Raw genomic sequence first — 288,358 nt, 5'->3', positions numbered from 1 at the left:
ATTAATAACTACCTTGTTTTCTGTATCGAAAGCATTTCTTATTCCATATATTAACAAAATATGATGCCAGAGAAAGTGAAATCAGAGTGAAATTAGCAGTAAGCTCAATTTCATTTCCCACTGTCTCCAATAACTTGCTTCTAGACAATCCATGCCAGAGGACTGAGTCATGCCTCCTTCGTGGGGGCTTGCTTCATTTGTCATAGACAGGTTAACAGTTCTTACCACTACCACCATACTATATTTTGTTCAGGTACCTGTTAGTCTTTCAGGATATTACACTGTTGTTGCCTGTGAAATAACTGGAAAATTAGATGACTTACCATGATAATATCATCTTCACATTTAGGTTTTCATAAATTGTGAAAACTGAAGGTGTCCAAATGTTGGAGACTTACACACCTAAGTGATGCATGTATTTTCTTAAAAAAAATAAAACTTAACAAATTTCCCATATTTTTTTTTGTCTGTTCTTCTAATATAAGAGGTATGCTTCAGACTGCTGAAATTAAAAACATTAAGTGTGAGCAAATTCTTTGGACAAAAACAGCAAAGACTCATAGTATATCTTCTGGAATTTCTGGCAGTTTTGGGGCAGGTGTTGTGGTTTAACCTGCCAGGCAGCTAAACACCATACAACTGCTTGCTTGCTCACTCCTCCCCACCCCAGTGGGGAAAAAAAAAGTAAAATTTTTGGGTTGAGATAAACACAGTTTAATACTACAAAAACAGAAGAGGAAATAGTAGGAATAATAATAGTATAATAATAACAACAATAAACATATCCAAAAGAAGTGACACACAATACAATTGCTCACCATTCACCAACTGATGCCCAGACATTTCCCAAGCAGCAGCCCCCAGGCAGCTTTCCCCTTACTTCATATGCTGAGCATTACACCATATAGTATGGAGTATCCCTTTGGTTAGCCATATGGTATGGAATATCACTTTGGAGTCAGCTGTCCGAGCTGTGTTCCCTCCTAATTTCTTGTGTCCCCATTCCAGCCTACTTGCTGGTGGGGTAGGGTGAGGTGAGGAGAAGAAAAGTCCTCAATTTCTTGAAAGCGCTATCAGCAGCCACTAAAACATCAGTGTGTTATGAACATTATTCTCATCCTAAACCCAAAACACCACTCTACTGGCTACTAGGAAGAAAACTAATTCTATCCTAGCTAGAGCAGACTGAGATCAGGAACTGGGCATTTCCTTGGCTGAGATCTAAGCCAAATAGGTATAGTACTTTTTTTTAGGTTTGATTAGGTTTCTACTGACAGCAGAAATATTCTTGGCAGTCAAAAAAAAACCAAAAAAAACCAAAACAACACTTTCTTTAAACTGACTGACCCAAAATAGACCAAAGTTTTACAATAAAAAGAAAATCAAAGGATTGATTCATTAAATAAATTTGGCTCATGATAGATTCTTGAGAGAAGTAATTCTGAACTGGCATTTATAGAAATACATTAGTAAATTGATTTGCTTGAGAAGCAAGCAGGAAGATGAGTTGCAAAGATAATAGTATAACTATATATAAAATAATTGTTGGATGATCCCATGTGAAGAAAGAGTAGAATTAGGAGGAACAAAGTTACTTTATTCATTGCTAGCATCTAAGTTCAGGATGACTGCATTCCAGGTAAAGTATAGGTCAATGAAAAAGCAAGCAGAAGAGTTGCTGATTTAAACTGTTTGAAGCAACTTCAGCTTAAAAAAACAGATGTAAAGGAGCACACTGCTAAAGCCTGAATACTTACGTGAAAAGGAATTTGAATAGGTAGTTAACAGTTATTGTGGATTATTTGGTGTCATGGTTTAACCTGGATATATGGTTTGCAAAAATAAACCAGACTGAAAAAAAAAAAAAAAAACAAAAAAAAACCAAACAAAAAACTCTGTCCTTGAAATCTGGAAACCCAGCACATTGTGTAATGCTAGATAAACTAATGCCTTAAAAAGGTAAAGTCAGATGAAATACAGCAAGACCTCTGTACATCTATTCAGTTCATCTTTCTATAAAAGGCTAGGAAAGCAGTGAGGTGAATCTCATCAGGTTCCAGTCACTCATAAGTGACTGAGCCACTCTCCAAAAGCATCTTTAAACATGTGCTTAGCTTCATACACATCTACAGATTTCATTATATTATGTGACCTAAGTATGTGCTCAAGAGTGTGAATAGGAATTGCTTTAAATATGTGCTGAGTTTGGCTAAATTGGACTGTAAATACATCTGGTGCTTTCCCTGGTGGGAAACAGAAAACTTGGCAAGATTGTTAATTATAGTCTAAATTAAACTAGTCATCTACGTTTCCTATTTAGGAGATTATTGCTTCTCAGAGGTGATTTTTTTTTCTCTGCACAGAAACATTGCATCCAGATGACTAGTTTAGACAGACACATAACATTTAGATGGCTCCCAAGAAAACAGCACAGAGCCAAGCCTGTTTTAAGTGGTATACCTCAAGATCCAGCAGGAGACTAGCAATACCCACATGGCCAATGTCCCTGCTTCTCATGTCACACTGTTCCTGCTTCTTCAGCAAGACTAGGAATGTCTTTCATCTGCACGCATACACTAAAACACAAGCAGACCAATCACATCTTCCAAAAATATATATCCTTAATTTTTTATTTTTTTTTTACAATACACTGATTCTCTGAAATATTTTTTAAAGAGAGGACATCAGGGAGAAGTTCATAACTGGAAAGAAGCTGAAAAAAGCAATGACCAAAGCATCTGAATAGGAAAAAAAAGGACAAAGATTTGGGATTCATCTTCATCCTCAGTGGACTATCTATTCAGTCTGCCACTGTTTATGGAACCTAGTCTGAAACAGAAGTTTTCTTCCCATCTGTTGTTTAGGAAACCAAACAGTTTGATCCAGGTGCGGATTACAGTGCTGAGAGAAGCAATCTAAAAGTTAGCCACAGCAGTAACAAAGTGAGATACACACTGATGAAACAGTTGTGACAGTGGCAGAGCCCAGAATCAGCGAGGAGCAGACTGTCTCACAGAGAATACTAACTTTCTATCTTTTGGGTGAATCCTGAAACATTTCCAGATTAGAAAATGCAGAATTTGTGAGAGGATATAAGCTGTTATTTAGAGATTGGAGTTCACAGTGAGAAAGACATGCTCTCCCCTCTACTCAGCGCTGGTGATGCCAGACCAGGAACACTGTGTCCGGTTATGGGATCCCCAATACAAGAGAGACATGGACACACTAGAGAGAGTAGGTGAAGCGATGCTAAGGTGATGAAGGCACTGGAGCATCTCTCCTACAAGGAAAGGCTGACAGAGCTGGGGCTGTTCAGCCTGGAGAAGAGAAAGCTTAGGAGGATCTTAGCGTATATAAATACCTGAAGGCAGGATTTAAAGAAGACAGAGCCAGGCTTTTTTCAGTGGTGCACAGAAACAGGATCAGAGGCAACGAGCACAAACTGAAACACAAGAGGGTGGATTCTTCCTCCTTGGATATATTCAAAAGCCGTCTGGACATAGTCCACAGCTTTAGACATCCCTGCTTAAGCAGGGTAGGTGGGCAAGATGACCTCCAGAGGTCCCTTCCAACCTCAACCATTCTGTGATTTGACAATTCTCTCTCTTGTGTAGTTTGCAAGTTAAAATGCTCATGGTTGTCTGGGGGTCTGAGCAGTGACTTCAGCTATATCTGCACTAGTAAACCAAAGGTGTAATAGTCTGTTCATCCTTAGACAAAGCAGTAAAGTTTAGGTCATTCTATACAGCTCAATTCTCTTCTTCCCAAAGCAAGGTGGCTTCATCTATGTTGTTCTCAGGAATGGTCCTGACTTATATTAATGAAAGGAAATTGCATTGTTTGGACTAGTGTTAACCCAGAAAAACAAAAATGTGCTAAGCAGTACCTTGATGATTTAGCAGTATGAGCTAGCCAATGCCAATGCCAATGCTGGGACAATATCCTGGACTTTTTCAGCTTAATGGTATAGATGCAGCTTTTATATTTATAATAAAATAAAGGAATGTATGAAATACAGCTTTAATTTCATAGCATTAATATTTCGCATTAATTTCCTTAGCAGAACCATTGTTATCTCTTTAAGCCTCTAATGATGCCCTTGGTTTGCTACCTAACCAATATTTCTATTATATAAGATTGTTGGCTTCCTATGTTGTCTTTTGTGTGAGAAGCCTTCGATACAGTCAAAGAAAATTAGAAAAAATATGTTTTTTTTGTCTTGTAGCTGTTAAACTTGCATCGCTAAATGTACATAGGAAAGAAATCTCCAGAATTTGCTGTTACTGGATTGGGTTGGGTTTTTTTCATACATTAAATTTAAGGATTTAAAATCTTTCTGTTGTGCTTTTGAGGCCCACTATTAAAAACTGAAAATACTATTAACAAAACTACAATTATTTTTGCTTGACTTCCATATACAGCTATACCATCAGAGCCTGAATAGTTTGCTTTATGTTTTATGCTTTATGCTTTATGTTTTGTTTTGTTTTATTAATAGTATGTTTTATTATGTATTTCAATATTATAATTCAACATATCATTAATTATACTATAATTCAGGTACTTGTTATGATTATTATTAATATTATAATTAACTAATGCTAATTTAATTAACTATTAATAATTATTGAAATTCGAGTAATTGTTATAATTTAATTTTTATGACTCTTCATTATTAGAATTCAATTATATATTCAATTATGTATTATAGTTCAACTGTAATTCAGTAATATAAAAATGTATTTCAATAAACACACCTGAAAAGCATATTTATGAGTATGACAAAATAAATTATGCATCACTGATTAAAGGGAAATACACATTATAATTAGGTATGAGTGATATAAAAAATGCTGGCAATGAACAGATACAGAAATCTTTGTATAGTTTAAGACAGATTTGTAATTCCCACATTCACCAAAAGAGATCAGTCAGCTCAACTTTATGCTCTAATCTGTAAATGTATTATAATTACAAATAATTCTTTGCTTTCCTTCTGACTACACTGGTAGTAAGTTTAAAGATCCCTGTTCTTACAATATTAGTTATGATATTGCAAATTTAGTCTCTTGTTTCTGAATGTCAAGCAATGGCAAAAGTCCTTCAAATGCTCCAATATATGAAAAATTACAACTCCTTAAAATATAATTTTTGTATGTATAATTCTTGTTTTGTAGTATGGACAACACAGGATACAAAACTGTAATTTGAAAATATTTTAATTACATCTTCAGTTCAGATAGTCTCTTAAAAAGACCGATGCATCATTCTTTGAAGTACCTCTGTTCTAGGAACTCACGCATGTAAGCCTTTTCTCAGACATAGCAAATTGTCCTTCAAGACAATAATCATGCTAATCAGAAAGGATACCTCAATTTCAGCTATAAAGTAAGTATTGTTTCATTGTTATTTCTTTTGGTGCATCCTGATTAATTCTTTTAAGTTGAAGGGGACCTACAAGGATGCCAGAGAAGGGCTCTTCATCAGGGACTGTAGTGATAGAACAATAGATAAAGGGTTCAAACTTAAACAGGGAAAATTCAGGTCAGATATAAGGAAGAAATTCTTTACTGTGAGGGTGGTGAGGCTCTGGAATGGGTTGCCCAAAGGGACAAATGTTCCATCCCTGGCAGTATTCAAGGCCAGGTTGGACAGAGCCCTGGGCGACACGGTCTAGACTGAGGCATCCCTCTCCGTGGCAGTGGGGTTGGAACTGAATCATTTTAAGGTCCTTTTCAACCCTGACCATTCTATGATTCTATGTTGAGCAACTGAATTATGGTTTGGCTTTTGCGTAAGCAAAAACTTGCATTTGAAATTATAAAGGGTAGCTACAGCTTGTTCTTTTTAACAACTACATGATACATTTTAAGGGTTTTAGCCTTTAAACCAGGAAATAACCTCAAATTATAATTGACTTTACCTTGCAATTCATGTTCAACTGTAAGCCTCCATTTCCCCCTTCTTCCTCCACTCTCAGTTGTTTCAGTACAAATATTGACTTTTCAAGGAATATAAAATGTCATCCTACTTGTACACCCTACATGTCTGAAAATAAGAAGCTATAGTCCAAGGTATAGATCACTGGAATGAAAAGCTGGATTCTCATCCTAGCCTTGTATTGACAGTTTGTGAAATCTGGGTAGGACTCACTGTAGCTTATTTTCTGTGGGTATAAAAGGGAGAAAAATAACACCTATTATTTTCTCAAGTTCTTTTGGGATTTAGAAATGTGAAATGGAATGTTAGACTGTAACACCCACAGAAGTATTCTTGATGTTTCTGTAATCTCTTTATATATGCTTAATATTAAGGTAGTTGTTATGAATAGATCAGAAACATATTATATGCATATAATTTAACAAAACCAAGAATGTTTCATTCTCATAGATACTGAAGCCACTTAAAAATTTTTGTTCTCTTTAAATTGGAACTCTTCCACTAACCAGAAAGTCTGAAGATGTTCAGTCATTAACTGAAATGAAAATACATTTTCTTTCTAGATTTTAGCTTGCTGTGACGCTTTCATTCTGGCTGGTAGACATCATATGTCACCTTCTTCATTCTAGTGTGTTCATTACACAGATATCTAATTAACTCAAATCCTCATGTTAAAGTCCAGATTTCTTATTGTTTAAAACATATGAAAATAAATGTAGTATGTCTGAAATCACTTCCCAATCTGGACTCTGTGTAGCTCAAACAGTCCTTCTGATTCTCCTGAGCTGTGAGAGATGGCATTAATATAGACCATATTTCCATAAGAATATTTGAAAGTTCTCAAATTGTGAGACTTTGGCTCAAGAAGTCATCCAACACTCTTCTATTTTCTCTGTCATATCTCTCTCACTGGACTGCTCCTTTCACTGGCAGCTATCTACACTGTGACTGCCCCAGGAATATCCCAGTATTTACCTAGAGTCAACAGGCACTAGGGCAAGGATGTGAGCAGGAACAAAACCAGCTCTGGTTAATCACCAGCTCCTTCATCCACCCTCTGCCATGGTGAGATGACAAGACACCAGAAATGTTACTTCTTTTCTGGTGTAACAAGTTCAGGCTCACTGAATAGTAGAAACCAATGTGGGACAAGTATAAGAGGCTGCAGGAATGAGGGGAATTGGCAGAAACAGGGCTGCAGAGGAGGTCTATGTAGGCAATGTTTGGAGCAAAGTGCTGATCCCCTCCAAACTGAATTTCCTTTCCGAAAGAGGCAAAAGTATCAAAGTACTAATTTCACATTCATTCAATTTTTTTTTTCCACGCTTTCTTGTACTTCTTGTCCAAAGTCTGTTAGGTACTAAGATGTCATTTTCAAGACATAAAGCTATTTCTTGGTCATATAATCCCATCTTTACCTCTTCCTCTTTCTGTCTTATAAAAGGAAGACATAGCCTCTGTTTATAAGGTCATAAAGGCAGTTACATGACAAAAATTGCAGCCACTAGTAATGATACTGTTATGAAACTGTAAAACATTCAAGTATTTGTGGAATTAAATCATGTCAAAAGAATAAATTTTCAAAGCACAAAGCCCACAGCATGCCAGACAACTCAGTTGTGCTCTCCTAAACAAAGGCACTTCATGTCTAATTAATTTCCTCTTAAACAGATCAATAAGTCTCAGTGGTGTACCTCATTATATATTTTCCAAACTAAGACCAGAAAAAAAAAAAAGAGGGAAAAAAAAAGACAGAACAAGCTAAACAACTTTCATAACAATTAATGATTATAAGAACTGAATGAAACTCACATTGTGCCGTAAGATGGATCGAGTGCCAGCAGGTTAATGGGACATGAACCTTTTATCTCTGAAATTTCTGTTTCATATCTGGACCATCTAAAAAGCAACTAAAACTATTTATTAAAAACATCTGATTACTTATGCAAATAGAGTTGGAGCCACAGTTCATTCCCTAATGCAACTGTAACACAAAATATGTAGAAAGTGTGTGAAAAATCAGGTGGAATTCTCTCTGTCACCCAAAAGCACATCTCATACTTTTCTAGACTTGTGCTTTTTAAACAGGTATTTTTCTTCCATCAGTAGCTTACTGTGCTTGATTTCATTATTTCACATAGTTATGGGTGAGACGTGTCAAACCCAAAGCTAGACTGTTTGTTAGACACATAAATATTTATCTTATGATTATAACAAAGCCTCCAAATGCTTCTTTATGCTGTTCTTCCTTTTGCACTCTACATAAGACAGGAAAAATCAATCAAGCCCAGGAACCATACAACCTGAAATCAAAGAAATATAAGACATCAGTATGGTGAAGACTTTCTGTATCCCAGCTGCACTATGCAGTTTGCTTTTCTAGGAATAACATAAATAAGCAAAGAAACAAGAAATAAATGTGTTTCACTTTGTGGAACACCTACACAAGAAGTTGCAGAGAAGTCTACACCAGCTGTCCAAGGTAACCCATAAATCTCTTCTACATTAGTATATCCCCTATAAAGTTCTTACTGTACACAGTTACTTTGTTGCTTATGAGTATATGCTTGTTTACATAACTAAAATTAATGAAAAGCAGTTGTTTGGTTCTCACGTGATTAAAAAGCAAATGTCAGGTTTGTATTAGCTTGCACAATCTCAGTTCTTTCTTGCTGAGGTGAGTAGCCCGAGAGAGGACGCCTTCAACACCTGAGCGGGGGGGAGATCAGCGTCCAGGAGCCTCAACTCAGAGCTGCGAGAGCCACCGAGGGAGCCTCAAGTCCTCGACAGGACCTGCCCAGAGCCGGCAGCGCAGCTGACGAGAGCGAGCAGGGACTCACAGGGGGCGGAGCCAGGAGCAGCGGCACCAGCCCTGACTGGGTGAAAACCTGCCCCAGGGAGCGCGGCGGAGCAGGAGTGAGGCAACCAGAGCGGGTCGAGGCAGTTTGCGCGGGCAGGTGAGCGGGACGGTGAGCACTCGCCGTATGACCAGGGCCCAGTCTGGGAGCTCTGCTCTGGCTGCCCCGGCGGTGGCCGGCGTAGGCACCCAGAGAGAGCCGATGAGAGGGGAGGCTGCAGTGCAGAGCTCGGGGTGCAGAGAGTGCCTGCACTGGTCTGGTGAGGGGAGGGTGCACAATGGGCAGGGCTGCACTCGGTGCTCCCTGGGTGGAGGTCCTCCTGCAGCAGGGGCTGAGCTGCGGGATGCTGTCAATAGGCTGAAAGGCGTCAGGGAAGCTGAGAGGAAGCAGGAATGCTTGCTCCTGGCCCAGACTGTGCAGGGGGCTCAAGCCTCCCCTGTGGTTCATGGAGGAAAAAAGAAGAAGACCGTTAACCCAGGAAGATGGGAAATAGTGACAAAAAATAGTGACTGCTTTGCTGCCCTGCAGGGGGCTAATGAAGAAACACACTCCATTAGAAGCAGCCGGCTGATGCACTGGTAAAGAAGATCTCTACTGGTGCTGCCAGGAAAAAGTGGCAGGTCGTAGTAGTAGGGGACTGTACTTTGAAAGGGACAGAAGCACTTGTCTGTCAGCTTGACCCAGTCTCAAGGGAGGTGTGTTGCCTACCAGGGGCACGGACCAGGAATGTTGCAGGGAGGCTGCCTGGTCTAATAAGTCCCACGGACTATTATAGTGATAAATGTGGGTCCGAGTGATATAGATAGCAGTAGCCTGGAGGACATAAAGAAGGACAACAGAGCCCTGGGAGAGGTGGTTAGGGGCTCTGGAGCTCAGACAGTCTTTTCATCAATTCTCCAGGACACAGGGGAGGACCTAAAAAAGGGTAGGAGGGTTGGCCAGGTTAATAAATGGTTAGAAGGGTGGTGTCATAGTCAGGAGTTTGGGTATCTTGAACACAGGACCCAAGTTTGTAGGCCAGGTCTACTGAGGGCTGGTGGAGCTGGTCGAGCAGTTTTGGTAGGAGGCTTGCAGGCTGGTCTATGATCCTTTAAACTAGATGTGTTGGGGGAGGGGGGCATCATTCCATCCCAACACACCCAGTCAGTTGCCAGCATCTATAATAAATGCTTGGAGCAATTTAGAGATGTTCCAGCTGCTCCAGCCAATGAGCCGGCTTCATCTGGAACTCGGCTCTGATGCCTCTATACAAATGCCTGTAGCATGGGGAACAAACAAGAGGAATTAGAGATGTGTGCATGTCTACGGGGGTATGATATAATAGGCATCACAGAAACATGGTGGGATGGCTCCTATGACTGGAGTGTTGGAATGGAAGGTTACAAGCTCTTTAGAAAAGACAGGCCCAGCAGGCAGGGAGAGGGAGTTGCTATTTATGTTAGGAATGGGCTGGAGAGTATGGAACTCTGTCTGGGGACAGGTGAGCAGTCAACAGAGAGTTTGCGGGTCGAGGTTAAAGGGAGAACAGCTACGGGGGACATTATTGTGGGGATCCATTACAGACTGCCTGATCAAGAGGGATCTGTGGATGAAGCATTCCACAGACAGATAGGAACAGCCTCACACTCGCAGGCCCTTGTTCTCATGGGGGACTTCAACTACTTCAATCTGTTGGAGTAACGGTACAGCCCTTCACAAGCAATCCAGGAGGTTCCTCAATTGTGTGAAAGACAACTTCCTTCTGCAAGTAATAGAGGAGCTGACAAGGAGACGTGCCATGCTTGACCTCCTGCTCACTAACAGGTAAGGGCTCATTGGAAATGTGATGCTTCAGGGCAGCCTTGGTTGCAGCAATCATGAGGTGGTTGAATTTGAGATCCTCAGGACAGTGAGAAGAGCGTGCAGCAAGCTCACTGCCCTGTACTTCAAGAGAGCAGAATTTGGCCTCTTCAGGAGCCTGCTTAGTAAGGTTCCATGGGATATAACTCTGGCCGGCAGAGGGGCCCAAGACTGTTGGTTGATATTCAAGGATCACCTGCTGCAAGATCAGGAGTGTTGCATCCCAAGTGGAAGGAAGTGCAGCAGAAGGGCCAGGAGACCTCCTTGGATGGATAAGGAGCTGCTGAGGAAAATTTGAAAAAAAAAAGAGGCTTATAAAAGGTGGAAGTAAGGACAGGCAGGCTGGGAAGAATACAGTTATGTTGTCCAGGAAGCTAGGGATGAGGTTGGGAAAACTAAGGCCCAGTTAGAATTAAACTTGGCTAGGGATGTTAAGGATAACAGGAAGGGATTCTATAGGTACGTAGCAAATAAAAGACAGACTAGGGACAACATAGGCCCCCTCAGGAAGCTATCAGGAGAACTGGCTACACAGGATTTGGCGAAGGCTGAGGTTCTGAATGACTTCTTTGCCTCAGTCTTCACTGGCAAAGGCTCTGACCACACCACCCAAGTTTTGGAAGGCAGACGCAGGGACTGTGAGAATGAAGACCCTGGGCCCACTGTAGGAGAGGAACTGGTTCAAGACCATCTTAAGAACCTGAACAAGTCCATGGGACCTGATGAAATCCATCCGTGGGTCCTGAAGGGGCTGGTGAATGAAGTTGCTAAGCCACTGGCCATCATATATGAGAAATCATGGCAGTCAGGTGAAGTTCCCGACGACGGGAAAAAGGGAACTATAACCCCCATTTTCAAGAAGGGGAAAATGGATGACCTGGGGAACTACAGACCAGTCAGTGTCACCTCTGTGCCTGGCAAAACCTTGGAGCAGATTCTCCTGGGTGGCATGCTAAGGCACATAAAAAACAACCAGGTGCTTGGTGACAGCCAGCATGGCTTCACTAAGGGGAAATCCTGCCTGACCAATTAGGTGGCCTTCTATGATGGGGCTACGGAACTGATGGACAGGGGTAAAGCAGCTGACATCATCTATCTGGACTTGTGCACAGCGTTCAACACTGTCCCACACAACATCCTTGTCTCTAAATTGGAGAGACAGCAATTTGATGGATGGACCACTCGGTAGATAAAGAACTGGTTGGACGACCGCACACAAAGTGTTGTGGTCAGTGGCTCAATGTCTGGCTGGACACCAGTAATGAGTGGTGTCCCTCAGGGATCGGTGTTGGGACCGGCCTTCTTCAACATTTTTGTCACTGACATGGACAGTGGGATTGAGTGCGCCCTCAGCAAGTTTGCCGATGACACCAAGCTGTGTGGTTCGGTTGATACGCTGGAGGGAAGGAATGCCATCCAGAAGGACCTCAACACGCTTGTGAGCTGGGCTGATGCCAACCTCATGAAGTTTAACCATGCCAAGTGCAAGGTCCTACAGCTGGGTCGGAGCAATCCCAGGCACAGCTACAGGTTGGGCAGAGAAGAGATTCAGAGCAGCCCTGCGGAGAAGGACTTGGGGGTGTTGGTTGATAAGAAACTTGCGCCAGCAGTGTGTACTTGCAGCCCAGAAAGCCAACCGTATCCTGGGCTGCATCAAAAGGAGTGTGACCAGCAGGTCGAAGGAGGTGATCCTGCCCCTTTACTCTGCTCTCATGAGACCTCACTTGGAGTATTGTGTGCAGTTCTGGTGTCCTCAGCATAAAAAGGACATGGATCTGTTGGAACAAGTCCAGAGGAGGGTCACGAGGATGATTAAGGGACTGGAGCACCTCCCGTATGAAGACAGGCTGAGAAAGTTGGGGCTGTTCAGCCTGGAGAAGAGAAGGCTGCGTGGAGACCTCATAGCAGCCTTCCAGTATCTGAAGGGGGCCTACAGGGATGCTGGGGAGGGACTTTTCATTAGGGACTGTAGTGATAGGACAAGGGGTAACGGGTTAAAACTTAAACAGGGGAAGTTTAGATTGGATATAAGGAAGAAGTTCTTAACTGCAAGGGTGGTGAGGTACTGGAATGGGTTGCCCAAGGAAGTTGTGAATGCTCCATTTTTGGTTGTGTTCAAGGCCAGGTTGGACAAAGCCTTGGGTGACATGGTTTAGTGGGAGGTATCCCTGCCCATGGCAGGGGGGTTGGAATTAGAAGATCTTGCAATCCTTTCCAACCCTAACTATTCTGTGATTGTTTCTCTTTGCATTTCTGTTCTTTTCCTTGAGTGAGGCAGACATTCTGTGGGGAAATTAAAAAAAAAAAACCTCAGAAATTTATAGTTAGAGTCAATAACACACAGTGCAGTCACAGAGCTTCTGACTTGAAACTGGGTGTTGTGGTTGAAACCCAGTCAGCCATAAATCACGCAGTCGCTCTCTCACTCCTCCCCCTTCTTTCTCTCCCCATACTCCTGGAGGGACAGAGAGGAAAATCAAAAAGAATGCAACTCCCATGGATTGAGATGAGAACAGTTTAGTAACTAATGTGTAACATGAATCACTACTGCTACCACCAATAATAATAATGATAAAGGAAATAACAAGTGAAAAGAATACAACACCTCAGCTGACCGATAACTCACTCCACCCCACCCTACTGAGCACCGACCAATACCTCTGATACCTAGTCCAACCCCGCAGTGTACTAACCCTTCCACATAACTCTCAGTTACATCCTGGGCATGACATGCTGTGGTATGCAATACTTCTTTGGTCAGTTTGGGTCAGGTGTTCTGTCTCTGCTTCCTCCTGGCTTTCCCTCCTCCCTTGCAGAGCATGAGGCTCAGAAGGTCCTTGGCCCGGCTAAACATTTGAGCAGTAAGTAAAAACATTGGTGTTATCAGCCCTGTTCCCAAGCTGAAAGTCAAAACCACAGCACTGCATCAGCTACTAAGAAGGAGAAAAATGACTTCTACTGCTGAACCCAGCACACTGGGAAATGGCCAAATGGATATGTTCATTTTCTAACTTTTGACTGACTTTACAACTTACACATCTTCAATCCACATCAAGGTTATTAACCTAAAGAGAGTATGCAGTTCTAGTTCTTGTCCCCTGCAAACTCAGCCTTATGTCAGCTGTTCTGAGAAGTTCTAGCACAGTCATTTTTGTTACTACTGCTTTTGTTGTGATGTATTTCAGGACTATAAATGTTACCTGTTCTTCACTGTTCTTTCATTAGACTGTTAAATCTTTCTTAGGAAATGCAACTGAGAATAGAAACAACAATTTTTAAAGTTGCATAAATGAAAACAAAGAAATTAAAGTACATATGACAAGAAGTATAGGATAAAGCTTGAAACCTTTAACACTTACAGAATGTCAAAACTTCATAACTTAATAATCAACAGGTGAAAGGTTGTAGAGTCACCAATATATATATAGGAAATATAAATAAAAAGGCAATGAAGCCTAATGTAGATTTTTAAATTAAAAGAAATAAAACCAGAAGAAAGTATTAAATTTCCTTGTTTCCACTCTAGAGATTCAAGTTAGATTAAACTTCAAAACAGAGTTCAATTTCATTATGAAACTCAGGTTGTCTGTCTTATATAATGCTTGATTGCTTTACCTATGGTAAGGTGCTGAGCTCTCCACAAATAGCAAAAAATAAAAATTAAAAAAAAAAGTGATCACCATCTACAAAAGCTTTATGGACATGTAAAGGGTATGTAAAGGCATAGAAGGGAATCAGGACCGACAGTCTTCATCCAAGGGCAGGTCAACATCTTTCTTCATAATGGACCCATAAAAACAGAAAACACACTAAAAACATCCCAGTTCTTTTTAATAAAAAACCCCACAACTTTCTGTTGTAACCTTTTAATGCAAAAAAGCAGAAAAATAATCTGCTATTCACAGTCTCAGTTGCAATAGATAAAAGCAGTATCTTTTACTGGAACTAAAGTCTGTAGCCATGCTGAAGGACTAATAAAGATGTATTTGTGAGCAAATGAGCATATGTGAATTGTCTACAAAATGTGCTTTGACTCTTTTAACAGATAGATCGTATCGTTCCTATCCCATCAAATATGTCCTATGTATAATTTATTTTTTAATTTTGAACTGTATTTCTCCCATCCTTCATTCTTCACATTTCATTTTATTTATTCCTTGTGCTACTGAAGGAGTACTTTCTGAGGCAAATAAAAAAAAAATAATAACAGAAACATTTACTTTCTCTAAAGATAATATTAAGCAATAGGTTATTTCCAGCCTACCAGGAGATGATAAAAAATACTGCATTAGGGAAGATAGCAGGATATAAGCAATGACGCTAGAATTTAAAATGCTGGAAGGGACTGTTAACAAGTCAGCCCCTGACTACATGCAATAGATGAGCATTTTCACAACCCAGCTTGTTATGCAGCTAATGTAAATCACTGGCTTGGACCATGATAAATACTTGAATTAGGACTTTTCACATGGGATTTTACAGCCAGTCTGTAAATTTTTTTTCCAATATTTCTCATAAAAATGATAGATTAAAAAAAATAATATTCAAAGTTTTTGAAGAAAGAGCATACCCACAGCTATTGCTATCTTGTCTGTTCTCTTGGCAAATATGGAGTGAAAATTGGCCAGTACCAAGAATTATCTTCAGCCAGTAACGGAGCAGTACAATTAACACATACTCAGCAAATATTCAAGTTATGTTTCCCATAGAAAACACAATCCACCAAATTCATAGAATTTAGTAAAAAAGGTGCAAAAATGGACCTGAAAGACCATTCTAAACTGACAGCTCTGAGGTGTTTTCTCTTATTAAAGATATTCAGTAGCAGGGAGTCTACAATTTTTCCAGGAGATTTATTCCAGTACTACACTCTGCTTACAGCTCAAATATTTTTCCAAATGTGTAAACTGATTTTTTTTTTTTTTGCTGCAGCTCAGCTTATTTCCTTTCTTATTTGCCCTGAAACTGTACGAAAGGTCACCTCTTCTTCTTTGCAATAAAACTGTGCAGTTCTGGACAGTAATCATGTTCCTGTTAAGTATCTCTTAAGTCCAGTATGCATTCAGTCTCAGTCATTTTTTTATATGATGTCATGCAGTCCCAACAACCTCCTGTTGGTCTCTGTCTTTCCTGAGGTTCATTAAGTACCCAGCATTCCTGTGAGGGCTTTCCAGTACTAGGCAGTGCTGTCATATCACTTTACAGATCCATATCTGTACTAAATTACAGTACCTTGTGTTTTCTTGAAGAGCTTTGTATTATTTTCATGTCATTATCTCCAATCTGTTAAATCCTTATAAATTCTAATCCTTCCTCCAAAATAACTTAATTCTCTCCTGGTATAAGGTAGTCTGAAATAGCAGTAATTCAAGTGCTTAATGGAACTTTTTAATAATACAAGGGGCAGATGTCTTCTATTTCCATTTTGAAAAAAATCTCTCTGTATATTTGTACAACCAATTTTGCACCCATGCCATAGTATTTTTTTCAAGAATACGTCTCAATAGCTTGTTTATAAGTAAGATGGTGAAAGTGCCAAAAGTCTTTCTGAAGCTAGGATATATGATATCTATGATTTATTTCTGTAGAGAGATCTCTTACCTTCCAGAATTATTGAGGAAATTGAAGATGTCTGGCTTATAATCCCCATCTTCTTCTCCTTTTCCTATCTTTTCAAAGATGCACACGGTATATGCCTGATTTTAGCCTACTTGTATTTCATACACATTTCAGAAATTATCAGTGAGAACTTTTCAGGAATTGCTTCAGACAGTGCTTTACAAATTCTAAAATGGAAGAGTTCTCCAAGGTCCTAATTATTTTGTTATGGTGAACATAAGAAATTACACTGTAAAAAAAAAAGTGGAATAAAAAAAAAAAAACTGAAAAAAGAAACCCAAACCCGAACAGTGTATGCCGCAGTCCTGTATCACTACATTGCAGGACAGATGGGCTTAATCTCTATTTTGTGACAGTTGGGTACTGATCATAATAGCATGTCAGGGCCAGTGTCTCATACAGAGCTCTCCGCTTGTGATTTGGGCTACACAGAATATATGATGGAAGGCAAGAAAAATTCAAGAAAAAAGAATGTGTTAAATGAAATTTTGCATTCATAAAGTTGTATCCTGTTCTATTCCAACCCCAATAACAGGACTGAATAAGCATACGTTGAACTATGTTGTTTAATTTTCAACACTTCATCTTCTGTTCATCTGAATGATAGACTTTGCTCTATAAAACAAGTAGTTGTATGATCACACAAAAGTTGATGAACCCTGGTTTGCCTAGATTCATGCCTGTTGTTGACTGGTACTGTGACTGTAACTTTTCTGAAAATTTGGAGTATTAGGAGGGCTGTCTCACGTGAATTTTCTACTGGCCACCATCAGAGAAGTCTACAATGCAGCCTCTGCAGCAGACAAGATTCCTTGGCATTTTTTTCTCCTTGTCATCACAGTTTTTACATTATGACTTCAGGAATTGTTTTTCTGATAAAAGTCTAAATCAGATCATCTGGCTCTCAGTAACCAAAAAGAGAACCCAAAGATGGTGAATACTGCAACAAAACATCTTAAGTCAGATGAGATGATCTCATCTTTAAAATATAATGGACCAGGATATTTTAGTATTTTTCTCAAGCATCTTTAGTATTTCTCCCTTAATTAAGTGTAGTTTAAAAAATATATATGAAAATGGCTAAATGTAAAAATATCATATCCTAGCAGGGATTTTTTTCCATGCCCTAGCTTTTACCTTCACTGTCAGGAAACAGAGAAAGAAAAGACGTGAACACCTGAGGACTTGTCATTTCAAAATATTCAAACTAAATTCTATCAGCTGCTTCTGTGAGTTAATAACATGGACTGTGGAAAATACCAGGAACAGAGTTTTGCAGAGAGAGGTAACCCTGGGATAACACAGCAGTGAGTTAGCACAGCAAGACAAGACATTCAGCAGATTTTGTGTGTGAGTACAAGATTCAGAAATGCAAGACAGAAGGCTAGAAAATCAGCCAGCAGCTCACAAATGTTTGCAGGATATCATGTGCAGAAGGAAAACTCAGATTTGTTCTCATGGGAAATAGAATCTCTCTTGATTATTCTTGAAACTCAACAGAAAAGCATGCGCATAATTAAAAATGGGAACTGACATGGAATCCACTTATTTTCTGAGTTAAAAAAAAAAAAAAAAATCACAGTTAAGTACAGAAACACAGAATTTGTGCTGCCTACAAGACAAATATAAAGCGGTTATAGATTATCGTTGCTGACTGGATGCTCTTATCAAAACACCTCTATTAAAAAGTAAGTTACTCTTTTTAACAGCTAAGAGAAAGTTTATTGGCTTTACCTAGTAAGAGCTTGCCTTCACCAAACAAGTCTCCTGCAGCAATTTGGAATGTGATTTTTCCAACGATCATTAAGCTGCACTACTTCCTTCTGCAAACATGTCTGACTCCTAAAAGTCTTTTTGTGAAACACATTTGTTTACTACAAGAGTGGAGGAAGCTAACTCACATTTAACATGCAGTAAGAAGGTACATGGAGTAAGAAGGTACGCAAGGAAATAAATACAAAAAATAAGCCTCCATTCTTATGCCCTGAGGATGGCAGGGTAGAGGTGAACTTGTTCTCACCCAAATGAGGGGCCCAAGCACAAGTTGGAAATGGGAATTGCTCCTTGCCTCTGCATACTGCTAAATAGTGACGAAACATTGTTTGGGGCATTTTTGATTGGCAATGGCCAAAAACATAGCAGGGACCCTGACAACAGTTTACCAATAAGACCACACACCAGTGCCCAAGGTCTGTCTGCTGATCGTGCTTGGTTTACTGCTACAGAGACAGAGCCTGATGGGAAGTTAATGCAGACTAGCTGGATGCAGTGATTGCATAGCCTACTTTATTGCACACTAATTTCTCTTTTAAACAAGCCTCAGACAGCAATGAGGACCAAACTTGGTTTAGCAGGAGATAAGTAACACCAGTGAATTTTCTGATGGAGAATCTATGATAAAATTGAGTAACAGCACAGAACAAAACTTGATTGTTACATTCAAAACTGACAAAGCTTGAAATCAAAACCTAGCTCTGACATGTCTTTGTTCTAACTAGGTCTGAAAGCTTTAATAATTTACTCATATAAAATGGCTTTATTAATATTTAAGCTCAAAGCTGGGTAGGCATGTAGAAAATAATATTAAAACCATGGGGTATTTTTCCTTTATTTCCTCTTTAGTCATGTTTTACAGCTGTAAATATCAGTAGAGACATATTATATTTTATATTTCTATTCTGCCTGGCATATTGGAGCAAACCTGAATGACATTATCTACATGCTACATCATATAAAACTGCCTAGCTGGTTACTCTTAAAATGTGATTGCTCAAGTCCATGTGCATACACACATGCACAGGCAGGACTGGTATTTACTTATCACACACATGTTAAAGTTCTTTATATGCAGTATCAACAACAATTCTAAAGATCCCTTAACATCTGAAACGGGATGTGTTTATTCTTTAGCTTAATTGTAATCTAGAGAAAGACCTTTTTTTAAAGGAGTAATTTAAACCCCAAAATATTCATAAGAGCTAATTAGTGTTACTTTTGCTGATTTCATGCACAGTGACACTCTCTTTGTACCAGCCTCTGCAGGACTGGCTTTCAATCACACAGACAGCTAAGCAACAGAGCCAGACTTACTTTTTCTTAAAGTCTAATTCAGAAGCATATCTACCTGTCTTGTTCCCTGAGAGTATGATGAAGGCAGTCACCTGAACTTAAATGCACCTGTTAGCTGAAGTCACTCTGAAATGGACTAATTGGCAAAGAGAACGCTGTCAGAAATCTTTTATTTCTGCAGACTGGATGGCAACAGTTTGGGGTTTTTATGGTGAGGGTAGGGTTGTGGGAGGAAGGGAGGAAGACAAATTATGCTGGTAAAAAAATAAATTTACTAAAGTTTTTATGCATTTAATCATTAAACTTAATGAAAATCATTAAAGTTAATTAAAAATTAATATATAATTTTTATTACATAAGATTTTAAAATTGAAAGGGAGTATTTGTGGTGAGATGGGTGTGATCATTCAAATTAGCCACATTTATTCCAGGAAATAAAAAATGAGGGCATGGGCCCAAGCACCATCATGCAGTTGTCCATACTGACATTTAGTGAGATCCATGTTGCAACAGCAGTGCAGGCTTCCCCCCATCCCTGCCCATGACTGGGTGTAGTTTGGGGATTAGCAGTCATCCTGGTTTTGGGGTGTAAGAGAATCCAGGTGGAGAGATATATTCTGTGTCATGCCAGTTGGCCTCAGGCATGCGAACAGCCCTGTATCATTTCATTTATCAGTCTGGCTACAGTTTTAATATATAGAGAAAACCACATGAAAAAAAATGTGATCACTAATGGGATTCTTCCATGTTTCTTGGGACACAGGAAAGGCTTGACATCCTTAACAGAGGTAAATAAACTTAGATCTAGACCGAAGAGATGCCTCTTTCGGGAATTCAGGACCACTGGGCCATGTGCTTTCTGTGTCAGACCACAGCACACAGCTAAAATTTTCCTTCTAGAGTCACATTCCACATGCATTATCTCAAAAGCACTTTGTCTTTCTGTTTGTTTACTTCACACTCAGGGACTAGCTATGAAACCATATTTAATCTTAAATCAGTTGAGTGTAACCTGGAAATTTCTTTCCTGACATAGTCTGACAAATCCAAAGAAATTCAAATGTTCACCACTACAGAAGACATGGAAAGGATGAAATCTTTCTTCTGAGCTACTGAGGTACACAGAGGCACAAAGGCAACTTGCTGCAGCAACTTACAAGCATCTATAAAGGTGACATTTACCCTATCAGTAATACTGTAAAACTACTACCAGAGCTTAAGAAAGCAAAAGAGCAGTACCTTTACCCATGACATTTATAATTGCAAAGCAAGACAGACATTTGAAAAAAGTGACCCTAAATGCAAGAGTTTTGCACCACAGCCATGCTGGCATGGCCAACTCTGGGCAGTAACCAGGCACATGGAGCTGTCCTCCTGCTGCCTGCAGACAAGCAGCCAGCCTGACAAAGTCTGCAACTAGAGTGAGAGGTGAGACCTCTGCAAAAAAATGCAGGAGCTGTATCCATGGGACCAGGACTTACTGACTTGTGAATGACCCCAGCATTTTCTCAGCAAGGGAAAAGCACAGGTGATAAAGAGTAGAAGCATCAAGAACCAGTTGAATCTGGAGATTCTTTTCCAAATATATAGGCTTTTATGGCAAAGTCACCAGCTCAAATCCCGCTAATAGCAGGTCATCTGTGTGTAGCAGCTCTTTTAGGTACCCGTGAAAGGCTTCCCAACTTCCTGGGCTTTAAGGATGTTATAATGAAATACACATTAGTGTATATGCGTAGGAGACATTTTTTACACATCTGACATTGGAGATCTTTTATACTCTATTTTCCTTGGAAACAAAAAATGGGAAAGTTTAAGTAAAGCCCATCCTGGGCAACATTAACTTGGAAGCTGAGTACAGACAGTTTAAACTGCAGTAGCAAAGCTTCATGATGGAAGTCCACAAGGAAATGGGAGATATGCAAGCACTGTGGTGTGCGCACTGTTGCGGAAGATGAGCATTACACAGCCTTAAGGTGCGCATGAGATTTGTCCTAGACTGCAGAAGGGCCCTTTTATTAACTTGCAGTGAAATGTTTAATAATGTTTGTAATTTTCTTACAAACATTTCAGACTCAGTATGCAAGGCCAAGTCAAACCTTAAGGGTGGATAAAGTGTAGGCAACTGTGATTAAGGTACAGTAAGCCAGAAGGATACAGTAAATCACTGAAGAAAACTGGTCCCAAATTTTTCTTTAATCATTAGACCTAAAACTGTGTCTGTGATGGTTTTTAGTCTGATTTGTATAATAGTGTACATGCAGTAATGGAACACATTCACTAAGGTCAAATCCTGCCTGATCACTTTAGTGGCCTTCTATGATGGGGCTACAGAACTGATGAACAAGGGTAGAGCAGTTGATGTCATCTACCTGGACTTGTGTAAAGTGTTTGACACTGTCCCACATGACATCCTTGTCTCTAAATTGGAGAGACAGCAATTTGATAGGTGGACCACGCAGGAGATAAAGAATTGGCTGGAAGGCTGCACGCAAAGAGTTGTGGTCAATGGCTCAATGTCCGGCTGGAGACCAGTAACGAATGGTGTCCCTCAGGGATCGGTGTTGGAACCGGTCTTCTTCAACATCTTTGTCACTGACGTGGACAGTGGGATTGAGTGCGCCCTCAGCAAGTTTGCCAATGACACCAAGCTGTGTGGTTCGGTTGATACGCTGGAGAGAAGGAATGCCATCCAGAGGGACCTTGACATGCTTGTGAGCTGGGCTGATGCCAACCTGAGGAAGTTTAACCATGACAAGTGCATGGTTAACACCTGGGTCAGAGCAATCCCAGGCGCAGCTACAGGTTGGGCAGAGAAGAGATTCAGGGCAGCCCTGCGGAGAAGGACTTGGGGGTGTTGGTTGATAAGAAACTTGCGCAGGCAGTGTGTACTTGCAGCCCAGAAAGCCAACCGTATCCTGGGCTGCATCAAAAGGAGTGTGACCAGCAGGTCGAAGGAGGTGATCCTGCCCCTCTACTCTGCTCTGAACAACTTTTATTGAATTTCTAGTGATGAAAACACAGAATTTATTATTAGATTGAAATTTTAGAAAAGACAGCCAAAACCCAGAGCTATAGCAATTCAAGTTTTTATTAGTTCTATTTAGTACAGTTTTCATTTTGCATAAGTGAAATAATACCTGACTATATATTCCCTGCTGAATCACCTAGTAGCAAAACCGAATCAGAGACATTCAAAAATACCAGACAGAGGTGAAGCTGCTTCTCTCATCTTTCTCAAAGTGATTCAGATTTTTAAAGGTCATTCTCTAACTACATATGCAGCTGCCACTTGACACATTTAACTGTAAATAACTGTGGGAATCTTTGCCACCAATAAATGTAATGTGTTTCTATGTGCTACAGTTATTCTTTTTTCAGATATGCCTCATCATGACCTCTCCTTTGCAGATATTTTGCTCTGGACTGAAAAACAATACATCCTAAAAATAAAGGAAAGCTTAGTGTCTGAAATTTCTTACTTTCTACAGAAGGTTTTTGTGATGGAATATTGAAATTAAAGGTCAAAAATAATAAAAATGCAATAAAAATAAAACAGACCTCTTCACAAGACCAGTTGTTCTGGTTTTACATTATACAAGAAAATAAATTATGAGGGTCTGAAGCACGCAAAAAAAAAAAAAACAACAAAATATTCAATTTCTTTAAATCTTGTTTACAGTCAGCATTTGGCTAAGAAATCATTTAGCATCCAATGATAAATTCATTAACTTTCTTCTAGAATTAACATGTGTAATAGTTTAAAACCAAATTCATATTGAAAAACATATACTTACTCAAGAGCTGAGGCAGTTATTTCATTGTTTTGAATTTTTAACTTTTATGTGGCAGAACAATTAATGCTCTATAATAATATTTTTTTCATTGGTATTTCATCTGGAAAATTGTACCTGTTTTCTTTTTCCTGTTTTTTTCCTTTAAAATAGGAATTGTCCTATTTTAAAATCAAATCTATCTTTATTTTCTTCACAGTTTACTCATATTCCATTTTTCACTGCTATACCTGAGAGATAAAACATGAAATTAAATCTATGAAAAACACTGTTTCTTTAAGTGACAGTGTGGAAATTTTTGTTACCTCTGTATTTTTACAGGATTATCATAAGCTTCATTTTGTAACTATATTTTCAGAATTTTTCTCTATATTGACATCTCTTGTTGACTGCTAAATCCAAATCATCATGAGCAAAGTCTGTCTTATATTTCTTTTCTGAGCTGCACAGAGGTGTGCAGCTGTACAAACTTTAAGTACATTCCTTACAGGAACTACAATTGTGTATAGCTACTGCTATAGGGAAAAGCTAGCAGTGACTGGGCAAGAAGAAAGTCAAATAATATCATCCAATGCCTTCAGTAGCACATTTACTTAACACTGCACAGAAGGTAGGAACATATCCCATTTTAATCAAAATATCTAGATTATAATAAACCATGCTGCATGAAGATTTATATTTCTCAGATTTGGCAGAATCACTGTTTCAAAATCACATATCTAAAGAATGTCAATGCTACACTCTTTGTATTTATATTTTAAAATTACCTGATGGTTTTTGAAAGCATTTCTCATTTCTTATGGAATATTCTACAAAAAAAAAGTGAAACTATCTGCTTTTGAAAACAAGTACATATCTATTTTATGATTCTATGTGACAAAACAAAATCAGTCTTATTTTTCTCCATTTAGTCTTTCTGGCATTATTCCCCAACTCATTTCTTCCTTCTCCTCACATTCTCCCACCTTAAGCTTTTATAACTTCAGTTTTCAAGTCCATGTACTATCTGGCTAGTTAGCCATCCACTTCTTCACCTTTTACCTCCTTATTTGTTTGTAAATCTGGGAACTGGCTTCGCATACACCAAAGCAACAGACAGTCCTAGCACTTTCTTTAGCAAGGTGTTTCCATGGCTTACTTTTTGTTGTGTTTTTTCTTTGGAGGAGAAGGTAAAGGACCAGACAAAGACGAAATCAGCAGAGGAGATGGCAAGAAAAGGAGTCAGGAGACATCAACAGAGTGGAAATCAAGAAATAAGATTTGACAATTGCAGTCAAAATGTGTATTAGAACAGGCCACAATCCAGTTTTGAGTTAAATTTGCAGTCCCATAACATTTTAAAAAACCTAATCCTAGGCTACAGTTCCTGCTGGTCTGAATTCTGAAATTTCTGAATAATCTTAAATCACAGATCAAAATACATTTTAAGCAGCCTTTAATATACATATTAAATTTGAGGCAATGTTCTTCACAATGAGAGTGGTTGAGTGGTAGGATACAATTCCTTTAGAGGCTGTGGAATCAATGTTTCTGGAAATATTCCTATTTCAACTGGAGAAGGCTCCAAAGAAGCTGACCTAGATTTGGGAATGGCTTTGCTTTGAGCAGTGGGTAGAACCATATGACTTCTGAAGCCATCCTCCGATCTAAATTATAATTCTTTTACACTTAAGAGATGGTTAGGGAAGTTAGCATGTCTTTATTCTTTCCTGCTTCTGCTTGGAGACAGGGCAAGAAAGGTTGAACAAATATTACAAGGTTGTGGATTTTAAGTATTGTCCTGGGTTCAGCAGTAGCAGTCATTTTTTCTCCTTCTTGGTAGCTAGTGTAGTGCAGTGTTTTGACTTTCAGCTCGGGAACAGAGCTGATAACAAGGATGTTTTGGTTTGGCCAAGGACTTTGTGAGCCTCATGCTCTGCCAGGGAGGAGGGGAAGCCAGGAGGAAGCAGAGACAGGACACCTGACCCAAACTAGCCAAAGAGGTATTCCATACCACAGCACGTCATGCCCAGGATGTAACTGGGAGTTAGCCGGAAGGGCTGGGAGACTGCAGGGTTGGAGGAGGTATCGGTCGGAGCTTGGTCGGGCCTGGGGGGCGAGTTATTGGTCAGCTGGTGCTGAGGTGTTGTATTCTCTTCCCTTGTTATTTCCTTTATCATTATTATTACTGGTGGTAGCAGTAGTGATCTGTGTTATACCTTAGTTACTAAACTGTTCTTATCTCAACCCGTGGGAGTTGCATTCTTTTCGATTCTCCTCTCTGCCCCTCCGGGAGCAGGGGGAGGGAAAGAAAGTGGGGGAAGTGAGCGAACGAATTACCTGACTGGGTTTAAACCACGACAGTTCTTTTTGGCGCCCAACGTGGGGCACGAAGGGTTGAGATAATGACAGATCTGAACGGATTAATAGTCACTCATCACAATGCTGATTTATTGGCTCTCAGAGTTGTTTCTCTTGATCTCACAGCTTCAGAATGTTGTAACTTACGTAGAGCCGGTATTTGCTGTGTTAGTGTTTATCAGGTGTGGGGCCCGGGCTAAGGTTCTTGTCTCACTGTGCTTTATGGCAATGGCTTGTAATACGGGCGGGTTCCAGCAGCAGGGTGGGATGGACGTGGCCGTGGACTTGTACCTGGCCGTCCGGCTGCTCTTCACCGTCCTGGCCCTCACCCTACTCTCCATCTTCGTGAGGCTGCGGGGAGCCGAGGGGGAGCGGCCCCGGGAGCCGGCGGCTGCTGAAGCGGCCCGGGAGAGCGGCCCCGGGGACCAAGCGGCGGCGGGAGCGGGGCCGGAGGCCGTGAGGGGACGGCTGCCGGTGGAGGAGGCCGGGGCGGTCGAGGAGCAGAAGGAAGCGGCTGCCGAGCAGCGGGAGAAGGCGGCGGAGGAGCCGAGCCCCGCGGAAGAGCCGAGCCCCGCGGAGGAGCCGAGCCCCGCGGAGGAGCCCAGCCCCGCGGAGGAGCCCAGCCCCACGACGGCCGAGAGCGTTCCCCGGAAGCCGCCCGCCGAGCCCCAGGAGGATGCAGGAGACCACGCAGCACTTCCCAGGAAGGCAGAGGAGGAAGAGCTGGACTCAGGAAAAGAGAAGCCGGTGGTGGGAGAGCCGGCAAGCACAGCAGCTACACCAGCCCCAGTGACAAGCACAGCAGCATCGTTTGAGAGTTCTGAAGGCTCTGAATGGCCTTTGGGTATCCCTGGGACCTGCCTGCTGATTGTGATGGGGATCAGCATGTTGGCACACACACAGGCTGTGTTCTACCCACAACCATTTTGTCTGATCTCAAAAGTTAAGCAGAGTCAGGTTTGGGTCTTGTCTGGGGTTAGACGACAATATAGGGGGACCAAGAGGTTTTCCCCAAGGCTGGACAGTCATGAGTGGCAGGGTGTGTGGGACAGTATGGGCAAGTATCTAGTCCACTGGGCCCCTCCAGTGCTTTGGAAGCGTCAGAGATGGAAGGCAGCTCTATGGAGTCCCCAGCAACAAGCTGCAGAAACTGCTGAAGGGGACAGTGAATTATTTTGAGCCTGGTGGGCCCATGGCACTTCAGGCCATCAGAGCAGAGATGCAACATAGAGATGGACTCATGATCGAGGGGTGGACTTAGCAATGGACACTATTGCCCAGATTATTCACAAGTATGAACACTGCACACATTCTCTCCTGCTCTGACTGGTACAAGAGATGGAGACTGACATCATGGACCAGATGGACTCAGCAGCTTTATAGGGACTGGTCCATGCACTAAGATAAGAGTGATGGTATATTGAAAATGTGGGATCTGAGCATGACGTGAATGGTATGGAATAAGGGGTGGATAATGTCCTGGGTTCAGCAGTAGCAGTCATTTTTTCTCCTTCTTGGTAGCTAGTGTAGTGCAGTGTTTTGACTTTCAGCTCGGGAACTGAGCTGATAACAAGGATGTTTTGGTTTGGCCAAGGACTTTGTGAGCCTCATGCTCTGCCAGGGAGGAGGGGAAGCCAGGAGGAAGCAGAGACAGGACACCTGACCCAAACTGACCAAAGAGGTATTCCATACCACAGCACGTCATGCCCAGGATGTAACTGGGAGTTAGCCGGAAGGGCTGGGAGACTGCAGGGTTGGAGGAGGTATCGGTCGGAGCTTGGTCGGGCCTGGGGGGCGAGTTATTGGTCAGCTGGTGCTGAGGTGTTGTATTCTCTTCCCTTGTTATTTCCTTTATCATTATTATTACTGGTGGTAGCAGTAGTGATTTGTGTTATACCTTAGTTACTAAATTGTTCTTATCTCAACCCGTGGGAGTTGCATTCTTTTTGATTCTCCTCTCTGTCCCTCCGGGAGCAGGGGGAGGGAAAGAAAGTGGGGGAAGTGAGCGAACGAATTACCTGACTGGGTTTAAACCACGACAAGTATCCAGCTTCTAAGAAGGACTGAGGACTATTTTTACTTCATCTGCCAAGAGGCAGGACAATATGTAACATGAGACATTGGAGCATGGAACTGTCTTCATTCCTAGAACAGCAGCAAATCCAAACCAGAACCCCCAAATTATTACTTTTATCACAGATTATTTTAGGCCCTGAGGACTAATGGGTATTTGGCAGCCTTTCTGTTTGAGATAGAACATACAAACTCTGAAGAGCCTAAACCAGGCTAAATGTAACATCTCTTACCAAAATATGTGGTCAATTTCATGAGGACCTAGTTTCATAATGGATAAAGACCAAGTCAACAATGGCATGAACAACTGAAGCCCTCTGAACTGTAGCTGTACTAGTTTGAGCATTTAGTTGTTGAAGGCAGCCTATGGAGAATGATAAGATCAATTGTTTTATTTGCTTATTTAAAAGTGCATATAGGATTGTCAATTATAAAAAAGTATCTTCTTTTCCAGAGGATTTTGCCCTTACTCTTGTAAAGTTTCATTTGTAGAAGCCTATATTAAAACATTCCTTGAGAAAAAATGGTGAATCAAAGTATGCTAACTCTGAAATGTCACCTAAGAAATTACATTATTGAGATATCTTTTCTGATTATGGTTTAAATTAGAGGGTGCAGTTGACTGAAATGAGGTAATTCAATATATAAATGTAGACTGCAGAAAAGAAAAACATATTTCAGGTCCAAAATGGTTTTTATTCTACTTTAATTAGGAGAACATGTAAATCAAATATGGGGAAAGTAGTTTCTAATTTACCTTAAAATGTAAAACCAGTAGTTTATAACATCAGTCTTTAAAACAAACAAAAAAATGGATAATTAAGAATATTAATCATTATTCAGTACGTATGCATTGTAGAATATGTTTCTATATGTATCAGGCAAATTCTCTGAAATTAAACTCAGAAAGGTGTGTTCATTTTCAATCTCTTGAGCAGCAGAAAAAAAGGTTAAATTAAGGGCAATGCACATGACATGGGCAGGAATTAGTGGAGTTAAAACTTTACAGTTTAATATTGATCTTCCAGACAAATACTAATCCTCATAGCAAAAACCAGCCTGGTGGATTATTTCTCAGCAAGTAACAAGTCTTGAAAAGAAAAGAAATATTAAATCCTTTTAAATACTAATAAATTACATTGTTTATGGGATGATTGCCCACTTCACTGACATAAGAGTCTTTGAAAGGAGAGAGTATGAGCAGTCTGAGCTAACAAATCAGGCTGTACATACAGAATATACAGAAGATTTATATCCTCTGTGATGGGAAAAAGGACACATTTCATATATACTAATTTGTGAATTACATCCAGTCCTTGCCACCACTGTTGTAATCGATCCAATCTCCATCAACATATCTGTGACTAGAAGGGGATCTATGCACACTAAAAGATATATAGCTGATGCTGGATAGAAACAGCAGATTATATTCTAGAAGCAACACTGAGCTAGACAATGTCATATTTTCAATTTCTTTCCTATTTCACGATATCCTGTATAGAGGAATACTATCAAATTGGGCTTAATTCCTTTAAGCATTGTGGGAATGGGAATTGCACTGTGCATGAGCCAAATTCTTTGACAGTGAATGTTTTTTTAGTAGCAGACATCTTATTTTATTTCACTGCAAACAACATCACAAATACAAAAAGGGAAGTCCACAAACATATCCTACTTTTGTGAAGAAAATTCTTCGCTGAATTCATAAAGAAAGCAATACTAGAGTCTTGTTCCGGTGGGGCACGGGAGACTGTAAGTTTTGGAAAACATTCTTTTCCTTATCCATTGTATGAATTTACTCCTGGATATTTTCAGCCAGGTTGTATTTATTTTTTGTTCTTTTAGTCAAATTGTTTTGCCTTAAATATTCTATAGCAAAAATGTTTTTAAAAGATGCAAAAATAATGAAGCCCACTGTTGATTGCTAAACAAAATTTAACAGCATCTTCCATTTAATTTTTTTTTTAAATTTCATGGGTTTTTTTCAGAATTTTTCTGTCAGACTGTGTTCAGTTGTCATCACTGAAAGCTTCTGAAGAACAAGAGGGAAGCTTCTTTAACCACCTTGTTAGCGTAAGATGGAAATAGAGTTTTGATATGCATTCAAGAAAAAACAAACTGTGCCTCAGAGTTTGTAGGCTAAACAATCTTAGTCAGCATAACCTATCATATGAAAGATCCCTTTATGCACAAGACAGAAAACCATCTCAATGGCTTTGACAGAGGTTCTCTGCCTACGGAAGAGTAATTGCTACAGTGCAAGCACAAGAGGACAGAGCTACGATTTGAGTATGGGTACAGTGATCCACAAATTAACACTATAAGCAGCTTTTTGATGGAGCACTTACCACCCTGATGCAGCAGCTATTGAGACCTCATCATACTGAGGCTGTATCAGGAGCTGGGTAAAGCTCCAGGCAAGGAAGGAGAGTGCTAGTCTCTTCCATGGTACATAATATTAAATAGAATCATAGACTCATAGAATAGTTAGGGTTAGAAAGGACCTTAAGATCATCTAGTTCCACCCCCCCTGCCATGGGCAGGGACACTTTACGCTAAATCATATAACCCAAGGCCTTGTCCAACCTGGTCTTGAACACTGCCAGGGATGGAGCATTCACAGCCTCCCTGGGCAACCTATTCCAGTGCCTCACCACCCTAACACCCTATTTATTTCCCAAAATAATAAAATCTATGATGTAAAATTAAGTCTTTGAAAAGAATTGAGAAATGGCAGTGACCCTGAATTGCCACAGTCAAATTATGCTACTTGGAAACTAGGAGCCCTGCACTTTCTTCAGTGAGCTGAGTCACCTTTACTGGTTTGGTTCAAAACCATTGTCCCAAACCACTCTATGAATCTGTGATTCTTCTTGATACAGAAAGAGAAACAAATAGGAGTAGGAAACACAATGGATACATGAGACAAGATAGCCACTATTCTTACATCACATTGATTCCTTCAGAATGAAATCTTTAATGATATATGTGGATAAGCTATAATAAACTATTTTAATGAAAGATTACCTAGTACAACATAGGTTTCAATCTGTACAAGTCCTGCTGTCATAGAATGATGCCATTATTTGCAGTAGAAATTACTTTTGAAATGCTCAGCATGAAATATTTCAGATTCATGGCTAGTTAACATTTTAGGAAAACACCTGCTGTATTTTCTGCTATATTTTCCAGTTTTGATGGCAATTTTTGTTTATTTTAGTAATTTATGATAATATTAGAGGTTTAATATTTCTAACTTTTCTCCTCCAGCTGATTCATCTATGAAGATCTAGTTCTGCTGCTACATTTTAAAAATGAAGCGGAATGCATTTCATTCTAAAAAAATACAAAACATCCCCAGGAGTTCCAGTGGAATATGCTCAGAAAATCAAAAACCAGAACAGTATTAACAGATCAAAATTCAGTTTAGGCAACCAGATAAATGGAAACTGCAATTATAACACTCTCTTTCAATACTGGCTCCAATTAAAAAGAAAAATTATTGGCTTAACTTTTGTATTCCTGCATAACTGGTATTGACTTGATATGTTAACCTACCTAATATCTGTATCAAGGGTGAGTTTGTAGGATAAGAACATTTGAGAAGCAATTTATTTAAAAGAAACAAAGGAGAAAATAAAATATTTAGTAATATTCAAAATATTTAAGTCGTATCAAGAATAAAAAGCTCACCACTGACTGCAGAATCCTGAAAAAACTTTTTTTTTCCCCAGAAATTTGCACATTAGGAATTATTAGCAGAGAATACTAAATACTCACTTGCAAACAAATTGAAATTTAATGTGAAATGGAATTAATTTGCTACAATATTTACTAAGTGCTTTTTAAAGTCTATCTTAAGCGAAAGTTTACAGATAAAAAGTAAATATTTACCACAAAAATACTTAGATATTGCAGTACTTCTCATCCACAGTTCTTAAAGTGTTTGAAAAAATGCTTTATAACAGCTCCAATTTATCAAGCAACTTGCTAGAACCAAGACCTTGAGTTTAATTCTCTTGAGTCTAAATAATGCCTACACAGATATGCTATCACACATTTGATATATACTATATTGTTTATTATTGATCCACAAAATTGAATATAGTCATTTTACCAGGGAGCCAATATTATTGTTCTTAATTATACAGAACGCATAGTGTTCTAGACAAGCCAAGGGGAGGAGGACACCAGCTGCTTTTCCTTCCAAACTCTCATCTTCTCTGATGCTGCATTATAAACACTAGCTCCTCTGTTGTTTTTCTTTTTCAAATACTTCCAAAAATAATTTCTTTAGCATGAGAAAACTGTGCTTGAATCCAAATAAAACCATAAGGTTACCCTAACTGGCTTTACCAAAGTGCTTTTCACACAGAAAAAGGACATTTTACTTTATTTTCAGGTGGAACATCTGCAATGATTAACACAATTTCTTTCTATGACACAGCCACAGAATAAGCTTCCAAAGCACAATCCTTATGTTTTTCTTTCTTATTTTTCATTAATGCTGTAAGGTTTTTAAAAGCATAAATCTAGTTTTGAACATACTGTGAAGACACTTCTCACCTCAGAAATGAACAGATTACACATACAAATGACAAAGATCTATCACACAATTAGTTACCATTATAGGTTAAAGCACAGACCAAGATCAGTTATCTATTCTGGATGTCTACATCTTTCTCTGCCTGAACTCCAGCATTTCCCAGATCTGTTTCAGGTAGCAGGGCAGAGTACCGTGATCAAGTTAAAATGCCTTGCTAAGAATCTGTACCAAAGGAACGACACCAGGCAGAAACAATCAAAATGCTTGCACACCCAATCTGCAAGGGAGTATGGCCAGTTCAGTATAGGCAAGAACTGGCCAGTTCAGTGCCTATCTGCACCTAGATGAGAATGCATGTGCCTACAGACAGGACTGTGGTGGTATTGCCCCTGGTATCTTTATTTCAATAATCTCTCCTTGCAATTCTTTCTTCTCCTTTCTCTTGTCCACTTAACCTCTGGATCAACAATTGCTTTTTGTGACTTAAAGACACACATTGTACAATATGTCTGGACCCCAAGTATATGAAAGCAAAGGAGCTAGGGCTTCCATTATACCTCCCTGATCACTTCCTCAGGGATGACTTATGGTGCATCTCCTCTCTGCCATTACAGTCAGAGTTTTTCCTCCAGGGTTGTCTTACTGGGTGACTGCAGGGTCACAGCTGTGTTGAACAAAATAGAATTCAGCCTCAAGGGACAGAAATGCCTTTTCTAAACAGCCTCCAATATGGGGGGTCTCCATGGCTGGACATAATGGCACTAGTTTGACACTACAGAATTTCTGTAGTATCAAAGAAAAGGGCTATTTCTACTAAATATTAACAAATGCACTTCTTGAAGTTATGGTGGTAATAGTCTTTTTCTGTGTCTTAGCTCACATCACAAAGTAAATCTTATATTCTGAACCCCTCTCAGTTATAAAACGGAATAACAGCCTGATTTTAGTGAGCAGTGAAATCTCTAAATGGAAACAAGTACCTAAATAAATTGCATGAGTACAGGTAATACAACCTGAAAGCGTGACGGCTTTTATTTCAGATGATAAAATCATAGGAAATAGACAAAATTATTTAAAAAGCAGCTTTGAAAACTGTCCATATAAATTAAGATAGGATAGATACTGTGCATGAACAATGAACACCTTCTACACGACTTTACATGTGAGTAACAGTACCTGGCAGTGAAGAATGATGTCCGCATGCTAAGATTTACATCTACACACAGAAAGGCACTGAGTCTAAGGTGACATTAAATTATATTTAGCATCTAGAGGAAAGACATGTGGAGATCAGCTCATCTGACAAGACGTTACTGGTTACTCCTTGCATTTACTGCAGAAACTTGCATCTGAGTTTCACTAAAGGTTTGTCATCTATGAGAGAAAAGACCAATAAAAACGTTAAAAGGCTAAAGAAATCACCTTTTTCTAAATATTTGTTCAAGTGGTTTATTATACCTACTGCTAAAAACTAAATGTGTGTCTAAGGCAAACCCTTTGAAGTGCTGCTATTTTTAAACTTCTCTGCATAAAAAAACCTCTTCAGCACTCCGTTTTCTACTTCCCCAAAAAACAAATCACATCATATTCTTCTTTTACAGAGCCTTCAGCTGCATAAGCCCCTCACCAGAAGACATTTTTTATAGTTATGACCAGTTCTACATTCTCGTAAATTTTTGTTGCATTTGTGAAGGCTTAAGTGACAAATTTCAAATTTAAGCACAGGAGATTTAGGTTATATTTACGGAAGAAATTCTTTCCTGTGAGAGTGGAGATGCACTGGAAGAGGTTGTCCAATCAAGTTGTGAATGCTCCATCCCTGGCAGTGTTCAAGGCCAGGTTGGACAGGGCCCTGAACAACCTGGTCTACTGGGAGGTGTCCCTGCCTGTTGCAGGGACTTTGAACCAAATTATCTTAAGGTCCTTTCAAACTCTAACCATTCTATGATTGTATGATTCCATGATTCCATGATTCCATTAACTCAGCAGTCCTAGATGAAAATTACCATCTTATCGTACTCGCTAATATGCTTATCCAGCACCTAGGGCTCGAGTTAGCCTTTCCATGACACTACATTGCACTGCAAGGTCCTGCCAATATGCTAACAAACTGCTTTCTAAGAACATCACCTTTTAGCATGACCTCACAGGTGGGATTAAACTCCAGGTTATGACACTCATTCGTTGCTCTCTACATGGAGATTTACATATGCAAGCTAGAGTCATGATTCAGTTTAAGATTAAGGTATTCATGTTTACATGCCAGAACACAGATGTGCACAACAGCACTACAGAAATGATTCAGCAAGTATCACATGTACTGAGATAAAGTAATACAGATTCTCAAAAGACTTTGAAAATTTAGAACAATGTTTTCAAATACTTTTCTCTGGGAAGTGAATTGCAGCACTGGACTTACCTGAAAAATCCTTCGTATCAGACAAGGGATGACAAGATGGCTTGCCTTTAAAACTCCTTCTAAAGGTATTATCCAAAGTAGCCTGTGGTAAAACATTTTTCATAGCCTAGAAAGAGGAAGGCCTTGATTCCACAAGGTGAATCCACAAGCAAGAGTACTGTCACCACTTCCCCGTTGAATGCAGGTCAGCGAGAAGCTCTGTTTTTGAATCAAACCTTTAATTTCAACTGTTGCTCTTAGAATCATAGACTCATAGAATAGTTAGGGTTGGAAAGGACCTTAAGATCATGTAGTTCCAACCCCCCTGCCATGGGCAGGGACACCTCCACACTAAACCATGTCACTCAAGGCCTCATCCAACCTGGTCTTGAACACTGCCAGGGATGGAGCATTCACAGCCTCCCTGGGCAACCCAATCCAGTGCCTCACCACCCTAACAGGAAAGAATTTCCTTCTTATATCCAATCTAAACTTCCTCTGTTTAAGTTTAAACCCATTACCCCTTGTCCTATCACTACAGTCCCTAATGAAAAGTCCCTCCCCAGCACCCCTGTAGGCCCCCTTCAGATACTGGAAGGCTGCTATGAGGTCTCCACGCAGCCTTCTCTTCTCCAGGCTGAACAGCCCCAACTTCCTCAGCCTGTCTTCATACAGGAGGTGCTCCAGTCCCCTGATCATCCTCGTGGCCCTCCTCTGGACTTGTTCCAACAGTTCCATGTCCTTTTTATGCTGAGGACACCAGAACTGCACACAATACTCCAGGTGAGGTCTCACAAGAGCAGAGTAGAGGGGCAGGATCACCTCATTCGACCTGATGGTCACACTCCTTTTGATGCAGCCCAGGATATGGTTGGCTTTCTGGGCTGCAAGCGCACACTGAAGCTGGCTCATGTTCATTTTCTCACCAACCAATACCCCCAAGTCCTTCTCTGCAGGGCTGCTCTGAATCTCTTCTCTGCCCAACCTGTAGCTGTGCCTGGGATTGCTCTGACCCAGGTGTAGGACCTTGCCCTTGGCATGGTTAAACTCCATGAGGTTGGCATCAGCCCACCTCACAAGTGTGTCAAGGTCCCTCTGGATGGCATTCCTTCCCTCCAGCGTATCAACTGAACCACACAGCTTGGTGTCATCGGCAAACTTGCTGAGGGCGCACTCAATCCCACTGTCCATGTCAGCGACAAAGATGTTAAACAAGACCGGTCCCAACACCGATCCCTGAGGGACACCACTCGTTACTGGTCTGCAGCCGGACATTGAGCCATTGACAACAACTCTGTGTGCGGCCATCCAGCCAGTTCTTTATCCACCGAGTGGCCCATCCATCCAATTGATGGACTCTTAAAAGTCCCTGAGGAAAACTGGAAACACTTCATCTAGAGAAAAATTAGATATTTTATGTGACAAAATATTATTAGAAGTTTAAAAAAATTGAAGACTTCTAAATATATTTCAGGTTATATCTTATATCCATAGCAAATATATATTCTATGTAGAAGAAAACACTGCTGCCTTACTTGATTTTATTGCATGTAATCAACTCCTTAGCCCTGGAAACAGGAACTTTCAGCCAAATGATTTTTTGTTCAACTTATTCACAGAAGACTGAGTTTGTCTAACACTTTTTCTCCTTTCATGCTGCTATTTTAAGACACTTGTGGCTGTCCCAGATAGTTTCTGGCTGACAGAATTAGTGCCCTCAAGGGAAGATGAACAATTCCAGTTTTACAGCCGTTTTTGGCTGAAGCACCAGACCAGGTTAGTGTGCTTTTTTTTTCCCCTACAAACAAGACCTTTAGTTTTAAATCATTCACATAACCACTGGCTTGACTCCAGGATTCTCTTTTCTTCTCCTTCTTTCCTTCTTTGATTTGTGAGAAAGAATGGATCACCAAGAGGATCCCCTGTATATTCCTTTTAATGATTCCTGAAGTCATATAACTAGTTCCAGCAGAAGATTTCTTTCTTATTACAGACATGACATTACATAGGTCCCTTGCACAATTTCATTTGCACTATACTTAGGACAAATGTTCAATATAATAGTAAATCAGACTTTTGCTGCATGCTTTTCCACTGGGCTCTTTTTACAGGGAATAGTGTTTCTTTTCTTGCTCTTCCAAAAGAAAGTTTACTTAGATACGTCTGTGCTTGGTCCATCTTACAGAAGTATCAGGGAAGGTTGTTTTAGGCAGTCTCAACAGTAGTTTGGAATGGTGTCAGAGGTTTGGGGGTGTTTGTTATTATGCATATATTGTGAATTCAAAATATAAACAGTGCAAAATTTGTTATATACCATCTGTGGTAAAGTAATGCTAACCTTTTATTGAAAAGCAATGTGCTTAGTGGCAGTTAAATCCATTTTAAGTCTTGAGGCCCAGATTAAGTCATTGGATCTTATGAAATTTTAAATGGGTCCATTCCCTGCCTGAGTGTGTTGAGGTGTTGTCTCACCCTGCTCCTTCTGACTTCTTTTATCAGCTGAGCTCACTAGGTGCTATTGCTGGTAAATAAAAAAAAGAAAAAGGGGTAGTAAATGGTGCATGTGCAGTGCACACCTCCAATTGCATTTTTTTCCTTCTGCAAAAGTATCTTTGGGATTGTCTTCCTTTCTCTGTCTATCCTGCTGACCTTGACTTATTTCGTCATGGGATACACACCAGCAGATGATGTATTTGTAGATAAATCCAGTGTAATGGACCTTCAGGGTCCGCTGGGACCTCCCACCACAGCCACACTAACACAATTAATATGAACTTCCTGCAGGCCTGACTTATGTGGTAGAACTAAAGGGGAGCTTTTGGGCAGCACAGCCTCATCTACGTGTAATTTATACTTCATTTTAAAAAAAAATTTGGTTCTCTTAAACCTTTCTGAACTGGTAAATTTAAACTGCTGACAGCAGAAGTAATTGCTATGTGTAGATTAAACCCAACTGTTTGTAACGTTCAACTCCATATCCCAGCTCCATTTTCCACAAAATAAGCATTCCTGCAGATATACATTTTGGTGCACAGATGGTCTCTCAAAAAAAAACACACCAAAACCGACTTATTGTTATACATAACCTACTTATTGTTATACGTTTCTGCTGCCAAAACATACAGAATTTTTCTAAGCCACTATGGAAAGGTAAGACTGAAGTAAGACTGTTTCTCAGATAATAAAATCATCTTTTATTTCATCTTCTCTTTCACAAGGGTAGTTGTTACCCCAAATCTCACCAAGTGTTCAATGTACAATAAAAAGGAACTTTCTTTCCAGAAGCATCAGCACTTCTGACTAGTTTGTTAAACTAAATGTTTCTCACACCCATTCTTGACTTCCCTAACAACCTGTCCAAATTGTGTAAATCACAGCCACAGCAATCTGATGAGAAATGTCGCTGCTAGCTCTGTATTCAGATGAACCAAGACAGGTTACTCCCTGCATGGGACATAGCCTTGTGCTCAGGGACAGGCTCTACTCTCAGATATTAAAAGCTGTGGTTTTAAAAGCACTCCTGTCACAGCAGCACATACTTTTATAAATTTAATCCTCATGCAAGTCTGAAATCAAGGTAAGTACCTCCTTGTTAACGCAACTCACTTATCTACTGGGACAGACAATTTGTCCCAGTAAGTCTGAAGAGGTTTCGTGAATGCAAATATAACCAAGACTGGGAAGAGTTTTAAGAGAGCACTTTTTGTGCTCCCACATATAGTCATGGAAATCTTTTGTCTGTACCAGGGCAGACTCTGGAAGCATGGACATTCACCATACAGCTATTTTCTTCCCCTGCCGGAGGTTTTTGAAAGCGTTTACCATCGCAGAGGGGCAAAGCCAAAGGATCTGTCGTGCTGAGGTGCCAGGCAGACTGAAGAGAAAATCTGGAGTGTAACTTCAAGGTGACAGATGGCTATGGCCAGCTGAAGCCACTGCCTCCTCACTGCCAGCTGTGCACACATCACTAGCAGCCTCTCAGCATGCTACTCAGCATTTCCTTCCTATCTCACCAAACCAATTAAATCAGTTAACTTGTAACTGCTTCTGTTCCTCTTGCATCATACATATGGTTCACTCAGTGGGACCCTGCAGTTTTCTATTTTGTTTTCTTTAGTTTGATGTGCTGGTTCTAGTCAGGGTCTGCTGATGATACCCATCAGCACATTGGCCAAACCATGTCCCAGTATTGCACGAAGCGCACGCGCTGCATAAAAAGAGCATCATTCTCTGCTTGGCACAGTCTGATGCTCTGTACACACAGCAGATGGCACTTACGGCAGCACAATAAAAATAAATAAATAGCCACAGAAAACTTTGTAGTACAGGTGAATTCAGAGTGCAGGCACAGTCACAGCTGCATCAAATAACCACAAAGATGCAAGAAGGTGCCAGCAGCCTTTCTTAGCTGCTTTCACATTGGGCGACATGGTTTAGTGGAAGGTGTCCCTGCCCATGGCAGGGGGGTTGGAACTAGATGATCTTAAGGTCCTTTCCAACCATAACGATTCTATGATTCTATGATTCTATCTTTACCAGTGTCAGTACCACAGTCCTTTTTGCTATATTTGTCTATGCTTCCACTCATACATATTAAAAAAAAAAAACAAAAATAAGTAGAATTATGTTCATATAAAGCAGTATTTTGAGTATTTCTGAGCTCATTTTGCCAGCTTAAAACTATTATTTCTATCATTTACAGCAGAAGACATGGGTTATGCAAGCACCATCAATAGGATTGCTTTTTACTTAACAGTAAAAATTCACCAGTAAGAAGCCAAATGCTGAACTGTGGCTTTGCCACACAAATTCCAATTGCTCCTTCCTGCAAGAGGTAATTTATTTACCACCACCAGCAGGCTGACATTGCAGGGGCAGCAGGGAGAAGGTGTTGTTTATGGATGGTTGATCCACACCCGTCTTCTGTGACTCTTCCCAATCTGATGGCAGATTAGAGAAAAAAAAATCAAAAAATAAATGGCAATATCGGCTAATGTAATGTTTATGGCTTTTGAGGATGCAAAAGAGGATATTCAATATAGGTACCCCTTTTTTTTCTTGCAAGTGTTGAACTCTGGAATATTTACCACATTGTGTGACTTGCTCAGATACGTAGACAAACATCATACTTCACATACGAATATATACACAAATCGCTACTCTCTACAATTAGTAAGGGGTTCCATTTGGCCTCAGAAAGGTTCACTACCATTAACTAAATGGTTTTCATTATGCTCCAGCTCTATTGTTCTGTGCTGGGGCAGAAATAGAGGCAAAGCTTCTCCTTTGTAAAGCAAGAATTAGAATAATTTAAAAATAATTAATTAATTACTTGTCCAGGTCTGTGTCTGCTGTAGTGGACAATCCCTTAAAGAAAAAACATGTTGAAGGGGAAAAAGTTCTAGTGGATGCAAGCTGACACTGTTTAGCCCTATTGCCAGAGGAAAAGCAGTCACACACTACATCTTTCTGAAAAACAAATTAATTTCAATGACTAAATAATGATCAAAAAAAGCAGCCAGCTAGATCCATCTAATTCTATGACAAATCCATCCAGAATAACACACAGCTCTGACTTTTCAGTCAAAATGAAGTTCACAGGAATAATGAGGCAATCCTGGGAAACACAGATCCAGCAAGGTGTATCATCTGTGCCTTAAAAATCACTCCTCTCTTCTGGCCTGTCATTGCTCCTCCTTGGGCAATGTCCACCCATCATTGCACATGGAGGTCAATGCACCCTCTGAGCCACACTGTGTTCACGTCCTCAGGCTTGGCTACAGCTGTCCAACCAGGAGAAACTACACGCTAAACCTGCCAAGACATTTCCCTTTGCTGCAGACACCTCCAACCTGAGATGACTGGCAGGCTTACGGATGACTCTGCAGTAGTTTCAGCTCTCCAAGAAAACTGGCTTGTGCTTACAGACCACCATTTCTATTACAAGTGTGTATATACGCATGTATACAAAACACAGAATAAAGATATCCCTCCATTAAATACCTCAGTTGCATACCCAAGACTTAGAACTAACTCCCATATTGGCTGTATGTTGTAGACAGTTTTCAGGTTTCCCTTTTTTAACTCCTCTCCATGTTCGTTAGATATCTTTAGGAAGACTTGTTCAGAACATGCTTTTTCTGTTGAGTTACACAGATACACAGAGGCACCCAAGGATTCACTCAAAACACACACCCAAAACCGTAAAAATACACAGTTACTCTGTGCCTGAGCTGCTGAATCTTTTTTACAGGTCACCAGGCAACACGAGACGAGAATCGTTTGGTTACTGGGTTAGAAAAAAACAGTAACATTTTTTTCTATTTGCTTAGTGAAAACTTCAGAGTTCGAAACTGGGGAGACATTTGCCTTCGCACACCTTTACAGCATCTGTAAAAATTGAGTGATGCTGAAGCTGTTAGCGCCATTAAGGCAGTTCTAACCTTTTGTTTCAATGTTTGTAGGAATACAGAAATACAAGTTACTACAAATAGCAATTAACACCACATTAAATGTTCAGAAACACCAAAGCTTACCTCTGCCGAGTTTAATGGAAGCAAAGAGTTTTTTGCAGCTGAAAACCCTGGGTATGGTGAGTATTAAAATGAAATGCATTGGCAGTATCAGAGAACAATTTTTAATGATTTTATCTCACCTAAAACTCCCCTCACTTTATTGTATTAAAAGCCATTGAGAATCTTACTAAAAAGAGGAAGGGAAAAATGCTTAATTCAAAATCATATCATCAGTGCAACATGTGGAGAAAAGCAAATTGGAAAATACCAACATCTTTACTAAACCTTACCTTCACATTAAGAATTATGGAAATCGACCCTTTAGTCTCCCTTATTTTTTATTTTTTTTAAAGTACACAGAGTATAATTTTTTCATGTAAAATACAAATTTAATCAGTCTACTTCACACTTTAAAAAAAAGAATTATCTATTAATTCATAAATATAACCCAAAGCAGGACACTGGACTTGTGCCCTATCTCAAATAATTCCGTGGATCTGAGCAGAGGACAAACTCTAAAGAAAACAAAACAAAATAAAACAAAACAAAACCCTCCAAATTATAATAAAGCTGTTTGTATCATTGATGATATTACATTTGAATAATTCTTGCGATCTAATGTTGACATAAAAGCAACCAAAATAATTGTTTTTATAATTTTGAACTAAAGCTTGCATTCATTTTTAAACCGTTTAAAAAAAATTATTTGAAAGAGACATCAAAAAACTCTTTTCAATTAAGCTTTTATTTCAAAGAATCAGTATTTCACGCTAAGGTAAAAACGTGGTTTCACTAGCTTGCTTCATCTGGTGTCTGTCTTGATTTCAGAAAACTGCTGCTAGGCCATCTTAAAATTCTCATTTTCCCAAAGAGTTCCTCTCAGTTGCTTTCTCTCATAACTTGATTCTTCAAAGTCTGACACCAGGGCTTTATGGTGTGAAATTATATTTCCTTTTTTTTTGGCTGGCAAAAGTATTCCTCTTTTAGCTAAAACGTATCTTTCATATTACTGGTCCTTCAAATTGTGTGTGTGTGTTTGTATCTTTGTTTAACCACATGATTTTATCTATATAATTTTATGTGATTACAAAATTAGTGGCAAATAAACCAGAATAAGTTGTTTGTATGTTTCATAATGTCAGCATTTATCTTGCATATTATTGTGGGTATGATAAAACAAATACAAAGCCACTCCTCTTACAAAAGCACAATTTTTATCTGCAATAATACAACAGGTGTTAATCCACTAGACTTTTACCAGTAAAAACTACATACGACCTAAATAAAGGAAGACTGATTTTTTCCTTGAATTCTCACTGATCATCTGTATCCATTAGATGTTCAGATTCAGAGGGGCATAAAACTAAGACAGATTTGCACACAGAAAGATCACTCTATTATTTCAATACAATTTCCACTCAAGACCCATCTCAAAGTAATAAGGACTTTACTTTCAGGGACATGATGGAGGTATTTTTGTGAAGGTACTTAAGAGTTTTGACAGCCCAGCTTCTACTTGTTTAAATATTTTATTTTAAGGAATGCAGTTATTTTTCAGGTTTCCTGAAAGAGGAAGAAGCAGAGAAATCTGAATGTGCTCAGATCATAAGAAATAATTGGATTGAGTATGAGCTATTAAGTTGAGCATGTAATTGCAAAGATAACAAGAAAGCACAACTAATGAGATGAGATTAGTAAATAGTCATAGCTGACTTATGTTCTCATCCCAGGCAAAGGGACTGGACTTGCAACCAGACAAGTAGTTTCAAAGTAATTAAATGCTTGTCATATCAGCTGCAAGGTTGCCTCTCCAAACCAACAGTGTTTTTACTAGCATCCAGCAAACTGCTAATAAGAATCAGGGAGGAAACAGCTGGGGGCTGCAGAATCATGTTGCCATGGAAACCACTGCAGGTGAGTGGTCCAAAGAATAATAAACCCCAGAATTTAGAGTTTATAAAAAAAAAAAGGAAGACAGAGTGAAATAAATAACACAAACCAAGGGCATTGCAAACACTTTTGAAAGGAGGACAGAATAGTATTGTTAAATGTGGTCTGTCAGAGAGAGCATTGCAGGGGACAAAGGGATTGAGCTGAAAGATGCCTCAGTGTATAAGTATACCAGACAAAAAAAGAAGAAAATGGAACTAAACAAAAGAAAACCACAAACACCAGAGGGCACTGAAGCAGAAATAAAATCTGTTACAGGTCATTGTGTTCAGAAGAAACAGGAGAAAAAAAAAAAAAAAAAGAACAGTTCAGAAACTGATGTGGGAATCAGGATCTCTTAGATTGCCTAACATAGTTCTAGTTCTCTTGTGCCAAAAAGCATTTCAATATCAAGAATTCCACTTGTATAAGACATGAACCAGCCTTTCCCAGAATAAGAGTTTGTACATCTATGTACAGCACAATGCAAGTCTGATGGATTCGATTTTTCAAAGATAGTTATAGAGTCCTGAAACAGTAGCTGGTGGGATTTGCTGAGCTCCTGAACAGACTGAGCACTCAATTCACATTCACAACAGTAAAACTGAGGTTACCTCATGCTCACCTTCCCTATCTGATGGCTAATAGCACCCTGAATTTTCTCTATGGTCAAGAGAGAAGGATGCACAGCTCTAAGATTGACTGGACCAACCAATATCTGAATAAGTTTCTCTCTCTTCAGTGGTTCTATAGATGCACTATCAATGTCATTTTTATTAAGACTATATTCATCTAGGCAGCTTCCTGTTTGTAGAGTTTGTGAATAAAAGGAAGAAAGCTGTCCAGAGATGTACAGTGAACTCACTCCAAGCTCACAATACTCAGCAAAAGAGGAGAAGTCTCAGAAGATCATGGTGTTTTTCAAACCCATACATGGTGATGGCTTCTCCACACAATGGCCACATACTGCCTTGCAGTTTCCATTTACCTCCACAGAGTAAGACACGTAGGTTACAGAGGGAGAAGGTTCAGTTATCAAGAACACCAATAACGAGGACTTTGACTAGAAAGCCTTCTGGTAACTTTTCTGACTGAGGGGAAAAAAGACAGTTTATAAACCACTTTAAGAGGAAATCCACAGACAGGACAACAGCTGTGGTACACTGACATGCCATGACCTAGTGAACGGTAAGAGAGAGGTTCTGAGGGCAAAATGAAAGTTACTCCATGGAGCACTAAAGACCAGGAACTCTGTGACAGCATCCCTGATTTTACCCCTTTGTGGAAAAGCAGACAGAAGGCAAAACCCTAATACAAAGCTAAAAAATCAGATAAAGTCATAAACCTGGACATCTTCAGATAAAGAGCAGGATAGAGGATGGCTGTCATGGATGGAAGCACAAGGTTAGGAAAGCTGCTAGAAACAAGATTGTGCTTTGAGTCATGTCCAAGTAGAAGTAGAAAAGAACAAATTCTGGAAGAAAAATTAAGGTAAGCAAAAAAAAAAAGTTGAGGGGAATGTTGCTTAAGGCATTAAACCAAATAGCAACTACTCTTTCAAATATGAAGTAGAAAGCCAGGAGCAAGCCTGACAGGAGTGTCTCTAGGGCTACTAGAAAATCAAGTTGGTAAAAGAAGTACTCAGAAAAGATACAGCCATATCAGAAAAGGTAAACAAGTTCCTTGTAACTGCGCTTATGAAAGAAACCAGAGAGGAGACAGAGGTCTCAAGGAACAGCAGTAAGGCTAGTGTTTGTGTCACACAAACTGCACAATTGAAACTGCTAAAACAATGTAGTTAACAGACATTCAGATAAATGTCAAATATTAGGAGTATTGGGAGAGATTAAAGTATCTGGATAAATGACAAAGTTTTACTTATGTTGTTAAGTTTAATTATATTTTCACTGTGAAAGGACAGGATGATTTCTTCACGTGTAGGTACCTATGCAGTAAGTGTCTAATGTTTGGTGCCACAAATATGCCATGAATAGAGGTCATGACTCACAAATCTGTTAAAGTAAGATCTTTGCAAGAGTCAAAAAGTATAGATACAGAAATTTTGTTGATATAATCAATTCAGATTCTGTGGGGGAGAGGGAGAGAAATGTTTTAAGAAAGCAAATTGTGTTATTAATTATCTAGCAAAAGGGGAGGGAAATGAAATAAATAAATAAATAAATAAATAAAAGGGCACGAGTAAGTGGTCAGTTATCTCAGTATAGGGGTTGACCTTTGCAGTCTAGGGACCTCATTCTAGAATCTTTATTGTAGCCTGAAGAATCTAGGTAAGACCATCATAACACAGCAGAATTTTCAGAGAATTTTCAGTGTCTTAACCCACAACAGTACTAAAACCCTGCATGTGAAAAGCTGCAAAAGAATCTTGTAATACTCAGCAAAGGGTGATATAATGACAAATAAAATTGAGTTCTGAGAAATATGAATTAAGGCATCTATTCATAGTGATTGATTGTGAATCAGATATTACTAGTCAGGAAGAAGATTCCATTAGGGAACAAAAGAAATAGCATTTTACTTCAACAAAGCTGACCAATAAAAGAAGAAAACAAAATCAGAGACAACCTACATGCAGAGCTGTAGATTTCTATAGATGACTAAGGCAAAAAGAAGATTGGTGTGGTAGGGAAGAGGAAAGAGGGGAGGAAAACTAAGAGGGAGACATAGGAGATAATTAATTTTTTCTAAGAAAATAAAGGAAAGTAAATAACAGGCAATGGGAAGAACTGAAATATTCAATGCCTCACTACCAAGACCTGGCCATGCAAACCCAATACACAGGGCTAGCAGACTGGTGGGAAGAAGTTTAACATATGCATCTGGGCAGGAACAACCCCAGGTTCCAGTATAGGTTGGGGAACGACCTGTTAGAGAGCAGTGTAGGGGAGAGGGACCTGGGGGTCCTAGTGGACGACAGGATGACCATGAGCCAACACTGTGCCCTTGTGGCTAAGAAGGCCAATGGCATCCTGGGGTGTATTAGAAGGGCAGTGGTTAGTAGGTCGAGAGAGGTCCTCCTTCCCCTCTACTCTGCCCTGGTGAGACCCCATCTGGAATATTGTGTCCAGTTCTGGGCCCCTCAGTTCAAGAAGGACAGGGAGCTGCTGGAGAGAGTCCAGCGCAGGGCAACAAAGATGATTAAGGGAGTGGAGCATCTCCCTTATGAGGAAAGACTGAGGGAGCTGGGTCTCTATAGTTTGGAGAAGAGGAAACTGAGGGGTGACCTTATAAGTGTCTATAAATATATAAAGGGGGAGTGTCACGAGGATGGAGCCAGGCTCTACTCAGTGGCAAACAATGATAGGACAAGGGGTAATGGGTACAAACTGGAACACAAGAGGTTCCACTTAAACTTGAGAAGAAACTTCTTCTCAGTGAGGGTGACGGAACACTGGAACAGGCTGCCCAGGGAGGTTGTGGAGTCTCCTTCCCTGGAGACATTCAAAACCCGCCTGGACGCATTCCTGTGTAACATTATCTAGGTGTTCCTGCTCCGGCAGGGGGATTGGACTAGATGATCTTTTGCGGTCCCTTCCAATCTCTAGCATACTGTGATACTGTGATCTTGCCTTTAGTAAAGCTTCTGGCATTTGACATTTACATAGGAATATTAAAGATATATCATTTGGGTGAATTTAATATTAAATGCCTGCACAACCAAATGAAAATAATAAGAAAACAACATGTTCATAGAATAGTTAATAATACTTTCTTTTAGCCTGGAAAAGCAGGAAATGAACTGGAAGATCTGCCACAGGTTTTGAATTATATTCTGGATTTCCAGTAGTGATGTAGTTAATAGAGCAGAAACAGTTTGTGAATGCTGCAAATGCCTTAAAGGTTCTCCAGGATGTTGTCAATGCCTCTTATGAAGGAAATGCCGTAAAAATTAACTTAAAAGATGATACACCTGAGAAAGAAGAATTAAAGTAATAAACACGAAAAATAAGAATAGCTGTTTACACAGCAGCAGTGCAGAAATGTAGCTGAGGTCACAGTAAACCACAAAGAAAAGGAGTTGAGGAGTAGAGAGCAAAAGTAATTCTAGAGTGAAGGTAGAAGAATATTGCATGAAGGCCATGAAAAGCAGCTATTCCATTCTGCAAAATATTGCCAAGACTATAACTATGGTAAAATATTTCACATAAAATTTGACAAATCAAGGAGAAATCAAAGGAGCTGTTCTAAAAAGTAAGACGGTGTAAAAAATGATTAAAGAAACCCCAAACCCAAAGAAAGAATTATATTTGTGTAAACTAGAGAAGATTTTTTAAAAGTGCTTTCAAAACAAGGAGCCAACGCTGAGGTATTCTCCGAGATGCCAACAGTTAATCTGAGAAAGGGGTATTTTTCTATTACACTTTTAGGAAAATAGAACAAAACAAAGCTTTTCAACACGATAACAAGTACTAGGACTAATTATCTGTGGAGAGTACCTATCACGGCTTGTAATTTGGCCTCTATTATTGTCAAATCAGTGTCTGAAACAGAGTGGCAGGGTAAATACCAAGTAATGTGGAGCCTAGCTTCTGTCTGTTGTCACTGGGTTGACTCAGGATTGAAAGTGTTTCACCTGGTTTCTCTTTGGGTATTGACTGGGATGAAAAAGGATTGATCTCTGCAGGAATTTATTTGCACTATATATTTACAATTGTTTATTTACAGGAGGCTGTGAGAGATATTTTTAAAATAACAAACTTTAAGGGCAAGAATTGGCTATTTGCTAAATGCATCAGACTTTGAGTTCTTCCCATGTCAACTCTGAAAATAGCACAACAGCGTAAGGGTAGTAGATACAGTGTGTCACTTCCTCTGGACTTAAAAAGAGCATTGTTTTTTCCTATGTTCTGCATTCTATTTTGCAGATTTTATTACCTCAACTAAGCATTTTACACTATGTCAAATAAGACACCAGAATATCCATGAAAACTTGAAGTCCAGGAAAATAATATCTCAATGTCCAGGTGCAGCTGTGAGGAAAAGGCCATATTAGCAGAGACAGATGCATTTTAGAGTTCATAACGTGTAAAGATGATAATTCACAAACTTAGACCAAGACAGAATTTTTAAAAGTTATTAAACAGGACAAGATTTTTCCCTTGGTTTTGCAAAACCAAGCAAGCCTTTGCACTGGAAGTTGGGCTACAGTTTCCAGGAAGATGATGATGATGAATATGAGCTGGGAAGGCAGGATAGCTAACAGGATTAAAGAAATGGAATTGTAAGAGCCAAAGCAGGCAAAGCCCCAGGGAACTCCTACTCCTTGCCCACAGGACAAGAGGCTTCTACATTCTGCACTGCAGAAATGTGACAGGACTACAATGAGGATTTATATGTTCAGTATCAAGGTTTTTTAGGAAATCTGTCCCATGTAAATTTATTCCCCATTATGGGTAAGACTTTATATTGGTGCCTACAGAAAGAATTGGAGATAATAAAGAAAAAAAAAAGTCCTGTACACTATGAAAGTGACTTTATAATTTTTTAATGGGGCACAAGCTGACACTGGATGCCCCTTCTGCCTGCATTCTGGAAAACCAATCAGGCTGGAAGCTCTCTTATCATAACAGCTTGGGGCCAAGCTTGAAAAGGTCATTAACCAATAAGCCACATCAGTAGCCCAAAAGAAGAATCTAAACACAATGCATAAGCTAATCTGCTGTCTGAGGCCCCCCCAGCATTGTCCCATCTGAAATACCTCAGGGGAGAAATCTCATGGCAGTCAACATGTTCCTCTGAAATCTCCCTACAATGGAAGCTGTGGGCTTGGGGTCTCTCCCAGCCTGACTTGACCACCAGCATGCCTGGCTGAGCCTCAGACATGGACGCTCAGGTGATCCAAATGAAAAAACTTCTCCAGGAATAACATCCGCTTCGTACCTCTTCCCTGGGCCGCTTCTCCTTAGCTACCCTCCAGCCACAGCTCCAGGCTCAAGGTCAGAGAGAAGGAAATGAGGCATTTCAGTGTTGTGCCACTGGGCTTCATGCTTTGGGACCCAAGCCTCTCCTGTTCTAGCTGGGGCTCAGCTCTCTGCCGAGGACCGTTTAGACCTGTGACTTCAGACCTACAGAGATCTCCAGATCTAGATAGGAAAGTAGAAGTCAGGAAAGTGTTTTGTTAACCTCTACCTATCCACAGGAACAGCAGACACTGTGTCCACCCTTTTATGAGAGAGAGCTTTAACTCTTCATCAGCAGCCAACATGCAGAAAGTTGGACAAGCCCCGTCACTTTGAATGAGTTAAGGAAAAGCACCACATGGATTTAGCTCCAGGCCAGGCAGAAATAATTGCCAAATCAAAGCACAGAGCTGAGACATATGTGTAACATCATCTGATTATTGGCAGACAGATTATTTCACAGTATTCTCCCAGGCCAAGTCATAAACGATTCAGAAGCGTGCTTTAGGATACAAGCCATGAATTCATAGCACTGGGGTCTGAAGCTCTTCATAGTTTATTCTAAACATCTGTGAAGGAGATTTTTGCTGCTATACACAGGGATATCTCTGGCATTTACATATCACAGATTCTGATGAACCTCTATTACCATGTTGTCTTCCACTTGCAAAAAATTAAGGAAGCAATTATAAGCTAAGTAATCCAGGAGCAAAACAAAAGCATGTATTTGGCTTTTAAATCCTCTTAACAAATGAACAGATTAATTAAAAATACTAGAAGATCAGAAAAGCAGCAGGTTTTAGTAAGCAGCCTGGAGAATAAAACTTGTGTAAAAATAGTCACTGGAATATTTGAAATTTAAAAGAAAAAAAAAATCAGTAAAAATCTAAGCTTGTTGCAAGTAACTCAAACAGGAAAACCAGGCTATATTTGTTCATTTAATTGGATATCACAAATGTCTGTAACAGCAATAAAAAGAGCAGCAGCCTTCGATTCTTTCAGGCCCATAATGCTTGAACCCTTCAGACAGTTTACATTGACGCTGTGGTTAAACAGCAAAGAACCGGGATAGGCACCCATAAATGTGGCAAGCACAGGAGCATTCAGAAACTAAAGGTAACATTTACAAAAAAAGTAATTAATGCCTCTCTAATCCATCTTCTCTCCTAGAAAGAGATGCACCCTGGGAAATGAGGGTACCTTTCCTAGGGGCAGATCTAAAAGAGGGGAGCAGGCTGGCCAACTGGCAAAGTCTCCAGACACCTCTGGACAAATGCCTTCTTTTCACTCATAAAATCTGCATACAGGAAGATGAATATGCAACGGTAGTCAGTAAAAATGGCATTGATAAGGCATCCTATAGAGTCACTGGGAAAGAGAGAACACAGTTCAGGTCTTAGTTTGTTCAGTCAGTCTTAGAGCTACATATCCTCTTCATTACACTAGGATTAGGTCACTCCCAAGAGGGCATTTCAAAAAGGAACTACCAAAAACACGCTGATTAACTGACAGTTACAGTTTTGACACAAAGACTTTGGCTCACTTCAGACTAATTAATTTTTGGTAATGTCAGAAGCTGTGACTGTACAGCACTGGGGCTACAGTAGGAGTAACAACTGCTAAATTCTCCAGGCCAGTAAGGAAAAATCTTGGCAAACTGCAAGAGAGCAAGCAACCACAAAATCCTCTTCTATCTGCCCCACAGCACTTTTTATAGTTAATTATGCAAAGTGGTAACTGCAAAGAACAGGTGAGGCACACTTCATCCCATAAAGTCAGTGCCTCAAAATTACAAATGCATTAAGCATTACAAACTGATCCACGGCTCTTGAAAGCTGGAAAAGCTGCCAGCTCAAAGAACAGAATGCTAGCACTCTTGACATCAAACACCCTGAAACATTACTTTTCACAGCAATGTAAATAATAAATAGAGGGGAGAGCTCTCAGACATAGGGTTAAGCCAATCTCATCAGTAAAGTAGGGTTTTGATATGCTGGCTGTCAACCACCACCTCCCGCCTATGGTTGTGCAACACTTTTCAGTAATCTTCAGTGGCAGCTCTGTAAACACTGGAGATTGTGTTATTCAAACTTGTCCTAGGGATGCCAGGGATTATACCAGACTTTTACCCATACCGATGATGCTGCTTTGTCCATGGATGTTCCTCTGGTTAAGCCTTTGTAGATCTGAAACCTGGGGGAGCAGAGAGGTGTTTTCGGATAACAAAATCCAGCTTGCTGGTTTCTGTTCAGCTCTCCCAACAGCATAGAACAGCATTATATCCTTGCTAAAACTCTCAAATGCCACAAAATGCCATGAAAAACAAACAAGAAAGATGCAAAACACTGTCAATATCTTGAGTCATAACAATAGCAAGGAATTTAACGGGGAAGTGATTCTGCTCCATGTTTTGTCCACTGCTGTCAGTCCTAAGGATCTTAAGCCTTTTCCAACAGGTGTTGGATATACTGAGATCAGTGAGCACCTCAGTGAACAAGAAAACACTTGTTGAAATGCAGGTCTTCTCTGTATTTCATGTCTGAAGTTTAAAAGACTGAGCTGCAGCTACTCGTACTTCGCTTTCTACATCTTTCAGTTTTCAGGAATGTTATAATAAAGCCAAACCTAAGACACTGGTATAAGCAGTGTCTTATACCACTTGTGATCTCTTTCCTTACTTCTCTGTTTCAGCTTACAGGATGGAAAAAACAACTTTTAAAGTCAATAATAACTCACCACATAAATGTGGATCTTGGAATACAGAGAAGTTATCAAAAAATATCAACTATTTTTAGAGGACTCAGTGGGAAATTGAAAAGTATTTTATTGGCATCTCATGAAATGAGATGTAAATGTGTTAAAAGCTCCTGCAGCTAGTAAAATGTGAAGTGCAAAAGTTATTTTTCCTTTACCCTTTTATTCAACACTGCAACAGTTACAAAATAACTTCCTTTAATTTCTAAACAGAGATCCTCTTAAAGCTGCCACTGATACTCCTTCTTTGTCTCTGAAAGAAAGAGAGTCAGGTTGCCCAGATCCAGGGCATAAACAGAGCACACTGACATTTAACCAGAGGCAGAGGATCCTTCCTAGTCTGTAGTATTTTTCCCAGCTAATTGGCGCATAAGACCAGACTTTAGTTTGAGCTAAGAATCATTAGATAAAAGTGGTGAAAGAAACAAACCCAATTTGGTGAACGAAATGATGAAGACATCTTCAACCTGGTGTAGCTCCTGTTGATAAGGCCAAGCAGATATTGAGTAGTCTGTGCAAAAGATTATGATATCACGATGTCTTTGCTGCTTATTTTCTCTAAGCACATCATCTTTTATCACATAGTTAAATATTCTGTTGCATACATGGGCAGTGCTTTCACAGCCTTTACTGGGGCCTCCAGGGACTAACACCATAATCCGTACTGCCCTCTAAATGATCTGAAGGAATCAACAACTAATTAAAAAATAGAGCTCTAATTACAAGTGGTGTCCTGTAGTCCCCTTCATTCATTTACCTTTGTTCATTGTTGCTCATTTCTATTAGCAAGACATAGTACTTGCATTCCTCTCCAGACCAAGACCATGAAACTCCTGAATTGTATGTGTTAAATAAAATGGTGTGGCCATGCCAGTTGTTTTTCCACCATTATAAACAAGAAAAAAAAACCCTCATCTCACCATTTAAATATTTACCTAGGATTTCCATCTGGAAATCTCAAGTCGTTGAAGAGATACAGATTATGACTTGATATGAAGCTAACAACAACCCAAAACTTAAATCTTTAAATATCTTGAATCTTGAAACGTCTCAAACTGGATCTTACTTTATATGGGAAACTATATCTCACAGTCACTTTTAGTTTTTCATTCACTCACATCCAACAGTCTTGAGCAGTTTAAGAAAGTGCCAAAGACTGACTAAATCACAGCTCAGGAACATTTTTGTTACAGAACAGCTGTAGCATTATAGCTCCAAAGTCCAAAATGGTCTAGGCTAGTTTTCACTTTACTTTTCTCTGCAGTGCCTTTACCTGAAATAACATTAAAAGCAGCACTATGGCAAACATTAAGTGCTTAAAAGAATACAGGATATCACAAAAGAAACATTTCCAGGACTGGACCTTAAATTGCGCTACCATTGCTTTCTTGAGATTGTAGGATACTGCCTGTACATATTTCATGTACGTACTATTGAAATTTGCATTCAGATACTGTTGTGTCTTTTATCCTCTACATCCAGAATCAGCCAGATGGTACCTACCAGAGTCATTAAAATCACAACCCGGTTTCATTCGCAGTTTGCGTTCTGTATTGTTCTCCCATTCAGACTAAACTCCTTCTGCGTATTTGTTTTCAAGCACTACTTTTTATTTTTAAACAGCATACATCTGCTTTGCTCATTAGAATAAATATTTTACACGCACATTATGAAGATAAAGATTCTCACAGAAAACAGCCATCATGCAGTTTTCTGAATGTGGGTTGCAAAGGACATTAGACTATAAATCAGAGCTCTGTGTGAAGCTGGGTTCCCAGTTACCATACCCTGCAAGCATGGGAAGCTAAGAGGGTAGATTAAGAGGACAGTCCATGGTAGGGTGTCAGCATACCTTGGCAAAAGATGCTGATCTCAGGAGAGAAATGCTTATTAGGGAGACAATCTAGTTTTAATGACAATCACATTTTTTAGGTTAAAATGTATATATACTGACTTTCACCATTAAAACTTATTTACTTCAGAGATTACCACTAATTGCTTCTCTCTTTTTGCTTATAAATAGTGCACCAGGTCTAGTATTGTATTACCTTTGTACCTTGAGAGAAGAGGTTGACTTGCACCAACTGCTATCAGGAAATGTTTTAGCATTTCAAATGTTCTGAAGAATGAATCTCAGCTCAATACTCAGCTTTGCCAGACTTATGCAAGATGACCAGTGACTAAATCAGGTATTTCAGCTTCTAAGGCTATTTGCAATAACAACCACATATAAATTGATTACACATTTTATTGGGTTTGCATGGTCAGGTTTGGGGAGGGGGAGGAGGATGGAAAGGGGGTAGCTTCTGTGAGAAGCTGCCAGAATCTTCCCCTGTGTTCGATGGAGCCAATTCCAGCCTGCTCCAAGACATGACCCACTACTGGCCAAAGTCAAGCCCATCAGCAATAGTTGTAGCACATCTAGGATAATGTAGTTAAGAAGGGGGAAAAAAAGGCCTGAGCAACTGCAGCTGGAGAGAGTGAGGACGTGAGAGCAACAGCTCTGCAGACACAACCCGTGGTGCAGCCCATGGTGAGGCAGCTGTGCCCCTGCAGCCCATGGAGGTCCACTGGGGAGCAGATCTCCACCTGCAACCCAGGGTGGCCCACGGTGGAGCAGATCTCCACCTGCAGCCTATGGATGACCCCATGATGGAGCAGGTGGATGCCTGCAGGCTGTGGCCCCATGGGAAGCCTGCACTGGAGCAAGCTCCTGGCAAGACCTGTGGTCCCATGGACAGAGGGCCCACACTGGAGCAGGTTTGCTGCAGGATTTGTGACCCTGCAGGGTACCCACGCTGGAGCAGCCTGTTCCTGAAGGACTGCACCCGTGGAAGGGACCCACACTGGAGCAGGGGAAGAGTGTGGAGTGCTCTCCTGAGAGGGAAGGAGCGGCAGAGACATGTGTTGAACTGACCACAATGCCCATTCCCCATCCCCTTGTACTGCTTGAGGGGAAGAAAGAGAAGTTGTGAGGAAAGTTAAATCCAGGAAGAAGGGAAGAGTGGGAAGAAGATGTCTAAAGATTTAGGTTTTCTTTCTCATTATTCTCTCTGATTTGATTAGTAATAAATTAATTCCCTTCCCTCCTTCCCCCCCCCCCCCCCCCCCCCCAAGTCAAGTCTGTTTTGCCCATGGCAGTAACTGGTGAGTGATCTCTCCCTGTCTTGACCCACAAGCTTTTCATTCTATATTCTCTCCCCTGCCCAGCTGAGGAGGGGAGTGATAGAGTGGCTTAGGTGGGCACATTGGATCCAGTGAGGATTTCAGCCCAGCACACAACTGAAAACTTTCCACCCACTTTCATGTACCTGGTACTGACAAGAGATACAGGACTCTGGTGACACACATGGCTGTACAACAGGGAAGCTGTTGGGGTGTCTACCATCCACTCCAAGGCAGCTTCAGAAAGTAAGAAAGTACACTCTCTGTTTTTAGGCAGAAATGTGGGTTGTCAGTTCTAGCTGTGACTGAGTTGAGCATAACCTGAAACTTTATCTTCTCTTTGCACAGCTTTGTGTATTCTATGAAGGTTCAGTAAACATGATAAAATACCCCACTCTTTTCAAAGAGCACAGTCATTAGCATGAGCACCAAGCTATCCCCTTTGTTAGCCAATCCAAAAGCAAGTGAAGAATAGTGACAGATGAAATTTATCATTCTAAGAACTCAAAGTAAACAAGATTTTCATGTTTCTGAATGTCACAGTAGAGAGATTTTTTATTTTTTTTTAATAAAGTCTTAGCTGTTATAATTACCTACTGAAAATACTGGTGGTAGTTAAATACAACTTTCCTAATCACTACGGAAAGATAAGGCTCTGCCCTTGTGTTACTAAAGTCTTCCTGCTCATTCAGTCTGGACACTAAGGATCTCATCTCCAGCTAGTGCAACAGAGCATTGCTGAGGATGAACACATGAAAGTTTAAGTCACTGAGGCACTAAGAATGGAAACATGTCAGCAGATTATTTAATCAAGCTAAAAGAGCGAGCCTGTTTCTGAACATCCACAGGACCTTTATCAACTCTTTTGCTTTCATGTATGTGCCTAATCTTTAACAAAATGAGCTAGGTGTTTTCAAGTGCAGGTGGCTGCTAAAGACACTCAAATTTACTATTTTCTGTGTCTATAAAAGGGAACCTATAGTAAAGGTGTCAGAGTGCTGATGAAGACAGGTTTTTTACTAAGAATGAGGGCTGGATGAAAAACTGTTGAAAGTCTCTGTGAAATGGACTGTCTGGGCAATCCATCTACAAGATCTTCCCTTGGATACTTTGGGGACATGAACGCAGGGGTGAGGTCCTACCAGATGCTGCCCTCTCCCCTGTCTGAAGATGACAGCGACTCGTCCAGCTTTTGTTCTTGGGCCTCAATCTGTAACTATGAGGATGTACACAAGAAAAATAATCTCAAACTATATAAACATAAGTAATGTAATCTCAGACCACTGCTACTAATGTGGAAAGAGAGCTCAGGGTCAAACCAAATGCTCCTACACAAACACTACCTCCAGTGCTCAATAACACTGAAAATCAAATTGTAAAGCATTTTTATGGCACTAGATGAACATTTGGTGTATTCACAACATTTGATACAAGGCATGGCTTTGCTCCTTCCCCTTTCATGTCTCAAAAAAATACCAAAAAAGATAAATGAAGAGAATGACAAAAGGTTACAGAGAAATAACTAAGTACACCATGACTCGACAAGTTAGGAAAGACATAACATTTATACTGTGTATATTAGAAGTCCTTAAAAACAGAGAGGGCAGATAGTGATATAGTTATTTACCTTTATTTTTTTTTCCTGATATAAGCAGTAAGGACATAATCTGAGAGAAATGAAAGATGAAAATATAAATAGTTAAGGTGGCTCTACTGATGCACAAATTTATGACAAGTTGGACATACAGCTCAGGCCATACAACCTCAGAAGCGAGACAAGTCTCAGGGCTTTACTGAAAATATGTACTGTCTTTTAAAAACACTAAAATTTAGGAACCTGGACATTTTTAGGCAGGAAATGTGGCAGACAGGGTGGCCAATGCTACAATAATAAATCAATTTTGAACGTGGAACACTTCTAGTTTGTGTTCATTCCTTTCCTTCAGAATCTCTCAGTCTATCATCAATCAGTACGATAAAACAGGAAGGTGTTAGGTGTTACTTGCTCGGTGCTTTGCAGTGAAATATAACCTTGCCCGGGCCCCCTTTTTCATTTATTTCAATTGCTGTGGCTGTTTTGAAGTTTCCCTGCCCTTGATTTGCTCTCCAGCTAGCTCGTTTGGTACTCACCTCCTGAAAGACAAGCACAGGGAAAATCTTCAGTTCCTAAGTGTTCTGCTGTCTTCCTGTGCTTCTGCATAAGCAGCACACTCTTCAGGAGAATTACTGGCTGGGTGGTAACCCACCATTCATCATTCTTGGGAGCAAATGGCCCAAGTTTTCATCCAGCATCCCCTGTTTTGTGGGTAACAGAGGCACAGTTACTGCCCGTGTAGTGTTTCATGAACTCTGACCTTGAGCAGGATACTTGCCCAGTTTTCTGTGTTCATTCCTGTGAGGGTGGTGAGACACTGGCACACAACCAGAGATGGTGTGGCTGCTTCATCCCTGGAAAATTCAAGGGAAGGTTGGATGGGGCTTTGAGCAACCTGGTGCACTGGAAGATGTCCCTGCCCATGACAGGGAGGGGTGGAATTAGATGATCTTTAAGGTTCTTTCCAACCCAAACCATTCTGTGATTCTAGAAAATGTTTAGGATTTCAGATGGGACTTCACAAATTGTAGAGAAAAATATCTCAAAGACTAGAACCATTTGTAAGCATGGAGAAGTTCAGCTTGTCCTTATGAATAAACATCACTAAGGAGAAACAGGAATTTCAGAAAAAGAAGCGGAATTAAGAAAATATTTATCTGTCTAAAGTGAGGACAGAAAAGACTACAATAACTGCAAAATATTTTATTTATTGCAAACAAAAGCTGTAGTAACAACACTGACAATACCAAATTTTAAGGGTTTGAAATTCTCAGAAATCACCCGTTGTGATTTTTTTTTTTACTGCACATATCTTTATAATTATATTTTTACATTAGTTTTACATTGTGACAAAGTAAATTACTTACAGAAATTAAGACAAATTGTATATAACCTGCCAGCTTACTAACATTGCATTTATATGTCTCGGAGTGTAATTATTTAACACTTTCATCTGAAAAGGATTATCAGATTCAAAGCTTTGCTAGCCATATAACAGAATGATACACTTTGCACCAATACATTTTTTAAATGATTAGAAGCATATGGGAATTCACTGTGTGCTGTTCGTATTTTCTACAGAATGTAGGTCATAACAAACTTTATTCCTTTGCTAGAACAATAATTTCTTCCTTTTGTTTAAGATATCCAGCAAAAAGGCAGACAAATGCATAAAGCCAACATTTTTAGCTCCAGTGCTGAATAGTCTGGAGGGCAGTAGTAAAAGTCCTGAGTGCAGGATGAATCCCTTGATAATACATCAAGAGGGACCCAGCCTCTGCACTGAACCCTTCTTTTTTGAGTTCTTTAGCTATTTCCTCTACATCCCAGCCCCCCTCTCCCTGGTTAGCCAGCAAGTGGTCAATAAGGCGAGGACAGAAGGCAGTAGATATGCACTTTACCACTAACTTGGCATCGAGGAGCAAGGAAAGGATTTCCGCGTCACAGTTGGAATCATCAACCTATGAAGAAATTAAAATCCAAAGTAATTAAAAGTTAATTAGTGGATACATCCATCAACGAGAACAAATCATCACTGTTCTAACTGCACAGTGTGACCTTGAAAGGAATTCCGTATGGATTAACACCACGGATATATACTTTGCATATGTTAGAATATGTAATGATACATCTTTAACAGTCTCTATCACATTAGTATAAATATTTGACCTGCAGAAAGTTAAGCACCTGGCTAGGGTTACATGAACAGCTTTACAGAATTTTCATGGGTTCTCAGCCTCAATGCAAAATGGACCACACCATTTACCTCCAGATCTGACACCCTGAGGAAAGTCAAGCAGAGTATATTAAAGTTAGGTCACTTTATATTAATGTAATATGCCACATTCCACGTATCAATATGATAGGCAACATTTGCAGACTCAACCAGATTTTCCCAAGTTTCAATGCTCACAGCAAAGATGAGCTCTTAAAATATAAATTGTACTCTTCTGAAAAGATTTGGAGCACAAAGCACCTGCCTCTGTATGCCTCAGAAAAAATGTGGTTACTTGATATATGAGGGCAGATGTTCTCTTGAAAAACTTGTCTATAGCTTTACAAATAATACTGCAGAATACTTGAAATGCTACTTCAGTTAATTTTGACATGTATTTCACAAGTTCCTTAAAAACCAGTGTGGTTTTAATCATCTTAGGTGATTTACCAATTCAAGAAGTGAAATAAAACAAACACATATAACCCCCCAAAACAGGCCAAAGGAGGGGTAGACAACAGTCGGGTTTTCAGTGGCTGCATCGTAACAAGTTACAAATAAACTAACCAAATCATGCTATATTTACAAAACAATCTCTCACTTAAAAAAAAAAAAAAAAGAGAAGAAAATCTGTCTGATTAGCCTCTGCTTAAGTTGCTGTAAAAATGATGCACTATCTTACATGGTTGGTAAGTTACCAGCAAGAAATAAAAGACCCTGTGATCCAGTGATGTAGTACCCTTGAAGACTAATTCAACTACTACACAGGACCACGGGACATGACTACTGTATACTGAGAGATTTGGCATTGACACTTGACAGCTGCAATTAAGCAATTTTTAATCTAATTAGCACCACAAAACTTTTAACCCTGAATCTTTTCAGGACAGCATTTAAAGTTTCCTCATATCTCTGCTTTAGTTCAAGCTAAAACAGTGCAGAACTTTGCTTCCTCATGTTCATGTGCAGCGGGCTTCATGTACCTCTTGCTCCCCCACTGTCACCAAGAACATACTGCAACAGGAACTTCCTGGTTTTAATCCAGTTCTGTGAGAGATCATGCACACCATTTAACATGGACCATGAACTGTGGAAACTACTCTCTCCAGCTTCTCTATACACACAGTCGAACCTATATATAGGTTTCTATATATACTATATGGGATTGAACACGATCCTCAAAACATATATCAGAACAAGTACAGAATTTTCTCTGGAATGCCTGGAATTCCAAGATTCCCAAAGTTTGGCATCTGATTTGAAGGAATCATTTGCATGTAGAGGAACACCGAGAGTTCATGAGGAACTATCAGATAGCTCCTTGCATTGAAGTGAATGAGAAATCTACAACTAGCTCCAGGAGACAGAACTTCCTTGGGAGTAACAACACATTCTTCTAGAAGAAAGATCTTGATTTTATCTAAATAGTTTTGACTAATTAATGTATTTCGCTTCTGTGAAAGAGCTGAAAAGTCAGCATGATGACTGAAAGCATGTATGTGATTAGAAACAGAAATAATTTGTGCTCTGCTTTGGAAAAGATACAAATAAACAACATTATATAAAGGAGAAAGATAAAACATGAAATATTGTGGCATGAAAAGCTATTACACTTCTTTTTATCAATTTCAATTTACTGTTAATAATGCATGATCATTATTTTCCATTTACTATTTTCACTTCCTTTGGATCTTCATAAGCTTTCTAGAAAAACAGAATGTCTTTATCATGTTAACCAGGAAGAGAGTTTGCTGTTTCACGCTGTGCTAGTTCTTCTATTACTTCATTTAGATACTCATGGCTTGCTTCCTATTGAAATCTTAAAAATAATCTTGATTTCCTCCAAGTCTTCAACAGTTTCACATTTACAAATTCAAAGGTAATGCAACTGTGCATAGAGGTTCTAGGTCCAGTTTACAGATCAGTCCTAAGAACCATAGGGATGTCCAGGCTTCAGGCTGTCCAGTCTTTTAAGTCTTCCATTATTTAATAATTCCTCTAACTTGTCTATGTTTGATGTGTCTTCCTGTTCAAGACAGCTTGATAATTAAATAAAATTGGTCGACAGCTGGCTAAACATAAGCCAGCTTGTGCTGAGGTGGCAGAGAAAGCCAAGAGCATTCTGGCCTGTATCAGAAATGGTGTGGCCAACAGGACTAGGGCAGTGATTGTCCACCTGTACTCAGCACTAGTGAGGCCGCACCTCAAATCCTGTGTTCAGTTCTGGGCCCTTCACTACAAGAGAGACATTGAGGTGCTGGAGTGTGTCCAGAGAAGGGCAACAAAGCTGGTAAAGGATCTAGAGCACAAGTCCTATGAGGAACGCCTGAAGTTGTTTAGTCTGGAGAAGAGAAGGCTCAGGGGGGACCTTACTGCTCTCTACAACTACCTGAAAGGAGGCTGCAGTGAGGTGAGTGTTGATGTCTTCTCCCAAGTAGCGAATGGGACAACAGGTAATAGGGCAAGAGGTGATGGCCTCAAGTTGTACCAGGGGAAGTTTAGGTTGGATATTAGAAAAATATTCTTCACTTAAGGGTTGTCAAGCATTGGAACAGGCTGCACAGGGATGTGGTTGTGTCACCATCCCTGGAGGTATTTAAAAGACATGTAAATGTGGCACTTATGGACATGGTTTAGTGGTGGACTTGGCAGTGCTGGGTTAATGGTTGGACTCAGTGATCTTAGAGGTCTTTTCCAACCCAAATGATTCTGTGATTCTGAAATTCCTACCTTTGGCATCTGGTAGCATACCACACAGCATACTAAGCCATTATCCAAATAACTATCATCTTTTCTGAAATGGGAGAGTGGAGGGAGGCTCCACCTCTGAGCTCCGTGTGCTCTATTCTTGACTCGTATGTAAGTTTTACACAAGGCTTCAGTGTTTGATTTTATGAACATAAAATGCAAACAGTAGTTATAGTAATGAGATTAACAGCAGATGAGAGGTTTGATTTAAACAGTTTTTTTAGGCTACTATTCAGTTTATGAAAATCCTATAGATTAGTGTGATTTCATGTGCCAAAATTGTACAGATTGGAAAGAGACAAGTCTGAAAGTAAAAGACCTTTTCTACCATGAAATGATTAAACGTCTGATCTATATTATGGGAATGATGATGCCTGCATGCAGAAGCACAGCAACCTCTCTGTACTCATGCATTAATGGGATCACCGGTCCTTACACATAACAAAAGAGCATACAAAAGGCCCTTGGCTGTATCTGACAGCTCATGCTTAAGCTCGAATAGTCCATTAGGTTTAAATTGATCAGTATTTCCCATTTTCTGACTTCAAGGCTGTCTGAAGACCTGGTCAGGAAAAGGAAACCTTTTTTGTAATTGTCCCCAGGCAACTGGATGGAGACACAAGATGGCAACCAGACCCTGTGAACGCATTTCACACAGTTTAGGCTACTGTCTGTTTTGCCACTCTTTGGTCAGTCTAAGCAGAGTCTGATAGGTGTGGGAAGAACACAGGGGTACTAAGGTTTAATAAGAAATCTGTATAAAAATAGGCAGCTGAGAAAGCTAGATTAATTATTGCCTAGTTTTGCTACTCCAGATCATGTTAACATTTTGGGTATCATATGAAGAGACAATCACAGTCATTATTTTAGATAAAAACAAATGCACACACCAAAATTCCTTTTCAACACCTATGCAGATTGTTAATGAATTAATGTATATACAAAAACTTTATTTAAGATAATATATGCACTGAGCAGCGATGCTTAAAGCTATAAGTTTTTTTATATTAAAATCTATTTAAATGCAAACTGACTACTACATGCATTTAAAATTAATTTTAAATTAGAACAAGCATTTAAGCAAAAAATTACTAGAACAATAAAAAAGGTAAATACACATAGCATATATTTAAAAATGAAAATACACCATACAGCATGGTGTCTGTGCAAAAAATGACTCAACAAAACTAAGACTCCCCAATCTAGAAAAGAGGCAGTTTAAAGAGCATAGAGCAGATAGCAACATCATTAGAGTATAAAGGACTGATTAAACACATTCTCTCATTAAAAAAATAATTATGAAGCATCAAATTAAACTAGTAGGATCAGATTCAGAGTAAAAAAAAAATGCTTTTCTACACTGCTAAAATATTTGGCAAATGACACTGCAAGATGTAAAAGCTCACCTAAGTTTAAGGAGAAATTGGACAAAACTGTTAAAGAAAACCACTGGCAGTTCCATAGTTACCAAATACAGCTGAAAATAACCCAAAGTTGGGAGAGTAGTGTCACAGAAAAAGAGCCTATACATTTGTCCTTATTTTGCTCTTCACTAGAATTAAAATTCCTCCATCCACTGGAGCTAGCCTACTGTTCCAGATGGAATTTTGATCCTCAAAATTTTACTGTTTAAAAAAATATTAATTCAAAACAACCTTCAGGGTTTTTTTTGTTTGCCAATGGTTTCAATCACATTTTAAATGTTGCTTAAATTAGCACAGATTGGCTGCAAGCATTTAATTCTGGCATACGTATCACGTATTTGCCTACAGTAGACAGAGGCTCTCTTAATGCACATCATTTTCAAAAATCACTCTTTTGATAAGACTTGTAAAGAAGAGAGTAAAACCCAATTAAGACAATTACTAAAAAGTAACCTTACCATTCCAGTTTTAAAAAGGTACTGCTTCTGGGCAGACAGCATAGGCAGAATAGTATATGAATGAGTCACTTCTTATCTGCCTGTGTAAACAGAGCCCTTGCTATCCCAAGATCCTAACTAAGCCTTAAAAGCCTGGTTCCAGCAAGGTTTGCCACCGATCCCAGAAACACTGTTCCAGTAATATGGGATGCAGCTGACTGCAATTTAAGCAAGTCTCAGAGGTGCAGGTAGCTGCTGCACAGATTAACACACAACTGCTTCCCATATTGTATAAACACGCAAATAAACTATAAACCACAATAATGATAAATTCAGAGTCTATTCAATACAGAAAAATCACTATGCCTATCTAGACTGCCATGCTGAGGATGCTAAATTTTTTATTAGAGCAAAACCTGTTACTTCTGGAAAGCTTAAAATAGGAGCATCTTTACTTTTTCATATCTATGCCTCCTTCAGCAGGATTTGACAATGCAGATTTAGTGTGGCACCCACACAAAATGCGCATGTCTACAAGCAAAAGAACTAGTGGGGATAATTACACCATGGAGAGGAACTCCTGACATTTTTTCCTTCACTTTCATACCTATTTAGGTATTGTCTGAAATCTACTTTCAAGATGTAGGCATTCAAATAGTATCTATCTCTGATGACTACCTTACTCCTTTAGACTGTGGTGATCAATACTTTTCCCGGCTAGACATACGCGTATTCATCTAGAAAGTGAAGCAGCATAGAAACAGAACTGCAACAGATGCACTCATTTCCACTGAAGCAGCACTACAGCACTCTGCTTCAAGCAGGACTTGTGCATTTTATCAAACATCTCTTTGATGCAGAATTTATAAATGGATCTGCACCTACAGATGGAAAACCACATCTCAGCGAGGTAAATGTCAACAGAAGCAAGGACTCACTTGCACTCTTGTCTCCACAACTCCAAAACTCTGCACATCTTCAGCAGGCTGGGGAGGAGACTTATCTCTGACTACTAAGTGTGGCTCTTGGAGAGGGTGGGGGATTCAAGTTGCTTCCCTGTACAACCTGTATGCGCTCCTATGGTTACCGCTGTATTTCTGAATCAGACTGGCAGTTTTGTGTCTTAACTCTGAACTCTGCTGTCAGTGCATAATTAGTAAGGGGTAAGCATGTCTGCCTGGAGCACTGCCATCAGCACAGCAATATTATGAACTGCAAATGGGCTCAGGCAGGCTTGAGGCATTCAGCTCTACCAAGGCAGCAGGGCCCCTGGGCATGCAGAGACAGGGAGCCTGCAAGTTTTGAGAAAGCTGGTGTGTGAAATAGGTGGATCAAGATCAGGTTTGCCACAGGTGTCACCTCTTCTGATGCACTCAGAAGAGGAACCTGACGCATCTAGAAGGTTTTGCCGATAAATCTCTGAGGCCTCCACAAATTCACATGAACATGAATGAAAGAATTTTGTGCAACCGCTCTCCAAGACCAACAACATCAGCATGTATGTTAGTAACATTTCTGGTTGCTAATACAGCCTATACTTGCCATGACACAACATATTTGGAAAAAAAAAATAAAAATCTCCGGCAGTGAGAATTTCAGATGAGAAAGAGCCGGTCAGGTTTTGCCTAACTGAGGGGAAAGTCAAGAGTCTGGGCAATTCCCTGTCAGCATTATTTGTGCAGGTGTCTAGAGGTTCTGGTATTAGCAATAGGCAGTGTTTCATTCATAACTTATGCATTATAAAATGCATGCATTATGAAATATAGATACTAATGGAAAGATAAGAGCTGATGCTAACACAACAGCAGAAAAGAACCGAACCTGCTATTTCCCTGAGTATTGGCCCTCCACTACTACTGGAGGTAAAAATGGTTTCCATTTTATTCTTTATTGGAGTCTATAACTATAGGACAAATAAATAAGGAAGTAAGAGAAATAGCGAGATACTCCCCCTCCCCGAAAAATAAATCAGGGACAGATACTTTACCATGATCACTGTTCACTTACAGACACATAATTTCATAAGATTTCTTTTAATAGGTAAGCCACATCAAGTTAGTAGCCATAAATAGCATAAGATATGGAGAACACTGGAAATTCCATTATTTCACATATTCTTTATGATTTTCATACTATGTTTTTCAATACATCATTGTCGCAAAGGTAGTCAGTGCTTCATAATTGGAAGTATAGTATGTAAACAGAGCTAAAGTATTAGATTAACTAAAACCATTTTCTAGTCGTATTTTGTATTCAGGCCTTGACTGAAGATGTATTTGATGTATATTAACTCCCATTTGTTAACTGTTTTAACAGCATAACTTAACTACCACCATGTAATAGAATATTTGGTTGCTCTGTCAAGTATAGAAACAAGTTCTCATATCTGAAAGATAACCAAGTGAACGGACAATACGGAAACCCTTCTCAAAAACAACTGACTCTTAAGGGCAAACTCTGAGCTCTGTTGGCAGTAGTAAGTTTATTTAACTAAACTGATTTTTAAAATTATTCACACACCACACAACACATAGGAAGTATAGTTATTTCTGTTATCTGAAAAAGAGAAGTGGCAGTTTATTAAAAGATCTTCAACAAAAAGAGAGGTATGCAATTTCAAAAAAGCTTACACAAAATCTTGGTTGTTTTATTATAGGCAAAAGCTATACAATCCCTAGTATCAGCACTTCAGCATCATCGCTAACTGTAAACATCCATAAAGTTGTCAGCACCATACAACAAATGGCTAACTAATACAACGTATCAGCAAGCAAGCGCTGTATTTTTCTCACAGCCATGTTTGTGAGCTGTGTTAGCACTATGTCAGGGAATCAATAGCTATGATTTCCCTTTGCCAGATGTTATTTGTCCTTTTCCTGTTTAATGTAAGCAGAAATGGGATTCCTATGAAAAATTCATTAAGAATTCTACAAAAAACATTAACAGTCCAAATACTGTTTTTACAAAGTAAAAAGTATGCATAAAAAAATTACACTGACTAAACAACACTGACATAGCTAAGGAACGTATGCACTTTTAGTACAACACCAACTAATGTGATTATAAGAGATGCACATAAAACAAGGAATAAAAGGTTCTTTTCTAAACAGTGAGAAGAGCTTTTAAATTTAGCATGGCACTCTTTTGTACTAGCTGCTTTTCTAACACGGGCAGTGGAATGTCACTGGCTAAGTTCTATGCCTGATGTAATGAAGTCAACAGCTGAATTTTCACTGACAAGATGAAACCTAAGTCCAAAGCTAAATGCTTTGAAAATTCTGGGTTATCTAGTGCTCTTACAGAACTACGTGCTCGAATTAATACTGAATTTAGATAGAAAAATTAGAAACTATTTATCAAGATACCTCCTGCATAACAAGGCCAAAAAGAATGATTTTAGGCATGCACAGGTGTGCATGGTTTCTGGCCTTAAAACCCCAATGTATTATAATCAACCTAGAGTGTAGAAAATTGAAAGCTGTAGCACACTAGAAAGGCCAGTTAAGAGTGCAATACAATCAGTAACCATTCAGAAAGTGCCATTGCACAGCATTATTCTTTAAAAATAGTTAAATAAAATGTATTTGGACACAAATTCCTGCTGACAAGCTTCAGAGCTACTCACACAGCAGCTTTCATCTGCTAACAAAGAAGTCAATTTTAAAAGGTTAATAAGAACATATAGATGAGAAAGTGCATGCGTATATCAGATGCCCAGTTGCTTTTCTATGAGATCACGTTGTTTAAAAACAGTTACAGAAAGGCCTTGCTTTGCAGATACAAAATCTAAAACTGCACATGGTAAGAGAAAAGTACAGATTTACTAAAGAGAACCTATTGTTTTGGTTGTTAATATTTATAAAATTATGTTTTATGGAAAATTAAAAAAAAAAAAATCTGTGGTTTATTTGCATAAAGAAATTGCAAATAGGAACCTTCATTAAAAAACCTTTGGTTCTTTGCTTAGAATGTCAAACTCAACTAGGAAGTGCTCCAAATTCATTCTGGATACCAACTATGGTATTGGAATTTTGACACAAGCAGATGTGTGTTACATATAATACGCTCTGCCACCTTCCATGATGCCATTTTATTCGTTCATAGAGAACAGCTTAAAAAAGCTGGTGCTTCATTCATTTTGGTAACCAATTCCTTTTGAAGGAAAATCAATTAACATCTGAGATGGAGCCTATGTTTCCAGGTCTACTGCTTCTCTGACTGGTCTTCACTGTTGCGTTCTCAAAAGGAGGTAAATCCTTTCTCAAGTTATCTAGTGGATGCAAAAAGAGAAAGCTTCTGGAATACAATATGTAGCCCAAGAAGGAAAGACAGGAGCAGGAATTAAGGGAGTATCCTGGGAAGAGCAGGATGCAGAATATTTTTCCTAGGGAACAGAAGACTGGTTGGAATGTAGAGGATAGGACTGCATCGTTTGTTGCAAACAAGGAATCGGAAAAATTTGTGGTAATTAATATAGCTAGAGCAGAGAGCCTGCCCAAGAAGGCTTTCCTACAAATCACATTTTTAAAGCTTTTGTGTTTTGGGGATGCTTATTTTAAATAGATATACAGAGATCAATTTTTGTTTCCATATGGGGAATTTCATTTTGAAGCAGCATCTGGGAAATTTGCCAACAATTATTATTTTATATTGTAATGTACAACCAAGAGGTACCTAAGTCATGGTGCAGAATTTGGAAATATTAGAGATGAGGCTTTTCTACCTAAATACTGTAATTCTGGAAACTTTCAATGCAGTTAATTCAGCCAGACAAGGAAAGCCACTGCCTTTCATATAAAGGTCTGAGACAATACCTCCCTTGTCTTTTGTGGTAGAGTGCTGGATTGTAGACCTCAACTAACATAAAAACCAAGCCAGGTTGTACATGCACAAGTCCAATTAAGAGCCTCAAGAAGTTTTAATCCCAACTCACTTTTCAAAGAAAAAAAAAAAAGACAAAAAAAAATTAAAATATAATGTTTTTGTCTAGGTGACTGGCTTTCATCTTTTTAGGTGTTCGTTCTTAACTGAAAAGCAAATACGTAGTAATGTAACTTTTTCTAAGAATTGAAAAATATACCGTAATGTCTTTCAGCTCTTCTCCAAACAAAAGAATGACAGTATTTAGTTTTTTTTTTCCTCCAGTAACTTTGATACTTGTGTTACAGTATGAAATAAAACCAATTTACAATTGCATGGAAGTCCTCAAACATACCATCTTGCATTTTAACCTTTCTACAACAAAACCACTGACGTAGAAGCTTTCTACGTGTATGCAAAGACTGCTAAATTTATCAGAAACAAGCTAATTCACCTGATGTACTATTATCACTTTAAAAAGCCCCAAAGTGAATATGAATATGAATACAGATATAATAGATTACTTTATATAACAGAATAGTTTCTGTTCCACCACACTGACTTAAAATAGCATGGTAGATAATTTACAGAAAGTGCCATGAGTTTTAATCACCTCAAGTATATATAAAAGATCTTACTAGCCCCTTGTTACTGCTCACTGTGGAAACAATAGCTGTGGAAAATCTCTAAAATGACAACTGTCTCAGTAGTCTCTGCTTACTACAGGAAATAAAAGAGCTAATTTATTACCTCAGATGCGGAAAGTCAGTTAATTCAAATGCTCATACCTTAGCAACAGCTGTTATCTGCTCCAGTGCCATGGTGTGAAGATCTTGATCTTTGCTTTCTACCAGCAGCTTCAGGGAGGGCAGCAGGAGGGACTGGTTAAGTAGCAGCAAACATATTTCTTTTATACACTGAAAATAAAAGTAAACTCATTCAGTGAGATCTCTGGAGATACTAACATCATCAATTTATACAAATTCCATGTCAAATGCAAAACGGAAGCCAAACTTCCACCACAAATGAAATCCCTGTTGGAAATAACTCTTCAGAAACTTGAAAGGGCAAATTTAAAAAAATGTGGAATACAGGGTTATAAGCACAATGTCTGTTATATTAAGACAAGGCAGGTACTGAATCACCATTACAGCTTGGTGTTTTACTAAAAGAACAGAGCAATCAAAGCTCTCTGTGGGACTAATATATTTGTGCTTACTGAAATACTGCAAAGCATAGGAAGAAACTTAACAGACACATGACATTTCTGTATCAGTTATGGAATCATGAAAGTGGAACAAAATAAAGAGGAAATATCAGTACATACAAGATTTCAGCATCATGAAATTCTGCTGCAAGATCTTTCCAAATTTTATGCAGTATTTATTAATTTATATCTCAAAAAGTATTTCAGCTACTAAACCATGTCGGAAGTCAAATTATAACTCACTTTTCCCTTTTTGTCATTTCCAAGAATTTCGGTTGTTTGTCACAACCACTTTCCACTGAGGCCCATCAGAGATGTCCCATATTTCAGGACAACTTACCCTAAGTGCCCTGGATATTGTAAGGAAGTCACTTTGAAAATGGTATCCAATTCTTAGAGGTGCTCTCTGTTTCACTCCAACATTTAGAGAGCGATTGTTGAAAGAGCTCATTGGCTAAATATAAACTGAGAGAATTCAAGTCATATATTTTTCTATCTTTTTTGCAGTCTAATGACAAGTTTAACAATTTGATCATCAAGATGCAACCACACTTTTAGCAGCACGGGTTTAGTACCCGTGAACCTAAAAGGCTAAAAATTATTTGAAGAGGAGATTGTTAAATGCTCCAACTGTGACGTGCTGCAGACACCTGGCCTTGCTTGGCACAGGGAGCTCTTTGGCTGCACATTGCTCAGTCTTTTCTATATTTATACCTTCAAGAAACACTACCTAGAAGGTTATATTCTACCACACTGAGCTTTGAGTCACTGAAGCAAGGCTTATTTTCTTACCCAGACTTGTTCCTTAAAACTTTTATTTATCAACAACAGATTGTTGATGTTTTCAGTGAAGGATATGATAAAGGAGCAAGGAATAAGACGATTAAATAAATACATTAAGCTTTGTCTGATCAGTCATATTCTATTACACTTCTAATAATTTCACATTGAAAATGAATGCAAAGGTAGGGATCCACTCTACATACCTCCTTTTCTTGAAAATGTGAATCCACAGCAATAAATGTAACTTATGTTCAGGAAAATAAATTATAAAAGGCATAAGACACATAATCTGAACAAAACTAGCAATTTTACCATGCTTGGTAACTTTTTCTGTCTGAAAGCCTCTCAAAAACTAAGTGGAGGAGCAGTGCCATAAAAAATAAGCCATAACTATAAGAAGGCTCTCTAAAGAACCTCAAATCATGTTTTGGGGTTGTAGTAGGAAAAAAATGAAACAAAGGAAGCTGTAAAATGTAACTAGGTAGTGTACATTTTTTAAGCAACAGGGCAGGGAAAGAAAAAATGCAGATGTTCTGGTGAGCTACTTTAAACAAAGACAAAATAAATCTCTCAGCAAGCAAATGCAATAATACAGATATTAACATTGCTATTTTCAAAATAATAACATTTAACGCAGATGATATTCCAGCATTTTTTTTCTTCTTAGATGCTTCACAACTACACTTAGTACTGGTTATGCACTGTGAAGGGACATGTTCTAACACAATGTGCCTTGCTCATCACAGAGGCTTTCACATAAGAGAAAGCATGCTTATCTATCCAGTTTACCTATGCTGATTTTACAGTATAGGATTTTGACGCCAAATGTCAATATATTTCAGGTAGATACCTGTAGATGACTTGAATAACTTTGTGCCTTAGGATAAGAATGCTAAGGCACATGAAAATCAACTAGGTGCTTGGTGACAGCCAGCATGGCTTCACTAAGGGGAAATCCTGCCTGACCAATTTGGTGGCCTTCTATGATGGGGCTACAGAACCGATGGACAGGGGTAGAGCAGTTGATGTCATCTACCTGGACTTGTGTAAAGCGTTCGACACTGTCCCACACGACATCCTTGTCTCTAAATTGGAGAGACATCAATTTGATGGATGGACCGCTCAGTGGATAAAGAACTGGCTGGATGGCCACACACAAAGAGTTGTGGTCAATGGCTCAATATCTGGCTGGAGACCAGTAATGAGTGGTGTCCCTCAGGGATCGGTGTTGGGACCGGTCTTGTTTAACATCTTTGTCGCTGACATGGACAGTGGGATTGAGTGCGCCCTCAGCAAGTTTGCCAATGACACCAAGCTGTGTGGTTCAGTTGATACGCTGGAGGGAAGGAATGCCATCCAGAGGGACCTCGACATGCTTGTGAGGTGGGCTGATGCCAGCCTCATGAAGTTTAACCATGCCAAGTGCAAGGTCCTACACCTGGGTCGGAGCAATCCCAGGCACAGCTACAGGTTGGGCAGAGAAGAGATCCAGAGCAGCCCTGCAGAGAAGGACTTGGGGGTGTTGGTTTATGAGAAAATGAACATGGGCCGGCAGTGTGCGCTTGCAGCCCAGAAAGCCAACCGTATCCTGGGCTGCATCAAAAGGAGCGGGACCAGCAGGTCAAAGGATGTGATCCTGCCCCTGTACTCACGGCAGGGGGGTTGGAACTAGATGATCTTAAGGTCCTTTCCAACCCTAACTATTCTAATATTCTATAACACATCTAGCAGACATATCCAGTCAACCTACAAAAACATCTGAATACAGACAATCCATTGTCTTTCTTGAAGAGGATATACACATTCCAGCAAGTAATTTTACTGACTGTCAAAATATCATGTCTTATGCTAAAATTTGAAATGGTGTAAGTTAAACTCAATTGTTTCTAGTTGTGCCTTTCTTTATAAACCGAGACTTTTATTAGCTTGGTTTTCATATAAAAATATCTTCAGAACATAATCAGTCACCTCTTGATCTCTGATAAGGCAGGAACACTGCACTCCTTCAGCTTTCCATTTTAAGGTATTTTCATCTGTGCACTAATTTTCGCAGGTTCTGTCTTTTGCCTCCCTATTTTTCAGTGTCCTCTTAAAATGCAACTATACTAACAGGATGTTTTATTTTAATGCCAGCCTTGCTAGTGGTTTATGGAAAAGGGTACTTCTTATCTACCTTTCTTCACTAAATATCTCTTATAAAGTAAGAGTGCATTGCCTGTTTTCCTTATGACAGTAATATGAAAATAAAAGAACCCAGTAACAAAAAGCCAAGAAAAGTGAAGTGTTGAATGCCTTCTTTGCTTTAATTCTTAGTAAAAGATCGCAGGCAAATGAGCAGGTAACATTTGACAATAATAACAGGTAAGAGTTCAGCACTGAAAATTGAGCCTAGAATAAAAATGTATGTTTCTGGGGCTGAAAAATTCACCCCCAAACACCTAAGGAAATAATAAATCAAGCTAAGAGAACATGAAAGGCTACCAAAGACTTTAAAGAAAAATACAGTTTTCCAGACATGGAAGAAAGCAGGCATATGAGGGTAGAAGATACTATAGACCTATCAGACACCCCTTGTTCATGAAAACCATTAAAACATAAAATGAAAAACCAAACACACACACACAAAAGTATAGAAGTGTGTTCCCACGGGACCCTTGTCCTGGGTTTAGCAGTAGCAGTCTACAGGTTCTGTAGTCAGGAATAACGCCACCACTATGGCATATTTTGACTGAAAATGCCATGAAACACTGTCGTGGTTTAAACCCAGTCAGGCAACTCGTTCACTCACTTCCCCCCCTTTCTTGCCCTCCCCCTGCTCCCGGAGGGACAGAGAGGAGAATCAAAAAGAATGCGACTCCCACGGGTTGAGATAAGAACAGTTTAGTAACTAAGGTATAACACAGATCACTACTGCTACCACCAGTGATAATAATGATAAAGGAAATAACAAGGGAAGAGAATACAACACCTCAGCACCAGCTGACCGATAACTCGGCCCCCCAAGCCCGACCAAGCTCCAACCGATACCTCCTCCAACCCTGCAGTCTCCTCAGCCCTTCCGGCTAACTCCCAGTTACATCCCGGGCATGACGTGCTGTGGTATGGAATAGCTCTTTGGTCAGTTTGGGTCAGGTGTCCTGTCTCTGCTTCCTCCTGGCTTCCCCTCCTCCCTGGCAGAGCATGAGGCTCACAAAGTCCTTGGCCAAACCAAAACATCCTTGTTATCAGCTCTGTTCCCGAGCTGAAAGTCAAAACACTGCACTGCACCAGCTACCAAGAAGGAGAAAAAATGACTGCTACTGCTGAACCTAGGACAAACACTCACTGTCCTTTTCACCAAGGAATGGGCAGCAGGATAGTATGTTCCAAATTGAAAACCTTTGCAGTGGCCTTCATCCCTTTTTCCCCAGAAAAGGAATGGACAACTTGCACAACATTGAAGACTATCCCAGTAGTAACTAATTTCTCTGCCACAAATGACTGCACTGCTGCTCTGGACGGGGTAAGCATGCCATCACGCACAGTGCTTCTCAGAGCAACACGTGGCCTTCTTTTCTGCAATAAGCACTCAAAAGCGTTTGAGTGCCTGCCTGCCTGCCTGCAATAAGAGGCTGTGCTTAGAGGGAGTATGGTACTACCTGTGAAAGGGACAAGGGAAGTACTAACTAAAACTTCAGATTGCCATGATTTAGCTGAAACTTTTGTAAGACAGCTTTTGCTTTGTATCTAATTATGCAGCTGTTGACAGTTCACTGTGACAAAAGTGAGGCATATAAACTGGATTTCATAGGAGTCTGTTTTGGTTCCGGTATTATTCAATATTTCCATGAATGGCTTGAAGGGCTGGATAATGAGTACAAACAGTACTGTGTCTGGAGAGGTTGAAAGCAGACAAAAGGGCAGCATTTAAATTCAAAATTATCTGAACAAAATGATCACAGACACCTGTGAATGAAGAAAAACATACATCGTAAACTCACACACAAAAAGCAGGATCAGCTAGCTACAAAAATATGAAAAAGGAGACCAACTGGCTGCTCTATTATTCTAGGTGTCATGGTTTAACCCCAGCCAGCAGCTCAGCTCCACACAGCTGCTCATTCGTTTCCCCTACAGCAGGATGTGGAGAGAATTAGAAGGGTAAAAGTGAGAAAACTCATGGGTTGAGATAAAGACACAGTTTAGTAGGTAAACCAGAAGCTGTACATGCAAGCAAAACAAAGCAAAACAAGGAATTCATTCACCACTTCCCATTGCCAAGCAGGTGTTCAGACATCTCCAGGGAAGCAGGGCTCCATCACACATGACAGTTACTTGGGAAGATAAACGCCATCACTCCAAATGTCCCCTCTTCCCCCAGCTTTATATTCTGAGCACACCAGACGGTGTGGAATATTCCCTTGAGTCTGCTGGGGTCAGCTGTTCCGGTGTGTCCCCTCCCAATTCCCTGTGCATCCCCAGCCTACTCACTGGTGGGTTTGTGTGAGGAGCAGAAAATTCCTTAACTCTGTGTAAGCACTGCTCAGCAATAAGCCATCCTTGAATGGTCAACACTGCTTAATCACAAATCCAGAACTACCTAGTAGCCTATACTAGTTACTATGAAGAAAATTACCCCAGCTGAAAACAGCACAATAGGAGATAAGCATCTTATGGCCACTAGGACCCCAGGGTGATTACAGATAAGAGATTCGATGCATTCTGCAATTTCGGTGTTTATGTTAACTGACACATGACCTAAAGGATTGATGGAAAAACGGGAGATATTCAGGAGTCACACTCTGAAAATCACTGGGGGGAGAAGGATTTGCCCCATTCTTAAGAGATTAATCAGGCAGTGCAGATGTTAGTCTAAACATGCATGCCTTCCAAGCAAATAGCGGTTATTTCAACTAAGAGGAATGGATAACCTATCCACTGAATAATGTACATAAATCCCAAAACAAACAAACACACACACACAAAGATTAAAGCTATGCTCTCCAAAAGACATTAAAAAAAGAACTTTGCTGTATAAAACTAGAATGACCAGGAGGAGGTGGAATAAAGGAATAGAGAAACCTTTTTGATTACATCTGAGAAAAGGTTTTCTAACTAGATCATCATGACTTGATGTTAAATGTTTTTTCCATCACAACCTTTGGACTTTGGAATGGCAAATGTTCTTCATGATGACAAATTGATCTCTCAGTTTTTAGAATTCCATCATTCTAGGTCTGTTTTCTTAATCAGTGTATTTATTGAAATGTGAAGCCATCTAAACAGGTTAATCGTCAGTAATCAGATTTTCATCTTATTCAGCCATGCAATCTCAACTCTCTAATTTGTGCATTTAAGTACTATAGCTGTGCATACAAATAAGGTACTTATATTTATCAATGCCATTCCCCTCTTCCCAAGCAGATAGGTAAAGCAATACAGCCTATGTTTGAAGGTAACTATGCAATTATATATTTTAGTGCAAATCCTTTTGCTGTACAGCATTCTAGTCATAAAAAAGGTATTTTACATCGGTAAAGCTATTTTATGCTCGAGGACCAGAATATCTTCACACTGTACCTGTATACTCCCACCTTCATGGAGGGCTCTTCCAATATCCTGTATCATTAAAAAAGGAAAGCACCTCCAACCAAGGCTACCAACTAATACCAAAATTATCTGCAAATAGGGACTTGTTATGGAGTTCAAGAAAAAGTTTACCCAGTTAAGAGAAGTAATTAAATCACAACCCACTGTTGAGCAAAACTCTTGGTGAACTGACTACTGTATGACGCTGACCGTTGGCAGAATTTATCTACCTAGATCACTGAGGTGCGGTAGAAAATTCTACTTTGAAAGAGTTTGACTACTCCTATGAATGACTAATATCATGAGTTTGTGAGCAATGATGTGCCATTCAACACCTTATAAAGAAAAGCTACTTGTAGTTATGGCAGGCCCAGTGATAGAGACCTGCCTTCCACCAAAAACTTCTGGTGGGATGAATATATTAATAAATATATTTATAACTCCATCTTACTGATTCCTTCTAGAATCTTGTTTTACGTAGAGTTTGAACTTGACTCATATCAGTCTGTTGGGCTATTAAAAAACAAACAAACAAACAAAAACCAACCAAAACACCCAAACCTGTCTTTTAAACGGAATGTGTTGCTCCTATTCTGCTTCTAGTCTTAACATCAGCTGTTCTCTATATCAGACTGTGATTACATGAAGATGATTATAAAGGATTAATCAGGCTACTAAAAATATGCACATGACTACTCTGAAGTTTTGTGAAGTTTATTAAGCATCTCTCCAATCTGTCTTCATTAATATACAATGCTTACATACAAAACACTTCAGTAATTTTGTACTTAAGAGATGCTTGTATTTAAGTATGCACACATAGTTAAGGAAGTCAGAACACTAATTATTACAAAGCAATTACTGGTATATTAATTTGCTTTCCATCACCAAGAGAGTATTCAAGGAGTTTTACACATTTATTAGTGAGAAAATTACAGATTATTTCGTGAATAGCTTTTACCATACCAACTTCAATGACAACAAACTATTAGAGCTTTCCTACAAGTACGTCAAAGAATAATTTACGCTGGAACGGACTTCTATAGTTCAGATACTCCAACTAGCCTGCACTCAAAACAAATACAGCAAGATCAAATTGACCATGATATGATCCAGTCAAGTTCTGAATACCTCCAAGGACAGAGACTCCACATCTCTTCTAGGCATCCACCTATTCTAATGTTTCATCCCTTTAATGATGACAAAGGTTTCTGATGTACGCAATGAGTTTTTGACGATGTAACTTGTCTCTATTGCCTTTTGTTCTATCACTAAGCATCTCTGAGAAGAGGCTGTCTCCTCCTACATGCTTTCTCATCTGCATATTTAAAGACAGAAATACAATCTCCCTCAGATCTCTCTTCTTAAGACAGAATAAACCCAATTCTCTCAGCCTCTCTGCATTTATTGTGCTCCAGCCCTCTAATCATCTTGTTAGCTCTCCCTCAGACTTGATCCAGTATGGCAACATCTTTCTTATAGTTGGGCCCCTGAAACAGGACTCATATCTGTGATACCCAACGTTAAAACTTACCTTGGCAGGAAGCATGTGTTTCGTCTCATACAAAGAACGGCAAATTTTCAAAATTTCATTTCCTGTGTTCTCCTTTTCCTCTGGTGGGCACCTCTGTAGCATAAGAGTCCCAAGTTTCACCCAGGGATTATCATCTGTGCACAATCTGCCCAGAAAAAAAAACAAAACAGAGATGTATATGGGATATAAATATACTTACATACCCCCACCATTTTTGATAGATGGAGTGTTTTGTGCGAGAATTAAAGTATAATCTCATGAAAAAGAGAGGAAAGAGTTTTGAGACAAGCTACTATCCTGATGCCCACACTCTTTCAATGGAACAAGGAAGTTTAAAGTATTTTGAAATTATGACGTGCAGTTATAATCCCTGAGGAAACACACATGAGACTGACTGATCAATTTGGAATAGCACAAGAACAGCTTCTCCTGGCTTCATACCGGCTGATTTCCCAAGCAGAATGGAGGGAGGGGTGTCAGGAATCCAGCATTCCTAATTTCGTTTGCTTTGATCACATTCTAACAGCATCTGCCTCTCAAATACCTGTCTCTTGCTTCTAAGTGGAGAAAGTACTTCCAAGATTCACATTTTAATTTCCAGGTCCAACAAGAGCAAACAAAAATAAACTTTTTTTTTTTTATAGCACATCCAAACAGGATAGAAGAGCAAAGAAAGTACATGCATCGGTACTTCTCTATTGGTAGATATGGATGCAGATACATTTGGTTTATATATTTAAAATGTTCTTTTCATTCCCTACAGAACTTCATGTCATGTCACAATTACACAGTCAGACAGATGGGAAATAGTAGATACAAGTAAATTTTATCACACATTGATGGAAAAGTCAATATTTGGCATACAGCTGCTATCTGATAGATCATGGAGATGCTTGGCTACTTTTGTTAGTGACAGGTGTACCTCACAGAATCACAGAATGGTTCTGGCTGGAAGGTAACTTTAAAGCTAATTTACTTCCAACCCCCCTGCCATAGGCAGGCACACCTTCCACTATCCAATCTCTTTGGCTATTAAACAGCATCAGGAAACATTTTAGCTTGAAGGAAAAAAAGAATAGGAAAAAAAAAAATCAGAGCAAGTCTAAATCTGGCAGGTTGGTCTTACAATTTAGTGTAAATTAAGGTGCTCATCCAGAACATGTGGGAAGGAGCAGTAAAGTGCCGTCAAAGTGCTGTTTTTAAAGATATTATTTAGCAGCAAACATTGAAAGTAGCACATTAATATCACTGTAAATGGGAGTCCACTAAGAGAGTCTGTTGGATTGACATATACCAAGGAACTGGTTTGACAACTCCGGAAAAGACATCCACCAGTATCTGCTATTACGTATATAAAAGCACTTTCCTGCTCATCTTCCACTTCAAAAGTACATATTGTAAACAAATAAAACCAGCTCCATGTCAAGCTGTAATTATATCCTAACATGAAAACCAGACAAAGATGCCAGAGTGGGGGCAACTCTGAATGCAAATGAAATAGAAGTCATTGCCTTTATTCCTTCTGACAACTTAATTGAGCCTTTCCATCAGTCACAGCCACTGAGCACAGAGCTGCCAGAAGCCTGGCTGGTAACAGCAGAGCTCCTCCTCTCCTTCCAACCTGATGGGCTGAACTTAAAGATGTCAGCTTATTCAACAAGCAGAACATGATGCACTTAATCTGTGAACCCCCAGTGAAGTTAGGAGAAGAAAACAAAAACCCTGCAACTCCATCTCTGCCACTGGTTAAATTGATAGCTCCTGCTATGTGATCCATCTCTTGCTTAGAGGCACAGAAAGTCATAATGAATTTCCATTTTTATAGCTGCTGCCTCCAGAGTACATTAAGAAAACCTATAAGAATTTCCCATTAGAAAAAGAAAACAAAAATCACACTACAAAGCACATAAGTTAGAAATAACCAGAAAGATGCAAGGCCACCAAGGCTTGCCATGTGCAGGTTTATTTATTTGAGTAAAGTATCAGATGGATAATTTACATATATAAAGCTTTTGCTTTTATCAACACAATTCCTTATAATTATATCAAATACTTGTATTATGTATTAACAAATACTGGTTTCCTGGTATCTCTAAACAAAACCAAGATTCACTTATCAAAAATATGACACCTACAGGTAGAATTCAGTTTTCCTCTCCTGAATTTTAACTCAGTTCAACTACAGCTAAAAGAAAATAAAGTTATTTCTTAACATGAAAAAAAAACCCAATTCTTTCAAAACCTCAGCATGAATGTGTTATTTTTTTTGCCAGAACTGAAAGAGGTGAATTTTGGATGAAGTTAAAGAAGAAAACTTAGAACTATTAAATCCCTAAGAGCTGGTCTTTTGGAGCTCCAAAACACCTTAACAATTTCTAAAATAAATTAAAAAATGCCTTTTGAAAGTAGGCAGCAAGTTCCAAAGGACTGCAGAGCTTCAGGTACTGTCAATAATTCTTTTAGTAAACATCTTTATGAAATGCTTAAAATGACATCTGAATATGAGACACCCAGATGGATACACACACATGCATAACAAGGGGGTGAAAATTTTTTTAAAGTATATGGTTTTGAGTGCTGACTGAAAGTACCAAAGTACCTTCCTGTTTCCTCACAGTCAACATAGCATATTATGATATAAAGAGAATCATATTTGCAATAATGAGCATTACTGTAGCTGGGGTTTTAAAATACAAGAACTCAGAAAAAAACATTAAAAAACACTGACTTAGTAACAGAGAGATTACAGTTCTTTCATTTCTCCCTCCTTTTGAGCCCTTACAGAACACAAATTGTATTTTTTGGCTTTATATTCAGTTACAAGTATTAGATAATTACTATGAAGTTAAAAACCAAAAAGTATCCAGATGACTCACAAGTTAAACTCGCAAGTTCCTGCACGTATCATTACATTGGCAGTAAACAGTTAGCAACAATGACCCTTTTCTGAAGCGAAGGAGGAGAAAATAAGTCAAGATTAAACAAAAATGTTAATACATATGGATAAACAATGGGCTTAACTGCTCACAGTTTTCCTCTTTGCTCAAGAATTTCTTAATACAACCTGCTTTGAAATAAGCTTGTCGAAAACCTCTGTAGCTAAGAGTTCCTGCTCCTTATTCCAACCCAGCCATACAGATGGGTTTTTCAGAAACACACACGTATATATATATATATATATATATATATATATATATATATTCATATGTTTCCTGAAATAGTGTTTCTGAAAAATATATGAATAGGCTGCTAAGCATAACTGAATGCTATTAACATGGAGGTATGCAACAGAGTAGAGCACGCCTGCAGCAGCCTTCGCAAAGATGCAGACATGGGCATATGACAGTGACTGTCAATAACAACAACAGGAGAGAAGGTTCAGGTAGAACCTTTTTTGATTGTTGCTGGACCTCCTACTTACAGCACAGCCTCTGCTTTCTGGCTGCCGTGAATAATTCCAGGATTTACAAAGCAAAATAATTCAAATTAATAAAATTTAAAAAATCCTTAAAAAGAAATGTAAACTATTCCCAGCACACTGTAACAAGAGGCAGCTGGAAAACATATAACTACTTCACAAGAGTTAATGAAATTAATCCTGTCTCATATCAGTGAATACTAAAGAGAGCTTTTTAAAACCAATCATACTTGTGTGATTGAAGGTGGAATGAGGGCAGAACTTCATTTCAGGAGCACTATTAGCTGTTAAGACAGTGTTTTGAATTCACTCAAATTCATTTTAATGACAGCACACCGATTATAAAAGCCAAAATTCTGTTTCAGAATATTCTGTACACCAAATGTATTATTTCTGTAGACAAGAATAAGACATATACATTTTTTAGGCTTATATAAACTGTGGAATGGCATGGCTTAGATCTAAATGTTGGTTAAGTCCTTATAGCAAGTACTTAACGTTTGTCTCTTAAGACTTGTTAAAAAACAGAACAAAAACAAAGCACCCAAAATATAACCCCTGGAACTCCAAAAGATAATTGACTGAGAGAATACAACTAGAGTGGAGGAAAAAATAATTTACAAAAAGCACGCTATTGCCTACTATTACAATATCACTTTTTTTGAAAGCACTAGAAATGAGCTTGAAAGGAGGCTCAATCCACAGTAAGTATTCCTGTAAAGTACTTAATCGGTCTTCTTAGTATTGTTAATAACAGAAAGCAATGTGAATATATACAAAGAAAGACCCCAGGGAGTGAAAAATGACACCTTTGATATATTTTTCTATTGGGACAACTCTTAGTAGGGAAGGGGAAAACTGAACCATTGTTGACTTACTCATTAAATAAATAAATACTAAAGGAAAGCAGAAAGGCAACGTACCCACTGAGAAAAGAGAAAAATGAAGGGAAGGTGGCAAAAGGGGAACTATGCCTCTGTTGTTTCTTTCAAGAAGCAGCTTCAATTTTCTTCTCTAAAACACTGCTAAGGTAGGGAAGAGAACGGATTAATATTTTTCTCCACCCCTCAACCTAGCAGAGAGAACTGAAGAATGAAACAACAGTGGTAACCGCACCCTGTGCCCAACACCCTTACAAAAAAAAAAAAAAAAAAAAAAGGGGGGTGTGTGTGCTCAAAATTATTAAAACTAGTTGGGAATCTGCACTGGAGAACCCATTTGAGAATCACAACAGTCAGAGGTTCTTCATGCAACCAGTATAGGTGACTATTACTGGTGAAAGCAAAGGAGACAATTTTCTCCTAAAGGCTTTGCAAAGCCTCCCGGCAAAGCCAAAGCAGTGAAGAGAAACACTGAATTTTTAGTAATGACAGAAATTATTAAATAAATAATAAATCTCATCACAGGATGAAACCTGCAGTTTGCTCTTCTCAAGACGTGGATGGTCAGTCTCACCTCAGTGCCTAAGAAGATGAAAGAAATCCTCCTGGAAGCACTTCCAAGCAAAGAAAGGACAGGGTGAAGACTGAATAGTCGGCATGAACTTAAAAGGGGGAAATTGTGCCTCACCAACCCAACACCCTTTTATGATGAAATGACTGGCTTGGCAGACGATGACTGATATTACATACCATGAATTCATTCAGCAATGCTTTTGACACTTTCTCTCAGAAAATCCTCACTGACAAACTGAAGAGGCACGGGCTACGTAAGTGGTCAGTGAGGCAGACTGAAAATCAGCTGAACTGCCAAGTCCAAATGGTTGCGATCAGTGGCACAAAGTCCAGTTGGAGACTAGAGACCACTGTCTCTAGGCTAGTTAATCATCAGATAAAACATGGCATGCTGTACCCACTAGTCAAAAATTTATTAGTATTATTGCTCTCCTTGAAAGATACTTGACTTTTGCCTCATAATGTAAGATCATATAAACCTTGTATCTTAGAAGCGATCATCATTTATAGAATAGACCTTTAAATGTTCAGCAAGTCACAGACAAAAAACAAATGGTAAAAAAACGTCATCAAGATGTTCCAAATTAACACTTTCAAAAAATGCCCCTTCTGATGAGAGCAATGCTGATTCTTTTTAATAATAGTTTTAATTTTAAATTGTTGGGCTAGGATATATGTGGTCTAGTACATACTATTGACTTTTGGATACTTTATTCAGAGGCAGAAAAAATAGGTAATGGATTTGGAAAAGAGAAGCACCATTGCTTGGTACCATTACCCTTACAGACCTCCTGCAGACTATCTGCCACAGCCAAGTAAACATTAACTTTCAAAGGTTTTTCTCTAAAGTTAAACTCTGGATGGAAAAAAAACCGGAACTTTCTATTTCTTTTTACGGATTTTGTACATGCTGCCAAAAACAAGAGCAAAATACATAGCTTAGATTTAAGTAGCTACAAAGATCTCCTGTGCAACAGCTCCAGCAAAAAAATGGTTTTCTGCCTCCTCCATGATATATACTGCATATGTATACAGTTTTTACAAGAAAATGATTGATTCAGTTCTGCTTCAAATAAACCATTTATTCTTCCCAGTATGACCCTTTCTAAAGGTTATACTCCTCTCAGACATGACTAAATTCATTGACTGAAAACTACATGATATTATCAAGCAAAAAAGACTTGAACTTATGATTGTTTGAAGAAATGCTCACCTATTGCTCATGTCCATCGGTGGCCAAGCTTGAAGTAATAAAACCAAGTGCTGAAACTCAGATGGGCTGTGACTAGATTCCAGAAGTCCCAGGAAGAGATCATATCTTTTTTCTTCATTTTCAATATCTGCTATCTCCACCTGGGGAAAAAAAAAAAAAAGAAAACCAAGTTTGTTTTGGTTTTGTTTTTTAAGAAATCAACGATTTAAAAGAAATGGACAAACTATCTGTGAAGGACATCACTGCTGTAAAACAATGTAACTGTAATTTTCCTGGAAACCCGTTTTCTCATCTCTCATTTTCAATTACATGCATCTCTCTTCTTCAAACACCAGAAGTTCCTTAAATTTAATTTTCAGGATACATAGACATGCATACGCACACACACACATGTATTTTTAAAGGATGGGTATATCTCGTGCTTCTCTAACACACATTACTCTCACTTACCTATGAAGATTCAATGGTTTTACCTGAATTCTAATCTTTTCTCCCGTAGGAAAGAGCCGTGAAAGAGGATTCTAAATTAAATTTACCCAGCAAAGAACATATGCTAACAAGTACTGTAATATTTCTCTGTATAGGTGTTTGAACCTAAGAAAAACAAAATCCTACATCCCATCAGCCAGCACCAGACCACTTTATCTCAGGAAAAGTGCCCCATCTGAATTCAAAATCTTCAGCTTCTGCCAGAACTTGAATTCAAGGTTCTTTTACAGATAGTTACTGCTTGCAGTTTGCAGGGTAAAAAACTGGAAGGTAAAAGGTCTAACTGTTGGAGGAAGGTTGCCGTACATGAGAACCAACTTGCTACTGAATAAGCAGCTTCTGTTTAAAAGTTTGGCTATCACACTAGAAGGGCTTTCACAAATGGAATACATATTCACTGCCTACCTGACATGAAAAAAGTACTTGGAGTTTAAAAATAATTTGTTACAATAACAAGGTAGCTTCCTCTGTGTTATTAACACATGTTAATACTGGATTTTAATTCTAAAGTTTGAAAGTTCCAGGATATCAAACACTTCAGCTTCATCTTATAGTTCTGTTGAAGATACACAGAATTAACTCCTAACTTTTCTTTTTCAGTCCAAGTAGTTTGAAGACAATAAACAGCAACAAAATTTTTCTTAGTTCTACAGCTACCCTAAAGGATTAAAGATCACATTCCCATCTTTTCAAAGAGACACTGAGACATCAAGGGCAAATTTTTCAAAAGAGGCTAGAAAACAAAGATTACTGATGCATTTATCAAGTTGCCTAAGTAATTTATGACTTTAGAATATTTAGTGCTGAAAAACAGTTTGCTTCTCTCTGAAGGGTACTTCTGAAAGTACCATATACCAAAACATTTCAGACAGTGAAGAGATTTTTCTGAGATCTGTCCATTTAAAATACTTTTCTCTACTACAAACGTCATATAGCAGACATTAGTTACCCACTTGTAATATTTGTGAATTCCATCTATACTTGTTAATATAAAATATTATGATCTTCAGTATTTAAATCCCAAGGCTGAAAATTGAAGGGATAAGAACAGCAAAGGGTAAAAGGGACATAAGACAGGCTAAGGATCAAAAATATTTAGCAATTTAGCAAATTATGTACTATCTAGGCAACAAAAGCTCTCATACTGCTTCATCAAACTCTGTTTTTATAAAACTAGCTCTTTAAGTATTTAAACCAAGTAGGTAGCATTCTGGATTCTGAGTACATTTTAGTATATCTGCACAAACAGCATGTTATTTCAAAACACAGACTAAATGTTAAGATCTCTCTAATGATAACCACAACACCAGCAAGAAATGGCAAAAACAATATTAACAGATGAGAAAAAATGTCACAGAAATTGAGCCATTACTAGCAGAGAACAGATCATTCTTTACAGATGCCTGAACTACTTTCTGGAAAATGTCTGTAAAGACACATTGTTAGGCAGAATTCCAGTAATTAACCTAACATTATAATGTTGCGTTTTGGACAGCTGGATCCTTGCAACATGACTGCTGATAACAAAACGTGCATTAATATGATTGAATTAAATCAGAAGAATTAACTTATTCTCAAACATGGTGCGCATTTCTGCAATATGTCTTTCTACAAAGGCGTTTTTTCAAGTCACCTACATTTCCCACTAAAAGTAATAAAAATAAAGTGAATTTTCTACAGTGTTATTTATAATTTTAAAGAAAACTATTGAAAATTCACTTTTTATATGGCATTTTAAATGTATGTCACTTCCATTTACCGTGAAACAGATGAAATGAGAAAGTAGCAACGTAGCATATAAGCATGCATAGCTTTAAGAGTACATGTGATGATCTAAAATTGCAGCGCTAAGGATAGAGGAAATGGAAGGTTAATGAAAGAGCAACAGATGGAAAATATCTAAGTACTGAAGGGTTGCTGACAAGTATGATACTTAAAAAAAAAGTACTAGTCTTATCCTGTCTTAAACTCCCCACCACTCCACCTTTCAGACCCCTTTTTTTTTCCTTCTTCAATGTATCTTATGCTTCTGCTCCATGTCAGTCATCCCTATATGCCACACACATCTGCATTTCAAGTATGTTTTAAGAATTATGTGACTCCTGTGACAATGTGGTTTTTTAAACAACTTCCCCCCCAAAGAAAAGCTGAGATTCAGAGATAAACCCATGCTTTAACAGCAAGGATCCCTGACTCTGAGATGATGGTCACAGGATCAATTGTAACAGGAGTTGAAAACATCATTACATACAGTGATCCTGCAAAGACCATGTCCACACTTCACATTACACTGCAAGTAGTCCCACTGGTTTTAGTAAGCACAATGTCTAAAATTGTGTCTTTACAAATTGAGTTGACTAAAATCTATGCAAAATTTGTCCACTAGCATCACTAGAAAAATCCTAAAGCACAGATCAACACTATGTACCAGAAACACAGACAAGAATAAAACATTTAAAAACTTCAAGGCATAGTTATTCCTATAAAAAATGAGTCCTTTTTAAGTATCAGTAGATATGATCTGCTATGAAGTAAATCACAGAATCATAGAGTAGAATCATGGAATGATTAGGGTTGGAAAGGACCTTAAGATCATCTAGTTCCAACCCCTCTGCCATGGGGAAGGACACCTCACATGAGACCATGTCTTCCAAGGCTCTGTCCAACCTGGCCTTGAACACTGACAGTAATGGAGCATTTACCACTTCTCTTGGCAACCTGTTCCAGTTGAACAAGACACTTAAATAGTTTCTGCACTGTTTTATAGTATGTCAAGATAATTTGCCCTGTCTCTAATTCTTTCCTTATAATTCTTCAGAAATAGAAGTTATAATCAAACCACAATAAAAAAGGATAATTCCTTGCTACAAGAAAGCAATACCTTGAAGCAGCACACTGGAATGACTTTTTTTGTTATGTTTTTATTTATTTATTTATATATACTATACATATAAACATACCTATACACAGGGAGCATAAGTTTTCCTCTGTATTGTCTTCTCTTTGTGAGGCTGAGGGGAAGCATGGCTAAGAAGCAGCTACCTCTCACAACAGAAACAAAGCAGGCTCTGTGTTAAAAGGTAGAAATTTCATCCTAACAGTGGTAAAAGCTATCTGAGATGAAGCTGCCAAGGACAGTGAAGCCTGCTGTTTTGTTGTAATAGCACAGCAAAAAGTGAAAAAATTCCAACTTTAATTGAACGCTCTTTGTAGATTCTGGATGATGGCTCAATGTTGCAATGCGAACAGGCACTGCATTTCTGCCAGTATGATCCTCTTTAAAACCATGGAAATAGGAGAGTAGAACCCAGCGCCCCCTCCCTTCTTTTTACCCTTTTTTAAAAATTATTATTATTTAAAAAAAAAAACAGAAAAATTCCTCTAAACCACTCAAAGGTTTACCATGCAAAGATAACCGTGAACTGTTCAGAGCCCCTATAGTACAAGTGCCTGTGAAGAAGAATCCATCACTGAACAGAATAATAAGGCCCACAGCACGGCAGTAAAGAGTACACTTGAACTTCAGATGATTCCAAAGGAATGGGGGGGGGGGGGGAACGGGACACCAGGGAAAAAGAAAGCAAAGCGTTTCAGTTTTAGCAACAGATTTGCTCAATTCTATCTTGATTTTCCCTAGTTTCCTGCCTTCTCTTTTGGCAGTGGAATACAGCTGGCTTCACATTTTTCATTAAAATAAAAGGCTGCGCAAATATTTACCACAGGGGGAAAGTCAATTAGGGAAATTAATCTGAGAAATGATGCTCATGATAGATTATAAAACAAAATACAAATTAAATAATAACAGACCTTATGTTAAACTGCTTAAATCCATAAATTCATTATCCAGGGACTACATATATTTAAAATCAAGCATATGCAAACATCTGCATATGCTAATGTTCCTTAAACAAAAAAAAAAAAAAGAAACTCACAAAGCAACATACAGGCTACACAAACAGCACTGACTCTTGCTCAAAACTGCATTAGATACTACTAGCTGTCAGAACCAGTGCAAACTCCTGTTAATTTCACGTTCTTCTCCTGAGCACTTTTATATCATTTCCCAGTTTCTCCTGTTACTAGGTAGCAGTAGTAAGGATGGCCCATAAAGGAGTTCTAACTCATCTCATAATACCTCTCCTTAACAAAAATCAGTCTGCCTGTCTTAAATATTGTCCAGAAGAGAAAATTAACTACATTTCTGAATGAGAGTGCAGACTGCAGCTACAGACTGCAGCAGCTACAACATGCCAGAAGACAAAAGTCAGATTTTCTTTTTATCTGAGATATATTATTCTGGGTGCCTTTGAGCATGGACACACGATATACTTCACTGAATTAGCTATTTTTCATCACGTAGTTATGTTCAGCTTACCAGTAGCAGAGACTTAACACAGCATATGATCCATCACAAATCTTACAGGGACAGTCTTGAACTGCTGTAACTCACAAATCTTAAGAAAACTAGAACACTTGATACAATATTTATTGCTGGAGTCCAGTTATTTATCAAACAATTGTTCAAAATATCTCAGTTCTAACATCATTTTGCTAGTAGGGAGTTACATCAGACAAAATCCCCACAAGCTTTATAAAATACATTTCTATACAAAATGTGAAGTATATGGCATGGATGCTTCTACCACTAAAGTACAAATAAAAAGATCGGTCTGGCAGTTGACTGAGATACTTGAGCACTGCTTCCAGCTCTGGGGCCCCCAACAGAAGAAGGACATGGACCTGGGAGAGCATGTCCAGAGTAGGCCACAAAGATGATCAGGGGGATGGAGCATCTCTCCTGTGAAGACAGGCTGAGACAGTTGGGCTTGTTCAGCCTGAGGAAGAGAAGGCTCCAGGAAGACTTTATAGCAGCTTTCCAGTACCTAAAGGAGCCAGCAAGAAATCTGAAATGGGACTTTTTACATGAGCATGTAGTGACAGGACAAGGAAGAATGGCTTTAAGGTGGAAAAGGGTATATTTAGATTAGATATTAGGGAGAAACGTTTTCCTCTGAAGGTGTTGAGACATTGGAACAGGTTGTTCAGAGAAGCTGTGGATGCCCCATGCCTGGAAGTATTCAAGGCCAGACTGGATGGAGCTTTGAGCAGTCTGGTCTAGTGTAAGGTGTCCCTGCCCATGACAGGGGGCTGGAACTCGATGATCTTTAAGGTCCCTTCCAACCTCAACCATTTTATGATTCTATGACTGTATTCTTCAACAGTACACTATCAGAGCACAAACACACCCTTTATATGACTTGAGCCACCCTGAGGAAACTTGGAAGGCATTTTCTTTATATCCAGTGCTGAAATAAAAGCTTAACGCACTTACAATCCCTCCTCAAATAAAACACCAACTGTTATGCCTGATGATAAAATCTTACAAGGATTTATGAAGTTCTTTTCCATCAATGATTAGATCCTATTAGGTACCCAAAATGCTGAAACTGCTCAACATGCTTTATCCACTTTCAGTGCACAAAGTTTTGACTCATCCTTTTGTTGCACAGATTTGTTATTGCTTTATAGATACGCATCACATGACATATATGAAGGGAGTTCAGATATAAAGGGTTCCCTCAAAAGTTTGTTCTGTAGCTTTTAGAAACGCAGTATTTTACACAAACTGTAAGATAATACACTCGAACAATGAGAAGGTTACATAAAGCTGTGGACATCATACATGATTGATAAAGAAAAACTTTGGCATGTCAGTCTGCAGGATCAGTTGTTTAGTTCAGCACGTTATCTCAGTCTTGAAACTACAGTAAGCTTAAAATCAGTATTTACAGCAACAGTGGTATATTGCTGTATCTAAATTGTGTCCCTAAGGCATAGATACCCAGTATATAATGTTCTCCTGATCTTAAAGGACAGAGACATCTGATAGAGTTGTAAATGCTTTATTGTTGAAGCTCTATAATTTGAGAATCTGGTGCTGACTGACTAGCTGATAACCTAGAGAGAGTTTTGTTGAACAAGACTAAAATGCCAATAAAAAGATCTGTCCATTCCAATCCAAACTTCTCCTTTCACCTTGAGATAAAATACAAAACACTGTCTATTAACATACAAAAACGGTGAGCAGGAAAACTAATGCTGACATACCTTCTGCTTCCGTCTGTCCAATGAAATCTGTTCTGCAAATTTGAATAATCCCGTATCACTATAATACATTTTCCATCTTCCAGGACTCCCTTGTCAAATGGACTATGTTTTTATTTATCACAACAGCACCATCACTATCCAAAGCTCTAGTGGTACAGATTTCATCTACGGTGCATTTTAAAATAATAGGCAGATCTGAAATGAAGGATTCTATTCAGATTTGAGACAGGGAATGCTGAAACTAAAACTTGCTTCCACTCATGAGAACAGGGCTTAACATAGTTTATAAGCAACGACAGAAAAGGATGGATTACGATTTGACAGAATTTCTGTAACTGCATTTGTGCTGTTCATAGCACAAATATGACAATAGTCTTGCCTTAAGGAGTTTACAGTATAATGAGGTAAATCAGCAAAGAAAATACTGCCCCTCGTATACTAACAGGCCAGTCAGGATTGGTCAATGAAGAAGCTCATCTTCCTATTTTGTGGGTCAATCTGCAGACTGTCAATCCCTATTCTGCAGGTATCTGTTCAGCTATTTATACACTAATTAGCATTTACATTCTGAAACACACTGGGCCTACAACATTTGTTTAAAAAGAAGACTTGTAAATTGTGACTGAGAGGGATATCCTCATAGACACAACAGGGTCAGGCTGGGGAGAGTAGTAAAGGGCTCAGAAGAGCAAACCATCACATTCCCTAGCCACCTGTCTTGCCAGTGTCTGGGCAAGAGCACACACAAAGAAAAGAAGTCAAGAGTAACCATGAGAGCAGCTTGGGCATGGACAGTTTGAGGTATTAGTTAAAGGCAGGTTAGGAGGAGACATCACACACAGGCAGACAGAATAGGTTAGAAACCAGCAAACTAATCTGTTTTGTGGGACACACACTGACAGAGATCCCAAGAAGAAGGGAAAGTGAGGAACTACCCCACTCTTTCTCCTTACTGTTTTGCCCTCACTGTATTTATAGTCCCATTCTTCAAAGTTATTTATAGTCCCAGTCTCCAAAGTTTAAGAGATTGTAGTGCTGGAGGAAGCCATTATTGCAATCTATTCTGATAATCTATATATCTCTGTGCACAATTTTATCCAATAACTTTGCACTAAACTTGTAACATCTGTTTGAGCTAGAATGCTTCCTAACAGACTGTCTTTTGACTGAAGTGAACAAGTTTAATAGCTTCCTGGTAAATTATTCCTAACTATCGATGGAAAGGTAAATCTTTATTATTTGATTTTACCAAGATTCTACCTAACTTGATCCTGCCACAGGAAAATCTGAATACATAGCTTGTCTACACAGTGTTGTTTCCAGTTCTTATTCCTAATTAACCCGCTCTGACTACACAGATATACTTTTCCTATTCTTCCTTCCATGTGTGTGTTTTTGACCACTGTTGGCTGCAGAATACTGGGCTGGACTGGAGCTTTATCTGAATCAGCACTGACATTTTTATGTACTTGCACGCTAATTGAAATTTACATTCTGAAACACACTGGGCCCATATAATTTTATCACATGCATCGTCTAAGTGGAATTGCAGAAACGCAAGGAGTCAGGTAAGCTTATCTTTTTCCACATATGTAATGCGCACTATCACAAGGTAGCTAAATAGGAATCAATGAGGTCAAGCAAAAGCTACTTCTCAAAGATGTATTGTACAGACTTAACCTCAAATTTAGTATTTCCTTGCAACTCTTTCCCCAGTATTTACCAAAATTTTGTTTTTTAAACAATGATGTCACACAGTACCTTTCACTCTATGTGCTAGCACTATAATGCCATGTACAGAGTTAAATGTGGCCAAGAAATATAGCTTAAAGAACACATTTATACAGCACTAGGTTTTACATACTTCAAATATTCATACTGTTTTAGAATTAAATTAAAAAGTTTTCCTAGAAAAAGCAGTATTGCCAAATGACTATGATGAGGCACTGACATAATCTGCTTCCTTACTGAGCTTTCAGTCTTAGTACTGCACTTGCATCCTATTTTTGGAAAGCCTTTTTCGTAAAGCTGATAAGAACTTTTGAGAAAACCCATGGAAAGCTGTGGTTTAGACTGTAAAAGTGTTAGTTTTCTTACCCACTGCTGGGTAAGAAAAGTGCAATTTGAAGAGCACATACATACAACAAAGCAGCAAACCTGGCAAGTTCAAAGATTCCCTGTGCATTATGGAAAAAAAAATGCCAGCGCATGTCATTTGAGAAGTTCATCTTTCCTTTAGCACAGATGAGTTTTACCTTCTTAGAAATGTATTCCAAATATATTCCCCTCATGCAAGAGGAACCTGTCAGTTTTAAATCAGGCTTTTTTATCTTACTTTCTCCATCCACCCAAATTCACATATGAATAATCCCACTTTCAATCCATTTTCCCCCTTTGTAAATGGAAACTTACATGGTAGCAAGTCACAGCTGAGAGATGGTAACTTAAAAAACCTGTTCCATAAATGCTCTCATACAATGATGGAATTTCGTTCTATTTTATGAAATAAACCACTATACGAAAACCTTAATATTGTTTGTAGCCTGGATCAGCGCTGCAGATTAAATTCCCTTGCTTGAAAGAAGCAGTTTTGAAGCTATGTTTATGGAGTTATCCCAGTTAATAAAAATCAACAGCTATACTAAGGAATATACCCTCAAAAAAACCAACAAACCAAAACTAACAAAAAATAAAAAATCCTAACACATTCTAAATACTGTTGATTTCCATTACTAGGGGGAATATAACCTGAGATAATGACACAAAAGGCCTACCTCACATCTCCCCTCCATTTAAGACCAACAAGGCCACTGGAGTTCATGGTGGAGCATAGTCCAAGTTCTGAACTCACAAAGCAAACACAGGCCACTACGACCTAGACTTGGCAAAAAAAATATCAACAACTGACAGATCAGAAATGTCTGCTATCAAAACAGCAATCTGACAGCAATCAATACAAAATTAAGACTGAAGTTGAGTTTGAACATGACAAACTGTTCACAACCCGTATCTTCTACCCCAAGAGAGGGAGAACTCTAAGGTCAGGCTTTCTTGAACTTTCCTCAAACCTGGACTTCACATATTTAAAGTTATTATGAGTGATGCCCACATATGAAAGCCTGCTGCACATAGATACTAAAGTAATGCACATGATCCCACAGGTCAAATCCTGCTCACACTGAAGCTAGTGAACAGGATGCACAAGTTACGGGATTCAAGTTTAAAAACAAACCAACCAGAAGCCTACTGGTGACGAATTAAACAAAGGCTCAACCACAAGCTGAGCTGCCTGTCTTGTAGAAATACCCAAGAAATTTCACGTCTGAACTGATTTATATATTGTTTAATTCCTTATCTGCTTGATATGCAGCTCACTAACACTAGGAAATACACACAGATTCAATAAAACATGAATGTGCTGCCTAATGCATGAAAATGCATAACTTGTACAGAAAATAAAATCCATTCATTTATATTCCGCAGAAGACTATGTCCTAATCTGCAAACACATTTCAGCACAGAGAAAACCTCTGAACTAGAGGTACTAGATATTGATAGAGACATTAGGGAAAATCAAGAAAAAGTATGCATCTGAAAGGTTTATATATCTACTTAGCTAGAACTGAAAGAGACAGGCTTAACATACATGTAATTTAAAATCTATATTGACTAGGTGTCAGTTAATAAGTAAAAATTTCTATCTTTATAAATAATGGCTAAAACAATGATCTGTGCAACCTGAGGGACTTAAAAACATGTAAGTCATTTTACTTGTATGCGCCAGCTACTAATCACTGTTTCATATTTCATAGTCTATGTATAATATACTCTACATTTAGAATAGACAAGTGTTGGAAGTTGCAACCTAGAAATTACAAGATTTTAATCTTTCAGTACTACTTTTAGCTTTAAGCTGTTAAATTAGCATCAGCCATTTCCCTCAACACCTTATGCAAGCGGCTCTTCAATTTAGCTTTTCTGATCATCACCAATATCAAGCATGTGCAAGCTCCCAGTATTCACCTAAATGTATAACTGCTGTCTTAATAACCAAAGTCTGCTATTCTTGCTAACAGAGGGAAAATGATTTTAAAAGCTGCTTTCAAGTATGTGGAGGCAGTATTCTCATGGGAGAACGGATAATTGGTACATGAACTCTGAATAATCCTGAAAGATACAGCAAGGCCATGAGAGGCCCAAGGAAGCTTAAGCAAGCAAGATAAGAAGCAGCTGGAATTCACTGAGTTAAGAGAACTGTGGACTGTTGGCAAGCTTTCGAGGTCAAGTTCTCACACCTGTGCTTAGCCAATTATATGTTAGTCACTAAGGGTCTTCAAGACACGTATCCAATCATAATATGCCAAATCACTGTAACTGCATGTAAGAAATAGTATATAAGGAGTTAAGGCTTTGCAATAAACAGCTTTTGTCTGATCATATTGATCTCTGACTGGGTCCATATATTCTGCGGCACATGTAAATTAAAGCCTGTAAAAATTAATCTTTCCAAAATGTCATCCTGGAGATAGACTAAACTGACAAACTAAAAGATCCTAGACCAGGAGCACTTAAAGTACCAAATGGATGGATATCACAAAATTATTTAAGCCATAAAAACTGAAATAAATGAGTAGCACGGTTGTAGCCATAAAAACTATCAGAAGGCAGCAGTCAGCATGGTGCAACTGTCATACCAAATAGCATTATGGAAGCACTGTAACTGGTGGTTTTCTTTTTGATTTTATGTAGCAAAAGTCACAGTCCTAGCAGTCACAGTCATCACAGCTGACTCCCTATGTAATAATAGCCACAATGTGGGGAAAAAATAAACCAAAACAAAAAAGAAACCCAAAAAAACCCTCAAAACCCAACAAAAAATGAAAGCCACCACTCGATCAACATGAACTACCAGAAATTACTACTATTTTAGGAATACCAGAGAAGTGCTCCTCAGATGATAAGAGTTTACAGACCTGTAAACAAAGTGTCAGCTAGCAAGACAGTTGATGAAATAAGACAAAACTTTGAAACAGGCATGGCATCAACAGAACATAAGCTATTAATATAAAATACTCATTAAAGCTATTAACTAAATAATGCCTAAAGAAAAACAGTTTTACAATTTATTATATTTTCATAAGGCTTTTGACAACATTCCTGATAAAACCACTGAAGAACCTGATCTGCTAACAGGAACAAAACCTACAAACAAACCAACCAACCCCCGAGTTTATGGTCAAGTAGTAAATGTAAAAAAGTAGAATTTTTATGATTTCATGACTGCTTCTTTCCTTATATGAATTAAATTATGTTTTTGGAGGACTGGAAGCATTTAACAGAACACTGCACGCAAATAAGCTGGAACAAAAAAATCTATGGTATGTAAATGACCATATGACAGCAAATGGTAAAACCAAAAGATTTTAAAATATGCTAAATTAGCAGCATCAAAACAGGAATATGAGCCTCACTGAATGAAATTCAGAGACCTCTGAATGTACAGCTGAAATCAACAGAGCAGTTAAGGTGTTGGGATGCATAAACATTCCATTTTTCCACAGGGAAATCACACTCACATCTCCAACAATCTCCTTTTCAGGAGGTATGCTGCGTAACACAGTGGGCTCTGAGATAGAAGGAAGGATAGTTGCAGAGAGAGAAAACACTGTGGGTTTAGTAACATGATTTAATTATTTACTTAGACTGAGTAAACAGCAGAATAAGGAAACAAGTGATGAAGTACATTAAAACAGAGCAGGGACTTTTGATTTTCTGGATTTTACTATCCTATAACACATAGAACAATATATACCAAGTCACATAAAGAGGTAAAAATTTTTTTTTTTTTTTTAAATCCTACAAAGTTTCAGCATGTTTTGCACTCAATGCTGTATGGTGTACCAATGCCGAGAAACTAGCAAGAGACACCCAAGAATTACAGTTCATCCACCAATTTCTTTGCAACATAATAACAGAACACGAAATACATCACTACTGAGCTCTTAATTTTTCTGAAAATGAGATAAAAGCAGAATATGCAACGATTAAACCATTCTCCACTTACAACTTCATTACAAAAGATCTATTATAACAAAGTGAATTGTCCCCCATGAATCCACTCCAGAGCACTCTTATCTTCCTCTGAAGCAACTGCTGCTAGCCACAGAATACTGCAGTACTCTGGCCTTGCCTTCAATACCATCATGTACACTCAAGCTGTACTGCTTTTCTCTCTACTTTGTCTTATCCGTTTTACTTGTGTAGTTAATGGAAAATATTTCATTTGCATCTTAAAGCAGTTAATTAATCACACACGCTACAATTTTATGTTCCCAGAAAAAATACGTTTCACATGTTCTCATAAGGATAAATTGCATCTTCAAGGAACGGAAATTAGCGTTTTAAAATATTAATTAAATTTTAAATTAAATTTCTTAAGCTTACTTTTTATGCAATACCAGTAGAGAAACAATGCTATCAGAATTACAAACATCACCATAACAAATTTACTTAAAGTTGATAGGGCCATAAATCTTTCTTCTAATTCAACATTTTTCACAAATAAAAGGTGGCTGAGGATTAAACAGATAACAGCTCCTTCACTTGTATTTTGCCAGATGAAGCCAAAAGCAAAGTCATTGTTACCTGATAAATTACTTTAGAAAATGATTTGGGAATTCTTAACTCTCACTGTGCTTTCCAAATCCTTGTGTTTAAATCTTTCTGACACAAGTAGAGGCAACAGGAAAATGCTGAAAATCAGTGGACATTGACTTACTCCCACTGAGACCTTTCTTAATGAAGTCATATGAAGAAGCTTCATGTAAACATAAACATATTTTTCATATAGGGGGGAAAGAGGAACAAAAGAGCAATGGAGGCTTGAGTGTTATACTCAAGTTCTCAGATAACCACAGTGTCAATATAGACATTATTAAGGTTGTTGAGACACATAAAACTTGCATACAGCTTACATAAACAGCCTATATGAAGGAAGGACGAATGCATGGGGTACCTACACAACACAAATTAATCTTGCAATTTTTCAAAGCTAAAATTAGGAAAAAAAAACACCACAAAACAAAACAGATAAGAAAGGTGCCTAAAGTTATGATCTCAAATTTGCATTAAGTATTCCTTATGATTTTCAAAAATGCTCAGCTCTCAGCAGCACTGTAAACCCCAACATCATGAAAAAAAATAACGTAAAAGTATGAGATGAAAAGCTAAATGAGATTACCTTCTCTAAATGACAAAGCTATTTGCATTTAAGCAGCATGCAAACAGTAACTACATTTTACATTTGCATAATAATTAAACAATCCTTTTCAGACAAGGTGTGTCTCACAGAATCTTCACAGATATTAACTTCTTATCTTAAACTAACCCTTGGTTTACCTACAGAAGCTTTGTTAGTGCCATTATAATTTCCTGAGGCAACCCCCTAACTCTTCTAACTCTTATTACTGTAATTTATGCCTTGGTCACCGAACTGGAAGACTTGTGTATACACACATAACCTGTTAGTTGACACCTTACATATGTTAGTGCTCTGAGTCACTACATTCTGTATTTTTATATGAAAAAAATGGATTGCCCATCTTGGATGGATAAGGTTAAAATCTGATATACACATTCTAAACCCATGCTCTTCTACCTCCTCCCAACATTTTTTATATATATATATATATATATATGTATGTATGTATATAAAAAGAAGTCAGTACCTTGACCCCTATTTTTCATGCACCAGTTAACTAGAAAATTACAGAACCTGAAAAAGCTCAGATAAAATTCATCAAGGGGATTAAAACAACGCATGCTTTCTCCCTCCAGTAGTGTGGGATGCTACTGAAATGTGAATTAAAGACTCTCAAGCCTTTGAAAGATTAAGACTCCTGAATTTTTAATTTTGTTAACTAATCATTAGAGAACTGGAAATTGCTGGGTTTCTGACTGTTTGATAGGTAGCTGCTTCCATAAAGTACATTTTTAATTTTGTAAGAGCTGGCCTGTTTCCCAGCAGTACCCTGATTTGTAGGACCACTACTTATAGCACCTAGAGCATAATTAAATATTAAGTCTCTCCTTGATATATGCAAAGTCTGGCTAAGAGGATCAGCAGACATACTGAGGGGGTCTTTCACACATTTTCTGGTAATTGAACACTACAATATCATTACAGTCATCTTTACTCAATAGGAGTCCACACTCATCCTTTATGGTGTCTGCTGCCCCTTTCTGTACCAAGCAATGGTAAAGGAACAGAAGGATCCCCTTAAATCATGTAAAAAATGTCAAGCAGGTAAGGATGAACCAATCTGGAAGTAAGAGAATGAATAATTTTTTTTTAAATATTTGCAATTTAAAGTTCATTTAAAAAAAGATCCAAACGAACAACCTTTAAACACATTCTTCTACAATCTAAAATTAACTTCAATCCACACATCCCCCTTCTTAAAAAAAAAAAAAAGTTTTTTTTTAATTTACTACTTTGCTTGATGAGAAAAGATGACCAAATTAATAATGGTGTAGTGATGCTATATAAATTGATACCTACAGACTCAACATAGTAGTCTGAGCACATGTTTGAAATGTCTACTTTTTGACCCCGCTTCACCCAGGACTACCCAGCAATCTGATCAAACTTTTCAATTGTGTTTCAACATCCCCTTCTGTAAAACAAGGCTGCTTTTGAAGGCCTTTGCATCTGAGACATTAACTTGCACAAGAAACACACTTAGTGAACGGTTTGCCCAAAGCTCGCTCTCTACTTTTCAGCAGTCATGGAACTACTGAATACTGCAGTGTTCTTGTACCATGAAGGATTGTGAAACATACAAAGTTTTCATTGTGCTATTTTATTATGCTATTTCCCCTGTTTATGAATGCACAAAATATGCAAACTTAAATATCAAATAAAATCATTGCTCACTTTCTAGTATCAACTTGTAGACTAGCATTTGACATCAGCTGACTAGAAGAGGAAAAAATAAGCAAAATATAGTCTAATAGCAGTGGATCACTCATTTGTTTTTTGGACATTTGTGAAAAACTCTGAATTCCAATGCCTGGTACCTTACAGACAAACCAATATGATTCTCCTGTCTAAATCACAGCAAAAAATATTCAATGCACAATCACTAGCACAAAATATTCAATGAAAACAATAGGTTCTCATCTATCACATTAGCTTGAACTGACATGAAAATTAGTATAATGTTAAAATATGCTCCAGAAGGACTTTTAGCAGCAATTTTTAGCACTCTGAAGCAGCAATTTTGGTGAAACCCCAATGATTTTCATACATGTAGATATAAGCACAGCCTTCACTATTGCAAAGCAAAAAAACAATCTCTGAACTTAGCTAAATAATAAACACCATTTTCAGAGACTTTTTATATTACAGTATTGTATACACATTTTTATACAATTAGCTCTGAAATGTTTGAATTTTTCTAGCACAGGAGTTAAGCTTTTTACTACATGGCTTCATGCACTACTTGCTTACTCACAGCAAAAGAGTAGAGCGCTTAGGTGATCAGCCAGTCTGTGTTAGGAGCAAATGGATGGCCGCCAGGGGAATTATTTTTTTTTTTTTACCTAGGGATTGAAGACATTCTTCCCTCAAAAAAAAAAACAGGTATATTTCCCTGGCTGAAATTAGGAGTATTCTAAAAATCTACTACTTCAGGGAACGGAAATTATTAACTGATTACATGGACAGACCTAAACAGGCTGGAAGAAGGGGCCAACAAGAATCAAACAAAGTTTAACGGCCACACTGCATCCAGGACAGAAGAAGTGGGGAGGGATAGGCTGTGGAACAGCTTTGTGAGAGGGCCCTGGGGGTCCTGCTGGGCAGTGAGCCACACAAGCTAGCAGCATATGCAATGCACTCAATTTTTCAAATATCACGAGGCAAAGCAAATGGGTGTGTTTCATGTTGTAAAGTTATATACATTTTGACTTACCACATTATGAGAAAAAATCAAAAGTAATCAGATCTCATATATTTCTCAAGCAAGTGTAATGAGTCCCACAAGATTTCTGACAAATACAGGTTCTGTCTTCTACAGACATGGGTGAAAACTATTACTACCTGTAACTTTTTTCTTAAAACATACTCCAGTTGAATCTTTTAGACTTGAACTGCTTTTAGATTGGAAAACAGGTCACAGGCAACACAAATATTGACAAAGGATTGAACTGAAGAATCCAATCACAGAGGGATGCCTGAAGTGCATCTGAGGAGTTAAGAGCATGTATTACTGTGAATGCAAGAGAAAAAGTAATTTCTAAAGAAAGCAAGAGATAAGCATTTTCTGTTACTTTTAAGATATTATTAGGATTATTCCCTTGGATGATCCTAGCACAGTGACTCAGAACTGATATATCGCTTTTGTTTTATATGAATGTGTTTTTATGCATAGTTTTTTTGAGGAACTATTAGAAATCTTCAATTTCAGTTCCATAAGGTGAGGAAAGACATTTAGAAAATGGATAAAAAGTAACTCTGCTCCTGAATAATTCTACCTGCAGCAAGTGATATTCATTATTTCAGAACAGCACACAAGCTTCAAAGACATGACTACTTCTTCCTTTTAAGACTTTAGTATATTTACATTGTAGATAAAAACGTAGAACCTCTAAAAATATGTATTATTATGTATTACAATATATATTAACCACTTCACCAAAATAACTTGTGAAATAAAGCAGTTAAAATATTAACGAATAACCAAGAACCTTTTTGTATATATGGGATTTTTAATACTCTACTTGACAAACGCAAGCATTTTCACTCCTGAGAATATTCACTAGATGATCCTTATTAGTCTTAGATCAACTTCTACATATACTTTAAAAAAATGAAAGTTAGGCACTTTGTTACCCTTTAATTCAGAAGGAAAGTTAATGTGTTTTCATCTTGAAAATCAGAAGAACTCTGTCTCTTTTAGTTGGAAACAAATAAATACCTAAATGTAACTTCTTCCATCAATGATTTTATCTTATTTTTTTCTGGACTTATACACTGAGAAAGACTTAAAACTATTACTTGGGCAGTTAAATATATGAACTGGTTTTAAGCAATTACCATCTTTCAGTTGTTAGATGCTGCCTCTTAGGAGACCACAGCAGACTATGACTGAAAGCCCTCTCTATCTATTAAGTCTTCCCATGTGAGAATGTCCTTAATATTCCTACTACACATTCATGGAATAACACTTTAAGATCCCAGAGGAAAAAAAAAAAAAGAAAAAAAAGAGACAATGACCAGTAATTCTCATTCTGACTATAATATCACACCAAATAGAAGATACAGAGGGAAGTTAAAATTGACAGGAAAAAAAGGTCAGAAAAGAAAAAATATACAAGCACCTCAAAGTCAATGCTTGACATGGTAGAAAATCATTAGTGTTTAATCGAGTTTGGTATTATGTACTCTTGATCCCAAACAAAAGCCGAGGAATCCATTAACTTTACACAGCTTTGTTTTACAAAGAATCATAATGTATTAGAAACCTGATTCAAAAGAAAGGTAGAATTAGTCCCCCTACCAACAGCACGCATCACAACCATGTCCTGGTAAACCAGCATTTCATCTTATAATCCTTGTATAAAACCAGTCTTATACTATAATTTACAGCAATCAACATTAATACCTTTTCTTCAGGCCAGCAAGCTCTAAGAACAGCTTGTGTCCTGAAGTACACAAGTAGCTTGCTATCCTCATCACTGAGATGGAAGGCTTGCTCCAGAATTTGCAATACTCTGATGCGAGGCTTCACTGCTAAAGAGTCATCACCACAGAAAGGTCTCAACCAATCCAGAAGGTCATCTGAAGAAACTATTTTCTCCCTGTAATTAAACAATACAGTGTTCAACAGTCTTTGGTAATCCTGATGAAAATCCTACATGTATTTTCAAAGCTGTTAACAAGTACATTCAATACACAACAAATATGTAACACTGGAAGTGGAAGAACTCACCTCTGTGAGACTGCAAAGAAATTAGCCCCATAAATCGCATGCCTAAAGCTAAGTAGTGCAAGTTTTGAACACCAAATAACCATGTAATAACATAGAAATCTATCTATACAGTTATATTCTCCCACATACTACCCTGTTTGCCAATTTTATGACAATAGTGATGGATTTCAGCACCTGAAAATCCAAGCCTTATTATCATGGTGTCTGGTCCTCACTGGTGCCTGTACTTCCATGCCATCTGACTTTATGGAAAACCATCCTGAATGCTTGCATTTTAAGTATGACATTTTTGTATCTGATGTTTATTCATTATATATTACGTCCTATATTCTCTTTCTTTCCTTGCAAGTTCCTTCTTTACACTCCACATACACAAATTAGTGGATTTTTCCGATTTGGCTAATTAGAAAAATTCTTAATTAAAATATTTGGTTCAAATAGTGTATTATATTGAATACATTCTGTGAAAGCATTTAAAGTGCACAAATTACCATGAAATCATCAACCAGCTAGCAGTTAAGATAATAGACTATGTCCCTAAGAGGCTGTAAACTAGCACGTAACAAATTAGTAAATGCTATCCTGCTACATTTCAGTAGTATTTTAAAACTAAAGCTTTTTTTTTTCCTCTGGGGAAAAAAAATCATGAAAGTGGTTCCAGGTGGAGCATAATTTGTAACTAATGTTCCCTTATTTGTCTTAACAAGACAGATGAGAAAGTAATATCAGACAGAAAACACCAATTTAACCTGTCTTGCAGCTCTGAAGTAATAAACATTGACAGCATAGGTTTTCATATTACAAGGATTTCAATTTTACTTAGACTTTATATTGTCTGAATGACACTGTTAGCTCAGAACTTCAACTAAATTAGTCATGCTTCTGCTGAACAGGTGGCATTCCAACTGTAAATTAAAAGTTTGGGAATTAAGAGGATCTGCTGGAATACTTCAAGAGATTTTTAGAGCTCACTCTTGATGTTTACATATGTTTTCCTGAGGGAAAAGATTTATATTTTGTAAATTGAATAGCTGAGGTTTAAGGTGATATATAAGAACAAGTATTTAAATGAATGTAAACAATCTCTTCTAATCACCATGTCTTTCACTCCAGCTTATTGTTTGAGCAGTTAAATATTAAAGTATGCAAATAAAAGACTCCAGAAAGTATATCTCAGAATAACATAGTACCAATTCTCGCATTCTACCTTACAACACTGCAAATGAAATTTACAGTTGATTTTGACATCAATTCAGTCTAGTTCAGTATCCAATATTTATCTAATTTAGTGTCAGTGGAGAAACCTCCAAACAATAGCATGATTGTTTTTGTGTGGCTACCAGAGGGCGTGAGCTTTTTTTCTCATACATGAGTTAGTCTGTATGTCTAGAAATAAAACTGGGTTTTGTTTTTTGGTAATTTTTTTCAATCCTTCTCTTTACCAGAAATTCCAAAAATGTCAGTGTCCTGGGTTCAGCAGTAGCAGTCATTTTTCCCCTTCTTGGTAGCTGGTGCAGTGCAGTGTTTTGACTTTCAGCTTGGGAACAGAGCTGATAACAAGGATGTTTTGGTTTGGCCAAGGACTTTGTGAGCCTCATGCTCTGCCAGGGAGGAGGGGAGGCCAGGAGGAAGCAGAGACAGGACACCTGACCCAAACTGACCAAAGAGCTATTCCATACCACAGCACGTCATGCCCAGGAGGTAACTGGGAGTTAGCCGGAAGGGCTGGGAGATGGCAGGGTTGGAGGAGGTATCGGTCGGGGCTTGGTCGGGCTGAGGGGGGCAAGTTATCGGTCGGCTGGTGCTGAGGTGTTGTATTCTCTTCCCTTGTTATTTCCTTTATCATTATTATCATTGGTGGTAGCAGTAGTGATTTGTGTTATACCTTAGTTACTAAACTGTTCTTATCTCAACCCGTGGGAGTTGCATTCTTTTCGATTCTCCTCTCTGTCCCTCCGGGAATAGGGGGAGGGCAAGAAAGAGGGGGAAGTGAGCGAACGAATTACCTGACTGGGTTTAAACCACGACAGTCAGTGAGACATACAGAACATTCTGTATGTCTCCATACACCACATTTCATTATGTGACCTGAAATAAGGACATCCCCAAAACACAACAAAAAAAAATGTAGTGAAGCATCACCGTACAGCACTTGTGAAACTGTTTCTTCATTATATCCTGCAAACATTAACAAATTTAGATATCTAAATTATCTAAAAGTGAGTCATTATTATTTGTTACTTATCTACTAAACCGAAACAAAAGCAGTGAAATACTCCTGGTAGATATACAAGCTAAGCAGTCACAGCATAAAAAACATTTTCTCCAACCACCATAACACATAATTACCTAAATTTTAGCTTCAGTGACTTGCTTTCTTCCAAATGATCAAGTAAAGGCTTCTGTCAGGGCTCAGGTTTTGAACCTGATAAATGGTAGACTGTTCCAGAATAAAGTCTTACAAAATTAAACGCAAACCCCTTATACATACCCATGAAGAAAAATCATCCCTATTCAGTATCATACCTTCAATGTTTTCATGAAAAGTATCTTTGAAAGTCATAATCAAAAAATCTATAAGGGAAGCTCTTACCCTTTCTCAACACTTGCATGCACTGCAGAGACGATGCCTTCTAGGATCCCAAGTGGATCTTTCAGTGGTGTGGATGAGCCACCATTTCCGCTGTTAAGCAAAGACATAATACTACCATTAAAATTGTCCTTGATGTTGTATCCAATTCTATCCACCTCTAGGATTTACATGAACTGTTCAACAATTCTACGATTTACATGAACTGTTCAACAATTCTAGCAAGTTGCTACTTTTCCTGCTTAACTAGTACCTTTATTTTTTAGGTAAAAGGAATGTAAGGAGAAACAAGGAAAGAGAAATACCAAAATACTTAAGTGAAATCTGAAAGAAAAAGAATAGTTAACATTTAGCTCTTCTCAGATCAGCAGAATATGAACACGTAATCTCATTACTTTAAGGATCTCATCGGTATTGACTAAACAGATTAAAATTTACACATAAATGTCATCTTTTCAAATACTGCTTTGCAGTACCACTACTGGCTTAAACCAACTTGAACTGTAAACTGAGTCAAGAGAATCCTCTCTGCTGATTCAGCAGATTTCTCCCTGGACACCTGGCTTCACTTTCCATTGGATCAACCAGGTTCATGATTATCAGAACCAGTAAAATTAAGAAGTAGAATCAAAGAATCATAGAAAAGTTAGGGTTGGAAAGGACCTTAAGATCATCTAGTGCCAACCCCCCCACCATGGGCAGGGACACCTCACAATAAATCATAGCACCCAAGGCTCTGTCTAACCTGGTCTTGAACATAGCCAGGGATGGAGCATTCACAACCTCCCTGGGCAACCCATTCCAGTGCCTCACCACCCTCACAGGAAAGAGTATCTTCCTTATATCCAATCTAAACTTCCCTTGTTTAAGTTTGAACCCATTACCCCTTGTCATGTCACTACAGTTCCTAATGAAGAGTCCCTCCCCAGCATCCCTATAGGCCCCCTTCAGATACTGGAAGGCTGCTATGAGGTCTCCACACAGCCAGGCTGAACAGCCCCAACTGTCTCAGCCTATCTCCATACGGGAGGTGCTCCAGTCCCCTGATCATCCTCGTGGCCCTTCTCTGGGCTTGTTCCAACAGTTCCATGTCCTTTTTATGTTGAGGACACCAGAACTGCACACAATACTCCAAGTGAGGTCTCCCGAGAGCAGAGTAGAAGGGCAGGATCACCTCCTTCAACCTGCTGGTCACGCTCCTTTTGATGCAGCCCAGGATATGGTTGGCTTTTTGGGCTGCAAAAAGTATGGAATATGTGGTCAGGAACAGCATGTGGGAAAGGGGAGGGTCAAGCCACCCATGAAGCAGCATCCACTATGCATGCGTAGGAACAGAAAAATGTGAATCGTGCTGCCTATCTGGTGTTCCAGTTTCAATAGAGTTCTGCAAGTCAAAAGGTAGTAAATATTAAAAATAAAATAAAATAAAAATCACCCCAGTAGGAAAAGAAGCTTCATTTATAATGCAATGAAACTGACATTTTCTGCTAACACTTTCAGCAAAACAAACCTAAGATGTGGCTGGTGCTTATCTCTGCATGGAAACCACTGCAGTGTCAGTGATGCCTGGATGAGCTGGAAAAACAACAGTTTTGCCTAGTTTGTCAATGCTGCATTAAAGAGAAAGAAAAGCAAGTAGCTCCAAAGTTAGCATACTAAAGATGACTCAAAACCCCAGAGATGAAGTGTATTTTCTCTACAGTTCATCAGCATATCAAAGCTCCTATGCTACTAAAAATGTCAGCCTCTTCCTATATGATCTTTTAAGAAGAATAAAGACATCTCCAGACTACCTTGACTATTCTGTCAAAAGCCAAAATACACTATATAGCTGATAGTAATGTGCAAAAATAACTGCAATATTCTACTTTTTTATGTCAAGAGTTATGAGAGCATTCATAATTTTCTCATTTATTACTTCCATAAGATAAATATATTGCCTAGAATGATTATGCTGTATGGCACAGAGAGCTGAATTTTTATAACCTTTAATATCTTCACTCAGAAATTTCTACTTTAGTTTTAACTTAATAGGTGACCAGCACTTCTGTGAACAATACTAGCTTTAAAACCAACACAAAATTAATGGTCATTTCTGAAAACAGGAAACCACCGTTTCAGACAATACACCTCTGAAGCCAGTTCTCAGGTAAAATAGATGTATGAACGTTTACAGAAAGCTTCAAATTTGTCATTATACATAGACAGGTACTATTCTTGTAAACAGGAGAAAAGGAGGAGGGAAAAAAAAAAAAGTGAATCTAAGCAGTAAGTTACAGTTATCTAGAATAAGAAAGTATTTTTTTTTTAATCTAGAAAGATTGAAAGCTAGCGGGTTTTTAAGCTAAATATTATTGCCTTTGCTACCTAACAGAGAAACAAACGAGATTGCAGTTCATGAGACAAGTAATTGTGTCAAGTTTCCATAGACTGTTGCCTTGTTCTTTTCTTAATAATTAATGATTAAAAATAAGCAGCTACTAAAGAAACAAACATAATTAATGAAGGATTAGTCTCCCACACAGATTATATGCTATTTTATGCATGTTTTCAACAGCATAACAGGATTCAGTGTTCACCTCAAAACTCTTAGGTATGAGCCTGGTGTAATTATACTGATAAAGGCTTATTTTGATTTCAGTTCAGCTTCAAAAAAAAATGATGCATATTTAATCAAATTCCTCAAACACAGTAAAATACAAAGAATCTTTGAAAGATGAACAAATTAACTTCACCTTTTAATCTAATTACAGTGTTCACTGAAAATACCCAGTATCACCTTACTTTTCCAGGCTTATTTTCCTATTTCCATTTGCATTTCCTCTATGTATCGGCAAAATAATAAAGTAATATATTGTTGGTGTGAGCATTCAAAGCTGGAGAAGAAGTCATAATGCCAAACAATCATTTCCATCAGAAATACCATTTAACTATGATATCCAAGTTACAAAATTACTCTGTACGACCTCTGCTCAAGTGAGATCAGAGAGTAAAAAAACCTAAAATTCTGGGTTTTGGTAGTTTTTATTTTTTTTTCTCTTTTAAGCAAGCTACGCAATCTAACAAAGCTCGTTTTACCTTCTTCACAAAGCAGTGGTCATCTGGCCATTACAAAAGAACTCAAAACTTAACCAAACCTTTTCTGCTCACTGACTGGTAAATGCTTCCAAAATTTCATGACATGCTACATCCATCTGGACACCTAAGATATGGAATTCCGGAGCTGCAAATGAAGAGATTATAATGTCTTCAATAGACAAACTGTCTTCCCTGACTAACCATAAAAATGTCTACAGTCATGGATTATGGAAAATGTCCACTATATCACAAGTGATCTTAGATAAAGGATTAAACTGAAACTTATATAAGCCTAATCAAACCGCCATCATTACCAGCATCTTTTTTGCTTTGGTTTGGTTTTCTGTGCTTTGTTTTGTTTTGGTGTTTTGTTTGTTTGTTTTTTCCAGAAGTTCATGATGTCTACTGAAGAGGAAACAGATTTCTTTAAATAACAGCTGTTTCCATAGAAAAACAAGCAAATAATACATATAATACAAAGTATGATCTGGATATTATACATGTCTTATAAAGTATGTAGGTATACTCTGTTGGAGAGATTTTATATATACCAATGCAAAAGCTTCTACTTCGAATTTTGCATGCCAGAACTAGAGAGTCAAAGGAAATAAAAGGAGTTAACTGGACAATATTGTTCTTGAAATCACAGTACAGGTACCTAATATTAGACAATAACTGCATCCTGCATTTAACAAGAAGTCCATTTCTGAGAAGGTGCTGGAGATTTCAAGCTTGTGGTATTGTACAGTGTTGAAAAATGAAACCAAAAAGTAATTTCCTTAAACTTTCATAAAGGCAATACTTTCTAAAAGGTCTTCAATGGTCAATAAATATATTCTTCAATAAATATATTCTTCAATAGTCAATAAATATATTAAATTAAATAAATATATTAAATAGTCAATAAATATATTAATAACAAAGCATACTTTACTGTGTTTGAAGGGGGGCATGTAGTTATAAACCTGAAAAAGGGCGCAGTTTTCAAGCACAGAAGTGGTGGATTGATGCCTAACTTTCAGGCAAGTCACTAACACTATAATAAACTTTCATATCCATACAGGCCTGTTTCACTTATCATTAGAATACCTTAATTATATTCCTTGTCATCATACAGAAAATCTAAGTTCAGCGTTACAGTCTTACAACTGCTACTCTGAAGGTTAATTGTCAATGAAGGGGTTTTCCAACATGGTATCTTTCAAATCAATTGCATAAAATAACCACACTATGTAACATAACAAAGCTCCAGTAAATTAACCTGAAGAATTGTTCCTTGAAATGTTGCATTTATTGAATAGTAGTTTGTCATTCCATATACACAGGCAAGACTACTTCTTTAATTGCATTAACCCTGAAACACGAAATATTACACAAAACGTGGTTAATATGTTCTAATTTCTGTTTAATTTCTATGGTCTAGCTTTCAAGCTAGCAGCTGGGCATAGGATAGAGATGCATCCAATTCTATTCATAGTGACAACATTAATAGCAGCAGCCTTAAGATAGGTCAAGCAACAGCCCTTCTTTTAATTGCTCCCTATATCTGGAGTGATGCTACTCTGTAATATTCTTACTGAATTTCATAATAAGAAGGATATTATTTCAAGTATTTTCTATTTTATTTTATGCTAGATTTTCGCTTCATGTTCTTTATCGTTGTAGTAGACAAACTTCACATAAGTCATTATCTGCTCATTTATCATTAATTATATGGTATGATCTTCCCTTTACTCCGGGGGGGGAGAGGATGGGACAGGACAGGACAAAGGAATAAAGCAAAACCACACACACAAAAAAGGGAAAAAACTAATTTGTACTGATCACATTAGGTCACATCACACACCAAATGAGTTCATCTGAAGCACCCATGTAATTCTCCCATCTTTGCCACAGTTTTCTCTACCTGAGGGACAGGTATTTCCTTCTTTACTGGAAAGTGCTGCCTAGGAGTTAGTGGTCCTGGTGTCTGCCCCAGAACTCGCAGACATTCCAGCTTTGCAATGGATATAAGGAACAAGAAATTCAGTCCACAGAAAAATGCTGGTAAGCAGCAGAGTAGAAAGAATTTTGATAGGTTCCTCATACTCTACATGTACATGAGACTCATTATAGCTGAAATAAGTGGCCTTTGTGAGTTTTATATCAAGATGCATCACACTGCTACATTCCAGTCAGAAACAGCAGGACAGTGATTATTTAAAAGCAAGTCATTCTTCATCAAATGGACAAACCCAGGTAAGAAAGATGGTATTACTTATGTTGCTGTGCAAAAGCTCTACCATCGCTGAGGCTGCTATGAACACTCTTAAACTGAGTAACAGGAGGATTCAATTTTCTGCCAAAGAGGACTGCAGGTACTTTGACAGGCTGCTACCTTTTCATCTGTGGCACTTCAAACTGCTGTAAAAATACATACATGCTGAAGAAAAAGTAGAGCCATAGATTATTTTCCAAGCTAGACCTGTTTCTCTGTTTCTGGTATGTGCATTCAGATTATCCTGCCCACCTAATTTTTCTGCATGCAGAGTAACAAGGTAAATTCTCAAAGTTTTATCCATATAAACTGGCCTTAGAAGTGGCAAACAGTGTCTGCAGCCATCTAACAATGTAATACTCTCTGGTATTTGTTGCATGTATCTTTGAAACAGAAATACTTCAGGAGAGAGTTTTTTAATGAATAGTTGTCCTGGGTTCAGCAGTAGCAGTCATTTTTTCTCCTTAGTAGCTGGTGCAGTGTTGCGTTTTTCACTTTCAGCCTGGGAACAGCACTGATAACAGCAGTGGTTTTAGCTGCTGCTCAGTAATGTTTACTCTGACCAAGGACTTTCTGAGTCTCATGCTCTACCAGGGAGGAGGGGAAGCCGGGAGGGAAGCAGCGACAGGACACCTGACCCAAACTAGCCAAAGAGGTATTCCATACCACAGCACGTCATACTCAGTGTATAAACTGGGGGCAGTTACTGGGAAGGGCTAGATCACTGCTCGGGTTGGGCTGGGTATCGGTCGGCAGGTGGTGAGCGGTTGTATTCTCTTCCCTTGTTATTTCCCTTATCATTATTATTATTGGTGGTAGCAGTAGTGATTTGTGTTACACCTTAGTTACTGGACTGTTTCATCTCAACCCATGGGAGTAATTTTCTTTTGATTCTCCTCCCCATCCCTCTGGGAGCGGGGGAGGAAGGGGGAGGGAGTGAGCAAATGGCTGAGTGGTTTCTGGGTTCTTGGCTGGGCTTAAACCACGACAATAGTAAAATGAGAAGCATTTGTTCACTTATCATGGATGGTGTAAAATTATCTTGCCCTACCCCCCAAGAAAAGGAAGGGGGGGGTATACCACAGATACTGTGGTATTTCATTTGAAATATTCAGTACATCAAAGACCCAGCTTGCAAGAGGCAACAGGTAGCACTCCCCAACATTAAATCAAGAGAGCTTCTCAAATGAGAAAGTCCCCGATTAATTAATTTCACCTGATTTCAGAAAAAAAAAAAAAGGCAGAAATAAATATTTCTGTACTGCTCTGAAGGAGAAAGAGAGAAAGAGCATCAAGGACAGGATTCTTCAGAGATCATTGATATTCTGTCGACAATGATGGAAGGAAAAAAGAACACAAAATCTCAGACTCTCTGCATCCTGGGAACACAAATACTGACAGGGATGTAGATGCAAAATCCCAGTACTTCATTTTCTGCTTTCTATCTTAAGAATTTCACATCTTAGCTCCCAGTTAAGTTGTTCTGACACAGAATATCAAGACAGACACACAGATTCTATCACACTAAGGCAGAGATCAGAGCACTGCTAATTCCTTGGTAGGAAAGAGGACAGGTTGCTCTTATTTGGCTACAAAAATTCATAGGCTTCCACGTATCCTAAACCTTGTTATAGGACAACAGCACCTTCACAGACTCATTCAACCCTAACAAATAATTTTCAGCATATACTTGTCTCATGCATTGCCATTTGAGTCCCCAAACCACATCCCCTTATTATTCCACCATCTGAATAAGTATCTTGATTTTGATGTGTCAGGATAAAGGCTGAACCTTAACGGACATGCTGATATCTCACATTATATGCCAAAGGAATTTTATAATCACCGCAGCTATGAAAACAGCCAAATCTCTTGCCAAATGTTAACAGAGGATGTTACGAATGGCAAGCTGAGCCAGAACGGAGCATGAAACAAAATCAAGGAGAAGCACTTTATTTCACTGAAAGGCTTTTCATAATGTGCTGAGCTTTCCCTCACCTGTGTCCTCACCATGTATGCAAATACGTCCATAAGCAGGTATTTTTCAACAGTTTTATATTCCCAGAGATGATTACATTCTCCCAAGTGCCAGATAAGCTAAACCAGTTTCAGCCTCAGGTTTGTGGAGAAAAGCCATGTCCCTTCTGGACTATAAAGCCTGATGTACAGAGGCTGCAGCTAATCAAGGAGGCAGGACTTCAATGTAGGAACATCTGCTCTCTTCCTTTTCCAAAGACATGATTTGTACTGAAGAAATGCACCACGAATACAGTAGTCTCAGTGTTTCTCACAAGTGTTAAACTGCAATTTGGAAGACTATAAAGAATATAGTCAACTAAAAGATCATAATCTTGAAGTTTGTGCTAACTTTAAACTCACTCTTAAGACGATTAAGCTGGTCAGCCACAACTGTACTTCATGTTCATTTGTATCATCCAGGTCTTGCTTAGATCTCAACAGAATTATTCAGGGATGCATAAGTATAAATTGTGTGGAAGCTAGTGATTCTGCATTTCCTTTTTTCCTAGCCTTTTTTTTCCATATTTTAAAGTAAGAGATGACTCAGTTTGCTGGGGCTGCGTAAACGGGTTTGGCTATTTGGTTTGTATCATGCCAGGGAAAAGACATTTTGCTAAGGTTCAGGGCTGTGAATCCTAGACAAAGATGGAGACAGTGTGGTAAAGTGTGTGGACTGCTCATGTAAGATGACACTAATAAGCAACAAACAGTAACAATGACAACACTCACAAATAATCAGCTTCCTCAGATTAGAAACCTGTTTCTCTCCAATAGGTTAGGAGGTCAGGGGGGTTTTAGGCTATCATTGTTACTCTTAAGTGCTGTTGGAAGCATAAGGCACTCACTTGCTCTTTAATGTGCAGGTAGGGTAGGGCATGACACAAATGGAAATGGAAGAAGATCAAAAACTCTAAGATGCATTCTTTATTAGAACAGTGAGAAAAACACATAGGCTATGGTTTACTGACAGGTGAACACATTTTTCAAAATGTTTCAAATAAAAACAAACAAATAAACCCCCAAAACCTCCCAGGAGCACCCCAGCAAGTTATTCCAAAGAAGAAAATTGTACATCTTCCTATAGCACAACCTGTTGTGGCAACAGCCACTGTAGGCCTCTATTGCCCAAATACCCACATCGGGGTACTTACAACAAACACACCTTTTGATTCTGTTCGAGAGGAAGGAATTATGTGCAGTTGTAGATTTGCCAAAAATTCACAAATGCACACATACAGAACAATTCTGTAAAGCCAATGCTTTTAAACAAAAAGCACCCTCCAATAAACAGAATGAGTTCTGTGGCTTGCCTTGTTCACATTGCCTGGGCTTCCCAAACTGAGTAAATAAATTATAACTGTGCTGAGTATTGAAATTATAGGTAAAAAGGAGCATAACATCTAAGAACTCATGTCCTGTTGCTGCCCCATTTTCTGAAAAATCCAGACATTCAAAGAAAATAAGTACTTAGCGTGAGAATAAAACAAACAAAAAAACAAACCCAACCACTCAAACCCACCACCCCAGAAGAAAGATTTTTGGCATGCATTGTGGCAGTGTACTTACCTTAATATACATACAATCTTTTTAATAGCACATTGGACGATATCTTTGAGAGAAAGACCTGTATCTCCAACAGCCACTTGTAACAACTGTTGTATCATGTCCAGGGGTTGACCATCTATACACATAGCAACTGCTTGGTCATGGATTTTTTCTTTCTCTGACCTGGACAAATCATATAAATAGCCATACTTCTGTAGTGTATCCTGTGAACAGACAATTTTTGAATATGAATCAGTGTGCCCTTTATTTACAGGACTGTTAATCATTCATAGTCTTTCTATCAAGGTCTAACACATACTATGAAAAAGAAAATATTGATGGATGTGAATTTATAAAAAACAGGTCAACAAAAACAAAGGTACAAACCTTCAATAAAATAGGACAGAAGACTGATGTCCATCACTGCTAGTTATGGTAACACTCAAAACAAACACTTGATCTGTAACCATTACCTGTTTGCTGTTTTTCAAATAAGTGATAAAACTATGAGTGAGTGTTTCCAGATGAGCAAGAGATTGCTGCAAGTGATTCAGAGCTTCTCCATAGGCAACGGATGGATTTTCAGCATCTTCCATATCATTCTCCAAAGTTTTTTTTCTTGATTTCTCAGAAAGATGGATGACTATCTTAATAGCCTTCTTAGTCACTTCTATCCTGGCTTCAACTGGCAGCTGAAAAAGATTATGTGATATTTAATCATTCAACTGTACAGTATCATCTGCATTACAGCAGTGCCTGGAGGTCAGGTTGTTCCACTATTCTACAGCACAGCATAAAATTAAATGAAGTATTTTATGAGAAACAACTTTATTTGTCATTTATTTAAAAATTATTAGTATTCCATTACTTTCTTCTGTTGTCTTTCCTTTGATTGATGTTGAATCTGGCTCATCTTAAACCATATGAAAATTATTTTTCCTACTAATATTTATTCTTTTGTAGACTAGCATCCTATAATCATTTTTAATTCTGAATTGAGAGGTGTCAGGGGATCACTTTACTGGATTAACTGAGAATCCCAAATGCTGAAATTAATTTAAGGTTAGTTTTATGAGGTTTAAACACCTTTTAAAATATATCTCTAACACCATAAGCAAGTAACAACAGGAGGTCTACAACTTTTAAATCAACCTATTTAAAGCACAAGTTATACAACACAGTGATTACAGTTACTACTTTGAAAGACCTGTATAAGTAGGCGTATCTAGCCTTTAAACAGAAAACTCTTTCACGGACACCCTCTTATCAAAATGATTATTCCGTTACATAAGGATCAGCAAGGCCAAGTCAGATATGGCGATGCACGCTATGAGCCCTTCCCAATAACCAACAGTGTGAAACAAGGTTGTGTTCCTGCACCAACTTTATTCACAATCTTCTTCAGCATGATGCTCCAAAGCGCTATGGTAGACCTCGACGAACAAAACGGCATTTATATTCGATATCATACTGATGGGAGCCTATTCAATCTAAGGTGACTGAAGGCCCACACCAAGACCCAAAATCATCTTGTCCATGAACTGCTTTTTGCTGATGATGCCGCCCTTGTTGCCCACACAGAAGCAGCTCTGCAGCATTTTAACATCTTGCTCTGTGTAGGCAGCTGAGCTTTTTGGGCTGGAAGTCAGCTTGAAGAAGACAGTAGTTCTCTACCAACCTGCACCACAAGAAGATTATCATCATCCCCACATTACCACTGGCGAGTCAGAGCTTAAGTCAGTTAAGCAGTTCAGCTATCTGGGAAGCATTATTTCCTCAGATGCCACGATCGACAAAGAGACAGACAACAGAATAGCAAAGGCATATAGAGCCTTCGGAAAACTCCATAGAAGAATCTGGTGCAATAAACACCTGAAGAAAAGTACAAAGATTAGTGTCTATAGAGCCATTGTACTGTCTACTCTTTTATATGGGTCTGAATCATGGGTTATCTACCGTCATCACCTGCGACTCCTCGAACGCTTTCATCAGCGTTGCCTCCGTACAATTCTAAACATCCACTGGACTGACTATGTGTCAAATGTTACTGTCCTCGAACAGGCAGGGATCACCAGTATTGAGGCCATACTGCTGAAATTGCAGCTGCGCTGGGCAGGGCACCTCTCTAGGGTGAAGGATCATCGCCTCCCTAAGATCATATTTTACAGTGAACTTGCCACCGGTTGCCGCAAGAGAAGCGCCCCAAAGAAGAGATATAAGGACTCCCTGAAACAATACCTTAGCCTTGGCCATATTGACTACCACCAGTGGTCCACCTTGGCGTCCAATTGGGAGACTTGGAGACACACCATACATAATGCTGTTGACTCCTTCGAGAACTCACACAGAACTAGTCTCGAGGAGAAAAGACAACGTAGAAAGAATCGCACCCAGCTTATACCATCCAAGGAGACCTTTCGCTGTGCTTTTTGCAGCTGGATTTGCCTATCTCATATTGGCCTTTTTAGACATCAGCGTGCTTGCAGTAAGCGTGGGTAAAGCCCTTCGCAAATCTTCGTTCGCGAAGTCAAGCCATGGGGATGGAAAGTCCTGTTTTTTTTTTTTGGGGGGGGGGGGTGTTGGGTGTTGGTTGTTTGTTTTTTGGTTGGTTTGTTTTTTAGTAGGTTTTTTTGCCTTGTTTTGTTTGGCTGCTGGTTTGTCTGTTTTTCTTACCTCTATACTTGTCATAGAGTTGGAATTTTTAAATTGATTCATATACACTGAATTAAGTTTTCTCCTACCTCTCCATCTAGCTTGAAAGGGCCATTCTATTCCAGTGCATTAGAATGGAATTTAAGACTTCAGAATGGAGCCTCACAAGCTTCCAGAAACCAAGACTGTGTTGGAAAAGGATAGAGATGGAAATACTCTTTATATAGAGAGTATAACAGCAAACTCCCCTAAAGTCAAGAAAGACAGTTTCACCTGGAAGTCCAAAAGAAAGTCTGAAATACAATTTAAAAAAATCATGTATGATTTTTTAGTTTATAACCTCAGTTATAAACCGTTTTAAGGATACTTGCAATATACTTTCTAATAGGTAGGGGCCTCCCTTGCCTAAACCCACTGCATTAGGCACTTTTAATATCAGGTATCTTAGTTACTGGAATACTGGACAAAGACATACAATTTTAATCAGAAGGCATAAACACAAGAAATAGAAAACAAATAGAAAAAAAGTATCCCTAAAAAATCACAAAGATGTAAGGTTTGCCCCTCGTTTTTCATGCTGTTGATGCAAACCACAGTAATAGTCTGCTAGATTTTTAACGATAAAAGCAAAATGGGTGGACATTATTGTAAGAACTAAGCAAACTTGTCAGTATTAATAGGATAAATACAAAGGATATTTTGCTATTCAGTTTCAAATGCAACTCAGTTCTATTGCCACCAAAAGTAATTAAATATGATTTTGTTACTTTAAACAAGGTCTCAATATCAGGATATACTATAAGCAAGGAAAAGGCAATACTCTTCACATCGCATTAAAATTTAATGACGACGGATTTACATATCCATTTTGTAAACATGATAAAAGATGAAACAGCTACATATTTCATTTCCCCCCCTTCTACTGTACTACCTAATGTTCAAAATGCAATTAAGAGAGATGCAAAAGGCAAACAATTTAAGTATTCCATCTAACTGTTGTATCATAGAGAACCATGAGAACACACTGCCGGTTTAGAAGTCATGATGCCATAAACACATACAGAATAAAGCGTTAAAAAGAAAAGAATACAGGTTCTTCCCAAGACTATTTTAATTATAAATTCATATCCTCATAGTGACAAAATGAAGCACTACTGATATATCACTTCTCTAGTTATTTTATTCCAAAACATGAATGACTGCCCTCCATACTTCTAGTCAGCTTCAGTAATGAGATTTGGTATCATAACCCATGATAAAATAGTAAAAATAAAATAAAAAAAAACATAAGTAGCTTAGGGAATGGTTCATCCTTTGTGTGTGAACTAAAGTTTTATTTTTAAAAGCTTTTTTTCTTTTATTCTATAGGCTATAACATGCTACGAAAAATCTTAAAAAAAATAATGCTTTCTTTCATTTTCAAATCAAGGAACATCACATACTATTTCAGCCCAACAGATTTCACTCCTCAGGGTAAAAATTCATCTCAAACACCCACTTCCTTGCAAATACGTAAGTATTCATCATGAAGTACTGTACAAGTAATATTCACTTTCACATGACGATGTTGACCCTGACACTCTTATTCCCAGTACATTCAAATATGAGATAATGGAAATAGTTCCTTTTACTATGGAAATATTCCTTTTATTGCCACAGGAACCTGGAATGCCAGCAATGCTAAAGGACAGAATGGTTGAGGTTGGAAGGGACATCTGGAAGGCATTTGGTCCAAAGCCCCTGCTCAAATAGGGCCATCTAGAGCAAGTTGCCTAGGACCATGTCCAGGTAGCTTTTGAGTATCTCCAACGTGGGAGACAGCACAACAACTCTGCATAACCTGGGCCAGTGATCAGCCACCCTCATAACAAAAAATGTTTCCTGATGTTCAGACAGAACAGTTTCATTCAGTTCCCATCTCTGCCACTAAATCCAGCTTTATATTTTCCACCAATCAAATGTCATGTAGCCCAAGCCAATCAGATACACTAGAATGGAAAGCATATTCAATTAATTAATTCAGAAGAGCGTTAAACAGTTATGGAATAACAAAAGCTGATTCCCAATTCCTACAGGGGGAGAGGAAAAAGAAAGGCAAAAGCAAGAAAACTTGTGGATCAAGATAAAGACAGTTTAATACATGAAGGGGAAAAAAATAACAAACCAAAACTATGTGATGCATACGCCACCTCCCACAAGCAGACCAATGCCCAGACAATCTCCAAGCAACCTTGGAACACACCCTCCAACCCCATTTGTTACTGCTGAGCATGACATTATACGCCATAGAAGGCACCTTTGGACAGCCAGTTCAGCTATCCTGGCTGTGGCCCCTCCCCAGTTTTTGCCTACCTGCAGCCTTCTCAAGGCTGGGGTGTTGAGAAAAAAGAGAAAGCCCTGACACTGTGAAAGCAGTGCTCAGCAACAGGTAAAGCACTAGAGTGTTATCAACACTGGTTTAGTCACAAATCCAAAGTACAGCCGGACAGAAGCTGCCATGTAGAAAGTTAATTCCATCCCTGCCAGATCCAGCACAGTTCATCTGGAGATTAGGGTAAAGTTCTAATACATGTAAGGAATCAGTTAAAGAAAAGACATTACTTATGAAGTTTCCTATTATGCAGTCTTGAAGCAGATTTCATTAAAATAACTATTAATGGCACACCACAAGAAAGTACCTGAAAACGTACTGATTTTAGAAAAAGAAGTACTGTCAATACCTAGGAAGCAAACAAAGTCAGACAAGACAAACCAACTGAACTGGAGAACAGTGATAAAATGTGATAAAAGAAGCTAAGTAATTTGGAAGGTAATATCTGAATGCAGTCATGCTATGCAAGAATACTATTAACATATTCCTTGTACATCTTCAGGCAACGTCATGCCTTGCCGCTTTCCTCAGCATTTCATACAGCATTACAAAGTCAGTCAGCCAGACAAGATACTGATTCTCACTTTGAGGTTTTTTTGTTTTTTGGTTGGTATGGTTTTTTGTTTTGTTTTTTTTTTTTTTTAACTGAGTTTTTTACACAGTTCTTTAAAAAAAAAAAATTAAAATTGAAAGAGAAAATGGTGCAGGTTAATATCCAGTTGTAATAGGTCTCATTCTACACTCATTTGGTGTGTGGTCAAAATCTGGACACTGCATTCCTGCTTAAGTAAGAAGAAAAGAGTCAAAAAGCATTAGTGACTCAGAGAAATTAAGAGCTAAACTCTGATTTAAAAATACGAAGTTGCAAGCAAAGTTCTCCCTTTGTATCAGAAGTTGGAAAAGAAACTATAAAGGATGGAACAGTAAACAAAAAACGTCATCAGCCATAGTCTGAATGAACATGGAAAGCTGCAAGAAAGAGCCCATGTGAGGGAAATTTCACCTTCTTTTTCTGTATAGAAGACATAACAGGTGATATTGCCGCTTTTTATTCTACTTTAGCCATCTGAAGCTATAGTATTTTCTTCCTAATCAACATATTATGCCCATCTCTATTTGTAATGTGTGTTCAACAATGAAAACACAGCAATTAGAGTAATTGTTTTCAGTTGTGGTTTTGTTTTTTGCCTTTGCCGTGTTGGACCCTTTTTTCCAGAGTACTGCTAATCAACAATCATCAGGGCAATGACCTATGAGCTTTGAAACAGATGGTTGTTTGAAGACATTACCAACTATCTAGCACAATAAACAGAACGCTGGCAACAAAAGAATAAAAAAAAAATCCCCAAATTACCTAAAATACTTCACACACAAAGGGGAATGAATGTGAAATCATCAAGACAAAAAAGCTGGTATGATCATTACTATAATTAAGAATCTATGAAGTCAGCATTATTTGAAAAAGCAAACAGATCTACTGGAAGAAAAGATGTCAGAATCAAAATGTATACAAAATTATATGCAGCAGTTCCACTGAATATTTGGAACATCTCCTTTTAAGGGAGAGAAATCTGTTCCATACATGCAATTACGGCTATGCTTACCAGTATGGAAGTGGGCTGAATTATTATTTCCTAAGAAAAACTGGAATAGCTATTCAGAATTAAAAGCATTTTTGAGTATAAGTGCCACAAGCAGAAACTCTCTCGCTGTTTGTAACACTGAGCTGCTGTGGTCCAAGTTCTTCAGTGTATAAAGAGGGTACTGATGAAGAGTAAAGGATTTCACCCGTTTCATTTACAACAAACACAACAAAGACAGTACATCAATCTCCACCTTCTTCAGCTGAAGATGGATGCCGATATACTTTATCCAAAGAAGAGTTGTGAGAATGGAAGAACTGCGGGCAAATAAAAGAAAACAAAACAACCACACATACACAAAAGTTTAAGTAGCCCCTGCTGAATATCTGTGGAAGCAAACATTGATGACTACCTCTTTAGTATAGCAAGATATTTTAACAGCAAGAATTTCAAGTAGTCACTAGCAGCGATCATATATGAAGACAGTATTCCCTTCTCACTAGACAAGAGTCATTCCCTGGCTACCACAGTCCAAGGTCAGGCAACTGAGATCTCAGGATGAGTGTCAAGTCTTTCCTGATAAGCATGAAATGCTCAGTGTGATTATGGGATAAACAGGATCAAAGCACCTGACAGGACCGTAGTTCTGCTGAACTTACGAGACAGCTGGTGGAACTAGCAAGAAAATGTGTTGGTCTAGCATGACAAATAGATCAAAGCATAAATTTCATGCTGACAATTTCACAGAATTTCAATGTAAATCTTTTGTACACCAATTCTGGTACAGATACAGGGCAGATGGGTTCTAATACATTTCCAGTAGTATTGTGGGAATACTACAACAATATCTGAAGAGGGAACAAATTTGAATTCATCTAATTGAACACAGTGAATAAACACCTCTGGAACATGAGCATAATATAGAACAGAGAAGATAAAGACACAAAAATACCCAACCAAACAAGTCCTCTTCATTGTCTTTTCATTTCAGAAGAAATTAGCGAAGACATCTCAAGATCTTTTAATAAGGAAATATGTAAGAAATCTAATCCCTTTTTTGTGCTTGGCAGTAGATACGTAAGAAAGAATGGGTAAAACTTCATGTTAATAATATCCTTAGAAGTAGGTTTCACTGGGCAACAAGAAACTGCAGATCTGGTAATACATGTTATGGACATGAAAGCACATTATTTCAATCACAGGCTTTCAGCCAGATGGAGATTATGACAATTTATATTATTATAATGCCTAGAAACCGTAAGCACTGGCCCAGAATGCTTCTTCCCAGAATGTGCAGTACCCTATTCAGAATGCAAAAGCCTGGTACAAAACACAAGTCTGTGGCATAATGAATTTTACGACAAGCACAAGTAAAATAAACAAACACAACCACATGATACCTTTTGGAGGGACAACAGAGCATGGCATAAGCAAGTCAGGAGGTTGCATTGATGATAATTTCCTTCACTTTTCTAAAGTAAAAGAGAAGAGCAGGAGAGGTGCCATGCTGGACCTTGCTCTCACCAACAAGGAGCTGGTGGTGAGTAATGTGAAGTTCAAGGGCAGGCTTGGCTGCAGTGACCATGAAATCGTGGCATTCAAGATCTTTAGTGCAGCAACGAGGACATACACCCTGGGCTTCAGGGGAGCAGACCTAGGCCTTTTCAGGGATCTGCTTGTTAGAATACCATGGAATAAAGCCCTGAAGGCAAGAGGAGTCCAAGAAAGCTAATTAATATGCAAGGATCACCTCCTCCAAGCTCAGGAACAATGATGCTTCCTGACAAAGCAGAAGTCAGGCACCAGGAGGCTTGCATGGACGAACAAGGACCTCCTGAACAAACTCCAGAATAAAAAGAGGCCTTCAGAGGGTGGAAGCAAGGACAAGTAGCTTGGAAGGAATTCAGAGAAATTGTCCAAGCAGCAAGGGGTCAGGTTAGGAAAGCTAAAGCCCTAATAGATCAAAATAAGGCCAGGGATGCCAAGGGAAACAAGAAAAACTTCTATAAGGAAGACTAGGGAAAATGTGAGCACTCTCCAGAAGGAGATGGGAGATCTGGTTACCCAGGATATGGAGAAGGCCCATTTTAAAAATGGGAAAAAAGGAAGACACAGGGAACTACAGGCCAGTCAGTTTCACTTTGGTGCCTGGCAAGATCATGCAGCAAGTCCTCCTGGAAGCTATGCTAAAGCAGATGGAAAATAAGGAGGTGACTGGTGACAACCAACATGGCTTCACTAAGGGCAAATCATGCCTGACAAATTTGGTGGCCTTCTACAACAGGGTTACAGGACTGGTGGATAAGGAAAGCCTGTTTTCTATCTGGACTTCTGCAAGACTGTCCCATATAACATCCTTGTCTGGAGAGACATGAATTTGGTGGATGGACTGCTCTATGTATAAGGAATTGTCTGGGTGGTCACACTCAAAAGAGTTTTTATTAACATCTCAATGACCAAGTCAAAATCAGTGACAGGTGGTGTTCCTCAGGGGATAGTATTGGGACCAGCGCTATTTTAACAATTTTGTCGGCAACATGGACAGTGTGATTGAGTGTACTCTCAGCAAGTTTCCAATGAAACCAAGCTGTGTGGTGCAGCTGACATGGTGCAGGGAACGGATGCCATCCAAAAGGACCTTGACAGGCTTGAGAGGTGAGCCTGTGCAAATCTCATGAAGCTCAATAAGACCAAATGCAAAGTCCTGCATCTGGGTTAGGGCAATCCCAAGCACAGCTAGAGCTTGGACAGAGAATGGATTAAGAGCAGCCCTGACGAAAAGGACTCGGGAGTGCTGGTTGATGAGAAACTCAACATGACCCAGCAATGTGGGCTCACAGCCCAGAAAGCCAATCAAATCCTGTGCTGCATCAAAAGAAGAGTGACCAGCAGGTCGAGGAAGGGGATTCTTCCCATCTGCTTTGCTTTCCTGAGACCCCACCTGCAGTACTGTGCTCAGTTCTGGGGCCCCCAACACAAAAAGGACATGGATCTGTTGGAGCAATTCCAGAGAATGGACACAAAGATGATAAGGGGGCTGGAGCACCTCTATTATGAAGACAGGCTGAGAGAGCTGGGCTTGGTCAGCCTGAAGAAAAGGCTTAGGGGAGACCCTTAGAACAGCCTTCCAGTACCTAAATGGGGCTACAAGAAAGCTGGAGAGCAACTTTTTACAAGGGCATGTAGTGACAGGACAAGGGGCAATGGCTTTAAAATGAGAGAGGGGAAATTTAGATCAGGCATTAGGAAGAAATTCTTTACTGTGAGGGTGGTGAGGCACTAGAACAGGCTGCGCAGAGAAGCTGTGGTTGTCTCATCCCTGCCAGTGTTTGAGGCTGGGTTGGACAGAGCTTTGAGCACTCTGGTCTAGTCGAAGGTGTCCCTGCCCATGGCAGGGGTTGGAAATAGATGAGCTTTAAGGTCTCTTCCAATCCAAGCCTTTCTATGCTTCTACGAAACACACAAGAAGAATGTCTTATTCTCTGCTGAAACAGAATACTGGGACCTTGGGTTACCTCAAAAACTGGTCCACAAAGCTAATTCTTCTAACTGTATAAAAATCTGGGTTTTATACTGGAAGCCATAAAAAGAACAGAGACTCACCTGAGGCTTGAAATTCTTCACATATATCTGCTTACCTTTGTGACAGCTTTTGAAGAAAAAGTAATTTCATCAATAAAAGCGACAATATCATCTGGATTGAGTCTATCAAAGTACTTGGAACACGTATCATATGCGTGTAGCCACTCATCCATGGTTTCTGGTATTTTTTTAATGAGATGGTGATCGCCATTCCAAAAAAGTTTCTGTAACCAGACAGCATAAACAGAGCTTGGTGACAGCATGCTGCCATCTTTTTTAGGCATTTTGGGAGCCAGTTTGGAAATAGACAGGATATTCTGACTTGTAAGGACAGGCTCCAGTATTTCCAGAGGGTTTTCATTTTTATCTATTAGCTTTTTGTAATTGAGACCTATTGACAGAAGGAGAAGGAGAAAGAGGGGAACAGAATAAAAGTTATTCACAGTTATACTATGTGTAAAACAATCAGTACTAAACCAGAATCCACAGAACTAGAAAGACTCTATTGTATCTCCTTTACAAACATACGTACTATCAGACTGGGAACAAAGGTTTGCATGCAGGTAACACTGAGATTTTATGTTTCAATGTGTGTGAAATCTCTCAATCCCCTGGAACATATTTTAACATTACATATTGATACAAACTGAGGATAATCAAAGAAGCAAGAAGATACATACAGCATATAGAATAGTTCCACTATTATTTTTCTTTTTATATAAAATCTAGAAAAATTCATGCACCTCAAGATAAAAGTCTTCATTAATTAAAAAATGGGTATTCTGATCATGTAACAATCGGTAATTACTACCCATCTCAGCAAAAATGCAAGGTACTAACCACAGGTAAACTAAGTAAGGTTAACTGGAGACAGGAAATATAGACCCATTTACACTAATTATGTGCTACAAGTGTCCTGTTACTACTTTGGTTCCTACAGGAAGAAAACTCTTGCAAATTCTTCTAGCAACAACAAAATATTTCTAGCAACAACACTATTTTACTCTTTATGCATACAATTCCTAAAGTAAGTGACTTTTACTGCTATGCTTTTCTTCATATACTTAGGGCCTCTACAAATACTTTGATGTTCCTTGACTACTATATATAAACTGTGCTGAACACTGAGAATTTTAATTAGGGGTGTAATACAACAGATTTAATTTTTTTACCACACAAAGTGACTACTTTATGACTGATGCGTGCTCTTAGCACTTTTAAAAAAATAAAATAAACATTTTTTTGAGAAACATTTAAAACTAGCTTTGAAGGCAATGATTTCCTGATGGATTTTTCTTTGTCAAGCATACAGAACTTGAGTGTTTAAACACATCAATAAGAACTGAAAGTAATCCCTCCCCCCCAAAAAATTGATTTTTTAGTTCCTGCAATACATGAATTCATATGCACAATCTCTCCAAATTCTGCAGCAAAGGTAGTGTCTGATACATATGAGGTTCCCAATATATTGTGTAATTTAGACTTCTGAAAGATAACCTGTCTTAAATTCTTTGAGAATATTCATGTTAAACTTGAATTGTTAAAAATTATGCCCTAGGAAGTCTGCATTTCTTCATTAAAAAACCTCTATGAACCACTGACAATAATTTTAACTTGCACCACCAACAGAAACCTGTTTTTAATATTTTTTGCTTGCTGTGATAAACTCAACTTCCAGTAATACAAAGAGAAGGACCTTAGTCCTATAAAATAGGACTAATCTTCTAAATTACTTGCATTCATCTGATACGCTCATTGAAAAGAATTACCTGGAGAATATAGACTAGATGAGCATAATTATGTCAGCACTCACATAAGCGAATAATAAACACAGCTATGAGGGAAAGAAACAGGAACTTTCCTACCTGGTGCAACTGCTTTGAATTTTTTCAGGAGTCTGATGTGAGTTTCAGGTTTAACAGTATGCATAACCACTTCTGAGCAACCACAGTTTTCAAGGAGTGTAAAATAATAAAGCAACCGCTGGTGATCTCTGCCTTCAATACTTGGATAAACATATTTAACCATGTGTTCATGTAATGTTTCAGGATCGGTTTTCAAAGTCTCAAACAGTCCAAGACTTTGTGTTCTTTCTTCTATTTGCAGTGTTGCTAACCTGTGTTTAGAAATAATTTCAGGTTTAAAAGCCTGGACGTGATATGAAAGATTCTTCAGGAGACAGGAAAATACTTTCCTTTGGTTAAGGTACAACTTTGTAAAACATTTTGAAAGATTAAATACTCATTCATAAATACTTAGTTGTTACTCTCCATAGCCAAATCTAAGGAGCTCTTGTGTTTCCTAATCTTGTTATCTGATGACCTAAACATACAGATTAAAGGTCATGAACACTGAAGTGGCATCAAAAGCAGCATTTCAAATCTCTTAGGTACAGCTATATGCAAAAATAGACATATAACCAGAGCATATGTACTAAAAGAAACAAAAAACTCAACCAAAACCAACCAAACAAATCCCACAAAATTAAAAAAAAACAAAACCACAAACAATAAAAACCAACCCAAAACCCCACCAACCTTGTGATGAATGATGCAAGAAAATCCTATTCCCAGTTACAAGTTCTCCCAATCTATTATATTGTATTTTCTGTAGTCAATGAACACCTGGCATGCTTTGAGAAGATTGCCACTGAAAATCAGCTCTTGCCTACTAGTTAATCTATTTGACACTATTATTCATGCTTAGCATATTCCATTTGGCAGTTTTATCAAGTTGCTTCTCAAATTGTCATCTCTGAAAGCTTATGAAAACATCAGCAACCCTTGGGTTGACCTCAGCCAGTCTCACTGCTTCATGAAATTTTTTTTCCTGGCCCTTTTGAAAAGAATATATTAGCTATTTCACAGCATGAATTCAGACACCTCCAGCTGACTACATAAACGACAGCTGAAAGCAATCACTTCTTTTTTAACCCAGCCATGAGAAAAATGGGTGCATATCAAGCAAGTCTCATCTTAAGTTTGTACTATTGTCAACTGAAAGTTTTACTCAAAATCTGAGAAAAGAAGTAACCTACAGGTGACTATCACCTGGACTCTCCCCAGAGTCCAATCAAATGCCATGTTAGGCAGTACATTTCATTTGGAAATCTGATGTCTTCTAATCCCATTTGATTTTTCTCTACCTCTAAAACTGATTAAATTAGAATTTCAACATCAAGTTTTCCCGAGTATAAATATCACATGTAAGTTAGCTTTTCTCTTTGGTATCCAAGCAAAATATGTCTCAGTTTCATTCTTAAAGATGATTTTCTTACAGCATATACCACTAACACAACCTCCTCTCAGTTTAGAAATTATTCTCTGACTTCTGAGGGAGAATAAATTGAATTATTTTCACATCTAGAACCTTCCCCAGTTAAGTTCTTAACCTGTAAACATTATTTTAATTCTCTATATTCTTATTATTTGTTAAGTGTTCTATCATATTACTGGAAACAAGTATGATATTAATGGAAATAAAGCATCATTTATTCTTAATATCAGACAAAAGAGACACTTTGACACAATGCATTTCAAGAATGTGATCTGAATATATTTTTCTGTCCACACCCAAAGTTCAAACTAAAGGCTAGATGGATATTAAAATTATATGGACAGGATCTACAGAGGTTTGCTATGTGGTTTTGGGGTGGGAATGGTGGTGGGTAAGAAGGGTTCATTATGCTGCTCAGAAGGGCTCTGGAATAACAGATTTTGTGACAGGAAATATAAACCTTCCTGCTGCTAAAACAGTGAAATGCATTTTACAGGTTTTTTTCACAGTAAAATGTGATCAGATTCTTCAAAAGAAATAATTACAATTTTCATTGAATGTAAAAAAATGTTATCCTAAACTTTTTTTTTCAGACTCAAACTCACAGCATAACAGAAAAAACGTGATGTTTATTTGTTGTCAAGTAATCAAAGAAATAGTTAATACAAACTCTGTGATTCTTTTGATCTTCCCCCTATGTAAACTAGCTTATAGAAATACTGCATATTTGGTTAAAGAGATTAACTCTTAGAATAAGCTTCTTTTCAGTTCAGAATGAAAGCATAACGAGGCATGCATTATTAATGCCATAATCCCAAGACTAAAATATATTGTAATGGCCATATGCTGTCAATCAACTTTAAAATGAGATTATGATGCAACAAAAACATGCTCAGCGGCATATGATCCTATTATACATCAATTTTCAAGCCTTCTTTGAATTTTGTTAGGGAAAAGGTTGTTCATTTGTATGTCAGTGATTTCTGAATTCTATGAATACTAAGTCATGGAGGACAGGAACAAAGAAAATGGTAGACAACTTCTGCAAAATACCTTAGGCAATATTCTAGTCCCAGAGAAGTCAACTTGCTCTTTCACATTCACCCAAGTGTTGCCACATTTATAACCTGACAGTGTATTTTGCTTAAAGCACTAAATAATTTAGCAGCAACAAAATTTAGAGGGTATGACTTCTCTGTTTTCTGGAGGAGGCAAAAGAAAAAGATCTCAGTATGTTATTTCATGTTCTTAGATCACCAACATCTATCAGTCTTGTTTTTATGCTTCATATTTATGCTTCATATTTTAATGCTTTTTTTAATTACTGGTAAGAAAGGTAAAATAGTGCTGCAAGCTAAACCTGCTTTCACAATTTAAAATTTGAAACAAAACTAGACTATTTGATCACATCTGTCAGAACAGAAAATATGAGCTGTTGTATTACACAGGGGGCTCTACATCACTGTCATCTGAATGCGCTATTCAGGCAAGTAGCTTAGCCTTTCACTGAATGGGGGTATTCATCTTTCAGTGGGCAAAAAATACTTGCCTGACTGACAAAATGTCAAATTAATTAAAAAAAAAAAAAAAGGTAAAAAAAAAAAAAAGGCCTCAAACCAACTTTATAATAGAAACAAAAAGCACCCCTCCCCTATGCCCTCCACAAATCTTGGGTCTAGTCTGCCATAATCTTGTAGGGTAGAAAAGTTCCCAAGAAATATTGTAAATAACCCTGCTTCTACAAAAAACTAAAACTGAAATGAATAGATGAATAATGTGAATGGGAAGCTTCAATATATTTATTTCCTTTGCTATTATGTAGAAGAGACATCAATAAATAGCAACACTTGAAAAAAATAATTACATAAAAGCTATTGAGATTCAGGACATATTCCAAGGGACTGTAAAAATAACTAAAAGATAAGCTGCTACTGGAAAACAGCATTTAGCATTCAAAGCCGTGGAAACCTAAACACTGAAAAGAATGTCCCAGGATACGCAGAACACTAAGACATATACAGACTTTTACCCCCTCTTGTACACTTGTTTTTGTGGCTGGTTATGAAAGCATCACATGGAAAAGAAAAATTACCAAAGTACTACAACACAAGAAACATGAAAATACAAACCAAGCTCTAGCCACAGTATACTTCACTTTTCCCTAGGTTAGCACATATTTCTGTGTATCAGAATAGTATGTGTATTTGCAGGGGAGAAAACATACCCACTGTCAGTGAACAAAAATTCCAGATGGGTCATATAAACTTCCCAAAGTGGAACCTTGTATCGCTGAGCCAAAGAAACAGCAATCTTGTAGACATTTTCTTCAAGTGTTCTTGTGGAGGAGAGACATGAAAGAAAACAAAGAAAAGTTATATTAGTCCCTAGAGACATGACATGAAAATAAATATTTACATTAGAAAAGTAATGATTTTTTAACTATTTTTTTTTTTTTTACATTTGCTAATACTCAGTAATTCATTTTGGGGAAAAGAAATGAACTCTGGTCGAAGCAGTAAGGGTTGAGGGCTGCCTTGGTTGCAGCGACCACGAGATGGTGGAATTCAGGATCTTGTGTGGTAGGACTAGTAGAATACCAAGTAGAATTGCAACCCTGGACTTTAGCAGGGCAAACTTTGGCCTTTTCAAGCAATTGCTAGGGGAAATCCCATGGGCAAGGCTGTTTGAAGGTAAAGGGGCCCAAGATAGTTGGTTGGCATTCAAGGATTGCTTTTCCTGAGCTCAAGATCAGAGCATCCCGACAAGTAGGAAGTCAAGGAAGAGGGCCAGGAGACCCGCGTGGCTAAACAGGGAATTGCTGGGTATGCTCAAGTGGAAGAGGAGAGTTTATAGGTCATGGAAGGAGGGGCTGGCCACTTGGGAGGCATATAAGGCTGCTGCTAGAGGATGTAGGAAGGCAGCTAGGATGACTAAGGCCTCCTTAGAATTAAACCTGGCGAGAAGGGTCAAGGACAGCAAAAAGAGCTTTTTCAAATACATGGCAGATAAAACTAACACCAGAGGCAATGTAGGCCCACTGATGAACGGGATGGGTGCCCTGGTGACAGAAGATACAGAGATGGCAGAGTTACTGAATGCCTTCTTTGTCTCTGTCTACTCTGCTGCAGGCAGTCCTGAAGAGCCCTGTACCCCTGAGACCTTAGATGAAGTCAGGTCAATGGAGCGGTTTGCCTTAGTCGATGAGGAATGGGTTAGAGACCAGTTGAGCAATCTGGACATCCATAAATCCATGGGTCCAGATGGGATGCACCCGCGGGTGCTGAGGGAACTGGCGGAAGTCATTGCTAGACTGTCACTCCAGTCTTCAAAAAGGGCAAGAAGGAGGACCCGGGTAACTATAGACCGGTCAGGCTCACCTCCATCCCTGGGAAAGTGATGGAACACCTTATCCTTGGTGCCATCTTAAGGCATATCAAGGATAAGAGGGTTATGAGGGGCAGTCAACATGGCTTCACCAAGGGGAAGTCATGCTTGACCAATCACTTAGCCTTTTACGAGGAAATAACACGGTGGATGGATGATGGCAGAGCAGTGGATGTGGTCTACCTTGACTTCAGCAAAGCATTTGACACGGTCTCCCACAGCATCCTCACAGCTAAATTGAGGAAGTGTGGTCTGGATGATCAGGTAGTGAGGTGGACTGCGAACTGGCTGAAGGAGAGAAGCCAGAGAGTTGTAGTCTATGGGGCGGAGTCTAGTTGGAGGCCTGTAACTAGTGGAGTGCCTCAAGGGTCAGTACTGGGACCGGTATTATTTAATATATTCATCAACGATTTAGATGAGGGAATTGAGTGTACTATCAGCAAGTTTGCTGATGACACTAAGCTGGGAGGAGTGGCTGACACGCCAGAAGGCTGTGCTGCCATCCAGCGAGACCTGGACAGGCTGGAGAGCTGGGCAGGGAATAACTTGATGAAATCTAACAAGGGAAAGTGCAGAGTTCTGCACCTGGGCAGGAACAACCCCAGGTTCCAGTATAGGTTGGGAAACGACCTGTTAGAGAGCAGTGTAGGGGAGAGGGACCTGGGAGTCCTAGTGGACGACAGGATGACCATGAGCCAACACTGTGCCCTTGTGGCCAAGAAGGCCAATGGCATCCTGGGATGTATTAGAAGGGGGGTGGTTAGTAGGTCGGTCGAGAGAGGTCCTCCTTCCCCTCTACTCTGCCCTGGTGAGACCCCATCTGGAATATTGTGTCCAGTTCTGGGCCCCTCAGTTCAAGGACAGGGACGTATATAAATATATAAAGGGGGAGTGTCACGAGGATGGAGCCAGGCTCTACTCAGTGGCAAACAATGATAGGACAAGGGGTAATGAGTACAAACTGGAACACAAGAGGTTCCACTTAAACTTGAGAAGAAACTTCTTCTCAGTGAGGGTGACGGAACACTGGAACAGGCTGCCCAGGGAGGTTGTGGAGTCTCCTTCCCTGGAGACATTCAAAACCCGCCTGGACACATTCCTGTGTAACATTATCTAGGTGTTCCTGCTCCGGCAGGGGGATTGGACTAGATGATCTTTCGAGGTCCCTTCCAATCTCTAGCATACTGTGATACTGTGAACAAATAAATAAACTACAGAGATATTCCAAAGACACTTTGGTTCTCGATGACAGCTTCTGTCTAACCTTTGTGCTAAAGCAAAACCCTCAGTTTCCATTTCATTTCAAAGTGGTAAAGGATGTAATGCATGACAGTTTGTATTTATTCAATTAGCGGCAACACCTACAGAGTTTTAGCATCTCTATCTAGGTCCTCGAAGCTCTTCCTAGAAGTTCAAAGACAAAAACACTCTTAGTATTTACAGACTAAAATAAGGTGTGAAGATGTCCAGCTATTCGCTATAAGTGTCCTAGAAATATGAAAAGACTTTTTTTTCTGTTATTGTATATCCCCTTAACAAAACAATAGATGAAGAATCTGCTTTATGACCAAAGCCTTAACTTACCTTCATATTAATTTTTACTAAGCCACTGAAGTTAGTATGGTTCAAATAGACAGACACAGTTCCTGGTTTTAGGCTGGTATAGGAACAATACTATTAAGGCCCATGTAGGGTTTCTGAGGTTTGGTTTAGTTTTGTTTTTTGTTAGGTTTTTTCTGTGCAGTAATTCCAAGATAGATACTGTCTGTTTGTAATTACATCCTACTGTCATGAACAACTTTTTAAAAACTGTATTTGATATGAGTAGTGCTAACCCTGTTGGTTTAGAGTCTTCAATTTAAAAGTCTTGTGGGACTAAGGAAAAAAGTCTTACACAACACGAACTGCTACTAAATACAGTTTCAACTGTCTGTAAATTAGTTTCCAGAATTATAAAACTCAATCACGTTTAACATTTTCCTTATATTCTTTCAATTGTTTTCTAAAATCCTGGAAGGTAGGGGCCGACTTTGTGGAACAAAAGTAACTGTTAGTACATTTTCTATACCATCATCATGATTCATGTATGACTAGGTGGAAAGCAGAAAAAAACCCTACAGATTAGACAGTATATCCTCCTAGATTTTGGTTTTTTGGGTGGTTTTTTTTTTTGGTTGGGTTTTTTTTTTTGGTCATTTACAAATGTAAATCTCAGCTAAACAAGGCTTATATCTACAGTCTGTCTTAGGTGAACAGCCAACACATCTGTGTACCTTGATTTTGATTTTTAGACATGCAATCCAACACACCGTTACATTCCACTGTGATAGTTTCTACAGATATTGTAGAATTAAAATAAGATATGATGCATAGTAGAATAGCAAAATGCCAAGAAACCACATAATGCTGAAAAATCTTCGCAAACAGCTATGAGAATATCCTTCGCATGAGAGCAATTGCTATTGCTCTAACAGTGAAAAAAAACCCAAACCCAACAAAAACTCCCACACATAAAATAACAAAAGATCCACAACCTTCTTTTAATGACTTTCAGTTATGACAACCCCTGAAAAATATTGAGTGCTTTCTGCTGAGGAATATGTATGCAAAGAAAAGGAGGTAGAACACAAGCTTTAAAATTAAAAGAAACAAATATATTTTAAGATAGATACAAGTATTTATTAAAATACATTTCAGAAGAAAAGAGGAAAAAGAAAAGAAAAAAGAAAATCCCACTCTCTCTTATTATGCCCTGTTCCAATGGTCACGGCACCTTCCCTCTGATTTTCCAGCATGGCAAGGTTTCCTGTACCCAATCCCTTGGAACTGGACTACAATGGTAACAGAACACTTTTTAATCCAGCAAGCAATGCTGTATGTATGAGAGGATGACAATCTGAAGTTTTTTAAAAATATTGAATAAGAGTCATCTAATCTTTTACAGGCAGATGTTCTACTCTATTTTTTGTCATTAAAAAGTACCATGACAACAGTACATTGTAAATTCCAGATTAGAAGGCACTAATGCAGGCTGTCATTCAGTACATAAATGCAGATCCTTTTTTAAGCAGGGATACACAACAGCAGATGCCAGATCACAACACATGAACTTATATTCTTTTGCATTTTCCAGAAACCATTTCCTGTACTGTCAGCAAGAAGATGACTAGTTGAAGATTGATGTAACACCTGCACAGCAAGTATGCCACTGGCTAATGGGAAAACGTACACTGGAGGTTATGAGGTTAGGAGCAGTAATCTGCAGGCTGCTCCTCAACAATGATCTCAATACTTTCATTAATAAAAAAATGTACAACATATTATTTTCCATGTATCATCAGTTCAGATATAGAATATCTTGACTGAAGGAAATCATGACCTTTAGGAATGATCTAATAAATCTTTGCTTAAAAAACAACTTCTGAAATTAGCTGAGTGACTCTAAAATGAACAATGGAGCTACTGGAGAAAGTCCAGTGAAGGGCTGCTAAGGTGACAAAGGGACTGGAGCATCTCTCCAATGAGGAAAGGCTGACAGAGATGGGACTGTTCAGCCTGGAGAAAAGAAGGCTTGAGGGGATCTCATGTATGTAAATTCCTGAAGGGAGGATGCAAAGAAGATGTAACCAAGCTTTCTTCAGTGCTGCCCAGTGACAGGACAAGAGACAACAGGCACAAACATGGGACGTTCTGTCTGAACATCAGGGAAGTACTTTTGCACCATGAGGGTGACTGAGCCCTGACACAGGCTGCCCAAGGAGGCTGGGCTTAAACCATGACAGGAGTCTCCATCCTTGGAGATATTCAAAAGCCACCCGGACATGGTCCTTGGCAACTAGCTCTAGGTATGGTCCAAATAAACTGGGGAATTGGGTTAAATTACCTCCAGAGGTCCCTTCCAACCTTAACCATTCTGTGACTCTGTGATTCAGTGAAAGAGGAAGATGATATGAATACTTCAGTTGAACAGTAACTCAGCCAATCATAGAGACCAGGAGCGGCTGTTGGACCTAGTGGGATACATTCCCCCTAGCACTTTACAAATCTTACTAAAATCCTGTCTTTCTCTCTTAAAGAGTGGCATGCAGTGGCAGCATAAAGCAGTGGAGGTTTTAAGGAGATGATACTGTATAGATGAAGAACAAGAAGAAGCTATCAACACTGATGAAACTAAAAGAAGTAGCTGTTACACAATGAAAACATGCAAAAATGGCAAATGACCTTTTAGCTTTCTTTTCCACACCCCTTTTCATGCCCAGCCCTAACTGCCTATCTCTGTGAGTCTGAGAACTGCCAGAGAAATCCCCACTTGCTCCTGTGCAGGCAAGGTTTGGATGTACTTCCTGTGTGCTGTTGCACCAAGACTGGTGCAAAACTGAAGTCAGAGGCCGTTCTTGTGGATGTTTCTTAGCCACTCTGGCTGCGTGCTAGCACAGATTTCCGAAGTATCAAAAACTGCCAGTGCTGTAGCGTTCAGCTGGGATTTTGCTGACTATCTTCAAGCTCACAGAAACAAACATCTGGCAGCTCAGCGCAATTTTATTTTTTTCCCCATCTTGTCCTCTAAAACCTCAATTGTATCATACATGTGCACATGTTTGCTGTCTTCACCATTTTCTGCTGACATCAATCAGCTACAAATCACCACTGGATTCATTTGCAATAAGGGGAAATGAGATCCCCTTTTCCAGAGGCCTGTTCTCAAAAAATGTTTGTTTGGGTTTTCTTTTAAATCCAACTTGGAGAAGTGAAATGGAGATTTAAGCCAAGAGCCTTTTGCTTCCCCTCGTGTTTGAAGAGGAAAATAAGATGGAAGGCTATGGTTGTGTGTTATGCTCTGCAGCATGAATGCATCAGGCTGTGTTTACACTGGCAACAGAGCACAGCAGTATAGTAAAAGCAAGCACAATGGTTCAGAAGCTAAAGTCACTAATAAGCGCTGAAGTAGATTCAAGTGGCTTTATACAGGACCTTCTAGTTTAGTCTTCTGGAAACGGACCTAGTCCATATGCATCAAAAGCATTCTGAAAACCCTATGAGCACAAGCTAAGTTATGAAATTCAGAGTGACTGATAATTGCACAATTTTTCTAAAAATCTAGAAAAAGTATTTCAGATCAGTGACACAAGACAAGGAAGAAATTGGTATTAAATCATTAAACTCACCAGTGAAGGGCTGAAGACCTCAGGGTGAGTGAAAAGAAACCAAAATGAAACAAACAAAAAGCTCCAAACACAAAATCCACCCAAAAGCTGGCCTCAAGTAAAAAAAATCATTTTGAAACCTTAAACACTATAGTTGGCCTGAAACTACATGGGACTTCAACTGATTACTCAAGAATGCTCAATCTTGCTCTAATTTTCCTAATTCCTTTACATTCTGCCCAAAATAAATTGTTAGCTGCTTGAGAGCTAACCTCGATTAAGTCTGTGAGACACACAGATCTTTAAATATCTGATAAATAATGCATAAGGTCTAATGACAATATACCAAATAACGGAAGATAAAATTGACAACTATTTGTTAAGTGGTTTTAAGAAATTGATCATTATAGCACAAAGCTGGTTTGTGAAAAAGATACCATCTCCTTCAGGTGTTGCTCTGGAAAACAGCCCTTCATGGAAGATTAAAAACATGAAGCACTTAATGATAATTCAAAAATAAGGAAAAAAATATGCTACACAATTAGATTTAACCTGGACATTGTTTTCATTAGAAAATTCAGATTAAGAGTCAACTGAAAACATTAAAGCAAGGAAGCTTAAGCTAAACAAGTAATTAATTATATCTTTGCAACTGCGCAATATGGAACTACTATTCTCATCTACATCCTATGAAGCCTTATTTCTACTAACCTTTTCATACTGTGCTTCAATCTCTATTTGCTGTAAGGAACTTTCTCTTCATGTTTACTTTATTTTTACAAAATACTATCTACAGGACTCTTGGATGATAATGCAAGTAAGCATGCTGCATCCAGACTAAACATTTGTAATAACAGAAGGATTTTTGTACTGTAGTTACTGTAGATAAATATCAAGACATTACATTCACCCAGTGACATTCTAGTAAGATATGTGCTGAAAGAACAATATACAGAAAACAGGTTAACTTCAACCAAAACACTAAAAGATGATTACAAACTGTTCTTACGAAGGTACAGATTTTATAGACGCAAAGCGGCAGCTTACTGTTCAAAACATGAGTTTATACTATTATCCATATTCAGCATTTCATATAAATATTTTTTTACTAACAAATTTCTATTGGAATTGAAACTATGAGTAGCTACAGAGGTGAAATACTATAAACATCTAAATATTGCCTTCAAAAGCTTTATGCACAGAATTAGTTTAAAATTGGGTTAAAAGTCATAAGAAAAGCTTCTTATTGCACAGAACAGTTCCACTACAGTCTAGCAGCTATTGAACTGTGACTGTCTTCAAATCATATAAAGTTCAAGTATAACCATGACTTGTTCATAGCTTAAAGTGCCCGCACACAGGTGTTAATTAAATGCATCTTTGCAAATGAAAAGACAGTACCATCCTGTATATTTTTTTCTATTGTGGGTAACTGAAAGGAGACAAAAGCATTCTAAATATCAGAATGTGTGCAGCAAAGGCTTCAGTACTTACAAATGACTACAGAGAGAAAATGCTGTAATACACAGATGCTTTAACTAAATTAAGTAAAATACAGTTTATTAGTTTGATTTATAGTTCATAGCAAACCTTGATACTTGGGCATACCCTCATAGATTGCTAGGGCATGCTTACAGGAGATGACAGGAAGAGATCAGACCTCTATTTATGCTCTAATTTCATTCATCCTTGATTAACTTTAATATGAGCAGTTAATAAACACAGTTATAGCTTCCAGTTATTCCACAGTTACAGCTACAATAACTTAAAATTATTGAGATCCATTTATTTGAGCAACATTTCATTTAAGTGGAGTAGTTGAAAAGGAGTCTCCAACTGTAACAACATTACTTTGTAAATATCTAAAGCAACTGGTAACTTAACCCTTCTAAAGGTCAGCACTACTTTCAATTTACTTAACTGATTTAAAGCTTAAAGTAATTACATTTTAGAATAAAGAAAATAAACATAATAGGTATTACTTACTCTGCCAATCCTAGTATCGTTTCTCTCTTGTACTGTCCATCTGCTGTAAACCTCTGCACATCCACTCCTTTGCCAAGTCCTTGCAGAATCTGAGCTTGAGTGAAATCCAGTAGTCGCTCATTGTAGTAATGCAGCTGATTAATCAAAGTTGCAATTTCTTCAGGCCAGTCTGTACAGCCATACTGACTGACATGCTTTGTGACCATCTGAATCAACTCTTTTGGCTCAGCCTGTGAAAATAATTGGCAACAAACTAAAAAATCCTGTAAATTTCTGGGAAAATGAAACAAAACCAAACAAAAAAAACCCAAACAACAACAAAATAAAACCCAACCAACCAAAACCAAACAAAAAGCCACCAAAAAAAACAACCAAACAAAAAAAATCCCAACAACCCACTTGATCCCTGCATTTAAAACCAACGTATTTTTTTCCATTTCTGGGAACTTTCAAGTTCTTGGAAACTTTAATTCTTTAACAGAATTCCCGTTTTCTGTGAGAGCTTTTTGCTATAACATTAAAATTTATCCTTTTAGATATTTTAAACTACTCTATATGCTACAAAAATTTAAACAAACTTACCTAACCAAATTATTAATAAGAAGCACTTCACTATGACAAAATTTCTTTGCTTTTAACACCTTTTTATTAACATTGAACTAGGCAACTGATTGGTAAAACACTTCCAACAGGTCAAAGAAAACTTAACAGATCTCTCATCAACTACAAACACTTCAACTAAGTTGACTCTAAAACAGAGACTCTATCTCAAACGTAAGAATAGAAGCAGTATTGTAAACTGGGAGGGAGGGGTTGTTATTGAATTTGATACACTTCTATGAAACAGAATTAATAAAAGGAATAGCTTAGCATTTTAAGAGTTGAGCACCGATACTTTCAAAGAATAAGCGTTGCAGGATCTGCAAAATACACTTGAGGCATTGCCTACACTCTGAACCTTCAAATAATTAAATATTGATCATCCATGGATGACAACAACCTTTGTTTTCAAAATACCTTCATCACAAATAAAACTTACCTGCATTAGAAATTATGCATCAAGTGCGTATTTAATCAACCATTAACTTCGGACATCAAAAACCCACACTGCAAAGCAACAATTTAGAACATGAAACAAACACAGTCTGCATGTTTGAAATGAAATAGGAAAGCACCAGCTGTAGTGATTTCCACATCACCTCAGGATCATTATCTCAAGTGGCTACTGTTTAGGCACCTACCCTTGAACACAGTTGTGTGATATGGATTCCTCTCTTCCACGAAAAAGGAGGCCACCAGGACCATAATGCCATAAAGAAGCACCCACTGAGGAAGGAGTGCCATGAAAAAAAAAAAACAAAAATACCTGGGGATGCCAGCTGTGGCTGAAATATTTTCTAAAAGAAACTGCTGATTCAAAAATGTTGAGTGAACCGGATAATAATCTTTGTTTTTATTACAGATTGATTCTAGTAAATTAGAAGTTAAACCCATGAACATTAACTAGAGTGCACAGCAGCGTAAAACATGCACCAAATATTTAACTTTGAGGCATGCTTAAATTTTTCTATGACTTGCTGGTCATTCTAAATAGATTGGTTTTCTGTCTTCATTTCTTTTCAAGTTTTAGCTGACAGGCTGCTCACCAAGTCATATTAAATGCTCCAGGGTATCCTTCTTCCTCACCACATGGTACTTTTCTGAAGCCCTCTAAACACTGAGAACTCATTGGTTTTATTAAAAACATCAGTAGTTTTTTCAAGGTTGCTTAGGAGATTGTTAACAGAATAATGAAACCTCAGAGAAGAGACAGGCAAGCAGAGCAGTGCCTCTATAATACAATTATATCAGTTGGAAACCGATCCACTGCCTTTTAGGTAATACACTAGAAAACAGAGAATGGAGACAGGGAAAGTCAGAGCAAGATGAGGAAAGCTGTTTAACATAATAGCCTAAATCCTTTGCACAGTCTGAGAGGCAGGTCCCTCTGACAACCTATGAGGGTAACTGCTCTCTTCTGTTAGGTTTCCCCTCTCTCTGTCAAGAAAAGCAGAACCCAATCCCAACACTCTTCTTCTAGTACGCAGCCCACCAGTTTATTCATAAACTACACAAAGACAATCTTGAAAGTATTTTCAAATGAATGCACTCAAACTCTTGCTAGAGAAATGGCTTCTGAAGATGATAACATTTTAATAAGTTTCCTGAATAGCATGTAATCAAATGCATCAGTACTGTTTTTTCACCATGTTAGAATAAAAATAAAGAAATCTGGATCAAGGATCACTGTGTGATACAGTAGTACCATGACAAATAATAATAATGACAAACTTACAAAGAAGGAAAGAGAAGGAAGCGGAAGATACTCTGTTGTGTAACATGTTGTTTAAAGGATAGCTGTGATCATTGGATATACATATGAGGAACAGAAAAAAAAAATGCTGTTTCTCCCCACAATAACAAATTCTCACTACTAGGTTCTTTTCTGGGTTCTGAAATATGCAATAAAAAGGATGGCTCTAAAAAGTATCACAAACATTATTTAAAAGACTTAAGAAACATATATACAAATAGTATCTTGGGAAATAATGTCTTAGGGTTTACTGAGCTTATTAACAAGGAATAATACCCTGTACGAATACTCATATATGTATATCCATACATATGTAACGCAAAAATGCGCATCAGTTCTCCAATCTAGAAGAGAAAAGTATGAGATCTGATAGCTGGTAAATTAATACATGTCCATCTAGATTAAAATAACACCAGTTGTTTCTTATTGCAAGCAGCTGTCAAGGATTGTGTTGAACTCTTCAGCACCAAAATTCTTTCAATCAATGTTGTCCTCTTTTATCCCTTACAAGACAAGACCTATGCTCCAAACTATCAGAGCATATGAAATCAAAAATCAGTTTAGAGAAATCCCAGAGCCTGCTTCATGCAAGAGCCTATACTGAGATCTGATGTGAGACTTTCTAGGGTTTTTTAGTCAATATAAAATGATCTTTCCCAAGTTGCAGTTGTCTGCAAAACTCATTTACTGGAATGGCACAGTTCTGCTTCTCTCAGATTTGTCATCCTTCTGTAGATTCAAATTGTTTTCTTAAATAACAGTGCTGCTTGTGCAGTATCTATCAGGCATTCAAAACACAAGCTCAATGAAAATAATATAAAAAGCTGAATTTTTCGGTATCACACTGCATAGACCATGTACTTCATCATTTCAAACATTCATTCTTCAACATCTTCACATTTTTAATAATACATGGGTTTATTTGAAAGGTAAGCACAAATATTTCTACACCCTAGTAGAACACTGTAAGGCTATTTAGCCTGTTTATTTCTTTCGAAACTAAGAATCTTTCCAATTTTTCTTATAAGGAATACGGCTCTTTTGAGTTTGTTTTAAATGTAAATGATCTTCAGACTGTAATACAGAAATGACTAGGAACACTAATGAGAAAAGCTGCTTAGATCATTGAGACTAATCCACTCACAATCAGCTCAAATAACTAATATTGTGAAACCTTTCTGGATTGAAGCTGCAAAGAATTTTCATCACCTTTTGAACTGTAATCTTTTGGTAACGGTCAAAAGCTGCAAATGCAGTGAGCCACAGGAACCTGAGAAGGCAGAGGACATGTTATGTTGTGCCCAGAACCCTGTAACATCAGATACGTTCTAAACCACATTAAGTGATCCTTAGAAAGAGGTCATGCTACAGAGGAAGACACATACACGAAGCAAAACGCTAATGGACAGCAGAACTAGGAGATGACAACACATGAGCAAAGCAAGAGGCACCAAAGAGCACGGTGTACAATTCCTGCTGCAGAAACACCTGCACTTGACATGGCTTAAACTGTGACAGTTCTTTGTGGCTCCCAATATGGGGCACGAAGGGTTGAGATAACGACAGATCTGACCAGAGTGTGTTTAATCGTATTTGTGATAAGCATTCATTGTTTCGGATTAGTAGTCACTAGTCAAAACGCTGATTTATTGGCTCTCAAATTTGTTGCTCTTGATCTCAGAGTTTCAGCATGTCGTATGTTACTTACAGGCAGCATTTGCTGTTTTTGTGTTTATCAGCTGGGGGATTTAGGCTAAGGTTCTTGTTTCGCTGTACTTGTCAAATCACAGCTCAACAGGTTGACAGAGTCTGACCCAGTGTAGTCAGTCATAAGATGTGGCCTCTAGTTCCTTCAGCCCTTCTAGAACCAAAGTACGCCTCTGGAAAGCACTTACATTTCATGAGGAAGAGGAGAGCTCTCCGTAATCCTTGTAGCAACTGCGAAAATTCCCACAGCAAGAGAATCAATGTGCTATAAATTTGAAGGTGGAGGTGGCAAGAAAAAAAGAGTAAGGAGAAGCACATACAGGCAACACTTTTCCTCACATACCAAGACAGGAAAAAAGATTTACAGGAAAGAAACATTTCACTCAAGAAGTAAAATCCTGAACATGCCTGTCTGGTCAAGAAGTAAAATCCATCCCTCCACAGGACAGGTTTTCAATAATTAAATCAAAGACACTTGTCCTCAACCGAGTCTGTTGCCACGTTGTGAGTCAAACGTACACTAACTTAGATACAGCACCATGTGAATTTTGGGTGGCCTACCTTTCAGATCACAGCCATCTCATGTCAGATCTGCTCAAAGCAAAAGATAAAGTATATGGCTGAGACGGAAGATCGGAACAGCTGAGAAATAAAACCTGTACTGTAACATCATTCAAATGAAAAGATACCTCAACTTTCTTTGCCCTTCTACTGCTGCAGCTATGTATATTGTTGGGTGACAACAGTGATTTGTTCAGAATCAGCTTTCACACCATTTTCTAATAATGGATACATGAAGCAGCAAATTCCATCACCCAGCAATGAAACCACATCAAGTCAACATGTAAGGATAACTACTAGAATACCTTTTATAAGCTACAAGATATGTCAGAATAAAGTTGCACAAACTAACAAAAAAATGAAGTAGAAATGAGGTAAGCAATAAATCTTCAATTATCAAGCCTATAGGTAGGTCTTAGACATTCAGACAATATTAAAATTATTTTCTATTTCAGATTTATAATATTAAATTCTCAATGAGAAGTCTTTGTAACATACTCTAATGTCTCAGGAATATTCAAGTAGAATGATTTTAAAGCCTGAACATAATCCTAAACAATGCTTGACACCACAGTAATGCAAACAATTTCATACTGTGCTAAGAAATGCTACTGTACTCAAATAACTTAGATCTGGATTTTGTAGATCCAGGAATGCAGCTTTGGACTCCAATTCCCTAGCTTCCCTTTTCACCTTCACCACAGATCTCATCCAGATTTCTCTTTTTTTCCAAGAACTGAAATTAGATGTTTTAAAAATTCACTCCAGATGATTGGCTGTAGAAAATAAATGCTCCTGTACAGTTTAAAAGTCAGTACCATCAGCTCTGACTTACAGTGGCCAAGTTTAAATCACTCTCAAATTTATATGGTATACAGACACAATTTAAAACATGATATACGAAATGCATATACACAGGTGACCAAAGGCTACACAGTCTTAGTCTGCTTAGAAGTTTAAGGCTTGTACTAACTTAAAAGGGTTATCTAAACTCCCAGGGAAATTAGTGAAACGCACATTTGCAGTGAAATTAAACAAAACAACCACCAAAAGCAAAAAGTTGGTGAATTATGAGAGAAACACCAAAACACAGGTAAACAGTTGTAAATAAGCACTTGCAATTTCAATGAAACTGAAACTTATTATTTTCAAAGTCCTCTTTCTTACACTATCAATAAAAATTCAAAATGCAAACCTACAATCATAAGTGACGTGTCATGCGAACGTGTTTTGTTGCTTTATTAACAGAAATACATTTGGAATGCAAAATCTACAGAAGGCTGGAAAATTACATTTTAAAACTGGAGACTAAAAGGAACAAATCACCACTTTATGTTGGTTTGGGAATTTTTGCCTTTTTTTTAATAGAAGGAATGTTGTATGTTTTAAATAAACAATTCTGAAATTTAACTGTTGAAAACTGAAACACTTGGAACAGGAAGGCAGCAAATGCCACTGCTACTTCACTTACTTGGAAACTAAGTGAATCTTATAAAGACAAAAGGTTGTCCAAGATGCTGGCACGATTAAATATATGACATAAGTGGAATAACAGGAATATTTTCTGCCAATAAAACCTCCAGAAGAGATTGATTAAAGGATTGAGAGTTAAGTTGTTAAGTTTAAAATCATGAATATTACTGTTATTATTTCTGCTTCAGAAATTACATTAAAGATGGTATTAGAATTGGGCTAAGCAGTATACAGCATCTACTAAACAAAGCCATTTCTGCAGGATTTTTTTTAACTCTATTTGCAGAGGTACAAAAATCACTGGCTAAAATATCAGAATACTCAAAATCAGAAAGGGAAATTCACTTAAATCTGATTTAGTGTATACATTTTGGTCGAAAGCCAAACCGCCATCCATCACAAAATTAAATCATATATTCATCCAGTGAATATATATACTGAATGTTAATATCTGCATGTCAGTGTATAAGTTTCCTCGAATTTTAACTGCAGATATTTTAAGGTAAATTCCTAAGAAATGAAACTCAGTCACAAAAGTAACACATGACCTTTTAATAGCCAGCAGCAGAAATAACAATGATAACAAAGAGACCTTCAGCCTAAAGAAAACCACCAGGTATAAGTTCAATCAACACAGTTTCCTACACAGAAACCAGTACTGCTGCAGGAAAAAAAATATAATGCAAGAGTCTGCTGTTAAGTAATAAAACATAAAAATAATTTGAGAATCTGTCCAGAAAGTTGTTTCTACAGTTACGTTAAATGACTTGTGTCTCAAGAGTTGATCAAACTGCTCCAGTGCTGTTTTAAATGCTTTTTTGCTTTCAATGTTTTCAATCAGCTACTCCAGCAAGAATGAGGAATAATTCATTTCAATAGAAAACTTTTCAGTTTCTTTTTCACCTTATGTTTTTTTACAGATTCTGTCTTATTAAGATATTGACAAGTCACATTTATGTAGAAAAATCTTACCATTTTACCTGACAGTTGTTTTAAGTGGAATCAACATGATATATAAAGGGTTAAAATGTCAACTGAAAGAAACCTATGAAATGAAAATGATAAAGTATGAAAATGAAAAATTACTAGTTTTGAGTGAAGTGCCTGCTACATTCATACTACATGTCATTTTCCATTTGCAGTAAGCATACTCTTAGTTAATAATGTCATTGTTTAAGTAATTATTCAACCTTTTGTCGATCTCTATGTTTGAATAAATTATTGTATGTTCTTCTAGAATATGTCTTTAACGATCTATATGGCAGCAGCTGAAGACATATACAGACTTTCAGACAAGCATTCACTCCTACTGTAAAGCTTCATTATATAATATGATACAGTTTTAATAAGATACTGAATCTTTTTAACAAGTACAATTACTTGACTGGATACATGCAAATAATTCTGTGCCTTGCTAATTTAAAGGTTGAAAACCTATTATTCCATGAGTTACAGAACACGCAATTTCCTCTTTCCTGGCAGTTATTTAAATGCCAGAAGTCAAATATTTATTTTTTTTTTTCATCCTAATCCAGGAGCTCTGCTAGTACTTCTTATTTGAAGCATGAATTTCTTGGTGATTGCCTTCTCTTATTGGGACATAGATCTTCCTGAATAGCTGCTTAGGCTAAATTTATAGAGGATTCTTAAGCTAAATTTATGTATCTTTTTTTAAACTTAACAGATGGACAAGCCAGCTCTCTCACTTGACAGGAATTCAGCAATGTCTGAAAAGTTACCTGTATTGCTGTTGTGGTTTAAACACAGCCAGACAGCTCGTTCACTCACTCCCAGTGAGTGGTGCCGGGCTGGAAGCAGTCGAGGCCCGCGTCCTGCCCTCCACCCCAGGGGCTCTCCCCTTCCCCGCTCCCAGAGGAACAGGGAGGAGAATCGAAGGAATGCAACTCCCACGGGTTGAGACAGGAACAGCCCAACAAACGATGTACAACACAAATCACCACTGCTACCACCAATGACAACAATGATAAGAGAAAATAATAAGGGAAGAGAATACAATACCACCTGCTGAGAAACGAGTCTGACACCGAAGACCCCATGTCCTTCCGGGTATCTCCCAGTTACCCCCCCGGGCATGACATGCTGTGGTATGGAATACCTCTTTGGCTAGCCTGGGTCAGGCGTCCTGTCTCTGCTTCCTCCCAGCTTCCCCTCCTCCCTGGCAGAGCATGAGGCTCACAAAGTCCTTGGTCAGGGTAAACATCACTTAGCAACAACCGAAAACATCGGTATTATCAGCGCTGTTCCCAGGCTGAAAGTCAAAACACAACGCTGCACCAGCTACCAAGAAGGAGAAAAACTGACTGCTACTGCTAAACCCAGGACAATTGCCAACCCAGATGAATACAATTTTGCTAACATAGTTTGTGTTCTAAGATGAAAAGAAAGTTTTCAACAGAGCTACTTGCAAAATTAAGGATGCTCACTGACAGGAGAAAATAGTTACAGAAAAGTGAAATAGAAGATAAAGCCAACTGACACTATGAAGATTCCTTCAAAGAGCTGTTGGTCACCTTTATACTGTTTCCCAGAGAGGGAAAGAGGAAAGCATTAGTATTTATCCCAACTACCTCCCTTGCATGAAAAGCCACAAATGTGTCTCCAGAGGAACACAGGCAAGCCAGACCTCAAACCTCTTCTGACATGAAATGTCGGTTTGAAGATCCTCTTTACTGAAAGAGTATTTCTGAACAGCTGGCTCACAAACAACGCTCACTCTGCTTTCAGAAGTAGGATTTAACAGAATAGCTTATATAACCCTTGAGAAACAAAAATAAGCAACACTGTAACCATCTCTTCTTAAGCAGCACTTACCTTGAAGAGATTAAACCACAGGAGAAAAACAAAGACAAAACCAACCCATACACCCACCCCCACCCCTCAAAAAACAACAACAAAACAAACCCACAAACCACCAAAACCCAACGAAACAAAAACCCTCAACTACTTAAAAATAGCTCTTTTATGAATCATATAAATGTTATTTGGTCCCAGCTATGAATGGTGATGCTTTGTAGTGTTGTGTGTTTAGCGAAGTATGAGGACCTCTGAAACACTGGCTTTATCAAACACACCTTGACCAAAGGAACATAGCTGCCACAATCTTACTGTAATGTCACTAATTGCTGGATCACTATTTCAGAGATCATACTGGAAGATGTTCAAAAACATCCACAGTGACTGTTGGTTCAGGAGAACTTACTTGAACTTTAAGCCTTTGAACATAAATAAGGTCATTAAGTCCATCATAAACCAACAATAAAGAGCATGACCCTTCTACCATCTACAACAGACTTAATGCTAACCACTGAGTTTATGAACAAAAAGTTGAACGTTGAGACAGAATCTGGTAGCCCATAAGATCTGCCTCTCTCCCTCTTCCTGTATACAGCCTTATACAATATTTATTTCCATGTCAAATGAAGTCTTGATTTTCAACATCCTACATTCAGAATATTATTCTATAGCTGTAGCATAAGGACCATGGCTGAGAGTTCTGTTTCTCTGGCTTATATAACTGTATTTATAATTAAGATCAACCTTACACGAACAGAACTGCCTTGGAGCCAGGTCAAGCCTGAAGAATGAAATGCCATCAAAACAACACAAACTTGTACATATTCAGTCCCAAGTTCAAAGTACTTTTCTTTTGAGCTTGTTTTCATTAATGAACCCCCCAGAACAAAAACAAAACAAAGAAAAAAAACAAACAAAACCAAACCCACACATATATCAGCATGTAATGATTTTAAAACTGTTCCACATGCTGGTTTTCCCCTATGGAGAAGGGGGTGAGAGAGAGCAAGACACACATGACATATTTGTCATACCCACTTAATGCACTTAAAGCCTACAGATGCCATTGTGGTGAGGGCAGTGTAGAAACGCTAAATATGGTCCTGCAAAGGAAGACATGAACAGACAGAAAGAATGGTCTAACAATGACAGGAATACAGAGAAACAGCATGGGAACTAAAATACACAATGGCTGTGATATAGAGAGAGAAAATGAAGAAAAACAGGAAAAAAACCTACATTGAAGACAGTAAATTCATGTGAGGGGAAAGCAGACCTAATTCTGCCTCTTAGAGAGAGATTGATAGAGGTTTCCTCAAGGAGCAAGCAGCAAAAAAAGCGAAGCAGGTTATGTGCACAGAGCATAAGTTCACTGTATAAATTCACTCTTTCACAAAGTGACTCAAAAGCCAGGTATATGAGTTTATTTAACTCTGTGGAACTGAACTCCCAGCTTCTTCACCAACTCTAGGCTGCATCAAAAGCATCACTAGAGAAGAATCTCTGAGATTACCATTTCAACATACTGCCAGTTGCAATGTACAAAAGGGCAGGAATCAAACTCATTTCCTTGAATGAAAATAACAGCTAAGGGAATAAAATCAAAAAAGAATTTTCTGCTGACAGCAACTTCCCTCACCTGCTATTAATTGCAAAATTCCCATTCTGCTCTGCAACTGGCAATTTCTTAGAACTGCTGATGATGCTCCATGAAAAAGCTTGTTCCCAGCTAAGGTCAGTAAAAAAAACTCCTCTTCAAAGCCACATAAACACTTCAGCATTAGATTATTAGTATGAGGACAGAAACAACATATTGATTAACCTTGTGTTAATTAAAGTTTTTCACTCCTTTTCAGAGTAAACAATCCCCCAGATATATTTAATCTGCTCACTTTTACATCACCAGGCAAGTGAGGAGATAAGCCATTAACAGCAAAAATTACCGCGCTAATTTCTTGCTCAGCTGTATGGCTTTTCTTCTCATTCATCAAGACTGGGAAGTAGTAAGCAGTGAATCAGCATGGCAGCAGGGGGACAGCTGTGATGCAAGCAAGGTTCAGCAGCAGCCAAAACACTTGTGTGTTATCAACACTTCTGGCCACAAATGTAAAGCACAGCACCATAGGAGCTGTTATGAAGAAAGTTAACCCCATCACTATCAGCCCCAGTAGAGACGTAAGCCAAAATCAAATATAGCTTCTCAAAGGGTATTAAGTCTCCTCACATTAATGCTTTCCACAGCCAGTCCATTTCTGGAGTTTTTTTCTCATCTTCTGTCTGGCATTATCCTTACTGACCTTTATCTGTGGTTTTATTTGACTGTAGAGCTCTTTCAATGTCTTCCTCAAGATAAGAAACTAAAACAGCTCACATAACCTACATGATAACTTCCACATTACTAGAACAACTAAAATTCAAAATTGTCCTGGATACAAATCTAAAGCAGTACTTTCCATCCAAGTCACTTTATTTGGCCTTAAAGCAAAGCAATAACTTAATCAGAAATAGAAATTATCAAGCCGATTTCCTTTTGGACATCAACAGTACAAAAGCCACTAATGAGAATTTCTGGCAATTTATGATTCTGTTTTGATGTGCAAATACTGGCTGTCATCATTTTATGTCACAGTAAAAAAAAAAAAACAAAAAAAACCCACAAAAACTAACAAGCCTTCATGAAACAGACCAAATCAATCCTTCAAGATGTCCTTCTTTATTAATTAGCAAGTCCTAAAAGTCTGTCTTAGGCAGCGGAAGAGGAACTCTCCCCCCATACTCCCCATTATCCTTAGAACACATCTGACATTTTCATTCTGAGAACATTTCTTCCTTTATGTTAGAGGTACTAATACTCTGTTTTGAAAGGCTTATGTTATTTTAAAGTTCACACAGAAGTATAGATTCTCCATGCTTCTATACAGCTTCTTAAAAATTCAGCTACAGTTTTCAGACAGGATACTTGATTCAATGGACTAGACAAATCATACCTAATGTGACTCATATGCTGTTAAACAGAAATATATGCCTGTGATCTCGAGGATATGTCTTCAAAGCATGTGGCTGAAATGCCAGATTTAGATCTTTACTGAATATATAAATGTTTAAAATGGGGGAAGGGGGGGAAAAGATTGGATATAAACCTTCACCCATGAAAACGTGCTCAGTTATCTTCCAAGAATAATGCATAGCTTTGAATTATACAGTTAATGGACCCAGGAACATCTTCCTGTTTTGAGAAAGTCAGATGATAAAGATGATGAAAGACGCCAGTGACATGAGCTGGAAAACAGTCTTCTATGGAATGATATCGTGTTTGTGGGCCCCATCCTGCCCCCCTTCCCCTTCGACCTCTTAGGAAACACAAAAATATGAACCATGGCTAGATCTATTTCCATAGATAGCAACCAGTATGGCATTGAGAAAAGCAACTTGCAAGTAAAGCCAGTCTTTATTACTAGCATCTAAGATATACAGTTAAACAAGTGGCTGTTTTGCAGTATAAACTGAGCATTTCGCCTAAAGTGTCTGTTTCTAATTCTCCCTTTCAACTTCAGTGACATTCCCACCACACTGGATACCCGTTAGTAACAACGTATGTACTCTCCTGTCATGTTTTCATACAGGTAATTCAGGACTTCTTTCAATTGGTACCCCGTTCACTCAGGATCTTCTCATGCAATTGTTTTGAAAAGATACTGTTTAAGAGTAGTACTTAAAAATAGTACATATTCTTTTTAGCAAACCACTAAGAATCCACTACTTATCACTGTCACATATGGCATTTTGTCAAGATGGAACAGAAGATTTAGCCAAGGCTCATACCATAAGAGATAAACACTAAATGGTTCTACTGATAAGACTTTGCTTATTAAAGAGCAATTGGAGCAGAAATAGTTCAATTTCTAACACCTCTGTCCTCATTCTTTGTGGAGACAGTGTTCTCACGGGAGAATGTATAATTGGTACATAAACTCTGAATAATCCTGAAAGATGCAGCAAGGCCATGAGAGGCCCGAAGAAGCTTAAGCAAGCAAGATAAGAGGCCAGAATTCACAGAGTTAATGAGAACTGTGAACTTTTGGCAAGCTTTCGAGGTCGAGTTCTCACACCTGCGTTTAACCAATTATATGTTAGTCACTAAGGGTCTTCAGGACATGTATCCAATCATAATATGCCAAATCACTGTAAGTGCATGTAAGAAATAGTATATAAGGGGTTAAGGATTTGTATAAAATGAACAAGAAGCATAACTCATATTGAGTCGTTCTCTTGATTCCGGTTGCTCTCTTCGACAATTCTTAATGACTTACTCTTTCTAAAGGCTTTGCAAGTCTTCCTATACAGGAAGACCATTTAAAAACCTAAGCTAAAAAAAAATAAAAAATAAATAAATCTTTTTTCATCAAAGGTGTCTTACAGCTGGTGGACCACGGCTCAAAGAAAGCTATTTAACGGACATAAGTGAATTGCTCGCAACCAACGTATTTTGTAAGCCATGCAAATTTCAGTTGTGGGTTAAGTTTTCCTTTAGCTTCTATAAACAGAAGATAATAGAATGCAAACCTCAGCAGGAACATCAAAAGCTGCCTAACTGCAGAACTGTGCAAGTATAAAAAAATCCTTTCCTCTGTAAATTGGGAGTAATTCTGAACATGGAAAAAAAATCTCCTCTTATGCCACTATGGTGATCAGTGGTCTCTCTTTTCAGAGAACTTGTGACCAGAAGTGCTTTTTTTTAGTGCAGAATTAGGTCAAAAACCAAGCAGGCCCTGGAGCTTCTGTAGAAGAGGAAAGGACTGGTGTAAACTCAGAAAGGCTCTCTTGGGTGTGTCAAAGAACAGCTTTTATTCCAGTATATTTGTAGGAATGGCAACTGGCGCCTTACTAAATGTACCTCTTGGCATTGTTTCAGAGTTTAACATGTAACTGCTTTAATCACATTTCTTTAATCACAGAATAAGAAAGCAAAGCTGTGCCATTTCAAAAAAAAAGGCACTTGTCAAAGAAAATGCAAACCCCAAAACAAAACAACACATACCAAAGAAGGCTATGGAAACTTTTTTGAACAGCACCTTTCTTGTTGAAATGTATACTTGACTCTTTCTAGGAAGTACTATATTGTATCAGTATTGCAAATTAACAGCATAGGCTACGCTCATTATTGCTCAGTGTTCCTACTTGGAAGACTGACAGTGCTAGTGCCTATAAATGACACTTGATATTGTCCTAACACTCTCCCACAAATTGCGAAGTACTTGTCTGTTTACAGCACTGTAGAAGAGTAATTATGCGTAACTTAACAGGCTGCTCACAGTGTAAGTCAGATCCACTCCTTAACAGGCTTACTCATTCACTGGCTTTTTAGAATAACTTTAACGCTACGCTCTTTTTTTTAATCTTCTTTTTCAAACCATATTCATTAATGTACTAACCCTGTAGAGAGGGTGGCATTTGTCCTTGAAACATGGTGCCAAATGAGCATAGATCTGCAGGCTATAGTAATAACTTGCCAGCTGGAGAGATAATGCAGAATGCAATTGCTTGTCAAAGCATTTGTTGGCATCTACCACCTAGGAGAAAGAGAGCATTAATTTAGATGAAAGAATTAGCAAGCACACAACAGTAAGTGCACAAACTTTCTAAAAAGCTACTTGCTGTGATTTAGAAATAGATTTGACTATATTCTTCTAGCACGTAAGTCAGTAACCTAACACACACAGACAAATCTACATTATGATGTTTTCCCCCCTTCCACAAACAGCTAACAAAACGCTTTTCCAACTACAGTTTTGGTGCTTCTATACCACAAAGTTATTACCCGTATCTCTGAACTACATTAGCACTGTCAGTCACATGGCCCAACTATTATTTTAAATAAGAAAATGCATGTTTTTGTCAGTGCCACACTTGCTAGACAGTCCAACAGCATCTGTTCAGAGTTTCCTTTAAATGCACATGCCAAACCTATAAAAATGTGTATTTTCATGAATTCAGTGACTTAAGATTTTAAAACCCTAAGGAAATTACATTTTCTTATGGAATTCTGAAATGCTATGTATAGTCTTTCCTGGCAAAAACATGCAAACCAAGTCATTATCAACATACCTGAGGCAATGCAAGTAGATAGGCAAGAGACAAAGCCGTATCATTTGGTAAAGCATCACTTGCCAGCTGTAGCAGAACTGCAACATATAGCAAGTAGAAATAGAGCTTTAAATATTGACCCATCTAGCCTTGGCAGTTAGCAAATGAAATGTTTTTAGTGTAACCATATTTTATTAGACACTAGCTTAAAGAACTCCAAACATACTTAATTAAACACTTACCAGTGCAATCCAGAAACAGACAATATGTAATTAAACTGCAGCACAGGTTTACCTTGATGTCTAGGCAAAGCGTTTGATGAATTAACCAAACACAAATAAGATTATGAAGTAACAGATGCTAAACAAAGCCACTAAAATATCACCTGTACTGATTTATAACAGGTAAATCCTTTGCTTGTAAAATCAAGGCAGTTACGTTGTACGTGGTCGAAGATACCAACCACAGGAAAGGTACAAAATGTCTTCCCTTCCAGCCTGAGCTCTAATTCACTTAACACAACAGACCATACTAAAAACTTGTCTTAATTAAAAAAAAAAAAACAACAAAAAAACAACAACAAAAAAAAAAAACCCACAAAACAAGTATGTCGTGGTTTAAACCCAGTCAGGTAACTTGTTCACTCACTCCCAGTGAGTAGTGCCGAGCTGACAACAATCAAGGTCTGTGTCCGTTCCCCCCCGCCCCCGCACCGGGGCTCTCCCCTTCCCCGCTCCCGGAGGAACGGGGAGGAGGATCGAGAGAGTGCAACTCCTACGGGTTGAGACAAGAACAGTCCAGCAACAAATCACCACCGCTACTATCAGCTAAAACAATGATAAGGGAAAATAACAAGGGAAGAGAATACAATACCACCGGCCAAGAAAACGAGTTCCACCCCAAAAGCCCCTGTCCTTCCAGGTAACTCCCAGTTACCCCCCCCACCCCGGGCATGACGTGCTGTGGTATGGAATACCTCCCCCAATAGCCCGGGTCAGGCGCCCCGTCTCTGCTTCCTCACAGCTTCCCCTCCTCCCTGGCAGAGCATGAGCCTCACAGAGTCCTTGGTCAGGGTAAACATCACTTAGCAACAACCGAAAACATCGGCTTCACCAACACTGTTCTCAAGCTAGAAGTCAAAACACAGCACTGCACCAGTTAACACAAAGGAAAAACATGACTGCTACTGCTGAACCCAGGACAAAGTATCATGTGAATTTCAAATAACATCACTGTAACATCAAAACCAGGTCCTGCCACATACAGGTCATGTGAATTTCAAATAACATTACTGTAACATCAAAAGCAGGTCCTGCACAACAGTCAAAATTAATGCAGCAAAGAATAACTATTCTGATCACAAAAAAAAACAAACTCCTTGCAAAACTGACACAAAAATTAACTGCTTTTCCTACATTATAGATACAAACATATTTTGTTTAAAGAACTCACTATATTTTACATTATGCAAATAGGAGAACCAATACACAGACAATGTAAACTCCCAAGATCTGTTATTAGAAACAGCATCTCTTCTTTATGGAGTTATCTCCTTCATACTGAAGTCAAGCATTACTGTGGCTGCTATGAAAGTTACAGCAATCACAGAATAATAATCCTTATGATACACTTAATATGCGGTTTGGGGAATAGAAAATATGAATCATCAGTTCAGTGGCTCTTTCAGAAATCTTACAAAACCAGACCAGAAATTGCAGAAAGAATTGTTAAGTATACCAGGAAAATAACACTATGATTCCCTTTTTATTATTATTATTGTTGTTGTTATCATCATTATTATAATTCAAATTAATAGAAGACATCTTCCAGCAACTTGGCTGTCTGATTTAAAGAAGTCTCAAATACCTATATTCCCACGTTACAAAAACTAATCTGAGGGCATGCTGGCTTGAAACTTTATTACTTCACACAGCCCCACAGTGAATGCTTTGTTTCAAAGAATGATTCATAAAAGGCCTGAATGACCATTTACAATTTTTTAGATTATCATTAATTTGCCATCAGCCTGAAGTAAATTTACATGCTGGCCCTCAGCTAGATACAACCCCCAAATTTCTATGTGACAAGTCATCACAGAGGCTGTGTACATGAGTCACAGCTAACTGCAGATAGAAGAACCTATGGTCTGCTTCAAATTGCTTTTATCAATATTTTTTTCCTGCTGACAGCTTGTTTCTGCTACATGCAAAATACTTTTTATACTGTCCAACAGGACTCTAGAAATATTTAAATTAAAATCCTGATGAATTAGTTTGCAAACTTGGTTATTTACTACTCCAAGGAAACACAACCAAAGTTACTTTATATATTCTTACAAGTGCCTCTAGTTGAACAGAAAAAAACTGGGAGGAGGCAAAGAATAATTTACCAAATAATAATAATCTTCTCCCATTCTCTGGAGAATTAATGATTGCAAAGCCTTGGGAACACATAATAAATCGTGCGTTCTCTTCTAACTTGACATCTGCAACACAACAGCTGCCACACTAGAAAGAGTGTCTCTTCAACCCTCAGAGAGCAATCATGACAAAGAACACAGCACCAACACAAGGTCAGAAAACAATGACTTTATTAATACCCATGCATGAACCGCAACACGAAGGCATCCCACTTGCCAGAATGTACTTAAGAAGAAAGAAAGACCTGCCTCCATTATCATCCCCTCTGAGGAAAAAAAAAAAGGAAAAAAAAAAAAAAGCCAAGCAGAATTATCAAATGGACTGGGTTAGAAGGGACCTTAAAAGATCTTCTAGTTCCAACCCCCTGCCACAGTGTACATCCACTGTACTCATGCAATAAACATAAATTTTCTGTGTGCTTGTTCCTGTATCCATATACCTAAGGCCTATGAAGAAAGACAACGAATTAAACAGAGATGCACAACACTGCCTTGGACATCCTAAGTCTGGATGCAATATAATGACACAACTGAGGAAAGAGTCTTTGATGGCTGTTACCACTTGAAAATGCATCCAGATAGAAAAGACTAGAAGAGTCAAAGTCCAAGGCTAGCGACCCTACCAAATCCATAAAAGAAGCATAAAGCATTATCTTGATTTTTATCATGAACACCATCTCTGAGGCAAATGTTTTTCCCTCAGACCTGGAGCACAACACTACTGTAGCAATAAAACAGACTTCAACTTCTCCTAAGACAATGTGCTAAATACAATAGGGTTTCTTTGCTAAACTGCATCTTCTTTCAGGTCTGTCAATTCTTTTAATGGAGCTGAAACCTGCTGCTGTAGCTGTCCTAGAAAGCAGCCAGAAGGAAACAAATGGGATTCAAACTCGTCAGCAAAATAAAATTAAATCTGCTGTAAGTTACTAGCATAGCAGTTAGTAACTCTTACTAACATTCAAGTTTTACACTGTAAAGTCTTCCCAAAACCTTAAAGCAAGCCTTAAAACATGGGAAAGACACATAATAATAACTGGGGTTTGTATCTGCATGATATTTTAATATAAATTTTGGCAGTGTGCTATTAATATGCATGTTTTCAAGCTCCACAATCATTAAAGCATTAGCTCATCATAAAGACTTTCATGGGAATTTATAAAGCAAAGCATTAAAAAGGGGGAAGAGGCAGGATCCAATATTGTAATCCAGGCCAAAATGCATTACAATTAGCAAATTACCAACCTATTAGTTTACAGAAAGCTATGTTACTTACGTGGAAGAATACTGTCCACTGACTACCAACAGGAGTCATACAGGAGGACTGCTGAGTACAGAATAAATCAAGCTCAGTTTTCCAGAGGAAAATACAGAAATCCCAGCTCCATAGCACAGTTGGAGGGACTCATAAGTGAAATTCAGATTGACTATAGAATAAGAGCAGTGGAAGAGCAATCCACTCTTTGGTCAGAGCAATCCCATCCACTGCTACAGGCTGGGCAGAGAAGAGATTCAGAGCAGCCCTGCAGAGAAGGACTTGGGGGTGCTGGTCCATGAGAAAATGAACATGAGTCAGCAGTGCGTGCTCACAGCCCAGAGAGCCAACCGTATCCTGGGCTGCATCAAAAGGAGTGTGACCAGCAGGTCGAAGGAGGTGATCCTGCCCCTCTACTCTGCTCTTGTGAGACCTCACCTGGAGTATTGTGTGCAGTTCTGATGTCCTCAACATAAAAAGGACAGGGAACTGTTGGAACAAGTCCAGAGGAGGGCCATGAGCATGATCAGGGGACTGGAGCACCTCCCATATGAAGACAGGCTGAGAAAGTTGGGGCTGTTCAGCCTGGAGAAGAGAAAGCTGTGGGGAGACCTCATAGCAGTCTTCCCAGATCTGAAGGGGGCTTATAGGGATGCTGGGCAGGGACTCTTCATTAGGAACTGTAGTGACAGGACAAGGGGTATTGGGTTAAAACTTAAACAGGGAAAGTTTAGATTGAATATAAAGAAGATATTCTTTCCTGTTAGGGTGGTGAGGCACTGGAATGGGTTGCCCAGGGAAGTTGCGAATTCTCCATTCCTCACGGTGTTCAAGGCCAGGTTGGACAGAGCCTTGGGTGAGATGGTTTAGTGTGAGGTGTCCCTGCCCATGGCAGGGGGGTTGGAACTAGATGATCTTAAGGTCCTTTCCAACCCTAACTATTCTATGATTCTATTCTAAGAGAACAGAGGTATTAAAATGGTAAAATAGCAGTCTGTACACTTCAGGAATAGAGGGTCAAAAACTAAAGCTGGAATCCACAATTTGTTTTCTTCTTTAAAGAAAAGTCCCCAAAACTGGAAATCCATCTCGAAAGGCAGCCACTGAATTATAAACAACCAGTTCCAATTACTCAAGTTGGAGCAGGAAGTATTACCAAAGATCTGCCAACTCCTGTTATTTGCCATAAGAAAGCAACAAATCCTTTTTGATCCCTGCCTCCCCTCCTTTAAGACACAGGTATTGTAACTAGAAACTTATGGGCTTCCAGCATGCAAGAAAAGCGATCTTAAGTACTGATTTATGACTAGTTTTGCTTTAAAAGTGCATGAAAGGAACAAAACATTAACCCATTCCCATTTATACAAGCTGTTGCTGACCTTTTCTAATTCACAGTCTTATTTTGTTACAACTGTACAGGTTATCTGCAGAAACATCACGTATGTCAAACTACTGAGTCATATACTTGTAAGATAAATATGTGCGTTTTCACTAAACGGAATAAAACTGTGTGGTTTAGAAAGAAAGTCTAACACTTTTCTCATATTGCAAGTGATATACTCATTTTTCATGGCAGAAATTTCCACAAAGTAAAATATAATACAGATATGTTCCTTCAAAAGACACTAATAGCATATAAATATTTAAACAGTTAATTTCTTAAACCAGTAGGAGATATGCAAAAGGAAAGAAAAACAAACATATGTGGTTTTGTGTGGTCTGGTTTTTTGTTGCTGTTTTTTTAAAGTGAAACTGTTTCAATTAACAAGTTATTAAGCATAAAAATAGAAACATCAGAAGACAAAATGTTCTAATAATTCCAGAATCTGTAGTTAAGCATTAGAAAATAAAACAATCTAATGATCCTGCGATACTGAAAGCTATACAAAATACAGAGAATCTGAACAAATGAACACACATACAGGTAGACATGCAAATAACTAACACAGATTTCAAATTTCCATTTAAATATCTGTACATGGTAGCATTCAGAAAACTTTCAACAATTTCCTCCTCCCCACTATATTCATATTTTTCACAGCCTGCCAATACCACTTACTGCTTATTTAAAGGCACCTTTCAGATTTCTAGTCTTTCCTGAACAACCCTTTTTAAAAATACTGCTTCTCTTGAAACTTCTACAGCTATTTCTACCAAGGCTTAACCAATGTGAGATCTTAGACCGGATCACAATTTACACAAACTACCCAGACAATACTTCAGATCATTGCATGCAAGTCTATGTATTTAAATCCATCCACAGATTCTCCTGTATTTACTATATATAGTAAATAGTGGAGTGAATATACACATAACCGTACCTTCTGTAGTTGGAAGTAGGTCTTTTCCTTCACTCTTTGTTTCTGTCAGTTTCTCTGTTCTCAGTAATACTTCTGCAAAGCTTTCCAAAGAATTGTTCTGGTATGTGCCATAGCCGATTTCAGACTAGAAGTAAAATAAGATAACTGATACAGGTGCACTACACCCTGCAGTTATATTTAACTGCATTTCATGCAAGTGAGCTATTTACTTCAATTCCTGCATTTGCTTTCCTTTCCACTAATTTCAGATTTTTTCCTACTACTATTTCATGTCATACAAATAATACAAAATCCATATTCTTTCTTAATTCTAAGATTTCAAAACAACCCCTAACAATTCCAAATTCTGTAACAAACTTACTTCTGCAACATATGGATCAGCAATTAAAGACTCATAAAATGGATGACATCCTTGTTTTTCCACAGTGGCATTTTCTCCAGGCCCACCTTCTAATACATCTCCAAATTCGTGGCCCTGAAAGAATAAATATACTTGAGCCTACCTGCAACAAAGCTCATTAAAAAGTCTATAACTGCTGTTCAGAAGGGAAACAACTGTAATTGAAAATATCATTTAATTCAATGGGGAGCAAGATAGGAGGCATCTTACATAAACCAATGCTGAATGCAGTCCAGTATTCTTAAAAAAAGGAAAGAGAATCATGCTCAAAAGTAGTATCAGGAAATCTAGTATCATAAACATTATACAAAATGCACTGAAATACAGAAGGTAGAAAAGAGAAACTGAAAAGGAACAGCTTTGAATATAAAATGACAGTGTTTAAAGAGTGGGTTTCATTGTGCTTTCTTCCCCAAAGTTCTGAAATTCTGCCAAATTTCAACTATGCCTTCTCACATTGTCCTGAGAAAGGAGGTGCAAGCAGATTAGAAAACAAGAAACAGAAACGGCTTTAGACCCCTAATTTCACTGGGATTTGTCAGTAAACTATCTCATGATGTCTCAAATTCATTTACTGATTTGAGGTCTTCAGTTATCAGACACCTACAAAGCAGCCTAGCTTTTATACCCATGTATCAGTGAACGTGTAAATGTCTGGAGACACATCAGCAATCCCTTACATGTAATGGTCGAAGATAAGTTAATGGTCTCTTCCACCACTGTCCATCACTGACAGCATGCAGCATGGCTTTTGTAGTCATAGTTGTGTTAGACAGCACCTTCATGGTTTTTGAGGTCGTCCAGTACAACAAATCAGCAGACTGGCTAGAGGAGATGTTGGTTTCATCCTGTGAGCATATCCAACACACAAGGGCAAGTTTTAGACTCATGCTTTAATTAGGCTAATGACCTAAACCCAAATGCATTAGAGTTCAGATACTGTTAATGATTATTGATTTAAGCAGTAGCTGTCATAAAAACAAACAAAAAGGTAAGTCAACAGTGATTTAGGAGTTTCAATCTGAACTGACTAGCATGAGCAACAGACCATTTTGCCCTTTATTCAGTCATAATCTCATTTCCAGAGACACCAGCTGTTTTTAACTACAAAGTTTATAATTTTAATGTTTTACATAACTGTTGAATGCTTCTGTTAAAATAATGTTCTCTCTCCAAATAAGGAGATTGAGCATGCTAAAATTAATCTTCAAGAAAGCTGGTAACAGAGACAATCCTGTATTTGTACAGAGGTAGCGATGATTAAATTGAATTCTCTGCAGGAGAAATGGTGAGCAGGTGTACACATTTGTCTCTAGACAAAGTTGAAAAGTATCATCAAGATCTGAAATTCTGCAGTTGGCACTTAAAAGTTACCAAATACAGCAAACCTAAAAGGCTGCAATACATGCACATACCCATCTACACATTATCCTTCAAAACATCTTCACTGAGCCTCAGGAAACTCACATGTAGTCAATTCTTAAAAGTAGAAGACATGTTCCACAACTGGAGCTTTCTGTATGAGCTCTTCCTCATGTAGAGGGCGTTTAAATAATACCCTGAACATTCATGGTATTTGATCTGTGCTAGTTCAGCCCTGAAAGGATTGTGTTAATTGCATCCTTTACAAAGATCACACATCAGACAAAAATATAACTAGCATGCTAATGTAAACACAGTCTTCAGCAATAGGAAATATAAATATTTGCCTCCATACAGAAAACTTCAACAGCTTTACATCAATGTTTTTTCCCCAAAACCTCTATTATTCAATTCCCCATACACTGAAGTGTACTGAAACAGAAAAATTCTACCTGTATAACTGACTGTGAGGTCTTTGTTTACAACTTACTCATGACTAAGTTTCAGACATCAGAGCAAAAGGATGCCAAGTTACACTCAAATGAATTACATCCCACTGTAACCTCAGTGACAAAATACATTAGCATCAATAAGGCAGAATTTCACTGTAGACAAACATATGTTTAGTATTTTTTACTCTACTATGTAGTCAATCACTGCCTTAAGCTGACCACTGAAATAGCAGTTCAATTTTAAGTTCTTCTTTCTACTAAGGCTTCAGCATTTTTTAAAATCTTTTCCAAAATCATATTCTGTATTTCACTAACTAACGAACTGACTGGCTAAACTGGAAATTTCTACTCCTACTTCACCAAGTGAAGAAAGAACATGATAGATTTTTTTACTCTGAAAAGTTAAAAAGCAACAGAAAATTCAAGGTAGAGTGGCTTGGGTAAAATTTCTTGTTTGTGTATTTTTAAAATAAACTACTCTTTGTACTTAGTACAAAAGTTTTTTGTAATTTATTTTAAATGTTAGATACAGAATACTGATTTCTCTCTTTGCCTTTTGTTTTTAAATAGATACTGCAGGACAACTAACTGATGCTTCATGGGGAAAAAAAATCAAACCAAACCAGAACCAGGGACGAAAAAAAAACAAAACAAAACAAAGCCCAGGTTCTCAACTGCATTTGAACAAAACATCATTTTGTTTAAAAAAATAAACCTCCTTCGGTAGTGTCAAAACTAACAGACCAACTTGTATGCCGGTGTGTGTGCTTCTATAGCTTCACCGCTATCAGATAAACTCTACTGCTTTTTCTCTAAAAGGAATTTCAACTCTTTACAAATAATTACAGTCTTTTCTGCACAAATAAGAATTGTTTTCTGAAAATCCATTCCTCTGTGTACCCAGAACACCATTTTCGGGCTGTAACATTTTTGCTCTCTGGAATCAATCTGTCAAAATAAATGAGTTGGAGATGCTATCTTAAGAAGACAACTTTAATTGTATCCTTTAGTTTTATCTTCAGGAGGAAATTATAGTTTGGGGGTTTTGAGGGGTGCTTGAGGGAACTTGTTTTCTTATTTCTTCCTGATATCCATTATAAAAGTAAACATTTTTGATTAAAATGTAAATAATAATAATAATAAATTTGCATGAATCTAAATTTATGTAAAATGTCAGCTAACAAATTCTGAATTATCAAGATACTCTGAAATAACAGCAAAAATATTTATACATATATACATCTATACTCATATATGCTCATATGTATCATTCTAACAGTCTAATGAAAAGACAAAGCCAACTATTTTTTAAATAAGCAACATAAGAGAGATTAATAAACGCCTACAGTGTGGACTACTGGGGGGAAGGGGGGGGGGGGGAGAGTTGTCTTTAATGGCAATTAGTCAAGGTGCCAGCATTAAAACATGCAAAAAGTAATCAATGCATTAAGAGTTAATATGCATTAAGATTATTATGGGATGCACCCATAAGTCCTGAGGCAGCTAACGGACATTACTGATAGTCCTGATAGTCTTTAAAAAGGGCAAGAAGGATGACCCTGGGAACTAGGCGAGGCCAGTCAGTCCCATCTCAAGCCCTGGAAAAGGTGATGGAGCAGCTCAACCTAAAGGCCACCTCTATGCATGTGGGAGACAAGAAGGTCATTAGAAGTAGTCAGCATGGATTCATCAAAGGGAAATCATGCTTAACCACCTTGATTGTCTTCTACAATTGGACAAATAAGCTGGACTGATGAGGGGAAAGCATTGTATTTTGCCCGCCTGGACTTCAGCAAGACTTTCGACACTGTCTCCCATGACAACCTCATGGAAAAGCTCAAAAGTGGGCTGCTTAAGTAGATGGCAAGGTGGATTGAGAACAGTCTGAATGGTAGGTCTGAGAGACTCTTGTTATCAGTGGCACAAAACAGCTTCTGACTAAGCATTAATCTAACAATGTTAGCAATAATATTTAGAAATGCTTTTCATGAATCAAGACCTTAATTTTGTCACTGACATATTTTATTTGAGAAATGCAATATTGGTTGTTGAGGCATTTGTAGCATCCAACAAAGAGGAAAAAGGGTGGGGATTAGGAAAACAACACTTTGCTTAAAAATAGTCTACTATGTTGGAATCACTATAGCTTTCAAAGGATAATTTCTTCAACGGATCCCATGAGTTCAATCAACAGTGAAAATTGGCACTAAAGTAACTGACTATATTCTCCTGTAAATGCATTAGCTCCTGCGGAATAATTACATGCATCTTTATTGTAGCAATCAAGAATTTCCATCATAGCAAGACCACCAAAAATTTGGAAAAGTTATACTTGAAGCCAATAGGATAGCAATGTTAAGTGACATTTCTATGCTATCTGTAGAGATATACAGCCAGCTGCTTTCAAGTTTCAACTCGTTTCAGGGAAAAAATGCTTAAGAATTAAACCATAAAACAACAGCAATGAAATGAGTTTAGACATCTCTAGAAAGGAGTTAATCAAGAGAATAATGACTGACAATTATGACCAGCTAGTGATGTAGGCTGGTATAATGAAAAAAATTACAGTGGCAACTAATGATTGAATAGTAAATGAAGGTAAGAAGAGGTAGAAAAAGGGTCACTAAAGCTTTGAAAGGGAAACTGATGTGCCTGCAGATAGGTATTTTTATTGCAACAGAGAAAGGGATGCCCAAATATATGTATGCTAGAAGAAGCTTAGTCAAGTCAATGTAAGGAAAATTTCATTTAAAGCAGCAATTTGAAAAGGTATCAGTACATAAGAAAGAATAACATTTGTCAACTGCTAGTGAAAAGGATGCTATAAGTTAATCATGACATAAGTGAAAAAGGAGTAAAATGAAAGTGAAAAAAAAACTTCTCGTGTTTTTTCTTTGAAGAAACTGAAATTCTGTGCAAGACAATGAATACGAAGGATGAGGAATTATGTGAAGTGCAACTATGGCAATTGTAGTTAGGGGATTCAGTTAAGTCAAAGAAACTGAGTGATTGGATATATTGCTTTTCTAACATTTCAGATGTTTGTAACAAAGAAAGGGTTAGACAGTGACTAAATTCTTGGCTACGTTTCTGTGTCATTGCAAGAAATGAAGGAAGCTATAAAACCCTATGAAGTCGACAGACAGAATTAGCAAACATACAGAATTCATTTCATAGTTTAACAGCCTGAAATATGACATGCATAGAACAAGTATAAGAAAACAGAAAGAAAAAAGCTTCAATGCAGCAACCTACAAACTTGACAGATCAACCATCTGCTTAGTTCCAACTCTAAACAGACAACCACAACAACAGGGAAAGAACTTAAGAAAAAAAAAACCACAACAGATACATTACAGAAATTTCTGAATGCGAATTACCCAGCATAATGAAAAGTGCTTCAGATATCCAAACTGAATCAATAATGAAGTTAATTAGTGAGTTCACTCAACTCTGATAAACCCGTACGTTTCCGAATAAGTTTCTGGATCATTTACACGCATGTCTAATTGGTCCATCACAATACACAGTCAATAGTACTATAGCGTATGAATATATGACGCATGACAAATTTGTTACATAGACTAAAATATTGTAAACATCAGCATCCACACCCACATCAGGAGGCTCCACAATTTTATTAACATCTAATTAATAATATTTCTCTTTGAGTGATTCATTTACCAGTTTCCAGGAAATAGAAAGAATTCATGCCACTGAAACAAACCTGTTCTTTATTCTATCAAAGGCATAAACTGTTCAGCTCTCTTCCTCTGAATACTGTTTTCAGTGCTATTTTACTTTTCCTGACCATTCATTTTATATAAATGTAATGATGAATATTTACATATGCATATATGTATACCAAGTACACACATAAGCCAATAGATACATGAAAGACACAAAATATAAAACTATACATTGAGGTTATCTGTTCCCCTTCCAATAACGTGATGGGGAGGTTTTGTTTTTTAAGCCACATGGTGTTAAATATACTAAAGAAAAAGACTAGCACATTCCATCTACAGCTGTCATTGGTAAAAAATTCCCCAAAGGTATAAGGACATCAAGGAAGCTGCAACTTGGATACTTTCCTCAAAAAGCCAGACTATGCAACATGAACCACCTTTTTGCTTTCTTTCTATATTCTTTCCTATATTTCTTTAAAATTTCTGGCCTCCTCCCCACCCCTACAAGATCTGTTTAACTTCTACAAAAAAGCTTAAACAGAAAAGGGAGAAAAGAATAAGCTAAACTTAGAATTTTCTGTTCTGAAGAGGATAAAAAAGGTATTTCTTGTATACATAGGTAATTATATCTTCTTTAAAGAGAGACATGAACTTGCAATTGAAAACGTACAAACTTAAAATAATAACCAGGAGAAGTAAAAAGAATAGCAGAGCTCTTTTTATGCTGCCCTGCCTCTATGTGCCACAAAAGACTCAATGTTCCTTCTGATCTTATACATGAAAATAATTTCACATGCAATACATGAAAGTTATAAACTAGTAGTCGTAAGCTTCAAGACACTTTTTACTTAAATGTGTAGCTCAGGTTTATTTTTGAATAGGTTGCTTAGCAATTGGGGCAGATCAAAAATCAAACCAACATTAATCTATGATATCATGTTAAGTTTTGTTGCACTTTTCTCCTACTGCTGGATTTATTTTTTTTTAATTGCTACGGTGCTAAGACTGTTCAGGAAGAAGCAATGAAAAATCAGAACAGACTATAAATACATAAGCAAAATCTTGAACTTAAAACAATCTAATAAGAACAGAGACCAGTAGATATCTTGAAGTTGTGCATTTTATCTGGAATGTTAAATGCTGATAAAAACTCAAGTTCAGCTCTTTAGCATAATGCAGAGCAAAATATTTATTACTTTAAAAAAACTCTTTAAAGCTTACCTCTGTATCCTTACTGATCAATGAAGAAGGTCCTGAGATATTTACATTCTCACCTCCTTCTGAAGGAAAAAACTGGTAATTCACAGCCTGATAAAGAATCTATAAATACAAAATAAATATAATCTCTTACCAGTCAAATAATCAAATGTAAGAATTATGACTAATGTCACAAGGAACCCAAAAAATTCAGATGTAAAAGTTTCCATGACAGAAAAACAAGGGTGAAGGGAAAAACAGGTAGAACGCATAGGTATCTCTGACATCTTCTCACTGTTGTAGTCCCTAGGTAAAATGACCTTGCCTTCTCCATGGACTTGCATAATCCTCCTCTATACAATGTGATTTTTTTTATTTTTTTTTTAATTTTATGCATGCTGCTTTACTATGTAGGCTAAAGATCTTACATGAAAAACACCACTTATCTGAACTGTGCCTCCCAGGTGTTGCACAACTCAACAGAGGCAAATGTTACACAAGATTGTAGATCTGAGAGGAGAATTTCCACATGCCATAGAACAGATGAAGGTCAAAAAATACTTATAGACATTTATATTGTCTGGTCAGCCTGACCATCTGACGAAGATTTTTTTGCATATATCTATCTACACACAAAGACAGAGCATAGAGGAGCATTAATGAACATATGTGAAAAGCTTGGACAGAACATATAGGAGCGTTAATGAACAAATTTGAAAAGCTTATACTTAGCTTACAGAAAACGTAATTGCAGAAGAAACTGATTAAATATGCTTTGACAGAAATCATTACACGGGTTTGGCTTCCTGGGGAAAATACCAAATTAATCATCACTGGTCTTTTTCTACAAATGACACTGCACTAATAAATCTGAGCAACAAATTCAGTCTTAAGTTTTGTGAATGGGGAAAATAGATAACCTTTTCCCCTGGAGAAGTGGGATGCAAGAGGGTAATAACCTGTGGCTGAGCAGCTGCTCTGCGTTACAACTGACAGGACATGAAGCCTTCAGACAGAATGAGACGGCAATAGAGAAGCAGTGAGCTGACAGGAAGTCTAACAAATCCTGGTTTATCCAGCACCAAAAATTTGTCTGACTTCAAATTCTAATTCTAAACATAGGCACGTACAGAAGGAAACAAGTCTGTATTTCTATATTGTACGGGTATCAATTCTACAAAGATTCCATTCATGTTTATGCTCATACGTACCTCTCTCAAATTTGAGTGCTTTTATGATGGAAAAAAAATGAACAGTAAATAGCTTTCACAAGCTAGACTTTATTTCAAATCCTTTATACCATTTTATTTTGATACTACCCTGTTACTGAAGCAACACAGACTGTCTTCATATGTTGCCTGTATTTTTCATGCACATTGCTACACAATTTTGTAAAGAAAAGAGCCATGCATTTGCTGCTGCCTTAGACAATGTATGTACTGTAGCTACTACTCCCTTCTCCCTCATTCTTCAGCCACACAGAATGCAAAACCTCCAACATGTTTTTACTATACAAAGATAAATCCACAAACATTGTGAACTCTTAGACAAATAAGACAGTTAAACAAGTAATAGTACGCAGGCCAAACCATGATTACACTGAACACAAATTAACATTTTGACAACCTAAATTACTGCACTGCAGTTTCAAATAAAACTTTTGAAAAGGTTTGCTATGACATCTTGTCATAACTTGCATTTAAATGACACAATATATATAATATGATCAGCTGAACACCTAAGATGTGATTAAGAAGTTGGTAAAGATGTCCCAGAAAAATCCTGTTGTACTTGTTAAAACCATTACATGGTTGAAGTAAGTGAGAAAATAATTGTATATTGGGTAGAAATCTTTAAAATGTCAGAACAAACATTTAATAGACATTTAAGTGGGCATTTAATGAAGCTGCATTACAAGACGTAAACACCTGGAAAATACTACAAATATTCTTTAACTGCATTTGCAAATAAAATGTTTACATTGGGCAATAAATTAAGAAAGTAAATGAACTAAAGACAGAGAATACAACTGCACTTCTACTTGAGAAGCAAACTCATCATATAAAAATACTTAAAAAAAATACCTCCTCATTTGTTGAAATATAACAGTAAAAGTATAAAGTAGAACAAACATGAACTTGTTGGGGGTAGGAACTGAAGGGAACAAACTCCAAAATGAGCACAAGTCCCCTTTACTTTGGTAAGCACTGAATTTGCATGAAACAAGTTTCAGAAAACACCTACCTGGGTTTGCAATGAACTGCTCACTCCCAACAATGCCTCTATGGCACCTGGGGGACAGTGCGTCAGAGCAAAAGCCATGAGTTCCTGACGCATACCCAAATCATGGTAGCCTTCTGATTGCCCAAGCTGACTGCAAACTTCCCAGCTCTTAGAATAACCTGCAAGAGAACTCAATATGTACTTCTGCGGCTGGTAAGCTTCACAAGCAATAGGAGGATGCTGCATAATTCTTACTGGATGAAATAAAGCAGGGCATGTGGCATTCTTGACAACACTTAACATCCCTGAGTAAGGAACCATAAAGGCTCCATGAAACAGACACAACCCAACTTTAGACTGACCAAATACACGGAAGACTTGTTATTACCATATTGTAGATATCAGTACAATAGGCATCTATAAACCTACACACTGTATTTTTATTTATATTCATTATATTATTTTCCATTGCAATAAGAAAAGCATGATTTACTTCAGAGCATGATATTGAACACCTTACTGGAGTGGCTGAAAAAAGAAAGTAAAATATATCACTTGATATACTACAAGAACCTTAGTTAACCTCAGAATTTTCCTACTCTATCTCCAGGCAGAAAAAAGATCCAAAGAAACAAATCCTATATTCCATAGTAGCTTGACACATATATGTCATGTACCTTCACTCACACCCTCACATATACAAATTATGTAAATAATTTAGCACAGATGTTATAAGAGTTTTGACAGAAAGACATCTAAAAGACCTCCACATTCCTGCTAGCTGCAGTCACGTATTTTTACCTGTTTGAGAGAGATACAGCATAGAAAGAATGAGACATTGTGATTCCTGGGGGCACAGAAAAGCTCCCTATGGTTACATGTCTAATAGTTCAGTAACTGTCATATTACATATAGAATTTGCTGTATGCATCTCCATTCCATAGAGATATCAGCTGACTCTCAAACAAAATGCAACTGATCTTTGAATGAAACGGACCACTCTGAGATCCCAGTAAGCCAAGAAGCAGAACTCAGATTTTGACCACCATGAGCCCATGCAACCCCCATTTATTCACTTCACCTGCAGCCATGAGCTCCTGGCAATGCATACTAGCTGCTTTGTAGTCCTGGAAACCGAGAGCTTGTTCCACTAAAAGGATTAAAACTTGACCTTTTCTCTCCATCTGATCATCTCCTGTAAGAAAAAAATAAACATTTTTATTAGTTAATTGAAATTAATGATAACTTAAGCTTGCTATTTTATTTATTAAGAGAATTATATGGCCAAAAAAAAAAAAAAAAAATTACCCACTTATTCCTGAAAGAAACAATAAAAACAGTTTTTCAAAAAACATTTTTATCATAGCTGGTTAAGTAAAAAAAAAAAAAAAATCATAGCATGTTATGTCTAGGTTGAAAATAAAAAAGTTCTGAGAACTGAATTTATGTGATGGCCAAGACATAGCTCAAAACTGATATTTAAGGTAAGCGACATATAAAATTCTGACATTGAAAAAAATCTTCTGTGACCTGTAATAGAATAATTCTGAATGTTTTGTTTTCTTACGGCTTACAAAGTGACAGTTTAAAATCCCATTTCACAGAGCCAAATTATCTGTGACATGTGGAAGACACAGGTATTTAAAAATCCCTACCCTCATAAATTGAGTCAGTAGAACTGAAACTGTTTTTTTCACACCACACACACATCTTGGTCACAGTATCTTCTTGACAATACCTCTTCCCCCCATTACAAGTCAAAAGTAACACTTGAGATACTACTGATCTCTTCTGACTAAAGTTTTGAGCAAGAATCTTTGTACAAAATTATTGTGACCTTAATTTTAATACATCACCATTTACAGATGAAAATCTAACCAGACAACTAACTCATCTCCTTTTCAAAACCAGCCATAGCCAATAAAAATAACACACCTGTTTTTTAAAAAAAAAAGCTCTTTCTAACTTAGAGTGAACAGAAGAGAATGAAAGTTATTTACTTTACTGACACCAGCTGGTCCAGACTTGTGCTCAAGCTACCGTGCATGTCCATGCATTGTATGAGAAGGTGACTAAACATACAAGAAAAATAATCTCACACTATTCATTTTAATATTGTAAAGAAGGATGGCGAGTAGTTAATAAAAATGAGTGGATGTTTTTCACTGCAAGCTTTCTACTCATGTTTCTCCCCTATTATTAAAAGCAATTTTACTCAGTCACTTGAAAAGGGCACTGGTTTATGAAACTCTATTACGACAACTTGTGAAATACAAGTATTTCAGAAGTTTAAACAGATCCGGTTCCAAAAGCCATCTAAAGAATACATGTACTTTAATTGCATAGCTGTTATTTTTTAACTCTATTTTACAGGTCCATTACCACAGGCAAAGCAAATTTTGTTTTAAAACTTTCTCAAAAGAAAAGACGTAGCAGTTGCACTAGAATGACATTCAGGGAAGTTACCCTAATTACTGAACTCAGCCAAGATTTCCCTAATCCCAGCATGTCATGACTAACCCAGCTGGGAGAACAGGTTGGCTTTCCATCATTTTATCTTTTGGCCTCTTGCCTGATATACTGCCAACACACAAATTAATCACATTCAGGGCTCTTCTGTTGCAAAATTTTGCCCTCAGGAACCTAGGAACTTCTCATTCAGGCAAAAGCAATTACAGATGACATAGAGGTGTTTCTATCTAGACAAGATAAATGTGAACTGTCATTTCTATAAGCAAGAGATCTGTACTTGCCATTCACCTTCTGATGCCCACTTCACCCTGACAGCTTTACTTCTTAGAGAGCTCACTATGTAGCAGACATAAATAAAAGGTAAGAGAAATAATCAAACTATTGTCCTTCAGATTTCAGCTAAGCAAAATAATCACTGCTATTTATTACTACTTAAAGATCAGTGGGATTGGAGGCAAGAGAGGAGGAACACTTGAAGTAAGAAAGTTTTCCTCTTAACTATGCTTAAGTATGCTGACTAGTCCCCCATCCCCAATGTTTTTGTTGATTAGTTTTGATGCAGAAGGATACATCTCCACATGTTTTACAAAAGCACAAACTAAAATACAAGAATTGTTTTTCTTCCAGTCCATGGCTGTAAGTGCTCATCACATCTCCACTGTTTACTCATTTAAACTTCCATTACCTTGACAGATGCTGTTATGCCACGGAAAAACTGTCATCTATGACATGACTAGTGAATCCGCTGCAATGCACAGCCCGACCTTTTCCTCACATGGCTTTCATTGCCTCAACAGTGCAGTCACTTAAAATGATACCAACTGCAGTTTTAAGGCACGGTCTTGCTCTTCTATTCAAACAGGAAAAAATTCACTGCTTCAGCTTTGTGATGCCTCACTTGAAGGAACTTTTAATAATGAAGTCTTACAAAAGTGGGAGTTTTGAATTCTGAATTGTTCCCTTTACCATTTTGACAGACATCCAGGATTTAAAACCAAGAAAGGTTCAATGAGAAGAACTACTAAAATGGTGATGTTATTATACTACACAATAATTCTGCATTAAGCCTTAATGTCTGTTATCCAGACTGAAACAAATCAAGTTTAGAAACTGGAAAGGATGCCTTTGTCTCCCTTTTATTATCTGTCAAAGTTTGCGTGTGTTCAGTTCCTTTGGACTACTGTCTCCTTATGTAATACGGAAAACGCATTTATATTCAAAGGTTTACAAAACACAGATTTAACTCTCCAAAGTTCTTTCTGCATCTTTTTGTTATGACGTTTTGAGACAAGCAGATATAGCATCTTCCTAAGTGACAAGATGAGAGGAAATGGCTTCAAGTTGAACCATGGGAGGTTGACAGAAATTCTACATTGACTGGGTTGTCAAACACTGGAACAGGCTGTCCAGGGAAGGGGCTGTGACACCACCCCTGAAGGTATTTAAAAGATGTGTAGATGTGGTACTTAGGGACATGGCAGTGCTACTGGGTTAATGGTTGGACTTGGTGATCTTAAGGGTCTTTTCCAATCTAAATGAGGCTACGATTTTATTATAAATTATGAGAGAAAAAATATGGAGTCTCAGTAATAATAGAATTTTTTTTTTTTAAGAAATAAAAAAAAATGTATTTTTTTAAGAAAGAAAAGAAATACTTCTGAAAGTTTCGATCCAGTTTGGGTCATATAAAGAAAAGGAAAAAATAAAGCTTACTGAAACACTTTGGGTAAGATATATTCTATTTGTGAGTGGATGAAACATCATGAGTGAAACCATGTCACAAAAACTTAAAAGTCAAATGATATCGAAATTGTATGTGTACTCTAGAAATTCTATGTCACCTACATTTAAGAGATCAGAAACCATCTGTATGGTTACTTCTCAATGTATTAAGCAAGAATGTCAGTGTTGAGGAAAGTGGATTTTAAAAAATAACTTGACTTAGGAATGTGAGCAAATCTTAAAATTACTATAATTAGCTTAGAGATATTAAAATTAACTATACTACTACAGAAAGTTGAGAGAAAAGAGAGTAACAAGACATTTCTAGAGAGTCTGCCTCAAAAAATTAAGAGCAATACTCATGAGATCTTTTTGATAGACAGTAATGGTACAGAAAATGCTTTTAACTTCTGATAAGTTTTTTTTGTTTGTTTGTTTGTTTTTTACTTTTTTTTTGCTCCTCTATTTTGTAAGCAATTGCACAAAGTGAATTTTTTCACACCCTTCTTAACTGAGAGTGCGGATTAAGTGAGAATCATGAGATGTACAACAGCTCCAGCTCCCTCAGCAGCCTTATATTTTCTTGCTGTCATGCTGAGTACATTATCCCTCACTCACTTTGCCCATATGTGAAATAGAGCTAACACTTGTGTGCCTCCTTTACAGAGGTAGTGACATGAGGTTTAAGTAGAGTTTACTGTCATTAATCAAATACTTTAAAGCAATTAAGAGGCTAGCTGATAGATCATTACCTAAGCAATATTTTAGCTTTGATAAGTATGAATGTAAATTCTATTACTCACTTTCAATGCTTCTCTCTAAACAAATTCTATTTAGAGAACACAGCTCCAAAAGCTCCTTCGGGATGATCATGTGCACTCTACCCTTGTATGCACAGCAAATGGATTCTCTTAGAAATGAAACTAAAATATATATATATGATCACAGTATTTTAAAGGCTATATAGCATAGCATGTATTATATACTTTATATATACACATGTATAAAATGTATACTAGATGTAGGAAGCACATCACAATCACTAATGAGCAGCACTTTATCTAAATCTTCATTAAGCAAGTCCATAGAGTTCAATCCCTAGATTCTTTTTCAGTACTCAGACTCATTCCAATATATCTCTGTAAAATCATTCCCTTTCATTATAAGCTGTTAGAAATCGAGTTACCCCTAACAAGTAGTTTTAAACCTGCTAATAAAGACTACCTGTGCTAAAACTGCAAAGCATGTTTTCCTTTTCTAATATCCAGTTTAAAATAAAACACACTCATTCACAAATTTTAAAATCTGTATGATCTACCATTTTGGCTGCAAACTAATTTGTGGGATATCAATGTTTGTTATCATTCTTATGACTAAAAGAAGTCCTAAATTACTCTTTATCATACTAAAAACTAATTGATAACTTAAATATATTAAATAACTTAAATTATAAGTTGACAAATACAGAAATACCATTTCTACTTATTTTCCTTTATTTTAGTTTATGCTTGCTGTTAAATTTGATAAGACTCTTCATTTATAGACTATGATTAAGGTTATGTCAGCATTCCACTTAAAATCTGGTTTTAAAGGTATTATTAACCTACCTATTAAAATCACAAGCAACATTAAATTCAGTGTAAGGTTACCTATTCCACCACTCATTGGAAGTACATATAGCAGTAACTGAAGACTACAAAAGTAAGGCTCTAGTGACTTTCTTTTATTTATTGGTAAACTATTGGATTTGCATGCATGACTTAAAATAGCAATGACAATCACGTTTCCTCTGAATGCTTTTGGATACTCTTCTGGATATTCATCAATTGGATGGAATGGCAGGCACAAAAAAAAACCCTGCTGCAATAGTGGCATACTGTTTATAGCTTTCAAGTCCAGAAAAATGAAGAGATTAAAGAAATACTGAGTTTCTTAAAATGAAAGAAACCCGTTTTCCATAGCCCATCTCCTACAACAAACAAGTTTAGGTACAAAGCACAACTATGGCATTCTCATAACTGAACCCATATCCTGCTTGTAAATAAATATCCTGCACAGAAAACAGCACTTCAATATAAGCTATATGACTAGTCATCCCTCAGTGATACTGAAATGGTTTTTAATCAAATACATGTTATTCTAAAATCAAAAGATAATTTTGAAGGTCACCAAGTTGTTTATTTAGCATAAGAGACAAGAAAAGTAAGCGTCAAAGTAGTGTATTCCTTATCAGGATTCATTCTTGAAATATACTTTTACTATTAAAACTCCATACATGCCACAGGACAACCATTAGCATTATTCCCAAGGTTCACCAAGAGCCCAGCACTCAGAATAAATATACAATTTGTAGCAATAAAATAACTCAGAATAAATATACAATTTTAACTCCTGCACCTGCTTAAAAATTAATCACCTTACACATTCATCTTCCGGTTTTCTCCAGCAGCATACCCACACAAAGAGGAAAAAAATCAGGAGGCCATTTCATCATCTTGCTTTAAGTATCTCTCCTTTCAGTGGTGTTTCAGTAAGTGTCACTATGATTATACACAAGCAGACATTACCGCACCAAAGAGCTCTATATGAATTCCCTAAAGTTCTCTAACTCATACACATTGCCTCTCATATCTTTAAGTCTCTGGAGGTAGGAACCAAGAGTTTGTTCCCCATCCAAAGATACATGCCATTGCACTGTAGATGCCAATCTACTACTAAAGGAACTAGGATAACAGTACTTGACAAAGTATTTGGTGTTCCTAAGATTCTCAGAATCACTGTGGATTTTGCATTTCCCTTTCTCAAAGAGAATAATTTAGATTCAAAAAGAAGGTAAAACAAAAATCAGCAGCATTAGTCTGAGAACCCAGAATATTAAGAAGAAAAACTGACAGATTCTAACCCGATGTGGGAGGAAGCACAGAGGAGAGGGAAAGAGCAGTACAGAAATGTTAAGAACCAATATGGGGATATTTTTTTTCAAAAGTCTTGCAAACAAACAAACAAGAAACCCCACAATTTAACAGAGAGAGAAAGGAATTAGTCAGGTATGCATCAGTGACAAAGCCAGAACGCACTGAACTTATATATCACACTGCATGAAGTATGTATTTCCACATTCTATTTTTACATTATAAAGATAAAGCAGTATTGCATTTGCAGTAGCACTGATTAAATAAATGGTTTTCAGAAGTCAAAAGACCTGCCAGACACTTTTGGTAGGCTATCAAAAAAAACGCAAAAAAAAAAACAACAATAAAACAAAAAAAAACAAATCCCTAATATCCTTAGGATTCAATCCTTGAAGATGTTCAGTTGCTCAAATGAATACTCAAGCTAATGCACTATTTTTAGTGCATGAAAGAGATACATGAACCATAGACAAAAGTCTAACAGCTGAAGTTTATGCATTCCAGATGACTTTTTTCCCCTCTTACTTAAGTGACTGTTCTTCCAGGTGACTTTTAGTGACGACAGAACCACAGAATCATAGGATAATTTGGGTTTCAAGGAACCTTCAAAGGTCATCTAGTTCATGTGATATCCTTAAACACACATTCTAATGATCAACGCAAACATCCTAAAGCATAACACAAATGCATGCTGCATTAGAATTCATGCTTATTAACACAACTTACCTGCAACCCTTAGCAAATTTGCAAGTCCCAAGAGCTTAGCGGACTGTTTATAATTTGTTGACATCTGAGCAAGACAGTCCTTGATGAGACTGAGTCGATCTGAACATAAACGCACTGTGGAAAGAAGAACAGGTGTTATGGACTGTACAAATGACACCTACTTTGTATTCCTGGCTAAACAATGCAGGCACAGAAAGAGTGTTAGGGAGTACAAGAATGCAAACACAATCTGAAAACTAGCCCAAAGTTACTTGCAAGCAGATCCTCAATTATACCTATGAACCAAAAGTTAAAATAATATTACAATATATCCAGCCCAAATCCCTAACAAGTCAGGCTGGGAAGAAAGGAAGGAAGAAAAGAGAGACTAACCTGAATGAAAACTTCTTTGTTTCAGGTTTTCAGAATCAATGTTTTTATATTTATATGACTAACCATATATTTTCTACTTTTTTTTAATTATTTCTGCAACAGTCACAGGAAGACTGCTGAAACAGACATTAACTTTCGTTCATAATGTTATAAATAACTAATATTTCATGCTACATTTGATTTTAGGGTGGACAGGATATATCAAAAAGACTGAAAGAAATGTTATAGGCAAAGTCTTCAGGCTGTTTTAATTCACCAAGTATTAAACACTGCATAATTTAATATCATGAACCAGTTCCAGAGCTTTTTTTAGCTAGTTAGTGGGTGGCTAACTTGAGGCTGCTGCTTTAAAAAGGTAACATTTTCATGAAAGTTCTTGGAACACAGAGGAACAGCATGCAGATCTTCCACTTAACACTCAGCAAGACATTAATGTCTGCATAGGGGATGAACTCTGCATTAGCAAATTGGGCTTAAAACATGATATCAGGCCTCCCAAAAAGGGCGAAGAAGCAATCACATAATGCAAATTCTATTAATAAATTCTGTAAAGCAAATTAGATTAAAACCAATTAAGAACAGAGGAGCAGGGAAAGGCTACACATTTATGTTCATACTCAATATTCTATCTCACACATATACGTATACAGCAGCAAAATGTTTTCATTCACTGTTTGCACAAGCAAGGATTTTTTTTTTTAAATAGCTAATGTAACCAAAAGTAATCTGTAGTAATACAATGGGTCAAACACTTTCAGTAAAGGTGGACTTTTCTTCACCTCTTATGTTAATAAGGAGTCTCCAAAACAGATTTTATTAAAATATATTGTAATAATAGTTCACAACCTTAACTGCTGAATTTGATAAAACATAAAGGGATGAAGCTCTACAAAAAACTAAATATAAAAGTGCAAATTTGTCTTCTGCTAAATCTTACTGTTGGAATAACTGATCCTTAATGGTATTTTAATGATATTCTAGCAAAGTAACTGACCGTTTGAAGGTTTTCATTAAAACTTTAAAACAGAATGTTAATCTTGCAAGATTAATTCAATTTACATGAAAGATACTGAAGAAAGGATAAGCCAGGATCATTAACGAATTTACAGGTATGATTTCACATATTCTAATTAGTCTAGATCAGCCTTATTACACATACTGTTAATACACAATTATGTTTCCACTTTTTTTAAATGATATCTTCATCTCCACACCAAAAAAGATGAAGAAAATGTGTGCACTCTTCTACAGGATGAATAAGCTGACTAAAAATATTTTTTACCTAGGAGTCAACTGCAATATTGCAGGTTCTAGAAGCCAGACTTAACTGACAAATGTTAAGATTTCTGAATATATCATATGAGCATCAGCCTACTTTTAAGTAATACTTCGGATTAAAAGAGAAGAGGAAGAGAAAACCTAAGTAAAGTAACAATAGACACCAAGAACATGCTTTGTTTTCTATAGACCCAGCTGTGCTTTCTATAAATCCCGGTATTTCTCTGAAGAACACCAGAAGTAAAACAGGACCATCATAATGTTTCATTGGTACTCAGTGCTCTCGTCAGCCTTTTCAAGAACTTTCAGTATCAGGGTTTGTGCATTTTCACATAGTTGCTGACATGCTGCAGATTCAAGCTTCACTGTACCCGTGCAGCCCACGGAGGACCCCAAAGCAAAGCACGGGGATGCTCAAAAGAGCCTGCGACGAGACAACGTGTGATGAACTGACCACAACTCCCACTCCCCTTCCCCCTGCACAGCTGGGGAGAAGGAGATAAAGAGCTTGGGAGTGAAGTTGGGCCTGGGAAGAAGGCAGAGGTGGGGGGAAGGTATTTTTTTAAATATTTATTTTCAATTTCTCATTATCCTACTCTAATTTGACTGGCAATAATCCCCCCCCCCCCCCCCCCCCCCCAAAAAAAAGTATTTTGGGGAGTTTGTTTTGCCTATGACAGTAACTGGTGAGTGATCCCCCCCATCCTTATCTCAACTCACGAGCCTTTCATTCTATTTTCTGCCCCCCCTCCTCAGCTGAGGGGGGGACTGATAGAAAGTCCCTGATGGGCAGTTGGAATCCAGCCAGGGTCAACCCACAACCTGTAGCAATGAACTCTGTTACTTTGGCACAATCTATAAGCAATAAAATATGATGCAATATATTCAATTTTCCCCTTTATCTCATTATTCATAATCATCTTTTATTTTCAACTTCTGTCCAACAACTTTCCATATCACTGGACTGAGAGCTCCAAAATAGATTTAAAGTTTTCAACAAGTCACAGAAGGAACACCTTGCAAAAGTGCACTTCCAGTGTTTTATATACTTCAAAACCAAACAGCCCAGTGGAGACATGAGAACTGCCTACAAATGAACTACCTCTCTCCCACCCATTATTTTAAAGCTCAGCAGCAGATGAGATGGTGCAGATTATTTTGCAAATAAAAGCTGAGCTCAAGCTACTTCTGGTGAGGTCAGTTGGAGCTTCAGCTACTCAGTACTCTAAAAAGTCCTGCTTAAACTAAGTCCCAGAACACAGATTCTATATGCAGACACTTTTATAATCTCACATCAACTGAACAATGCTTTTAAACAATCGTTTTTTGGTATGTGCATGCAACATTCACACAGCAGTAAACTAGCTGCCACACATACGTATGCCTGTGATTCAACTAATCATATGAAGAATAAAAATATGCAGTACCTTGTAGTGGTAACATTTTCACACCAAATTCTTCTAGGTAGCCAAGAGCACGAATGAGATCTAGCTCCTCCTGAATAGCACTTGGACAGTCTACAATAAGTTGCAGACAGCACCTAAATAAGAAAGAAAATCTTTTTTTTCAAAAAGCTGTTGAATAAACTTGAATTGTGGAGGGGCAATGGGGGGCAGGGAAAGCAGTAGTTTATTGTGCTTAAGAATTGCCAAAAAACTCACTAGTCCTGTAACACATACTGTAAGTGTCTGGGACTGTATCTCTGTTATGGCTTGCTAAACATTGTAACAAAATTCTAGTCTTGGACCACCACAGACTTCAACACCTACTTATGATAACAACATTACCTAAACCCTCTTGGATTTAGGCCTGCAATAAATTTAATGAAAGACACTGAAAACATGTACTTAAATACATAATCACTTAAAAAATTATTACTCTTCTAATCATTGCATTTTGGTGTTGCCACATACAAGAACATAAAAGCAAAAATCTAAGAATTTAATTGAAAATGAAATGTTAGAGCCGTTGTTACATATTGTTTTCTCAAGTAGGTTCACAAATGGAAAGAAAGATTTAAAAAACCCAACAAAACAAACCACAGAACTGTTCTGAAGATGAATTAATGCATACAATTACTAACGTTTTAAATACTTCAAAATCATATGTGTTATGAATATTATATTGACGTAATCAGCTTTTAGATTACTGTTTAAAATAAAACACCCATTCTGGTACAGTGTGCTCATATGCAGATTTATTAATACATGTTTTAAAAAAAGTCCACATGCAAAACAGGCTCAGATTTCAAAAGCCTCATTCACCATGCACATTAAATCAGGAAAATATATTATTTGTGCAATTTGTCATATGGCTTTTAGCTCTACATGTTTATTAAGAAATAGACATGTTTACATCAAAAATACAATTGTATGTGAGCTATATTCCCATCTGAACATTTTTTAGGAGCACTCAGAAACACTTCAGGGTAGAGGTTAAAACAGGAGTGAAAAGAAAGAGAGCTAGCTAAAGAGAAGATAAATATGTTTTGCCTAAAACAACTCAAACAGGAAGGCTAACAGGAGATAACTGTGATAATCAGTAATGGAAATTAGTTAACATGAAACAACTGTCTGAAGAAAAATCAGAGAAGGAGCAAAACACCTTACTAAATGGAATAAACACACAGTGAACATTTATAACAAGTATTCAAGCTATCATCTGCGTATTTTGAGGAATCAACATAAAACCGGAAGATAAATTTGACCCTTATGGTAAATTAAAAACAATACTTTTATATTTCCAGAGCCTGCTAGTGGAAAAGACTCTCAATAGAAGACTGAAGAAAAAGAAAAGTAAATAAACCCTAATTTTATGATGACATTAAATCAGGTTTTCATACTGATTACAGAGTAACAGAATCATAGAATAGTTTCGGTTGGAAGGTTTAAAGGTGATCTAATCCAACTGTCCCCTGCAATGAGCAGGGATATCTTCAACCAAAGCAGGCTGTGTGCGTTTCGGATGGGAGAGAGGAACAATCTTAAGCGGATTAGAGAGAAGCAAACAACGCTTCTTCAGTAATTTTCTAGTTAAGTTATGGAGAATATAAATGTCACTCAAGGCAAACTGTAAAATTGCTCTTCCTTTAATCCCTAATGTAAAATACATGATTTTTCAATCCACAGAACTTCACAATAACAATATTTTATTGACAAAAATGTCTTAATTTGAAAAAGGCTAATTTATTACAAACAGTTTGACTGTATTACTGTAGTCACTACTCAAAATGTTAACATGTATGTACATACTATTATGGGTCAAGATGGATTTGTGTCTTCAGGGGAAAAAAATAATCTTTTTTTCTGTAATTAACAGATAAGTATACTCATGTCTAAGTGAAAGCAGTACTTTATAAAGATATGTGGATGTGGATGAAGTGCTCCACAGACAGATAGGAAAAGCCTCACGCTCACAGGCCCTTGTTCTCATGGGTGACTTCAACCACCCTGACAGCTGTTGGAAGGACAGTACGGCCCGGCAAAAGCAATCCAGGAGGTTCTTCGATTGTGTAGAAGACAACTTCCTTCTGCAAGTAATAGAGGAGCTGACAAGGAGAGGTGCCATGCTTGACCTCATGCTCACCGACAGGGAAGGGCTCGTTGGAAATGTGATGCTGCAGGGCAGCCTTGGATGCAGCGATCATGAGATGCTCGAATTTGAGATCCTCAGGACAGTGAGAAGAGCGTGCAGCAAGCTCACTGCCCTGGACTTCAAAAGAGCAGACTTTGGCCTCTTCAGGAACCTGCTTAGGAAGGTTCCATGGGATATAGCCCTAGAGGGCAGGGGGCCCAAGACTGTTGGTTGATATTCAAGGATCGCCTGCTGCAAGCTCAGGAGTGTTGCATCCCAACTAGAAGGAAGTGCAGCAGGAGGGCTGGGAGACCTCCTTGGATGGATAAGGAGCTGCTGAGGAAAATTCAGTTGAAAAAAGAGGCTTATAATAAGTAGTGGAAGCAAGGACAGGCAGCCTGGGAAGAGTACAGGGATGTTGTCTGGGAAGCTAGGGACCAAGTTAGGAAAGCTAAGACACAGTTAGAATTAAACTTAGCTAGAGGTATTAAAGATAACAGGAAGGGATTCTACAAGTACATAGCAAATAAAAAACAAAACAGACTAGAGAGAATGTAGGCCCCCTCAAGAAGCTCTCGGGAGAAATAGCTACACAGGATTTGGAGAAGGCTGAGGTTCTGAATGAATTCTTTGCCTCAGTCTTCACTGGCAAAGGCTCTGACTGCACCACCCAAGTCCTGGAAGGCAGATGCACGGACTGTGAGAATGAAGACCTTGCACCCACTGTAGGAGAGGATCTGGTTCGAGACCATCTTAAAAATCTTAACGTGCACAAGTCCATGGGTCCTGATGAGATCCATCCACAGGTCCTGAACGAGCTGGCAGATGAAGTTGCGAAGCCGCTGACCATCATATTTGAGCAATCATGGCAGTCAGGTGAAGTTCCCGATGACTGGAAAAAGGGAAATATAACCCCCATTTTCAAGAAGGGGAAAATGGATGACCTGGAGAGCTACAGACCACTCAATGTCACCTCTGTGCCTGGCAAAATCTTGGAGCAGATTCTCCTGGAAGGCATGCTAAGGCACATGAAAATCAACAAGGTGCTTGGTGACAGCCAGCATGGCTTCACTAAGGGGAAATCCTGCCTGACCAATTTGGTGGCCTTCTATGGTGGGGCTACAGAACTGATGGACAGGGGTAGAGCAGTTGATGTCATCTACCTGGACTTGTGTAAAGCGTTCGACACTGTCCCACACAACATCCTTGTGTCTAAATTGGAGAGACATCAATTTGATGATGGGATGCTGGAGAGGGACTCTTCATTAGAGACTGCAGTGACAGGACAAGGGGTAACGGGTTAAAACTTAAACAGGGGAAGTTTAGGTTGGATGTAAGGAGGAAATTCTTTCCTGTTAGGGTGGTGAGGCACTGGAATAGGTTGCCCAGGGAGGTTGTGAATGCTCCATCCCTGGCAGTGTTCAAGTCCAGGTTGGACGAGGCCTTGGGTAATATGATTTATCGTAGGGTGTCCCTGCCCACGGCAGGGGGTTGGAACTAGATGATCTTAAGGTCCTTTCCAACCCTAAGGATTCTATGATTCTATGTGTCTTCCTCTGTAGTTGACACAAGTATTTCTGTCTGATTATGAGATTTTGCTGGGGGGCGGGGGGGGGTTGATTTGTAGTGTTTGCTTGGGGGCAGGAAGGGAGTTATGTCTTAAGAAAAAAGGAAAAGCCATTTGTATTAACAAAACAATACCAGTGAAACAACATATTCTCAGAATAAAAGGAAAAGGCTGGAAATATTAAGACATCTCTATTTTAAATATTTAAGATAAGCCAAGGCACCAATCTTCTACATAGGTAATACCCCATTATTTCTCCTATCTGCATCTAAATTGTAAAAGAATATACTTCCGTATCTAAATCTACACAAGAATGAATATCCATCTCACCCACACACCGCAACCTCCAAGGCTGCTCTATGCCTGAATTCCTTTCTCAAGAATTATTTGGCTTATTTCTTAATGTAACAAAGAGAGACAGACAGCCTCAAATGAACTCCCAGAATCGGGAAAGACCAAAGTAAGAAAAGAAATTAAACAATCAGCAAAATGCTATTTTCTATTGTTATAGTAACTAGGGCCACAATTGTGGTTCAGTGCTCTAAAGTGGAAAAGGTTCAAATGCCACACATAAAAAGCTTCTTATCCACAAAGACTTACATGTTTCTTCTTCTTTAACCTGAATTCTGTAGCAGATCATTCAAAAAACTCCTACAGAAGCCAAAGATACTGTTTTCATTTACCATGTAATTTTACATGAAGAGAAATAAATCCAGGTCAGATTCACCCCTTCTTACAGGGAAAAGAAAATCCAAGTTTCAATTAAAGGAGCAATATATATTTATGTATGATAATGGTAAATATACCTTGCCAAATCCATACAGCTATCAGTCAAACTTGTTGAAGAATTGAAATATTCTCTGCTAGCAGCCAAAACTAGTTCAACACTTTTTGCATAGCTGACTCGGTACTGTGGCTTCCCTTTTGATGAACTTGGTAGATCCACTGACCAAATACTGCAATGCATCATTTGCCCAGCCAAGTGGATATTGTCTATACTGCTTGAGCATAAAAGACTTTCCGTGAATATCTAAAAGAAAGAACAATAATTCAGTAATCTGCAGCAGCAGCTTCAGATAAACTTACTGCATTATATGGAACCAACCGCTTTGAATAAAAAGGATCTTTGAAATCAAAAGAATATATATAGTCTAAGCAGAAAATGTAACTTTTACAAGGAGAGTATTCCCACTATTTCTTTCAGCAAAGCTGAAATTAACTAGTAGCTGGTTACTTCCACTTCCTGAAGAAACTTATTAGCTGCCTTTTTACAGTATGACTTTGAGATCAGATATTATTTATATCTACATTCTGAAGTGTTAATAGGATGTAAGAATTTGAAAAGGCAGCTCAGTACTAGCACTCTAAAACCAACAATATATGAGAAGAAATTCTGTATCCCTGAAGAACCTAAAATATTCAGAACTGAGCATGTAAGAAACTAAAAAGCATTTTAAGTTTCAGTCAAGACTGTCTTCAAAGAATGCATAATAATATAATGTTGTATCTGCCACTAAAGACCTGTTAATTTTCAGGTCAAAGTTTTGCCCAGTTTTAGACACTCAAAATTCTCTCTATTCCTTTCAAATTTTGTTGGGATTTTTTGGTGTAAGGGTTTTTGTGCGGGTTTTTTTAAATTTATTTTTTAATTCTGTTTTATTTCACCTCGCTCAGTATTGTCCTACTGAAGAACAACATACACATTTAACCACTTCAGGAAACAGTGCAGCTGCAACAACATGGCCTTTAATGAAGGTTTTAAATTTCGTAACAAATTAAATTGGATCAATGAATCATAGAAAAGCCCAGGCTGGAAGGGACATCTAGATCATCTGGTCCAGCTTCTGGGAAAGAAGGCATTGATCCAATCACATCTTCAAACTGAAGTATTTTTCCACTAGGAGGAACCTCTCCAAGTCACCTCAAGTACTGGAAAGGAACAGAGTTGACAGTGCTTATTTAAAAAAAAAAAAAAAAAAAATCATATGATTGGATCATCTTCACTGTCACAACATAATAATCCTCAAGGAGCACTGAAAGATGCAAAGCATGATAGCTGATCCTTCTTCCTTAAAGGCCACATACATAAAATTTACCCTTCTCAGAATTTATGGACATGAAGTCCTTCTTCAAGAGAACAGGAATCACTCTGCATGCAAGCAGATTTTGAGTAAGCATACTAAAAAAGATCCCATAACAAACATCACATGGGACTGCAAATCCCTACTGCCTCATCAATTTCCCAATTTTGAGGTTATCAAAGCATAACTGTGTACAACAGCACTACATTTCAAAGCATTCCTAGACCATTTCATCAAAATCCTTTGCTGTGAGTTGGCTTTGGGTTTCTTTAATCACGTAGTACAGAGGTTAGAAAACAATTTAATATTACTAAAAAAAAAAAAAAAAAAATCAGAGCAAAGCAAATATTATTTTTGAGCACTCTATTAAGTTTTCTACATGCACTTAAAAAAAACGCACCTAGTACACTAACGCATAGCCTATCACAAAACCATGAACCTCAAATAAACTGCAGTTCTCTTTGAGCAACTTCAAATTGTACAGCTACAGAGAGTGACTCTCTTTATGTGTAGGTTGGATAGCATTACTTTTTCCCCTTAGTTTTTTTCTAATTTGCTCTCAGAACTTCTCCCAAGAGCTAATCAGAGTGGTAGCCATAAGCAATTAAATCTGCAAACTATAATAAAACACTCTCAAACTTCTGACTATTTAAACACAGACTGTAGTGGATATGGCACTGTTTCTATAATAAACTGGAATATATTTATGTGAAAATGTAGATAAACAATCCATGTCACAGCAAGCGACACATCCAGATCAGTTTAATAGCTGTCCTTCGCAAGTATTAATTACATAAGTTTGGGGTTTATGCACATGCAGGATTATTTTTTTTTCTTTCAATGAAATTAGATATCTCCCATTGTTTTATTTCAACTACAAGCAGTAAAGTCCATAATCCTATAATGACCTTGGCTAACATTACCAACTAGAACTTCATGTTTCAAAACTACTCAACTTGATCACATTTAGCTAAAAATTTCTTTATTTTTACGTGTTTATTACTAAACACATGTACATAGAATTATGAAGTCTCAAGAGGATGACTCAATTTTAAAAAAGATGAACTGCAGTAAAAGATAGAGAGGACATCTATTAGAAGGGCTTTTGATGAAATGAGTTCACACCGAAGTTTCTGAGTTGAATGAAAGTATCTTAAAAGAGTAGAAAAAACAAGCAACAGAACACATGAAAACATATTTATATTTGTGAGCAACAATATGAAGTGAGAATCTGTACCTTACCTGGGACATAAATTGGTAAGAAAATATAAAACTTACCTCATAACAAGAATCTGAATGTAAGCATGTATACACTTTTTGCTGCATGTCCAACATGTCCTGGAGCAATTCCTTCCAGTGTGTCTCACTGACTGATGGTTGCCTGCAAGCATTTTAAAAATTAAATATTCTCTTCCTCAATGAATTTAAAGAAAAGAAGTAGAGAACACTACAGTTCCATCACAAAAATTACAAGTTTCCCAAACACTGTTTCAATCTTTAACTGGACTTTTAACCAGAAGTGATTTAAAGACAGAACGCTTTTAATAAAAATTAATGTTAAAACAGTGGGATAACATTATTTGATGACAGAAATGCAGTACCCAAAGTGCTTTTTCCGATTGTTTTTTGTGGAACAAGAACGGGATTTAAGCAATCTTTCTCAAGATCCCCCAAGTAGGTTTTGATAATTTCCAGTAATACCTCAGAAAGTTGTAAGTGCTGTCTTCCTGCTGATCCAAGAACAGCTGGGTAAAACCAAATTTGTAACAGCAACTAAGAATCATTAAAGTCCTGTTCATTGTACGAAATCTCAAAGGACTAATCAATTGCATGCAATCACAGGAGAATGGATCTGCAAGTTTATTATGCTTTTTAAATTAGGAATGTATTCAGATTCTTGACCCTCTGGATCCATGGATCTCTGTTCATCCACAAAGCTTTCTATACAACAATGTACTCTATAAAAATTTTTACTAGTAAAAACACTAAGGAACTTTTTTGACATTACCTTGAACCTTTCAGATTTAAGAAAAAGACTTTTTTTAAGCTGCAAAAGCTAGTCCAGCTAGTAGTGATTTTCTCATGTGGCTAATAGTGATTTTCTCATGTTTCATTTCAGCAAAAATCATTTCTCTACAAAAAGTGAAAAATCAACATTGTCCCTACAGGGGCATTGACTTGACCTTTAAAAAAAAACAAAACCAAACAAACAAACAAAAAAAAAAAAACCACCAAAAACAGCAACGACAAAAAAAAAAAAAAACACTAATTTTTTTAGAAGTCTTAAAAAGCTTTTGGCATATCCAAGCTAAGAACTACTCAACCACCACTGACAAAATGTTGTGCATATTTACTTTAAATAGAAAAAAAACACCACACACAGTGACAGCTCTTTTTCCCAGGGTTCAATCTATGTATCTGCTTATGCCAAGAACCATGTAATAATTCATCTACAGTTGGAAGGCAAGTTAAATGAAATAGTAGTTAAACAGAAAAATTCAAAAATTATACTGGAAATATAAGCTGTAGAGTCAATACATAAAACCAATAAATTATCCTATTACAAGAGCTTCTGAGAAAACACAAAAAATAAAAAAAGCATTATTTTACAAATCCTACACTCTCAATAAAATTAAACATGTCTTTAAAGGACCTCATTTCATAGTATCATAGCATATATCGGGTTGGAAGGGACCTTCAAAGGTCATCTATCTCAACTTTTACTGTTCATCATCTTGCAGTATTTTGCAGCCAATATGCATTTTAGGCTTGTTTACCTGAACACAAATTTACTGAAACTGAAAAAAGTTTAAAGCAAGACAGAGATTTTTGGACATGGTGAACACAGCCAAAACACTAATCATGTTAATCATCAGTTTAAACAAACGTGTTTTATGTACACCATGCTCAGTTTGAACATCGTAGTTCCCTACTGCAACAGGCAGCTATACCCTCCAAGGTTAAGTACTGTTATGTTACTGCCCTTTCCCCCTAAACACCCATTCCCCTTTGAATACTAACTTGCGACCTGTGTGCCTTGTCAGCCTAATCATCAGCTTCCGTGCCTCCTCCACGTTGTTCTTTGTGTCTTTCACAAAGGAAACAGGTTTCTGAAGTCCATGTTTCTCCAACAGCTCTGACACGCTGTAAATGAACAATCAACCTTTTTGAATCCTGCACAGTTGTACAACTACCATGGCAGCAGCCATCTTAAAGCTGTTTCTGACAATGTACTGCAAATGTAAACAGTCTCTGTAAAGTCTGTAATAGTACAGATTAGCCAGAGTAAAATCATTTACTCAAAAAAAATTAATAGTATAGAATAAATGTGTATCCCCAATAACCTGATCAGGTATCTTCACACCTTTTAGTTTTTGATCACTCAAAGCATTAGAGAGTATCAAGATCAAACCAAATTCCCTGGGCAACCTTCTTCTGCCTAACAAATAACCCAAAAGACACAAACAAACAAAACACAGAACCCCTCACTTTAAGAAAAAATTCTGTGCAGTTTTATAATATTCAGATAGCTCAAACCATCCAAAATTTCTAAGTTCTGAATACAAAAACTTACAGATTAGCTTGTCGAGAGCACTAAACACATGATAAATATTCTTGCTGCTTTCCTGTCATAAAAAAGTTCTTCAGTATGCTGGTGACTTCTGTAACAATATACTATTTATTTTAGCAAAATTACATACCTAAGAATTTGCTCCAGTTCATCTACATCATCATGAAGAGTGTTAGTTTTATCTGTTTCAGGCCTGCAAAGATATTGTACAATTAATATTTTTTTTAATATTTATATCCATACTTCTTGTCATTTCTTCATGCAATTCATATTACATAAAGATAAGCTGTTTGAAACATTCCTTTATGAAAATCAAATACATGTTTGCATGAAAATATTAAAACTGTTTGCTTCCTATTGGAAGTACAGCTAAAATTGAGAAGGTCCCCCGGTCTCCCAAAAACACAGCTTTTCCTTCTTCCTCATTTTTCTCAGGTTCTCTCCTTCCTATGTGTAAAAGGTACTAGGAGAATAGTTAAAATCTCCTCCTCACGCTTTCACTTTCTCAAGAGTTATTCACCTTTCATATAGATCTTCTATACAGAGACATCTTTCACAGGGCCATGTTGCTGCTTACAAACCAACTGCAAGATGACAGTAACTGTAACAGGACCAACAAGACCAGTAACACAGCACTAACACTTGGTTGCAACTCACCAGGCAATAAATCTCAGAAACTAATACAAAAGCCCTGGTCTAGGCTGCTATTTTAAACCATGCAATCATGCTTTGTTTCATTATCTGGTAGAGCACATACACAGCACAATCATATGTATATACAGATGACCACAGCAACTCAGACAGGAAGAGAATATTCCAGCAATATTATCTACCCTTTAGTGATTTAAAAACAATTTTTAAAGCATTCATTCACAACTATATTTAGTGTATCCAAAATATTTAGAAATAACAAGCTGAAAATCTTTACCCATATCCTCTTTGAGGAAGGCATTCCAAAATATCATAACAGAGAGCGAGCTGGTCATCTCGGTCGCTACTATAAATACATTCCAATGCTGTAATCATAAGCTGGTCTTGATCAGGGATAATTTTTTGCTGACACTAACAGGAAAAGGAAGCATATTATTTTTAGTTTTCTGTTTCTATTTCAACAGTTTATTCTGAACTTAAAAAGATGTGAACTCCAAGTAAATAAATTGTCTCTAGTTGTAATTAGAGTGTTTCTTGATAATCCTTAGTTAAGTATCTGTTGAAGGTACAACCTGAAACATAACTCAGGTATTGCAGACACTGAAAGGACAGTGGTACATCATTATACGCATTTTGAATTTGAGAGGTGGAGAGGGTGCAAGACAAAAGAAGGGAACTGCTGCAAACACTTGTCAGATTTATTTAATGCATACAACAGTATTGATATACATAAAATAACTATGGTTTTTTGCTTCACTGGTTGATTTCTGCCCATACACTTAGAATATTCTTATGTAGTATATGTAAGCTTATGTGCCCTAGAATAATTATTTAAACTGAAGAAGCAGCATGAAACACTCAACCCTTACTCACTGAACTCTTGGCCCTATCCTAATGGCCCTCATTTTATTCCTTACATTTGCTGGGGAAAGGAGAAGGAGGGAATAACTTTAAATCTACTAGTAAAATTCCTTAGGGAAAAAAGTGAGGTCATGAAACTTTCAGATCCATTTTTTAAAAAGCAAGTATGCCAGGAATTTACTTTAAACACATTACCAGAAATTACCACAGAGAAGAATCTTTACAATAATTTGTTTTACTAGTTCACGATCACAATTACATTAGTTTGACAATCTCATCAGACAGTTTAGCAGCATTGTAACTTATGCTGCAACACTTTTTAATTAATGTTTTCTAAAACATAACAAATCCTGGGTCCAAGAGAAGGGAAAGATTGGAGACAAATCCCATTTAGAAGATGAGCCAACCCTATTTATGAATTCACCTCTCCAGGACAAGAATTTCTAAAGAAACCAGTAGAATCATGAGAGCTCTATACTTACAGCAGGTTTTGAATTCTGAAATATCTTTAGAGGTAGAGTCAGATCTTCCTTTGCTAATGTTACTAAATAGTCTTTAAAAAGTGAATTTGCAAGACCAGGGGACCGATTTTCACAACGGTGGAGAAAAGGGATCATCCACTGATAAACATTCTTCACATATTTTTCCTCAGAAGACTGGAAAGCACAATGTGTTACAGAAAAGAGAAAAAAAAAAGCAAGTTCAGCTTCATTGTCCAAAACAAACAACAAAAAACAGAAAGAATATATTTTCATCAATATAATTGAAACAGTATCTTCACCTGTCACAAACAGCTGAAGTCTGACATTTACCACTGTTGCACGCATCACTACATTATGAAGCACTGAAACAATCAGTCATCTTTCTGATACCCAATGGCTTGGGGAAACCAAGCAGTAAAGTAAGGAGTAAAGCTCACTACATGAGGAAAGCCTAGCTGTCTTCCTCCTGAAGAATTAGTCAAAGATTGGCTTGCATTCACATCAGAGTAGCATTATTTGCAGTAGGCCAGAATGGAAGACCTAAAACAACTGGTAAGTGGTTACATACATCCTAGCAAAATTTAGAAACTTCTGAGTATTCTCTGGTGCTTCCTCATTCTTCAACTGAATTTCAGACCTCTGATCAATCTCCGGCTATTTTTCAGATTTTCCAAGAAATGCACTGAAATGCAATGCACAGGCTGAATACAAAGAAGAAAATCACACATATGCTACAGAGGCAAATACTAGGATTTCTGCCAATATTTAAAGACACCAAAAAACATCCAAGACAAGCATTCAATGTTCTGGTATCTGCAGTATCATCAACAGCTACACTGAAGAACCTTTAGAAAGGGTCAATGAAAATGCAATATACAACTTTCAAAAGACTAGATTTGTTAATGCTTAACTCTGTGCCTAGGACAAAAAACAAACACACATCACAATAAAAAAGGCACAGTAAAAGTGTTGAATTCTTGCTGAATTAAAAGTTTTTCATCAGAAACATATCAGCCACTAGTGGCATCTTTATATAGAATCATAGAATAGTTAGGGTTGGAAAGGAATCTTAGAATCAGAGAATAGTTAGGGCTGCAAAGGACCTTAACATCATCTAGTTCCAAACCCCCTCCACGGGCAGAGACACCTCACACTAAACTATGTCGCCCAAGGCTCTATCCAACCTGGCCTTGAACACCACCAGGGATAAAGCATTCACAACTTCCCCGAGCAACCCATTCCAGTGCCTCACCACCCTTACAGTAAAGAACATATATCCAATCTAAACTTCCCCTATTTAAGTTTTAACCTGTTACCTCTTGTCCTATGACTACAGTCCCTAAATATATAAACATACGTAGGATCCAGGGTAACCCAAATTACTGGAAATCAAGATATACCGATTTATTCAAAATACTTACATTCTTCATCAACAGTCTCAGCTTTTCAATGTCTTTCATCTCTACAAGTTCCTTCAAAGTTAAGGTTCGATCACCATCAGTCTCATACACTGCCGTCTCAAGAGTGATCAGGTTGTCACAAAGCACCTGCAGACCAGGAATATTCCTCTCCATGCCAAGACGAACAAGGGACAGAGCACAGTCCACCTGAAGAAAAAAAACAAACAAACAAACAAAACCCCTCCCCCAAAAAACCCTCTGCTGTGCAATTGTTCACCAAAGAAAAAAACTGAAGTCCAATCTTTGCCCTGTGTGGGCGTCTATTTTTTTTTCTCCTTGTTCCTTTTGCTAATAGGCAGTTCTAAGTTCCCAGAAGTTTTATGAAATGTATATTCCTAAGTAGACTGCTCTTCTCAGCTTTATAAAGACCAAATAAAATGTTTAATCTTAGTGGATAATGTCATTATAGGCTTTTGACCCACATGTATCCTATTGATGTTTGTAAATTAGGAGAATACTATTCTTTCTGGAGATCACACACAGATCACCTCATCTCACTGCACTGAAAATGAAGGATTGTTTTAAACTAAGAAAATCAGATAACTGACTGAAGTTATGAATAGTTCTGCATGTAATGTGACTTCCCTACCCAACCATGAATTAATAATTTTAATTGTTGTCTTTTATTTCACAGAAGATAATGACAGTCTTTCTCCCTGGTGACTGAAGGCACCTTTATATGAAAGGTTTAGATTTCAAAGAACACAATATTGGCTACGTACCTAGTGAGGCAGACTTAATTCTGGAAGAGTAGAATGCAATTTCATTTGTATTTTAGTAACTTAACTGATCCTTGGAAGTTGCTTTTATTTCCATACCTACTGATAGGCTGTTAAGATCACAGGGAAATATGATTAAAGAGCCTCGGAGGACTGCAAACTTGAAGAATAAAAGAATTTGCCCATCAGAACTAACTCACAATGATACTTCCAGTCAATCTCCTTTTATGCAGCTAAATTGGTCTGAGAAGCAGTAACATACTGGAGCACATCAGTGATAAGCTCTATTCTTACTTGCAATGCTTATCTTTACTACACAGTGTTTCCAAAACTTTTAAAATATGAAGAAAATAAAGCAGAAATAAGCTGTATGGTAGTCCCATGACAGTACTACATATTGGCATATGACAGTAAAACAACTGCCACATACCTATATACATATGACACAGTATCATGTGAAAGATAATAAAACATGTCTCCCAATACTCTCTGCACAACATTCCCTCAGTTACAAACAAAAGTGTAATGGTAAACATTTTTATGGACCTACAGAAGCACTACTGTCAGCTACTGTAGTCAAGTAAAAGAGAATGTACCGGCTTCCTATTCATTCCTACGGATCAATTATTTGGCTGAGCAAACTTTAGAACAAGCATAAGTACACTGCAAATGAAAAGCCAAATACTTCACAAGGCACACTGAGGATTGAGAAACAGTGTGTACTAGTGAGGGAAAAACGTCCCATTAATACTTGTTAAGACAGGATTCTGTTGAAGAAGGCTGATCAGCCTGAGGCAGCCATCATCATTTCCTTACTGATTTTCTCACCTGCATCGAGTATTTTTCAATTTCCTGTGCTCTGCTCAAATACCAGTCAGTAACAAGATCTACTGAAAGGTCAGCAGTCCTGTACTTCAGTAACTCAGGCTGTGTTTCATACAGAAGTTCACCTTCATCTTGTGAAGTTGGTTCAACAGTCATCCTTTAAAAAAAAAAAAAAAACCCAGATGTCTATGTATACATTTTCTCACATTCTTTTTTTACATCAGTGTTTCCCTAAAAATTCTGGCTGTTTTTAAAAGAAAAAAAGCCCAAAAGATACAATTAACCTACTATCACACCAATAATCTGATGAGACTCAAATGCCAATCACAGTGTTAATTTTTATCTGCAAAGTAACCAGAAAGAGATTCCAAACATGAGACGGATCATGAAAAAAAAGAATCTACTAAAGACACAGATATGCCCAACTTCTACTTTTCACCTGTTTCTCACACAGCGAAAAGCAGTTCCATGATCCATTAATGCTGCTATGATAATATTACGGCTGACAAGTAATAAAATAAATACATCATGATTTCCAGAAGTAACCTCCCTCTCCCACTCACATACATTTGCGAAAGTCACTCCTCGCATAATCCCGCTGAATATACTGGGTATTTCCCGCATTTTAAGAATTAATAAGTCAATTCTTTATCTGACACGTAAATAAATATAGAAAAAACTTTTTGCTTTTTCTATATACTTACCTGCATTCTGCTTTTTCACACCAGTCCTCCTCACGATGTTTCTGCTCATTCCAAGGAAGAATTTTCAATGTCCCCTTCTTGTAACTGGTATAACAGGAAAGGGAAGCTTCAGACAATATTTTAATCAATGAAATACAAAGCATCCACAAGTATTTCACTGAATTCATAATAAGCAATCCTTTAAGATTTACCACTTCTTAATGCAGATTTGCAAGCGTGATTTCGCCTGTATATTACCTCTACAAACACATATTCTACCTATACCACTGAAGAGCTAGTAAAGAAACTAATAAGTTTATTTTCTTACTGACCATACCTTGAAAAAAACAAAAAACAAACAAACAAACAAACAAAAAAAAAACAAAAAAACCCCACAACAAATCCACTACAGGCTGTAAGAATTTTTATCACTTTGCAGTATGTGTTTTGACTTCATATACCGTCATGGAAGACTGAAATGAGTAAAAACCTCTGATCTTCACATCTTAAAAAAAACCATACAATTCTTCAAATGTCAGCACAATCCTTGTACTGAAACGAAACAAGATATGCCCTGCTGTACTGATCTTCTTAATGAAGTTTAATGAGGTTTTCTGATGACGAACTTCCACAGTGCAACATTCTCTGAACACTGAGGTTGCAGACAAAAAAAATATCTGTTTAAAATGAAGATTAAGAACACCATGGCCTATTACCAGAATTAGTTATGGCTTTCTGTTGTAGGCTAGCTGTTTAAACAGCATGAAAACCTGAGAAATCCATGTCAAGCTACGCAGAAAAAAGTACAGGGAAGAAAACAGCCACATAGATTCTGATATTTGTAGAAATAAGAAACAAACCACATACAAAGTAAGGACCATTAAAGTTTCAGCATACTAGAGCAATAAGCTGTTTTAAGTCTCATTCATTTTCTCTTGACCTTGATAATAAACGGCAAGAGGAATACTACACGGACAATCCCTATTCATAAATTAACAGCCAATACAATCTTCTCATCCCTTGACGGCAGCACTGTAAATCAGTGGAGTGAGAGAGTTGAAGTGTCAAAGAACAGGAAAGTCAAGGAGTCATTAATGCTCCCTTCCAAAATATAAAATCAAGACAGCACAGTAGGTCTTTATCCTTTAACCATCAATAATGCTCTCCTTTTCTATGCTCTGTAGCACATAAAACTGGACAAAATTTTATTGCCCAAGGCAATTTTTTTTCATAGTGAATTTTTTGCATTCACTCCCCAGTAGGCTTGAGAAGACATTTCAGGGGGATTGTTTGTTCAGCTGTTTTAGCCGAATTTTGTTTCAGGAGGTGTCTGTTCATGGCTCTCTCAAGTAAGAGCGTCCCAGCTGAATAAGTCTTCCCATATAACCTCAAAACCACTAGAGAAACTTCTGGGAAAGTTGCTTGGTTTGGCTGTTCCTTTATTGGTTGGCTTTGTTGTTACTGAGAGAAATAAGTCATGTAAAATAGTAAGGAAATAGGTTTTTAATAGATATTTAAACTTCAATACTTTCCTTTTTTGGATAACAAATTACTGAAAGAGAAAATCCCTAGAAATAAGCAAAGACAGCAGAAGTTTCAAACACAAATTTAAAGCTGCCCATGAATGTATATGCAATCTGAATGGCCCAAGACATTCCAAAACTCACACTCAGTCTCCTAATGCTACTAGTCTCCTTTGCTGCCAAATGCTACATTGCACATGTCCTTCTTAAGCTGCCACATCCTGCATACTTGCCATAGACATCACAAAGTTACATTCCGGAATTACAACTTTAGTTAAGAATTTCTTTCTTAACAGATTCAGTAGCATAACAGGCTTATAATTCAAGTTGACAAAACTTGCAACTTTTCTTAACTGATGTGCATGATCAGCGTAAACTACATGTTTCTTCCCTCCACTTAATATTAACATGGTTGAACCATTTTCCTGACCCTGATAAACAATTACTGGAGACTAAACAGTTTTATTTTTATGCAAGCAAGAGTTATCCACCCAGCCTAAAATCAAAAGACACTAGATGAACTGAAAGTCAACAAACTGATGCTATCACCTATCTGGCCCTTCCCTCTTTCTCCCCAACTCATTTCAGAAAAAAAACCTGTATTTTCATCTCCACATCTAAAAGTAGGCATTTTCTTCCCTTTCTTGTAGAAAAACAAAAAAAAAAAAAAAAAACCAAAAAAAACCTAAACAAACAACCCCCCACACACACACAAAAAAAAAATCAACCAAAAAAAGGGTTTGTCTTTAAATTCAAATTGCTTCAAATATTTTCTAAAAATGCATTTTAAAATAGAAACCTTTTCAATTAACAGAAGTCATGGATTAACTTCTCCAACACCCCATTATGGGTTTTATATATATATATATATATATTTATATATATATCTTCAACTAGAAGTTTATTGCTCAAAAACTGCTTGTTGAAAAAGATCTCTCTCAGTTGGAGTTCCTAGGCTTTGCTCTCTTTGACAGTTACTTTGCTTCCCCCTTTCTCCTCACTGCCAAAATCCATTAAGGTAGGAAGCAACATGCAACTATGCCTCCCTCTGCCTACCCTAGGTACAACAGAAAAAAGTTGGAAACTAGAGAGACAATCAATGTGAATAACCAAAGGTAAGAAGTGTGTGATCATCCTGTCCTGGGCTCACACAGGTTCACATCCCCTCTGTAAACGCCAGAGGAGACTGAAGAATACTTAAAGAAAGAAAACAATCAATACACTAAGATTGATATCAAGTTGTCAATTTTTTTTTCATTTCACTTACATAGCAAATTGCATTTCCTTGTTTTTACTTCCTGCAACACCACAAGCACTGATGAGATCAGCAGAGCAACATTTAAGGTAAACAGCCAATACTCTTCTACAGCATATGCAGCTAAGCTGTTAACTATTCGCTGCACAACACAGACGATAAAACACCACATATTTGGAATGAAGAATGAAAGAACTCTTGGAATAAAGTGTCATGAAACTCTACTATGTCTAGAAAATATCTAGTTAAGGAAGATTTGAGCCACATATCATAGACACTTGAGAACTTTCAGGTAGAAGTTGCAATGTGCTTGCCTATACCTATTTTTTTGCCTTGGCTCCTCCTGTTGTCCATTTGCCTTCTGGCCAATCTACCAAGACCAGTGTCATCTTTCAGCACAAGATTCTGCAGGAATGAAATTTACAGGTGTCCACACACATCAATTCAAGATTCTTTTTAAAGTATTTTCCACTCTGGCTCAATTTGTCATTTTGAAAGTATTCAGTTCACCATAGGAATAAACTGGGAGAAGCATTTTAGGTTCTTAAAGCTCTCACAAAGAGTCAGAGCAGCACTCAGTAACTATCTATCTCCTCTAAATTCTAAAAGAAAGCAACATCAAAAAAAAGATACCACTGAAAAATATCTCATCCCTGAGAAATCAGCAATTATGAAAAGTCAATTGAAACAGATATATTTCTTGCTGAGCAAAAAATCATGAGTTCACACAAAAAAACTCCAGCAAAACCCAGACCACTCAGAGCTGACTGCTAAGTTCATTCACATTCTCAGCAATACTAAGAAAAATTCGTAACTCCCTCCTGTCTCCATGCCTTTCTCATTCTTAAGAGTTTAGAAAAATAATATTTGAATTCAAATACAAGGAATGGAATAAACCAATTTCAACACCAGCATAGGCTGGAAGATCCTTGTACCTGAGTCCTTTATAAAGTCAAGAAAATTATTAAAATGCTGTATTTATCTCCCCATTTATTACAAGGGTTTTTCTTAACTGATACTTATGGTTTAGCACAGATTTATTTTTCCCTCAGATTTCCATTATCAGTAACTCCAGTGACTCATGCAGGAACAGAGAGCAGCAAAACTTTAGAAAAGTGGCTGTTAAAATTGTAGCAAATCAGTTGAGAAGGATTTTAGGCATCAAAACACCACTGCAGTCTGCAAACTCAGAAACGCAGCTGAGACAGAGAAGAAAGACAGAGACATGAACACATATATGCAGGGCTTCCATTTTTCTATCATGCTTTTGTTTACAACAAGCAGCAAATCCTGCGGAACTGGGGCACATCTGAACCATGACATACACCCGTGCACACAGTGCATCAGCCTACCTGGGCTGGAATTGGTGAATGCTGCAGGCATGGGTAGCTTGCCCTATGTGCAACATACACTCTATGCTTCCGCATTCAGAATTCACTAGTGCCTGTGCTTATACTGCACAACTTTGTAGTTTTGTTGTAGAAACAGAAATCCCACAGAGGTCAGAGACACGTGCAGGTTAAGCCTGCATGAAATTCCAGATCTGGGGAGAGATCACTGTCATCACTAAGGCAGACTGCCTTCTTTTCCTATTTAAAGAAACTATCAGCTGTGCCATACTGTAACTCTACATAAATATTAGCTGGCTTTAGCTGGTGTGTGTGTGGTGTATTTTTTTTTTCCATATTTTTTTCTGAGGCACTGCTTCTCCCTCGCTTTAACTTTCTCTGCCTTTTCAGCAGTAGAATAAATATGACTGGAGCCCAGTAAATTGACAAATTGCAGAGATATTCAACTCCATTTCTTCAAAAAGAGCTGGCTTTTCCTGTATTGCTGTTTTCATCCTATTGTTTATATTGGCTTGGCAATTCTTCCCATTCTTTTATTTGACAAAAGAGGTCCACGCTATTGTCGTTTCCCTATCCTACCAACCGCATTTATTCAAACCTGTAGATTATTTTTCTCTCCAAGGACAGGCTTTCAAAAAGAAAGGTCTAATTCAGTTTTCAGGTCAGAGTCCCATTCTTTCTATTATCAATAGCAAAGGCATGTTGGGTTTTTTTTTTCCTCCAAGCAAGTCTGTCTCAAAGACTCATCTAGTTGAGCATGAGAATTTTTTTTTTAAATCTTTTCCTTTATAAACGTGTGCACATCAAATCCAGACTCCAAAGCAGTTTGGCAGTTGGGCAGTTTGCCCCAACACATCAATGAAACAGTATCTTTTTGCTGAAAGCCAGGCACTTTTAAGAGTAAGTTTTGCTTTTTTTTTTTTTCTAAAAATATTTTGAGAGTAGGTGAATCTTTGCTTTTTTTTTTTTTTAATCACATCATCAGCAAAAATGTTATGAACAACTCTGCATTTGAAAACTTGTGTGTCACATACTGGAATAGTTCTGAACATAACGCATTTAAGTAAGGCACCAAGTATTGATCTGCTAGAGGTGACAAAGCTATATATGAAAGATATAAAAATGAAGTAGCATTTCCATCAATGGTTTTGTTATCCAGTCAATGCTTTTGAAGAATGTGCTTGATTCCAATTTTATTATATTTATTTTCAAAATTATTTCAAATTTAATTTGGTGATAAGAGGAATATAAAAGCCTGAGATTCAAATATTCTTTCACCCCTGCTGACACTTGCACACTTACCAGAATTTATATCTATATTTTACTATAGGTACACTGTAAATTATTTTAGATTTCACCTTCAAATCAGCACTTCCATAATTCCACTACATAGAGATACGGAGGCATGAAAAGTAGCCTATATTTAATACACAGACATATATATATGCAGGATGTGCAAGAGAAGTTTTTTAATTTAATCCAGAAACTCATTCATCCAAAGTCTGTATCTTCTCAAACAGCAATGGGGAAATCATTTCCCATTTCTTTTGCTCTGCAATTGTTACAGCTCTGGAATCGTTTTACTATGTCACAATTATTCTAGAACTGAGGATGAAATATAATAAGAAATGCATCCCAGATATTTAGTCTTAAACACCCATGTATTGCATTCTTCATACTGCATGAAAACATTCTTTTCTACCATTACATTAGTTTAGTAGTGAATTATTAAATGCAACTATATAACTGATTGCGTGTATTTGATATTGAATAGCTGGAAACCTATGTGATATAGAAGTAGTGGGCAGAGAGTGTAGTTCTTTATTTTCCAGGAATATCCACAGCCATGTAACAAATTAATCAAGACTGAAGTACAGCTGGTGCCTAAAACAGTGCAGAAAACACCACGCATTTTGGGAAAACTGATCTGCATAAACTAGTGGAAAAAGTACCCCAGCTGCTTCTGGCTGCCACTGGAAACCACCCTTCAGAATTCCTGCTCTGCTCATTGTCGTGACAGGTCCTTTGAACCAACTTTGTCACCAGAGGAGAAAAGTTACATCTGAATTCACATAAACAAATGAAGCTATGTTTTAACGATGTGTTTAATCTTTAACAGAATGTGGGGAGACAGGAACTATTTTTTTTTCCTAAAACAACCTAGACTGAATAATCTAAACATGAGAAAAGTCAACCACCACTACACAACTGCAGTGTATAAGCTCACCATGTTTCGTATTTTTTCCCTTGATGTATACAACTAAAGTTGTGAGGCAATAGCTTTCACAAAATCAAACTGGACTATTTTAAAGACACAGCTGAACACTGAGTAAGATAAAAGCTGTCATGATACAGTGAAAATAGTCCTTCAGAACTGTACATTTATAAAGTGTAATGAATGCTCATGAAAGAAATTTTGTTCTAAACCCCGTAAAAAGATAACAAACAAATAAGACAATGACAGCAATACACTTTCCTGAGAAGATCTGGGAAGGCAACTCAAGGACTGTTTTCTAGACAATGCAGGCAAAAGACAGGACAAATCAGGCAGGAAGAAGCCAGAGAAGGGGAAAATCTTAGTGCTCTGTGGATAAACAGCACAGGCACAGTTCAGCTCACATGCTATAGGAAGGTATGCAAAGGCTGCAACTGGCCTGTCTGGAACCTTCTCTATGCTAACAACACATGCAGCTCTCAGCCTTAAAAGTGCTCCAATCCCCAGTCACCCTGGTGGCTCTCTGCTGAGCTCACTCCAGTTTAATGAAGCCTTTCCTGTACTGGGAGCCAGTATTCTAGATGCAGTTGAACCAGTGCAATAGTCTGATTACTCAACCTCCTGGCTGTTCATGCAGGACGTGCCGCTGGCCTTCCCTGTTGGCTTATGTCCTCCTTGTGCCCACCAGGACCTCCAGGTCCTTTTCAGCAGAGCTGCTTTATGGTCAGTCAGTCAGTCTCCAGCCTCTATTATAGCAAGTTTCTTGAGCTGCAGGAACAGGACTTTGCATCTGTCCTTGAAATCCCCAAGGCTTTTGCTGGCCCATTCTTCCTTTCTGCCTGCCTAGGTCCCCCTAAATGACAGTTCAGTTACAGCATAGCAGCTTCTTTATAACCTCCCTCCTGCCTTACTGACAGCTCCCTAATAGCCTGAAGTTCTCATTCTCCTCTTCAAAAACTCCTCATGACTAATAACTCAGTAGTTTTGCCAGCTCAGTTTCTGCAGTAGATTTCTGACTGCAGTGAGCTGCTCCTGCAGCTTTCCCAGATTCCCATTTATACCAATTTGCAGGAGAGTTTTTCTTCCTCCAAACCACTGCTTCAACTTTTACACGGACCACAAGAACCTTCCCCGCTTTTACCAAGTCAATCCAGACAGGAATACGGGTGTCACGACAAGTTAATCTTTCCCTCAAAAGTTATTTCTTCTACTTCATAGTAGGTAAGATCTGAGGTTTTGGCTTGACTTGGGTTTTTTTCCTCCAAACACATCCTCAAAATAATAAGCACATTGATCCCTCTACCTCTAAACTGTTTTTCTTCTTTCCCATAGTGCAAAGGAAAGGAAGTGCATATAAAACTTATGCCCTTCCTATTTATTTCATTGTAATACTATGCAAATGAATTCAAACAAAAAAAAAAAAGAACTGATCACCAGATTATTTTAACATAAACATTTCTGAACATCACCAAAAAAAAAAAGGCAGTTCAGTTTTAGAAGAGAACATAATATTAAAAAAAAAAATGAGGACTATATATAACACAGTTCCTCAGACATTCAGTCATCAAACCTATCTACATACACATACTGAGAAGAGATAAAGCTTTAAGAGCTTTACTGAAACTGCAGTGCCACAGGCAATAACTAAAAACCTAGTTCAGAAGAAGATATCATTATGAAAAGGCAGAGTTAACTGCTTATGAACCTCTTAAGTGTGTAGTATTTATCTGTTCATACATCAGAGTCAACTACATGGAAATTTTCAGGTTTTAAAAGCTTTACGAAGTTTTCAGAAAATATTTCGATTCCCACCCCAAGTTCATCAGGCAAATGGAGTACATCCACACTCTCCAGTAAAAATTCACTTTCAGCCATGACTGAAAACCAATATTTGAGAAAGAAAAGTTAAGGAATAAAAAAGCAGAAACATGTAAAACGTAGTAAAAATCTTCTCTCTAATGTACCAACTAGTGTAATGTGCAATATAGCAGACTTATGGTTGTTGGGGGAACCATACACTTGAATTTCCCTACCATCTGTGAGTTTAACATGTGAGCAGTAATGTTACAATATAGCAGTTGAATGTAGTTACAAGGGAAAGAAAATTAAAAGAAAAGGCAATATACTCTGGTTATGTATTTATAATGGTGGTAAAGCATTATTTTCCCCCCGAGATTACCTTTAAAAAAACCTGAGGGCAACAGTCTCAACTATAGACTAAGAACACTAGATGTAACTATTAAAATAGAAAGAGCTATCATCTCCTTTGAATACCTAAACTTTTACCACTTTCACTCTAGCTGTCTTAAGAGATGAAGTCTGTGCATCTGATGCATTGTTGGGAAGAAGCATTAATCCAAATGACTAAGAGACAGCAAAGATTCAGGAGGCATCATTATAAAATCAGCTAAAAAATAATATGAAAAGAAGTAGGAAAACATCACAATCACAATTCTGGAAAAACACATTACTGAGTAACGTCAAGTCTATCACAATACCAATTTGAAGCCCACAGGCATGTAGAGCCACCAATGCATCTTAGTATTTCAGATTCCTTCTTAATTCTGGGAGCTGCTGAGCTCATAAAACTCCCAGTCCTTTTCAAGAGCCTCATGAATACATAAATCCTCTGCTCAGACATTGCAAACCTCCTCTTGAACAGTTCTGAGAGTGACCACTTAAGATGCTAGGCTACAAAACATGTGCCAAAACTGAGAAACAAAAGGATATCCACCACTTGACACTTTTCACAAGCTGATACAGGGAAAAAAATATCTATATATTTCCTAACAATCCGGCCCAGAAGACAGAAAAAAGAAAGTCCTTTTACTTCCCCTTTTGTTATGCCAACTCTTCCTTGACTGATAAGACCTTACAATTTTTGTGACACTGGTCTCTAAATGCCATCCTGATGGAAATGGCATGTGCCAGTAACAAGAAAAACAAATGCTTTATGCCTATATATTGCACTAGCAAAACACACATTTGTCTCAGTAGGTACTTCAAAATTACTCTCTGCAGCTGAACTGCAGGCTACAGACCAAAGGTAATGGCAGTTACAAAGCAATCTTTACAAAAACATAGGTAATGAAATTCTTCAAATACAGCACTTTCATGTGCATTCATGTGGGTGGTGGTGTACAGTAAGCAACTGTTTCAACGCTTTTTCCTTGGCAATAGCTAGACATGCCAATTTGTCACCTATTCAATGTATAGACAAGGCAGCACCTGCTATACAATCTTGAGCTTCTCCTCAGCCAGATTCCCCTATAGATGGGGGAACTGTGAGAACAGTGTTCTGTGGTGAAATTCCATAAGGGTAGGTGTCACCTCAGAAAGCTCCAGTTGGAAACCAACATAATTATTATTTAAAGTGCTCCATATACACAGACACAACATGGTCAATTCCCACCGCTACTTCATTCTACACACACAGGGCCACATATGAAGACCTAAAACACAAACTATAGTCTGTTTTGGGTTTTTTTTCCTCCACCAAAATCTTTTCTGCCTCCAGAGCTGCACACTGCCCATCAAGAGGTCTGAGCTGCAGGACGCCGAGCAGCAAAGTCACCATCAACAAGGCACTCTTTAAGCAAGGCCACCGGGGCAGGCTGTACTTTTAACATAGGCACTATTAAGCAGATGTTCCCTGTTAGTGATCTTTACCACATAGACCGCAGCAGCAAATTACCTACTGATACAGACAATTGCAGCCTTGAATTTTCAGGGAAAAAAAAAAAAAAAAGAAGTTAAGAAGAAATCACAGGAGAGATCTCTCTTTTTTGCAGCTGAAAGTAGAAAATCCTTCTGATACACAGCATGGACCCTACTTCCTAGCTACAACAGTGTGAAATTTAAAAAGGAAGACCAGACTGATTCATTTCCTGACCCAGAAACCTTTATAAGATTAGTCTAGAGTCAAAGTTCATGAAGACAGATTGAGTCATTCTCACCCCTTATCCAAAGACCCTGTAAATTAAGACCTTCATAAGCTGAAAAGACACTAAGTGGTAACACCACCGACATTTTTCCTACGGATTAAAACATTGGTCTTTATATTTCTGCAATGTTCTTCTTTTGCTTGAAAGATTATTACAGTCAGTACTTGCAACTTTTTATTATTATGCAGGAATAAAATAGTTTTTTAAGTTGTACCATAACCTTGTTCAATCAGTTATTTTAAGACAAGTTATGTCTACATACTGTGTTCTATAGAGAAGATGTATAGCACAGTCTTTTAAACTGGATTTCATAACAACAATGTAACTACAGAATGCCAATAATTCTGTTCATACTAATAATCCATACAAAAAAAAATGCTAGAACTAAAGGCCAAATAAACTCACTTAAAATGACCAAGAATTTCAATTCTCTTTCATTCACACAGATTCATTTCCATTAACGTGGAACAAGAATTGCCAAAAGCTGAAGCTACTTGGACTGGGGAGGAAGGAGGGAGACTCATCCCATTAAAAAAAAAGCCAACAAAAAATAACTAGTTAAGATATAAGAAAATGTGACTTTGTACAACTTCAGTCTACTTCATTAGTATTCTCATTAACAGGTATTTTATCAATATATATTTAATTTTATTAATAAGACAGAATTTTAGGGAGTGTAGCAATACGGTAAGTACTGTTAGCAGTTTTGTAACAGGGAAACAGTTTTAGGAAAAGTTTAGATCAAATATAACCTATCTTTTTATGAGTATATAGGATTTGGTCTCATCCCCATTTTGTAGCTGCCCAAAGACAAACATTTCAAAGATACACAGTATTAACTGTTCTGCAAGCTGTGAATCTGGTCATAGCACTGAAAAGTTCTGTCTACCGCAGGAAGAAAGATTCAAACTATATATATCCATTTTTTAACAGCAGACAAAATTCAGTTCTTAACCCATAACTTTACATCTTTACTACTAGATCATTGGTGAAATGTTTTATTTTTAACTGTCATTTTGCCGCTTGGCACATAAGTCAGTTTCTTAAACAAACCAACCAACTACAACAAAATAAAAAACCAAAACCATGAACAAACAGCCTTTCAAAAAGAAGGCAAAAAGAAGGGAAACCTATTTATGAACACCAATAAAATATCACAAGCACATTTAAGAAGACCCTTCTCTCCCTCTCACATTACAAATCTTATAAAACTGAAGTTGAAATACATTTTACCAGTTTTATAAACACTGACTTCTCTTCATTGTCCTAATTGTTACCTTAAAGATTAAAACAAGTGTTTTCACACCGTAACTACGTAACTGTGTTCCTAATACAACCAACATAATAAAATGGGCACCGGTAAGTATTGGGTATCATGAAATAAAGACAAACTTCTACTCAGAAAGGACAAAACTTATGAGTATTATAAACTAGGAAAAATTTCAGGAGAATAACTTAATGAATTAAAACCCCCTCTTTTACATGCAGAACTAACCAAATGGGACTACTGAAACTCTGAAGTATAAAACTTAACTATAATTCTGGAAGACTACAAAAAAAAAATTCTATTAGCTACTTCAAAAATTATCCCTCTGAAGTAAGGGTTCAAAGTCCTACTGTAAAATATTAAATAATGAAATCTGCCCAGTTCTTTATAGGTACTGAACAATACACTTCAAAACTAATTTCATAACTGAAGTGTTTGAAAGAAACACTCTAGAAGCAAAAAAAATTATTCTAATTAATACACAGAACATTATTACAATGTTCAAGGAAGACTCTCCTATAAAAATGTATATGAAATTGACAGTAAACTAACAATTTATGCTTAAATGAAAGTAGTAAAGTATAAAGCTTTTCTTAATTCTACCTTACCAAAATGTGTAAGAAATGGTAAGAAAAAGATTGATGATTCTGAAGTTACTGACTGCTCAATTTCAAAATCTTCACATTTAAAAAAAAAAAAATGCAGAAAAATATAACTGCTTCCAGGAAGCTAAACACTTGTATTATTCATTTCCTAATGTTGCCTGTCATTACAAACCAATCACACTTGGACTTAGACCTGTGAAAATGCAGGCAGTTTCAGGTCAGAAAAGGCCATGCTTCCTCTTACATGTAATGGACAGAACATTTTAAGTCCCCAGTTCCCTCACAATAACCAAAAGAGACCACAAAGCTGCTATGAGATGGAACAAAGTAAAGCAGAAAACAAAGCCCGGTCAAGAATATACAAACAAAGCTGCTTTTTTGATTCCAGGTAATAACCAATAACAAATTGCCATATATGCAAAATAATAACACAACAATCAACAACCTAAATATCTTTCTGGGTATCTATTGATGCATCCTTACCAAGCTTCAGGCAACAAGAAAGCATATTCATGCGGTGAAGTAGTCTCTGGAAAATTGGAGAGAATTGCCTGTCTGTGTGGAAGTAAAGCTGATCCATGGAAAGTGAACAAAATTTCCAGGGCTCTGACATTACTTTCCTAAAAGGCAAAACATTAAATTGCAGAACTAGCTTAAGACTGATTTAGACTGAAAAGAGCAGGAAAATATAAGCTTAGGTCATGCAAAAAATATTTAATTTTAAAATTTTCTTTAGCAATAAGGAAAATTATTTCAGTGTCACTGAATATAGTTACAATCAAACAAATATACCTCCTACCTCTTAAACTCCCACCGAGACTCAACCAAATTCACGGGGAAAAATGCACTGAAATTCAGAAATCAATACCAAAACAAAATTACAGTCTATCAAAATAAATATTAATACCCGAGCATAAGTTCTTGCTGAAAGTACAATATTCTGATTTCTGAACTTCTTGAAGAATTCAGCATCATAGTGCTGCTCAGCTGCATGAGGTCCTCCAAGGATTTCCTTAAAAAAAGAAAAAAAAAAAGATAGAAAGGATTATAAAAGATTGAGTTCCATGAAAGATTTACAAAAGCATCAAAAAGCCTACATGTTTCTGTATCTTAGGATAAGTATGAGATATACACAGAAAAGCATGCTGTTGGGTTTTATTTGTTTAGGTATAAAGAAAATACATTTTTGATTGATAAGCTAAGCCAATTCTCTACCTTATTTTAATTAGGGTTTACACAACATAAGTTACAAAGAGATGTAGTAAAAGTCATATGTGAATAGTGCCAACTGCAAAGTTAAAAAATTAAGTAAAATACAGTCTGACATTACAAAAACTTTCACACAGTAAGCTCATGGAAGAACAGCATTCATCAGAAAATCTGAGCAGAACTTGATAATTAGACTGGCAGAAGAAGGTAACAGCAATCCTCCACCAACTCCACATCCCATGTTGTTGCATAACTTAACATCCCACCGATACAGTATGTTCAAAGAAGGCCTTTGCCAAATCATACCTCTCAACACCAGAAGCCAGCATTTGCAACAATAAAGCAGGAGAAACATGGCAGCTTGAACAAGAAATGGCTTACTTTCATCAAGTAACAGACTACAGCATTTCAAGAAAACTATAAACTTTAATGCTACAATACGTAACAAAAAAAAAGATGTGATGATGTGATGGAGAAGTTACAGGACTACCTGTGGAATGAGAATTCAAAAGAACTGTAGGTAGTTACCAAGTTTTCTCACCTTGTAGGTTTCGAGGCGATCAAGGTAAGTTAAGAGCTTTAGCCTGCTACGGCAGAGTTCTTTTTGTTCCAGCGTCAGCCTGTGTTTAAAACAGAAATTTTCAGGCTTGCAATTGATACTGTACATCATGTGCAAGTGAAGACAACAGTTACACATTTTAATGACTTTGTGCACTGGAATGTATTAAGAAATTAAGGAAGCCAAGAACTCTGACATAATACAATGCCAATTAAAATTTAAATCACTGTCTTATTAGGAATAACATACATGAGAGTAACTGCATTCTTGCAACTGTGTAGTTAGAATAAACCTATAACTCTGAATAAAATATGGCCTAACATTTCATTTACTTGGAAAAGTTTACTGATAATAGCAGTTCTTGACACTTCTTGGCCTCTTTTTCCTGTCTAGTATCCATTTCTTCATCCGGTGACAGAAAGTCTTCATAGGGAACTTCAGTGTCCACCTCCCCCGGTAAGATAAATCTGGAAGACAAAACCAACAATGTAATCAACATCAAAAAAGATAAAACCAAGTTTTGTTGCTGTAAACCAGTAGGCACTCATCACAAGCCAATAACAGGTATTATCTTGTCTTCCCCCACAAAAAAAAAACAAACAACAAACAAAAAAACAACAAACGAAAACAAACCACCAACCACACAGCTATGATGGTTGCCAGAAGTTTCAAAATTCCACAGGTAGCACTGGGATTAGCAGCACCTCTACAGGATACACGGGAAATGGAAGAGGCTGTTCTTTGTGCAGTTATCTATTTCTACCACCAGGATCTGAATACTGAATAGAACTGTCTCTGCATGTGTTTCCTCACCAATCCACTGTTTTTTCCTTTGTTCCCCTCCTCACTTGAACCACAGAAGATCATTACAACAGTTAGATCATACAACAAAACACATTTATAGGGGTAGCTGCATCTTCCACAAGAGACAACAAAATCAGATTTTCACAGAAAAACAGTGACAACAGAAGTTCTCTATGATGGAGAAAATAAAGGGCATCCAGAGAAGACAAAATGCAGTACAAAACAAACAGTAATTTTACTTTTTACAAAGGTAAATGAGAATAGGTACCTGTGGACATCTTCAGAATAGTTTGATTCCAAGCATTAATTTTATATTCCATGAAAGCATCTTAACATTTTCATTAATGGTTGATAAAAAACATTATCAAATATAAGGAAAGACTTTCACACACACCACTCTTCAGAAAAGAAAACAAAGAAAACCTCTTCCCAAACCTGCCACCATCTTCTCCTTTTCCTATGGCCACAAGAGCCTCCAAGTCTGTGCCTTTCAAGCCATACTGAAGCAGCTTCTTAGCAGCATCCACATTCTCTGGAACCCTTTCCAAGCACTCGTGAAGAACCCATGCACGCTTCTTAATTTTGCTCTGTCCAAGAACAAGAGCAGAAATACGGTGTTACATGCTTCAACACAAAGCAATGAAACTGAAGACTGTCAATAGTTTAAGGTGTTTCTTCCACTCCAGAAGATGTCAAGTTAATCTGATGATTAACAAAGTGAACCAACAAAAGAGGTGAAAATGAAAAAAAAAAAAAAAAATCATTTCTTCAGAGTATGTGTGGCAGAAAAGGGCACAGACATGCCAAGTGGTCTGGCAGAAATTTCATAACTGGAACAGATGTTATTATTCAAATTCCTTAATTAGTACCACTCCTTAGACTAAATTAAATGTGACGTTTGGGGATTAAAACACAATTTTTATAAACCAAGTGTATTCCACAACAGCACTAGCATCATTTGCAGTATCAGCCTCTTCATATGCCAATAGGATTCTGTGACAGAAAAGACACACCAGCACCACAACACATTATTGGTCATATCTGCTGATCTTCAGTTGAGACTACATAGCACATGGAGAATGACTACTTGTAAAAATAATACCACAGATACAGGCTGGGCAAAGAAGAGATTCAGAGCAGCCCTGTGGAGAAGGACCTGGGGGTGTTGGTCAATGAGAAAATGAACATGAGCCGGCAGTGTGCACTTGCAGCCCAGAAAGCCAACCGTATCCTGGGCTTCATCAAAAGGAACGTGACCAGCAGGTCAAAGAAGGCGATCCTGCCCCTTCACTCTGCTCTTCTGAGACATCACTTGGAGTATTATGTACAGTTCTGGGGGACTCAACATAAAAAGGACATGGAACTGCTGGAACAAGTCCAGAGAAGGGCCACGAGGATGATCAGGGGACTGGAGCACCTCCTATATGAAGATAGGCTGAGAAAGTTGGGGCTGTTCAGCCTGGAGAAGAGAAGGCTGCGGGGAAACCTCACAGCAGCCTTCCAGGATCTGAAGGGGGCCTATGGGGATGCTGGGGAGGGACTCTTCATTAGAGACTGTAGTGACAGGACAAGGGGTAACGGGTTAAAACTTAAACAGGGGAAGTTTAGATTGGAGATAAAGAGGAAATTCTTTCCTGTGAGGGTGGTGAGGCACTGGAATAGGTTGCCCAGGGAGGTTGTGAATTCTCCATCCCTGGCAGTGTTCAAGGCCAGGTTGGACGAAGCCTTGGGTGAGATGGTTTAGTGTGAGGTGTCCCTGCCCATGGCAGGGGGGTTGGAACTAGATGATCTTTAAATCCTTTCCAACCCTAACTATTCTGTGATTCTATGAAAAATCATATTTTGACTTTCAAATAATATCTGACTTGACAGGGAAAAAAAAAAAAAAATTACATGGCTTTTTTCATGATCCCTTGAAGACTTTACCCTATAGCACCATTAGATTGTGCAGCTTTGACAACACTTGCCTGCTAAGTTTGAAGTCTTTTTCCTAAGCCAAAACAAACCCACATTAGATTTCACCGAAAAGCTACAGTTGCAGATAGCAGAGTTCACTGTAAATCTTATTATTCAAACTTTGCTATATAGCTAGGGATAACAACTTCACCTTCTCATTTAATTTTCTAAAATACTTGGAAGTTATTTAACTGCTTTATATTTCTAATTATTATTCTTCATTTGCCAATCTACTGCTGATTACATTACAGAAAGCATGCTGGTATTAGTGGAAATTAGAAGATACTCCAAATAAAAGATTTTGATTAACTTCCAAGGTCTGCTGATGAGGCCTTCAGCTAAAAAAGTAAGATAACACTCTTCCATATAACAGGAAATGGAATTTGCAGGACAGCTCTCCAAACTGTCACCAATTTATGTTGCATAAATTAGAACATAATTGAGAAGTCAATTTCTGTAACAGTAACACTGATAAGAAAACTACAAGACAGAAAACACAAACCCACCAAGTAGTCTTGAATTGAAGCAACTTTAACAGTCGACTTCCTCCACTGTCTTTGATACACAAGATCAGAATCAAGCCCATATGCTTGAGCCAAAGATAAAGCTTCCCCATATTCTTCATTATCAATCTAAAAAGCAAACACATGAAAGTTAAAGTAATCTGATCTCCACACTAAACAATAAAATGTTAATTCTGTGTACTGAAGGAGGTAGAGGGATAATTACTGCAGGTATGATTAAGCAGGTAGGAAAGAGAACGGCTCAAGATACAGATGAGTAACACTGAGATCTGATGGACATACCTATAAAATCAGAGATTTTTCCTCAAGAAAAAGGAAGATGTTATTTAGGTAACCACTACGACATCAGCATTCCCTGGAAACTCTAACAGCTATACAGTGGGCTGTTTTACCATCAGAACTATTGAAATGGACAAGACAAAGTCCTCTTAAGTACTAAGAGTAATCTTACGAATTAAAAAGTATCTGTTCAGTAAAACTGAATCACAGGCCTAATTTGTATATAAGCCTGAATAAAAACCATGCAGGTAAACTACATTAACATCAGAGTATAAGTTAACCCATTCCCTGGTTAGTAACAAGCTAAACTGATTTCCTTCAATATATTTGCCAGGCCTTTTATAATCTGTAAACACTTACATGAGTACACTTCCCAGTTTGGTCAAGCTAATGATGCACAATGTCTCATCAGTGACCTGCAAACATCATCTCATTTGAATTATTAAAATGCTAGTTTTAAACAATGATCCCTTCAATTAGGTAACATGGTACGCTGTCAATTAAGACACCCTTAGAATTCTGTGCCTAAGTCCTTGTTAATATAGCAAGAATTAAAACAAGAATTGTTTTTCTAAATAAAGCTGATTAAGAGAGCTGTGAGCTTTCCTTCTATACTTACTTTTCTCTGGTAGAGCTCCTCTGGAGTTGTGGATCTCAAACTGACAAGGCGGAAATTCTTTGTAATAGTACGTGGACGTTTCCGTGGAGGAGCAAATCGTTCCATTTCTGTCACAAAGTACAGGCCTTGCTTCAGGTAGCTGAAGTATCTGTCCTTGGCAGAAGTTTCATCATCTGAGTCAGAGTCGTATTCTCCCTCATCTTCATCGCCCGGCCTGCTCTCCAAGCGTAATCTTTTTGGAACAAGTTTTATCTCGCACTGCAAACAAAATAGAATATGAAGCAGCCACCTAGTACACCTCAGCTAGTTTGCTGAGAATTGAGTACAACTCCACTTCCAATACTTCAGATTTCAGAATCAACACCTTTTCTCTCCTTCTTCTTTATATTCTTTATTTCTCAACTTGCTTGACATGGTCTACAAAACCTGATTCCATCTGTCTCCTAGACCTGAGGCCTCATCCCTCACCTACTGAAGAAAGAGTGAAGGTTTCTTAATAGTAACCCACTATTACACTACATGCTATACACCACCCCAGAGAGGACAGAATTATGGAGGCATCTTTGTCCACTATTATACATCTTACAACAGCATACACCAGTTTTTTCAAATCTTAGCTATTCAAAGCAAGGTTTTGTGTTCAATGCAAATGCAGTCTCAGATTGCATCCTTAGGCTGTAATATACCAGTCACTGGCTTATCTTATTTCCAGAATAATGGAACTTTTCAAAAACATACAAGCAGCTTTGGTACTTACTGACATATTGTAATAAATATTATTTTAAACTTTCATTTAAGATGTTTAAGAACTATTTCAGAGTAAGCCTTAGGGAAGAGTAATTATCTTCGTTGCACACAAAATTCCCAGTTAACTTTGTTATGTTCTACTCGCTCCTGGAATCCTACTAAAGATCAACAACAACAATTATCTCTTACATGGCTTTTGTCTTAATTGAAATTTGTTCCTCATTTCTTTTAAATACACTCCCTGGATAAGAAGCATCTGCTTCAAAATGGGAGAGGGATGCCTGCAGTATCCTTCAAATGCAGTAGCACACAAAGCAGTTAAAACTGTTGACATAAACTGTTTCCTGCAGCAAGATTCCTCTCTGTCAGACTCAGCCTTCTAGGAGTTTTGCTTCTACTCTCCAGAAGTTATTTGACAATCAAGTTTTTATTAAGACAGTTAAATTGCAGCAAGTTCAGGATTTCCCAGACATGAAGAAACAGAATCACTTTTTCTATTAGTAATAACTTATTTTTAACCACATCACACACACAACACTCTTAGTGTTACACATACAAAAGCAAACCATTCTACTACATTCCAAAACAGTATCCATCTGTGCACATTCCTCACCTCCAGACTTAGAAATCCTCCATCGTGAGCTGAAGTGACCTGAGGAGAACTCTCAAACCATTCACATGACTTTCCTAGCAAGTTTCTTAATGTCTTGACTGATGACACAGTCAGTGCACCAGAGCAGCGAGCCAAGATGACACAACTGTCTGCCCACCAATTGACATCTATCAGTGGGTAATAGGATTCTTTATCTGAAATAAACACATAAATAAGAATGAACTATACAAAGAAAGATAACTTAAAGCACCAGATAATCAAAAGTTACTTCAGTTAATAAGAGATTTCATCTGATAACCTGATTTCATAAACATTGATTATTGTATGTGCATCCTTGATTCTTTAAGTTAATATTTTAGATCAATTATATTTTACTAAATCAGTTCTGCATTAAATAAAGCTGATAAGGAGAAAAAATTAAAAAACCCTACACAATTGTGAATGTAGTTATTTTTTAATATTATTTGGCAAAATTCACAGTAAACTGATTTACTTGCACAAAATAGGACAAATTTGAGACAGTTGATAAAGATCTGCTTCAGTACTTCCTAGGTTATCCTTGAGCCAATCTACCTGGCAACAAACACAATACCAATGAAAAGTCATAACAGGCTGCGCTACTTTTGAGGACAAGTGACAGCTATGAAGAAGGCTCCTGAAACAGGCTACAAGATGAGGCTATTTAAGAAGATTAAAGTAACAAAACAAACAAACTGAGGATGGAAGCAGTGTCATTTCTAAGGCTGTCCTGATTAGGGTAACTGGATGTTGGGACAAAATGTTCACCAGAGTTAGTTCAATTTGTCCACTACAGCGTAATTACCTACCTCTCTGATGAGAGCAATTTTTCCCCAAACAGCCCTGAGAAACAGATACACTTATCGCTTTTCTGTTAAGCACTTGAGTGCTTAGTCAGCAGCCTACCCATGAAGGCGAGATGAAATAAGCCAAAGACAGAATCACCAAGAAAAATCGTAAAAAGAAACAGGGATCTTTCAAGAATATAGATGTATAGAAGCAGTAGTGAATGGATCATGGAATAGCTATTTATCTCTGTGCTCCTGGAATAGCCATGCAATAACCAAGTGATAAATGACTGCACACAATAACCTGAATTTTGGGAAAAGACAGAGACTGACATGATGTAAATCCAGTCACATGAAACAAAACCCTTTTGTTTTAGAATTTTAAACTAATATCTTTAAATTATATTAACTTTCAAGATTTCTTAGACGTTCATACAAAACTATTCTTAAGAAGAGATTTTAAAAAACCTACTGTGACACTGATATAGCTATGCCATGCTACAAATTCAAATCAGACATACAATTTTGGCCTCTATTCTGAATGAGATTTAATTAAGCCATTTTATGTGTTTATATATTTGTATAAATATTTTTTAATACACAATAGTATAAAATAATGATCTAACTGTACCACATACCTTTTATTTTCTTTCTTTTTTCACTAGAGAGTCTCCAGTCTGGGTTAAGTTCATCATAACCTGGCTAAAACAAAAATAATTAAAAAAAGTGTGAAACAAAAACAAAAATTATATGCAAGTAAATCTTTGTCATACAGACAATCTGTTTATTGCTGATCCACTCATTTTTCAATGAAAATACTCCCCATAAAATCAAACTTTTCTTGAAAATAAAATGTACAGTTGCTGTAGTAACATTGGGCTTTCCTCCAGACAAACTAAAGAAAATAAAAATCATACCAAAATAGACTTCGATTTTTAAAAGACCATATTAGAAAACAAGAGTACAAGCAGACCTGTCCTATAATCACACTGTAAAGATTTCTGAAATAAAGGCTCTCCAGCAATCAGAAGCTCACCAAGCGCTTCTTTGTATGTCTGTATGCAGGACTGCAAGCATATAAATGAATAATATCCAAAATAGCTCTCGTTTGCTCTGTGTAGTGTTCCTGACTATAAGTCTAGTACAATGCTGTAAGTATTTACTATGGTTATTTTCATAATTATGAAGCCCCCTCAAGACCACTGCAGCAAGAAAAGCAGCATTATTTCATGATGCACTGCAACACTTAGAATTAGTAACCTGTTGCTCCTTTGTTTTTAAAACTTTAGTAATAACAGAATACATGGGAACTACACAAACACAGATGACAGTAATCCTGCCCCTAACTGCAATGCAATGGAAGTACAGGTAGATTATACAGCACAGACAACCGAAGCAGGTTTGGGTCAAGAAAAAGGTGATTTTCAGACTCAATTTTTTAGTAGAAAGGGTCTGTTAATTAAAAGCAAATGAGGCCACTTTAATAAACAGGATTGTGTGGCAATTAAGTAGAAATCACAGACATAATGAAAATATTCATTATGCTTGGACACTAGTTTCACCTACAAGTATCATTCTGAAATCAGTCAAAACACTGAATACTCTTTTATGCCACCCTCACTAAATGATAAATTCCTGAAAGCTGCTTAAAAATACACATTCATTATTGTTATAAGCAAAGAAAAAAATGTAACAATTCACCATAAGAATCCTTGAGCAAAATCTGTATTCTCACAAAAATCTGAAGTGTACATTTAAAGTACAGGTATAGACAGATATGCATACCTACACATATGTACAACACTTTTGCCAATACTGGAGCAGAATTTTTGATTGTTTGTTTTTTTTTTAAAGTACTTTCCTAAAGAAGCTTGGAATTACATTTCTGCAATAGGCTGAAGCTAGCCAGAAGCTAAGCACCACCCAGCTGTCGCTTGCTCCTACCCCCAGTGGGACAGTGTAAGGAGAGTGAAAGCAAGACCAGTCATCAGTCAAGACAAAGACAATTTAATAAGCAATGGAAAGACAGATTAAATAAAGAAATAAATAAAAACAAGTAATGCAAAGGCAATCATTCATCATCTCCCACAAAGAGAACAATGCCAAAACAGTCTCTGAGCCATGGCTACCCACTCCAAACCTCTGCCTCTTCTGTTTTAATTGCTGATCATCATGTTACGTGGGAGGGAATATCCCTTCTGTCAGCTGACATCAGCTGTCCAGGCTGTGCCCCCTACAAGGTCATTGTGCACCCCCAAACTTCTCATCTGGAGGACGACAGTGACAAACAGAAGGCCTTGAAGCTATGTAGAATACTACTGAGCAGCAGCTAAAACACTGGTGTGTTATCAACGCTGTTTTGGTCACAAATCCAAAACTTTCACAGGCTGCTGTGAAGAAAATTAACACCATCCCAGTCCGGAACAGTTTCACAGTCAATATAGCTTAACCAGATCTGACTGCTTACCTGACCTCTAAGAACCAAAACTTAAGCTACACAATACCACAGCCATGTTTCCAAGTCTCCCTTTTACAGTCAGATCAAAAAGAGCACACCAGTGGTGCTCAGGAGGGCAAAATACCATTATGTCTACAAGTATTTATTGACTTAAGCCTTTCCTATAGCCAAATTTTTCAGCCTTTTTTTTTGAAATTTTTCCTGAAAAATCTTCATTAACAGCACAGTTATCACAATACCCAAAGGAAGACTTCTTCCTTCATTTTGTCCTCTTCCTCATTATAGAAGCCTATGCCCATACACGATGTACGTAATGCCAAGGAAGTGTTTTGTTGCACACCTTACAGTAACTATTACACAATGTATAGGCTGCAGAGAAATTCAATACAGTGCAGGGAAAAAGCTGTCTGTTTTATATGACTGTATAAACCTGAAGAATTCAAAACTGTCTACAAAACATGGCAGAAATATCTTGCATTGGCATTTCTACAGGAGTCACTATACTGTGCAAAAGGAAATTATAGAGAATAACCAGAAACTGCAAATATTTAATCGTAACATAATACATGGATTTATTAATCAGCATATGTACTAAAACACAAATGTTTATTACTAAGTAGCAAACGTTTTATCCTACAATAACTTTCTAATAAGAAAAACACTTCTGTACAATAAAGCCATCTGAGATCAATACTGTGTAGGAAATATTACTGGTAATTGGCGCCATATATGTCTAATAAGCAAAGATCCAGTCTGACTAGTTACTCTGGTTAAACTTGATGTCAGCTCATGTCTTCCAGGTTTAGACCGTAACAGGCACTTCAAGTGAAAAGCCTTTCCATATCTACTGGTCAAGAAATTATTGGGAGTAAAACCAGAATACTTCACATACTAGTGTGAATCATGTCAGATTCGTCACATTTCAAACACAGATATATTTTCCTCACTAAAATAAAGTGTTATCTTTACCCAAACAGTGTATTAGTTATTTGGAATTTTCTTTGAAAGCGAATAATTTTGTAATCCCAGTGTTTAAATTCACACTAGTTACATAAAAGTTTGACAGTGTCTGCACAATTCCTAACTTAAGTCTCCCTACTAAGTTTTGTAAACAATTCCTGTAGAAAGCAGGTGACTTACTAATACCAGTTTGATGAATAATCTACTCTGGAGCATTATCTGGCAGGAGGTAAGGTAAATTTTGAGGGAGGAACAGATTACAACATTAGACATCCAGCAGAATTCGGTTTTAATCACTCAAACAAAGTTGACCTCCACTTACATCTTAAAATAGCATTTAAACCTACCCCTAGCAGTGTTACCCAGTTGGCTCCAAAATGCCTCATAGAAAAACTCATTGAAACACAAATGACTCTTTTTTCTTAATTTTAAGGCTTATGGTTAAAACATAGAAAGATTACTGTCAAAGTAAATATAAGGCTCAGAACATATGAAGTTCACTTCTTTACCTCCATACTATCTTTCCAGTCATCTGAACCACTCTCATCTCCCAGGAAACAGATCCTCAGAGGATTAAGATACATACCACAAGTATCTAAATCCTTCTTACCTGATCAGTTTGGTCCCATTCTCCTTGTTGTCTGAGAGATGGAATAGACCAGATTGTCAGTTTTCCTGAGAAATGAATAGCTGCCAGAAGAGTTCCATCAGGAGAAAGATTCATCTTGAAAACTCCATCCTGCCAAACATTATGTCAGCAAAGTAAAAAAAAAAAAAACAAAACAAAACATAAAAATACCTAAGCAAATAAAAAACAATTCTAAGATTCAAACAACAAAAAATACACACACAAAAAAAAAACACAACCAAAAACCACACACATGCCAAGGATTTCCCCGAAAAATCCACAAAACCCCAAATCATTATTTTTTTTAATAGTACGGAAAATATACAATATTTCATCCTGAAAATTTAACATGTTTAAAATCAAACAACACCTATGGTAAAAGTCAGAATAAAGGTAAATTATCAACTGGGACATGAAGAGTAAAATCTGCCTGTATTAAGGCAGAAAACTACCATAACATGAATAATGTTACGGTAGTTATATGTATGTTATGGTACATACAGCTATTTTATATATATATGCAGAATAATGTTATAGTAGTTTTCTGTAGAAATGTGAACTTCCGTATCACATTGTTATACAGGAAATAAAATTTGAAAGTGTGGCATTCATAGGAGAACAGTGCAGACAGCAATACAGAGCTACTTGAAGGAAAATCTGCAGGTTGTTCTTTGATCAGAGAAAACATTCAGCAGCCTCAGTTTTCTACTGCCCTGCCTCTCAGGCCCACCCAAGGAAAACTTACCAAAACACAGCTTAATACAGCTCTTCTTCCCTGGGAGCAAACTTTTGGGTGAGCGTCATTACAATCAAAACAAAAGAAAGGCGTGGGGGGACATTAAGGAGCAGGAAATATAAGAGATACACAGATCAAGAGATCTTGGAGAAGCAAATTGTTCATTTCAGGCCATGGAATTCAAGAATCTTTTAGGTAACAGCAGACTAAACAACAGTTCCTGTAGATGAAATAATTCAACATCTGTAAGTAAAGTTTATGAAGACTACAGAAATCCTCCTGTATTTAAGTTTTCCTTTAGATCTGGATATCTTCAGAGGCAAAATGTACTTCTAACAAAATATTTCCTTAAGGATTCATGAACTCCCACAAAATTACAACTGGATCGATACACTATTTCACAAGACAAGAGCCTCTAAATACTCAAATTTTGAAGTCAAACTTTGTGCCACTGGAAATGCATAGCAATTTCTGAAAATACAACTTATATTTACTCTCCCCAACACAACTCAACTTCTGTGTCTTCAGAGAGATCATTAGGTTCTCAGCCTAGTCTTCACTGAAAGCAGAATGTAGGTTTCTAAAAACTGTATTTATAAACCCCCATTTTGCTAGTGCAGTTTGCTTTTAAAAACTTCCTATATAGTAATGTGAGAACTGTCTAAGTCTGCAGCTGATCAGTTTTTAAGCCAGTGCCCCCCTTCTTGGAAAATACTGCCACACAAAATGAAGTACAGAAAAATGACTAGACGTCCATAAGAAGTTTAAACAGCATTTCTAAAGAACATTACTCGTAGGTAATATTTGAAGATAATATTCTTTCAGGGTATGTTTGTTTGTTTAGGTTTGGGGGGGGGTATTATTTTTATTTTGTTGCTTAGGTTGTTTTAAGCTCTAGCTATGCCACAGAAACAATGACCACTAAAGCAATCTGCTCACAGGTATTGAAAGCACTGCTCAAATCCAAGCTTAAAATGTGTTTTTAATCAAAAAGGAGAGCATTACTAAGGCTTTTTTAAAAAACAATTAAGAATTACTTCTATTAGAAAATTTTCTTAAGTATTCTCTGATTATATTCTTAAGCAGCTAGAGTACTGAAATCTCTATTGTAGTTTGCCAAGGGATTTTACATGCCTACTAATGGCAATTCTCTCTTGACAAATCAATTTGCATGCACAAAGGACAAAGAACAATATACTGTTAAAGGGCTTAGAAATATGAAGCTAAAATATATAACCCATTCAGATAAATGATCAATACTACATCACAGATCTTTTAGAGTTAAACATTTACACAGTCTGTAGCAATTCTCTTGCTGTTAAATTTTGAATTTGGGTGGCCATTAACACATTCAAATTTACCACCCCAGTAGTGCTATGCATAGAGATTCATCAGTGTTTTGGCAAAGGAGGCAATGCTGCCTCAGTAAACAGCCTGTCAATTTAAGAGAACTGCAGAACAAGATATTGAAAACCTCAGCAGGCTGGCACTTCACATTTTAGAAGTGTCATTTAAGTTAGCAACATAAGAATCAAATCTCAGTATAGCTAGTTCTAACATACAAGTCCTCTAGCTGCTGTGCCTGTCATACCTTAACACTGTTGCCAATTTCCCACTAAGACTGTAAACTCTACCTCACATATTTAAACCATTATCTCTGAAATTGGACTAAAACACACAAAGATTATTAACAATCTTTGCTCTTCTTTGTAAATTTAGTACTGGCAAGGGGAAAGAAGCTATAGTACAACTACACTTAGTACTAGACTTTATTTCCAGTACAAAAACTTTACTTCAGCCTTCTCTTTTATATTTTCTGTGAAGAAAATAAAATCTCTCCCATTCCATCCTTGAGGGAAAGATTCAGTAAGATTTGTCTTCCCCTTCCAATCAAGCATGCAATTTCTTCTTCTAACCAGGCACCTAAACATCCCAAAAATCTATTAAGGTCACTTCCAAATTCCATATAACTTCAGCATATTTCCCTCTCAAGAGGACACAGTTAGGATGCTAGACAGATCTTCACTGTTCTTTTCTGTTGTAGAACAACAACAGCAAAAAAAAAAAAAAAAAAAAAGGCGGGGGGGAAACAAATTATTTACAAGGAGGGAAAGAATGATAAAAAAAAAGAATCAAAAAAGGCTACACACAACTAGTAGACAAGAGATAGGAAGTGGTTGTGGAGTACTGCATGGGTAGCTTCTAAGGCATGTAGAAGAAACCCACAAGCACTGTGTGGAAAGCCTTGCACATCTACACATCAGTATGACACTCAAGATTTCCCACTCACTAATCCAGGGAAGAGAAGAATACAAGGCCCATATCCAGGGTTTGCTGAATAAGTTTCATTCTGATTAGCAGTTTCATTAGGTTCACACACATCCTGGTTGTAGAAGTTCGACCAATGATAAACCCTTGAAGCTAATTAGCTAAATGTTTCCATAGTATCTCATAGCAGACTGCACAAACCAATTCTTTGCGTCTGGCCTGTTTAAGCCATGAAGGCTCAGCTTCAGTTCACTCATTTTTTAATTCCCTATATTGCATGAGAATTTTGGGGTTTAAGTGAAGGGTGATTTTGTTTGGTTTATAGTGGGAGTGGGGTAGTGCAAAAAGTTGGGCTTTGCTCCTCTTATTTATCTCTCTGGTGTGCAATTGAGAAACATCACCACAATTGACTCTTACGGAATATATAACACACCTAACATACTATGATCATTACATGCATTAACAAATAACTAGGTGGCTTTTTACCCCTTCCTTCTTGAATAACAGTTTACAGGTAATATCAAACTCTACACCTCTAGACCTGCTCCCATCAGTATGCTGAAAACCTGTGATTCAAGCTTCAGCAGAAGAAATAATTGGATTTTTAAAAAATCCAAATAAATAGCAAGCTACTCCATTTAATGCTAAAAGCTTATTTTTTTTTATTTTTATAGAAATGTTAATTCTCATTTGCACAAATTAAAAACTACTTTAAATCAGTGTCTCAGGCAGTCATTAACAGATAATTATGAGACATTAAAAGACATTTCTGAGGTGGACCTAGACCTTAATACCTGTTCTGTGCCTCGCCTGCTGTAAAATCTTAAATTCATAATCCTTAATAATCCTCTTCTCTGTGCCTGTAAGAACAGAAACACACCATACAATGAAAGACAATCTCATACATTGTTTTATGCACCAAAAACTGAGTCATATCTAAAATACTAAAATAACTCCAAAGGATTCTTTAAACTTCCATAAGACTGTCAACTTTAAAATAATGCAAGGATAATAAAACCCAATTTGTATAACTTTGCCCATTTTGCTAGGTATGTATCATGCCACGAAAAAGCGTTACCCATTTATAATAAAATTAACAACTTGCTTTTAAAACTGAACAATGGCTATATGAGTAAATACTGGAGTATGATACTTGTATACTTTAAGTTGATTTCAGTATATATAGTTGTCACCAAATCAAACATTTGCTTCTATTAGAAACAGAAGAAATCGAGAGAAAAGACTTGAAATATGCCAGGTTAGACAGAGCCTTGGGCAACATGGTTTAAGGTGAGGTGTCCCTGCGCATGGCAGTGGGGTTGGAACTAGATGACTTTAAGGTCTTTTCTAACCCTAAGTATTGTATAATTCTATGATTTATTTGTGGTGTGCTGCCTTTTGGTATGAAGTAATAAAAAGACAAAAATAACTGGAACGTCTTCCAACACAGACATGTAATGTATTTCAATAAACAACAATTTGTATATTTCTATACTACTTTTCTTTTGTTGTTTCCTCTTGTTGTGTTGTTTGGTTGTTTTTTTAAACCACAAGTGATAATCAAGAACTGAAAAGTTCAAATCATACTTATAAAAAAAATCAAAACCAGAGACACTGGTGGGGGAAGAGATAACTTACTAGAAGTACATATCATAGCTTACAAAGTAGCAAAATATTGTATTAAGGTCTTCTTTCAAAGAACATATTTGTATTAAACTGTTCCTTAAATAATTCTGCCAGTAAAAGTATTCATCCAGTAGAATAAGGAAACATACTTACTGTTCTAACATCATCTTCATAACTAGTGACCTCTTTATAATGAGGAGAGCCTGACAGAACTCTCCAAGCAGATATCCCACATCCAGTTGCTTTAGATACTCCCTCCTCATCTGTTTCACAGCCTCCTACAAGGAGAAGTCTGTAAAACACATTAAGGTATATTACAGTTTTATATACCATCATGCGAATGTCTTTTTTAATTGTGTTGAGAACTAGAGCAGTTTGCTTGCCGTAACATAAAGACTGGAGTGTACAAAGATACCTAACAGACCCAATAAGCTTTGTCTGCAAATAGACATACTGAAGTTCAAAAAGACTTTAGTAACATTTGTTATTTGTGGCATTTAAGGCATATTTCCCAACATCTAAAATATGTCTCACCTCAAATCTGAGTTTCTCTCTTACCCTCAAAGAATTATAACAATTACAGCTTAAGCTTAGGAAAAGTTCTGATCATTCTGTTCAAGAATTAGGTTTCCATTTATTTAGATGTGGTATAAAAACTACTTCTCTTTTATTGAGGAACCAAATGTGTCAAGGTTTCTCAATTTTGTTTTCTAAAGCTAGAAAACAATTATAAATGTGCACACAATAGTTTTAGTACACACAGTAGATGATATTTCTAAAACTTTGAGGGAACTCTTACAATCATTGCTGATTACCACTAAAATGTATCAAAATATTTCCCCTTGAAGCCCTTTCACCTCATTAACAAAACAGTTTTATATTTAACTGATGATTATTTTGATGAAAGCTTTGAGAACAGATGTCTACGTTTGTTTGGAAGCATCATATCAGTGAATAACCCATCAAAAACTAACTGCAAAAAAAGCACAGATCAGAAAAACCAGAGGTTCAGCCCCAAGAACGCTCCTTCATCAATTTTCAGTCTGCTACGCTTGAAATGCTCTGCCACCTAGTGGCTGCTTCTCATATAGCTCTCAGCTGTAATCTCTGCATTTCAAAACATTTCCTGCAAGAGGCAACAGAAAAACATTTTCTTCCACCTTTAATCCTCTTTAAGAGATCAGTAAAACTTATCATTCCCAGGTCTCACGCTATTCACAAACATACAGCAAGATGATTTCTACCAGGGATGCTTACAGTCTGTTAAGGTTCTTAAGAGTTTTAGTTATCTGGTGGTGTAAAGCACTGTCCAAGACAGCAAAACAGGAATCACTTCCACCATTTTCCCCCAAAACAGCAATATAAGACTGCCAGCCTACCATCATAAGTAACAGGAAAATGGGTAAATCTGCACTGTTATTATGGGCAGAAAATAAAGCATAGCACAGCTAAAAGTAATTACTTCTCCCTCAAGGAGGTGCTCTTTAACTTTAGATTATGTAAAATTTCTGGCTAAGAATCCGTAACACATGGTTTCTTGCTGTAGTATACCAAGAAGAAACCATGTTATCATTTAAGGAACAAATCAATTCTTATCAGAGACAATGAAATGTACTATAAATAGTGCAGACCAGGTTTCAGAATCCTTAAAACTGTTAAACTTGAATAGAACATGCAACCTCTTAAGAATTAGAATCACAGAATCATTTGGGTTGGAAAAGACCTGTAAGATCACTGAGTCCAACCATTAACCCAGCACTTCCAAATCCACTGCTAATCATGTCCCCTAGCCTACACATCTTTTAAATACCTCCAGATACGGCAACACAATCACATCCCTGAGAAGGCTGATCCACTGCCTGACAGCTCTTTCAGTGAAGAAATTTTTCCTAATATGCAACCTAAACCTCTCTTGGCACAACTTGAGGCCACTTCCTCTAGTCCTATCACTTGCTACTTGGGAGAAGAAACTGACCCACACCTCACTACAACCTCCTTTCAGGTAGTTGGAGAAAATTGATAAGATGCCCCCTGAACCTCCTGTTCTCCAGGCTAAACAACTCCAGTTCCCTCAGCCATTTCTCATTAAGACTTGTGCTCTAGATCCTTAACCAGCTTTGTTGCCCTTCTTTGGACACACTCCAGCACTTCAATGTCTCTCTTGTAGTAAGACATTGCACAGAACTGAACACAGGATGCAAGGTGTGGTCTCACTAGTACTGAGTACAGGTGGACAATCACTGCCCCTAGTCCTGTTAGCCACACCATTTCTGATACAGGCCAGAATGCTCTTGGCTTTCTCTGCCACCTCGGCACAAGCTGGCTTATGTTTAGCCAGCTGTCGACCAATTTTATTTAATTATCAAGCTGTCTTGAACAGGAAGACACATCAAACATAGACAAGTTAGAGGAATTATTAAATAATGGAAGACTTAAAAGACTGGACAGCCTGAAGCCTGGACATCCCTATGGTTCTTAGGACTGATCTGTAAACTTGACCTAGAACTGCTATGCCCTGTTGCATTAGCTTTGAATCCATAAAAGTGAAAGTGTTGAAGTTCTAAGGCTCAGTTAGAATTAAACTTAGCTAGAGGTATTAAAGATAACAGGAAGGGATTCTACAGGTACATAGCAAATGAAAAACACACTAGGGAGAATGCAGGCCCCCTCAGGAAGCTCTCAGGAGAACTGGCTACACAGGATTTGGAGAAGGCTGAGGTTCTGAATGACTTCTTTGCCTCGGTCTTCACTGGCAAAGGCTCTGACCAAACCACCCAAGTCCCGGAAGGCAGGCGCAGGGTCTGTGAGAATGAAGACCTTGCACCCACTGTAGGAGAGGAAATGGTTCGAGACCATCTTAAAAATCTGAACGTGCACAGGTCCATGGGTCCTGATGAAATCCATCAGCGGGTCCTGAAGGAGCTGGCAAATGAAATTGCGAAGCCGCTGGCCATCATATTCGACAAATCATGGCAGTCAGGTGAAGTTCCCGATGACTGGAAAAATGGAAATACAACCCCCATTTTCAGGAACGGGAAAATGGATGACCTGGGGAATTAGAGACCAGTCAGTCTCACCTCCGTGCCTGGCAAAATCTTGGAGCAGATTCTCCTGGAAGGCATGCTAAGGCACATGAAAAACAACCAGGTGCTTGGTGACAGACAGCATGGCTTCACTAAGGGGAAATCCTGCCTGACCAATTTGGTGGCCTTCTATGATAGCGCTACAGAACCAATGAGCAGGGGTAGAGCAGTTGATGTCATCTACCTGGACTTGTGCAAAGCATTCGACACTGTCCCACACGACATCCTTGTCTCTAAATTGGAGAGACAGCAATTTGATAGGTGGACCACTCAGTGGATAAAGAACTGGCTGGATGGCTGCACACAAAGAGTTGTGGTCAATGGCTCAATGTCCGTCTGGAGACCAGTAATGAGCGGTGTCCCTCAGGGATCGGTGTTGGGACCGGTCTTGTCTAACATCTTTGTCGCTGACATGGACAGTGGGATTGAGTGCGCCCTCAGCAAGTTTGCCGATGACACCAAGCTGTGTGGTTCAGTTGATACCCTGGAGGGAAGGAATGCCATCCAGAGGGACCTTGACACGCTTGTAAGGTTTAACCATACCAAGTGCAAGGTCCTACACCTGGGTCAGAGCAATCCCAGGCACAGCTACAGGTTGGGCAGAGAAGAGATTCAGAGCAGCCCTGTGGAGAAGGACCTGGGGGTGTTGGTCAATGAGAAAATGAACATGAGCCAGCAGTGTGCACTTGCAGCCCAGAAAGCCAACCGTATCCTGGGCTTCATCAAAAGGAGCGTGACCAGCAGGTCAAAGGAGGTGATCCTGCCCTCTACTCTGCTCTTCTGAGACATCACTTGGAGTACTGTGTGCAGTTCTGGTGTCCTCAACATAAAAAGGACATGGAACTGTTGGAACAAGTCCAGAGGAGGGCCATGAGCATGATCACGGGACTGGAGCACCTCCCGTATGAACACAGGCTGAGGAAGTTGGGGCTGTTCAGCCTGGAGAAGAGAAAGCTGCATGGAGACCTCATAGCAGCCTTCCAGTATCTGAAGGGGGCCTATAAGGATGCTGGAGAGGGACTCTTCATTAGGAACTGTAGTGACAGGACAAGGGGTAATGGGTTAAAACTTAAACAGGGGAAGTTTAGGTTGGATATAAGGGGGAAATTCTTTCCTGTTAGGGTGGTGAGGCACTGGAATAGGTTGCCCAGGGAGGTTGTGAATTCTCCATCCCTGGCAGTGTTCAAGGCCAGGTTGGACAAGGCCTTGGGTGATGATTTAGCGTGAGGTGTCCCTGCCCATGGCAGGGGGCTTGGAACTAGATGATCTTAAGGTCCTTTCCAACCCTAACGATTCTATGATTCTATGATCAACATGAAATAAAGTTTATTTTTAAGATTTCAATAGAAAGCAAGCCACAAGCATCTATATGAAGTAACAGAATTATCACAAGGGTGAAACAGCGAACTCTCTTCCTGGTTAACATGATAAAAACATTGTTTTTCTGAAAAGTTTCTGAAGTTTCAAACAAAGTGAAAATAGTAAACGGAAAGTAATGATCACGCATTATTAGCAGTAAATTGAAAATGACAGAAAGAGGTGTAACAGCTTTTCATGCTACAGTATTTCCTGCTTTTTTTTCAGTTTTTAATTAATTTTGTTGTTTTGCTTGTATGTGTTGCACATTTTCCAAAACAAAGCAACAAATTATTTATGTTGTCTATCATATACATGTTTTCTGTCATCATGCTGACTTTCCAGCATTTTCACAGAAGCAAAACACATTAGTCTAAAACTATTTATATACAATGAAGATCTTCATTCTAAAACAATTTGTCATTACTTTGCATATTTTCTACATGGAGCAGAGCTAACTTGCAGCAGTCTGTGCAGCAGTTTTCTGGGCTCCATTTCTAGACCCTCTTAATCTTTCACATATTTCTGGGATCATCAGGCCACTCCTGGGAAGCCTTTGAGGGACTTCACAGTAACTGCTATTTCCAAGAAGAGCTGGCTGTCTAGCTATAGAAGCTTTTAACAAGGTCTGCCAGCTGTTCCTGATTAGAGAGCATTCTGTTCCACCTGCCTCCTGATTAGCAAGGGAAGGGAACCCTTACAAGTCCTACAAAAAGGTCTCTGTAAGTGCCAAGCCTAGAGCACAGTCAATGAATGCAGCATTTTGTGCAGCAGTTTGCAGAGAAGTTGTGGCCAGAAGCTCTCTCTGTACATGTCCTCAGTAATTGTGGTGATGCGCAATCCCCAGCACACACTGGAGCAGCAACCCCAGCACATCAGAGTCCTTAACAAAGGCCGTGCTCCTGAGGGGTGTGCAGGTCTTGGACTTCAGGGACACTGCTTCAAGAAACCTGGCCTAGTTGACCCAGCTGTGAAGGGCAATGGATGAGGTACCTCCAGAGGTTCCTCCAGTCACAAAATAATGGCTACCCTTGCAGTACCTCACGTGTACTCTGTTTCAAAGGTTTCAACAAAGTTGGGCTGAAAATAACTAGTGTAACAGGAACAGCAAGTTCAGTTGAGGCAGCCAAGAAAAACCTGTGTCTTCTACACAATTCTTCGTGCAGTTATGATGCAAGCAAATTCCAACTGAATCTAAAATCCTTCATCTCCTGCAGTTAGCATAAATTTTAGGCCTCCAACATCAAACGTTTTCTGTAGCCATTGCAGATAACCCTGAACTAAGACATTCAGCTCTCCAGTAAGATACTTAAAATAAGCAGGTGTTGAACCTTCCATTAGAGCCTACAAAGAGTTCAAGTTGAAGCAGACATTTTTGTCAACTGAAATGCATCATAAACTCCATCACAGGTGAAAGCTGGGTCACATAAGAACATGAACATCAGGCACCTAAATTAAGGTATACAGCACTTTTCAACTCATTGTTAGACTTTTCAACCCATTATCAGACTTTTTCCCAAAGTTAGCATTTCAAGTTTTCCTACAGATTGAGTTACATTCCCTACTGACATATCCTCTTTGCAATTATCATGCATCTACTTGAAAAAAATTAAGCATATTAAGTTCTTAACTGCTATTTTATTGCACTGTAATAAAAAGCAAATCTAGAGCATAGTAAGTCAAAGCTTACAAGCAAAGCAGTGGAGAAAGACCAGTATAACTTCACCATCTGAAACTAAATGAAATGCAAGAAAGCACAAAGTGACAAAATTAAGCTTAAGTGATCAAAGTTCACATTGCTGAAAGTTAAAACTTTCAAGTGTTCATATGTATCTACAATTTTCTTTAATGCATAATTTAAGAAAACTGCCTCCTTTCAAGTCCTTTTGGGTTTTTGGTGGATAACAAGACAGTTTCAGCAACAGAATCTACTCACGAATTTAGAGTTCTCTAATGTCAAATTTAGAAGTTTTCTATCACAGAGAAAATTCAAAACAGAAAAGACTTGCCTACATGAAGAGCAAAACATAGTTCTTTCTGCCTTCCATCTATTCCATCCAGCTGTATGCTCTTTCACGTATCAATTTTTCAACTTCATTAATAAAGTCAACTGGCTGCACATGGCAGGAGATATTACAATCACCTATTTTTACTCATAGCGTTTCCTGGTAAAAACAAGTAGCTCCTGAATGTGTATGCCACATGCTTTACACAAACTTATTACTTCAGCAGAAGACACAACCACATTTTTTTATGCAAGGAAAGGGCATTTCTCCCCTTAGAAAATATGGAATATAGAACCCCTCCAAAAATTGCCAACCATAAGCTTCCATAAAAAGATAACCTTAATTACCAATATTCTGAAAAATCTGTTCTAAGCAAAGAACCATGATGGACTTCTGCTCTTTTACTTCACACTAGTATCAAGTTTTAAAAATGTTAAGCTAGGATAAGAATAGTAGGAAAAACAAAGTTACTGCTTCTTTTGCGAGTTTGAGCAAAGAAGGAAAACAAAACCTGAATTATTTGCCTTTTCTTCTCCCCCTCTTCTGCTTTAAACTTCTATGACAAAGCTGCCATTAGTACACACAAAACGATGCTGACAACTACTTCAACTGTTTTTCTACGTATTTTCTTCTTAATGGGTTCATCCATTGTAAGAGTTTAACAGTTCTGACATCATTTACTCAGAAAGGCACCAAAAATTAAAAGCAGGCACATCTGGCTATTATAACTGTCAGAATAATTATTTGACCATACTTTGAATAGTAACCAATATTCTCTGCAACACTCACTGTTATAATCAATATACTTCCTAGTATTAGGAGCAGAAAAATATAACTTGAGAAACAAATGTCAAGAACCATTAACTTCAGTCTGATTAAAGGAAAGAATGACAGGTTCTGTTGTCTGGTCAGACAGCACTACAAAAGCTCTGTAACTCACCCCTCTTACCTCAAAACTCCAAGTTTAGTATACTGCGTATTAATTATTTGGAATTACTAGATATGAACTACTTAGAAGAAACCATATTCAAAATTAATTTCTCAAAGTAATAAGCTACAAGAACATTACTTCTCATTAATAACCTTTTTTCCTGAGATAAATAGGACAGCTCACTTAATACTGAAGAATGAGAACAAATTTTTTAACAGTTTCTTATGTTGCTCTATAGCCAAACCTGATTTCCATTTAAAACAATACAGTGATAAAACATACTGTGCTGAAAAATTTAATCACAGTATATCTAATAAAAGTACCTAGAGGAAAAACTAGTTCCTACAAATTAAGAGAAATAGAAAAATAAGTTGCCAAGTTTATCTTGCTATATATCAAGCAAATATTAAAAAGGCAGACAAATTTTTAACATAGGTAATCGGCTAACCAGGACCTATTCTAACTACATCTGGTTCAAGAGCAAACAGTCTATTAGTCCACCTTTCAAGTCTGTTTTTTTGTAGTCCATATGTTACTAATAAAGAAAATGCATCACAAGACAACTCCAAATACCAAAGCCTCGCAGTTTCAGTCAGAACACTAGGGAATACAGGCTGGCCAGCAGTCCTGCAAGCAAATACACACAGAAAAAAAACAACCAAGCTTATGTATCAGCCTTTACCCCCATCACATTCAGAAATGTATTCAGGAGCTATTCCTGACGTTCTAAAGAATGCTGCTTATGCAAAGTACTCAAGCAGCAAAGGGCATAACTTTATTTTCACTATTCCATTAGTAAAGTGATATCACCAACCAGGGCTTCTTCCACAGATCCAGTAATGCATGACTTGTTATTGCTGGTTCACTAAATACCAATATTAAAATAGGCCTTTTTTCTCCCTCTGCTTATCAGACACACTTTAATGTTTATTTTGCTACTTTTGTTCATCATTTTCATATTATTAGCAAATTGCAAACAGATCACTTACCTGTGACCAGGATGGTAAATGACAGTAGTTATTCCATGGGCATAATGGCTGCTAAAGCTGAAACTGTGACTTTCTTGAAAGCTTTGATTTGTTCCAACACTAAGTATGGGGAAAAAATATATACATTAGTTCAGATTTATTTTCTTTAAAAAGTGGAAAGAATTCCTGTGAAGCTCACTGTGCCTTCTCAAAGCAAGTGAAAATTTATGCTTACCTTACAAGGTAACTTCTCAGTTCTCCACGATAATTAACAACAAGCAGTTCAGCTGACCATTGGGCACTTGCTTTATATTCTAGAAAGATCAACCCAGCAATAGCATAACTCAGATCTCCCGGAAAACTTGCTGTCTTTATGCAAAAACATAGACAGACATTGAGAGAAAGGAGAGTTAAAAATAAATAATAAATAAAACTTCATTACTGGAAGAATTAGGAAGTTAAATTGACTATATTGTATAAAAATGTAAAGGTTCATATTTCCATTAGTAACAAAATGCACTTCCTTTATCTTGATTTTAAAGAAATCCCAGTGCAGTCTTTTAACAGTACCTTAACCGAGTCTTCAACAGTCCACTGTACCATTCAATTTTTCCCAGAGGCTGGTGCATGATAGGGGATGCGATATAACCACTCAACGTCATGCTCTTTGGCCCAGGTGTCTACTAGGTTGTTTTAGAAATGAGTCCTTTTGTCTGTACCAATGCTTTCAGGGGTGCCATGTTGTTATAAGACTTGTTTCTCGAGGCCCAGGACACTGCTCTGTGCAGTGGCATGGAATGTCACGAGCCATGTGGTACCCTACTGTTACAAATTGTAATTACATGCACATACACTAATTGGGCGATTTTATACTTTCACAACCTGATGTACCTGAAGATCTATCACAATTGTAAGAAAAAAAAAAGAAAGATGAAGAATGCCATCCAGAGGGACCTCGACACGCTTGTCAGGTGGGCTGATGCCGACCTCATGAAGTTTAACCATGACAAGTGCAAGGTCCTACACCTGGGTCGGAGCAATTCCAGGCACAGCTACAGGTTGGGCAGAGAAGAGATTCAGAGCAGCCCTGTGGAGAAGGACTTGGGGGTGTTGGTCAATGAGAAAATGAACATGAGCCGGCAGTGTGCGCTCGTAGCCCAGAAAGCCAACTGTATCCTGGGCTGCATCAAAAGGAGCGGGACCAGCAGGTCAAAGGAGGTGATCCTGCCCCTCTACTCTGCTCTTCTGAGACATCACTTGGAGTACTGTGTGCAGTTCTGGTGTCCTCAACATAAAAAGGACATGGAACTGTTGGAACAAGTCCAGAGGAGGGCCACGAGCATGATCACGGGACTGGAGCACCTCCCGTATGAACACAGGCTGAGGTAGTTGGGGCTGTTCAGCCTGGAGAAGAGAAGGCTGCGTGGAGACCTCATAGCAGCCGTCCAGTATCTGAAGGGGGCCTATGGGGATGCTGGGGAGGGACTCTTCATTAGGGACTGTAGTGATAGGACAAGGGGTAACGGGTTAAAACTTAGACAGGGGAAGTTTAGATTGGATATAAGGAAGATATTCTTTCCTGTTAGGGTGGTGAGGCACTGGAATGGGTTGCCCAGGGAAGTTGTGAATGCTCCATTCCTGGCAGTGTTCAAGGCCAGGCTGGACAGAGCCTTGGGTGGCATGGTTTAGTCTGAAGTGTCCCTGCCCATGGCAGAGGGGTTGGAACTAGATGATCTTTAGGTCCTTTCCAACCCTAACTATTCTACGATATTCTGACTAGGTGTAATAGCACAAAGGATATGCTTTGCAAGTGCTAAACATGACTTCAGTATAACATATCCATCATATGATAAACACTTCATGATACATTTGTGCATGGTATTCATACTGTAAGCCTTTATACCAAAGTAAGCTATGATTAACAGAAGGCCAAAAGAGTGGAAATTGCCCTTTATGCTTACAAAATGTCCTACTATATTCATATTTAATCTAAGAGAGCACTTACTGGTGAAATGACTAAAAGCTCACTACCCATTAAGTCAAACACCCTCACTGTTCCAGTGCTTTCAGCATAAGCAAGTAATGTACAATCACGACTCCACGCCACACGCCTCCACTGAGGGTTAGGATCCTTTGGCACTATGAAAAAGGAAGAAAGTTATTAAAAAGTCAAATATAAATATAACCCCGTCAACAGAGCAAAAAGTCAACTACATCAAAAAACGCAGGATGCATAACATCATTAAAATGAGAGAGAAAAAAAAAAACACCTCCAACATCCATTATGTCTATCAAACCCACTAATTTTAACTACAATTTCATTTCAGATTCAGGTTTTGTATATTCATCGCAATGAAAAGAAGAGGGGGAGGAAGAGTAACAGAGCTAGTCACAAAGCAAAATTATTAAGAGATTCTTTCCAATGCTTTTAATAAGTTACGTTACCCTTGAAGTAAACTAGCACAGCCACTTAGCAATGCATTAATAATAAACAATGATGACACTAAGTGATGATATAGAGGTTGCCATATTGTATACCTTGACATTTTCCAACTATGGATCCAAAGTCATCTTTTGCAGACCTGCAAAAAAGACTCATGGATTTAAATGAGAACAGAAAAAAACACCATTCAATATTCCAGAATAAACAGAACACTGTAAGTGCACAATTCAAAGGCCCCCATGTATTTAACTACTTGTTCAAAAAGGTAGGCAAGCAGCCTTCACTCTTAGGCAGCTACAGCAATTAACAATAGTATTTTAGAAACCCTCTTCTCAATGCATAAATAATACTACTAAATCTCTCATTAATAATGCTGTTCAAATAGAATGCCAGCATTTCAGAACCTCAGCTTGTAACTTTAGGAAAAAAAGCAGTCAGTATTCTCTAGGTTACAATTTTAGAAACAATGCAAGAATATAGTTATATTAATACATCTGAAACACAAGATTTATTTTATAGTCTATAAGCTGACATTTATTGTGCTCATACCACTTCTGATTGAACAATTTTCATACACTTGCTTCTTTTACATATAAATAGAAGGTCTGACCTTCTAGCAAATGGATTTTTGTGAAGCAAGTAAACACACTCAATCAAGATCCGTTGTACAGCTAAATGTGTTCTTGAACTGGCAAAGGAGAGCTTGTTGTTAGAGAGGAGGAGAAAAAGGGAGATCATCAGTCTTTACAGCAATCCACATAACTTGCAAAATGAAGTATTATATATGCCAACTACTCGATAGAGAAGCAGAATACTAACTCCTTGTCCCATTTCTTAGGAGATTTCTAGGGGGAACAGAAAGGCAAAGATTAGAAAGGTTAGAAAGGTTAGAAAGACCATCATTTGGGTTTAATATTCTGAAGCATCTTGATTGTTTTCTTTCACATCTTGAAAAGAGAGAGGTACAGGTAAATACTTAACATAAAGCTTACTTATAACATTTATAATTGTGGAGCATTCTGAGGGTGGGTGGGAGTTTTTTTGTTGTCTGGTTTTTGTTTTGCTTTGTTCTTTAACGGGGAATGGCCAAGAACTAAGAAGAAGAGAAAGCTTTCTAAATGATAACATATTTTAAGATTATTCCACAGATGACTTTCACAGGTATGGTTAGTAAATTACTAGAAACACTCTCAGAACTCCACAACTGTGATCATGAAGCAATAGATAACACTAAGTTACCTGATTTCTACACATTGGTCTTGAACAACTGCCAACAATTTACCATTGCTGAAAGAGAAAAATAGAAATGTGAAAAAAAAATTCAAAGTCCAGTCTTTACAGAATGTGCATAAGAGCTCTACGTCCTTTTCTGCAAGGTTAGATATAAATTTCCTCTTTCATAAACAACAACAACTGGGAAATACCAATTTTTATTAAAAAAAAAAAAAAAGGCACTGCTATAATAAGATTCTCTTCGTGTCACCAAAATGTATCTGCTATTCTCTATAGTAGCACAAAGAGAATGTAAACAATGTCTAAAATCTTGCTGCAAGGGAGATCAGAATCCAGTGTTGCTTAAGGATCATTTTATAACAGGACTACCTAAGTTATGTATTGCTTTATCTAGAATAAACAAGTATCACGCTTCCATAAGCGTGATATGGAAGTCTCCTTAGTTGCACGTCTCCTGTCTTAGGACCTAGCATACAACATCGCAACTGGCATACTGTGCAACCAAAGGGATCATCACTTCCCTCAAAAATCACCATCTCTCTCAACAGTACATAGCTCTTAGTGAAGCACTGATCATGTTCAGTGATAATACACAGCACACTAAAACATCCCATACTACCTTCACTCCACTGAACCATTCTTCTGTACATATTTATGCTTATTTTCAAGAGCCAACGATCTCACTGATGCTGCTAAAATTACTGAAACACCTGGTTCTAGCCTTAGATCTCCCACTTCTCTATACATACAATAGCAGATAAGTCTTGAGGGTATGCATTCACTTTCCTCAAATTTTAAAATAAGCAGTTTATATTACATATTCTGATAAGTTTCAGATCTTTAACTCACCTAATTCAGGACTTGAGTTTGAGAATGACTGCAGCACAAGCCACTTTACCTCAAAAGCTAGAAGGATATTATTTAAGTAACGTGGCCTAGTGGAAGGTGTCCCTGCTCATGGCAGGGTTGCTGGAACAAATGTTCTGTAAGGTCCCTTGCAACCCAAACCATTCTATGATTCAGACCTGAATGAGATGCATTAAATGAGAGAAGCAGCATGGAAGCCCCTAGGTAGCAAACTGACCTTTATTTACCAAGGCTATCTGTGAAAGCCTCCAGCACTTCCCTTGACCAAAGAGAATAATGTCTTTAGCATGATATTAACTCAGCATTCTTGCCAGTGGAGACAGACAGAGGAGGAAAGGAAGCATTAATACATTCACTACCACCAAAAATTGAAAAGCATGTAAGCTGGTTACCTTGCAAGTACTAGGTGCCAGCTGATCTGCTTATTAACTAGACGAACCAGTCCAGTGGGCAAGGAAAACTTTGCAGGGCTGAAATTACAAAAAAAATAAGCAAAATCAGAACATACACATAACAAAAGCAGTACCTGAGATACACAATATTCTAAACAAATATTCAGTTTTACTTCCATTAAGAATAGCTTCCCATCAAATAAAAAAACCTGCATTCCCAAATAAAAATATTAAGCACTACTTTCATCAAACCTACCTGTACCAGATGTACCGAAGCAAAAACAATGCAGGACCTGCAATGGAAAAAAAAGAAGCAAAAATTACATCACTAGCAGCTTTAAACATTCTCCAGCTTACTGCAGTCTCAGAAATTTGCACAAAAGAAAGATGTATTAACAGAATAATCTGTCCTTGGCCAATGAATTCTTATATTACAGTAAATGCAAATGGCAAACAAAAAAAATCACTACCTATTTCTGGAAATTCTAAGAGAAAATGCAATTCAGTTACTGCATGAACTAAGTGTTGAACAGCAATGAAATATAATCAGAATGTAAATGTTCCTTATAGAACTAACTAGCAAACAGCCCAATGCAAGAGCTTGAGAGGAAAAAAAACAAACAAACAAAAAAAAACCCTGAAAAATATTTTGCGAAACACAACAGAGCTTCTACACTTCTTAGCCACCACTCCACTTATTAGTTTGTCCCAGTAAGTTACTGGAGACAAGAAAGCTCACAAAAACGACATTAAAAAAAAACATAGTAATATTGATAATCAGAAAACACCTTCCTGGAAACACATGCTGCACTTTATTTCCATTACACGCACCACCTTAAAAAGCAGCAGTTGCAAATTTTGCAAGCAATCCACACATTCTCGTGAGCCATAAACGTAAGACCAAGTCATATTTACCTGTAACTGCTCTAGTGATGATAAATGATGCACCATGTTTTCTATTGCCTCTTGGCTGCAATTAAAGCAATAATGGTCAAACACTGTTACACATTTTAATTTAAATACAACACATTCATACATATGTTCACTTACCAAATTTAAGTTGCCTGCTAGCCTACAGGTTCCTTTTGTATTTTCTATTATTTGCAACTTCATACAGTGAGTAATTTAACTGCATAAGCTAAAACAGGCTATAAAGCCAAATATTTTAAGTGCCAAGATGTAATAAACAAATTGTACTACAGGTTGTCTATTGATTCAGCTTTGCCTTGCTCTCTGATTTGACTTCTGATTATGTTCTCCTGTAAGGTATATAAATTATTCTTTCTATGACAAAGTGAATGCCAGATTGATCTGTAATGCCCAGAAATTGAAGCAATTGGCATTCTGCATATTATCCTAATATATAACTGCTAAGCTACATAAAGACTGCTCATGCAAGTTTCAGAATTATTAAGAAAACAAAAGAACTTCTAAAGAAATACTCTTTTTATATGAATTGGTGATAGATAAGACAGCCACTTGGATCACCAGGTTTACTCCATACCACCTCACATAGCCTTTCTAGCAGTCCTGCTCCTCTTAAGGCGGAGGGAACTATGCTCACTATATAAATGAAAGCATTCTCCAAACACAAAGAAATATAAAACAGCATATACTGTATAGTCTTAGCTATAAAAAGAGATAAAATTATTTCCCAATTGGAAAGTAGGAAAAAGGTATTAAACAGAAGACAAGAAAGATAACCAATAAGGAAAGCAAATATTCAAAATAAGCAGTCAAGCCTATTTTGCTTTTCCAGCATTACAGCACCACAAACTGAACAATAAAGCAATGAATTAATTTCCTCTGGAGTATATAATACATAGAGCAGATCATTACTGGTTAACTGAAATATTCAGACCTCTCACTCCAAATTACAGAGCAGCAAACATTGATAAGAAACAAAAATTTATCAAATTTCCCGAGTATGTCCATGTTAAAAAAAAAAAAATCCAAAAAATTTAAGTTACTCAAGTAAAGATTAGCAATTTTCCATGCCAAGTTTGCCATCCAGAAATAGTCTTTCAAATAATGAGGCTGTCATCTCACAGCACATAAGAAACCAACACAGCTGTACTGATAATATTTCAAATTCAGGTTGATCAACCAGGGTATAATAAGGCATTACAGTAAAATAAATGAGACCATAAATTATTTCGTAGTACCTCTGGGAGAGCTGCAGTTTCCTAGGGAGGTTAAAAGCAGAGCTTGTTAAAATTTTTTGATTTAAGAAAAGCTCCCAGTAAAAAACATTTCAAAAAATTGCTTATACCTCTTCAGAATTTTTCTGAATATTCTTAAGTGTCCACTTCTGAGACTAAACTGCAGGCTCCTACCCCATGCATCTTAAACCCTTCGCAAAGCTGATTTGCTCCAAAGACCTACATTTTGCTTTTTATAGGGTATTCTAAGCACCTCAGCAACACCAATAGCTACCATACCTGCTGTACTTTCTTAATGCATTCCCATTTGCAAAAAAAAACTTCAAGTTCTCCTTTGCTAAAGCATTCCAGAAATAAAACCTAAGTAACTTCCCTGCTGACAAACCACCCACTTAGTTTTGGATTTTGGTGCACACTCAGCAAACTTACGGGGAGGTGGGAAGAGAGTGTTGGTAAAAACCTCAAATCTTTAGATGGCAATGAAAAAAACCCACAGAATCAAGTGATATATTTGATACATTTCAGAAAATATACGGTACTTGTCTACTGGAGAGAAGTTCAGTCTGTCCGTATTCCCTGAATGACTCCATGAGTCCTCCTGACACCTCCACAACCAATATGTCATTCTTTATTTTCACTGATCAGCTACTCAGTAATTCTTTTTGTTCTCATTATTCTCATTCCCAAACTGTGCATTATACACAATTGCATCACTACACTGAACACAGGCTGCTTGATTTCCACACCATCGCTTCTCTGTCATTGCATGAGTCCTGTTTTACAACTAGCTTATTTTCCACCCTTACCTCCACCGCCCCGCTCTCAGGCTTGGGAAATGCAATACAGGTGAATGAGAATATTAACAGGAACAAAAATTAAAGCTAATTTGGGGGTCCATCTTAAGAAAGCCATGCCAGTTTTATCAGTGTCTTGAATGTAACAAAACTTCACATATTCACCGCAGAAGTCATTTTCCCATTGTCATAATCACAGTTTCACGTGCTTAGCACTCTGCAACTAAAAATGAATCATCCCAAATGACATACCAGAAATATAAAACAGAGTCAACAGAGACCAGTTAAAAGTTTTTTTAAGGCCTTGCTTTGTAACTTAGACAACTGCATAGGAAGACATTTCCTACTGCGGCATTCAGCTTCCTTTCCCCTTCTGCTGTCCCTCACCTCACTCATTCCAAACCATTCAGCTTTATAAGAACTCAGGCAGGCAGTGTTTTGTGACTTTTTTTTGAAACGCGTCATTAAATCAGGATTTAATAAAATAAATAAAATTTAAAAAAATAAATCAGAGACAAATGTTCTAAAGGGAAAGTCATAGTCACCTAAATAACATCACTGTTAAGGCACCTTAAAGCAAAAATTGAATCATGTTGGCAAAATAATTTGTTTGCTTATGTATGTCAGCATAAAATCCATTTCCCACTAAAACTGCACAAAGATTATTAGAAGCATCCCTTGGCTACTGACAGTCTTCAAGAAGGATGTAAATCCAAACAAACAAGTACAGAGAGGGATCTAGTTTTCCTCACACAAGGTAAGATCGATAAAGCCCATGTTTCTACCAGGACAGCTGCCACTACTCTCAGTACAGCTATTTCTGGAAATGAGATCAGGATTTCATTACATCTTCCTTCTTATCAACTCAGTAGTAAAACCAAGTATACATAGTTTATAGTTAATAAGCAGAGAAGACCCAAGGCACCCCAGACGGCACACACCAGGGTGACAAGGCGGGAATTAAGTGACACAAGGCCATGTCAGGAATGGGACGCCCGCAGGGGTTTCCTGTGATTGCCCCTGCTGCACTACCCGCTCTTGTGCGCATCGGGAACGGGCAGCCCAGTGAGCCTCCCTGGAGGCAACAGCCCGTCCCTGCGGCCTCCATGGCCGGCAGCCTTCCCCAGCTGCGGGCTGCCCGGCCACGGGTCAGCAGGGCGCATCCCCGCCCGAGCCGACGTGGCCGGTCAACACCCAGCACCCGGCCAATGCAGCAGCGACACACACCTGCACCTCGGTCTCTGGAGGCCACTCGGTGTTAACCAGCAGGTCGTACAGAATATTCTCCTCCTCGTCCTTCTTCTCACCACCACCAGCCATCACCTTCCCTCTCGGCGTCAGTTCCCCGCGCTCCCCGCCGCCAACGGCGGCTGCCATGCTGGTCTGTCCCCACCCACCCAGCGCCGCAGCAGCGACGGTGCCCGGCGAAGGCCAAACTAGTAACACCTGGCCGTTCAGTGCGGGCCGGAGTATTGAATTACCCCACCGCTGCCGCCGGCTGCGACTCGTTTCGCCGCGAAGCGAGAGGCCTTCTCCTTCCCTGCCCGACAGGCTTTAGAGCCCTGAAAGGGAGACCTTGAAGCTGAGGGCAAGGGAGCGAGGCTGAAGAGCCTTCACCTCCTCAACTAGGGCTGAAGGATAGCAGCTGCATCTGCAGAAACACAGAATCATACACTCAGCACAATTGGAAAAGGCCTTTAAAATCACCAACCATTAACCCAGCACTGGTAAGTCCACTATGTCACTAAGGGCCTCGTCTACACGGTTTTCAAACACTTCAGGGATGGTGATTCCACCACTTCCCTGGGCAGCCTGTTCCAATGCCTGGCCACTCTCTTGGTGAAGAATTTTTTTCTTAATATCCAATCTAAACCTCCCCTGGTGCAGCTTGAGGCCATTTTTTCTTGTCCTATTGCTTGTTAGCTGGGAGAAGAGACCAACCCCCACTTCTCTCCATCCTCCTTTCCTGTAGTTGTAGAGAGGAATAAGGCCCCCTGTGATCCTTCTCTTCTCCAAACTTAACAATCCCAGTTCCCTCAGCCATTCCTCCTCAGACTTCTGCTCCAGTCCCTTCACCAGCTTTGTTTCCCTTCTATGGGCATACTACAGCAACTCAGTACCTCTCTTGTAGATCATTGATAAAGATATTAAACAACACTAGCCCTAATACTGAGCCCCGAGGGACACCGCTAGTGACCAGTCACCAACAAGATGTGACAGCCAGTAGTATCCAATCCAGCAAAGAATATACCTCTCCACATCACGAGCAGCCAGTTTCTCCAGGAGAAAGCTGTGGTAGAGCGTTACACAGTCTGTCCCTCATCAACCAGACACGTCGTCATAAAAGGAGATCAGGCTGGTCAAACAGGACCTGCCCTTCATGAACCCATGCTGACTGGGCCTGATCGCTGTTCTCCTGCATGTGCTTTGTAATCTTACTTAGGATCCATGAGCTTCCCCAGTGCAAACACACATTTTGTGTTTAAAACGTGTGATAAACACATAAATGTATTGGCTTTTGCAAATCTTAGGTGTGGTTATCTGGATATAACTGTACCAGTTTACAATAACAGAAACAAAACTCACTAAAGACACAAGACTAGACAAGTTAAAAAGGTTCAGATCTCTTGATCAAAGCAGAGTCACATAGCAAAAAAATTTGTAAAGGTAAGGGGGGGGGGGGGGGGGGGGGGGGGGGGGGGGGGGGGGCTTGATATAAGGAAAGCTAGTGCCCGGAAAACATAGTTAAAGTACTTTTTAGCTTAACTTAGGTTCTAGAAAGAGAACAGTGTTTATGTTGTAAGTCTGTGGAATGTAGTGGCCCCACTAAACATGAGCTAATTGTTTCACTCTAGTCTTCTAAAGTATCTTTAATTTTAAAGAACAATGTTTGTGTTGTAAGTCTGTGGTGAGATAACAGGATTTAGTGGTCCCACTAAACATGAATTTCATACCATCCTTCTCATTATCACTTAGTTTAGAGACAGAGCCTCCCAAACATCTGCTAGCTTGGGATACTCCTTGTCTGCCCATCCTGCAATCAATTTTGCAGGAAGGTCACGCTGTTTTAAATCTTTGCTAGTTATCAGAATAATTACAGATATAGCTGGTTGTGTGATTACTGGGGCGTCCAACTGTGCCAAAGGTGAAAAGTACACTGTGAGGAAGACTGCTTACTTCACCTTGAAGACCCCTACTCACAAGAGGAAGGCTGCTTACTTCATCCTCAAAACCCCTGCCCACAATCACCTCAGAGAAGTGCGCAGACGCCAAGAGGAGGAGACTTATGATAATAAATTCTTGGAGCTAGTTATAATATCCCCCGCCTATATGCAGGGATTATGAATATGTATGTAACTAATGTAATAGTGAAAGTATATAAACCTGTAACAAATACTAATCACTTGTGCCCCTGGCTACAGTCATGCGCCCCGCGCAGTTGCTTTTGCTTTATTGACTTTATCCCTCAATAAAACCTTGTTATCTCGTTTAGAGGTGTGAGTTCGTATTTCACAATAAGTTACCCTGGGTGCAAACTCGACTACCTTTCATGACTTCACTGCCTGAAGCCACAGCTACGAGGCCCAGCACCACAGACATAGACTCACAGAATCAACTGGTTTGGAAAAGACCAGTAAGATCATAAGGTCATGGTCAAGCTTTGATTTGCAGGGGAGAAAAATACACCGGGCTTTTAGAAAACTGATAAAATCGTGAGCGGGTGACCAGAGTGGACCCTAAAAACCCGGAAACGTAACACAAGTAATTCCTCCTTCGATTCTGCCCTCGCTGTATTGTGTAGCCTATGCCGAAGGGCGCACAAAGGGGCGGAACGGGCGGAGCGCTGCCTTTTCCTCCCGCCCGGCGCCATAAAGCCGCGGACGCGCTCGGCGCTTGCGTCCTGTCGGTTGTGGTGTTTGTGGTTGTGCGAAGATGGCGGCGTTTTCGGGTACGTGGTGCCGGGGCGGAGGGGGGGGTGTCGGCTCTGCCGCCGGCAGCAAAGCACAGAGAGAGCCCTCTCGGTTCTGGACGTGCCGGCGCCTTTCGAGGCTGGCGACTCCGGATCCTGCCGCGCTGGACGGACCCTTTCAGCGCAGCACGCAGCTCCTCGGGCCTGCCCCGGTGTGGACCCGCAATGGTGTGACTTACCACGTAGCAGGCTTAAGGTCGAAAGTGGGGAGATGAGGGTGATCTTCCCTGCTCTTCGTGCTTTTGCAGGCCTTCCGAAGCAGTTATCCGATCGGTTTGCGGGTTTTAGTATATGTGTGTGCATGCGTTTGCAAATTGCAGAAATGTTAGACTTGCTCCTCAGGCTTACTGGTTCCTAGAACAGGAGGAGCATCATAACTAGCTAATACCTGAATTTTATAGAAGTAGCAATATAAACTGCAATCTAAAACCTTAATGTTAAAGGTGGGAACATAACTGTTTCCCGCCTCTCCGCACATTTATTCAGACGTGGACAACCACTCAACATTAGAGTACTGTAAAGTTTTAATGTATGTGAGGTTTTTAATTTGTTTCTTTTAACTGAGTTCAGTGCCATTGTTTGATCAAAGCCAAAAAAAAAAAGTGAATTGCACTATGTGAGCTGGAAGAATATTAAAAATGGGGGAAAAATAATGTAGGGATTTAAGTATAATTTGCAATCAATAGCTCCTTTTTATTGCTATTGCAGTACATTTTGCTTATGTGGATTATACAGTTTTGTAGGAGTATAGTCTAATATTTGAAAATATTAAAGCTTTCTGAAATCATGTTAGAAATAAAACATGTTTCTTATATGTGTTATAGCAAATGGAGGAACAATTTTTGACTGCATGAATCCATATGTCTCAGTAGATCTTTCTGTATATGTGAAATTCAGAATGCGGCAGTGTGTAAAAGCTTTCTGCAAAGAAAGGTGCATACTTGTATTTAAATTGACTTAAAGTAACTATGCATCTGAAAAGATAACTAGCAGTTAAATTCTTGTTTTGATGGTATAATCGTTTGGGTTGGTAAGGATTGCCCTTATTGCAAGAGTATTTAGTTTTTAAATAAATAGATTTTGTTTATCAACATGCAAACATTATTATTCTGTGGCTTCATATTTAACTTGTGTCTGAGATCTGACCATCAGATCTTAATACGGGTTTGCCAGAAGAGGGGGATCTAAGGAAAAAAAATCTTTCAAAATCAAAGCGTTGTGTAGTTAATATATGTGCTGTGTGTAAGGCAAGATACAGTAAAAAAAAAAAAATCGATCATCTAAAATTTCAGTCCTTATACGGTACAGTTTTTCCTTTTTTTTTCCTTTTTTTTGGGGGGGGGCAGGGGTTGGTTTTTTAGGGGGGGTGTTTTTTTTTCTTAACTGCATCTCAGCAATGGAGACAGGATATTTGTGATTAACGAAGTCTTCTCTGTTGTCTGCGTAGGCAGTTTCCTTAAATGTGCAAAGATAAGTACCGTGCCCTTGAAATGGTACTCGGTTCTGGTGTGTTTGCTTTGCTGCTTTGTCAGCACCTGTCCGTGTGCTGAGTATATGCCTGACTTAACTCTGCTATAAATGGGGAGAGCTGTCAAAACTGTATGTGGGGAAAGAATAATGTTTCTTGTCTATCATTTGAAGTTCTATAGAGAAGGTTGCATATGCTGAAGTTTTGTGGTTGGTTGGGGTTTTTTATTATTTTTGCCTGTAGTTGGAACTCGTGACACTTGGAAATCTTTTAGGCTATGTTGAGGTAAATAGCACTGCTTGTTCCTTTTTTCTTGTCCTACAGAAATGGGTGTTATGCCTGAGATAGCTCAAGCAGTGGAGGAGATGGACTGGCTGTAAGTAGAAATGCATTTGGGCCTTGCAAAATCTAATTTGCTTTTCAGTGTAATATGACATGCTTCTTAAAATAGCTCTGCTGTCACATTAAACAAAGCAGATGAGTGTTTAACTGTCATTGCATCTTGTGAACTTTTTTAGTGTGAATGGCTGAAGAACACAAATTGTGACTGCAGTGGTAACATTTAAACTTGGCAAAGCAAAGCATGACTGCTTATACATCAGTGTCATTTGTTTGGTAAAAGCCTCTGCTTCTGCCTCTGTGCTTCTAGTTTGTTTATTATGTTTATTATGTATTGTGGGATTACTGGATGAAATGTTATGATATAATTGATGCTAGTTTTGTAAATGTTTTCAAGAGTGTGGCCTGAATTTGTGTTTTTCCAAGTTGATGCTTGGTGTCAGTCTTCTACAAAAGTAATTCTTCCTGGTTTTAGTTACTGGTTTGTCTAACATTTGACTTCAGAGCTTCTTTTGAATTGTCATTCAGAATTTTATCAGTATGCAAATCTTAGTTTGTGTAGTTTTCCAGTTCTGAATAGGAATTTTGTAAATGAAGACTGTGTAAGTGGCTTTAAAAGGGAAGCTTAGTGATGTGAGATGTAGCCTTCTTGAGGTGTGGCTGAATCCACTGCATACACTAGTCACCTCCTGTCAGAGTACCTCTCCTTCTAAATGGAATCTATTTCACTTCCTTAGCTGCAAGCCAGGAAGAATAACATTTACCTGTTAATTTCCATCTTGTAGATGACCATGGTGAGTGCCTATATAAGCAAAAAATCCTTTCTCTACTGGTAACATCAATTGTGTTAATGTGTTCTTTCCTGCAGTCTTCCTACAGATATCCAGGCAGAATCCATCCCACTGATCTTGGGAGGTGGTGATGTACTTATGGTATGTACGTGGGATAGCCCTATTCCTAGAAAGCCTGTGTGTTTCACTTATTTGTGCAGTCAATTCCCTTCTTTCCAGAAAGGTCCATAGTTAGTCTAGATTTACTGTCCTGCTTCCGTAGAAAGTATATTTATCTTTTTAGCTAAAAACCTCTTTGGGTTCCTGATGTGTTTCTAACTGTTCTTGCAGATGGGATTTATTATTTTTAGGCTTTATTTTTTGACTACTTGACAGGCATGGCCGCATGAATGAAAGCAATTTGATTTAATCTGCTCTCCTTTTTGTTGTAAATATCTGGCATAGATTTGCATGGAACTGCATTTGTTTAGGCAGTGATACTGCCTAAACAAATGCACCATTATTGATAACCTTGAAAATGGCAGATTAGTATTCTTTGTTAATCATATCTTTGGTAGATCTCCATGTTCTTGATTCCATAACCAAATAGCAGTTCCTATAATCTTCTGTAGTACTTCTAGCAATCAGGCATACATAGATAGTTTTTCTGGTGGACTCTGGTAGCCTTTTTTAAAAATTTTTGAAGTGTATTGTAAAGGTTTTCTGTATTTAATATTCACCTCTAATTAGTGTGAAGCAGTAACATTACTCTCTGACATTTTCTATATTATGCCAAAGTAACAGTAAACTTAGTTTACTGAAATAAAACTGTAGAACAGTCCTTCTAGTCCAAGTTGCAACTCTGGTTAAACTCTTAATATTTTCTTTCTATAGGCTGCTGAAACAGGGAGTGGAAAAACTGGTGTAAGTAGTCAAGTTTAAATTAGCAGAAAATCTTTTAAGTGGTGAGAGGTGGTATGTTTGTGCATGTGTAAATACAAGGAGAACACGCATATATGTGTTTACGTATTTAAGCAGTATTAATAGTCTTTACAAACGTGTAGGCATGTTTTAAAGTGTTTCTGGCTATGAGTATTGTACTTGAAAACTAGGCTGACTGTATATCTTTAAATGTCCATAAAAATTGTGGAATCAAAATAGTTTTCAATTTTAGGCTTTTAGCATTCCAGTTATCCAGATTGTTTATGAAACACTGAAGGACCAGATGGAAGGCAAGAAAGGGAAAGCAACTATTAAAACTGGTGGGGCAGGTAAGTTTTCATATGTCACACTCCTCAAGTTTGGAGCACTGTTATTTCATGTCAATTCTATTGCCTCTTAAATTAAAGTTAACCTAACTTGCCATTAGTAAGTATTTTTTCTGTAATTTGGCATAATTTAAATAGAATATCATCACCCCGACTTTAAAACAGCAAATGTAAATTTCCTGGTGGAGTCACAGAAAGAAACGGGACCCTGTGGACAAGGACTTGGGGTTGTTGGTTGATGAGAAACTTAACATGAGCCAGCAGTGCACGCTCGCAGCCCAGAAAGTCAACTGTATCCTGGGCTGCATCAAAAGAAGCTTCCTTAGTAATCCTAATTGAAATGGTATCTAGTATTAAAAAAAAAAAATCTTTATATTGTGGAACCTGTAGGTTTCATTGCAACATAATATTTGGCATATGAAAAATAAAGTCAGAAACTTTGTGTGTATGTGTGTGTGTCTTAGCTCTTCATTAGTGACATATTAAATGAAAATACGTTAATGTAAAATTGAAACAGAAATAGCAAATACATGTTGGATTTATTGCTCTTAATGTAGTCTTGGGTATTTTCTAGCTGGATTTGGTTGTGATTATGTCGAACTCTGATTTATTTCTTAAATGTTTTAATTTCCAGTAGTAGTTTTAAATAACTTAATCTGTGCTCAACATTCATGGAACACCTTTGCATTTTGCATCTGTGTCTCTCCTTCAAGCTGTAAGCATTCATTTTCACCTCATTTAAACAAAGATGTGTCCCCAGAAAAATAAGCCAAACACTTTAGAGCCAATGTGAACTTCAGATTTGAGTATTCCATTCTTAGCTTGTTGGTTTAATGCATTAATAAGTTTTTGGTTTTGTTTTTTTTTGTTTTCCAAACTTAGTGCTCAATAAATGGCAAATGAACCCATATGATAGAGGATCAGCTTTTGGTGAGTTGTCTCAATGTTCACTTGGTAATGTTTATTTGATGGGAAAATAAACTAGAACAATACATGAAAATTTCTTTTAAAAGCAGTTAGAATTTCTTTAACTGGAACTGTTTTGTAATTTTCAGCAATTGGATCAGATGGTCTGTGTTGTCAAAGCAGAGAGATAAAAGAATGGCATGGATGCAGGGCAACTAGAGGTGTGACTAAAGGTAGGTATAAAATTATGTATTTTGGAGACTCTTCTAGAAGTTTCAGCTGATACAACCTACATTTCATCTGTTGTAAATGTAGGTGGTTGCATATAAAACGTAATATCCATCTGAGCAAATATGCCATTACTCAGTGTATTGGTGGCAGGAGACTTTGGGATGACAAATACACACCTTGTTTTGTAAATTACCTTTTTCCTGATATGGGATTGAGCTAGAGGAGACAATCATAACTAATATTTATTAGAATGCATTTTATTAAAATGTTACTAATAGGAAAATAACTACTCATACAGTACTTTCAGTTGTTTCCTTGCACACTTCTCAGACACCTGCATGCACAAATGTCATGGTTATAGGGTTGGAACAACAGTTGAGAGGCCAACCCTAACTATTTACTTGGAAGTAGAGTCATACTGATACTCCAGTAGTTCTCGATGGGTGTTCAGAAAGACTCTCAAGCAGCCTCATTTGATCTGGTGTGCAGGTAATCCTGTAGTCTGTCTGTATGTAGAAGACAGTTGGATGCGGTTCAAGTTACACAGCTAGTTTTTGATGCTATAGTGCATGATCATGATCTTGTTCTGGTTTGGCAGACCACTGATGTTCTGAGTTTATCAGTTCTTGTGGATTCAGTAGAACTGGTCTCTCTAGCTTATCACTCCTTTGGAGCCTTTCACACACTACCTCTCCTCTCAGCATGTACTTTTTTTATTGCCTGCTCTTTGATAATCTGTTTCTTCATTACATACATAGGTACATAGAGAATCTTTTCACACTCACACAATAGGGGATTTTATGGCACTTTTAGAAGGGGTGGAAATGTAGGCTTGTGTAATCTTGGAAGAAGCCAAACTGAACCAACTTGAAACTGAATTGAAATTTAGGTATTTTCAGTTTTTTTCTTTCTCTTTTAAAGGGAAGTACTACTATGAGGTTTCTTGTCATGACCAAGGCTTGTGCAGGGTTGGTTGGTCAACTATGCAGGCTTCGCTTGATTTGGGTGAGTTTCCTTCAGAGGAAGAATCCTGTAGACAGTTTTTATATTCACATGGAATGGTTAAAGTCCTGCTCTGGTGTTGCAGAGGATGGACTCCTGAGGAAGGACACCGGTATTGGGGAGTTTTAAACACTTTTATGTTCTTCCTGCAAGAGGAGAGATCTGCCTAGGTGTCAGCAATGTTTCTTGTTTCAAGCAACTGTTGCCCTTTTATTTCAATTTTTTTAATGAAGGTGGCTGAAAACTGGTAAAATCAGAAAATGTGTTGGTACAAGAATACTTGTTTAGCACGTATGAAAGCTGGAAATATTCAGTACTGTGCTGTTGAGTTTGGTTTTTTGTTGCTTGGGTTTTTTTTTGTTACATTTTATAGTGTTAGAGGTTTTGGTTGCCAGTGCAAAGACAAGAAAACATAACCTGTCAACCAGAAGATAAAAAACTTGTCCTTTGTCTTGTCTTCAGGCACTGATAAATTTGGCTTTGGCTTTGGTGGCACTGGTAAGAAATCTCACAACAAGCAATTTGACAGCTATGGTGAGGTAAGCTTGAATTCCATATTGATAGAAATACTAAGCATTTTGCCTGTTGGTTCTGTGTTGTAACAATCAACTGTCTTTTGTAATAGTGCTTACTTTTAAGGGAATGTCACTGGGCAAAAATACCATGAAACATTGAACATTTTGGGATAGAAACACAGTAACAGATCTAACAAAATCAGTTATCAGCTTGAAGCTTACGACTGTGGCTAGACTGCAAATATATTGACTCTTATTTGCAAGATAAACCTTTTCTGCATGTTACAGGTTGCAAGTTAACTGATCTCTTGGTTTTATTTCTTGACTCATTTCAAGATGTTATGCTCTGTATTTCTGGCTCTTGAGTTGGGTTTGTCATTAGAACTGTCACCTAAATGTACATTTCTGAAAATGTCTACCAGGAATATCTGTGGTGTTTTTTGTGTAGTGTGCCAGTCAGAGTTCAGATGTTTAAGCATAATTCATATAAATACAAATCATACAACCAAAACTTAAATGTTTGTGGCACTAATGAACTCTCAATGCCGTAAAACTTGAACTTTTATGATTATTGTAGGTTTTTATAGTAGTGACTTCTGAGCTGTTGAATTAGAACTTTTTATAATATAGATTTTATTGCACAGTTGTGCAGTGTACAGATTTCAAGATATTTAAATGAAGTCTTTAAGTATATGTAACATGCATATAGTACCTTCTGCAAGAGTTAAGATAGTCAAAACATGTTCCTGTTACCGAGTTTGGTGCTCTAAGCTTAGATTTGCGTTGTCTAGTAAATGCCCGATAAATGAACTTTTCCACAACGCAGAGCTCCTTCAGGTAAATGCCTTAAATTTATCACTGTCAAAGTGTTTGGATTTAGAGTAAGTTTAAAACAGCAACAAATCTTTAAATATCAAAGATAAATAGGGCAGTTTACTGAAGATTTGCAATGAAATAAAAGTATGCATGCTACATACAGTGGTATTTTTGGAATAAATTGAAATTCTCAAAAATTACCATTTAGTAAGAAGTGGAAACTGTAAAGTTGATAGTCTAAGCACTTAGTTTTCTTAATACAGTGAACACTAAAATGTCTTATCTTCGCAAACTTCTCTTTGTTACAGGAATTCACTATGCATGATACAATCGGGTGTTTTCTAGACATAGATAAAGGGCAAATAAAATTTTCCAAAAATGGTAAGTTTTATTCACTTTCTTCTTTAGAATTTTATTGGGATGCTTATACTAGGGGAAGGGTTAGGGAGGGAAACGCAAACATGGGTGGAGTCTGACCAAACTAACCCTGCTTTCAGGGAAGGACCTCGGCCTTGCATTTGAAATCCCACCGCACATAAGGAACCAAGCGCTTTTTGCAGCCTGTGTACTAAAGGTAATTTAGGAATATCACGGATGTGTAAGATCATGAAAATTGTTTTAGTTTTGGTAATCAACTATTTGTGTATAAAATTTGCATGGACTACTAGTTCCTAATGCCAGTGCTAACTTGCCTGTATCAAACTTCGATGTACTTCAACAGATATAAGCAAATAACTTGAAAGTGCCAGAATTCCAGTTTCTTTCATTCTCAAGTCTAATATTACAGTAGAATAGTAGTATGTCTTTCTGGAGTTTCCATGGATTTGTAAATTTTGCATTAATTTTATGTAGAAGAATTTTAGGAGCTAGAGCCACACACAGAGTGTCTGGTAGGTTTTAGATGACTTGGGGAAAGGGAATGTGTAAGATAGGAGAAAATTCCACCTTTCCCTCCTCAACTTGCTGGTTCCTCATGGGGTAATTAATTATGGAGATGTTTCTCATGTGCTCTCTTGAATCTATCTGTATGACACAACTTTGTTGAAATCTAGAATGCTGAACTGAAATTCAATTTTGGTGAAGAAGATTTCAAGTTTCCACCAAAAGATGGCTATATTGGTCTCTGCAAGGCTCCAGATGGTAATGTTGTAAAGTCACAACACTCAGGTAGGTTAGATTTTTAAACTTCCCTTGGTTCTGTATCAGATTGTGTTACACAGTATCTCTTGGTCACTTCATTTGCTTCATTACTACTGCATTCAAAGTCTTACAGTAATCTTACTAGCAGCAAAATTAGTGGGTGTTTTTAAGTATTCCAGATTGTCTTCATCTCAAACCACAATTAGTCTAACATTCTGAATTTAGAAATGCATCAGATAAAAAGAGAAGCTCAGCTCAGTTACAAGGCAGTATCATATTAAAACTAAGCACGTATATGTTTAAGCTCTGCAATAAAATTAATTATTCTGCATGGCCAGTATACTCACTATTGTGGCAAGATTTGCTTGTAATCTTTGAATATTAATCTGAAGCTTTTCGTAACTGAGTAATAGCGTCACCTTTTAATGGAGCATTTAGAATCATGAGGTGTTAGATGATTAGTAGAAAATCCAAGTTTGTTTCCAGTAAAAATTTCCAGCACAGGAATGTAGTTTATATTAATGGCCTGTTCTTTCACTTAGGAAATGCACAGGTGGTTCAAACACAGAACCTTCCAAATGCTCCAAAAGCATTGATTGTAGAGCCATCAAGAGAGCTGGCAGAACAAACTTTGAACAATGTGAAGCAGTTCAAAAAATACGTTGATAATCCCAAATTAAGGTAACAATGCATCTCTTATAATTGCGTATATGGTATTGTCCATCAGCATGACTTCATGGTAGGGGGTGGGGGTGTTCCACTTTGTAGCTAAGTGGACCTTCATCTGCAGTGCTACCAATGGTAACCTCAGTAATATCTGCTACCAACTAACCTTCTGACTTTTCAGAAAGTCAGACTAGTTAGGGGCTTTTTGGTGTGTTTAGTCTATGGACTACATATTTCTGGTGTGACAAATCTATTTTATTTTTTTTTAATTACCTCAGATTATCAAAGGTGTATTGTACTTAATGCTTTTAATTAGTGTGCTTGCAGGATAAATGTTTCAGTGATTAGGATGGTGATACAGTTCTGAAAACTGACTTCTCTAGGAGCTGCTTCAGTCTAAAGTTGTTTCTGTTTAAACTGTGCTTATAAAACTTAAGGTTGTCTATATTCAAAACTGCAGACAATTTGCAAGAGTGTTTTTACTAGAATTGCAGGGGAGTAGCGATGGGGAAGGGCAAGCTATGCTGTAAGATTCATTTAGTTTACTATTATTTGGATGTCCTGCTTTCAAGAATACAGGAAACTTAATAACTTGCATTTCAGATTTTTAAAAAAACATTCTTTAAGATTCAGCTGGTTAAGGCATTAGAGTTTAATACAACAGTGATAAAGTAATCAAAATCAAATACAATTTGTTAACGAAACTTTCCTTCTTGAATTAAAATACTGTACACTACATATGAAGGGACCAATTTATTTTTTCCCTGTTCTTCGTAAAATTACTGTTCAGAGCTGTTAATCATAAGCTACTAACAAGGATCTTCAGGCAGATGTTTATCATAGCTCTTGAATATAATAAATTGACAAATGTCAATCTATTGATGTAATTTTAGGGAACTGTTGATTATTGGTGGGGTTGCTGCAAGAGATCAACTCTCTGTGCTGGAACAAGGAGTAAGTTGATTTTTTCATCATACCATTTAATACTTTGGGTTAAGAATAACTTATGTTGTTAAAAGAAGCACAACTACTATTATTTAGCTCATGTAAGCCTGATAAATAGAAAATGCCAGTTGATGGAAAGCACCCTCAGCAAGTAGTTCAGTTGATACGTTGGAAGGAAGGAATGTCATCCAGAGGGATCTCAACATGCTTATGAGGTGGGCTGATGCCAACCTCATGAAGTTTAACCATGACAAGTGCAAGGTCCTACACCTGGGTCAGAGCAATCCCAGGCACAGCTACAGGCTGGGCAGAGAAGAGATTCAGAGCAGTCCTGTGGAGAAGGACTTGGGGGTGTTGGTTGATAAGAAAATGAACATGAGCTGGCAGTGTGGGCTTGCAGCCCAGAAAGCCAACCGTATCCTGGGCCGCATCAAAGGAGCGTGACCAGCAGGTCAAAGGAGGTGATCCTGCCCCTCTGCTCTGCTCTTGTGAGACATCACTTGGAGTACTGTGTGCAGTTCTGGTGTCCTCAACGTAAAAAGGACATGGAACTGTTGGAACAAGTCCAGAGGAGGGCCATGAGCATGATCATGGGACTGGAGCACCTCCCGTATGAACACAGGCTGAGGTAGTTGGGGCTGTTCAGCCTGGAGAAGAGAAGGCTGCGTGGAGACCTCATAGCAGCCTTCCAGTATCTGAAGGGGGCCTATAGGGATGCTGGTGAGGGACTCTTCATTGGGGACTTTAATGATAAGAGGTAATGGGTTAAAACTTAAAACAGGGGAAGTTTAGATTGGATATAAGGAGGAAATCCTTTCCTGTTAGGGTGGTGAGGCACTGGAATAGGTTGCCCAGGGAGGTTGTGAATGCTCCTTCCCTGGCAGTGTTCAGGACCAGGTTGGACAAAGCGTTGGGTGAGATGGTTTAGTGTGAAGTGTCCCTGCCCAACTGGCAGAGGGTTTGGAACTAGATGATCTAAATGTCCTTTCCAACCCTAACCATTCTATGATACCTAGCATCTGTTGCTTCACTTCCGTGGCAATTGTTAGTCCAAATGCCTACAGAGCTTGGTCAAATTCTGTTGTAGCCTGAGTGCTGAGAATTTTAAAAGTGTAATTTTTTTGCCATTTGTCCTTAACTGACAAGACAGATGGTTTTCCTATTTTGCTCCACGTTTTATGTGAATGAAACTGGTCTGTGATTGTCAGAGCCAGCGTGCACTGCAGACCAGTCCTACATAGGAGGAACTGGTCTAGCTTCAGCAGGATGGGATGTACAATCAATTCAGTCATGCTGTAGAGGTAGCTTATCCTTTTTTTAAGTTATGACTTCTTTTTGGAAGTGAGACCATGTCACTGTTAAGTTTTTTTCAGTAATTCTGGCTGCCAAAATACAAGTTTTCTCCTTCCAACTGGAAAATTGCTCACTTGAAGATTGTGAAAATTTTATTGGGTAACTACCCAAAGCAACTTGGAAATTATCTTTGATTTGCATGTGTTGGTGGGAGTGGAGACCAGATGACCTCAAGAGATGTTTCTAACCCATGTTACTTTAGGATTCTATGAATTTATGATTAATAGATAATAGGGTATCATACTGATAATTATCTCATCTTAAATTTAGACAAATCTAATGTTTCTAGTTATGGGACCAATTCATGCTCTTATGTATTTCATAGGTGGATATTGTCGTTGGAACTCCTGGAAGACTAGATGACTTGGTCTCAACGGGAAAGCTTAATTTATCTCAAGTTAGATTCCTGGTTCTGGATGAAGCTGTGCGTAAAGAACTAAGTGATAATTAAGTTCACCTCTTAAATGCAATATGACATTTCCTAAAAGAGTCAGTGAAACATTGTTTTAGAGCATTTGGTGCTTTAGTGGAATAACAGTTAGCTACCTACAGACTGTTCCACGTTAATCTTACTGGTTATAACCATAGTAACCTGTGTATTCTTTCTCCTTGTAGCCTCTCTGGTAAAGCTGTCAGTTTCTTTTTCTGATAGAGAAATATACTTCAGTCTATATTCACAAGGTAGTGAAGTATGTCCCTGTCACTGTGTAGGGAGCTTGATAGGACAAATTTAAGATGAGCATTTTTGATTACCCAGCAGGTCTTGAAGCCAGTGAATGTTGTAGTCAACATGCTGTAAAAGGAGTGCCTCTCTCTCTCTCTCTGATCTCTTATAGTACTACTGAGTATTCAACAAGGATTAACTGCTTTGGGATATTAGCTAGAAGAAGCTGCTGAGACAGATGGTCATTAACTTGTGAAGCACAGCAGCTGTACTTGTAAATACTCCACATTTTTGCTTTTCCATTTTTTTTATTTTTTTTTCTCCTTGGTAATAAAATCCCAGCCAGGCATTGACCTGTCCAGCTAGTTAAAAGAGATTTTTGAGATTACAAATTATTGCTTATTTAGCCCAAGTTTAAAAACTGAGAAATAAGAATAGCAGCTTTATTTCTGCTATTTTATTCCCATGTAGGATGGCCTTCTTCTCCAAGGTTATTCAGATTTCATAAACAGGATCCACAGTCAAATTCCTCAAATAACTTCAGATGGAAAGAGACTTCAGGTATAAAATTTATCCACGTTTTTTGTGTTTCATGGTGGGGTTTTTGGGGGGAGATTTTTTTCATGTGGCTTGCGGTATTTTCAGTTGTTGACTATTACATGGTATGGAGCATGCTTCTTTGAAGTAGAGTTTGTTATACCTCTTGTCCAAAACTAACATGTTCATTGGGTTTGGTAATTGTCTGTGAATATGTATTTTTTAGGATTCTAGATATCAAAGCCCAGTGTTTTAGCAGTATTTGAGCTATTTAGATGTAAACACATCTGAAAAATCTTGATTTATCAGCTCGTAAGTAATTCAGCTGGCTTCCTCTTAAATAATTGGATTTTTGTAAGAGAATAGGTAAGTAATTTATTTTGTCTTGGCTTTTGTAGCTGGGTGGTTCCTGTGATGAAGAAAGGAAGTCAGGGACTCTTTTTTTTTTTTTTTTGGTGCTATTTAATTATATAACATTCTTCAGTTCTGCTGTCACTTTTTTTTTTTGCTGAGAGAATCTGATATTTGTCCATCTGGCTTTTTTTCTTCTCAGGTGATTGTGTGCTCTGCCACACTACACTCTTTTGATGTGAAAAAACTATCTGAAAAAATCATGCATTTTCCCACCTGGGTTGATTTGAAAGGAGAAGATTCTGTCCCTGAAACTGTACACCATGTAGTTGTGCCTGTAAATCCAAAAGCTGACAAACTCTGGGAAAGACTTGGCAAAAATCATATTAGAGTAAGTGGTCTGTATGTGAAAATCACTTCTGTTGGGGTCTGATGTTGTATGATCTTTGCCAGCTGTTGAAACAGCTTGATGTGTCTGAAATGGTTTGTTCCATGACAGTCAGCATCATAATGTTGGTGGTGTTGTAACACTGTTTATGAACAGCTTGGTCTTACAAACATGAGCCAAGAAGATCTTGATAGAGCAACATTCTGATTTTTATTAGAGAAGAATGGCACCACACTACTTTTTAACTCATTTTGCAGTAATGGTCTGTGGCCTAACTGTAGTTAATACCTGTCTTTCCTGATTGAGCAGGGGAAGTAAACCTTCCAACAGATAATTCTGTAAAGTAGTTCTGTCTCTAACTTACGTGAGATGAGCAATTTTTTAGGGGGATGGATTTCATCTCGGACTACAGTTGAGACTAGTTCTAAATTAACCTGACACCTATTCATGTGAGGTGGTGGTAGTTTACATCTTTAGTTCTGAATAATGTGGGACTGTGTTTTCATTCTTAGGAACTCTTACACAGTTTAGTAAGTGGGTTTTCTTAGCACCTTGTTATCTCTGGAAATTCCCTTTGTTAGGTTTGTTAGAGCCATTTCATTAAATCTTAACGTGAATTTATTTCTCATGGGGTTTAGGTTTATATCCAAATCAGCCTAGCTTAGGGAAGAAGATAGGGAACAACTGTGTGTATGATTTAGCTATATTTATAGTACACTGTTTTGTGGTTCTGTGGTGGGTTTTTTTTTAGTTTATCACATCGGTTAAAAGTGGTTTGTGTCCAGAGTCTGTATAAATAATTTTGTCCTTTTTTGTTGTGATCAAGTTTCATGTGCTTAAACTCAAAATTTTTTGCTAGCTAAAGGCAGATTAGCTTGTCTGGTGGAAGAACAGGATGCTAAGGTTACTTTTGATTTAATTTCTTGCTAATTACAAATTAATGGCATCAGGTATTTCCTCTGTGAAGTATGGACCAATGACTTCAGAGGTTTATTTGTTTTGTTTTTTTTCCTAGACTGATGAAGTACATGCAAAAGACAATACACGACCTGGTGCTAACACTCCAGGTAATCAGCAACACTAGTGAAGTACTAGCTTGTCAAATAATAATTTGTAAATGTTACAAAGTAAAGCTAAATTACAGTAGATAGCAGCCTTGAGTCAAGTTCCTCCAAGTTTTTATTACTACATTTCTGTAGTTTTGAAATGTTTTTGTAATTGGGAGGGAGTAAGGGGGGAGATAGAAAAGGACTTGACTCTATATTTTGCAGGTATGTAAACAAGTGCTTGTTTGGTGTGTGCAAGTAACCTGAAACTTCTGGGTGGTTTTGGTCTTTCTGTATTATAGTACATTACATTGGATGAGGGAGAGCATGATGGAAGAAAAAAAACTGTAGGTTTAGCTCACTTGCTCTGCTAATAAATGTTTGTTTACTAAAAGGCTAGAGGAAACTTAAATGTATGCAAAGGCTCATCATATTTTTAAACAATTTAAATGAAATAACTTTTTTACTTTTGCTTAGAAATGTGGTCTGAAGCTATTAAAATTCTAAAAGGAGAATACACTGTTCGGGCAATTAAAGAACACAAGATGGACCAAGCCATTATTTTCTGCAGGACTAAAATAGATTGTGATAATATGGAGCAGTACTTTATCCAACAGGGTGGAGGTAAGACCTCCCCCCCTGCCAAAAAACCTTATTCTGCTTACTTTCCTGTTTATCCCAAAGCCAAAATCATGATAGAGGTCACCACTATTTGGACACAACACAAGTAAAATTATGCTCAAGTTTTTTGTCATACTGGGCATAAAAGTCAGGGGTTTGTATTGGGAAGCTGCGGGGGAGCCCTTTGTGGGAGGAGGGTTGTTGCTAGGGGCAGGGGACACAGAAAGGTCTGTGTATGACAGTACGTATAAGGAGACACAAAAGAAATGTGAGAGAAAGCACAAGGGGACACTGAAAGGGAGCATGTGAGAAGGGTGTAGACACATTTGGAGAACCAAGGGAAGTTTAGACTAGGAAGAAGTGAGACATACTTGCACAGACCTTCTCTTGAGAGGGTGGAAGGAAAGGTGCTTGTTTTAATTATTTTGCTTTTCCTTAATGCCTGTGTCAGTAACTAGAAGTTTATGTTAATTGCTAATAAATTCAGTGAAATCCCTGCGTTGAAACCTTTTTCCCATAACATACTTCTTTTTTTTCCAGTTCCGTGTAGGGATGTGTCATAATAATGTCATAATCATTTGTATGATGCTATTAATGCATAGCAACTCTTTCAGGCCCTGATAGGAAGGGACATCAGTTCTCATGTGTCTGTCTGCATGGTGACAGAAAACCTCAAGAAAGAAAGCAAAACCTGGAAAGATTTAAGGTAATGCAGCAGATTGTTGAAGACATTTCCCTCATTTCCTGATACCTGAAATCATATGTTACTTTTTGTTGCTAGTTCTCCATTTAAATTAAATTGTGAGGTGGCATTTCTGTAGGTGGAAATTTATACTGCTGGTCAGCATGACCACTGAACATTCATGGAGAGGAGGGGTGGTCTTACTTTCAAAAAAAAACCTAAATTTAAGCTCTGTAGCAGATTACATTGGTTTTTAAAGTCTTAGGATCTTGAATATTTAAAAGTTACCTAAGTATTAGACAGTTTGGTTTTAAGCCATTCATGGATTTATACTTGCCTTATGTTGTTCGGGAAAAAAATCAAGATGTAAATTAACTTGGGTATTAATGTTCAGAAGCACTGTTGCACTGTGGAAGAGCTTTATGTGAAATGTCCCTAAATATACAGAGATGCTTCAAGGTGAATCAAATGTGAAGGACTGCTGTTTCTTTGCCCTGGGATTTTATTTGGTTTATTTAGCACAACACTTCTTTACATCTGTTTTAATAGAGAGGAGATGTCCGTTTCTTGATCTGCACAGATGTTGCTGCTAGAGGAATTGATATTCATGGTGTTCCATATGGTAAGACCTAACTTTTAAACTACGCTATTGAATTGTGTACAGCTTCAGTATATTAGCCATCCTGAGCACTGGTTGAAATAGGTATATGACTTACAGCTTCATTTGTAAAAAGTTACAGATGTTAAAGGCTTGAACCAGACAACTTTGATTGTTCACCAGACCTTCTCAAATACCTGATGATTTGTGGTATTGGGGATTCTTCGTTTGTTTTTACATTCTTGTCAAAAAGTAATTACGGAGAAAGCAGTTTTATAGTGGAAGCCTGAAACATAGATACTATAGGTAATGGCTGTAATAGCCCATGCACGCATTTTGTGATCTGAGAGGAATTGCAGCAATCAAAATCATACTATTTTAGGTGTCTGTTCTGTGACAATATTTTATAAGTATTGTCTGAATATTTTTCTAAAAATCTTTTATTCTCTGTGGATTGTATCTTACACAGTTATCAACGTCACACTCCCTGATGAAAAACAGAACTACGTTCATCGAATTGGGAGAGTAGGCAGAGCTGAGAGGTATGTATGTGTTTAGAGTAGTTGCCACGTTTTCTTGATTTATTATTATCGTTTGTTGGTTCAGAAGTTGGCAGCATTTAGTGAAATAATTTTTCTTTCTCCATTCTTCCTTAATATTTCAGGATGGGTTTGGCAATCTCCCTTGTGGCAAAAGAGAAAGAAAAGGTAATAATTGAACAGAGGTTGTTTATTGAAGTGCTGTCCACAGCTGATAATCTGACTTTAATATCCTGCATTGGAAAATTGCTTGTTGGTTCTCACTTAAATGAAAAGGAATTTAAATAGATACCCGAATTCTTTTTCATGCTATAATTAATCAAAGTGGATGTATTGTACTGTTTCACAAAATTTACAAGTTGTTTTCCTTTATTTGTAGGTTTGGTATCATGTGTGCAGTAGTCGTGGAAAAGGGTGTTATAATACTAGACTGAAGGAAGAAGGAGGTTGTACCATATGGTACAACGAGATGCAGGTAAATGTTTTGCTTAACTAGAACATTTCTGTTCCTCTAAAAGACTCATTTAGCTGTGTAGTAGAAATACAAAGCTAGTTTGGAGTGGTTATAACCTTTGATTCCATTTGAAGAAAAAGTTTGAAAACTTCGGAAGTTAACACTTCCTGTAAGAGATGTCTTTAATTATAAAAGCTTATTTTCATATTCTCAGCCAATTCTTTTGGAGACTTTTCAACTTTTCTATTCCTAGTCAAATGCTACTAAAGTTAAATGATGTTAGTTACACATTAGATGGTTTCTTAAGAGGGTTTGTTGCAAAATTATGACTTAAAACTTGCTCCTTTAACCTGGAAATAGTGTGTCACTTAAGTGCATTTTTCCCTGAGAGTTGTATGCCAAGTATAAAGTTGTTAAATTCACAGCGGCTTCCCCTCTTTCTACATTAAATGTATCATCTGTGGTAAAATAAGCTTGGACTATGAGCTCTTTATTATAGCCCCACTCACATAATTAGGGTATTATGTAAAATGTTTATAGGTATGGTAAAAACATACTGAAGGTGGAAATGAGCTTGTCCATTTGAGGGGAAAAAAAAAAATGCATGGATCTCTAGTGTCTGCAATCAAGTTGTTTTCAAGCTGTATAGTTCCTGTTGAAGCTACTTGAATGTGACTGTTCAGAACAGTAGTCTGACTGAAGTCTTGGACCATGAGAGCCATTAACAGTACTTTAAGACTTTTTTTTTCCTTCTTTTTAGTTGCTGGGGGAGATTGAAGAACACTTAAACTGCACTATTGCCCAAGTTGAACCGGACATAAAAGTACCAGTCGATGATTTTGATGGGAAAGTTACATATGGGCAGAAAAGAGCTCTGGGTGGTAAGGAATTAACTGCTTCTGGGTTACCTTGCTATGCAATGCTCAGTTTCATAGTTGTCTGCTGTGTAACTACAGAATGATAGATTAAAAAAACTTGCTAGGTCTTTGTCTTCTGCATTTGTCACATGCAGTCTATGGGTTGCAAGTGACTAAAGTGCTTGTGTGCCTCTGGTTTTGCTTTGTTCTGTTTGAGGGGGGGGAGTTTTTTAACAAAGTTACTTTAACTTTCTGAATTACTATGGTTAAGCATTATTCTGCTGAAAAACTGCTTTGAAAACATCATTCAGATTGGGTCTCTTTTGGCAGGTGGACTGTATAAAGGCCATGTGGATATTCTGGCACCCACAGTACAAGAGTTGGCTGCCCTTGAAAAGGAGGCTCAGACATCTTTCTTGCATCTTGGCTATCTTCCTAACCAGCTGTTCAGAACGTTCTGATGTGCCATACTTGAAACAAGGCTTAAGTTAATAAATGTTCTACCCTGCAAATACAAAAATCCCATCCTGTCTGAGTAGCAGTAGTCAGAAAAAGATTAAAATTAAATCTACTTCTTGCATGCTGAACAGAGTGTTCAGCATTGTTGATACTGTTAGCTGTTGTCTTGATAAAATAAAACAAGTCAAAGATTAAATAGTTTATCTCTTCTTTTGCTCTTTTGCCTTGCTTTGAGGACTAATTTGCGGAATCATTCTTTGCATAGCTTTTTGATTTACTGAAAAAACAAGTATAGTTAAATTTAGAAGAAGACTAGTTTCTTTGCAGTATATATGTTAAAATTACTTAACTAGCTGTGTACTATTTTTAATGCAGGATGGAGGTCTTAAAGTCCTTTTAAAGTTATTGATGGGAAAAAAAATTCTGAAGTGTATATTCAAAGCTCTTGGTTATCTTAAATCTAGATTAATAACTGCATTTTGTTTCTGTGATACTAGAGTTCTCAAAGTGAAGTGTCTTAAGTTTCTAAAATTGATCTTGTACAAAGAATTCTACAGTACTGAGTTCATAGGAAAGTAACATACTAGTGTCAAATGAGTCGTAAATCTTCAGGAAAAGCTTTTTCATTAAGCGGGAAAGGTTGAAGTACTTAATGCCTCTTGTGCTGCTGTTGAATTTGTTCACATGTAGTTACTGTAGTCTCATTTGGATGTTTTGTTTTGTTGGTTTGTTTTTTTTTTTAGCTGCTTTTTCTCTAGTAACTCCTCTAGTGGTACATAGAAATTTCAGTGACTGCCTGCAGATTGTCACCTAAAATATCAAAAGTGACTGGAGATGCCTGTCAACTCAGAGTGAATTTAAACTTTGGTCTTCCTCTTGGAGACTTGTAGTCACAAAACATTCAGTCTCCTTGCAGAAAACAGTGAAGCCCAGATGAAACTCATGTTGAGCAGAGGAACGGATTGTATTTTTTTTTTTGTGTAGTGTTACCTGAAGAGGGCAGACCTGAGAGTTCTAGCTGTTCTAATAAAATAATAAAATTCTCAATTTAAACAAATTGAAATATTAAATTTACTGTGACTGTGTCATGTTCTTTGATCCTAAACTGGTCATTGTGGAGTCATGCCTCTTAATACCTATTATATCCTTCAAACTTAGGTGGAGGGGGAAGAAGGGGAGGACACATGGGATGCTTATCCTTAAAACTTGGGAAGAAAAGTTCTACGTTTTGTTGTATTGGCCTCATTAGATGAGGAATTAAATCTGTCAGCTAGCATTGAGCTTTTTGTTCATGGAACACTTACTTAAATCTGCTATGTGTTTAAAGTGCTGCTATCTTTCAAGATTAGTTGTATGGTACCTAAACTTCAGTGAATGATTACAAATTATGACTATTGAGCATGGCTTTTCAGTCCTAAAATAAAACTGCTTCAGGCATACAACCTTGGCGTCCTGGGTTCAGCTGTAGCAGTCATTTTTCTCCTTCTTAGTAGCTGGTGCTATACTTGGGCATGCCAATACTTTAAAATTCCTTTTCCATGGTGGCCTGATGTTTTCAGGAGGGCTTTCCTAATGCACCTTCAAACACAGCAGCCTAAGTGAAGGTACAGGAGCAAAGAGTTTCTGGTTGAGAAACTTTGAGGAATCAGAAATTTCACTGCATCTTGTGCTAAATCAGATGATCTCCACTACCCTAATGAGTAATCTGTAGGAAAAGTATATAGATGAGATAGCATATGAACTATTTACAGTTGTTTTAAGGTATCTGGTCTGGCTTTTTTATATTGATTTCAGTTACTGCTGTCTTAAACACTAGCAAGATTAACTTCCTGGAAAATGCATTTCTTCAGAAACTATGGTTATATTAAAAATAAAACCCAAACTTAAATCAATTTACACACCATTAAGTTCAGACAATTGGCCCTGGATGTTCAATGTCTTAAATTTTATTTTGGAATTCACATGCCTTTTTATACTTAGTAAAACAAGTGATAAGCCATGTATAGCTGGATAGGCATGGTTCTGGTTAAAACTACCTACCTTTCTTGAACTGACTGGCTCTCACACCCACAGACGTGTCCGAAGATATTTTTCACACTGGACATTAAAGTCAGCAGATGGGCAAGAACAGGATTTCTCAGGAATATTGTGCATCTTGTTATTGGGAATATTCCAAGTGATATGGAAAAAGTCCTTATAATTAGGTACTGTCTTTGCAGGTGCATGTGTTTATATACGTATAGACTTTGTGCGTGCGTGCTGTTATGTATACTAGTGTTGTCTGACCCTTGGCTGCCTCTTGGTGGTGCTAATGTTTAACGTATGGCCTGAGAGGCCGTTGTTGGTACACCAGCCTGCTGCTTCCAACTGGGTCAATTACATTATCCCTATTATTTTTTTTCTTTTTTTTTTCTTCTTAGAAACAAACTCCTAAACGAGAAAGAACTTAAAGCTGTTAGAAGGGTTTGTGTGGAGCACAGACTCGCAATGGAGGACCCTTGCTTCACTGGCTGACTTCTTATTGCAGCTTGAATAAACATGCACTCTAAGCTGTTAAAATGGTTAACCCACTAACTTCTGTTTTAAATGGCTTGTTCCTTGTCTGGATACAACGTTAGTTCTTGCTACTGTACATCTCAAAACTGTTTATTTTTCTTCTCAGTGTTGATTTCTAGGGCTGGCTAACTGAAAACAGCACCAAAAAAAACCCCAAAACTTTCATAAATGCCCCCAGCTGTATCTATTGCAGTTTACTGGCTTTGGCGTTCCGTAAGCAAATCCCATGGAGGGATGGATGCAGTGCTTTAGCTTTTCTGACCAGAAGGGGAAAACGTGGGAAATTCAAGATTAGCCTAAATAAAATGAGCAAAATAAAATTCTAGTTTTAAGCTTTTTCTTTCCCCACCCCTGTATTTTAGTAGCTGTAAAGTTGGGGGATGGTGAGATTTTTTTTTTTTTGGTTGGTGTTTTGAGTTGATCACTTGCTTATTGGAGTACTCGTGTTCAATAGCTTTGTATTTTTGACTGCTTTAGTACAATGTCTTGAGAAAATTCTCATTCTTATAGGATGATTAACTATTCATTTCAGTATTTATAACTACTGGTAATAATCTTTGTTTGTTTTCCTTTACAATCCTATAAAGGTTCCTTTTATGGAAGGGAAAAGGATACAGATGGTGTTTGCCACTCAGTGTCCAAATTGCTGCACTAGGATCCCCTTTTAGTACACTCCAAAGGCAGTAGTTCACTGGTCTCTTATGCTGTAAGTATGATTCTGTTTTGCTACCGTGAAAGCAGACAAAATTGCTGCTGGCAACACAAACTTATACTCCAGTCTTCTCATATTTATGAATCACACATACAAATAAATGTGCCTGGTCTATTTGAAGAGGTAATAGGCCTGTGGTCACTACCGTATGTGAAAATCCATATAATGCAATAAGCTAGGCTCCTACTTAAGCCAGTTAGCAAAACAACTGCATCTCAAGTAGATTAGATAAGTGTAAGAAAGGGGGAAAATGGGATGGTGAGTTCAAAGGCTGAGCCTTACCACAGTGTGTGCACGCTCCTGCCTTACACCTCCTTGTCTAGATAGGGAAAAGTGTAAAAGCTTGAGCCACTTAAAGCAACCCTTTACAACTGCAATTGCAGCAACATTTGCCAATACATATAAGGAAGCTACACGGGGTGAGAAAGGAAAACCTATGGATTGTAAGGAAGCCTCTTCACAATAATAATTCTTTGACAAGTTGCTTGAAAGCAAAGTTACTACTTTGTGGAGCTGCTACTAGTTGCAGGTGGTAACCCATTCCATATATGATGAGCAAGCTCATAATCACTTCTTAAGATGGTTTCAGAAAATACTTTGCCTCTTTGCATTGACTTGCCAGGACAGAAGGGACTTTGAGCAACCTGGTCTGGAGGGTGTCCCTGCCCATGGTAGGGGTGGTAAAACTACATGAGCTTTGAGATCCCTTCCAACCCAAAGCGTTCTATGATCTTGCACTGTTTCTTGTCCATAGTTCCTGGTTTCTTATGCATGTGGCCAGATCCACAGAGGGAAAAACTGAACTAAAGGAATGCAGTAATCTCTTGAATGTCAGACAAGACTGGCAAGCATTTTAATAATTCCTCTGAAGCTATGATATATTAAAGGCTGTTTCATGATGCCCAGCATGTGATCAAAATAGCCTTATAATGGCTGTTACTATTGGAGAGCATAAAAGGTACATTGATGAAGCATACCCTATGTCTGCTGAGCACTGTTGCTTTCTGGACTGCTGAAGGCTTGTAGCAGAATATTTCTCATGTCCTGAAGAGATTGCTTGATCTAGTATTTGGCAGAAATTTTTAAAAGAACAAACAGCTGACTGATACATGTAGAAAAAATTACTGGACTTCAATTGCTTCTAGTTAACTTCGAGCAAATACTGTTGTGAGTGGTGGGATATGCTGCCTCTCCAGAAAAGACACAGGTCTCCTTCTCATAGGTGCTGTGTTGTGGTGGTCATAAAACTCAGGTAGCCTGGAACATCTAAAGAGCATCAAGAGCTTGTGTTTAGACAAACTGAACTGTTCTATGTATATAACAAAGTTTAATTTAAAAATTTTTCCAGGTGTACAAATGTCATAGTGCTCATATTTCATAAACTGTGTTGCCACTGCAGTCTCACTTTGCTGTCTTTTGATAGCACGGAAGTGCTGCGGAACTGTCCAATGATGACTGTCTTTGCTTGCTGATTGTTGCACTACTCAAAACACAGTGGGTGATTTGGATGGTTTCAAAGTCATCCTTCCCTAGATCTGTGTTTGAGAACCTTTCAACCAGAGCTGTGGTTGTGTTAGAGTTACTTCAATTTATTGTCCGAGTTACGAATAACATGAAGGGTAACAAAAATAGAAATTATATCAAAATTGCTTTTGTTGACATTTGTAACTGTCTGGTATATTATCAATATTATGTATGGCTGACTGTTGGGTTTTAAGCTATATGTTCTGTTTTTGAAAGTTTTTGGTTATGACACTGAAAAATAATGGTATTTTTAAATTAAGTGCTTCAAATTAGGAAGTAGAGAATTTGTTAGCATACAGTAATATGCACTTATGCTTTAAACAGCTCTGTACCATATGCAATAACAGGTTGGGGGGTGGGGGGATGATTATGGAATTTTTACCTTTTCTGTAAAAAAAAAATACTGAAGTTGCTCTTCCCTCCTTTATAGCAAGAGTTTTAAGCAGTGTTTGGCCAAAATGGTTAAAAGCAGTAAGTTTTACAAAATGAAAGTCTCTTCACCTGGAAAGGCTGATCTCTGCTGGTATTTCTATGTACTAAAACAACGAGAACAGAATTTAAATTAAGTTAAAAAATTGTAAAATGGTGTGAAGTGATCTGAAATTGTCTGTCCACAGCCTAAACTCTAGTTACGAGTTTCGCCAACAGCCATTCTTGCCGGGTGGTGCTTTTACACTAGGGACCTTCATTTAGTCCATGTTTCTAAAGCGCAGTAATTCTTAGTAAATGGTAAATGTACCTAATTTTTCTGTATTTTTTTACTGAACTTTAACTTTTGGGGTATGTATGTACAAACAACATCTCCCAATGGCTTAAAAATAGACTTTATAGCTAAAGAAGGAGAGAGTTTGTTGTTAGCTTGTCCCTATTAAACTTACCTTTTTTTTTTCAGCATAATGCCCATGGTATTAGCAGCTTCCTCCATGTGTTTTACTTACCTCATTTAATTGCATAGGTAACTTATGTAAACACTATGCTCCAGGATGCGGTCTCTTTAATAATGCAGGAAATCCCTGGGAAACTCTCCAAATAAACACTGAACAGGCTACCAAAACAATGAGAAATACGGGCTTGTGTGTGAAATATTTTCATCAAGCTGATATGATATCCGCTTAAAAGTTGTCTTTTTTCTGAGAAGACATCCAATAATGTGACCTTTCTGCTTCTCAGACGGTGTGCTCATCCAGTTGCCTCTCCTGTTACCCCACTGATGAAAAGTAAGTTAAGTTTTACTTTTATGTAAGCAGAACTGTTTGCATGGTGGTTTTCAGTTTACAGCTTTCGAGAATCAACCAGGGGCTGGAGAGAAAAGTCTCCCAGCCTAAGATGGGGAAGAAATGAAAGCTCCCTGAAAGTAAAGAAGGAATGCAAATCAAATCCTGATTGAAACCTAAATTGCCAGTTTAAAAATAATCTAAATAAGTGTTTCCATAAGTGACACGATTTGGGGTAATTAAGTTTGTGGTGCCCAAATAAACTGTGTGTTTAAGGTTATGAGCTTCAGAGATCAGTGTCTTACAATTTGAAATGTATGTGATAATCTTGACTATGCAAATCAGTATGCAACAAATACAAATTCTCTTTACTCTCTTGTGTACTGCTATTGGCTAGAACAAATTAAAATAATGTGGTTTGATATGCCATGATGAAAAATCCTCTCACTGAAGCATCTGTATCTCAGCAAGATGTCAGTCTCTGCAGCTCGTTCCAAATCCCAACCTCAGCTATGTTCTGGTTCAGATTAGGTTTGTACTGAACAAAATAGAGTGAAACAGAAGTAAGCAGGAAGCAATTCAAACCCCCAGATGAGGCCATTCCAGTTTTTCCAGTTTAATAAGAACCTTAACAAATTGCCAACTCAGGTAGAAATTGTGGGATGTTATTCTCTCTTTTTATATAGTGGTGTTCTGTTCAAAGCATTGCATCCAAAAGCCACACTTTCTCAGGCAAAATTTACCAAACTCAAGTCTCTACCTCATTTATTTGAAGAAATCCCCAACTCCACTAGACTGTTTCCTGCATTAAACTAATTAACCTTCACAGAGAAATTAGGTCTTGCAGAGGTGGTTATATTTCCTAAGAGAGCAGCCGCAGCATTCCCGACAAGTGTTTGATGTGGAGAAAGAACATTTTTAAGAAGAATGAGTTAGTTTCCAAAGGTGCTACTGCTGTGAGGAACAATTTCCAGTATTACTTGCTCATCTTTGGTGTATAGTGAGATGCTTCTTGTTGTATCAGCAGCAAGCAGCATGTTTTGTTTGCCAGGCAGGCTTTAAAAGGCTTTATTCTGTAGTTCTTGTAGCAAAAGGTATTTATGTGCAATATCAGGAATTGGCTTTTGATACTTTTAAGAACAGTTTTAATAATTTAACCTGTTCCTTTAATAAGAAAGAAAAAAAAAATGGGGAGGAAAGGACAAAAGTGGGCAAGGGCAGCCCAGTTAAAATTTAGTCTAATGCAGTGACTTGAAATAGTTTTTACCTGGAGTGCTATTTATGCAGTTTGTGTGGTGTATGTAAGCTCTTCCTTTTCCTCTGATGTTAGCATAAGAAGTTACCCTATTTCAGTCTTTCCTTTGGATAATATATCATATTGTTGGTTCTTCTGCATGTGCCAGGTGCTGTGTTGTTGCTCTCTCTTTCCTGTGGTGTAGGGGATGTGCACAAGGGAGAAGGGAAGATATCTGAGGATATAAGTGGGGGTACAGCGAGACAGCATTCCTCTGAGGAAACTTGCTAGAGTGAGACCTAATAAAGGGGCAAAATTAAGAGGAGCAGCAGCAGGCTACTGTAAATCATTCTGGATTTGATGGGGGTAGAAAAATTTGGTGAATTATATGTCACAGTCTGCTTTGTTCTTCTAAAATTTTTGTATTGCCTCTGTGGTAGGTGAGCACTTTCACAAAGCAAAGTGGTACCTTCTGGTACCTGTCAGGAATGGCTCATTTTCCTCACTGCCTCTCCAAGGAGGGAATTATACAAGCTCTTGGGCTAAAAAGCATTCTTTTACAGGAATAAGCAGGAAGGCTGGGGTAGAGAAGTAGTGATTGTAATGAAGAAAGGAAGGAATTTAAGAAGATCCTGTATTTCTCTGACTACAAAACCCATTTCCTTTTGGTTTTTTTTTTTCTATGTGAAAAAGTTCTGCTGTGTCAGAAGGAGAGAGATGTTCTTTCTGTTCCAAAGAAATTGTCGTAGGTATGCTGATTTCTTTGAGAAACAAGGAGTGGATCAGGATAGTTTTTCATGGAGTGTTTCGTGTAATGAGCAAGCTCATTACAGTCAAATGAATGCACGTAGCTAAACAAATATGCTGAACTCTGAATTCATTGAAAGTGAGTACAAACAGATTTCATGCCCTCAGAGGTAATTCCTGATGGTGGCAGAGATGTGTAATTATTGCTAAATTTACCAGCATAATTGAAGTCCTGTAGTCAATTATAGGTGATAACACTACTTGTGCAACCTGACAAGAACTACCTAAATTGAAGGGTAGCCTGCTGGCTGTGTGTGTGGTTGCAGCTAATGGAGGTTGTGCTGTGTTTGGAAGACTCACTAAATTCCTTCTTTAAGGAGTGGTCTGCCACACAGCCAAGGACTAGCCCAAGGAGTATATTTTGGTTTATACTTTGTCCTGTGTCAAAGGTAAGATTTGAACAGTTTGTACATTGCAAAGGTCTAGAAAAAGGTGTTTTTTTTTTTCTCCTCCAAATAACTTGTCTTCCCAAGTGTGGAAGTTTGGGAGTAAACGCAAGTGTGGTAGAGACATTATTTTGAAATATTTTCACACTTGAAATTTTTTGCAACCTTATGACATTTTTATTTCTTTTTACAAATGACTGGTGTTTTTTCCACCTGTTCCTTTCTTCTTTGACCAGGGCTTAATTATAATATGCAGGTGTCACATATGAAGTGCATGTGTAAGTACCAAGGAAAATAATATTTTCAAGGTCAAAATCCAAGTAAGATTTTCAAGGACAGCTTTGATTCAGAAGATGCTTTAGCCCTGAACTTAAGCTTGTGACAATTTAAGTGCTGAAGCAGAGATCAAAACAAGAAGCTGCAAGCAACTGCATTCAGAAACTGCTTTATGTTCTTGACAGTATTACTATTCCAGTAAATATTATCTCTAACACTTACTTTTTTCCATACTTTCACAGAATTACAGAATATTTTTGGTTGGAAGGGACCTTAAAGATCATCTAGTTTCAACCCCACTGCCGTGAGCAGGGGCACCTTCCACTAGACCAGGTTGCTCAAAGCCCAGTCCAACCTGGCTTTGAACACTGCCAGGGATGGAGCAGCCACAACTTCTCTGGGCAACCTGTGCCAGGGCCTCACCACCCTCACAGGAAAGAATTTCTCCCTAATATCTAATTAAAGTCTCCCTTCTTTCAGTTTAAAGCCATTCCTCCTTGTTATATCCCTACATACCCTTGTAAAAAGCTCCTTTTCAGCTTTCCCTTTTCCTTGGTCTCTGGTTCAAAAGGAATAGCTCAGGGCAGGGTAAGCAAGTGGTGTGTTATTGCATATCCATGCCAACAGATAGGAATAAGAGATCAGCCTGGATGGGTCCAAACTGGATTGATCACACTTCATGCCAAATAAAAATCTTCTGGACAGGTGGGGTGAAACTGAAGGAATGCTGATTTTTATTAACTAAGTGCACATTGATACGTCCTTAAAGAAGAGTGGGAGGATGTAGCCTGTTTGTATTGCCACTAAGACTCCCAGATAGAGTACATGTTTGACTGCTGCCATATGTTAGCTGGGAATAACATTGCAGCCTGTCTGTAAGAGGGACCCTCATGAAGAATTATAGCCACTGCTCTTCTTTAGGCACCATTTTCTGCTATTGTACTGGATTTGACTTATAATTATCCTCATATATGTTTGCAAATGCTTTCAAAATGACAACTTTCAAAAATTACCTATGGGCGGTTTAGTTGGCCTCAACATCACCTTGCTATCATTTTATTTGAGTTAAATTATTCCTTTGTTAAGGAATTATAGCTGAACAAAACCCTTGTCCTCTTACTTGCTGAAAGAGAGCAGTAAAGCAACAAGACTATTGGAATCCAGCTGTCTTTCTATTTGGAAATAACTATTCAAAAATTTATTTCAAAGTGGGAGACAGTCTAGATGATCACTTTGTAAAGTCTTTGCATGCTGCTGTGCCTCATAGATGGGTTGCATTTGGATCATTGAGGTACCCCAGAAAGGGCTGTGTAATAGTAGTGGTTTGTGTTGCTCTTCTGTCTACAACTGCAGGGGATTTTCCTAAATGATGCTAATGACAATTTTAAATGTTTTATTTCTTTAGCAGTGCATTTTTTAGTGCAAGGTTTAAGTCACAGAAGTCTTAGAGATACTATTATGCTACTGTTAAAAAGTGGTCATTCTTTAAATTGCTTGATATGTTGCTGAACAAATATCTAAAAAGCTTTATTCTGTAACATGCACTGCAACTTTCTGAAACAGCACAGAAAATACCAAACTCGGGTTTAAAAATTAAATTATACCATAAAAAAAAAAACCAAAAAACACTCCTGCAAGCAATGCTCTCTAATGATTGCTATCTTGAAATTTAATTTGCAAAGGTGATATTAGGACCACACATACCTCATGTTTCTACATTCTACGTTAAGCTCCTATGAAGTTGAAACTGAGTGAGGGATTTTCCCTTTCTATAAATTTGGTTTCTCCATGAAATGTGAGTTCATAGAATACAGAAAAATTCAGTTCATGCATATTAATCCTCTTGTATGCCAAGGAAGCTATTACTTTCATATGCTTTTATGCTTCTCACAATGTAAGATAATGATGCTGTATATATTAAAACTTAAATATTTTATAGATGCAATCAAAAAAACCCCATTTACATAAAGTTAAGGATCTGACTAAAATGTAAAAGCAAAGAAACTTGAACTCAGGTAGGAAATTCTGTTCTATATGATATTCTTCAGGATTTTCAAGACCAGTATTGAGTGCTACTGGGTTGGCTGCTTTGCCTAATCTTGCATTGACCTAGGAAGAGCCTAGGTCTTCTTCATATGTAAGTTCCATTTGTGAAGTTGAATTTATTATTTTTTTTTAAGAGAAAAGTGAAAATAAAGATTTAAAGTTTTAAATTTGGGGTTTGCAGGAAACTGCCTACCACATGTGAATGTATTTATGTAATGAGGCAAAATTGTAAATCGTTGTATTAATGTGCATTTATTTTATTATATGGGGGTGGGTGTTAAAAAATCATAGAATCGTAGAATAGTTAGGATTGGAAAGGACCTTAAGATCGTGGAGTTCCAATCCCCCTGCCATGATCAGGGAGTTTCACACTAGAACATGTCACCCAAGGCTCTGTCCAGCCTGGCCTAGAACACTGCCAGGGATGGAGCATTCACAACTTCCCTGGGCAACCCATTCCAGTGCCTCACCACCCTCACAGTAAAGAACTTCTTCCTTATATCCATTCTAAACTTCCCCTATATAAGAAGTTTACACCCATTACCCCTTGTCCTATTGCTACAGTCCCTGATAAAAAGTCCCTCTTCAGCATCCTTATAGGCCCCCTTCAACTACTGGAAGGCTGAAATCATATGCCTATCAAAGATTATGATGTTCAAATCTGTATGAAAAAATATATGGGTTTATTTTATTGAATTTTTTTTTATTTTGTTTTGTTTCCAAGTACACTTCTGAGTTGATTACAAGGTAAGTATTGCACCCATGATAGAGCATAAGGGATTCTGGACTAGATCTAGAACAGCAGTGAAGTGCAGCTTAGTTTTTAAATTAAGTTCCCGATGTCCTGAAAAATATTTTTCAGATGGTAAATCTGAAGTTGCATCAGTTCTGCAAATAGTCTCCTTTCTGAACTGCAAGCTTTCCAGCAGGCGGGAGTCTTCCTTCAGAAAGTAACCAGAAGTGGACCAATAGGACAGTGGAGAGACTGGAGACTGTTCAGTACATACTCAAGAGGCACAAACTAATTATTTCTCCTTTCTGTGTCTAAATTGCCTGCAGATGCTCTTAGAGAATAGCTGATAGGGATACCATTAGAGAACTGTGTTCCATCTCAGATGTAGCAATATGCTTTGCTTTGTCTTCAAAAAGTGGCATAATCACTAATGATTGCTTTTGCCCTGTAGGCCTTGCAGGTGAATGGTTAGAGCACTAGCCAGGGTATGATAGCATGAAAAGCATATCCTTCCTTCTGTGTAGAAGGCTTAAAATCCTTATCTCATATGTCCCAAGAGACTGTACCACCTAATTAGCTTTAGACTAGTTTTGGGTGAGAACATGTTCACCTCTCAGCACAACTGTGCAGAACAGAGTTCAAGATTCATTGATCTGAGGGAGAGGCCAGACAGGAAATGGAGGAATCTAAACAATATGTTACTCTAGTTTATTGCTAGCACCACCTTTCTAGCTTAAGCACATAGAAATGGGATCCCATTAAATATTCATCTGGACTGAAAAACCCTCTATTGTTCAATTTTACTTCTTAAATAAGTACTTAAAGAATATGGTGTGATCATGTCTTTGCTCTCTTTGCCATAAATTGTTTAACTGAACTTTCAAGTACCTCAGAAGAAGTGAGTTTTCTAATCGTCGCATTGTTCTTGTGACTTCTACTCAAACTCCAGTTCCCCAGGATGGATCTTTACCTCTGGGTTACCAGCACCAGGCAGTGCTCCAAATTCAGCAGCACAATTTCCAAACAAAGACAAAAGAACTCCCTTTCTATTTGAAAATACTCTTTCTATATCCAGTGATTGTATTTGCCCTTTTGAGTTGAGAATCACACTGCAAACTAGAGCTCAGCTGATAATTCACTGATATTTCTCCTTCTTGCTTTTTCCATCCCCCCCTTCCTTTTTTCTTCCATAGACTCTTTGAGGTTGTAACCTAGTAGTAGTGATTATTCTCAGGGGTACTGCTATATATGTGTCCATATTTAGGATCAAAGTGCTTGTTTATGGTTAGGTTGTGAGGTGGCTCGTACCATTTTGTCATTCTCTTCCTTATTTACTAGCCCTGATAGATTCATGTACATATGTGAATATAGGTAATATAGGTCTATGTTTCTAGGGAAAGAGGGTTTTTTTCCAGGTTTTTGATACTTGTGGGGATCAGAAAAGAAAACCCTGCGTTCTCAATGATTCATGTTTGCATTTATGTTTGGACACCTGTCAATCACATAGTTTTACTGATACGTGCTATGCTGGTTTTGTGTCACCGAAGTTTCTTAGTTAATAAATAAATCAGAGAGTGCCAAATCAGTACCATAAAGGGGTCTAAATATATGAATTCTCCGTTATTCCCTTTTTAACTAAACTTGTGATTTCATCATGGAAGATGCCAGTTTAGTTTGACACAAACCCACCTTGATTGGCAGTAATTATATTACCCTCGTTTAATTTATTAACCAAGTCCTGTATCAGCCAGCTATTTTGCTTAGGATCAATGTCAGTGTGATAGGCCTATAATTACCTGGGTCGTCTTATTAGCCTTTTTAAAATATTGGCACAACATTCAGCTCACTGCAGTGTCTCTAGTTCCAGGATGTATTGAAAATCAACATTAATTGCCCAGAGTTCCTTTGGAAGCTCTCTCTAAAACCTTTAAATATAAGTTATTTGGATACGCTAATGTCTGCTTTTAGGAACCACTTTTTTATATCTTTCTGAGCCACTATTAAAATGTCATCAACTGAACATGCTGTTATTAATATTTTTTTCTGAGATCTTTTCTTAGTCTTTTGATAAATGTTTTCTGATTCCCTGTCTCGCTTCCTCTTAGGATCAAGCAAAACCCTGTTGTGTGTTTCCATTTGCCATGGAAATCATTGTAAGATTCCAGGCTTAGCACAGGAGGACAGGAGTGAAAGAGTGTGAAGTTCTGAGGGAAACATTATGGTGTTACATGCTCACCTGAAGGCCAGAAACAAAAAATAAGTCTCTCTATGGTTTCAGCATCAGATAATATGCAGCCAAAGTATCAGATAAGGAATCCCTAGAAATGCTGAAAAGGGAACCTGAAGAGCCCAGCGACACAACAGTTAGTGTAATGGGGAGGACAAACGTGTTTGACGGCCTCCACGGAAGCACTGTATAAGCCTTGTAGCATTATTTTAAGAATAATGTAACCTGTGAACTCTTAGACCTACTGATGTCTGTCAAACCTGATGTTCATTTGCTGAATAAGAAAAATATCAGAAAAGCCAATATTTCAGTTAAATTCTCCAGGATAAAAAAGCCTCTTTAAAACTGAGTAATGAGCAATAAATATGATAGAGGGGATGTTTGATGGGCTCACAGCTTTAGTGATGTGAACAGCTTCATTGTCAATTGTACCCATTTCTCTTAACACCACTTCTGGTGCTCTGGAGCTGCAGGTCTCCTCGCCAGTGGGGTCCTGCAATACATAAACAGCATGAAGCTGCTGCTCAGTAGTGGTAAAACTGGGGGAGGCTTCCCATGCTGCGGCTGATGGCCTGGAAAAGGAATGCTTTTGAAATGGGCTGCTGTGTTTGCTGCTTCACTTGATTGTTTCCATATCTGCCTCAATCCCTATTTCAACACAGTGTGGGCTGGCTGGGGGTGAAGGTGGGTGTCCGTTTGATAAACAAAAGCAAGATCTTACACCATCTTTTGTACCAAATGGATGCTGTCTATTATAATTTCTAAAGCAAAAGCCCAGGTTGAGTGGCCCTAGCTTCAGACAGAAGATTGCATGCATCATTTATAGCTTTGTGGCAGTGACGTTCTCTCTGTTGCCTGCATCTGCCCATCTGGACTAACAGCTTTTTTTTGGTCTTTTCCCCAGTCTCTTTTTGTTGCAACTGTGGAGTCACATTCAGTTAAATGTAAGCCTAAGAAGCCAACACATCCTATTGCTCATCATCCAATGGTAGTCCTTGTATAAACTACTATAAAACATCAGTTTAAAACAAGGTAACAAAAGTTTCAGGTTTTACCAGCAATACATACCATTTAGTATCTGATGTTGGTAGCTTCATAATGAAAATAATACCTATTATTTTGTGACAATGTACTGTCTATTTCCTAAGGGGCTAGATCCAAAATCTGCTACAGCTGGGAGAGGTTAGAGGAGGTATTCCTTCTTCTGGCAATAAAATCTCCAAAGACATAGTACTTACATAGCTTCTGTTCATCTTCATCATCATGGAAAGCTCAGTTTCAGTACAGGAAACAAATACTGTTTATACAGTGCTTTTAATGAAGTTTAAAGAATATTATCAGGGAAAGACCCTATAAGGTAAAATACATTCCTTTTGTAAAACTGTTAAAATAACTTTTTAAGATTTTAAATTTCCAGTGCTTGCATACCTTTCAATCTCACACAATTTATAATCTATAAGAGATGTATAAGTTAAATATTTAAGTCATAGATCACAACCTTTTTCTTTCCACATCTTCTAACACAGGAATAAAATTACTTTCACCAAAAATGAAATTAATTTATATCTTCTCATTCTGTGTTATACTGACAGAAAAAGCTTCTCGTCTCATTTAGTGTGCTGGTCCAGGACAGTGAGTCAGCCCCAGCTACAGTTTTGGATGACAACTAATAATGCAAAACAGATCATAATCAGAGGAACGGTGGCAGCATGTTAGCAGTGTTAGTGGCGGAGGGGCATTCTAGCTGTGGCTGCTGACATTGTGGAACTCATCACCATAGAAAATAGAAGACAATTCATGATATCATAGAGTATATGGATATAGAGGATGTCTGTAGATGGATAATAAGCATACATCTAGGGATGCCATCGTTAATAATGAGTAAAACATTGTGATGGGTATCAAATGTTCTGATTTCTATTGGATTAGGAAAATAGTATGATCGTATAAAGTAGTAGCTGTACTCATATCCTTGCCATCATGGAAAAGAGACTGCTCATTTTGAGAAACTGTTGTATGCTTCAATTTTTTTTTTTTAAAACATACAACAAAGAACTGTTGTATGTTCTAAACCTTTGCAAAGGCTTAAAAGGGAAACGTACTGAAAGGGGTAAAGGAAATACAGGAAACAATTCAGCAGGAAAAACATCTGACTACCAGTAAAATTCTGTATACAGTTATGGTTGCTGTTTTTTATCCCTGAAGCCCTAAATCCTGTCTTTCCTCCAGCAGTCTCTCTTGTATGTTATCACCACCTTTTCAGATGTCAGTGAGGCTTGGTTGTAACCTTGATATGAAAGGGAGTAAATTTCCAAAACCTTGTACTAAATAGTCTGTTATCATTCAAATATCAGGGCATGTTACACAGCACATCTATTTTTCTGGATATGTGGGGAGTGAGAGAGCATGGGATGGACAGAGTTTGAGGTACAGTGAACAACTGGTATTCATTAATAACATAAATATTTAAGCAGTCAAAGATTATGACAGCTTGTGTAGGAGGTGGCATTGGATTTTTGCGTTTTGTTGCTGAAATGAATATTAATAACTATTGCCAATTTTTTCCATTTGTTGTAGTTACAAGTAATAAGCCCACAAAGTTCCTCTGTCAACTTTCTCCACATATTTCCACCAAATTACAGATACTTGTCAATTTTCTTCCAAGTTCTTGAGTTCAATAAGAAACTGAAAATTTTCACATGCTTTCATCAGTTTATTAACTGTAAAACTATAGTGAGTACTTCGCTGGTTTGTAGCCAACTGTTTGATTTCTAAGGATACCATGAAGTACTAAATTTAATCCTTTCATTAACAGTATATCCTGTTTGGTAAACCACAGAGGCAGTGCACTGTGCTCATATGGGAAGTCAGTGTTCCAACTCTGGCTATTCTGTTCCAAACTCATATGCCACTAATTCCTCAAATTTCCCATCAATAGCAATAATAGTCATATTGTTATATATGATTTTTACTTTGTTCTTTAACTTCCTTTTATAATAGTATCAACCGTTTCATCAGATTCCTCCCCTGACTCTGAACAAGCAGAGACCTGTTAATCTGGTAAATTTTTAAAGTGCAACTGCTTGGCCTGCATTCCCTGTCTCATTAAACTGGATTGTAATATCCAAGTTTTCGTGGCTTATGGTTGGATATTTAATGCATTCTTTGGTTACCAATATCATTCATGCTGCCATATTGTGATCAGAGGTTTTGAATGGTTTGAATTGTAATCCCTAACCCTGTTTTCTACACTGGCTAAAACAACAACAAAAAAATAAAATCAAGGAAAGAGGAAGCAAATCCTCCCTAACAGCATGACTGGTATTTCCTGAACTGGGAAATAATTATACCAATTAACAAATTTTTCTTTTTTTTCATTTTCTTCCCACTTTAAAGCATCCAAGTACACAAACAGGAGTCATGCCAGGTTAACCGATAGGCTGTTAATGAAACCTCCGTGTGAAGACCCTCCCTAATCTACTCAACCCTCCAGAGATCAAACAGAGAGTTAACAGACCAGAGCAGGTTATATGTGATGGATGTGTGTGTATAAATCACTTCCTCAAAGCTAAATTGTTCCAATTCACTCGGTGGCAACAAACTGCAAAGATTCTCACAGACATATAACACTCCCTTTTCCTCCTCCTCAGTAAGGATTATTGGCCCAGAGTTAGAAAACTCCTGGGAATCCAGGTAATATAGTAACAGGGTAGAGAGCAGCAAGTCAACTACGGAATAAAAATAAGGATGTAAAAGAAATAATAATGATTTTTGTCTTTCAATAAGCATTTTGGTGGCCCTGAGGGAATCCATACTGTTGCTTCAACTTTTGGTGATGTGCAGTTAGTTTTGTTGAGATGTTCCAAAGGAAGGTAATGTTAAAAAAGACATGATGTCAAAAGAAGAATAATACGTTATTCTTTCAGGAATGACTTGTAAAACTACAGAATAAAATTCACCTATGAATCACAAATTCCAAAAAATTGCTGCTTGTCACTAATTTCTATTGAAGCATTGATATCCATCGATAGTTGTTTTCCATTAGGAGTTTCCTCTGAATATATATACATACTAGAGTAAAGCAAGGTTGAGTAGTTAATGAGTTTAAGTATGTGAAGAGCTAGTTTGGGAAAGGAAAAATAAAAGGAATGAAAGGCTCAGACTCTTGCTCTTATTCTGTATTTTAAGTTATTAATTACACTGAAGACCATGAAGCTGAATGTGCGCATTTCAAGACTATGGTCATAGATCCAAACATGGTAAGTTTTATCTTTGTCCAGAGACAGAGTATCTGTAGGTAAGATTTATGGAGAATAAGCTCCTTTACTATTAAAAGTCAGCAACAATGAAAAAAAATCTTTAACAGGTCATTACTAGGATAAAAGAAGTACCTTCAAAGAATTAAACTTGAGGTCATTCCAGTCTACCGTACTAACGGGGGTGAAATTAATTTCACTTCACTTTAGATTACTACAACTTTGTCACATTTAATTCCCTTCTTACAGGTAGTCATATGTGCGTTTATGGCATGATTTATCTCACTTAATAGCTGAAGTCTTTGGATTAAAATGAATCACACTTCTTTTCTTCTTTGGTTGTGTAAGGCATGTGTTTGATTGAAATAGTGGCATCTACACATGGACATCTACATAAGGCTACAATATAGACATCTACAGATGTCTGTATTGATATATGGACATGTATACTTGGTCAGATAAATCCTGAACAAAGCAATATATTCAGCAGCCCCACCTTCCCACCCCCCGCCCCCATGTAAATTTCTAGAGATATTCAAAGTATAGACTTTCAATTTCAGAGCAGCATGTACAAGCAAGTAAGCTTTGAGACTTCAGTCAAAAATCATTTGTAACAGCTGAGCTTAGCAACAAAAAACCTCCAGTCCTGTTTTTATAAAGAACATGCTGACAAATCCTCTGTGTTATAATAAGCATATGGATGAACACAGTAAATTACAATTGAAAGCCAACCAATGCCAATTCCTTCCCTACATTGTGCAAAACATAAGTGTGCCTCTGTACAAGACAAGAATTGGTTTGGCTCAATTTATTGTGTGGGTAAATCCAAATCTTTAATCAAATCCCTGCTTAGTCTCAATGCTTAGTCTTAACTTCTGCTCCAAATTTTGAAGATTTAATTCCAGAGGTTCAGACAAGTCAGTCCAGAGAGCTCTGTACTTCTCACACTTGATCAGCTGGGTCATCTGTATCTAGGGGAAAGGGTGGTGGTAGTAGCAAGTCAAACAACAGTGCAAAATAATTGCTTTTTTTATTTCTATACAGAAAAAAAGGTGTTTTTTTTTTTTTTGAAATGGCGAAGTCTTCAAAAGGCCATTTTGCAAAACAGAAATACACTTAAAAGCATATGATCTTTAGCTGGAGGCCAGACTGAGTATGTTTCTGATTACGCTGGTGACCCTCACCCTAAAATCCCTTTGTAGAAATGCCTTTATTCTAGACAACATACTGACTAGCAAATGATCTAACAGATTTCACAGCACATAAATTAAGACCTAATAAATTATTTCAAATTCAGACTCCCTAATTACAGAATTAGTGAAGCATTCCATGTAAAATTGCAATTATCTAAACAATTAATAAATACACTAAAATGAGGCATCACAGAAAAATATTTGATAGCTGTTTACTATGGAAAAAAGCTAAAATTCTAAGCACTGGCTAAGACTAGTAATGACTAGTTTAAACCTATAATTCATGGTTGGTCTAGATACCAGAATTGGAACATTTCATTATGTTAGCTTATCTGAGTGTAAATGCTCAGATATTAAACTCTGTTACTAATTATTTTTTATACTTTTTAGAAATGTTCAATCCTTCTACTACTTTTACCGTGTAGTAATGTATTCACTTTAGCAGGAAAGGTTTTTTTAAATATGGAATATATATTAAATACATAGTTCCAATATTTCTTGGAATTTATAGATACAGAAAGAATAGTTGTACAATTAGGAAATGTACTTGGTTTATGGGTATGGCTATGGCAGTATGTGGATGGTTCCAGCCCGTATCAATGTAAAGGATACACATTTAAGTTATCTTCCATAGAAATCTAATAGTGGGAGTGCACATCACCTATAAAATAGAACAGCTGGCCCTCTGCATATAGTAGTTTTTCTATACCCTCCTTTTCTCTAGTTTTGGGTTGTTTTTTTTTTTCTCTATGCCCAAGAGCAAACATCAAATGGAGCAAAAACTGAAGGAAAACGTCAGCTGCTGCTATCAATTAGTTTATTTCAGATATTGGGATATCTGCAATGAGAAAATAAAGGCAGGCTACCACAAATGATGTAGGAATATATATTGCTAGTAGATATAAGTCCTTCTGTACCAGCACTTTCTATTGCCAGTTGACATTAATAGCTCTGCTGCCCCAGAACTCTGTCTCTGTGATTTCTTAGAATTTCACTGCATCTACTGCAGTTGGACTCCATTTGTTTCTGCGCTGCCATCAGAACAAAATACATGAAGTTGAAATGTAATACTGAACTTGGAGGAAAGGTCCCTGCTGCTCACCTGTGACCCCAAGCAGCAGAAGGTGGTTCATTAGAGGTGGAACTTGAATGCTGTCATCTTCTCAGTGAAGGGAAACTGGAAACAAGAATGTAATTGCTGTTGTTTATTGGCTGGTGCATGTTGGTATCTTCCAAGCCAGATGATGCATTAACTTGAGAAGACACTGAGACCTCAGAAACTATAGTGCTAGTTGTTTTGCTACCAGATACACTGAGGGCTCATTTCAGAGTGCTGGGGAGCTTTGGTGTCTTCTGATCAAATAATGAGTTCCAGCTCTACAAGGTCACCACTGGAATCATGATCTAAAGGTTCTGAATTATTCCTTAGGAGAAAGTTTTTCAATTCTGTTAAATTTTATTGACTGAGGGGAAAAGTCAGTTCTTTCTAGAAGATGTTGCTTAAACCTGAGATAACATGTGGGGACTCTGAGTCGATTATGAGCTTGTTACAGAATTTCAGGGTCTGGGTCTAGTTAAGGAACTGGGACTGGTGAGGAAGGTTCTGGTTTCCTTTGCTGTATGTAGGGCTAAAACAGGTCTTGCCATTGCTCTTTCCCCAATTCTTGGAATTTTCTGAGATCATGGACTTCTGTTAGAAGAGTGATAATCCATTCAGCTGACTGAAATAGTGGATATTAATCTCTATTTTAAATTGGTGGTGGCCCAGCAGAGTGATCTTCCCTGCCTCAAACACGGCATTCTTGTTTGTGCAGTCTGTATGTTTTTGTAGGAACAGATTGCTGTGTACAAAACCTGAAATAACAAATTGTCTTTCTATCATAAATAGCATATTAAACTTTGACCATTCATCCTTGACATGGTCCCTAACTATGTTAAGCCTTCTTGCTATGTATCAATCACATCTGAAATATTCCATGAAAATATAAGAAACCTCATGCTGTTCAGACTAATAGCCAACATGACCTCATACCCTGCTTCTGACAGTGGCAATAGGACACTGTGCATCAGATGTGCCCACCCATTTTCTCTTCATCAGCCACCCCAGATTCCCTCCCTCTCACTTTTCTTTTGTAACAGTAGGTGGTAGGTTTTTCTTACTGGTGAATTTAGCACTGCTTGTTTACAAGGACAGAAAATGTTCTACAGACCATTTTCTGGAAGAGGACTTAGAAATGTGAATTTTGCAGCATGTACCTTTCTGAAAGAAAAAAAAATCTTCCACTAAATTAACCTCAGCGAAATAGCAAATCCTAATTGTATCATCTCTTTCTACAGCCAAATTCTGTGATCCTTACTGAGTCAAAGCTGCATCCTGGAGCGGGTAGAAGTTTAGCCTCAGTAATAACAGAGTAGTTCTGAGGTTTCTCCCTTTGTAAAGTAATTTGTAGCTTTTCACATATTGCTGTAAAATAGATTCATTTCCCTTTGTACTCTTAGCCTACAATGGAAGCTGTTTGTGTATTTTATGGAGTGCCAAGTAACCAATCACAAATCACCTATTAAACTATTAATTGGATTACACAATCTTCTAAAGCAGGTTAGATTTTCTTTGCCAAATATATTCTACTCCTTTTAATCCAGCTTGTTAGGAAAAAAAAAAACATCAAGCTGCTATGCATGTTGCCTTTTCACTTCAATTGCTGGCATTTTTTAAAGAATGTGTGCAGGTCCTAATATGCACAAAGAACTTACTCTACATTCATTTGCAGCATAAAATTTCATGTCTTGGTGGAAATTGTATTTGAGGTAGTGCTTTGTATCATAAAACTGCAGCATATTATTTATTATACATTCTTAATCTTATTGCATTCAGTTGTTAAACTTTGGTTTAGCAGACTGAAACAGCATGAGAAGCATTCAAGCTACAAGTCAAGGAGAATCATGTCTGTGAGGCAGGGATAATTCACTGCTTGTTCAAGTCATAAGTAGAAGTGGACACTCCTGTCCTGCATCTGAGGAAAAGGAATAAACTCATTTTCAACTGTAAATTAATTTCTGTGTGGACAGCAGCTGTTCCACACCTCTGAAAATGGAGTCTTCCAAATCTCTAGTTATGAATGAAATATGGAAGCATCAAAAAACTCTTTGCCAAGTCAGCCAGTTTAGGCCTTTGGGAATAGTTTATGTTGTGTGAGTACTTCCACCAATGCATAGCTGAAACAGGTAGAGTTGCAACAGAAACTTCTCATCTGGGAGTCAACAATTTTTCAAGAAATCTGATCATTGCTATTTTAATTGATTATCATTTGTAAAAAGATAACAAAGATGCATTGGCTTCTGTTCTTGTTGATAGAAATCTATGTTGAGTAGTACATGTTATTACTGGCTCTTTCATACCATTCAAAAACTTAAGACTTGCTCCTGAAACAGCACCCACTTGTTTCCTCCTAGGTGCATAAATTGTTTTTCAACAAACGCTCAACCTATAAAATGAGAGAAAATCAAAATCAATCTCAAGAGACTCTTCTGCCCAAATTACTAAACAGTCTGGTACAGCGCTTGAGTAAGAAAATGGAACAATGAATCTAAAAGCCAAACTGCTGACTTCAGCTCCTCTGAACTTTTTGTTAGAGAATCTTTGCTTGAATTTTACACCTCAATTTCATGCCTGTAGCTTGTGCTATGAACCAGGTGCTGTCTCTGAACCCAAAGAATTTGTAAGGAAAATGAAGAGAACTATTTAGAAACATGGTTAATCAAGCATGTTAACAGACTAAGGTTTAAAATGCAGACTTATATTTGTTTTGAAACAGAAACAGCTGAATCTGCTTTGCCACTCTTGTATAACAATGTAATTTAACAGTAAAGTTTGCCCATTAAAAACCAGCACCTCCATTGGTGGTTGATTGACTGTGCCTGCGACTGATGGAGGGTGTTTCCTTCTTTTAAAATGGAACTCACAGACACGATTAATTTTTTATTTTAAGGATATTTGAGAAATCATGGCAGTCAGGTGAAGTTCCCGATGACTGGGAAAAGGGAAATATAACCCCTATTTTCAAGAAGGGGAAAATGGATGACCTGGGGAATTATAGACCAGTCAGTGTCACCTCTGTGCCTGGCAAAATCTTGGAGCAGATTCTCCTGGAAGGCATGCTAAGGCACATGAAAATCAACAAGGTGCTTGGTGACAGCCAGCATGGCTTCACCAAGGGGAAATCCTGCCTGACCAATTTGGTGGCCTTCTATGATGGGGCTATGGAACTGATGGACAAGGGTAGAGCAGTTGATGTCACCTACCTGGACTTGTGCAAAGCGTTCGACATTGTCCCACACAACATCCTTGTCTCTAAATTGGAGAGACAGCAATTTGATAGGTGGACCACTCAGTGGATAAAGAACTGGCTGGATGGCTGCATGCAAAGTGCTGTGGTCAATGGCTCAATGTCCAGCTGGAGACCAGTAACGAGTGGTGTCCCTCAGGGATCGGTGTTGGGACCGGTCTTGTTCAACATCTTTGTCGGTGACATGGACAGTGGGATTGAGTGCGCCCTCAGCAAGTTTGCCGATGACACCAAGCTGTGTGGTTCAGTTGATACCCTGGAGGGAAGGAATGCCATCCAGAGGGACCTCGACATGCTTGTGAGGTGGGCTGATGCCAACCTCATGAAGTTTAACCATGTCAAGTGCAAGGTCCTACACCTGGGTCGGAGCAATCCCAGGCACAGCTACAGGCTGGGCAGAGAAGAGATTCAGAGCAGCCCTGTGGAGAAGGACTTGGGGGTGCTGGTCGATGAGAAACTTAACATGAACCAGCAGTGTGTGCTCACAGCCCAGAAAGCCAACCGTATCCTGAGCTGCATCAAAAGGAGTGTGACCAGCAGGTTGAAGGAGGTGATCCTGCCCCTTTACTTTGCTCTTGTGAGACCTCACCTGGAGTATTGTGTGCAGTTCTGGTGTCCTCAGCATATAAAGGACATGGAATGTTGGAACAAGTCCAGAGAAGGGCCACGAGGATGATCAGGGGACTGGAGCACCTCCCGTATGAAGACAGACTGAGGAAGTTGGGGCTGTTCAGCCTGGAGAAGAGAAGGCTGCGTGGAGACCTCATAGCAGCATTCCAGTATCTGAAGGGGGGCTATAGGGGTGCTGGGGAAGGACTCTTCATTAGGGACTGTAGAATCATAGAATAATAGATTAGTTAGGGTTGCAAAGGACCTTAAGATCATCTAGACAGTAGTGACAGGACAAGGGGTAATGGGTTAAAACTTAAACAGGGTAAGTTTAGATCGGATATAAGGAAGAAATTCTTTACTGTGAGGGTGGTGAGGCACTGGAATGGGTTGCCCAGGGAAGTTGTGAATGCTCCATCCCTGGCGGTGTTCAAGGCCAGGTTGGACAGAGCCTTGGGTGACATGGTTTTGTGTGAGGTGTCCCTGCCCATGGCAGGGGGGGTAGATGTTCTTAAAGTCCATTCCCACCCTAACTATTCCATGATTCTGTGATCAGATTGTACATTCCTCACACATCTGTAATGCCCAGCAAAACCAGCAAGTGCTTTGTTTTGCAAGGAATGCAGAAACCAAGACGTTATAGTTTTTCTTTTTTTTCTTTTTTTTTTCATTTTTTAAAATGTGTACTTCTCTAAAGGATTGCCTTACCATCAGCTGACTTCATGACATGTATTCCTTTTCACTGAAGGCACCTTTATCAGAATAATAAGAATTGCTCAGATAAACACACTCTGTGCATTAACTTCACCTTCCTTAACAGAGTTAAACAAGGAAGAAAATTGAGTATAGATTTTCTTTATAATCAGAAATTAGACCGGTGTAACTGCAGGAAAAAAAGGCAATCCTAAACCCCTAAAACCTACCAGAAATATCTAACATGCAATTTGTTCTCTGCTTATGCTACTTTGCTTCAAGTAAAGTAACATTTCTCTTTCACTAGCACCTGCTGTGTATCACTACAAATGATTGCATATAGCAGCACAGGTGCCTCGGAGAAAGGAGAATATATTGTTCAGAACATACAAACAACTATATCTGAATTTATGAATATCATAATTCCTTCTGAAAAATGTGAACTGTTTAAGCAAATAATCCTTTTGTAAGTGTTTATTCTAGAAAACCGTATTTTCTTTCCCAGAAAATTGCGCACAGCAATGGTTGACGACACTGGTGATTTATCAACCACAGCATTCAGAAAGATCAGAGCTCTGGGGGTTTATATAGAACCTGATAAAAAAAGAGGTGCTGGTACCCAACTAGAAGGCACTTGTGAAAACAGTTTGAAAAGAAAAGAAACAAAAGCCTACTGCAGTGCATAGTTTAAGGTTAACTTCAAACTCATTTAGATTGTTGCACGTGATGTTTGTCTCCAGTCACTCTTTTGTCACAGTACCAGGAATAGACAGTTTCATATCTACACTTGGACACCTGAGTAGCCGAGTTCCTCAGAAGTGCAGTGCATGTAATCTATCAAAACAGAGGTTTTCCTGCAGCCCAATGTGTTGCTGTGAGCCCCTTTCCTGCAGATGAATATGAGAACCTGGTGCAGACTGGAGAGGTGACTGGGACACATCACCACTGGCCTTATGCAAAGAGAAGGAATTTGCCTCGCTCATTCATGTTCCCCAAGTCCTGTCTGTGTGGGCATTAGGCTTGTTGCTGTTACCCACTTTGCCTCACAGATAACTTGTGAAAGAAAATAACCTTTGCCTCGGAGAAAGGAAAGTGATCAGTTTAAGAATATCCCTTGAAATCACCCCCTAGGGTATGCCATTGCCTATTGATGCCACTCCTGATGTGTTGGTGCTTGCTTCAGGAGTACAATTCACCAGCCTGACTCAGACATCATAGTTCAAAGTACAACAAACAGGAGATGAGGGACAGGTCTGAACATCCAGCACATCAAGCGGAACAGTGTCCTGTGAAATAGCTGTTCTGCTGGCAGTGGAATTATTCACAACATAAGGCATCCAAGAAAAGATAGTTACCTGTGAAGTCTGGTGTTTCATCTTTGGCTTAGGTGACTACCTGCATCCATGACTTAGATGTCTCTGAAGGCTAAGTTTAAAAAAAACTAAAAGTCTTACAATAAGACATTTCTTAGAGAGCAGGCAGCTACTTTATGTGTATTTAAAGGCACAGCCAGAACTAGAGCTTCATGCATTTCACGCAAGAACTTAGTAGCTACAGAGCTTGCTGAGGATCTGAGATGGCTGGATTTTACATCTGATGGGACTAAGAGGTGGGTTAGCTCTGCAAGCAAATGATTAGGTTACTTTGATGAGGGAAGAATTTTTTGGGGTTCCCATCATTCCCTCAGTATTTCTGTTCTTAACCAATGCTTGCTTAATATGGAATATATAAATAGCTAAGGTATCTTGCAAGTTCCTATGTGATTAAATGATTCTGTGGGGATTTTGTACATCAGTTACCTAAGCTGCTGTTTTCAGGCTTAACACTTTGTGCCAGAAAGAGATTTGTTGTAGTGTACATCTGGCTCCAACTTACTGTGCACAGTAAGACTTTCATAGCACTTCTATATGGGATATTTAGCTCATAGAGGTACCACCAGTAATTTTAAGCGCAGTTTTAATAACCTATAGACAACCCCAAAAACAAATGCATTAGTATGTCCATCTTTTGCTCATATATTGGAACTAGATGAGCTTTAAGTTTCCTTCCAACTCTAACCATTCCATGATTCTGTGCTTGTCCCAGTGGGGTTTTCCTGGGCTGTTAGCACTAGACCTGTGTGAAGCAGCAGGGCTACTTCTGCATGTTTATTTCCAGGACTTGAGATAAACAGAGAATGCTTCTGCGTCAGCTTGCTGTAGGTGCTGCCCATGGGACCCCATCTCTTGAGAAAGAACAGATT

At 37.9% G+C, this 288,358-nt stretch overlaps 2 protein-coding genes across 6 annotated transcripts; one reads left to right on the top strand and one right to left on the bottom strand.

The window, feature by feature from the left end:
* Nucleotides 1-57,534: 57,534 nt before the first annotated feature.
* Nucleotides 57,535-240,096, bottom strand: NBAS (NBAS subunit of NRZ tethering complex). Of its 4 annotated transcripts, none has more exons than XM_057431920.1 (52): nt 239,947-240,096; nt 236,679-236,733; nt 236,020-236,056; nt 235,764-235,841; nt 234,511-234,558; nt 233,367-233,410; nt 232,834-232,967; nt 231,064-231,197; nt 230,850-230,948; nt 222,638-222,776; nt 221,653-221,718; nt 217,837-217,965; nt 214,447-214,510; nt 213,003-213,196; nt 211,643-211,900; nt 210,727-210,852; nt 208,688-208,851; nt 207,793-207,927; nt 207,443-207,521; nt 206,600-206,704; nt 206,176-206,312; nt 193,556-193,639; nt 192,855-193,008; nt 191,269-191,454; nt 189,848-190,021; nt 188,782-188,915; nt 187,984-188,046; nt 187,304-187,426; nt 185,561-185,663; nt 183,008-183,231; nt 178,489-178,601; nt 175,412-175,525; nt 168,661-168,774; nt 167,601-167,758; nt 165,381-165,479; nt 159,337-159,504; nt 158,618-158,731; nt 158,257-158,380; nt 152,283-152,359; nt 151,610-151,747; nt 137,270-137,499; nt 128,980-129,090; nt 125,345-125,595; nt 123,536-123,870; nt 113,765-113,983; nt 113,313-113,515; nt 104,396-104,485; nt 101,476-101,671; nt 83,213-83,352; nt 77,128-77,272; nt 68,824-68,952; nt 57,535-58,312 (listed from the first exon to the last, which is right to left on the bottom strand). In XM_057431920.1, exons 1-52 carry the CDS (start codon nt 240,094-240,096, stop codon nt 58,037-58,039), a joined length of 7,164 nt encoding a protein of 2,387 aa, XP_057287903.1. In that variant the 3' UTR covers nt 57,535-58,036. The 4 variants fall into 4 exon arrangements, with proteins under 4 accessions (XP_057287903.1, XP_057287904.1, XP_057287905.1 ...); XM_057431921.1 differs by having other exon boundaries at nt 208,700-208,851; XM_057431922.1 differs by lacking the exon at nt 159,337-159,504.
* Nucleotides 240,097-242,319: 2,223 nt separating this feature from the next.
* Nucleotides 242,320-261,500, top strand: DDX1 (DEAD-box helicase 1). Of its 2 annotated transcripts, none has more exons than XM_057431839.1 (26): nt 242,320-242,481; nt 244,482-244,533; nt 245,365-245,428; nt 246,161-246,190; nt 246,441-246,537; nt 247,417-247,464; nt 247,590-247,673; nt 248,593-248,676; nt 249,136-249,212; nt 250,313-250,385; nt 250,502-250,578; nt 251,057-251,171; nt 251,687-251,825; nt 252,704-252,764; nt 254,434-254,532; nt 255,244-255,333; nt 255,863-256,051; nt 257,064-257,115; nt 257,572-257,718; nt 258,330-258,421; nt 258,947-259,019; nt 259,465-259,537; nt 259,660-259,702; nt 259,914-260,009; nt 260,749-260,869; nt 261,176-261,500. In XM_057431839.1, exons 2-26 carry the CDS (start codon nt 244,484-244,486, stop codon nt 261,304-261,306), a joined length of 2,205 nt encoding a protein of 734 aa, XP_057287822.1. In that variant the 5' UTR covers nt 242,320-242,481; nt 244,482-244,483; the 3' UTR covers nt 261,307-261,500. The 2 variants fall into 2 exon arrangements, with proteins under 2 accessions (XP_057287822.1, XP_057287821.1); XM_057431838.1 differs by lacking the exon at nt 242,320-242,481 and adding an exon at nt 242,549-242,668.
* Nucleotides 261,501-288,358: the final 26,858 nt, after the last annotated feature.

This window comes from Pezoporus wallicus, unplaced genomic scaffold (genome assembly GCF_028554395.1).
Source record: "Pezoporus wallicus isolate ANWC-B61680 ecotype Strahan unplaced genomic scaffold, APGP_CSIRO_Pwel_v1 contig_161, whole genome shotgun sequence".
NCBI classification, from domain to species: Eukaryota; Metazoa; Chordata; class Aves; order Psittaciformes; family Psittacidae; genus Pezoporus; species Pezoporus wallicus.
This window is presented reverse-complemented; position numbering and strand designations above follow the sequence as displayed.

Excerpts from the sequence above, each read along its gene's own strand:
- NBAS (XM_057431920.1), bottom strand. The coding sequence starts at position 240,096 with ATGGCAGCCGCCGTTGGCGGCGGGGAGCGCGGGGAACTGACGCCGAGA. Across the intron at positions 208,852-210,726 it reads CTTCAATTCAAGACTACTTG|AGCAAAATTAAGAAGCGTGC; the intron begins GTGGGTTTGTGT and ends GTTCTTGGACAG. Across the intron at positions 193,640-206,175 it reads TTCTTGTTGCCTGAAGCTTG|TTACAAGAAGGGGACATTGA; the intron begins GTAAGGATGCAT and ends CTGTTATACCAG.
- DDX1 (XM_057431838.1), top strand. Across the intron at positions 245,429-246,160 it reads GAGGTGGTGATGTACTTATG|GCTGCTGAAACAGGGAGTGG; the intron begins GTATGTACGTGG and ends TTCTTTCTATAG. Across the intron at positions 254,533-255,243 it reads TCCTGGTTCTGGATGAAGCT|GATGGCCTTCTTCTCCAAGG; the intron begins GTGCGTAAAGAA and ends ATTCCCATGTAG.